Consider the following 243364-nt stretch of genomic DNA (forward strand, 5'->3'; position numbering starts at 1 on the left):
CTTGCCGCGTGAACTTCAAGGACGTGGCAATGGCCCTGCACGACCCAAAAGGCAGTGCTTGGATGGTTGGAGCATGTTCCAGTGGAAGAGGTACTCATCTCTGGGGTACAAAATACCACCAAGACACCCCATGCTATAGCATATTGTCTCATCTCTACCTGAACACTTGTACTGACTTTGTACCCACACTTGTTGGCAGTGGAGTGTACCTCTAGGTTGGAGATCGAGTTTGCGCTTGCTTCGTTACTGCCTGTGGTTTCGTGGATTCTTTGTGTAAGTGATGTTTTGTCGCCGAGCTTCATCCATGTTCGCGAGAAGACGTCAACTGAACCTGGTGCGAGACGCTCCTGGAGCGTCCAACCACGCGAAAACCACTCGCTCTGCCGGAACTCTGAGTCCTATAGCAGTAGGCTCGCTTCTCCCTCAGTACCAAGAGATAAAGCAGAGACGTCTGACAACTAGACATAGCATAAAGCTGCGTGGCGATGCCAGCGAATCATAGACTCAGAGTGCTCGGCCTTATCTGCCATGTCGTTGCAGCAGGTATAGATCCAAAAGTACTACAAGCCGTCGCGCTTTGCCTAACCTCTGCACAACTGGATCTTCTTATAGCCAGCGTTCTTTGCTAGGTCTTATAAAGTTACCTCCTCCGCATCCTTTCCCCACCTGTGAGACAGTGTTGCATAACGAGCTATTACATCTTTACAAACCAAATCGGCGGTAAATGCATGAACGTGGCTGACCCGTTCCGAGCCGTTGTGGTGGACTACGGATTTATTAACTGAGAGGATGTCGGCTGCAGCTTCGAACATGCGTTTCTGGGAACTTGGGGAGTTTCCTCGAGTCGGTCTTGGGGAGCCCTGTAGTGCACCGAGACCTTCTTCAGAATCATTTTACCTTGTAATAACGGGCATGGTAACAGATTCTGCTATAACGTGTCTAGAGCCTGTTTTGGACTAGGTAAATGCATTTGAGAAGGGTGATGGGAAGGAGGTACGTGTTTGGGCTGCTGAGGACGATGAGATGATAAGATGAATCACGATCGTGCTACATTTCTAGGGACAAGACTGAGAAACCGGTTTCATCTTGGATCAGGTGGTAAAGTTAGTACACAGTTGGCGATGTAGCAATGAAGTCTGTATTGGTTGGCATTCCCTAATTTAGGAATTCGGTCGTGTATCTTTACTTTAGTAGGAAGAGAGGCACATTCAATATCCAATACGAGCGGTTACCCATGTATTAGTATAGTAATAAATACCCCTACCTAAGAACTGTAAAGGCAGTTTTGAGCGCTAGGTTACTTTCGCAAAGACACGATTTTCCATAGATCCTTCTATCATAAACTATATAGCTTAACCACTCGTCTAGTGCTTTCGTATTCCTTCGAATACATAGGATTAGGTACGTCCCCTTTAGTATTACGCTATTACGTGTAAACATCGTCTCTTAATTCCTATCTCTAACACGACAGCTCCGAAATGCGATGCCAAATAATTGGATCGGCGTTTCAGCCGCACAAACCTTGAGAATCCTGCCCCCGCGGGAGAATACGGCGCAATACAAATCCCTTGGTGTAATCCATTCTGATATTCAAGGGACGAACCGACGCACAGCTGTTCGCCGATGGGAGACGCCACCACTTTGTACAACTGGCGAACTGACAGTCGGGACTTTCGGCCCCAGCCATGAGAGGAAACTCGAAGGCTGGGGTAGGCAAGCCACTGACAAGGCTGAAGCCGGTCGCGATCCCATTTCTGGCCAAATTCGAGGTAGGATCTGCCGTAAGCTGCCCTTTCTCTCTTATCTTTGCGATAATTGTCGTAACGTGCAGGAAGTGGCTGCGGTGACAGGAGACCCTCCCTCCACACAATCCCTGCAGTTTTTTGGGCGTCGTTCAGCTCTACCGGCAGATTAATGTCTGTGCGGCAATACGAGAACGATACACGAGAGCAACCAACATCTCGGAATTCAATGGGATGTATTCCAGCCTGGTCAACCTACACACATTATCATCGCCCCTCAACGATAAAGGGTGATCGTTGTGTTGCAGTGCGATTTCTCGCATACTTGATTTACACAACAGTAACATCCGATTGAAGTGGACACCAGAAGCACTAGGAAGGAGTTTACGGAAAGGCCTTTGTCTACGATAGGCTAACTTCAAACCATCAAGACGGTATGGCGCGTAGCCAGTTGCGGAGATTAATGGTTCGCGCAATGCCCTCACCTCATCTATACGCTTTGGTTCTTCTCGTCATTATTCCGCACGCTGTCGCTGCAGATGGAGACTCGCCAAGCGAGTTCGCATTTACCGTCTTCACCGATCTCGCACCGTGAGTCGCCACCACCTTTTCGGAGATATCGAAGATCTCTCAACATAATAACGCGCCTTCAGACTCCTAGCCTTGTTCGGCGAACAATTTGCGCGTCAATTCATGAGCGAAAGCCTCACCTGGTTAGACCACATAATATTTGCGATGGCTCCTTTGGGTATTCTGACCGCCATTGTCGGAGCTATACGCGTTTCTGGACCCGCCTGGGCCAAGGCTTTCATCGGACGTGCCAGAGAAAGCCGTGCCGCCGCAGAAATTGAGCTCATGTCTTCTACATCAAGGGAAGTATGCGAGGTCTACAACGGCAAGGGTGTGGTTCGTGCAATGGGAACTCCCAAGCTAACGCAATTCATTCTGTTCCCACCGGAATATAGAGATGATGACAGAACGTGTGGCATACACACCTTGGAGACGGCTCACGACCGCGGGCAACCCTTCCTGGAGAAAGGCGAATATGGAGTCAAGACGGATTGAGATACACCCCCGCAACAAATAGATGGGCAAGTCGTTGGGACTGGGATAGTTTTGGGAACAGGATTAGCCCCAGGTGTTGGTGCCGACATCCGCGTGCATCTGAAGGAACAAAGCGACAACGCAAAGAAGAGCAGCACTCGGGAGGATAAGCAAAGCGTCTTGAGAACCTCACCAGATGGGACGATGGGTCCGCGTCGGAGAAGACTCTGGAGCAGAAGCAAGTCCAAACGAGCAGACGTAGAAAATCCGCCTGTCGACGACGAACCCCAAGCTGAAGAAACGCAAATCGAGGAACACAGTATCGATGCGAAGGGTACCAAGTCCGTCCACAGGCACATCTTCCCTGAGGAACTGAAAGGATCGGCACCAAACCTTCAGCTCAATCTTCCAAGTTATTTGCCTTCACACAAAGAAACCATCGGAGAGCTTTGGTGCGCAGCTGCGTTAGCTGTCTTCCTACAGTTATCTGTAGTGGTCGTGTCTGCTGTAACTTCGTTTCATCCCCACATTCAACAGACTATCGGACGACCGCAGATGAATTTCGGCGTCTGGTTCTTCATAGCAGGGACACTGTGTTTGAATTTAGGTATGATTTTATGCTCCTTTGTTATCGAACAAAGTACGCGAGAGTGGGCCTGGCGCGAGACGACGAGAGGGTTACAACTGTTAAGACCAGAGAAGGGGGGCGACATCTCTGTCGGTTTTGTCGAAGATTCCAGCGAAAAAACACAGTCGAAATCCCGAGTATTGACGAAGGCAAAGACGCTAGTCCAAGGACAGCGATCGAGTTCAAGAAGACATTCGCATGAAGCGAACCGAGCGGATCCGTCAAAGGAGTTGCCTCCACTCCAGCTGTTTTGGTTGCAGCAGAAGCACACTGTCAACGATCAGGATTTTGACCCATTCCTCATCCTTGGTGGATACAAGGATGAACTATTGACCTCGAGTCGACTGGATCATGAGAAGTGGAAAGAATTATGGGGTATGATCATCCCTGAATGGGTCACGAGATTTGCGGGGAACCAGTATGAGTTTCTTACCATCTGCGCTTCTGTTCTTGGCCTAGTAGGATTCATACTACAATTTGAAGGCCTTCGCGGTCTAGCATGGCCTACAGCAGTTGCTCAACTAGGGGCTATATTTCTGGCAGCTCTGCTTAGAGCAATCATCAGGCGCCGCTTGGGGGAAAGCCCGGTGGCTATCAGCGCTTTTGCAGGCCACGAACTAGATTGTAAGTTCCCAGTCCAATCTCGCGTATAATGACAAATGTTGATATTTACTAATCTGCAGGGTTGACTCTCCGGCTCGTCTATGAGCAGAATGCGCTGACAGCGCCTCGGGCATCCGGAGATGCCGACGCCGTGAAAGTCGTTACACGCTGGAAGGTACTGACCAGACCAGACTTGCCAAATGTATGCAAGAACGAGGACAAGAAGAAGAGCCCCTCGGACGATCCCGATGCGCAACGGATGCGTTCAAACATTCACGGGATTTCCCAATTCCCACGATCCCTTCTAGTGGAAAGGGGGGAAATGGTCGACGTACAGAAATCTGCATACGTTCTACACCAGGGAATCTCGAGACAACCAGAGCCAGACTCGAAATGTCTATTCCAACAGACAAGCCAGGTCGCAGTCGACGTTCGGCGGCGCCTAGGAGAGCTGTCACAATGTCCCGGCGCCGCTTCGCAAGAGGCTATAGCTCTCGCTCAAGCCATGTCTCTAGTGCTCACCGATCTTTGCCCTGTCCAAGAAAATTGCGACAAGATCTTCATTTGGTCCCTAGCTACGGTAATGTTGAAAGTCGATGAAACAATTGAAGCTCAACAGCCCAACCGACCTAAGCCTTCCCGCACCAATAGCAACAAACTCTTGCTCGCCATTCCTAAGCGCGGGAAATCTGGCGATCCACAAGTGAACAAACCGCACGGAATTCTTGAAAGCAAGCCAGATACGGTGACTCTCAAGGCCAAGGGGACCAAGAAGGGTTGGAGCATGCAACCAGTTGACATCGATGCTATACTCTCCTTGTGGATTTCCACACTTGCACGGTCCGGCGCCAATGCGAACATCAAAGGCAGAACACATGGGCAAGGTGGCCCAGAGGACGACGACATGGAAGACGATGAGTCAGGCAACTGGCTGTCACAGGCGTCCAGTGCGACCGTCAAATATCGCCGGATCCTAGGGGAAAACCCGCCTCCCTACAAGGCCCAGGATCCTACGGGGCCTCTTTGCGAATCTGATACTGGTACCGATGCTGATAAGAGAGCCAACATCGTCCGTACAGATATCTTGACAAGAGACCTCAGCTGGTGGACAAACGACCCCCGCGTTACGGCTATCACTGAGGATGATGAAGATCCGCAAGATACAGGTGATGATATGCTTGAGATTGGATTCAATGGTCTTTACCCAAAGCGCCAAACAATTCCGAACAGTGATACCCTAAATTCACCTAAACAGGTTAGCCAGGATCCTACAACAAACAAAGGTCAGGCTCCAGAAGCACCGCAGACCTCTGCAGAGCTCAAAGCTGTGCAGGAAGAAGCGCCACGTGGAAAGGTCGTCTCTATCATTTCCGATGGACCACTTGCAGTCGTCCTTGCACACCATCTGTTTTCTGCCTTCATGTGGGCCGTGTCGGACGAGATACGGGAAGATAAGATCGATACCGCAACCGTAGAAGACGCTGAGCTATTCGACGGTTCATATTTTGAAGACACATGGAACATCCCGACGCTTCGGAACAAGACACTGATGAAATTGGCCAGAGCCATTGTAGGACTTGGACTGGGCCCTATTGATGACGTGCTTTTGGCGATAATACCACCTTTGAGCCATCGAGGAATACTCCCCAACGAAGCTATGATGGGTGTATTGCTGAGGAAAACGAAGGATCACGAAAGGGATCATGACTGGCCCCAAGCACAGATCACCTACCTCAATCTCCTTGATCTAGAAATGGATCCACGTGGCATGGATCGCATTTCTTACGAGATCGTTGTTGAGTTGATCGAGTTCTTGTTCCTGGCCAGAGAAACCATAGATGATCTTCGCGGCTCGAAGACCCTGGAAGGAAGCGAAACGGTAGGCAATCAAGCTACGTCTTTACGACAAGCAGTGCAAGCCGTGAGCTCAGGCTTGCAATCTCATGCATTGTTATTCAGTGTAGCAAGCCAATTGCGTTGGTTTTATTATCGTCAGCAACGAGAGAGAAAATTCGACAACCTTATGGAGAGTCTACAGGTCCTACCATCTGAAGTCAGGATTACTGGCGATCGAGACCAATCAAAGAAGATTACCAGACCGGACGACAGACTACTCAAGCTAGTGAGATTTTCGTCTTACCATGATTATATCGCCAGACGTCTAGCAGAAAAGAGCGAGCGATCCTCGGGTGAACTCACCGGACAAGAGATGAAGTCGGAGTCAAAACAAACAGCTACAATGAAAGAATCCGAATGGAAGAAATTGGCAACGAAGCCCGATATCTTTGGCTGGTATCCACTTCATTATGCTACTGTCGGTGGCAACAGTGTGCTCTTCCACGAGGTTTCCAGGATACATAAAGTCGGGGGGAAGCCTCAGCATGAGCTCAGAGACAAGTCCGGAAGAACGCCTCTGCACTACGCAGCTATGTATGAACCAGGGTGGATCAAGACCTTCACCGGCACGCAGGAAAAGGGAAAGTCCGCTGCGAAGGTCCTTGGAAGAAACGGAATGTTACCAATCCATTGTGCTGCTAGATTAGGGATGGTGGAATCGCTTGCCAATTTGGAGAAGTACTGCAATCTCAACGCAGTGGACTCCTTTGGTCGTTCTGCGCTCCATCTTGCCGTCCTCGCTGTCAGCCCAAAGGTAGTGGAGTTCCTTCTCAAAGACGACACAAGAAACCCTATCATCCAAACCGGGGATGAGCTCCTACAGCGCACGCCTCTGCATTTTGCTCTCGTAAATGCCGGGGACAAAGGCGAGCAACCTGAACTCGTGGATGAGAAGAAGGAGATCGTGAACCAGTTGATGGCCAGAGTTATGGCTCGGGAGAAGGATCTCGAAGCAATGACCATCAATGACGAGCGCAAAGACACACCAATAAAGCTCGCTTTGAGGAATCAAGACGTTGAACTTTTCAAGACGCTGCTCTCCAAACTACCAAACGTTTCCAGACCGCAAGACACTGACGCTGAACGAAGCGTTGTAACAATGTGCTTCACAAGTATGTTGAAAGAGGCCGTGCGACTTAAAAGCCAGGACGTCCTGGTGTTGCTCTTCGAACACGTCAAACGTAAAGGCTGAGATGCATGGTGGATTGTTGACGCCTTCTTAGAAGCTAGGGACCGTTCCTTCGTCGACATGTTGCACCGAATGCTCAAGATTGTAGACTCCTTAGTCGGTGAAACCGTATCGGGCCACACCGTCAGCGCTAGTGCAACCGAGGAGACGGGGGAAAGCGATGAGCCCATGACTGAAAGTCGAGGCGATGCGAAACCCTTCGACCCGGATGCCGTTTTGACAGTCACTCCCAAGTTCCGCAACGACTTGGAGAGAGAATTCCAGATCAGAAAGGAGCTTGTCATGATAACTGCAATTCAAAGTATGGATTCCAGTTTCGTAGGTCATGTGTTCGATAAAGGAATTCAAGATCTTAGCCAAGAACACGTCTGGAACGGAAAGGACTCCCAGAATCGCTCGGCACTCGCATACATTGCAAAGCTCAAGAAGCTCAAGAAGCTCAGGAAGGGCTTATCCGACGAAGAGCTGGACATTCCCATGAATAGGCGCATCGCCATGCTGGACTTCCTTTGGGGCCATTGGCGTGTTGAAGATAAAGCAAGAGCATTGAATGACCCTCAAGGAAGTTATGACAAGACGCCCCTCATCTACGCCGTCAGAAACAACCTTCTTCCTCTGGCCAAGAAGTTCGTGGCGGCCATCGCTGAGGCCAAAGCCCACATAGAAGGAATGGATGCGTATGGCTCGTCTGCCTTCATGTACGCTTTGCAGAAGGATGACGACGCAGCGGCCGAATGGTGGAAGACCTTGGCTGATGCCGATCCATCTCTTGTCAACGAAATTACCGGTACGTATAAGACTACCTTCAGCACTAGGCCCTTGATCGAAGCAGTCCGCGACGGTCGAGACGACATAACTAAATTCCTCTCCACATACCCCGAGACCGATCCCAACCTTGGAGATCGAGATGGAGATCCTACTCTTGCCTGGGCTTATTGGCAGGAGAGTCCGCCATTACTTGTCACTCTCTTCGAAAAGTTCGATACAATCGATCCACATAAAAGGAACAAGTCTGGGATTTCACCGCTCATGTATGCCTATCGTGATGCGATGGATGATGGCATTTCACCTCGCATTCAGACCATGTTCCAGGCCCCACGTATTAGGATGCAAGGGTACGAAGTCACTATCATGTTATCGCACGCCAATTGTCGTGGGAACATGAGCCTCGTGACGTTTCTTTTGGAAAGGCGTGCGGATCCTTGTTCGTGTGACGATGCCGGCCGTTCTCAAGTTGAGTTAGCAGCACTTCGTGGCAACTTGGAGGTCTTCAAAATTCTTTGTCAGACGCCGGAAGTTGCAAAACAACCCGAGAAGTTGAAACGCGTTTACCATGCGTGCGTCCAAACGACCCATGAAAACAATGAGAAGATTATCGACGAGTTGATCAAGAGGAAGATTGACATCAGCACGACAGAGCCCGATGCCAATGGTTGGAACCTAGAGGAATGTGCCATGTACGCGGGGAACCCCCAAGCACTGAAAAAGTTGATCATCAAAGGGGAAACGGGCCCACCACCTCTTCGTCAACATAGACAACCTTCCAGCTGGGCTCTACGGCCGGACAACCCCTTCTTTAAGGCCCTACATGACGAATGCACTCTGAGTGAGTCCTCCTGGTCGCTTTTGTGCGGACTAGACACCGTGACACTAATGCGATATGCAGTGGTGAAAGCCCCTTTCCCAGACGGCCTGCCATCTGCAGCAAACAATGGCTCTTATCTTTTGGTTCGCGCAAATTCTTGCATACCCTATGGAATGAGACGATACTATTGGGAGATGAAGATTATCAATAACCCCGCTGACATGTACGTCTACTCTTACCCCCTTCCCTTTTTAAGCAAGGTTCCGTTTCTCACTTATCAATAGACCTATATCCATGGGGATCTGCTCACCACACTCAGAGAGTCACTGTCAAGCAGGCTGGACGGGATCGGCTAGCTGTGGATATCACTCCGACGATGGCAGTGTTTTCGATAACACAGTGGATACGGCGGAGTACAAGGGGTCGCCTTGGAGTACGGGCCATGTCGTGGGGTGCCTCATGGTGTTAGAAGACACGCCTCGCACTATCGAATTCTTCATGGATGGGAGTAGCATAGGTGAGCAATCTTATCAGAATGAGTCTTTCCAGTTACTCAGTGTATCACCACTGACATGTAACAGGACCCGCTTTGAAGCTCCCGGATAATATGCGGGGACAATTGTACCCTTGCGTCGGGATGAGAGCAGGCCTAGGCAGCGAAGGCACAGAAGTGAAGGCAACCTTTCGGGTCGGCATTGAAGCTCGCGCAAGTCGCTTCAGACAGGAATGTCAGAAGTGAGACAGCCGCTCTGGAAGAAAGCACAGAACCGGTTTGGCCAGCTACGGACTCGAAAGACGTGGAGAACGGTAACTAGGGCTTTAGTATTGGGCAGAAACTATCCCCTAGGAACATACAGCCGCTTTAGAAGAAAGCATAGAACCGGTTTAGCTAGCTACAGACTCGAAAGACGTGGAGAACGGTAACTGGGGCTTTAGTATTGGGCAGGAACCATCCGCTGGGAACATTTCGGGGTCGACGAGACAAGTTGAAAATGAGCCGACTACACAGAGCGAGGGTAATGTCGGGGATGGGGTGGGTCGACAATAGGAGGGTGCGGAAAGTCTCCCAGATAGCAGTTATTAGTGCTGAGTAGGGCTCAAATAGTTTAGTAATACACTACTTTCGGGAGGTATCCTAATTACCTTAGAGAACTCTAACACTGATTATAATCGATGGGACCACTAATAGGGCAAGTTCTAAGCTAAGTGCTACGCACTGCCGAAGAAGTACCCCTTCTGGCCTCTTTGAATAATAACCGATGCCCGTGAAACAAAGCCATGCTGGAATCTCCTAGCACGCGGGATATCTAGCGCTGACCATACTAAGAAGGGCGTATCCATATGCTCAGATGCGCGGTAGAGATGATAACGAAATAAAACAGAGGAAGAAGTAGCGCAAAGGCGATAAAGAGAGCGACTCGGGACTATGAGACCTAAGACGGGAGTCTCAGAGACCGAGGATAGGATCTCCGAAGCCAAGTAGATAAAAAGGAAGTAGCATGGTGGGATAATCAACATGGAGGAGCGGTACAGCGACTGTAAACAAGGTAAGGATCGAGTCGCTAGGAGACCAGGAACATAATCGAGGAAAATACCGATGTGAAGCGAGGGAGCCTCTGCATATGCCTACAAGCCATAGGCAGTGTGAAGGTGAAGCTAAGTTTACGCGCCATTGTAATCCGACCATCCAGCTGAGGAAATTGAAGAGGTTAGAAAAGTTCAGTGCCCTTAGGCCATACAGATCGAAAGATGTGCTAGTCGTGACACGGCCATAGAAAGCGCGTCATCAGGCGTTGGACAGTAATGCCCTAGCCATAAGGTGAACGCGACATTCGACCAAAACAGGTCGATCACCGTTGTATCGAAGGGTGCGGTGATCGTACAGCGCGGATCTGTTGTACTATCTCGAATACCCGCGTCCGTACGTGTATTGAGGGGCATTCGTGACGGGTATTCCGTTCAAAGTCTTCCACGCAATTTCGGCGGCCTCTTCGCGGGATTGTTCGAGGTAACGGTAATCGCGCCATAAATGTGCTCGGAATTCGCGGCCTTGCACAACAACACCGCTGGACCAGGCAGTTCTGATGCCTATGAAACTTTAGCTGCATACTACATGGAATGAAGCTGTAGATGTGCTGTTGAAAAGCATACCTCTTGGATCTGAATAATCTTGAAACTGCGGCTGCGCTATTTGGTTCGAGGTACAGTAATCTAAAAGCAAGGAATGTCAGTGGGAGATAATGTAAGAGGGAAGGCACACACTTTGAAGCTTCTGTATGTAGGTCTCTTGCCTGTTAGCGGCCATGGTAGGCTTGGTAGGTTCGATCAGACGTAGAGTACTATCGTTGACGTGAGTCAAGCAAGAAATCTGATATTCTCTAGGAAAGACCAGGGTCCAGGTTCGAGTCAGGAACGTCAAGGCAAAGTGAAACCTAGGGATGCTGGCCTTCTGTTTATAGTCCAACAACGCATGCTTGAACTGCCAGACGCCGCAAAAATCGCCTATGCCGAGCTGAAGTTCCAGTACACTGGTAAAGTGGATGAGGGGTATTGCGGCCTGTGTCCCGCTTGTATCGTATTGCTAGGTAAAAGTCCGACAGCCTGGAGAGTGTGGCTCTCATGGCTGGTGCCGCGTGCTTTCTCTTATTGGCCTTGGAATCGGAGTCGCCATCCTGGACAAGGCGAGAAATCATAATTGCAGGCAACCCACCGTGGGTAGACAAGGTATATGAAAGCCAGTCATGCAACAATCAGATTTTTCGGGACCAATGACTATTCAATTCGTGTGGGGTTATGCACAGCTTGGCCAAATGAAGGTTGGTTCGTCTGAGCTGGCGCAAAGGCCAGCAAAAGCTGCAAGGCTAATGATGCCGGCTTGCCCAGATTGCGTACTTAGATTCTGAACTATTACCATTCAAGGTACGGACCCGCGCAAGAGCTCTGCCTTGCGATCCGTCCTCGTTCCGGACCGCGCCGAACCAAACTTTGCCCTGAACTCGTCATTTAGAACGCCTCCATGGCGTGACGCCCATGCATGGCGGCCTGACCCAGGCGAACCAGACCGAATCGATCAACACGGCACGCACGATGGCGTCCAGTTGCGTTAGAGCATTGCTGCAGCGCGTGGCTCGGAACAGGCGTTGCTATCTTGAAACTTTGTCGTGCTTTAGATCCTGCGTGCCCTTGACGTTGCTGATGTCGACGAGCCGGGCCGTTGCGTGCCCAGAATATCTGCCGTGTGCTCTGGCCATCCGTTCATTACTCCATTTCTCGAAGTGTTTTTTCCAGGCTGCCCAAAGCTCTACCTTTTCCCGCTTGTACAACGCATGCTGGCCTGGCTTCTCGGTGAAAGCGCCGCCACCGACGAGATGATCTGTACGGAAGAAGTGGGGTTCGCCTCGCTGTCAATGAGTTGTCATTCCTGTTGTGTTGTCAGGTTTGAATCAATTCAAAATCGATCGATATCGTGGCAAGTGACGTGGTCTCGCTTCTGCATTGCGCTAATCCTGAAAAGGACCCGGCCAGTATGTGCTGTAAGGCAACGCTCTGTTTCATGAAAGTGAGGCGCAGGATAATGGTTTGCATCTGGACGGTGGATGCTGGGTGGTGCTGCGGATGTCTCGTGCAATAGCAAGCAGCCTGCATCCGCATTTGTTAGCTGCAGACGTCGGGCATAACACCACGACACCTCCACAGAATCGCCAGGAGGCTGCTTGGCTACAGGTTCTGCACAACATGAAATGGCGCAAGGATAAATGCCAGTCATCGAGGCCAGGCGAACCTTCCACGAACCGATCAGGTTGCTCTATTGAGCGCCGCCACGAGCGACATCGTCCAGAATCTGTGATCTCACCAGAGTGGTCGAAATCCCACTATGACAGGAACATTGCGAATCCCCAGTTTTGGACGCCAATATTTGGGCCACACCCTCTCTCATATTCAGATGCAATCGTCATAGCATCCTCGAGACGAAGCACTGTCGCGTATGCAGAATCCAACTGGCTCGAGTGAGAAGTGGATGGAGTAGCTCCACAGGCTGGCAAAGTACGCGAAGACTCTGGCGTAGTGGGTCGTCGATCCGCCGTAGCTCATGTGGACCTGGTTCGTTGCTTTGGAACTGAGCTACCATAGCCTCATTGAGTAGCAGAACTTGAGCCTGGGCGGTTAGAGCGTTTCTCCAATGTAGCACACGGAAGTGCAACCACAGATGAATTGGGATGCGCGACGGGCGCTTTGGGACCCCTTGAAATTCCCGCTTGAAGTAGACACCGATGCTTGTCTAGAGTACATGGGTCTCTAATCTTGGCAAGATGATAGCACAAGATGATACAGATGACGAAGCGGCGTCTAATTTTGGCTCGCGGGGGAGCAGGCGTTCGGTAGTGGTTGAGATGGTAAACGTTTGGCCACGCAGCCGAAGCTATTATGGCTGTGGCGTCCATCTACGTGCCTACAACATGGATCCGATGCAGCTATCCGCACCTTTCATAGATTGCGAACCATCTGAATTACAGATGGAACCGGCCTATGTGGTGCGGCCACGCGACGGAGCTGCGACGTGGTCCCTGGCAACCCATTTAGCCACCGCATGCAGCTTGCTCGGATGGCCAACTCTTTCCCCTCGAGGAGTTTGGAGATGATTTGCCCAATGCTGGTCGCAGGATGCGCAAGAGACTGCGTGCGGCAAGGGACGCACCAGCCCGTGCGATTTACGTGATGCACACATGCAGCCCGCTTTTAACGTTGCCTTGCCCCGGATGTTGCACCCGAACAGTACGGCAGAACGGCTGAGAGGGACCATGCGGAAGGGATAACGATCCTTCTCGGAAGAAGCGACGATGGAAGACAGACGGTATCAGTTCGGGTGTTGGAAAGCTCATTGAAAGTCGGGAACCGCAACCTGGGAGGGACCCTGGCGCTTGCCCGGGAAGGCACAGCACCACGTGACGGGCCAAGCCGAGACCGGATTAGCGCGCCAGGAACCCGCCGCTCCTTCCCTTCCCTCTCAAGCGGCGCGTGGGGACACTGGAGAGGCAAGAGTGGGGTTGCACGGCGGGGCTGCGTCGATGACGTGAAGCTACATTCATGGATTACCCGTGGCCATTTGCGACCACGTCGATTGACTCCTCGACGCTCACCTGAAGACTCGCCATCCACTATGGCCTCTCCCAAGACGGTCCGCTGGGGCATTCTGGCAACGGGCGGCATCGCCAAAACATTGTAGGACGCCCCGCAACACGGTGGGGGCACGCTGACAGTGTCTTGACAGCACAAAGGACCTGCTCGTCGACCCCGCCACGCGCGGCGTGCAGCACCTCAGGCACACGGTCGTCGCGGCTGCCTCCTCGTCGTCCGTGTCGCGCGCCCAGGACTTCCTCAACGACACGGGCGCCCCGGCCGATGCGAAGGCGTATGGCTCGTACCAGGAGCTGGTCAGCGACCCCAATGTCGACATCGTCTACATTGCGACGCCCCACTCGCACCACTACCAGAATGCCATGCTCGCCCTCGAGGCCGGCAAGCCCGTGCTGTGTGAGAAGGCCTTCACGGTGAACGCCGAGCAGCTGCGCAAGCTGGCCGACAAGGCCAAGGAGAAGGAGCTCTTCCTTATGGAGGCCGTGTGGACGCGCTACTTCCCGCTCTCCATCTACGTGCGCGAACAGATCACCTCTGGCCGCATCGGCCCCGTTGCTCGTGTCTTCGCCGACAACAGTATGGCCTGCGACCCGGAGGTGCAGTGGAAGGACGGCACCAATCGCATGGTCAACCCAGAGCTTGCTGGTGGCGCTCTGCTCGATCTCGGCATCTACAGCCTAACCTGGGTCTTCCAGACGCTCTACCACACGCAACCCGCCGATGCCCGCAAGCCTCCAAAGGTCCTCGCCGCTATGAAGAACTACGCTCCCACAAAGCAAGCGGACGAGACTACCACCATCGTGCTGAGCTTCCCGCGCTCCCACCAGGCTGGCGGTGACGCTCATGCCATCGCGACTACCTCACTTCGTGTCGCCACTTCTCCGGCAGGAAACCAGGACGTTCCTGGCATCCGCATCCAAGGCCCCGGCGGCGAGATCCAAGTGTTCCCGCCTGCCTTCCGTCCTACCCGCACCCGTATCGTTCTCCAAGACGGCACCGTTGAAGACAAGGATTGGCCGCAGCCCGGACCAGGCGAAGGAAGCGGTTGGCGGAACGGTTTCGGAGCAACCACAAACGCTGAGGGTGAAGGTCACGGTATGTTTTGGGAGGCAGACGAGGCTGCCGATGCCGTCATCAACGGCCGGAAAGAAGGCAGATACGAAGGTCTCGACGAGAGTATTCTTATCATGGAGGTCATGGATGAGGCTAGAAAGCAGGGTGGTCTCACATACCCCGACAAGATTGAGACCACCAAGTACCCAACGCAGCTCTGAGGTGGACGTAGAGGAGGGCCTGTAGAGCAATACAGTCCGTCAACGCCACATCTTCTGGAAGTACTTGCCACTGTGCTCTGCGTGTCCATGCAAGGAACAGCCGGTAAGGTTGAATTGTGATCGCTCCTGCGACGGGTGGCTCGTGAATAAATCGTTGCCGTCTTCGCCTTCAACCGGTGCCATAAGATTTGTCTTCCTGTTCAATCTCCTGGTCTTCGAACCACATGCAGGAACGCTTTCAAGCGCCTTCTCAGGCACGAGGCACCCGCCATGCAGGACATGACACCGTGCACCACCGGAAATGAGGAGACTACCTCCGAGCCAATTGAAGCGCCTCATAACCGCCCCCCGGTCATTCACGTGAACGCACGCCAATGCATAGGTCATGCGCTATCCAATGTTCGCAGTCGTTCCAGTTATCGATGGGAGCGAATACATATTGCCAGATAGGGGAGGTTGCGCACAAAAGGGAATGCGACCGAAGGTTGACCTCCGAAGAACAGTGCTTATTTACCAGCGTTAAAGCATTCCCTAATTCTTCTTTCCCAGGAGTTTTGCATGTGGGGACTGGTCGATAAGCCCCGCCTGAGGCAACGTCGATACAGGAGGAACAAGTCACGTTTGTGTACCGAGACAGTCGTCCTACTTGCCTAGCTCACGACTCGCCTTGGATGTAAAAGGGACGGTCCCAAGTATTGCGCACATAATCTTTTTGCAAGTGAACAAAGGTCTGAGATATCTTTGTCCTCTGTCTGGTTCAAGGACGCCAAGGCGGCTACCGTCCACTAAGACTACCACAGATGCTGGGTTTTAGAGCATGGGCCCAACGCGTTCGCGGGCGTTCAGCAACTGAGAGGAAAATGGAACGGTCCAAGATTGGACATGGTGATACTTACGCTTCCGCCTCCGCCAACACACCTTTCAAAGCCCATCATCACCTGCGACATCATCATCGCGCTTTCGGCTTCGCGGCGTTTCTCGACCGTTCAGAGTCAGCTGCTCTCACAATCGCTTGCTGTCGCCAATTTTGCAGTTTGGGTACAAGCCGGCATCTCCTAGTTCCTAACCAAAGTACCGAAAGAAGACATCTGTTTACTCTACAGTTCGCTTCATACCGTAAGCGAGGCGGGGCTTGCACTCAATCCAGTCAACATACATATACCCACGGAGGTGGTCCACGCTTTGATCATATCCAAGAATCATCTAACACCGTTTAAAGTTTAGTTGCTTATCAGGGACAAAGTGGGATCGGACTTCGTATCGAAATTCGTGAGTTTCGAGGCCCCGTCGTCGGCTCGACGACCTATTATATCCCACATACCCCTGACCCGAGTGTCGTACACGTTGACAAGGAAATCAATAGAATCGCTTAAACTACATATATTAGTCTCTTCAAACATGCCGTGACATCGTCATCGTACACGCAAAAGACGCGTGGCAAACTAATGAATAATGCGTCAGACACAACTGTCCAAAATCTTTGTCATATTCAACGATGTCGGGGGCATCGTTCATCGCACCGCTAAAGCCTGGCAAAAGGTATGCCCTACAACTAAGAACGGAAGTTATAATTGGCACTAATGGATGGCTCTATAATCTCTTTTACATCAACAGTCGCGTATTTCCAATCAAACTGCCTTTTCAAGCAGTCACATAGAACATCCGTCGATTGCTGCACCACGTAAAGGTTCATCCATGGAGTACGGAATCGACTTTCCCGATTCGGCAGTACGAGCGTTTTGGTGGGCTCGTCGGCCAATGGGGAGAGACTTGGTAAGTCATGCGCACAGTTATGGAAGGATAGACCATGATGAGCAGAGAAATATTAATGCTGTCGGATTTGTATGTTGAGCAATGTGCGTGAGGCAAAAGGTCACCATGGGTACGATGCCTGAATTCTTCATGTATTTTCGATAACGCCGTTTCAGAGCAGCACCATAGAATATAGGGTCATGATATGGACAGCAGCTTTTACTTTACACAAATTAAGGAGACTCAATGTAGCCGTTTCACTGTCGCCAGGTACATTCGGAAGTCCACGTGTCGCTTATTCCAAAAACGCCCCACCACACTATCCGGAAATTTTCAGAAGCACAAATGCAGCTATGGGACTTGGATAAGAAATTGGGCAGAAGTAGAGTTCGCTTTTAGGATGATTATTTATTGCGGGGAACACTTTTCAACACAATGCCCATATGTATTTGGTTTGAGAAAGATTTGTCATCAAATATGTGATCATTGGCCCGCTTGGCTCAGTGGTAGAGCGTATCACTAGTACTAAGCTATGATAAGGTCGTCAGTTCAATTCTGACAGTGGGCAGTTTCTTTTTAAGCTCCGCATCGTCATGCGATCCTTGCTCAGTCGAATCACTAACGTCATCAAATGAGTGTAATTTGTTTTTACCTGATGTAAGCGAAAAGCCTTCGCTGAGACGCACATGACAAGATATCAGCCTTCAAGATTCGAGAGAGCGGCGGTAAACCAAAACATGCACATGATTCCTAGAGGTATACCCATCACTTCTAAACTGACATTCGGCTCCATCACGATTTCCTCCACCAAATATCGCGCGTATCTGTCGGCCTCCCTTTTTGCCATGGCTACAAAGCAAATATTCACCCTGGTCAGACAACCACCACTAACAGCACCTATGCCCACTATTACCGTCCCTATTTGTCTGCAGAAGGTCAGCTGTGATCGCCATCGTGAGTTGCTCCGTCTCAGGGGTGCTCCTATGCCTCCATAGACGTGCTAGAAGGCATCGCGTCAGGCTCAGTAATCCATTCGGGCTACGGCTCCTTGGTCGACTTAGTCTTTCGTTCTACTCGACAGGTTGACAAAAAACGTTTTGTAATGTCGTTCCTTCACTTCATCGTAGCAGCGAACGAAGTAAAAATAAATCCCTGACAGTGTACATGCATTCTGCGAAACTCAATCTCGTGATTGACCGTTTCGTCTATAACAGCTGCCCTAATAAGACTGTCTAGAAGGCGGAACACGAACGCAATCTTAGGTGCGCTGAAAGACCCAGCTACAGTATCACTCGGGGCCTTGGATCACGCAAGCAAGTATACATTTATGCACCATCGGTATCTCTTTCTCTCGTGCCAGAGATCTCGTGGGTCACAAACTACCATATTAGAACGATGCGGGAGAACAGGAGCAGACAGACTGTCTTCACAAGAGTGTTTTTAGGTAACCTCCGCTGGAGAGGAGGCCATTGCCGTGGCCAGTCAGTGGTGGATGGTCTATCTGGGTAGACATATACTTCCCTGGAACGCAATGCACACACGGAAACGTTTACAGACCCTACGCTCGTGTTCGTAGAACCAGAGTTTCGAAATCAGGGAATCGATGGAGAGCTTGAACATTCAAAGCGGCACGAATAGGCGGTGTTCCTTTAGTCACCTGTCGATTGAAAACCTTGGTCCGGGTACCTGTGTGACATTCGTTTGTCTAAGGTTTGGGTAGACGGATCTTAAAGTCTCTCGCTTTATCTCTATAGAAGACAAACAGATCCTTTACTCGCTTTTGTCCTAAATTTTTTTTCATATTCCATCGTCAAAATTTGTGCGGAGCCGCGCAGGTACTTGGTCTCCTTTAGAGGCAGGGAGCCTAACCAAGAAAATACCTATGGTATGGGGACATCGATCGCACCCAGGCGCACCAAAGCATTCCGGTTGGAAGAGTCTCGCATCATGCGTATCGTTGGATCGAGACACAGTGAACTTTGGATATTGAGCTAGAAAGTGGGCAGCCACATCTTGATTTACCAAATCCTTCCAATGCGAAGCGCCTCACACGGTGGGTAAATGGATGCGAGATTTGATCTCGGATGCACAGCCAAGAGAATGCCCGATTAGTGCTGATTAAATTCGAAGTGGTGCTTCCCCGCAATATTGTCATTTAAATGTTAATACAATTCGTTGCAGCTGTCCGCGTTGATTCGCTAAGGGTGGATTTCCTAACAAGACAAGGTATACATGCGCTCGGCATTGCAAAATCGCCCCACACGCTTCGTAGATGAACAAATACTGTAGCGTATCATTGCCGATGTCTTGATTATGTGACGTTGATATATTCCAAGCCATGAGTGGACGACTACGTAGGTGCTGATTAAATTCCTTCCTGTTCAATTGCTGCACTACCTACCTGAGATACAAATGACCGATTGTTCTCCAATTGCTGTGGTCAGGATTTACACAACCAGCACTCCATCTCTGCCGCCATGCGAAACTTTGTTACGATAGTCATCGGAGCCCTTGCAGCCCATACAGCTTCAACATGCACTCGCGAGCAGTTGACGGCCGCAACTGCTGATCTCCTTACCGTTCAAACGACAGGCAAAATAAATGGCACCGCATCCTTCGCCTCTCCGATCAAATACACCGAGAACCGCAAGACGGTCGATATCGCAAAGGGTATCCATTCGAAAGCTCTCACCATTGCCCATAACCGTAGCCAGCACGACTTGTCGCAGTGCGCTGCCTTCAGCGAATTCATTGTTACGACCGCTGCCAGTCCCTATGTGATCGCCACGCAATTGCGTCTGGACAACGCCACTCAAAAGGTCAATCAGATAGACACCATTATGACGACCAAAGGCGATTGGCTGTTCAACGTTACTGGCACGTATTACTGGGCTTCGCGCGAGAAATGGGATCCTATTCCCATGGCTACGCGCGATACGCGGGAAACTCTCAAAGCGGCAGCGGATGCGTATTGCGATATCTTCAACGACAAGAGCGTCAAGGTTCCGTGGGGTCAACCGTGTGCGCGACTCGAGGGAGGGTCATATACAGGCAAAGGACAGGCAAGCGATCGATGTGACGTTGGGATTCCGACCGGCGTCAAATTGATCAATCGACAATATGTGATCGATGAAGAGTACGGGACGGTGGACGTGCAGATGGACTTTGGCGGCACGGGTGGTTTCGGAGTAGGGGGTTTGCCTGATAGTCACGAGTTCAGGGTTGAGAATTCGAAATTGAGGTATGTGCATACATTGTCTTCGTGTGGTGGGAAGTCATGTATGTAGCAAAGTGGAGTAAATGGAACATGTGGAGCGATGTCGGTTTCGTCGTTGTGTTCTTAACTCTGAGTTCACCTGGATAGTCTCTTCTACGTTATTTATCTCTGCTCGCCTCTGATTAAAACATCTTTGATTCAATCACGATGAGAGAGATGATACAATATATATGAAAATGTAGCTGTCGGTAGGTTTGTGAGATTAAGAGTACTTAGGCTACCGTAGTAATACATTTCCATTTGATTTAGGGTAGACTTATGTCTCTTCGCAACGGATTCGCTTTCACATTTGTGTCACAGACTGTCATCAAGGTGGGCAATATAGCCCTGCTGTTCGACCAGTGGAAGCTATGTGTTATCTTTAGGGGTCAGATTCAGCAGTTTCTCTATTTGCGGGCGCTGCGGTACCCGGACAGATCCATAGTTGCTTGTCTGGAACATTTTCAAAAGTATCGATCGAAGTGCGGAAGCTTTTGCAATGACGGTTCTGCGGGCTCGATTGATCAGCTCAGTGGGTAGGACGGCGTTCTCCTCGCAACCCGCCCCATCGTTTCGAACGCCTGAATAGAATGGGGATACCTGCAGGGAAGAATCGGATATCACGTTCAGTCACATCACTTTGGAGATTTTGGTCATCCTGATGGACAGTCGCTTTACGAGCACTTCCTTTGAGTATCAAGGCCCACTCAGCTTGGGGAACGCCAGTGAAGTTCGCGGTGAGCGTTTGGTGACAGTTGCATGTCTACGCCTACCATGGCGGTGGCGATAGAAAGTTGGTCTTTGCTCTGATTCGAGCCCATTCGGCACTTGCAAGGCAAAAGATGACGATCAGCTACTTGTCGGTGCTCCGCTCAACCAGTATCTGTCAATGTAGATGGTCCCGTACAGCTGCTTGACAAAGTCCCTGTCCATTCATGCCGCTACAAAAGTCTCCACCCATTGTGCGAATACGCGTCCGATGGTCTGTTCCAGTTTTTCGGATTGTCTGCGTACGCTAGACCGAAGAAAATATAACTTTAATCGATGGGTCATGAATATTACCCTTCTCTTCCTCTGAGATTCCTTTCTCGCGACCCCTATCGTTGAGCTACACTATGTACACTTCAGACTTACTATCCGCGTTCCAAAAATCCTCTTAGTACGCGGCGGTTCTGGTGTAGACTATTTCTTTTCCCACGAGAACAATGCCTAGCACGTGTTACACTTCAGTCAAGAGACTCCGGTAGCGGATAGAGATCCGACACAGAGCGAGGGGGGTGGTTTGCAGTCTCAAAACATCCTCTGCATCTCCTACAGCTTACTACTCGGTCCTCCGATAAACGTCTGCCCAAGCATCAGCATCTCCACCGCTTCGCTTACCATCTCGTCAACGATCTGCTTCGCTGGCTTAATGTCCCTAATCTCGCCAGCCACCTGCCCCATTAGGAATGGGATATCAAACTCTTTATCATCTTCCATATCCTTTGCAAGCGGTACGATGCCCGCCTCAGTCAGCTTTTTGATCTCCTCTGGCCGAGCATGCCAGTCCCTGATATATTCGTTGAGCTTTACTCTGAGCGGCCGTCCACTGACCACCAGCGTGCGGTCCGTGTCTTCGAAGCGCGCGGAAACAACGTTGTCCTTATGCTGCTGGGAGCATCCAGCCTCAGTGGAAGCTACGAAGCGTGTTCCCACCCAGACGCCCTGCGCACCCTGCATTAGGCTGCTGGCTAGCGATCGCCCGTTGTAGATGCCGCCCGCAGCAACCACCATGGCTGGCTGCCCCGTGAGCGGGCTCGTGTACCTCCTCGCCACATCCACCACAGCGGGGATTAGTATTGAATTCGAAATGTCGCCTGTGTGTCCACCACCTTCGCCGCCTTGCGCGCATACGATGTCAACGCCCGCTTCCAGAGCCTTCACAGCATGGCGAGGATGCCCGACCATATTCATGATCTATTTTCTCTTAAGAGTTTCTCTTTAAATAAGTTTCAATCGACCTACTAGGATACCTGCCTCGTGCAGTCGCTTGATGGTCCTTGTGGGCGGCACACCCACAGCGCTGACAAACAGTTTCGCGCCATTCTTGATTGTCACTTCGATGAGTTCGTCAAGCTGGCCGTGCGTATAGTCGTGGTTCGTCTTGCGCGCTGAGCCGCCGACCTGCGGGAGCGCGAGGTCGACGCCGAAGGGCAGCGATTTGTCGGTAAGATTGCTCTTGAGCTCGTCAATAATAGATTGCAGCTGAGCAGGCGTGTAGCCCAGGCCACCAATGACGCCGAGGCCGCCAGCATTTGACACGGCTGCGGCAAGGAGCCCGCCAGATGTGCGGGCCATGCCTGCGAGGATGATGGGATACTGAATGCACAGGAGCTTCGAGAGGGGCGTTTGTAGCGTGGGGGTCGACATGTTCGCGTATCGAGCGCGTGTAGTACAGTCCGAAGCGCCGGGCAACTAGGTTCAGGGTAGCAATGGATGCTGATGGAGATATACAGTCCAAGGACACGCGTATAGATACGATAAATGGAGGGTGTAGTCCATAGTGGGTATGGGGAAGGATGCTAATAGCGGCGAGCATGGCAAGGATCGTTGCCAAACGCGGGGATGGCATGCCGAACCGAGGCACCTTGTGAGCCCATTGCGAGTCAACCTTCGCTCGAGCTTGGCCGCCCCGCCTGTGACTACGGTCAAAGCTCAACCTATGGACCGTCATCACGCGTTGTAACGCAGCCATTTGTGTGAGATGCTCAGATCCGATTGATGTGTCCACGGATCATGACAGCCAGCTCTCGGGAATTTGGATCACCTATGCTCAGTCAACGTGCATCCAAGATTGAAGTATGACTTGAAACAACTCCTCAATCTGGACCAAGATGAGTGATGAACAGCTGCATAACATTGCTTAGAGAGATATTGTACACTCGCTAGAAAGTCCCACTAAGGCGCCCCATTAGCTCCACGCGAGCGTATAGCCAGAGAACAGAAGTCCGAGTAACAGGCTTTGTACGGCTTGTTTTTCGGTGCTACACTGGAAGGACAATAGTCTTGGTACTGAGCGCGATCCCCCGAAATGTTCCTTCGGTTAACCTAAGCTCGGAAGGCTCTTGGAAAATGTAGGCGCTTTGCTAGGCTTCGTGACATTGGGCACAGAGGTATGGCCTCGCCTTCCAACTACTTCCCAGGGGACGTGGAACGATCTAGCAAATGGGGAAATTAGCGCTTGACTCCATTGATTTGGCCATTGGCCTGTCTGTGACCGTTGACTTTTGTGTTTGCGGGATTCTGAGGTGGAGGTGGAGGCGGAGGTACGGGACCGAACGGTCGACGTTCTGGTACAGGCTCTATAGCATCGTCCTCGGTATCGTCGTCATATTGCTCGCTGCCTTCCTCATCATCGTCCTCGTATTCGTATTCGCTCTCAGTCACTTCCTCATCCTCTTCAAGCTCGGTCATAGGAACTTGACCTCGTCCCTGTGCTTGCATACCTCTACAAAGTGTCTCCAGGCGAGCAATCTTCTTGCGCTGCTCTTCCACCTCCTTCGTCTTCCTTGCCAGATCATCCTGCATCTTCTCACGTTCTTGCACCATCTCAGCGATGTTGCGATTGGTCACCTCTTTATTCCGTTGTAGATTTTGATTCTCTTTCTCGAGGCGCTTGGTCTTTTTTGACATTTCCTCCATTTCTTTGCGAAATGTGAGGAACAAGTCATTCGAATTGTTGAGTGTTTCTTCGACCTGCATCTGGTCAGTATTAACCAATGGTGTACGCTGAAATCGTTAAGGAATCATACCTGCTTGAACTTTTCCACGTAAATGTTCAGCTGGGTGCGTAGTTCTGTTTCGGTTTGCGAAAATGTAGACACTTGTCTGGTGAGCTGGTGCGATTTGGATGATTCTGCTTCCTGTTGTTTGCGTTGTTGTTCAAGCCGGGCCATCTGGTACTGTATCTCGAGTTCTTTGGTCCGTAGAAGGGAATGGAATTGCAGCTCGCGTAACTCGTACTGGTCGATGAAAGATTTGAATTTTTGCCGAAACCTGCAGGACGTCAGCCTAGACGGACAAAGCAATCAAACATGCACGCACAGTTCGTCAAGTTCAACGTCTGCTTGGTTTTGCGGCTCGGGCTGATGCTGCTGGGCGATACAGCTATCGACGTCGTAGACAAGCTCCTCAAGACGGTGGTGCAACTCTTCCCGTGCGGCCGACTCGGTTGACTCCATCTTATGCAACTCATCCTTCAGCTTCTTGTTTTCCTTGGCAAAGTCGCGGGACAGCTTATCCAGCTTGTCCTTCATGGTAGTGACTTTGTTGAGCTCCGACCTCTGCGCATCCTTCTCCTTCTGAAGTTGATCACCACGCTTCTTAGACTTTTGGTGTTCCCGCTCAGTTCGCTTCATCTCCGAGAGTAACTCCGTATAGCGTTTCTGGACCACCTCGACACGGGTCAGCGGGCCATCCATGCTATTAAGGAGCGAAGACAGCTCTCGATTTGCCTTTTTGACTTCTCGCTCTGGGAGTTCGTCAGTAATGATACGCCGAACGCTATAGCAAGCATGCGTGCCCAGTCTAGAAGCACACGCGCGTCCGCGACGAGGGACAGGTCAGACGCCCAAGATCAAAATTTCAATTCCCGTCTAGAGCATGGTGCTTGGGCGGGATTGCGGCTGACCGCGCTGATGCAATGACCTTGGACTCCCAACGCTGTGCACGGTCCCACTCTTCCAGAGGAATTGTATGGAGGATAAACGCACCGATTTCAAGCTCCTGCTCCTTGTCACCAGCGGCATCCTGCTCCAACTGGGCAATCTTGGCCTGGATCTGCTTCTGCTGCTCGGACGGATCCGCAGACTTCTTCGCCTTGCCCTTCTTCGCCAGCGGCGGCGCAGGCTGGGCAGGCGCCATGGATGCGGAGGTGGAGGTGGAAGCGCTTCGGCTGGTGTCCATGCTACGAGGGGCGGGTCGGGCTGGTGCTGGGGTCGACGTGGGATGCTGGTGGGCGACGGTTGCCATCAAGGAAGCCGCAATTGCCACGCTCGGGGCGGCTTCTCCGGTCGACGCTGCGCACTCTCAAGGCGGGTTATCGCCCTTCACATGTGGGCCCGCGCGAGCTGGGCAGGTGCGGCGGGCGTGGTCGCGAGCGGGCGTGGGGCAGGCGGGCGGTTCGGTGGTGACTTGGTGGGCGGCTCGCGACGCGGGCAGTCGAGGTGCAGCGCGATGGCGAGGCAGGGTCGGCGCGGGCAGGACTAGAGTAGAGGCGGCCGTGGTTTGCGGGAGGTGATGGGGTCGCGTGGTGATGCAGGGAGGGGACTCGCAAAGCCTTCTACTGGCGCAGTTTCGTCGTGGCCGTGGCCGAGGGAGTACGAGGGCGCAACGCTCCTGATGCTGCTTGCTGGACGCCGCACTCCAAATCGAAGGTCCGGGATTCGCAGGCTGTCCGCGCTCCAACCGTCCTGTAGCTGTACCGACCTTGGCTCTCCTCAGACGCAACATGGACCTGCAGCCTGCACTCGTCGGTTAGTCAGCCCTGCATCACGTGTATCCTCGACGCCGCGGCCAATCGGCGCAGCAGGCGTCATGGCCTACAATTTTCCTCTCTACCGGCCGTGGCAGCTGTCGCCATCCTTCACCCCGTCCGTATTTCCGCCTGCCATGTTGCGGTCCGCTCGCTGCCAGCTGCGGAGCAACCGCTGCTCCGGCATCCCACACGCGCCTTCGACGCGCTTCTTGCGACGCGGATATGCCGCCGTCACCGATGCTTCGAGCCTCCCCCGAGTCGGCGAGCAGCTCCACGGCTTCACCCTCAAGCGCGTCAAGCAGGTGCCCGAGCTGGAGTTGACAGCTCTCGAGCTTCAGCACGACAAGACGGGTGCCCAGTATCTCCACATCGCGCGCGACGATGCGAACAATGTCTTCTCCATCGGTTTCAAGACGAACCCGCCCGATGACACTGGAGTGCCCCATATCTTGGAACACACCACGCTGTGCGGCAGCGAGAAGTATCCGGTGCGCGATCCCTTCTTCAAGATGCTTCCGCGCTCGCTCTCCAATTTCATGAACGCCTTCACGTCCTCGGATCACACCACCTATCCGTTTGCGACCACCAATGCCCAAGACTTCAAGAACCTCATGTCCGTATATCTCGATGCGACCCTTCACCCGCTACTGCAGGAAAACGACTTCACACAGGAAGGTTGGAGGATAGGCCCAGAAAACCCATTGGCTGCGCAAGAGGAAGGCGCCGACGAGGCCAAGCGTCTAGTTTTCAAGGGTGTTGTGTACAACGAAATGAAGGGTCAGATGTCGGACGCGAGCTACCTGTTCTACGTCCGCTTCCAGGATCACCTTTTTCCGGCCATCAACAACTCGGGCGGCGATCCGCAGAAAATCACCGACCTTACTTGGGAACAGTTACGCAAATTTCACGCAGACCACTACCATCCGAGCAACGCCAAACTTTTGACATATGGGAACATGCCTTTGACGGAGCATCTAAAGGAGATCGACCAGCGCCTGCGTAGTTTCAACCAGATCTCTGTGGATCACGATGTGAAGGTTCCCATAGAGCTTGACGGACCGAGGCATGTTACAGTACCCGGACCACTGGATCCCCTCGTACCAGCCGATCGCCAGCATAAGACGTCGGTGACCTGGCTGATGGGCGATACCGCCGATATTTTGGAAAATTTCTCGCTCGGGGTGCTGAGTAGCCTGTTGATGGATGGTTACGGGTCTCCTTTATATCGCAACCTCATCGAGTCGGGTCTAGGTGCCGATTTCAGCCCGAACACAGGCTACGACAGCGCTGGGAAGCTTGGTGTATTCTCCGTAGGGTTGAACGCTGTCAAAGAGGAGGATGTGCCAAAGGTCCGAGAAACTATTGCGAAGACACTACTTGACGCACGAAAGAATGGTTTTGACAGCATCAAAATTGACGGGATCTTGCACCAATTGGAACTGTCGCTGAAGCACAAGACCGCCCATTTCGGCATGAACATGATGCAAAGGTTGAAACCTGGTTGGTTCAATGGTGTAGATCCCATGGCTGCGCTGGCGTGGCAGGACACAGTAAACGCATTCAAAGAAAGACTTGCAAAAGGAGACTACTTGGAGAGCTTGTTGGACAAATACCTTCTTAACGACAAGACACTGACCTTCACAATGACACCGTCCGAAACATTCGCACAAGAATTGGTCGATGAGGAGAAAAAGCGGCTTGCAGAGAAAATTTCTGAGGCAACTAAACAATTCCCTAGCCAAGAAGAGGCCCAGAACTATCTGGAGAAACGGGAGCTCGAGCTGCTCGAGGTGCAAGAAAATGCCAGAAACCAAGATCTCAGCTGCTTGCCGACCGTGCACGTAAAGGATATCCCCCGTGAGAAAGAACGCAAACCGCTCCGGCACGGCGAGGTTGACGGGGTAAAGGTGCAGTGGCGTGAAGCTCCAACAAATGGCCTAACTTACTTCCGTGCGGTACACTATCTGGAGAACTTACCAGAGGAGCTGAGGGAGATGATTCCACTGTTCACGAGCGCCATCATGCGACTAGGGACTCGTAACAAGAGCATGGAGCAATTGGAGGAACTAATAAAGCTCAAGACAGGCGGAATATCGGTAGGCCACCACGCATCACCTTCGCCGCTCGCTCTAGAACAGTTCAAGGAAGGTTTCTCCTTTTCTGGATTCGCATTAGATCGCAACGTACCCGATATGTACGGACTTCTCCGTACCATCATCATCGATACCGATTTCGACGGCCCAGAAACGGAAAAGAAGATTCGTGAACTATTGCAAAGCTCTGCCAGCGGCGTGATTAACTCCATCGCCGAATCCGGCCATTCCTTCGCCAGGACCTTTGCAGAAGCAGGACTTACACCTGTGGGTAGGCTAAACGAGCAAACGGGAGGTTTGTCTCAAGTCAAGCTTACGGCAGGTCTCGCAGCACGTCCGATAACCGAATCATTGAGCGACGTAATTGCGAAACTCAAGGCCATTCAGTCGTTCGCCATCGCACAGGGTGACAACCTCCGTGTTGCCCTGACGTGCGGCCCCGAGAGCTCAACGTCGAACCAAAAAGCTTTGCAACACTTCCTCAGTTCTTTGCCGAAGAACGCCACCATACCTCCAACATCACAACAAGCGGAATACCCCCGGAATGCCAAGTCTTTCTTTCCCCTCCCTTACCAAGTCTACTATTCGGCAAGAGCCGTGCCAACAATACCCTACGTCGATGCCTCTAGCGCGTCTCTCGAGATTCTTGCACAACTTCTCACCCATAAGCACCTCCACCACGAAATCCGCGAAAAGGGCGGTGCCTACGGCGGAGGCGCTTACTCGCGCTCGTTAGGAGGCGTGTTTGGCATGTACAGCTACCGCGACCCTAACCCGCAAAACACCATGAAGATCATGTCCGAAGCAGGACAATGGGCACGCGACCGCACCTGGACGGCACAGGACCTCGAAGAAGCCAAACTCAGCGTCTTCCAAGGCTACGACGCGCCGCAGAGCGTCAGTCAAGAGGGCATGCGGCTGTTCCTGTCCGGTATCACAGACGACATGCTGCAGACACGAAGGGAGCGCCTGTTGGATGTCACGGCCGAGCAGGTCCAGCGCGCCGCAGACGAGTTTCTCGTGAAGCGAGTGTCCGAGAGCAGTGTTGCTGTCCTAGGCGAGAAGAAAAATTGGGCCACGGAGAAAAACGGCTGGGACGTACGAGATTTACATATGGCGGAGAAGATGGAGGAGCTCGCGCAGCAAATGCCTGATGAGGCCGTCGCTGCGCCTTAGACGGCAAGTGTGTATGACTTGGTCGCATACACAAAGCCATGAAACGTGTACAGCATCTGTATATTACTCAACTCATGCATAGGTGGCGTTGGCATTTACCGCATCTCTGTAAGTTTAAGAATACCACTGATTTCGAGTCTTTCCCCTTCCATTCCTTCCCAATCTTCGCTTCGCGTTTTGTTCCAGCTTCAATTTCGTTGGGTCCTCGTGCCCGCACTGCACGTCAGGATGTGAGAAATTTGCGTACCGCCCCGTCTGTCGCACTCCCTTCGTCCCAAAGCGCAGTCGAACAGATCCGCAGACGTGCCACTGCCTTTTCCATGGCTGGTGCGGTCTGGCGCTCCACGGGGGCATCCAATGCGCTAGATCAATGCTCTCTTCCAACTCCACGTTGTTGCGTGTGGGTAGGCAGAACTAGGGCGGCAACCAATCTCAGAACTGCCAGGGGTAAGGCTAGTCTCCTGGCGGACTAAATTTGGGGGCACATTTACGTCTCGTGAGGCAGGGACACTGGTGTAGGTGGAAATCGAATGAGCCGGAGCTGGTACGCCTTTCGAGTTTCAGTCTCACTGAGAGGCCATGCCATGGCTGCCAGAGGGCATGTGACACGGCTCAATGTTTGTAGGAACCTACAACATGGTATCATGCAATCGTGATAGGCTTCGTCTAAACCTGCCAACAACTAGAAAGGTACAGCAGACGAATTCGGTCCTGGCCGCTGCTCTGAGGATGTCGGAAGCGCTTCTATTTAGTACCCTTGCGGATTTGTTCTGTCTCATTGCTCGCATTGCTTTGTATACCCGGCAAGCGACTCATTGGTATTACACGCGAGGTGAAACCAAAGCAGTTTGGGGGAGTCGCGGCAACTACCAGGGGGAGGTGATCGTCGCCGTGGAGTATTGGATTGTATGATCAACAGATTTGTTGTAAAGGAATCAACCAATGTTATGCTTATCCTACCCGGTGTTAGAATTTTTCAAACAGTGATCAGAGAGATCGCGTACCATTTCCTCATCGATCCAGCTGTTCTGCTCTGCTCTGTGCCATCTCTTCCTGTGCTGACCTTCAATTTCCCACGCATTCCCGTCGTCCTCTTCGGGAATGGTCAACCCACCCCGCGTCCTAACAGGGGGCATACTTGTCGGCGCATGCGTGACATCGCAGCTCACCCGAGTAGGATCCACAAAGTCTGGGAAAGACTGCATTCGCTTCATAGTGCTGCCTCTTCTTACTGTTCCTCTAGTGCTTCCATTGCCGCTTCCACTTCTCGCCGAGGGTATTTTTTCAAGTTCGAATCCGGTAGCTGGGCCTTGACGCTCCGCGGAGGCTTGGTGATCGCTGCTGTTCGACTTGCTGCGCACAATCTGCACGAGTTTACCCAGGACAGCGAATTCCAGCTTGAGCTTTACAGAGTAGACGACACCTTTAAGGGTAGTTTCCACGAGGTACAAGTTCGCGAATTCGACGGCAAGGAGAGCGACGTCCATAGCGATGATGATGGTGTTGATGGCGAGGAGCTGGTACATGAGCTTGCGCGCAAAGGGGTGCTTCAGTTGAGTGTTATCTGCAATGCTCATGATGTCGTCTTGGGCGCTTTTCGACAGCTTGAGGATGCGCAATGTCTCTTTGACGTAGATGAGGGAAAGTATAAGCTCTTGGAGAAAGTAGCCAACCATTTGTATCTTCTCCATGACGTTGTACCCTTGGACAAAATGATTCAGAGTACGAGGGCTTAGGGTGTTCGCATTGGATCCGAAGGTCAACACGCTAGTTGGGAAGCCTAAAAGAATTACGTTGATACATATCATGTAGAGCGAGTACCGGATCACGCGGCGCGACTTCGTAAGGAGGTGTAGGCGGGACCATAGAACGAAGGATTGACCTGCGTTCGAGTCAGATGCAGAGCATGCTTGGTAGGTTTGGGGGCTTTGGCACTGACCAGTCACCATCATATACCAGCCCACTACGATCATGACCACAGCTACATAGCCGACGCTTTTGTTGGGATCCAGTAATTGGTAGAACTTGATCAAGAACCCTAACGAGTAAGGCATAATTCCGGTGCCAGAGACAATCATCGACCCTGCCAAACCCGAAGGTACCAAGTCAGCATATATCTCATAGAAAATGGGTATGGTACATTGTCTCGTGTCTCTGCTAAGCTAAGGAAAGATCCTTAATCTTTTCTTGTATTGTAAGTAGATAAAGATAATATTTCTTTCGCTTAGCGGAAAACACGCATCCACTTTGTACCGGGGAGACTTGCAGAAGTAGAGTCCGCGGTATTTGTTGAAGGTTACCAATATCAGTACGATAAGCTCGACGGCGTTGTACAATGCAAGTCCGATGAGGAAAGCAATGATTATTTTTAGGTCCAGTGAGTCGCCGGTGTACCCTACAATTCCCGGTCAGTCAATCTTCTGTAGCGCACATACAGCCGCATACCTCCAGTGACGCCTGCGCCGGCAGAGTCAAATGACCCTTGCGCAGGCTTACTAGCCAGAGAGTCCATAGACGATGTCGCAGTCGCCATGAGGCTACTCTGTAAGATGGACGAAGACATGCCTGGCGACCGAGGTCCGTCCAATTGTGGTGCTCAAGCACTTTGCATCATATCGTCTGCGAGGAGGTCTCCTTATTTTCAAAAAGGTTCTACAAGCCCCTTCACGGTACCTTCAGTCGTCGCGATCGAGGCGTGAACCGGGAAGATGTCTACCACGTGCGTCGTGGTTAGAAAGGTGGGGAAATCTCGAGCTTCAATATTTCGACCGGTGTTGTTGGCTAATAAAAGGACCGAAACCAGCACCTCGGAAAGGCTTGGTCGGGCTGCGACGTAGAATGACGTTTTACGCTCCACATGGCGTGCTCGGTAATCTGGGGTAGATCGACAGCATCTTCACGACCGCAAAACAATGTCTGTAGCCTGGGCTCTGGGGGCTACTATTATATCAAAACAGAAATGTCGTGCTAATGCGTATACACGCCTTGAACGACTCATAGATCAATAGGCACAACACCAACAACATTCCAGTCATTCATTGCATCGCGCAAGGGCGTCCCTGTTCGATAATAGCACCGAGCGAGCTCCGTCCGATGATAGGGAAACCGAGCCGGTCAAACATGCGAGCTTAACTTCGACTCTGTTGGGCCGCGTTGTGCGAAAGGCAGCAACAGACGTATCGGGCGCTATGTGATGCGAAGACATCTCAAACCACATTATTCCTTCCCTATGTTGTAATAAATGCTTAACCAACCGTTTCCCTAAAGCTCGGCGTCCATCGTCACACTCCCTGTATGCCAAAAAGTGACCGCCCTCTTCCTGGTAGAAGAGCTCCAGCGTCGATGCATTCTTTCCCATGGAAAATACCCAAGCTGCGTCCCATCCATCGCTTTTGTACATGGAGCACTATCTCTTGCAACACAATAACGACTACCAGCCTCAAAGCCACAACCAACATTGAGATCAACCAAGTCATTGTCCAACCATACCGCGATCTTCTGTCTCTTGCAGGCGTCGAGGCGTCAGACCCAGTGCTATTCATACAGCGACTGTTCAAGCATTGGTGCCTCGGTCTTCATGCGAACATGAGTTCGTTTAGGAATGACCTGACCGGCAAACGGACATGAAGCTTTGGTCGACCGTAGGCCTTGACGCCCTCCCATGCGGCAGTGCCATTAGCCCGGAGGCGCGACTGGGAACGGACGGTCATCAGAGACGTTTCCCATCTAACAAGCATGCGAGCCTTGACGTTAATTATGGGATTGAGTTACTCACGATTAATCTTCGGGTCAATTAGTGGATCGAGGAAACAGAGTGGTCCTCTATTTTCGTGGTAGTCTACAGGTCCGACATAGAGAAGGAGGATATGGCAGACATCGGATCGGAGTGCTCCTCCACAGGTCGTGCACGAAAGTTCGCCGACTGCTTCCGTGTGCAGGCACCTCATTAGTCTAGAAACAGTTCGGAGTCGACGCACTACACGCATCTCGCGGGTACGATGTGAAGTGTGTTGGCGATCAACATCAAAACACGACAATAGCGGAGCAGAGTTGCCCATCAACGGCGAAGCTCTTCCTCCAAAAGCCACAAAAGCAGTCGTAAAACAATTTCGACACTGGAAAAGAAAAGAAACTCAAAGATCCGCAGATTGACTTACGCCCATGACGATACGATATCAACCATATGTGCAAAGCTCCTGTAGAGGACAATCTGTGCGGGGGGGAAACAGCGAAGCAGGTTAGGGAGAATGAGCCTTGTATGCAGTTGAAGAATGGGTGACATTGTGGTGAAAGGGCGTGGAAAATGCGTAGGGGACGGAAGCGAAAGGATAGCAGGCCTGTGGATTGGGGTCATTCGATCTCTTAACGTATGCGAAAGCTACGTATCATCCGCAGGGGCGCATTTTGAATATGACCGCCCCAATTGCGAAACAGATGGGAGATGCTCCTGGATGAAGGCAAGGGGAAATATAATGGCCGGCGTTGCGAAACGCCCCTAGTTTGTACAAGCTTTAATTGTTCACAGGATATCTTATAATTGCTACGCTTTCAATGCATATACAGAAAGAACCAGAAAAAGGTCACTTTCCGCCTCTATGCCGCATGGTGACCGGGTGCATGTCCCTGGCCCTGCACACCGCTCATAGGAATGTATCCGTTACCTTTGGCCTCCTCGAATTTTATCTTTGACACTAGCTTGCTCGTCATGCGCTCGCACCACGGATCCACGTACTGTGTCCACGCATACGCCGACCCGTACAAGATGGGAAGCCAAAACAACAGACTCAAAAACAGCGTCTGGTGGCCTGGATACTTCATCCGTGTCATCTGCGGTTGGCCCTTGTCGTCTTTGTGGTCCGCTGGCACGCTGATGCCATATAACATCCAGGAAAGAATCGTCTTCATAAGCGTTCCGTGCAAAAGGTAAACGGCAAATCCCATTTTCCCGAAGAAGAGCAGAATTTTGCTGGACAGGATCTCTTGCAGGCGAGGGCTGAGCACGATGCCGACGGCGGCGAGCATGAGGCCGATGCCGCTCGAGAAGCGGGGGAGGTCCGGGTTCTCGGGAAGGGTAGGCTTGAGGAAGTGGGTGAGATTGTCGGACCAGGGCATCCACTCGGCGTGTGACTCGGGGTACGAGGCAACATAGAAGCCTGAGAAGACGAGGACGGCGGAGAGCACGGGCGCGAGGATGCGTTGCTGGTCGATGAAGCGGGCGGTTGCGGGTTCGAACTGGAGCTCCGCGATGAGCACGCCCCAGAAACCTAGCATACCGAAGACGGCTGGGCAAGTTAGTTGCGATCCCAATGCGCAGAGAGCGTACTTACGGTCGTTGCTCATCCAATAGTAGGCGAACATGCCGAAGCTCGCCAGCATGCGGTAGCGGGGTCTGATGTAGGCTACTGCGAGGAGAAAGGCATAGATCTTGATGCTCTCCTGCAGGAGCGGCAGCATGGTCCACTGGTTGCGGTCGTACTCATTGTTCCGCTTGATCCAGATGGCGCCAATCTCGTAGACGAGATTTCCCACGGCGGAGAATAGGTTGCCCTTGCGCGGCGGGATCTGGCTGATCCAACCCGAATCGGCGTGTTCTGCCACGGAATACAGGCCCAGCTCGCATATCACAAAGGAAATTACGGTAGCGGCGGCGGAGGGCAGAAACAGGCGGGGGAAACGGCGGAGGGCCGACTTGGATATGGAGATGAAGGCGGCCTCGTGCTTGTCCTGGCGGTAGAGCTTGAGGGGCTTGAGGGCGCAGACGTAGCCGGTGACCAGGGCGAAGATGGAGACGCCGAGACGGCCCTGTATGAGGACGCGCAGGAAGGGCAGCTGCAGCAGCTGGGGGGTGGTGTTTTCGGCGGTTGTGGCCCAGAAGAGGGTGCCGGCCCAGGCGCGCGAGATGTGGGTGAGGACGACGAGGGCGGATGCGAAGCCTCGCAGGCCCTGGGTGGGTTAGCGAAGGTTGTACGACGACAGCACAAGACTTACATCCACCCACTTCACGTTACCCTCCTTTCCAATTGCCATTTGAGGTCGGTCGGGATCATAGGAGAGGGACGAAATATGAAGGGGGAGCAGCTGTGGAAGATTAGCATGGGCTGCCGCATTGCCGTCGTGCCATTGCGATGCGCCGCAAGGCTCGCAACCTCGCAGAAGGCGGTTAGGAGGTTACGTACGCCTGTGCACGGGGATGCCGGGGCGGTCACGCACGGCAGCGAGGAACAGCGAAGGACAGGAGCTCGACGATGTTCGCACTGGTGAAAGGAGTGGACGGCCGAAGGTGCGGGCGCCTTTCAGCCTGCTGCTCGGGTTCGCGGAGAGGCGGAGGACCAGAAACAAACACAAGAACAACAAATGCAAAGCAACACGCTCACAGAGGACGACGAGCAGTGCAATGGTACTCGGATATAGCGGCATGATATAATTCGCGACATGCACACGATTCCCCACCCCGGCGTGCGCTGCGACAGGGGCTCCGGGCGCGCCAAGACTGCCAAGGCGCGGCTGCAGCCCCAGCCCTACACCATGGACGACCATGGACCAGTGCAGCGACGCCGGCGCCGGACTGGATTGGCCCTCGCACTCCCCGAGGAGCGACGCCTTTGCTGCTTCGAGCGCAGCGGGCGAGGCATGGCGCGGCCGTGGCACGCATGCGGTGGGTCCATTCGACGCACCGCGCCTTGGCTCTCATCAGAAGGGGCGGAACCTTGGAATTCGCTGTCGTAGACGAGAGAGCGTCGCTTGCAGGCACCCTCGCAGCGAGTACCAGTGGTGCCAAAGTATTTAAAGGCTAGAGCGCGCGGAACATGCAGGGTGCATACGACCATCCATGCAAAAGGCCAGCTGTCGAATGTGCACGCTGAACCTCGCCGGCTACCGTGTTGCCGTTGTAAGCCTGGCGCGCTGGGCCGAGTTCGCTCTGCGTGCCGAAAGGTGTAGCCTCTTCGGGTGCCTGTAGATCGCCTTACGGACACGCAGATTGGATGGTCGACCGGAAGGTGCTGAAACAAGGTCGACTTGCGCGTACATGCCGCAGAAGGTGTTCGCTGCATTCCATTCGCGCTTCCATGTAGACACCCGGATTCGTGTACGGGAAGGATCTACAACAGCATTTACCAACGTTGTCGCCACGTTCCAGACTAATCAAACCCCATGAGTAACGCTTCCTGCATTTGACCTCTACTCGTGACCCATGCCATTCGTAAAGATAGATACCCCACCGACATGGCCCACGCTATCGTCTGCCCTGGCACCCGGGGCCCGAGTAAAAAGCTTCGGAACCTTATCTACCTGGCCGACCGCACTTGGTATGGCTCTCGAACACTGTCAATTGCTTGTACAAAAGGAGGATTTGTGAGCGAGCAAGCGTTGTGAGAACGCCTGTCGTTCGCCCCATCAGCACGAAAATCTTACATGGGAAGGGGTGTCTGTCAGCTGCAGGCTGCGAGCTGATTTATGTACACGCTCCATGAGTGCTCACAGCACAACATCCATCCCGGCATGTCCTTTGCCACTCGCAAATAACCAGATAGCTAGTCCGATGCATTCCCGTCCGCTACTGAGCCCAGCATTCCCCTTGTCCGGTCAAGAACATGGAGGAGAGGGGAAGGACAAGGGGCAAAAATAGAATAATCTTGCCAGAACACACAAGAGCGCGACTTGACCCACAGCTGATTCGAACAGCTAACCTTCAGGATATCCTACTGTCTTCTGGAATCTGACGCGCTACCATTGCGCCAGTGGGCCGTTGCCGATGTGAAACATTAGAAAAATTTTACCTGTCGAATGTTATATACACTAGCATTGTGTACTACCAAAAGTCCATGATCGCTCGTCGAGATTTTCTCTGATGTGTGATTTTTGATTCTGTATGGTACGTGTGCGGGGCTCGGTTGGTTGCTTCGGAGCTAGGAATCGGGATTCTAGATCATCTGGGCGTGGAGGGCTCATTTGCTTGACGCAATTACATCAACGGTAATACCGCTCACGTACTCAACATCTTGTGTGCACGAATCGTGACACAGAATGATAAGGTTGAGCTTCGTTGCAGCAAACTACATGCACCTTTCCATCTCGCCCACCATCTCCCCTTCTAAAAGGGAATCCCGTTGGTGACTAATTGGAACTGGTCGTACACACCTGTACTCTTGCTGCTCGCGCTCCGCCGAATCAGCTCACGCATATAGTCCGCCGCCTCCCTCTCGCTCTTCTCCAGCACGAACCGCTCTCTAAAATGCTGGATCGTCTGCGGAACAAAGCACGGTAATCCGCTGTCCAGCATTACCTCTACAATCTGGCACAAGTGGTCGCAGTGCTGCCGGCTCGCCAAGAAAGCCTTGACGGTGAGCTCCTCAAACCAACGGAACGGTTGCGACGTCTGGCTGCCGCCCATGACGGCAATCATCTCGCCAGTCAGTTTGAATGGCGCGCGCTCGAACTTGACGCCGCCCGGCGCGATGTCGAAGCAGAAGCCGAAGTCAATGTGAATGATGTGACCGGCGTCATCGATCATAATGTTGCCGTTGTGGCGATCTTTGAATTGCAGCAAGAAGGAGATGACGCTGTAGGCAGCCATGCTCTTTACGAAGTTACTACGCGCTTCCTGGAAGCGGATCGAGTCTTCGTTGCCATATTTGCTAACAAAATAATCGTCAAGACGGTTGACAGCTTCGCGACCGAGCATATCGCGCGAGATGGAGTTGGGAAGCACATCGATCACTCCGCAGCCGGGCGCTGTGGCAGTGACACGGTAGGGGAAGACCCAGACGTCGAGGCCGACATTGTTGAAGATACCACGGAAAGCGGCAATCATCTGGAGCGCTAGAACGTCTTGTCTGCAGTCGTCGCCGACCTTGAAGATAGCCGACTGCCAGACCTCGTAGGAGTTTTGTTTGGAGGAGGACGCGCTGCTGACGAGCCCGTCGCCGTTTTCTCCTTCCAATGCATCTACCTTAGTCTTGCGAATGCGGAAGGTGGCCATGAAAGGTGTCTTTGCATGGGATTGCAAAGGCTTTCCGGATTTACGGTCGATGCCGACCACAACACCGTCTGGATTACTGGGCAAATAGACACCAACATCGACCTGTATCTTGCGTAGCTCTTCCTCGATCATCTGTTTCTTCTCCTCCTTGGGTCTGTCCAAGATTGTCCGTAGCGTGCCCGAAATTCCGGTGACTTTGCCAAAGAATTCAAACTCTCTCTCATAAAAAATTCGGTCAGCATCGCTGAAGCTGGACTCCAGACTAGCCATGACTTTGTCGAGGGTGGGTTTCACAGGATCAGGCTAAGTTATGTCAACTAAAGCATATCGATTGTAGAGCGTGAACATACTATTAGAGACTGTTCGTCTTTGTACGCATTTGCCTTGATGTTCCAGATGATCTGATGAGCGAACAGTTGGGAAAACTTTGCCGTTTCAACGATATATCTTTCAACGTAGCCAAGAACATCGTAACGGAGTGTCTGTACGATCTGTGAGACGTAGAAAAACGTAACATCGACGGAGTGGCTTTCAAGTGCCCTCATGGCATATTGAATGATGAAAGGATGATTGCCGTATGCCGGAAGAAAGTACGTGACTGCACTGATGGGGTTTAGGGATGCCCAATACATGAGGTACTGGAGGTTGTCAGCCTGGCGAAAGCACAGCTTTGTTACAATTACATACTTTGAGTTGGAAGGTGACATCGTTCGGCAATTGTCTGCCTAGGAGAATTTCGATGGCATCAGGCTCGCCGAGGACTCGCTCAGGGAAGTTGAGAACTTGGAAACGCACTTCGGCGACCAAGCGCTGGTTTTGGAAGCGTTTGGGAAGATGTACAGCAATAGAAGGATTCTCATCCCACGCTGTTCTGAGATGCGACGCGACGGCAGCCTGGCAAACGGTGAGACGCAGTCGTGTTAGTGTTTATAAAAATGCTTACCTCTGCGAGTGTTTTGCTGTGCTGACCGGAAGTGAAGTGGTGCTTCTTCCCGTAATCGAGTGGGAATAGCCACACCATCAGTCGAGTCTGCTCATTGGAAATCAAAAGCGACAGCAAATCTTGCTTGGCTTTCAACGACTTCAGAGAACCTTCGGTGATGGCGTCAGTTCTTCCGACAACTTCTAGGTAAGCTTGAACATCAGCCAGAACGTGTGTCTCAGCCTTGATCTGAAGGCGATTGCCGCCGAATGACCACCTAACTCGTTAGTCGATACTATTGGGAGGTATTGCGAGGTCTTACTCTGGTGCTTTCGCGAACCATGCTAATCCTGCGCTCAAAATGCGGTCCTTCAAACGCCATTTTATGGCAGAAGAGAGCGTTGTGCAATGGCGTACAATGCGTAGACCAAGGAGAACTACATGAAAGTATGCTTCCCTCGCAAGCGGTTGGGCACATCCGGAGCTGAGTGCATCGAGTGTGACGTGCATCAGTCTGCTGTAAACCAGTTCTATGTCTGGATTGCCGAGACGTGCAGCATTGAAATGGCTGGAAAGGAATTGCAGAAGCCGATAGTGAGGAGCAATGACGTTGTATATATGTTGTTGTCGTTTCGCGAGATATGGCTTATCTGTTGGAGCAAACTCCTGTTTACCGTAGAAGGGGTCGGGATGCCTTGAACATATCAGCACAGTATTGCAACGAAGACATAGGATGCACCTACTTTAAAGACCGACTGAAGATGCCCTTTTGCTTATTGACAGTGTTTTCCCAACATTCTGCAATAGAAATGAGGATGCGGGACTCCATTCGCGGGTTTTCCTTGATTACACTCATCCAGAGAGATATACCAAGCTTTATCGACTGCTTGGTGAAGACAGCGAAGGGAATGCCAACTAGATGATGTACAACAGGAGCTTGGTCTGACTTAACGCGACAAAGAAGTGCAGAGGCTCGTCGAAGAATATCTCGAAGTTCAGCGATGGTGACGTGATTGTTATTCAAAGTCCGACTTTCGAGGTCCACGAGTAAGCTGGTAGCATCGTCGATCCTACGGCGAAAGGCAGATTGCGTGTGGCTAGCTCCATCGAGTCGTAGCCATTCATCATCTTGCTCGTTTTGACCGTCAACGAATTTATACTCCTGCCGTGTGGTGTATTGCGCGATGAAGTCCGATGCAGTGTTGATGTTTATGCCTTGTCGCTCGATAGCACCTAAACGTTGGTCGGTAGTGGGTATCACCGAGCCCATCTCTAACGCAAAAGAGCGACCAAGTGAGATGTGACCATAAGCGCCTTCGTCGTCATACTCAGACAGGTAGGTCTGAAGTAGTCCTTTAATGTCAAGTGGAGCAATGTCCAGAACTCCTTTGACCCATGCCACAGCCCGCTTGTGAAGGCTGTTCAAAGTCTCTCTTCGAAAATTGTAATCATCTGAAAGCTCTACAACAATGTTGGATTTCTCCGACGCAAAAGTGGACGTCCACCCGTACTCGTCGGTTTCGCCTTCCAAGCAGCTGGACCACATGATCGACAGGAGCTCTAACAGAGCGAACAAGGCGCTCTTCTGACAAAGTGTAGAAGGCACATCTCGGATGATGATGTCTGCGCATGTGAAAGCCGCCTGTTGGACTCTTGCAATTCGATGACAGCACCCAGAGAATATGGTCGAAAGTTGCTGTGCCAAGTATGGCGTCGAGAACGAGTGTAGCTTTCCGGAGAGCGTTTTTGCCACATACGTTCGGGTGGCAGCGGCCGCGATAGCGAGCATACAGTTGCCTACGCCTCCGCTACGCAGTTTCGGGTCGAGAAAATAAGCGAGCGCTTTTGTGCAGTCACCGGCACTGGCTCGTAGATCTTCAACCAGGTAGGCGGTGTTCAAGAAAACAGCTTCCGAATAACTCAAAGATCTGACATCTGCCTCACATGTCGGCAACAACTTCGCGAGACGTTTCTTCTGCTCGACGACATGTTCAGGAGATTTGCCTCGTCGCAAGACAGTGTTCAATTCAATGTCACTTTCAGCGAGGGAGGCTCGTTCCTCCGTAATCAAGGATCGACTGAAACGTGCTAGCGTTCTGAGCTCATCCACATGTTCTTGAGAGAGACTGGACGTGAGGTCGAAGCCATGTATCACGATGTTGAACCAAGCATCTCTCTGTAGACTGAGAACATGGTCATCCAATTGTGATGGGTCTGTACGCCCAGCATTTCGCGAGAGCAACAGAGCCAAAGGCGGAAGTAGTTGAGCAATCTCCTGCGCAGCCAGCTCTGTATCTCGGACCTGACGATGATGTGTTTCCGGCGAATCACCTTTGCTTACGATAGTGTCGAGCAGGTGCGTCAGATACAGCTCGAAAGCATCCGACTGGGCGTCAATTTCTCGAGAAATGTGGAGTCGTGCATGTTTGATCTAGACAAGAGTCAGCAACGTCATCCTCAGGATTGAGTATAGATATTTACCGCTTCGAGAGTAAACCGATCATCTTTGAGTAAAGCATCATGGCATAGTTTGGAGTAGAGCTTAAGAAGTGACCGAAACTCTCCAGGACCGCTATGCGTTCCAAGAAGCGCAGAATTAGTGACAATTTTGGCATCCACTACCTTACTGATCCATCCCACTTTTTGCACAAGCATGGATAGAGCTAGTGCAGTAATTTTCTCATCCTTGCTTTTCCTTGCTACGGAAACGATCGTTTCTATCACGGTCATATGTACGTGATTCGGCGCCTCGGTGTCACTCGGTGTCAACGAAATGGCGCTACCCTCGTGCTGATGGCTGTACAGACCAGTAGCCCGCGAGGTCTTCCCGTTGCCATTCGTCAAAGTCGTGGCGGTGGAATTACGGTCACCAACTGGGCCGGTACTAATTACGTTCCCAAGGCTATACAAGGTTGTGATGACTGCGTCTTGTGGGAGGAGACTAAGAACGGAGGCAAGTGACTCAGCAGCTATCGATGCAGTCTCCTGATCGAAACCGCCCTGAACGATGACACGCGGCAGAGAGCGTCCGAGCCCCGCTGCAATGACTGGCGAGAGCTTGGCCAGCACAGCCATGGACTTGAGTACTGTCGACGCCAGATTAAGATCTGCGGCTTGGACGGGGTCGTTCAAAGCGTTATCGAGCCATGACAGAAGTAGGTCAGAGTCGGCAATGTCCTCATCGTAGACTGCACAGCACACGCACGTCGTGATAACCTTCGCCTTAACCCCAGAAGCTTGACGTTGTTGCCAGGCAGATCCGACACGTTGTAGATAGTCAAGATCGTTGTCCAAACGATCCATTTCCTCGACAGCAATGCGCGTTAGCCCTTCAGCAAGAGCATCAGTTGTAGCATCCCGCAATACGTTGCTACTGTTATGCGGAATTTGAAGCCCATCTAATACATCGGTGTCAGGCTCGTGATGTGGCACCTGGATGAGTCCTGAAGCACATGCGACAATGACCTTGAGGAAAGAATCATGGAGAACCATGGCGCCCAACGGTCGTCCAATGGCGGCATAGTGCTTTGCGAACTGTTTCCAGTATCTCAGACCGTGCTGATGAGAACGCGCATTTCTCACGATTGACAGAGCCGTCTCAAAAGCGATCAAAAACTTTTCGGACAGTGCCATTTGGACATTTTCAACGAGTTGCAGCTGGTCATATGCGCTCCAGAAAGTGGAATATTTGGCAGCTGCGTTCAAGAACCCCAAGAGTGACATGCTCTGCGTCATGACACGTCCGAGCTCGCCGTCGGCTGCAAAGTCGACCTGATCATCGTGGTCGAATTGTTCTGATGATGACTGAACAGCAGCGGCTGACCAACCCTTCACATACCGGGTGACGATGTCGAGAACGCGTGGTCGCAAACGGTCGTGCCGGGCCCCCAATGCGAGGATGGCGGAGGTGAGATGCTGGGTAAGGACCTCGTAGGGTGAAGGGTCAATGTCGCGTAACTGGGGAGAAGGTGCCAATCTTTGGGCGAAGGACTCGGGCAAGTATGGTGCCAGGCGCTTCAGTAGCTCGTCTGCGATGGCGGGGGATTCTACGAAGGGGGCGGCTCTGCAGAGGGCGAGTAAGGCCTCGAGCTCTGGGAGTTTCTGCCATGTATCAGAGCTGTTGATGCTGCCTGTCAAGCACTGCCAGCCTACACACCATGTAAACGTTGGTCACATTCGCGGTGGGCGCACCGTTCTCCCCAGAGGTGCCATTCTGCGCCAGCGAGCCGCTCGGACATCGTTTGTACAGCCTCTGGAGGTCGTGGTCGGGGCCTGCGGAGGGCGGGGCCTGCGCAGACAGCTTTGCGAGCTTCTCGAGGGCATTCCTACGGATAGGGCGCCTGGTTGGCGACGTCAGCTACATAGCGCACAAATTGAGCCTGAAAGAACGCACGTCATATTGTCGAGGGCTGGAGCTGATGGCACAAGCAGTGCTCAGGTCTGCTTGCGCTGTGCACGATATGCGAGGAGCGCGATGTTGCGCTTGGTCGGGTGACGAAATGTTGTAGCTACAGCCGATGTTGCGGGACGTGTGGCGCAGGCCACCACCACTTGCAGTCGGCGATGAGCGAGTGCTGGAATCCGTCGCCGCAACGCACTCTGCTCAGCCGACGCGAAAGCTGGGGCTGTAGACGATCGACTTCTTGACTGGGTGCAGCGACATGCCACGCTAATGTGATACTCGCATGTGTGGAAGATGCTGTTGACATGTTCCTGCCATGGCATATGGTGCTCTATATCAGAGATACTGACTATGGTGCAATTGGACGAAAAGCCAGCGATTCATAGCATAGACCTGGGCACATCCCGCCAGTACGCAAAAGCAACGTATCTCTGTGTAGGCCTCATACACAGTAGAGCTGCGAACTCTCAAGCGCTGTGGCGCTCAAGACAGTATACCAGAGAGCGTGCCAAGAACAGCCCGCGCTTACCCAAACAAGAAAGCAAGCTCCAACGCGCAACTCGCAACTGCCTGCTAGACGACGGCGAACTCCATCCACACCAGCGCACCTTGACCGCCGCCTCTCCACCCTGCTGTGTCCTGTTCGAGACGCCCAGTTCACTCCCAAGTCCCGCACCCTATAGCCTCCTCTTGCGACAATCATGGTGAGTCCCGGCCGCTCTGCTGCTCCGCATTTCCTGCTAACAGTTCCGATAGACGTCCATAGGTACAGGTTACGACCTGTCCAACTCCGTCTTCTCGCCCGATGGCCGCAACTTCCAAGTATGGCCCCGGCTACTTCGTACATGCCCCTCATTTGCTCACAATTCCAGGTCGAGTACGCAGTCAAGGCGGTGGAGAACGGTGGAACAGCTATCGGCATACGATGCAAGGATGGCATAGTGCTGGCTCTAGAGAAGCTTGTCACGAGCAAGTTATTGAAGTCGGGTGCGAACAAGCGGATAGCCACAGTTGACCGGAATATGGGCATCGTAAGCAACAGCCACCCATTGGGGTAGCACACGATGACCTAACAGGACACACCAGGTTTCCTCAGGTCTTCTTCCCGACGGTCGCCACTTCGTCTCCAGGGCACGCGACGAGGCGTCTTCCTGGCGCAACCTCTACAAGGCTCCGATCCCCACATCCTCGCTCGCAGACCGCATGGGAAGCTACGTCCAAGCATACACTCTCTACTCTAGCGTGCGACCCTTTGGCGTGACCGCCATCATAGGAGGCTGGGACTCAGAAGCGGAGCTGCCCGTAGATGGCCAGGTCGGAGCAGGACCAGGTGTTGGCTCTGGAGGCAAGAAGGACGGTGCAAAGCACGGCGGCCCATACCTATACATGATTGAGCCGAGCGGACTCTACTGGGTGAGGTGGACATGAGAACACCATGGAATCATCCAGGCTAACAGACCCAGGGTTACTATGGCGCAGCTACGGGCAAAGGACGACAAATCGCGAAGTCCGAGCTCGAGAAGCTGAACCTCTCTGAAGGTGAGCTCACGCTCGAGGAAGGAGTGAAGGAGGCTGCGCGTATCATCTATATTGCGCATGATGACAACAAGGATAAGGAGTTTGAGCTGGAGATGACTTGGATAAGCTCTACAACAGGCCCGACCAAGGGCAGGCATGAGGATGTACCGAAGGAGCTGAGGGAAGAGGCCGAGCGACTGGCGAAGAAGGCATTGGAGGGTGATGATGAAGATGAGGAGGAAGAGAAGATGCAGGAATAGGCCAATCGGTCTGCGCCATACCTTCATGCCAGCGATGAATAGCCCTGAAGATGACGTTGTCACGTGATGACCGAGATATGAACACAAACAGCAACCAATAGATTGTGTGCATACGCAACGACCGACGTTTAATGACTGTGTGGATAGCATATACTCTGGAACGAAAGCACCAAGATGACGTCGTGCGTGATGGGCGGGTGTTTTTACCCCACTAGGCGTGTACCTTCCGAAACATACATTTTTGCTATCGTCTCGTACTACTTCACCAATATTTCTCCGCGCTTTCTACCTTTCCCACAATGCCTCCGACTTTATTGCTCATTCGCCACGCACAGGCTTTGCACAATGTGGCAAACGACTGGTCCTTCCATGATCCACCGCTATCTGGGCTCGGCGAACAGCAATGCAAAGAGCTGCAGGAAAGCCTCAAAAACAGCGATATTGGTCCTCGGGTCGAGCTGATCGTCGTCAGCTCAATGAGGCGGACCCTGCAGACTGCTAGCATAGGGTTGGAGTGGCTGATCAAGGAGAAGGCGATAAAGGTGCTACCGGACGCTGGTTGGCAAGGTAGGTTGATCATCACCAAGAGGCGAGCTTCACTATATACAAGTCCTGGGGTCTTCAGATGGCGGAATTATGGCTCATTCTCTGCATTCGTCCTTTTATAGTACACCTCTATGTGGCTTGACACGCTGATTAGCTCGTCAAATGCCTCCGAGCACATGGCGCCTCCTGTGTCGACAATACTAATGTCCTCAAGAGAATTGCGATAAGCCCTGCGATACAGGCTCGCCTATCAGCACCATGGCCAAAGAGTTTCCCGACTTCGATTTCTCGGAAGTCGACCCGCTATATCCTGACAAGACATCGAATCTCTCCTCGAACCCCTATGCGTTCACTCGCAAAGCCATACTTGCCCGCGGCCAAGTTTGTTTACAGTCACTCTATTCGAGGCCTGAGAAGGTCATCGCGGTGGTGTCCCACTCTGGCTTTTTACGCGCAGCTGTCTGTAATAGACGCTTCTTCAACGCGGACTGGCGGGTGTTTGATTACGATGAAGAGAGGATGCAGAAGAGCCGAGAAACGGGCGAGGGTTTAGATGGGCAAGGGCTGTATCTACTGAAAGAGTGGAAAGAGACGGAAGAAAAGGGCGGAGGTATGGGAAACAGCGACCTGGGAGTCTTTGGGCCCAGTAGTGCAGATTTTCCAGCAGAGGTAGAAGAGGAGGCAACAAAAGAAGTTCCGGCTTAAACCGCGGTGTGAGACTGCTAATCGCGAGAGGACCCTAAAGCACGCGGAAATTCACCAGATGTATCTGCACACGGCTCATCAGATCTGGGCTATAGACGCACACTTTACAAGCCCGAAGCTGACAGCGCTACTGACGTACAAACCCTTGCACCCTTTCATTTCGCTTTGTGCGCTGTCTATCACTTTGGCTCATCTCGCGCTATTTCCTCTTACACCCGGTTTATAGAAGCAAGCGGCACTCGTGAACAGCTCGAAGTCTCGTCAGAGATCTCCATCAACCCTAGGCCTAGACTACGGGCAAGTCCACGGGAGCTCGCTCGGCGACAGCGTTCCCAGATTAGTCTCCTGTTGAATCCTTTCCAGCGCCATGTACTAACTTGTTGTGGTAAAATTGGCTCGGGTGGCGTCGTCTAGCACCAACGCAGGGCCTATGGCTTCAGACGGCAATATGTACGATGAGGATCCCGAGAGCGGCTAACGGCATTGGGCTGGTATTCACGGCATGAACAGTTAAGCGTGGTCGCGAAATAGCCCCCATCGTTGATTGCATTTCGCCCTAGGAGGCTCAAGTGCCTACTTGAAGGTTTCCCCTCCTTGCGCCCGCGGATCTTGGCCTCCTTCCTATTCCCGTCCTGCTTTCCATCCTGCGGTCTGCCTTGCGCCTGTCTGGTGTTGCAGCTGTGCATACAGACATAGTGCAGATGGCCCCAATCTATTCATCGGCTGCCCTCCTCACGTTTCTGCACTTGATCATCGGTGCAGTCGGCGAATCGTGCTATTTTCCTGACGGCTCCACGGATTCCGGGCACTTCGCGTGCACCTCTGGAAGTACAAGTGTATGTTGCGCAGAGGGCTTCGAGTGTTTGAGTAACGGACTCTGCAACGACTATCGCTACGACAACTATGAGAGGGTGCTAAGAGGTGGCTGCACGGACAAAAGTTGGGGTGACGGATGCCCGCAGCATTGCACTTCTCTCTGGCCGCAGGGGGACGAGATAGTCTATCTCTGCAGCAACGGAAAGTACTGCTGCGGTAGGTCTGAGGATTGCTGTAATGACAACGATGCCCAATCTTTCGATTTTGGAAACCCCCAGATCATTGCCACAGCTGGCAAGACTGTTGCGCAAGCCACGAGTGTACCGGAAGCAGACAACGATCAGACAACGACATCGTCGCAGCCCACGCAAGTAACGGTACAAGATGTATCACAGGCAACGCAAAGCCAGCAGCAGGATGTCTCTTCTTCGGCAACGGAGGCGTCATCCACGGGGTCGTCAGACGAGCCAGAAGCAACAGACGGATCAGTCAGCACGAAGGCAGGTACTTCAGGCGACAGCACCGCAAAGGCGGCAGCTACACAAGCTTCACAATCAGATGCGACAGGAACAATAGCACGTACTGCGTCGCAATCCGACTCCGCAAACACTGCGTCTCCTGTCACAGGCTCTGGGTCGGACCCAGACGCTACAGACACAGCCAACAATTCCAACAACAACAACAACAATGGCAGCAATAATCATACCGTCGCAATAGCCGCTGGTGTAGGTGTTGGCGTTGGCGTCGTCGTCTTTCTCCTTTGCATCGCTGCTTGCTGGCACATACGACGCAAACGGCAACGGCCGGGCCTGCGCTCAAGGAACCTTTTCGAGATTGGAGAGTCATCGACGCCGGCTATGGAAGTTGCAGATGACAACAACAACAGTGGGGCACGGCTCGGCGAAAAGGGGAGGGGGAGCAATATATATGAGCTTGATGGTGGTGCGGGGGGAGCAGAGCTGCCGGCAGGGAATGAGGCGAAGGAGGTCCATGGGGAGAGTGCAGACAGTAAAAAGTGGCCGGATATGCCTAGGTAGATATCACATGATTCTCGGATTGTAATACATACATAATGCTTGGTTGCATCTTCGTGCCCTCTTGGTAGGACCTTAGCTTCGAATAGAGATGCACTACCTTCAAGGCCACGGCATTGTCCCAGAAGCAAATCTAGGAATGTGACATGGTCATGGATTGGTTATGTACTCATACCTTGTACCAGTGGCTCTGACTTAATTTGAGCAAGTGACACCTATTCCGGATAGAAGGCAAATCTACAGCCTATCTAGACCAAGCACACCGATAGAAACCTTGAGCCACTCCACTCTGCACCCAGACCAATTCACCCAATAAGTGTGGAGGTATTGGTCCATACCGTTCCTATTTCATCTGGATATTGGTCAGTAGCTAGACAACTGTCGAGATCACTGCCAACCATAGTAATAGGTGATCCTTTCTCTGACCATATCTACAAGGTTTGCGGAAAAGTTACGCATTTGCAGAGTACCTAGCGACACGTAACCTATAAAAATTATTCTCTTCAAGATGCGGTAACCGTCTCGACTTTGTGGCAATCCCCTTGGCTATACAAAGAGTTACTACCTGTTCCACACAACAGCTTCTAGTGGCCGCTGAGTTCATGACTGTTCAAGGGACGTGTTGCGTAGACCAGAGATATCACGCACACCCAACTACGCGGCCTGATTCATGGCATGTAAAAAATGAAATGTTGGAGTGCGGCGCGAAAAACGCAATACCTGAAAGCAACGACCAGTCAAGCTCTCCCCGATAGCACCCGTGTGGCCTTGCGTAAAGATTTTTGTCATCGAGCAATGCGAAGTTCTCCGGTGTTTCCTTTGAAAATTTGGAAAGTTAACACGGCTCTCGACGTCGATGGATTACTTGTCGCGCTCTCACAGCATTGAAAACGTCTATAACACGCTGTACGTGTAAGATAATCCATGTTTGCGATAGTCCCACATCTGGCGGAAGCTGTGATCTTGAGCCGAGCACATGCACCAAAGTCAGCCATCATCCGTCTGCTTAAACCGTTTGCAAGTCCCGCGTCGAATTGAGCTCCACCGCGAGGTTGCGAGAAAACAATGCCAAAAACTGCAAGGATCCAGACAATCATCGTAACATGTGTAAAAGATCTCCTCGGCGAACAATGTTATCGTTGAAACCTATACTACATACTTGAATCACGCCTCATTGTGAGGCTTCCAACAGTCCTTCACACGAACTTCCCAGCATGGAAATACACGTTCAATGCTAGAGATGTATGGGTATCCCACTTACAAAAGACTTATCCGCCCTCAACACTTTCACTTGCCTCGGGGCAAGTACAAGAGGTACTGAAATATCGCCAAACATGCACGGATGTTGTCCGTCCGTTTCAGAGTTACTGTGTGAAGGATTGTCGTCGGCGCATGGAAATTAGGCTGAGAACTCGGTGAAGACAACACGATAGACGCTTTCGTTCGATGCAGACATTACGCCTGCAATTGGTAAAAAGGCAAATCGTGCCCTTTAATCTCGTGGTCACACTATCCATACAGGAAGAATGTAACGTATACGCGGATGATAAGGCGATGAACGAGGGAATCTAGAACCTCAGCCTGCAGTTGGCCAGACTGGTGATTGCCAAGGTAGCAATGTGCTGGTGCGCCACAGATCCGTTCGAGGTGATGGTGAATAAGGCACAATAGAGGTTTTGGAAATTCGGATCGAAGGTTGGAGGTTGGAGGGTCGATCGTCAGGCCGCATCAGTTCCTAATCCATGTGCGGCAACGGTGGCAGCGTATGTGAATCGTACACCTGCTCGTCATCGTCCTCATCGTCCTCGCTGTCATCTCGCCTATCCAGATCCTCCGCGTCCTGCATTTCTTCGTCTTCGTCTGCAAAGTCGTCTTCCCCATTCATTCTCCCGCCGCCATTCTCCAAATATCTATTCGAGCCCTTTGGCCTCGTGCGGACCACCCCCTTATTCTCTTCCCAGCGTTCCATTCGCCGCATCACGCGACTGAGCATTTTAGCGCGGTGATAGCACTCTTCGCCATAATCGTTCTCCTCGCCACCGTAGTCGATGGGTACTAGACCCGCAAGAAGTGGAGGCTCTACCCTCTGGTTGCTAACATCTCCATCTTGCTGGTAAGAACCGTTTGCTTCCTCCTCTGAGTCGTACCCGTCCTTGATGCCTTTGCACCGTGTCCAAGCTCTTAAGAGTGGCGGTTGCGCGCGTCGCCGTTGAGCAGCAAGCTTGTACTCCTTACGAATACCGCGATCGAGGATGACGTCGACGCGTCGACGACGGTACTGCTCGACAGCGAGTTGGTGCTGGGTCAAGGGGCGGGTGCGTTTGTGCGTTGGATCCGACCCGTTGAGAGGCAGATAGAATCCGTGTGGTCCGGAGAAGGTAGGAGCATTAGTAGACGGTGACTGTCCGTCTTGAGAGTTTGTAGCGTCTAATTTGGACTTGAAGCCTCGCGTGGCAGACGCAGTTTTGCGAGACCAGTTACCGCGACCAGGCCCCTTCGGAGCGGGTGAAGAGGCAGGTGCATCTTCATTTAAGAGTGTGTTGATGCGCATATTTGGTGTAGCTTTCTTGCCGGTATTATACACGCTAATGGGAGGCGATGCCGATCGTGTGCGGTCTGTGTCTGAGCCGTAGTCGCGCTCTATGAGTGATCGTGCGAGCTTGCTTCCTCGTCCTCTTGCTGAGCCTGGCAGGTGTTAGCTAGGGTGTGACGTGAAGAGAGTGGGCTGCCCTACCATGTGAAGGCGATTGTCGATCTCGCCCAGGAGTAGATGCGCCATCATCTGCTACCACCGAGAAGACTGGATTCTGGTTGAATGCCTTCTTGTTGGTGCGCTTGGGGCCTGTAACTACGGGAGCCATGTCGCTTGCCAAGATAACGGTCCTCTCTTTTCGCTTTTGCTCGCCAAAGTCCTGCTCCTCGGGCGTGTCCACATTCTCCAGTGCCTCCTGCTCGGGTGTCAAGAACTCAAAAGCAGGACACTTGATGGGCAGGTTGTTGGTAACAGTCTCTTCAGGCGGGCCGTACTGCCCCGGCCCGAATGGGTTGTTCAGTGCATCCTCTTTGGAAAAGTCGCTCTCGAGGTACCACCACATGAGCCACAGAAAGGCGGTCGCTCGGCTGCGGCTACTAAGATTGGGTCGCATGACGAGATCGAAGAAGTCCCGCGGCGGGAAGAAGTGGACTTCAGAGATTTTGGGCGCGTACTGCGATAAGACGAAGATGAGGTTGACGGGGTTCGTTCGCGGAACGGGCTTGTCCATGATGTCTTCGATTGTGCTCGGCTGCTCCGTGTCTTCGGTGGCGCCCTTGAGTATTGACTTGAGTCGCGGCGCGTCCTGGAGTTGCTTGTATGCGTTCGGGTCCTGGTGGGCTTGTAACGAAGGAATCGAATGGTAGGTCCGCAGTTGGGCTCGCATTTCGGGGAAGACTGCAGGTCGATTAGACAAAAAGAGCTTGTGGCCACTGGCGCCGATGGGCTTACAATTCAGGGTGGTGTTCATCCTCCCCACGTTGACCAGCAGGCACACCATGGCCATGTTGACGGCGGCCGGCCGCTCTGTCAACAGCTTGTCCTTGAGTATCTTGCTGCACTTGCTGCTCTTGGCCATAGCGTCCAGGTAGATGTCGGCAAAGGTGAAGGCCTGCTCGCCGTCCATCTTGGAGAAGACCTTTTGTTCATCATCGAAGACGTATTTGAGGAAGTCGAACTGGATGTCCTTGCGCCAGAGCGGGATGCCGTCGTCCTTCTTCAGGTGCCGGATCTTATTGCCAGAGTAGACCGACGAGACACTACCGTTGGCGTTGCGCCGCATCGTCGTGGGGTTTGCTGTGTAGTATGGGCGCTGCGACTTGGGCACATCCTCCGAGTCGCCCTGGCTTTCGTCGGGACCAGGCGTGTTCGGCAGCGACGGGGGCGTAGGCTTTGAGTCCTCCATCGCAGGCGGGTCGGCGAGGATGTGTCGTAGGCTGTTTCGCGAGTCGGGCTCGTCGCGGACGTGTGCCGTTGATGAAGTCGCATCCATGCTGAGCTCCGTCGCCCTGGTGCAAGCAAGCAAGCAAGCACGCTCCCGGGTGCGCAAGCGTGCTGTGTGAGCTTTGGGCAGCTAAGAGAGCAGGCGCATATGCGTAGCCGCGGTGGAGGCGGCGGACTGGAGATTGAGTTGGCGACAGCAGGCAGCCTTTGCGCCCGTCGATGCAGTCAGTGCTGGAGCTCGGTGGAGCGTGAGCGCGTCCAAAATCCACTAACTTCTGGACGGGACCGTGCTGTGGCCCAGGGGTCCACACCTGTGCAGTTTGCACGTGCAATGTCGACCACCTGCAAAAAACATTCGAAGGCAAGATGTAAGTGTCCCCACAATGGGCTGGCTTCATATGAATTTACGTGCAGATGTGCTGTATTATAGCTCCTCGCAAAAGTTCAGGCACACGCATTTCTACGTCTGGGTTGTACAGAGCAACCTGGGTTACTCAAGGCCAGCACGCTCGCCAAAACAGTTGCGTTCACCACGTCAAGTCAAGCAGACAGGTCCATGTATAAGAGAACACTTGCATTTGGAGCAGAATACCAAGCTCCACAGGCTAGTCTACCAAGCCATGATTGTCCTACGCAATGCCTTTTGATGATTCCCTCCTCCCTGTCATGAGAGTCTTGACACAAATGCAAACCGATGCCTTAACCACCGCAAGCTGGCTCGTTCCACGCAGCCAAACGGCTGCCGAAAACTGGGGTATCTCCTTGCAAAACCTTCACTTCATGAAGGCTCATCATAAAGGATTAACCCACGTGAACGCCATCTATGTGCGATGAACCACTAAACTTTTCCGTCGTCCAAAAAGATCCACGCTGAGAGCTCTCCGGCTTTGAGAGAAACGACGAAAAAGACGCTGGCCGAGGGGTATGACAGGGAAAGGAATCGCTTTTAAGTTAAACAGAGATGAAAACAGGTCGCTAGCATCCATCGAAAGCCCGAAAATGGAAGTCTATCTGAGGGCCCCAAGCAGCATGAAGACCAGGGAGGTCGACACCATAAAATGTTCGTAATCCATTCCGTAGAGGCAAGCGCCTCGGTCGTCTAAAGATCAAGCTCCAGCGGAGATCGACCGCGCGTATCCTGGGTATGCAGAGCTCGAAAAGACGCGTGTTTGCAAAGAAACAAGTCTATATGCTGGTTGGGGTATGAGTTTCCGGAACTTCCGAAGGTGGCCGGATGATTCGCCGAGATAATGAAACAGTCGCAGAATAGGAAATCGTTGGAGGCATTCAGCATGATACGTCATGCAAAAGTGCCTCGGCCGCAATGTGCGGCGGAAGGCCTGGATATGGTCGTTCGTGGACATCGGATCCAAGGCCTCGCACGTCAAGAGACGGAGAGGCGATTACCACCAAGAGTTGCCTCCAGGGCCAGACGGGTTGCCGTAACTACCTCCATAGCTGCCGCCGCCGCCGCCGCCGAAGCCTCCGGCAGGAGGGCCGTAGTTGCTGGGAGGTGCGTAACCGCCAGCGCCGCCGCCGCCGCCGCTGAAGCCTCCCTGTGGTGCGCCACCCCAACCTCCTCCGCCGAAGCTAGAGTTGCCTCCGCCACCTGCATAGCGACGGACATCGCGAGTGGCAGTGGAGCCGCGGCCGCGACCGCCGCCTCGACCTCCACGTCCACCGCCTCCTCCGTAGGAGCCCTCACGAGCGATGCTCTCCAGGAAAGTGGGCACCTCCTGGTTAGCCTCCTTCAAGAGCTCGATGAGGTCACGAACAACACCGCGGTTGCCGCGGTTGAAGAAAGCAGTAGAAATACCAGTGTTGCCAGCACGGCCAGTACGACCAATACGGTGAACGTAGTCGTCAATGTCGGTTGGGAGATCGTAGTTGACCACGTGAGTGACGTTAGGAATATCTTTTTTTTTTAGTCAGTAAATGCCGCTGGATGTAGTATGGAAAGTAAAAGAAGAGTATGGGGGGAAACAAAGAAGAGAAAAAAGGATGGGGCGAAAGGGTCGAAGGGGCAGATGGGCAAGAAGGTGTATCCAGGGAATCCATAGTTCGGGAATTGGAAAGGTTGATCCGGTAGTAATGAGCTTGAGCAATCCGAGGAAGTCATGTTCCAGTAATAACGCAAGTCAATCCAGGAGTGGTGAAGATGAGGTACTCAAGCCCCACAGGCGGAGAGGCGCGTTGTGAGGGTCTGCAGCGTAGCTACACGCATCTCTTGCGACGCGGTAATCCAGAAGTGGTGTTCGTCCAGGGGTGTTGGGGAGGAGGATTGGGGAAGCATCGCCAGGGGAACAAACCATGATCCATGATGCTGTGAAGTGCCTGACTTCATAGGTGTGGAAGGACTGCAAAACAGGAGAGAAGAAGTGGGAGAGGAGGAAAAGAAGTACCAAACAAAAAGGAAAATGCAAGCGCAAAAAGTAAACATGATAACGTACCTAGACCTCGAGCAGCAACAGCCGTAGCGACAAGGATGGGGCAACGTCCAGTACGGAACATCTCCAGAGCCTTCTCACGCTCGCGCTGAGTTCGATCTCCGTGGATGGAAGTTGCAGGGAAACCCTGGTTGATAAGGAAATCGGAAAGCGAATCGGCCATGCGCTTCGTCTCGACGAAGATAAGCGTCAGACCAGCGCCGTGAGTGTGGAGGATGTCGAGAAGGACGGAACGCTTGTCCTGGTCCTCGACGTATTCAACCTTCTGAGTAATGTTCTCCGAAGTCGAACCAACACGACCAACGGAAAGGAAGATGTACTCCTTCAAGAAGTCACGAGCAAGCATCTGGATGTCTCGCGGGAATGTAGCGGAAAACATAAGAGTCTGGCGCGCAGCGGTAGGGGGCATGTCTTCACCCTCGACGATGCGGCGAATCTGGGGCTCGAAACCCATGTCCAGCATACGGTCGGCCTCGTCAAGGACAAGGTACTTAATGTTCTGAAGAGAGATACGACCTCGCTCGATCAGATCGACCAAGCGACCGGGAGTGGCAACGAGCAAGTCACAGCCGCGCTCGATTTGGCGAAGCTGAGAACCAATGTCGGCACCACCGTAGACAACGCAAGGGCGAACCCAAGAGCGGTATGCGAACTTGCGGGCCTCATCGTAGATCTGGGATACCAACTCGCGAGTTGGAGCCAAAATCAGGGACGTGGGGTATGCCTTACGTTGACGTCCGTAACCGTAGCCACCGGATTGAGCAGCGGGGGCGGTGCTGGGACCAGTTTGGAAAGCTTGGGAAAGGATGGGAAACAGGAAACCTCCGGTCTTTCCGGAACCAGTCTGGGCACAAGCCATCAAGTCACGGCCGCCCATGACAATGGGGATCGAATACTTCTGAACAGGAGTGGGGACCTTGTAGCCAGCAAGCTCGATATTGCCGATGAGGTGGTCGTCGAGCGGGGGGTTCGTGAATGTGGTGACGGGTTCAGGGACGCCCTGACCGGAAGCTTCGACTGGGATGTCATCGTACTTCTCGAAGTTGATACCAGTCTGTTGCTTCGACGGGTCGTTAGGTACACCGAACAGCTCACGCTCAACACGCGGGTTGGCAGGACCGGGGACGTGCTTGCCATCCCTCCACTGTCCGTCGCCAGACCCACGGGCATTGCCGCCGCCACCGGAACCGCCTGCACCTGGTTTGCCGTAAGCATTTGGGTCGAATTTGCCCGGGCCGGCGCCATTCCAGCCGCCGTTGCCGCCACGGGTGGGAGGAGCGTCGCTACCTCGAGGGGTGAAGCTCTGAGCGTTTGCATTCGCCCAGTTGCCGCCACCGTTCATACGCTGCTGAGGAGGAGGGCCTCCATATCCACCGCCGCTACGTTGTGTCAGCAAAGCCTCGTCGTCTATAGATGGGAAAAGAGGTACTCACTTAGGTCCCCAAGCGCTGCCGTTCATGGGGCCGGGGCCGCCACCGTTCATCATGGGGGGGCCGTCCATCGCTGGAGGCGGACCGGACTGCTGCGCGCGACGCATGTGAGGAGGTATATAGGCAGAGCGCTCCGGCTGGAAACCGCCAGGAGCGTGCTGCGAGTCGTGCATGGAGAGACGACCCATGTCGAGCTGATCAGCCATGATGGGTGAGGGGTGATTGACTGTGGGCTGAGGTAAGAGTTGCAGGATAAGTAGGTCGAGGTATGGTCGAGGACGATGTCTCCGGTACTCGTGTGGGGAGTCGCAGAGAAATACGGAAAGGATTCGTAGAAGGCAAGAGTCGTCGAAAGACAGCCAGAAACGCGCCTGAAACTCTTCGTGACAGGAAAGGGAGCGCCTCTTTCCTGTGAAGCAAGTGAAGAAATGAGAGCGAAGACCAAAAGAGTGGACTTCACCGGAGTTGTGTGGTGAGTTTGTTTGTGCACACGAGGGGGTTTGTGTGAGAAAGTTTTGGAGAGGAGAGGCAGGGCAGGGTCGGGCAGACTGAAGGTTTTCGTTCGCCACGGGCGCTAGGGGAAGGCCGCTAATCCTTGTTCGGTTTCGGCTTCGTTTTTCTCACCCAAGCGGTGAGAAGCCGGGACGGGATTTGCGGCCAAAAATCTTCGCGTGCCATGTCACTGGCCGTCATCCGCACTGCCGCAGGCCACGGCGCACACTGCGTCACAAATCAATTTTCGCCATGTTGCGCGCGCCCTTAGCGCGGCTGCAATCTGGGTGTCTGGGCGCACGGGATAGATCTGCGTTCCCGCAGCCTGGGGAAGGGACGGCTTTGTGAACGTGCTCGAACATTCCTACAACAGATGCTACGTCGCAATATCTACGCCTACGCCATGCTTTTCTGCTTGTATCCTGACGGCCTGCCTCTAGCACTACGAAGAAAAAGCGCACACACTGCAACGATAGCACCTACGAAAAAAAGCTTCTGTCCGAGCGATAGACCGTCGTCAACCTCGCCGTTGATCTGTGCTGGAACCGGGACGTACTCATCCTGTAGCTTGATGGCTGGCTCTGCGACATCAGCTGCGTCTGCCAATGTCTGCTGGGAAGTGATGTCGAGATTGTCGCCACTAATAGCAGGTTCCGCTTCGCCATATGTATCTTGATAAAGGGAAGTATCAGCGCCTCTACGTCTGGTCCGCAGCTATCTTGAGGGTCTATAGCTCATCTTTATCGTTCTCGAGTTGAATACCTTCAGGGGGGACCTCCAATTCGCCGCTCTTGGCGATCTTGACCGTCTTTGAAGGCTTGTCGCCTGCGCCCTTGGGCACGTTCTCGATAGCGTCGACGATATCGTAGCCCTCTAGGACTTCGCCGAAGACGACGTGGCGGCCGTCGAGCCACGAGGTGATAACGGTGGTGATGAAGAACTGGGAGCCATTCGTGTCTGGCCGTAAATTAGCAGGTGGCAGTGCCGTGGACCTCAAGGCAGCATACCCTTTCCAGAGTTGGCCATGCCTGTACATATTAGCGAAGAACCATTGAAGAAGCCAACAATGCGGTGTAACTCACTAAGAAGACCTTTCTTGGAGTGCTTGAGCTTGAAGTTCTCGTCGGGGAACTTCTGGCCGAAGATGGACTTGCCGCCAGTGCCATCGCCATTCGTAAAGTCACCGCCCTGGATCATGAAGGACTTGATCACACGGTGGAAGGTGGATCCCTCGTAGCCGAAGCCCTTCTCACCAGTAGCGAGCGCGCTGTGGACATGTGAGCGTGGAAACAAGCATTGAATGGGGTGCATCGCACCGGAAGTTCTCTGCGGTCTGTCTAGCTGTCAGCTGCGCGCTCAGCGGAAGAGGGGTTCACGTACCTTGGGGACGGTCTTGCCGTAGAGACCTATTACAATACGTCCAAGCTTATCGTCGCCATGCTCAATGTCGAAGTAGACCTTATGAGTGATCTTGGGACCTGTATAGATCTGTCAGTGCCATGGACTGCCTGCGCATGCCTCGTGGGCGTGTGCTTGCCTTTGGCCGCCTCCGAGCTCTGTGCGAAGAAAGCAAAGGTAATGGTGAGAATCAGCAGTGCTGACACAACAATCCGCTGAAGGGAAGACATGATGCCTGGTTGAACGGATTCCGATTGGGATCGTGGGGTTTTAAGCACGCTGAGGAGGAATGGTGGCTGCTTCTTGAAACGTGGTGGTTTCCGCGGTCGGCCCTCCTTAGTCAGCGCCTTCCCGCTTCCCGATTTGTTGGAAACGCGCCTTCCAAACTTTCGAGCAGCCGTCCGACACCCAGCACAAGCAGCATAGGCTGCGATTCACAGACGACATGGTACGCAACCATCGATCGATTATGGTCCGCGCTTATTCAATGTAGCCTTTCATCTCGAACATTAACTTCACGGAAGGGTCGCTCGTGAAGGTATCTCAAAACGCTGCCCTTTGTAGCCGACAAGTCCTAATGAATTCGCAGCGGTCCCTCGAGACTTTTTTCGGCATCGGCCCCAGGGTGTCGCAAAGCATCATGGCGCGCTTCCACATCCAGCCCTGGGCGAAGGTCGGCAGCCTGAAGACCAGCACCCTCCTCGATCTGACCGCCGAGTTATCGAACATGAAAATCGAGAACGACCTACGGAGAGAGATCCAGGACAATATCAGACGATTGAAGGATATGGGTTCATATCGGGGACGACGACATGCGATGGGGCTGCCCGTGCGCGGACAGCGGACTAGGACACAGGTGAGCGCATGGTTTCGGGAATATGGTGGAGAGTACTGATAGCTACAGATTGCAACTGCAAGACGGTTGAACAGGACGAACCGTGGCGGGGACGACCGGTTAGGGATGTAAAGATGGCGAGCAGCATTGTACCATATTGTACGATATCAAAGCACTCTTAGACAGAGTGCTCTAGAAATGCCGGTCACCATAATTTCTGCAAGTTACTAGCAAGCTCGCCATTGACCGACCTGTTGGATGTGAGGCAGTCTTGATTTGCATCACAACAAATATTACAAGGGTAGGAACTATTAAATGCTGTGGGAACGAGCTCGCATCAGAGGTTATAGAGATATTAAACTCTGGGAGCCGCAACATGCGTCACGATTCCTAGCTTGTTGGTGTGTTGAGATCAATGCCTTGATCCTTATCGATGATTACCTAGTCCCTCCTCCCTGTTGTCTGATCATAAAGACAGTAGGATCGACCAGTCAACTGTAGTAATCTCCAAGATTTATCTAAGCCTTGCTCGGCACTCAGAGCCGTCGGGCAGCACCATGCGGTCGGCATGACTATATCTGAAGCTCAATTGGAGTCTTGATATTGTATAGGTTCTGCCTCACAAGAAGTGGTGGTAATGGGCTCTCATTTTGTGTGCTGCAGACGCTATAGGTGATGCCTGTCAGACAGAAAGAAAAGCTGAGGGCGCAACTCGAATGGATGCCCCATATACAGACTCGAGCTTATTGTGGCATCAGCAATTGTTCTCCGAAAAGTAGTAGATTTGTGGATAGAGCACGAATTTTGCCCATGTGCTTCGTTCGCCTCCTCCACGTTGCGTGGATTGCAGCTCAGCCCTCGACAGACGAATGTCCTCCTGCAAGCTGAATATGGACCATGGAAGGTTGTAATAAAGCGTCACAAAAAAGCGATCCTGCCATGTCTACACAATACGCTAAGTAGACTTCACATGTCTATATCGGATGTGGTGGATGGCGTCAATACTTTTTCACAAGACAGCAATGCGGCGGTTCATGGACGTTCGTTAGAGAAAATCATGCCCTAACGGATAACTTCACTGTGTTCCTACATCCGTCACTGTGGCGTATGTCGACTCCCATAAGGCGCTGATAAGCACGGCTGGTATCCAAGGCGAAGGCTTGTTTCAAGACTGAAACGGCGAAGACAGCGTGTAATTGCAGCCAGGAACAAAGAGGGCCTTGGTCTCCCCAAGACTTAAGCTGGCAGTTGGAAGGCTTGGATCATTATCGAGCATCGCTCGGATGCAAGCTGATCCAGACGTCTTTGTGGTATAGTAAATCCGCAGGGCGTGCAGTGGTTTGGGGATCGCAATTACTCGCTGTTGTGACAGGCTCGGCAGCAATGCAGACCGGGTGAAGTGCCGGAAGATACGGATACCCGACACGATGCTACCTCGGATTCTAGGAGGTAGGAGGCTTCGTGAAGACGACGGGTGGTCGACTCGAGATGATGTTCAACACAGCATGGTCCTGTAGATAGAGTGCGGCATTCCATAGAAGGTAGCTTTCGGCAAACCCCTGGCGCAAGCGTGCAGTAGTGAACGGACCGAAAAGGGTAATTGACCTTCTGGATTTGATGAAGTATCCCGCAGCTCGCACGGCGACTGCAGCGGCGGCTAGGCTGCGCGCATGAGAGAGAGAGTTGTGGTACGCTGATTCTACAACCAAGATTACAGTAGCAGAGGGCATCGTACGAGATCTGGCACATGCAGGGCAGGCTTGTTTCCACAATGCCATGTCTAGATCAGCCGTCTGCAACAGCGCGCTCGCTGGGTGGTTGCACAGGCCGTCTTCAAACACAAGATGTGTGGCGCTCTCCACACTGGCGCACCGCACAGTCCTCTGGTTCTGGTTCTAGGGGCGGCAGATAGATTGCACTCAGAACAAGCGGCAACGAATGAGCCTATGCGGGCTTTGCGATGATCACCCTGCATCTGAGGGCGGGGTCCGCTTCTTGGAAAAGCTTCGCGCCGCCTGCTGCGATTTCTTTAAACACTCGCCGCCATCTTGCGCCCCGCCAATCAGGTTGCAGGCGGGCATCAGACGTCTCCTTTCCGGCTCACCGCCTGACGCGCTGGACTGCCTCCATGGGCTACTCAGTCTGATATAGCAGGGGTGGCAGCACCACGACGAGGGCGTGTTGCTCGACGGCGGCGGCTCTCTCGACCAGCAGCAGACAGCCCCCAGGGTCCGCTGCGGTGATGGACAGCACGGCGACGGCTGGCGTGCAACGTGCCCAATTGCGGGCGCGCGCAGAAGGCGGGTTTGTCGCCCACGCAATCGACACAGGCACGTTTCAGCTTGGTGCGCGGCGACGACGAGAGCAGCGCAGCGGATCCAGGGCTCGATGCAGGAACGAACGTCGACAGGGCCTGGCTCGACGGCGGACGGGCGCTGGAATGGGAAAAGGCGCGCTCAGTCATTAAACTCGCTGGCCACGTCGGGCACGTCCTCATCCTTGTCCTGGGCACCTCGCGTGGGCGGCCACCTGCAAAGCCAGAGCCACCTGACTCCGGCGCTCTGTGTGACGCCCAGGCAGCATACACCCAAAGGCCGGCTGTGTGCGATTCACCAGCGCCCATTCCGCAGCCCGGCTCCGCGCGTGGACGCTCAATGCGCGGCACGCAATCGTCCCAGGAGCGCAGCAAACATTGCGAGACGCACTCCACTGTGTCAGTCGCAGTCTAGCGACAGGCAGGCCCCCATTTCAGACGTCGACATCCTGGTCCGCCGTGCTAGGCTTGTTTAAGCCCAGCATTACAGCCGAAGGTCATGCTCCAACGACATGCACACCACACCGAGCACTCGCAGACTCTCTCGACAACGCCGGCGCTGCTGACTGCCACCTCGCAACCCGCCCTCTCTCCCCACCACGAGGGCTCCCGCACGCTCCGCGACAAGTCGCGCCCCACCACCTCCCGCCCTCGCTGCCCGCGTCGCGTCCTGAGCACCCACGGCCAGCACCGAGCCCGCCGCACCTGAGCCTCGCTGCGAGTGCATCGTACCGTGCAGTGTCCACAGGCAGGCTGCACGAGACGCGGACCCAGCCGCCACGCTCCCTCCCGTCTCCGCCGCCCTATCACGACGGCCCACGCTCCCCTCGCGACAGGCTCGACGCCTTGATAGCGGAGGAGGATATTCACACATTAGCACCAGCGCCCGCTCAGGGGAGCGCGCCCACCGACCCGCGAGTACCTCCTCGAGGCGGCACCCAGCCCGCCAAACCTTCCGCGTATGCCCAGCTACGAAACGTCTCTGCTCCCATCCAGTCCTCGGCTGGCATCTCGCCAGCATCCCCCGTTGCCATGCCTCCCTCCTCGCGATCAACTCGGCCAGAACAGCCCCCTGCACCCCCGCGCAACCCGTCGATAGACTCAGCCACATCGTCCATGTCGAGTGCCTCGCACTCGCTGAGAGCAAACGGGAATCACGGCCCGAAATCATCGCAGGATGCGAGCACTGCAAATCCACCAGACATCGCCGCGCTCATTGCAGCTGCGGGGTCGCCCGAGGCCGCGTTGATGTCTTTGTGGAAGGAAAAGCAGAGCGCATCCAGCCATAGCACTCAGCTTTGGCGGCTGGTCGAGAAACAACGGGCCATGATCATTGGTCTGCAGAAGGATTTGGAGCGGACATTGAAGGAGAAAGACCGTTACCGGAAGAGACTTCGAGACTACACCAACCAAGTACCACCGATACCCGGCGCGCCGCAAAGGTCCGACACGTTTGATTCTGTCGTGGAACGTGAGGAGAGCCAGTCGCCGGCCCCCAGCGAGAGGCAGGAGGACTTTGCCAAGCCCACCAACGTAACAAAACCCGCCGAACACAAAGCATCGCCACTTACACAAGAAACGTCTGCAGCTCAGTTGCTCCCGGACTCACAGCTAGCTCAGTCACCGACCCATTCGTCGGATGCCCACACTTCGTCTAATCCTGTTTCGGTAGTGAACTCCCCGACCGATTATTCTGTGAAACCACTTCTTATCGCCAACAAAGGCCTTGGACTGAGTACTGCCTTGGTCGAGGGTGACCCTATCGTAGAATCACCTACCGAGTCTCCCGAAGCCACGACATCTCTGCGGAAAGCCTCTGCCGCCGCTGAAGGCGGTCTACAAGCGCCTCAGCTCTCCCTGACTCAGGCAACACCGGTGATCGGGGGAGATGGTTTCGAAGCGCCAGTATCGAAACCTACGCAAGCATTACGAAAGGCGCCACCGGCTCCGCTTAACTTGTCCAAACCCGTCAAGACGAGCGCACACTTACTCCAGGCAGATCCGGGGGAGCACGACGACTCCGATTACGATGACACTCTAGAGATAGATGAGATTCCGATCGTCGAGCGAGGCAGGCGCAAGACGCGTGAGGAAGATGACAGGATGCGGGATGTCATAGCGCTAAAAGAAGAAGGAACTCGTAGCATGTCGAAGAAGAAGAAAAGTGAGAGCAAATCAAAAGTCTCTTCCCCCGAACCCAAAGAGGGCGCTGAGCAGCCGTCAACAGCTAGCCTATCGCCTCGACAGTTCAGTCCTCTCCAAGCCGGTCTTCCGTTGTCCCCACGACATCCGCCTGCCAATTCTCTCAATGCTCTTCTCAGCCCCGCCAACTCGGATAGCTCCATGGTTGCCCAGCGGAGCATTGTTTCCTCGCCTCTTATGAGCCCAGGCCTACCGACAAGTCCTCGCCCGGGAGACAGACCGCTTGGATCGCCATTGCCGAGAAACCCGAAACAGACACCCGTTTCGCCTCCAATGTCTCCAAGGAGCATCCCTAATGGAATGCCCCCACCAGCAACGCGGGCGCCGCGACAACCGGTTCCGCTCCCACCAAACACGCCTCAATCATACACGTCACCCCAAACAGCACGACCGGAAGCGCCTGCTCAAGCGAAACAACAAACGCTGGGCTCGGATCTCTTGAAGCCTTCTTCGGCTCAGCTAAGCCCAGAGACGGGCGATTTATCGAGCTCAGAACATGTCCATCGTGGCCTCGTGTCCGATCAATACCCTGGTCTATTGCTTCCCCCCAATGCCCTGCCGTCCATTGAAGTAAAGGTGTCGTCTTCCCGGCTTAGACCCTCTCGTATGAGCTTTCTCGCACCCAGACCCCAAGAAGAGGACCCTGTTTTCCACCTCGCAATCTATGCACGATCCGATGGGAAGCAGCTATGGCGTATGGAGAAAACGATCGTGGCCCTGCCAGCTTTAGACGCGCAATTGAAGTCGTTAAGTGATTTCTCTGGGAAGCTCCCAGATCGAGCCTTGTTCAGCGGCCATGCGCCTGCAAGAGTTGATGCACGAAGAGTGGCTCTGAACCAATACTTTGACACTATTTTAGAGACACCAATGAACGAGCAGGCCGCCCTTGTCGTTTGCGATTTTTTCTCTACGGATGTAATGGGTGCTCAAATTGGGGACACTCTGGCTCCTGAGCCAGCAGCTCCGCAAGCTGTACCCGCACCCAAGGGTAGACAGGTCAAAGAGGGGTATCTCACCAAGCGTGGAAAGAATTTTGGTGGTTGGAAAGCGCGCCACTTCGTACTCGATGGTCCTGAATTCAGGTATTATGAAGTGGCAGGTGGTGCGCATCTGGGCACCATCAAGCTCCTGAACGCTCAGATCGGGAAACAATCCCAACAGCAGACCAATCAGTCTCCACAACGGCGTGATGATTCGGAGGACAACCAGTATCGGCACGCTTTCCTGATTCTAGAGCCAAAGCGGAAGGACTCGTCAAGCCTGGTACGTCATGTTCTTTGTGCAGAAAGCGACGAGGAAAGAGACGCGTGGGTCGAAGCTTTGCTGCAGCATGTCGATTTGCAAGAAGAGTCTTCCCCAATTGAGGGGCAAGCACCGGCACACGCTAGACCTGCGGTGCTCACCAAGACCCAAGGGAAAGATTCATCGCGATCCGGAAGAAAGGAGAGTCCTGAACAAGATAAGTCCGGTAGAGTGCAGGCTTTAAGCTACGAGGATACAATTGCCGCAGAAGCACCAATGCGTGGTCCCAGCCATAGGGAAGCTAAGGATGCCCACGGTCAATCCCCAAAGAGTGGATCCTTTTCAAATGAAGCCCTTCGGCACTACCCCTCCATCTCCGGTCCAACCAATGGCGCACCCATTCAGAACCTCGAGAACTGGGGAAACAAGCCAGTAGCTGTTCCAACGGCTACTAAAGACAAAAAGCGCAGCATCTTTGGCTTCAGCTCGAGACCCCGTGGTCCAGATCCCATACCCGACCCCTCCATGAATCAACAACGCGCGCCAGATCGTCTCATCCAGCAGAACCGCAATGTGTTCGGAATCCCATTGGCAGAAGCTGTGGAGTACACTCAGCCTATAGGACTCAACGATCCGCTTCCGTCCGTTGTATATCGTAGTCTGGAATATTTGAGAGCGAAAAATGCCAGCAGCGAGGAAGGCATATTTCGTCTCAGCGGTTCTAACATAGTAATCCGCGCGCTCCGTGAACGTTTTAACACCGAAGGAGACGTGAAGCTCTTGGACGGCCAATACTACGACATCCACGCTGTTGCGTCTTTATTGAAGCTGTTTCTGCGCGAGCTTCCCGCGTCGATTTTGACCCGTGAACTGCATCTAGACTTTCTTAAGGTCCTCGGTAAGCTCAAGCCTACCGTATCATCTATATAATGCTAATCAACTGGTCAGACCTTGATGAACGTTCGAAGAAGATACAAGCTTTCAACGTTCTGGTTCACAGATTACCGCGCGTGAACTTTGAACTCTTACGACATATGTCCTCTTTCCTGATCGAGATCGTGGAGAATGCTGGTGTCAACAAGATGACTGTCCGAAATGTTGGAATTGTTTTTGCTCCTACTTTGAACATTCCAGCACCGCTCATATCATTCTTCTTGACAGACTATCAAGACATTTTCGGCGTGCCTGTTGAGGACACAAGCCTTCCTCATCAAGACGTCCGCACGACTAGTTATCCCGTTGACGAAACTCGATCGCCTGGACAGCAAACGTTTCCTGACGGTCCTTCTCTTGCGTATAATGATAGCCCATTCCAACCGCAAGTGGCTCTCAACCAACAACAATGGAACGGGCGACCACCGTCTGCCTTCCCTATGAGTAGTGCCCCAGCCTATCCGCCACCGCAGCCACCTCAGCAGCAGCAACAGCATTACGCCCAACATGCTGGCTACGACACCGGCTTTGTGCCGGTTCGTCCCAGGTATGACTCGCCAAGCTACGAACAGCAATATCAAAGTGCAGACGCGTATGGCAGTCTGAACCTGAACAGCGCAAGGCAGCCTGGGAGCGCACGTGAACAAAAGCAAAAGCGCCGTGAGAGTTCAATGCTTCTGATGAACGTGGGCATGGGCCAACGGAAGGGCTCCAACGGCTCCAACCCGCCTCGTCACCGGGAGGAGCTCCGCGGCAACCCCATGCTGATTCGTGAGGAGACCGCTTTCGATTGATACAACCTCGACACGCGGCTGCTCAATGACAGTACCACGTTTCGAACGCCTACAATCAGGAACAAGGACGCAATCCTCCATATTTACGACCCTTACGCGGACCATCACGCACAAACATAACCTTCAACTCATGCCTCTTTTAATCTTTGATTCTAATGACGGGACTAGGACTGGATCCGTGCACCCGTAGACGCGAGTCAGAATAATACCACCTGGCGGGGCGGACACGTTTCTTCACCCATGTAGTTCTGATCATTTTTGGCGTTTTGGGCGATTCAGCTTGCCTGCTTCTAGCCTCACGTTTGCATACACTATCGCACTGGCATTTGCGCCTCTTTTTTTTTTTTTTTTTTTTTTCTGAAGAGGCTTCGAGCCGCCCTCCAGACTTCGTTCATCGCATCCAAGCGCTCGTTGAGATTCCCCCACTATTGATTTTGCTATTTTGCTTCAGTCGCAAAGGCGACATAATACTTGCGGCGTAGGTGGCTTGCTAGTCTTTTGTCGGGATGGGAAATCATGCAAGAGTGGGGCAAGCCTGCATGGCCTTGTAAGACATGAGGACTGGGGGGTTGGCCGGCGACTAGGACAGATATAATGCATGCTCGTCTGATCACTTTGTGCCCAATTCCATTCATTCCTCTTAATGTATGCATACACACTCGTCGAAATGGAAAGCCCGCTTCCACGCCCATGCTCAAAGCTTCGCCTTCGCTTCTGCCTCGCTACCGCCTTTCGTCCTCACGGCTCCTGGTAGAATTCCGTCTTACCCATTGCCGCGCACACTCCTCTCATAGAACGAACAACCGTACTCTATGTTGAAAACCACCTCTCCCTCCACGAACTTCGAGGCGTCGTTTCCATTACCTCCGCAAAAGCCTGGCTCTACTAAAACGCAACTCATTGATGTCCTGGAGCAATTAAAGTAGCCAGGCACGCAGGCTCAGCGAGGGAGCACAACTACACATATCCGCCTCACACCGAGATCAACATGCCTAGAGGCGCGGGTACGCAGTCGACGTAAGTTAAGAAAGTGGGGTTAAGTACTTTTTGCATGTATGTCGAAGGCAACGTACACACTGCGCCACCAGTCATGGGAGACTTCTTGCGAGTTGGTCTTTTTCTTGTCGATGAAGACAAGGAGGTGGACGTGGGATTGTTTGCTGGTTTCTGTCTCGGGTTGAAGCAAGGGGAGGTGAAGACGCGATCGTCAATGTTGTGTTGTACGCGAAAAGATTTCATTGAGAAAGAGAGAGAGAGGTAAGTTTTGAATGAGGTGCAGCTTAGACAAGGTACTTTGGAGTCGTGCGAAAAGAGCTGAATGTAATCTGTGTGTTTGTAGTCACAGTCGGGGTGTATGTCGGCGCTAACCAATCGTCTTGATTAAGGATGAGAACATATCTGGGGTGGTGGAGGCGAGACAATGCACTCGTTCATCTATATGAATTGGCTTAACCTCGAGACTTGATCCTCCCCAAATATCAAGTTTCAATTACAAAGACGTTCAGTCTGTGTATTGCCTATGCCGATCTGGCACGGGTTTCCCCAAACCTGGCTCAACGCTAGACAAATGGCAATTCTAGTAGCCGAAACACGAACCTAGGGGGCATCATGAAAGTCTGTCCTAGGTCGGTCTCTCAAGAAGTCGGTCCAGCATGATGCCATTATTTGACGGAAAGTAGGTGACTGGAGAATGTCATAGACGCGCATCGGGAGCTCCTAGCCCAGCTGTACCTTCAACACGCCATTCAATGCCTCAATGGCCGAATCAGCATACTCTTTGGAGTAGATGTCCAGAGTCTCATCATCTATCATCTCAGCTATCGCCGCTCCTGTTTTACTGTAATGAAATTGCGTCCGAAAGTGCGCCACGCCGTTCTTCTTGAGCCGGTCAATGATCGCTTTTATACGAATTTTGTGCAAACGACAGAACTCGGATATAGATTCTTGGAGATGGTCGCAGTTGGCAGTGGTGATCTCTTTGTGGAGCGCATGCGTTCGTGCTTTCGAAATCGGTCGCATGAAGGTGAGGAGTTGGACGAGGATGCGTAGCACTTCCAAGCGTCCATAAACGGCATTAAGCGCATCTTCAGTAAGATTGGGTGCGCAGTCGAGGTCGGCGTTGTTCGCTTCTTGAATTTGGCGACGAACCTCGTCTGTATCAATCTCCAGTTGGTTGAATATGCCTACAATAACAGAAACGTGTTAAGTCAATCTCTCCTAGTGTGCGTTATAGACCAGCATATACTTACGTCCAAATGCTGCTACGAGCGACTCCATTTGCAGCCAAGCAGGAAGCTTAACTAGAATAAAAACGGTATCAGTAAGTGCTGGTGCCTCACAGACCTGGCACCCACGTACCTGTTGGGATTATGGTCTTCAGTATACAGGCGATCGGCTTCCAGTAGGAGTTATTCAGGCCAGATTCCGTTAGATTCAGGCAAGCTCTGCTATCCTGCTCTTCGTTCGCTGGTAGCGCGTCTTCCTTGGCGTATTCTGACATGAACGGCACATAGGAAGGCGCCCCCTGGCATTGCGAGTTCTGTAAGCACTTATTTAACCATGACAATCATTGGGCTTACTCACATGGCCTGAAGATACTTCCTTGAACGCAATACCATTCACCACATCGATCAGTGTGCGAAAGTTATGCACCCATGACTCCGTTATAGGCAACACAAAGTGGGTGTTTAAGATTCCACCTGACCTTATGTGATTCAATCCCGGAACTGCGTCCCAATGGCAATTGTCCGATATATCTTCATGGTCTGTAGAGCGGTCAGATGTAAAGAAACCACATAGCGAAACAACGTGCTTACCTCGCAAGGGCAGATCCAACGTTGGGTCCACAGGTGCTCCGGCCAATCGAGCAATACGCCGTCTTTCGATGATGCAGAAGTGCTTTGTCAAGCTCGTGCGCAATTTTCGTTTGAGCTCGAGGAGATCGAAAGCCTTATCATACATGAAATGCTGCAAATCCGCGTACAGCAGATCGTCGATTTTCTTTTCCATACGCGACAGGGTCGAAATAACCTTCTCCAACTCATCGTCAGCGGAGAACCCTCTTGGGCCACTCGCACCGAACGGATGAGACTGGGAGATTCGCGACAGTGCTATCCAGGCGACATTATCATGCAGCATCTCTTTGATTTGTACGCGGCCGTAATGCTCAAATGCAAAGGTACCCAAGCCGAGTTTCAGATGAAGTCGCGTAGAGAGTAAAGCAACGCTCCTACTGTGCTGTTGTCTATCAAGCGACAGAGCGTATCGTGCAAGTACTGCGGCTTGGTAGAGATACTGTGAGAGTGAGGTGGCCTCAAACAAGTATATGAGGGCTTCGACTGCTACAGACAAAGTGTCGGAGCCACACATCGCATCAGTCCCCTCTGCTGCCAGTTGGAGACGCCAAAGCCTAAGCGCATTTTCGACGAAACTTTCAAGAATCACCGGATCAGGCTTTACAGGTAGCGATACTATCATTAGAAGGTCGAATTTCAAGACTGTCGTCTCAGCTTCGTGCCACACCCGGATATTATTCTGTATGAAGTGGTTAGTAATATGGAGATGGGTGGATCGAATGTCTTACCTTGGTGTCTTCCTCCGATGCTCCCTCTTCTCTTCCTCTGACATTTTTGCCTAGAGTCTGAGCGTGCTCGCTGATTGTGGCCTGGAACTGTCTTTGTTCTTCAACTGACAGGAGAGCCACGAAGCGGTGGAGATCTTTGAAACAACTAGGATTGCGAAAGCATTCAAAGTAAAATTGCGTGATGGTGCTGAGCGTTGGATAGCCGAGGTAAGACTCCAAGGACAACTGCGTTAGACCTATAGCTCTGTACGTCCGCTGTTCCCGTGGGGGAAGAGATTTCCAGATCCCGGAGTATATCTTCTCAATCTTCTTCTTGCCTCTAATACTAGTCAGCGGGCCGTCTTCCGAATTGAATACACAATATCTTCGTCACTTACTCTGCCTCTGAATAGAGATGGGAAGTTGCATCGAGCAGACTTTTCCACATTGTCCAACACATCGTACATATATTGAACATCTTAGCCTGGACTGCAGACGGATCACCAGTTATTGGATTGCCAGACTGCCAAATCATGTCGATGAGTCGATAGCACATCGTTTCGACGTGCTGCCATTCATTCTGTCGATGGGCAACTTCTATACGGAGCAATGCAAAATCCCAGGACGCGCCGTCAATGATCCTCTGCACTGTGGGAGTTGGATTATCCCAAAGCTGGAACAATTCCGCGCAGCGATTCTGGCGTTCGTAAATTGCAGCCATGAAACGCAGATCACTCATGCTCGCGACCTGAATAACATCATCCTATTTGAGGGTCAACATGTGCTCACGGAGACTGGAGAGCGTGTCTCACCGTGGGCTTTGACGAATTACCATAGGCCTCTGACATCTGTCTAAGGGCGATGGTTAGTTGAATATGAGCGCTCGGATCAACTTTGTCTGCTTCTTTGGCTTTTTCGGCTCTCCTTTCGCCACCTAGCTGATTTGCCAGGATTAAAGAATAGTATATGGCTTTCCGGGATTTGGATTCGGGACTCTCCTTGTTCGCTTGCATAGTCGCCTGCAGCACGTCAGTAGCCCAGTCATGTGGATTGTGTCACGGTCGACATACCCATCGAACATCTTCCCAGCATTCGTCTTTCATAGAAACAACGAACAGGTCGGACCACAGCTTTAGCTTCGCTTTTCGGTTTGGAAGAGCCTTGGCTGCGTTTTGCCATGCTTTCAGACCTTCTGCACCGACCGAGGATAGAGTTAAGCAGTTCGGATCCGATTGCCGCGAAGCGTTCAGGATACGGTTATAGATGAATGGAAGTAGGTTGGGGTCAGTAATCGGAGGCTGGCGTTGACAGATACTGATCAATATGGACAGGGCCTCATCTGCGCGACCATCAAATTTGAGCAAAGTGGAAGCTTTCCATGTCTGCACGGGTCAGCTTTCTGATGGTGTGCTCTTCTCAGGTATATCAAAACGACACATCGGGACCATTCCAACATAACTTACCAGGAGATATGGGTCGTCCGGCCTTTTCTTAAGGAGCTTGCCGACCGCATCGAGGGCGAATTTTGGTCTCGGATTGTCGCGCTGCGCCTTGCAAAATTTATCCCAGTTGAAGGCCATGGCGGTTGTGCAGCCCTTTGGCGTACATACGCAGAGTGCAGGTAGCGAACGATAAAATTGGCAAGGATAATAGTAATACAAGATGCCGAGCTATTGTGGCCGAGAGGTGGTATGTGGGTTGAGCGAAGAGCATGAGAAGCGCGCGGTGGGGCAACTGGTCGCGAGCGCACGCGGTTGCGCCTTCCTCGCCGAGAACGAGCGGAAGCAACAGCAGCGACGCAGCGTGTCCATGGCAATATCTAGGTAACCACAGTATTTCTATGTGCACTGTTGTAGTCCCATGTCCCCCCGAATCTGCGCTACTGGCTTTACGTTGGGGGGAAGGACGGGCTTCAAGTGCAGGTGGGTGGTGTGTGCTCTTCCGGCTTGAGGACGCACAACCATCAACGGAGCTTGACAATGGCGACACTTCAGCACTTATGACACTTGCTCGCATTCGATCAGCCAGAGGCGAAAATACGTTATACTCCTTATGGGGGTGATTGAACTGAACAACAAGAGGCCAATCATCCCCACCAATATACATTTGATAATACAAGCGCCTAAGCAAAGCACCGTTGCTTATTTTACAGGTCGTGTCTGGTACAAGATTATGGAAATGATGAATCTGCCTACTCTTCGCTTGGCAAAGGCGGAAACAGCGCGCCTGTATACTTCACGCCCAAGTCGATCTTCGGCGTTCCATAATGTAGATCGCGTCCGACTGCGCAATATTCGAAGGTGCGCCGTGTATCGTCTACGCCTAGCTGATCGAGCATAGTCTTCGCCTTGTTCGGCATGTACGGCTGTAGGAGAATACCGGCCATGCGCAAAGCTTCTGTGGCTAGGTACACGATTCTATCAACCTCTTCACCCGGTTCACCAGGACCGTATTCGAGAATCTTTTTCCACGGCTCGGACATCTGGAAATACTGGTTCGACTGAAGACTGTTAGACAGCCACGGCAACAGGACACACATGTAAGACTTACTGATCTGATGAGGTCCGCAATGAGGCGAACCGCGCGACGAGGATCATGTGCATCGAGCGACTCTGCGATGTTCAATGGAAACGTTGACAAAGTGTTGTAGAAACGGGAGCCTGGACCCTCGGCCCACTCCGAAGCAGGCAAAGGGCCTATGCGTTCAATTGCGCCTCGTACGCTCCATTTCTTCCCTCGTGTGATGCGTGACACGAGATTGCCGACCTGAGCCCATAAAAAGTTGTTGTACAGCTTGATGATCTGAACGTTATCGTAATTGCCATCGTCTTGGATACCGCCATCGTGCGCTAGGTAGTAACGCATCACATCTGGACCAAACCGATCTAAAGCAAGAAAGGGATCAACGACTCGTCCGGTAGACTTGGACATCTTCGATCCTCCCAGAGTCCAATGCGCGTGGGTTAGTATCTTCTTCGGGAGTGGAAGGCCGAGGGCCATCAGAAACGCAGGCCAGTAGATGCAGTGAAAACGGACAATGTCTTTGCCAATGACATGGCAGTCAGCTGGCCAGCCACCAGCATTGTCCCGACCAGGAGCCCACGGGTAACCGGCTTTGGTAACGTAGTTCATGAGCGCATCGAGCCAGACATATATGGTTTGCGAGTTGTCCTGGGGAACGCGAATACCCCACGTAAGTCGCTCTGAGGGGCGCGAGATGGACAAATCCTCTAGACCCGATTCGACGGCTTGCACGACATCTTTCATCCGATGTGCGGGTGTGATCCACTCTGGATTCTCTCCGTAGAACTGTAGAAGTGGTTCACGGAACTCGGAGAGGCGGAAGTGGTAATTCTCTTCCGAAGACCACTCGACTTCACTACCAGTCTCGACCGACGTCTTGCATGGAGTTAGCACATAGCGCACACAAAGGTCTAACAAGAGTACGTACCATGATCTTCCGGCCAGTTGGCGGATCGAGGTACGGCTGCACTACCGATTGCGGATAAAAGGCCTCGTCGGACACAGAATACCATCCTTCATGCTTCTTGGTGTATATAAGACCCTTCTCTTGAAGCAAGAACTGCTAACCATCAGCCTGTCTGCGGGCAGCGGGAGCATGCATTGGCGCGTACCCATGCATATGCGACGGCGTCCTTGTGGTCCGAGTCTGTCGTACGCACGAAGTGGTCGTTGGAGATGAGGGCCTTCGCGGCAAGTTCTTTGAAGATGGCGGCGCCCTTGTCGCAGAACAGCTTGGGCTCGATGCCAGCTTTCGCGGACGCGCGCTGGACCTGCTGGCTGTCAACACCTAGAGACACAGAAGCGCGCGCAGAAGCGACCGACCTTCAAGCCGTGCTCATCCGTCCCCGTACACATGAGGGCCTTCTCTCCCTTGAGCACCCGCCATCGCTTGAGGATGTCGGTGAGCACCAGCGTGTAGAGGTGGCCGACGTGGGGGGCTGTTGGACAGTGTTAGCCGCCCTCCGCGCTACGCGGTGTACGAGGGAGCATGCGAACCAGCATTGACGTAGAAGATGGGTGTGGTGATGTAGTATGGCTTTTGGTCGGGAGCCGACTGTAACGCGAGCGGTCGATTGGGCGTGCTTCGCGCCAGGCGGGAGCAGGAGCTGCATGTCCACAGCCGTGGGCGAGACGGCCGCGTCCAGACGCTGTGAAGCGCAGGCGCCGTCGTATTGACGAAGCGGGCGCGCATTCTTCCACTCTGTGTCTCGCGCACTCGAATCCTCGAGCTTGAGCTTTCCGGGACGAGCGTCCCCGGCCCCGGAAAATACGTGCGCACGTGATCTGAGGACGGACTAGCGTTGCTGACTCACGCTGCATGGCTCGACTTCCCACACGTTCACCTACATATGCTTGACTCCTGCACACTCGAGGCGCGGTGAACCAAGACGTATCGAGAAAGAGATAGAATATGATCCAAAGGCTCTGGATGCCATGGCCCTTGCTGCAGAGCGCGAAGTTGGCGGCAATCGGCGACCCTCACGTGGCCGTACACACCGCCGTGCAGTATGCGCCCTGACCTTGCCCGAACCCTACCGTCAAGCTCTCGACCTCACAGATCACAATAGCGGTCCCATCGAGGATCTTTCACCCAAGCTGTCGGGATGGATTTGGCGGATGGCGGCTTTCTCGCCGCCAAGACTTAACCTATCTAAAGTCTATTCAGGCCCTAAAACGGTAACCCTCCACTCTTTACCTTCACTAAGCTCTCATCACCTTCGACGCCATCGTACCATCCTAACCAATGCTCATGGCATGCCACACATTTCCTTGTTGGCGGCGACCACTCGGATCTACTGAATGGTCAGCCTCCATGAGAAGCTGCGGCGGCCGAGGAAAGTGGCCTAGATGGCCTAGAATGTTTGTTCAAGAGAATCCGTCAGCTACCAGCGATTGTAAACTCTCAATAGGGTCTCAATAGAAGCATCAATAGGAGCATGGGCCACGTGCAACAAACTTGCCGCCTTATTCTACCCTGCATGTCTACCTGCTCTTTATTGATCTTTATCGGCTCTCTATCACTTCATGTAACAGGTTAGACTACAGTCAAGTATTCAATGCAAGCGAAGTCTCCTCGAAAACATAAATACTCAATGGCTCCAAGCATCTCAAACCTGGCATCGACATCAACTCTAGTCCTTCGCAAGTCGACGCTTCTTCAAATACACCGCTCATTCAATCCACAGTCATCACCATGAAGTTCACCACCGCCATTGCTGCCGCTATCCTTGGCACTGCCGTCTACGGTGCGGCCCTCCCGGACCCGAACTGCCGCTTCCCAGGCATGCCATGCTCACGCAGTGCTGAGGCTGACCCTGCCTGGCACTCTGGTTTCCGCAGGTAAGCAATGTGCAGTACGATATAGTGGGCAGATCGCTAATAGGTACAGGCTCCCCGGTCAACCCATTGGCAAGCGTGAAGCCGCGCCAGAGGCTGACCCTGAGGCCGACCCTAACTGCCGCTTCCCGGGCATGCCCTGCTCGCGCAGTGCTGAGGCCGTTCCTGAACCCATTGTGAAGCGTGTAGCTGAGCCGGAGGCCGACCCTGAGGCCGACCCCAACTGCCGTTTCCCGGGCATGCCATGCTCGCGCAGTGCTGAAGCCGTTCCTGAACCCATTGTCAAGCGTGAACCCGAGCCAGAGGCTGACCCAAACTGCCGCTTTCCCGGTATGCCTTGCTCTAAGTAGAGCATCTCGTGTGAGCCTTTGATTCGGGTCGGAACGGGGTGGACCAACTTTCGGCGACTTTCCATTCTAAATTCACTTCTGCTGACACTCGACGCTATCGGAACGCCTTCATCGACTTCTGGAACCTGCTGCTACTCGAACAACAACATGCTTGTATATATTGAGAAAGTTTTGCGGAAATTATTATTCTTGCACATTGGCTCGCTGTACGTCCTTTCGCCGTTCGAGGGGTACGTGAGCAGACTGGTTCCCACACGTTATCACAGCAACGCACCGCAGTGATTGAGTTTGACGGGAAACAAAGCTAGTCTTTTGCTATTATTACTGAATACAACCTTATTGGTCAATAAATCAAGGGGATTCAAATTTTGGACTGTTCACGTGCTTCCTACTGTTGATTCTGGTCTTCAATTGGATCCCAACGAGATTGCATTATTTCTAAACTTGATGTGCATCATTGACAACTTCGTCGACACGCCGTGTATCTCGTGAGCTTCTTTCTCGTCCAGCACACCGAACACATTACATCTAGTGGGTCACTCTTGAGAGGGGCCTTGAGCAGGTAGGTTTTCGGACAGCATGAGCTTGGGCGAGAGTATCCGGGAACTACTATCAACGCACTCTACCTATGGTATCTCACGTTCGCTCAATGTGCATGCAGGGAGCGGGCAAGGTTTACCTGTACAGAGAGCCTCGAAAATAGAAGTTATTGTAGTAAGTAGATAAGTGGAATTAAGAGGTAATTGAACCCATTAACGTAGATACTTACGCTATGTAGACTGCTCACGCTTAGCACGAGTTCAACTCGCGCACTAGAGACACTACTTCATTCGCTCCCTAAACCCATATGAGGAGAATCGACTAAGAATCCCCCTATTACTGCCTACTGCACCTGCGCCGCAACCTTGCGTGCTGTGGCCGCATCTATTGGACAGCTCCATAGGCTCGATCACCAAGATCACCCCTATCTATGAGTAGTGAGGCCATCGGCCTGCCATTGCCGAACTGGCCACCACAGGGATGTGCAGCGCTTATTGTCCTGCACAGTGTTCTCGCCTAAAGCAGGACACCCCAGATCCGGCTCCAATCGATCTGAGTGAACCCGTCGGATCCCGCCATGGGCACCGAAAGCTCACCGTGATCTTCACCCACGGCATCGTCAGAGCGTAGCATGAGATAAACAGCATGACATAGCACCATATAGCTCTTGCCACCTCGAAGGCATTCGTTCCAACCCAAGCGAGCCATTGAAGACGAGCGCACGCCACAGCACGTAACGCACTAAAACACGTTGTCCCATGCTGCACCATACCAGCAATGCTATCTCTCAGACCAAAGCCCGTTTACACGTTCACACGGTGACACCTAGTGTAAGGCGAAGAGCACAGATTGGGCCCCTTTCCGGGCAAGCGAAGTCGCACACCAACTGCAGTGTTCAATCTTCGTTTCATGTCATGTCATTTCATTTCATTTCATAGCCAGCTACCTAGCACCCTCCCTCCTCCCACGTGCAGACCTGTGCTCAAAGGCGGTTCGCACTAGATAGGAAGCCCAATGCTCGTGCGCTCCCAAACCAAAATGAATCGCATGCTCCTCCAATGAACCTCGCGGCCCAGCCCTAGTCTTAAAGTATGAATGGATTCAAGTCATGCTATTACGAAAATGACAGAGAGGAGAATGCGAACGAGCTTCAAAGAAAACGATCGCAGGGGTATAAAAAAAGTCGACAGTTTTCCGCGAAGGTAGAGAAGTAATGGGGTATTGATGTCGTAAGAGCAGAAATAGACGATCGCTAACACGCTCGCAGAAAGCAAATTATAGAAGAAGATAAGGAGAAAACATTGGGAATGCTTCGCGCGTCTTTTTGGGGGGCTTTGCAGGGCGATCTAGACAGCAGCACCGTTGATAACGACAGCGTAGCCGTCACTTTTGGCCTTTAGCGCTTTCGCCAGCATGAGCTCGCGCATCCAGTCAATGCGGCCGTCGCGCGACGTGACGGCAAAATGGTGTACTTTGCCACTGGGCAGCACCTTTCTGATCTCGCCCATGCCGGGCGCCGTGGGCACGAGCTGGAATTCGAAGGCAGCGGGAGCGCCATTCTTGTCCTTGTGCCCAGAGGTGAGCTTCAACGCACGGAGTTTGGCAGAAAGCTTGTTCGACGCAAGCGACGAGCAAGCGACAGCGTAGTCGTCCACGTCGATTGTCTGCAGTGCGGACGACGAGGGGAGCTCGTTCGCATGCATGGCAAGCGTTGTGCCCTGCAGACGAAAATGGTGGTCCTGCCACTCATGGCGGAGCAACTTGGTGCGCCGCTTCTTCATCCAGCCATAGTGATTCACGCCGTTGTAGACGAACCCTCCCTTGAAAGGGCCTTTCGCGGTCAAAGCGGGATCATACGCTGGGCTGTCTTCACCGGAGAACTGCGTCTCATTCAAGGTGTCAGAGTCCCCGTCGGGCGGACCTGTTGGGCTGAACACTTGGTCTTCGTTGAGCGCCGGGAGAGGCAATGAGGGCCGGCGCCAGTCGACTCGTGACCCGGCTCGCTGCACCGGGTCCCTGTACTGCATGTTGGGTGGCACCGATTGGCTTGTATCACGTGAAACAGGCCCTGCTGGAACCGCTGTCACTGGAGCATCCATCTCGGAGAAAGGCGTGCCAAATCGGTAGACGCCACCTGGGGATGCTGTCCTGCATGGCGAGAAAGCGGTATCTGGTGCTACCTGGGGACTAGCATGAACAGCGCTACGAGGAGCGTTACATTGAGGCCCCGCAGACATGGAGCGAGGAGGCGGAATGCTGAGCTTAGGGAGGGTCTTCAGATTGAAGTGGGGGCCAGGGGTGAATTCTGGAGGATGGAGGGCGGGATTGGGAAGGTCGAACGAAGTAGACGTATGTGCTGATGTAGATGCTGAGAAAGCTGAACGATGCTGGTAATAGTGATAAGGTTGTACGGTTGACGGGCGAGGGGGGAACATGTCCACCGGTGGTGTCGGAGGAGCCTCGATAGGCGTGGCTGTGGCGTATGGCTGTTGAACACCTTGCAGGGTAAGGAACTGACGTACGTTGTCTTGCGGATCGCGCGACGTTAGCTCCCGCAGTGCATCTTCCTTCAAGTCGAACTCGGGCAGCTGGCCGGGTCCAAGCAGATCGGAAGATGCTACAACAGACGGAATGGCATCTGAAGTCGGACGGTAGACATCGTCAACTGCCCGAGCTGCAGTATCTGCATTGCCGGGATCTCCAGCAATGAATATGTGCCCTCCGTTCTCAGGTGAGATTGGGAAGCCGTGCTCTTCCTGGAGTCTCGCAAGTTGTCTCTGCTGTTTCCTCCATTTGGCACACCGCTCGCCCTTGGCGCATTTATGAGGCTTTGGCAGTAGCTGCTCAATGGCCACAATGGAAACGGACTCAGCTGGTGTGATGATGTCGTCACCGGCGTTGCGGTGTCGTCGACCCCTTCGTCTGCGGCCACCTCCTGGGGTAATGGGCGTCTTCGCATCCTCGCCGTCGCATTCGACACCCCGAGACTTGTCGCGATGGCGTCGCTCCCTGTTCTTGCTCTTTGATCTCTGCCTTGCTCCTGTGCAGGGTCGCTCAGTGTCTTCGAAGGGAGTCGGTACTGCAGCCACGGGTGAAATAAGCCCCTCGGATGTCCGCAGCGAATCGATTTGATTCCACAACTCGTGGCGTTTACCAAAAGATTGGATCTCGAGCTCCTTCAGATCATCGAACTGTAGGTCGAGTAAGACTGCTCCCGTGATGTCATGAGCCTCGAACCGGTCGATGATATCGTCTTCAAAACCATTCTGGTACATCCAAGTCGCGACTTCTTGAGAAGTCCACGCACGTACTTCTGCGCCATCAAGGTGAGCAACAGCCGAGGCGATATTGTTGTACTCTCTTCTTGGGACGACCGTCTCCGGAGTCGCTTCTCGGAAGGAGGTCTGGATGCGAGAAGGAGGCTCTTTGGGAAACAGAGGGGACAGCTGCAGAGCGAAATCAAAATCGCCCGAGGACTGGGAAGATCGAAACAGATGAGGGCCTCTTGGACCCTCTACGGACTTGGGAAGGTACCATTCCGCGAACTGGGGCCGAATTTCGTCTCTTGGTGTTTGTACCTCTTCGAATGTGGAGATTGTGGTCTGGCTCTTGCGGTTGTCGTTCTGCTGGCTGTTAACGTGCGTTTAGACAAGATTAGAAGGCACAACTTACAGAAGAGCGGAGGCTATACTCCTCGAAATCACTCGAATCGTCTTCAATGTCGGTGTATGTTTCGCTGATGTGGGAGACTGGTCGCTCCAGCGAGGTCCGCGCAGAGACGGGGCCGATGAAGAGCGATTGCGATTTGCCGCGCTCGAACATCTCGCTGGGTTCCAGCGGGGTGATGGGCGTCATGGCCGGCTGGATGAGAGTCAGACAGACGTGCATAGGGGGCTCTGGGGAGATTTGCATACCATGGCGATGATTGATAGTGCACAAGGTCACTGTCGTAGGACTGTGCTCTGGTGGGCTCTATCTGGGGCTCCGGGTGGATAATGCAACCATGGCATGCGCAGGAATGGGGCACAGCTGTCGAGGATCGGAGAAGGCCCTACGGGTGGAGGGGACTTGGTAGACTTAATGTAGAAGCTCCCTGAGGTGGTCTTGGAGGGGGAGACGACGGTTCGACGTGGTGGATATGGTGCTGCAGAGACAGCACAAGTGCTGGCTTCTTCCATCCAGTGAGGGCCTCGCGGCGCGGGCAGGGCCTGGGACGGCGGGCCAATGGGGGCGCGAAGGGTTCCCGCCGACATGCAGCGAGGTGAAATGGGCGCTTACACAGGGACGTTGAGAGGGCTGGCGGGCGCGATTCGCTGAGGAGCGTCTGCGAAATGCAGCTAATCGCACCGTTTCGGGCGGCGGCGGCGGCCTAATAGCACCGCGGAAGGGCCAGGGACAGGGCTCGAGGAGCGCTCCGTCGTCGCTTCGGCTCGCGAGCTTGGTGCCCGTCCGTGTACCAGCGATCGGCGCGTGTAGGTACGACCGCTCCTCTCACCGCAGATCTGGCTTGTCACCGCCAGCTCGTTCGCATGCGACGACGGCCGCGTGCGGCGCAGTGCGGAGCAGCCCTCGCCCACGCGGCCGGCAGGCACGCATCTTCTGAGGTCCTGGGCCGGGGGGCGGTGGCGCCCAATCTCGCACCACAGCCCAAGCCCCGGCGACGAGGCGGCGACGTGGATGGCCGAGTTTCCTCCTGCCGCGAGAGCCACTGCCCGCGGGCGACCAGCATCGCCAGCCACCCTGCACCGATCAAATATTGGAACATGTTGTATCGCACTGTCGCAGGGTTGCGCGGGAGAGGCCCTCGACGCTGCCGACGGCACTGCACGCCACGCGGGCCACGGCCGCCGATTCCGTCATGGGCTGCCCGAAGCCCACGACTGCTTCTCGTCGTAGAACCCACATAAAACACGTCGTCCGCCGTGCAACCTTGACTCATCTCGTTCAGCGCCAGCGTGACCGCGCTCGCTCGCGTGTCGGGAGCCTCCTCAGACCGCTCTTCCGGCTACCGTCGTCTCGTCGCCCCAAGGGATGCCGGTGCGACACTTGGGCGAGCCTCGTCGCACCGTCGTCTGCCTGCGAGCCAACAGCTGTCCAGAAGAGCGCCAACCCGGGGCTCACATGACCGGTCCTCGATGCGGGCTCGAGCGCTGGTAGTATCTCGTGCCATGGACTCGTCGAGATGTGGGTGCCAGAGGCGAATCAGGCCGTGTACATGGCCTCCAACGTCCGCACGCCAGCCGTTAGCCTGCCATGCATGACTTGAACGTTGCGTCCTCGACGAAGCGGACGGCCTGCTTGTTCGGGCCTCAACAGTTTGTGCGGAGAAGCCCTGCCACTGCTCGAGCCTTCCGCATCGTCGCATTTGCCAGCCAGGAGTGAAAGGAATTACATCCTGCGCCAGTAGCAGCGCCTATCAGACAGGAACCACATCCTTCGCCCGTAGCAGCGACTGCCAGACAGGATCGCGGCTGGTAGCGGATACCGCGATGCCCAGCGCAAGATGCGCGCTGTCAGGTGAGCTTCCTACGCGTAGGAGAGCCAGCCAAGTACCTGCTACAAGAGGTCCATTCGCGGGGCCACCAAGTATTGACTGCAGCTCTCGGTACCCAATCGCATGCCGCACACGTCCGAACGGGAAAACAGTGCAGCCGTCCAAGACCCCATCCCAGGCGGGCTAATTATGGGACTTTTATTCTCAGCTAATTGCCCCGAATAGGCCATCGCGGGTGGCATCAGAGGGAAACGGATGCACGAAATCCAACCGACGTGGCCCCTGCCTTCGCGGTCCTTGTCACACGGTTGATAAGCCCTACGATTGGATAGGACGCGGGGTTAATCTAAAGCTTGTCATGCAAAATTCGTCTGCGTCGACATGGCTCGTACCACTCATGCTGCAATCCCGCGCAAACATGGCCATCGTGCCTTTCATCCCGTCGCTTCTCCATGTCCCACCCTGGTTCAGCCACGTCGCACGGTCTCCCACTCGGAAAGAGCTCGTCCTCGACCGACCTCCCCCTTTTGATTGACTACTGTATGCCCTCAGCTCGTCGTTGGACACGATCACGGCATCGAATCAGTCGCCCTTTACAGATGAGTTGTTGGACGCATCCAGTGGCCGAGTGGAGGGTGCACAAGAATGCTGCCAGCTACCACCTATTGCACCTTGGCTGCGAGTAGCGAAGGTGCTTCGTCGTCTCTGCCATCCATTGGCTGAACGTGTACAACAGCGCGAACGTATAACATCACGAGTGCTGCGAATCCTTCGTAGCGTAAGCCCAAGTCCAAGCGGACTTCATGCCTCAGTCCCAGTACACTGGGTCTCAATTGCTCACAAATGCAGCACGTAGATGTGCGCTTGGCAATATTGCAGCTTCGTGGATCCACACCTGGTCAAAGCGAACAGCACCGTCCTCGGGCCGGCCAGTTATCGCATCCGCTGCAAGTGTTCGATCTGCTCTTGGATGCACTGTTCAATTATGCTGGGGGGTTGGGAACGGGGGGCCAAGTGTAAAAGTCCCGGTAAGCAGCCTTACTCTTCATCTGCCCGAAATGGGTCATTTAGTGCTAAAAAAGCCATGCGGGGTCCGCTTTCCTCGATGTGGCCCCCTGCAGGGGTGCACAGAGTGGGATGAGGTCCGAGCTGGCGGGTAAAATGGAAGCAAAAATAGCTGGACCCACTCACAAATGCCCCTAATACCAACTTCATTTGCGGGTAACCACCAACTGACCAATCACTAGCACATTTCCTTCACACGACATGTTGTTCAACCTCTCGTCCCGTTGGAGGATCCCATTTGACCGCCTGGCCAGCTCCAAGAATAGATTCGGTTGATTTTGCTACCATTGTACCGTTTGTGGCACTCTTATGGTACATAACCTTCATCTTCCTTCTCCAGAACAGGTAGATGTTCATAATTTGCTCGCGCTCCTCTCACTTCGAAGCTGGCTTCGAAATACCAATCTTTAATTAAGAGCAACCCTGGTCGAGCTTTGCTAGCCTGTCCCTTACGATCCCTCCCCGCTGCACGCCGCGTTAGTCCTTATTGCCGCATTGTTTACTAGCCTTTCATAAACCACCGTACTGGACCCGAAGTACATGAGCTGTCCATGTCCTCCTCTTCAGCGCCATCGTCCGCTGCCAAACCGTCTGTAACTATGGTGGGAACAACAAACGCTGCCAATGCGGCCAAAGCAGCCGCTGCAAAGATGCACCGTCGCTCACGGACAGGTAAGTCATGCTTTCTGGCTCCTCTGCAGGGATCCCCGCTCTCCGCACTGGCTAACAACTCCACAGGTTGCTTCACATGTCGATTGAGGCGAAAGAAGTGCGACGAAGCGAAGCCTTCGTGTCGCGCATGCAAGCACCTTGGACTGCAATGTGAATATAAAAGACCCATGTGGTGGAGCAGCAGCGAAACAAGGAAGGGCCAGAAAGAGCGCATCAAGAACATTATCAAACGCACAAAGCTTCAAGAAAAGAGCCAACAGGGCATTGCGATGAGCGCAACAACGCCACCCGGGCTATGCCACTCTCTACCGACTTCCGATACTTATTCGGACGGGATCGGATGCACCCGTGCACCGTCGGTCGACTCCCAGAATTCGTTGGATTACAACTTCAACGCCGTCTCTACTCCTGGACTGTATGATTCGATGTCGATGCCGCCGCCCATGTTCGCTCCCTCGTTCCACCATGCTGGACAGTTTGCCCCCTACGAGGTTGATATCAAGACGGAAAGCCAGCTGTTCATTGACGACATCCCGACGCGAAGAGATTCCACCATTTCAACATTCAGCACATACCAAACACCCCCCGTTACCGGTCAATCGTTTCCAACAGATAACTGGATACAACAAGATTATTTCGAAAGTCGCCGAGAGTCGTTTGCAGAGGAGCCTCTAGATTTCCAAGTTTTCGATTTCCCTCACCAGTCCTTCAGCCCGTCGCATCAAGCTGTCATCCCCGTGGATGAATGCGACCAGTACCTGCTCAATCACTTCATCGAAAACGTTGTACGGCTAGTTTTCCCAATCCTCGAAGTGAATCAACACGGTTCGGCACGTTCAGATATCATACTTCCTGCATTGGCGACCAACAAGACCTATCTTCATAGCTGCTTGAGCGTTGCTGCCGAGCACCTCAAGGCTACCGAGCGCATCCAGGGTGAACAAATCGATCGGGACATTATGAATCATCGCTATGAGGCGATCAAGGAGCTCTGTGAAGCTTTCCAGCGCGACACAGACCACGCACAGACCCTTGAGGCTACGCTAGGCATGATCCTCTTTCAGTGCTCGGTCGGTCGCGCAGACGATAGTCCCTCGGCGGAGGCCGTGGGCGATGCCATTGATGTCAAATGGCACTCACATTTCCTAGCCACCACTCAACTTGCGCAGAGACTTGAGCTCCCAGCTCAGCTTGTCGCTTTGAACGGCCAGCCACACGCACAGCCGCCTTTCAACATGACCCTCACATCCTGGATCGACGTCCTCGGTGCGACTATGCTCGGCCGAACTCCAGTGTTTGCGGACACGTACCGAGAAAAGTTGATCGCAGATTCACCATCTGGTCTCGCAGAACTCATGGGATGCGATGACAGGATCATGTACCTGATCTCCGAGATTGCATGCCTCGAGGCGTTGAAGATGGACCACATGGATGAGGTGCAGCTTTGCGCTCACATCAAGCACGTTGGTGACCAGATTAGCCTCTCGGAGCCGCCGCCAGGGACTGTGAGGAATCCTTATTCTTCGACTGGTGCCATACGACCAAAGCAGCTCAGTACGAACCTGACGGCTGTATTCCGTTTGGCTGCCCGCATCTACCTCTGCAGCTTGGTGCCGAACTTCGATCGCACTCAAGGAAGCGTAATAGCGAACATGGTGAATGCTTTAAGTGATACCATGGAGTACATTCCAGCGGGTCCTGATGGATTCGATACTTCCCTGGTGTGGCCACTCCTGATTGCCGGCTCTGTGTCGCTACCCAATTCGCCTTTCCGCACAATGTTTTTTGAACGAGCCAACCGATTGGGCGAGGCCTCGGACTTTGGTTCGTTTGGCAGGATGAAAGAGTTGCTCAAGGAAGTATGGCGCGTCAACGACGACGCCCTTGCGAACGGCGACAAACAGTGTGTTCACTGGCGGGACACGATGCGACAAAAGGGCTGGGATTTCCTGTTGATCTAGAGATCTCAGCCCTGCTGCTGGACAGCACGGCATCCTAGTCTGGGAGTCCAGCCTCTCCGCATCATTCTCTTCTTGTCGCGATCGCACTGCGTCTGGGCGCGGGTGTGCATCGCGTCTTCTTTTCAAATAGTACCTTGACCACGCTTTATACCCATACTGTAATTCTATAATCGGGAGGAAAGCCGAAGGAGCTGGAACCGCATCTAGGGGAATGGTGGCATCGGGCGGCAGCATGTACCCACGGCGTTGGAAGGATTTCATGGTTGACGAAAGTTACGGCTGATTGAATGTGCTGCGAAGCCCAGCAGGCACTTCGGTCTAGGAACGGGCTGGGAGAGACACGCAGAGGCTAGTGCAGCTACTGCGCATACACGGTGTATCATAGTCAATGGGCAGGTAGCATGAATGAAAGCTTGCGAAACGTACAGGTACAGAAACTGCTGTGTGATTGGTTGCGACCAATCGCGTCCTCGTCGCCGGCCAGTGGCGTCGAGGCTGCTAAATATAGCGCGAGCCCGCCCGCTCGATTGCGAAGCTGCGCTGCACATCCACGGAAGGACTCTTGACGTGCGGCACCTGCGCCGACGCTTCAGACAGACGGACATCGTACCTCTGTGCGGATAGGCTCGTCGTCAGCTGACCATCTCGCATTGTCGGCAGCCAATACGGCTCTAGAGGCAATTCCCCGTCTACATTAACGTAGCACTCCAAAGGGTATCCGGCCCCCACCGCGCAGACAACAACGCCCTCCAGCAACGCGCTTCCGCCGCACAATCCGCACTCGCCGCACCAATGTCGACTCCGGCCACGTACCCGCCGTTTCCTGCGGTGGACACAGCGAACCGCCCGGGTTCTCTGACGGACGAGGTCGAGTCGCCCAGCATATCGAGCACCAACGCCCTCGCCCGCTTCGAGTTCGAGGCCGGCCATGGCAGGGAAGGCACCAAGATCCTCATGGTTGAGTGGGAGGACGACGACACAACACGCGGCGTCCGCGGCGAGTGGCACATTTCGTGGGATGGCAAGGGCAAGACGACGGTGCTGCCGGCAGAGGACCAGCCGAGCAACGACGTGAACCGCATCTACTTCATGCTCGCGCCCGGTGTCGCCGTGCCCTCGAGTCTAACGCTGACGCACCGCCCGCAGGACGCTGACAGGAAACAAATAGTATGGCACACCAACCCACTGCCCGCGATATTCCCGCCCGAGCTGGGCGCATCGGCGCGGGCAACGGGCAGGAAGGGCATTCTCCACACCATCTGGGCCAAGAAGCGTCTCCAGGTGCTGCAGAAGGAGATCGAGGCGGAGTCGCAGAACAACGTCGAAGGCATTGGGTTCCTGATGGCCGTGCAAGAGAAGGAGTGGATCGAGCAGACGTTCGGCGTGAACGCAAAGCCTGCAGGCCTCAGCATCCAGCTCGCCGAGCCCACCGTTGCGCCTCTGGGGCCTGCGAGCCCTCGTTCGCCGGGCGGCGGTCGCTTGATGGAGAAGCTGCGCGGTCTGAAGCTGGGCACCAGCGAAAAAGACCTCACTTCGAAGACGGAACCTGGCGAAGCTCCCTTTGCCAACCCGCTATCGCCTGAGTCGTCTGACGTCGCCGTCTCGTCCTTTGCCGCGTTCAAGGGTAACAACCCCGCAACACTGGCAGCCAAACCCCCTCAGCCCCCGCAGCAGCAGCCCGCCCGCAAGGTCGCAGCACGCATCGAGCCGCCCGCCACGGTCGCACAGCAGCAGCACGCTGGCATGGCCTCTTTGAATGCTTTCGCCGCACCCGATGCGCCCACATTTCAGTCGCGCGGCGCTCCCCTGCCAGACGACGACCACGACGACGGGCTGTTTGCGCTGCCTATCAGTCCCCGCAGCCCGGAAATGGGTAAAAGCCCGTTTTCGTTTGCAGGCAGCGAAACGGCCAACTATGTCAGCGGGGAGCGTGCTTCGTAGAGATGGATGGCAGCGGGTGTGCTGGAGTTTTGGATGACTGCTGCTTTGATTGGGATGGGATTGCTTGTTACGGCGGCTTTTGTGCTGGCTTTGATGATACCTAGAGTATATAGCGATGACTGTAAAACGTCGTACACGACGATATGAATAGCGAAGGCGCGTGGAGCCTAGGCTGCCGGCGATGATGATTTGCAACATACTATCAGCAACGTGGTGCAGTTCGAGGACGTGCAGATTGCGAGACTCGACCGTAGCCAGCTCGCCCGCTGCTCCACATGTCGAAGAGGCCTCGCAGTCTTCCGGACCAGGATAGCGCGTGGTGAGGGAGCGAAGAGCCATATTCACGTGTCGTCCTTGCCTTGGCGCGGGAACTAGCGCGGCTCTGTGAACTTGTTAGTCTACGGGCTGGCAACCTTCGCATTGCCGTCACCTAACCTCAACCGCAGTCGAACCTCCGCATTGCGCCCACCGTCAGGTAGCCGTCGCATACTCGGTTAGCAAAACAGCAGAGGCCCCGCCCCGTCGCCATGTTTGTCAACGGACGCGGCAGCATTACGCAGGTGCACTACACCGGCGACGAAGCCGCCGCAGAGATCAAGAAGCTGCTCGACGCAGTGGTGCGCATCCCCCCAGTCTTTTTGCAGATCGCACGCGCTGACCTGAAGCAGATCGAGAACGAAGATGAATTCGAGCGCTGGGAAGCCCTAGTCACCCGCGCGACAGAACTGGAGGGCGGCGTCACGCGCAACTCCAGCCCCTCGTCCATCGAGCTGGTTCGCAACGCCTACAACTGTTTCCTCGCCAAATTCCCGCTCTTTTTCGGCTATTGGAAGAAATACGCCGATCTCGAATTTGCCATCGGCGGCACCGAGACAGCTGAGATGGTGAGCGCTAGCACATTCTGCCCTCGCAAGGCGTGCGTTGACCCCGTCGCAGGTATACGAGCGCGGAGTATCGTGCATACCCAGCTCGGTCGATCTTTGGGCACACTACTGTGCATTCAAGATGGACACGAGCCACGACAACGACATCATCCGAGAGTAAGTCCAGCTTCCTTCCTTGAACCGGGAACTCAACCGCACCCGCAGCCGACGACAGAGCAGCTGCTGGCTAGCTTCATGAGCAAGCAGCGGCTCAAGAGCCAACTTTCGCGCCCGTTAATTGCGCCGTTCACTGCCCACTGCCCTTCTCACTTGAGCACGACAAATACGAAGATATTCGCACCGGAAGGATTGTTTTGGTCATGTCACAAGACGTCGCGTTTCTCTACTGCAAGCTCACCCCTGCTCCCTCCTCCCATCCCGCTATGATCTGCGTACTTGACTAACCACCGCTAACTCTCCAGTCTATTCGAGCGCGGTGCACACTTCGTCGGCCTTGATTTCCAAGGTCATCCCTTCTGGGACAAATACATTGAGTTCGAGGATCGAAACAACGAACCAACTAGAGTCGCGCATCTCTACCGCCGCGTTTCCCAAATTCCGATGTACCAATTCGCGAGATACTACGAAAAGTTTCGTGGTTTGATCAATAGCAACACTTCAGTAGAAGACCTTGCAGAGCCTGAGACGCTGGAAACATTGCACGCCGCTGTTGCTACCGAGAACCAAGGTTTTGAGCGCGCACCCCTCGAGCTGGACCGACAACTCCGCGTCAAACTTGATCAATACTATTACGAAGGCTACACCCGCACGCAAGCCGATGTCACAGCTCGTTGGCCTTTTGAGGAGAAGATCGAACGAGGCTATTTCCATGTCACTGATCTCAAAGACACCGAACTCGAGAACTGGCGCAAGTATCTGGATTTCGAAGAGGCACAGGGCGATTTCCATCGCACATGCTTCTTATATGAGCGTTGTTTGGTGGCATGTGCTTTGTATGAAGAGTTCTGGCTACGCTATGCGCGTTGGATGTTCTCCCAGGAGAACAAGGAGGAAGACTGTCGGCAGATTTACATTCGAGCGAGCTGCATCTTCGTCCCTATCTCGCAACCGACCGTACGCCTGAATTGGGCTCGATTCGAAGAGAAGCTGGGCCGAACTTCTCTCGCACATGACATTCATGAGGCTATTCTGGATCAGAATCCAGATCATGTCGAGACCATCATATCGCTCGCTGGTGTAGACCGTCGTCATACAGATGCAGATGCCGCAGTAAGCACGTTGGAGAAGTACATCGGTCAGCGCAACGCGCATGTCGGCGGCGTCTTGGCTGCCGAGCAAGCGCGCATCTTGTGGCAGTCGAAGCGTGCGGTTGATGAGGCCCGTCAGCTGTTCAAAGACAAGGCAGACAAGTTCCTGGAATCGAAAGAGTTTTGGCTGAAGTACATGGATTTTGAAATCGCTCAAACCCCGAGCGAAGAGGACGAAGCCCACAAGCGCGTGAAAGATATTCACGAGACCATCCGCGCCAAAGGACGATTTTCCGAGGAAGCCTCAAAGGCGCTTTCACACCACTACATGGAGTACTTGATGGATCACGGAGGCAAGGACGCCGCCGACGAATTCATGAAGCTCGACCGCGAGGTCAATGGGTATGTATCGTCGAAGAATGTCGATCTGCCACACGCGAAACCTCAAACGAAGAAGCGGAAAAACAAGAATAAAAGCGCAGCAGCCACGACGGCGTCATGACCTGATCTCAGCGTCGTAGAGGCAAGCTCGGCCCTGTCCTTTTCATTTGGTTGCCTGCCTGCCGGGTCTTCGTTTCCTCGTTCTGCATCACCTGAATACCATTAATTATTTCTTCTTGTGTGCTTTGTCCGCACCGTAGATAGACAGTGTAAAGAAAAACATTTCTCCTTTCGAAGACACACTCTACTCACTTATTGCTTGCGCCTGCAGTCTGCGATGTTTCCCGGTGTGGAGCGCGCCAGCAAGAGCGAGGTGCCGTCCGTGAAGACGAAGCCTGAAAGCTGTTGTTTGTCGCAAGCCGCTTGTACTCGGCAATCAGTCTCGTCAATGCTTATCACACGGCAGCGATTCGCACGACAAATGGGCATCGTATTGGATCGAACAGCGTTAGGCAAGTGTAGACTCTTGTGATGACAACCGCCAACGTAGCCTTAAGCCTAGACCACGACCGACACGAATATCGTACGCTGTTCTCCATCACTAGAGTCGGTGTGGCACTATCTAAGTATCACCTTTCTATTGTGCGGTCCAGCAGGGTCTCTTTTTCTCGATTCCTAGATCTTCTCGCAATGTGTTAAGTGCAGGCCTTCCGTGACCTTGAGAGGCATGTCAAAGCCCACTAGGCTTTCCCAAAGCTGGACTACATTGCTGAAGTGGGCTATGGTGATCAATGGCGGACATGAGGTCACTTGGTGTATTGGTGATTCTGTGAGAACGCGAACACGCCGCGCGAAATTTACACTGGCTTCTGATTGTTTTGGCGCAATACCTATCTACATATCCGCTCGGTATCCAACAGAGCTACATGCAGCACCTACGACTAAAGCTTTAGCTCTCATACCGCTACACCGGCGGAGTTCTTCTGTCGTGGTTCCCCCACCGCCTCGAAGGTCCCATTCGCCAACCTCCTCAGCCCCTGCGCCGTGCTCTGTCCCGGCGCCACCCACGTGACATTCGCACCCAACTCTCTCAAAAACGCCGTCGTTTCATTGCTGAAAGCATACTCGAAACTGACCTGTGCGGGGACAAGTTGGTCGTGTATGCGCGGTTGGGCGAGGGTTTCTGCGACGGAGAGCCCCCCGTCGAGAATGTGCAAAAGGTTCTGCGCCGTTGCGGTGATGATGCGGGAGCCGCCTGCAGATCCAATAGCTACGTAAAGAGCGGACGCGAGGGAGGTAGCATTGAGGTGCTCGACGATGACAGGGGCGATAGAGGACAGGGGCCGTTTGCCGGGGCGTACAAAGTTCGCAGGGGAAGGGATGTACCCGAAAGCATTTGTGACGTTGGGAATGCTAAAGTCGTTCATCTCGTTGTTGAGTAGGACGCCCGTCTCGGGTACAACGAGCTTGGCGCCAAAGAGCGTGTTGATGGTCGTAGTGAGGCTGATAGAGAGCCCCGAGGAGTCTGCGGTCACGACGTGTGATGTACCGGGCGTTTCGAGCGATTCGAGGCCCTTCGGGTCGTAATAGGACGTGTTGAAGGTCTGAGTGTCGCTAATCTTGGAACGAATTTCGGCTGCCTACGGATGCGAAAATAGAGTCAGCATAAGGTAGAAATGGGGGACAAGTGCCTCGTCTTTGTATACTTTTCGAACCCGGGCGTTACGTACCGTGGCAGCTGAAACCATGGCTTCCTGATAGGCGTCGATGCCAGAGAGGTACGAAGGGTCACCGAGCTCTGAGCGCATGCCGTAGGCGAATTTCATTGCTTCGTCAATGCGGTGCGTGGTGAGATTGATGGCGGATGGGTCACCTAAACCGTCGTATCCTTCGAGTATTTTGAGGATAGCGAGTGTGACTTCGCCACCCGAAGGGGCGCTGCACGCAGTGAGCTTGTAGTCGCGGTAGGTGATTGTCGAGGGCTTCCTGATAGCGACGGTGTAGTTCTTGAGATCCTCGAGCGTCATAGTTCCATTGCGGGCTTGGAGGGCGCGGATGGTACTTTCAGCGATGGGGCCGGTGTAGAAAGCATCTGCGCCTTCGTAGGCGATTGTCTCCAGCGTGTCCGCATATCTCTTTCTCGTTATGGTCTCGTTGAGCTGTACCAGCCGTCCCCGAGGCGCGAAATCAAAGGCAAATTCAGGATCATTGACGAGGAAATTGGACGTGGCGTTGCCTGTCGAGCCGATGGCGGAGTTTATATAGTTCACGAGATCTTGGTTCACGGTCCAGCCTTCGCGGGCTACCTTGACAGCTGGAAGCAATACAGTGGACCATGGCAAGGAGCCGTACTTGTTGTGAAGATGTTGGAGTCCGCGAAGTTCACCAGGCACGCCTGATGCAAGACCGCCGGTCAGACTGGCCTCTTCATTGTCCTTGTACATGTCCTCGAATGCACTCCCCGGGGCTGTCTCTCTAAAGTCGATGAATTCGTAGGTGCCATTGGGCGAGCGGACGATCATGAAGCCACCGCCGCCAATGCCTGATGATAATCAATATCGTCTTGGTCCCATAGAAGTTGCGTAGCCCACCTGAATGGTACATGCCAATGACACCGACACAAGCTACGGTGCCGACCATAGCATCTGCTGCATTCCCACCCTTCTTCAGCAGCTCAGTGCCAATGTGACTGCAAATGTCGCTCTCAGACGCGACGGCACCCAAGTGGCCCGGCTCGAGCACCGGCGGGGTAGCATACTGCGGGCTCGCAAAGACAGTGTGCAGCGTCAAGAGCCCCAAGAGGACCTGGGTCATGGGCGCCATGGTCTACGAACAGGCGTGGAGATGGAGGGCGACAGCAGCCCATGATCTACTCCAATTCCACGGCAAAATGACGGTGATAATCGGTGTACTACTTTAGCAACCATGCGTGGTGGACGCGGCGCTTTGGGAAGCTCGGAAGCTATGGCCACGGGCGGCATGAGCACGACTCGGTGGCTTTTTCCACACGTCGCGATGCAGCCGTGCCGATAGCGGAGGCCTCGTCGTCCGCGACCATCCAAACCGACGCGCGTTGATAGATACGTGAGATGGTGATGGCACCGCAATAACGGGGCCTGACCATACCCACCTTCCTCTTCTGGACTGGCGGTGGTTGGTTAGTTCGACATGGATGCCGGCCAGGTATCTGTTCTTCTGATAGGCACGATAGGTAACAGCCGTTCTTTCGTAAGTTCTCTTAGATGCACGCTTGATGGACATCCAGGCGTTTGTGTTATATAAACGTACATGTGTACTCAATCACATCCTCTCGGAGGGGCATATATGTCATCTTGAAGGAGAGTACACACTGTTGGAAAGGAGAACACACACCCTCAGATAAGCACGTACACCGAAAACCTCGTATGCTATTCGTGCGTCTACTTAGGGGTAGGAATAGTAGCTACATCGAAGCAATAAACACAATGAGTCTTGGGTTTGGCCCTTGTCGGCAAATTCATCTCGTGGCTCCTCTCCGGCAAGAAAGAATAATTCCTGTTCTGCTCTCCCACGTCCAATTAAACTGGCCTCAATTGTCGCTCCGCTCCAGCTAGTAGTAAGATTTAGCCCTGCGAAACGAAGTTGCTTGTTGAGTCTTCATCTACCGCCCTGTCAAAAACATACCTAACGACGGAGGTGCGAAGTAAGTTTAGGTGTGTCAGATCCGTAGCCAGGTAGTACGTACCTTGAGGCCCATTCGGCGCCACAGCCAATGACCTTGCGTGATCCTCGCTTTTCTTCCGAACTGGCTTCTCTTTTCGAACGAACAACTCGCCAACAGCATGCCCTTCCTCCCGAACGGCAACCCATCTCCCCGTGCCCATATCAGGTGGCGCCCTGCGCACTCCTCTGCCTCCGCCTCCGACAATCAGGTTACCTGGTCGATACGTGCTGTCCGCTTCCATGCGTTTGATGACACTACTATGAATCAATGCATTGTCCGGAATATCTCGAACTTCGCCTTTCGGAAGAGGCCATGTGATTGCTTTCCAACTTCCATCTTCCTGTAAGTCCATACGACGGAAAGGGAGATATTCCATGACGTTCCACGACATGGTCCCCAGTCGTGTCGCTCCGTTCCTAAACTGGAGGACATCGTGGATCTTCCCACAGGTTGCGGCAGAGTGCAGATGCTGAAGGAACCTGGTGTGGTAATCGTGAAGCGTCGCAGGCTCACTGTACAGCATCTTAGTACATGCTACGTAGCAATGATCCGTCTGAGAAGAAATGACGTACTTAAGAGACTGGTCCACCGGGGCAAACGCCGATGAACGCTCATGATGGATTTGAGCTCCCTGGGCCGCCTCTTCGCTACCTGAAATTGGTCGACCAAATGGCGAGACCTCACGATCACCCGCAGCAATAATACTTGGCGAGGCGGGGTCAAGTGCGATGGTTGGTACTTGAGTAAATGTCTTTTGGTGCGGTTCTGGAGATGCTCGTATCGACTCTGGATGGCCACATTTCAGTGCGCGAAGCTTCACCTCGTCGAACTGCAAACCCGCGCTTTGAGCTTCGCGGACCATCCAGACTAAAGGGACATGGCTGAGGGCTGCATGCTCCCCTGAATGCAAAGGCCAACCACCACCGATGTCCTTCGCACCGATTAGCAGATGCAGTATGTCTATTAACATGTTGCGGGGCCCCCATTAGTCTCAATGTTGAGGATTTGGCTCCCAGTAATCCGTGATTGGCTCTGGATAATGTGCGTGTGTTTACTTGTCTTTGGTGGCAAAAAAGGTGAGAAAGATAGTGTACTTACCGCGTGGCACCCCGCAAACCAGACCTCCTTTATATCCTGCTCCCCCTCGTCATCAGAATCGGGGGTCTGGAGATTATGGAGAGCATCTAGAGAAAGGTTGGATACGGATGTGAGGGCCGAATTCACTCCTGTATGAGCTGGACTCGCGTTCCTTGTGCCTGCAGACGCTTGGGAAAAGTCACGAGTTCCTCCAGGAACAGCCAATGTCTCGCGCCGGCCATTTGGTTGCAAAGAAGTCCGACCTCTCTGGTGCTGGCTAAGTAACGAACCATCATCTTTCCCGTCGAGGCCGTCAAGTGTGGTTATCGTAAGAGCAGGCTTACGTCGGCGACGTTTGTAATAGTTGGATCTATTCGGCCTAGCTTGGGATATCAAGTCCTGTCGGAATTTGGCCCGGCGCTCATCAATTGAGACAGCATGACGTATGACTCTCGCGGAGCTCCTCGCGGTATATGGGAATTTGCTTCGTTGCATCCATGCGTTTTCGAAACTGGGTACGCTGTTGACAGTATCGAAAAGGCCCAAAAACCGGATCTGCATTCAAGGGTAAGCGCTTCTGTTCCTGTATGGCTTGTTCTGGGCTGGCAGACTGGCTTGACAGGTCGACTGAAGGTTTCCCTGAATGCACACATGAATTCGAGCAAGCGGCGCTTTTGTTGTTTCTCCTTTTCGGTTCGTTCTTGTCGACATTGCCATCGTTGAAATGTCCTGCAGTGTATGAGCTGCAGCGTTTGTCACCAACTACGGGGAACTCACTTCCAGGCAAAGTGACCTAAGCCAAGCATACACAGATTAGCCGCAATTTCCACCACGTACTCGAGAATCACTTACACATTTCCTCGTTTCCAGCGGATAAGAGCCCAACGTGATCAAGCATCTCGGCGAGGAAGCGTGCGGTATAGGCGCCTCTTGAGAAGCCAAAAAAGTAAACGTCGTCTCCGGGATTGTAGTATCGCATCAGAAACTAAGACAGTGTTAATACACGTTGTTGCCATAGTATGAACCGTACAACGGCCACCAGTGTACAGGCTCTGTTGTAGTCATCGCCTCTGGCCAGTACAGTGCGTTTGCTGTGCCTGTTGTCATTACAGTGCTCACCTTGTAGCCGCCCATGACATGCTCCGCGAATGAAGTGCCGATGGCGCTGTCCTTGGCTTTTATATACCAGCTTTTGAGCCTGTCGAATGTGCTAGAACTCGAAACGTCCTTCTTAGAAGACGTGACGACGTAGGTACCGATGCCTGGCTGATAGTAGTGAAACTGATCATCTTCGTTGCGATCCAAAAGCCTATATATCTTGAGGATATTGGAATCAGCGTCGGTTCCGGAGAACTTGTTGCCCGTGCCGTCGAAGCAGAGAATGAACTTTCTCCTGCGTCTCGACGACTGAGCTGCCGCCGTAACTTCCATGGTAGTGCGATACTAAACGAACAGCGCCAGGGTTAGAGCAAGTCAAGAAAATCGGGAGCGGTACTGTGTCTAAGCCAAGCCAGAATGAATCTTTCTGGTGCATGAAGGACACGTCTACTTCGTGCTCGGTGGTGTCGTACGTAGTCTAGCTGTGCTTGCAAGTCGGCCGCCGGTGGTGGAGGATCGGAGTCTAACGCCATCGTGACTACAAGCCAGGTACTGCATGTGGTGTTCCTTCTCCTAGGAAGATAGAGAGCTTGAAGCCTATCTGGAAAGAGGATTGGAGGTGAAAGTATGTAAGAGTAAGGCAGCGACGTGCAAGACGAGCAAGAGCATTCAGCGAGATATCCATGGATTGGGACTGCGTTCCAAATGCGAACACGAGGTCATCCGTTGTGTGGCTGCGAAGCCATCTTGTGCAAATTGTGATCACCGCGCCTGAACCCTCAGCTAATAGACGCCGGGTAGCAGTGCAAACCTCGCAATAACTGGCGAGGCAAGGGTAACACTTGTCTGTAAATGGACAAGGCGGAGGCAGCATGGCACGATGAGGTTGCGTGTGAGAGGCGTACCGAGTACCTTCTCCACCTTTTGCGTGACCTGAGATGCATTGAATGCTTCAGCTGAATCGGGGGCGCATCGTTAGGGAGATCGTCTGCAACCGTCCTCCAATTCAGGCGCAGCTCGATGGTGCACCCAAATTGGACAATGCATTCGTGTCGATCATGCTGGTTACACGCAAAAACCCAAGACATTTCTTCACCATCTCGCGTCAAGCTGTCGGTCGCCAGGCTTAACGAATTGTCGGCAAGGACTCTCTCGGATTGGTTCACAAGCACCGGAGCTGAACTTGTGGGCTGCACGTCTCCAGTCACGTAACGCCACATGCATATGTAGCGTATTATTGAGCATGCCCGACTATTGTGGCCTGCACTTCAAGTATTCCGATACGTCCAATGGCAGTCTTCCTTGACAAAGAGGCATCACTGTTGCTCTTGACCAGCGACGCAGATGCGTATACCACTATGAGTCAACCGCGATGCTTCGGGAGTCTAAGAGCAACAGCCATGGCGGCCCGAAATTCGAAAGAGGGATGACAAGTCGCTCGAATCCATAGGCACTGCACTCGTGACGCAATATATCAGCAAAAGACAGCCACGCAAATTGGGCAAGCGCAAAATGTTCTATAAGTCAAGGAAATCTTAAACTCGTTCTGTTGAGCAAAATAGTTGTCACTGTACAAGTATTGAACACACTCATCGCTCCTCCTGTTGATCCCAATACCCTGAAATACACTCTTCTATGATTTGTTGGTCGGCTTTGGAAGCTTGCTCAGGATAGGGCTCTTGATCGGCGGGTTATACATAATCTTCCTCGATTTGACTGAGGCCCACTTGTACCTATAATTCCGTTAGCAGCCTGTCACGATAGGTCTTGTCTAATCATGCTTACCTCTTGACCCAGATACTCAATGCGGTCAGCACGCTGGAGACCGCAAGCACCTTCCAGCCCATCTTCTTGCGATCGTCTGCCTCTGGCTCGGCGGCCCAGTTCAAGAACTCTGTCACATCCTTGGCCATCTGTGAAGTCGTCGCAGGAGTCTCGTCCTCATATTCGACCAGGTCATCATAGAGGACACGCGCCATAGCGATCCCTGTACCGGGGAAGTAGGGATTGAAGTTGAGGCCCTCAGGCACGACCGCACCTGCCGGGGGCTCCTCGGGATAACCGGTCAGCAAGCTGAAGATGTAGTTGCAGCCGCCGTGGCGAGCCTTGACCATGAGCGATAGATCCGGGGGCAGAGCTCCGTTGTTCGCGGCGCGAGCGGCTTCGTCGTTCTTGTAGGGGCCGGGAAGGTAGTCGGAGAGCTTTCCGGGGCGCTTCTCAATCTCTCCCTCATCGTTGGGTTCTGTGTCGTATTCGTTCTCCTCGGCTAAGGCTTTGGCTTCGTCGACTGTCATGATTTTACCAACGAGCGAGCGATATGGGATGCGGGATAGAGAATGGCATGAAGCGCAGACTTCACGGTAGACCTGGAATCCACGTCGAAGGCTGCAAAGTTTACATTAGGCCCGTTCATGTAGAGCGTGGCTCGGAGGGCACTTACCCCTGGCTGTCGAATGTCTTGTTCCACTTTGCGTGCTCCCAGGGATATTGCGTCGGGTGGAGACTATGATGCGAATGCGTTAGCCCCAGGTCTCATGCCGCCCAAGCCTTCCAGCCCATCGTCTCCCCAGCCATACAATCGGGGCATCACTTACCCTTCCTCCGCTGGCGTCATCGCATCGACATCGCGGCCGGCGATGTAGGCGTACCAGGCAACGGTTCCGATCGCGAAAGCGGTGGCGCCGACGGGGAGGGCGTTCGTCTTCCAGGACGAGGCCGCACCCTCGGCTGTCGAGCTGGATGTCGAGGCAGAGCGCTATGCCACCAATGCGTTAGCAGGCACACCAATGGGGATGGAGGTGGACGATGGCACCGCATGCTGGCCTGCGATGGATTCGTAAAGCTCGCAGGAGCTGCGGACTGCCGTTGGGATGACCGGGTGTCGTACCGAAGTTGTCTTGCTGGCGGCATTGCGGGCTACCGCGCCGACCGAGCGCGTCGAGCGAAGAGCCGATCGAGCCAACATTGCGAGCTGGAGCTGGCTCGGAGGCTACGGAGAGGTGGGGAGAGTCGGGTGATGCTGGCGGAGAGGTGTGGTGAAGGCGTCGGGCAAGACTTCTCTCCCTCGCAAGTTAGCGAGCTGCCGATCCGTGCCGATTATTTGGAGCTCTGTCATTGGCCAAACAGGCCTAGGGCATTTACACTTGAAAATTGGCAAATCACGATGCGAAGCTCACATGCATTGTCAACGTGGTTCAATTGGTCTTCCTTTCTGTAGAGTGGCTCGTCGTCTGAAGCTTCTTCTACTCTGCACAAGACCTCGTTTCCTTTCCCGCAACCTATCTTACATTGTCTCTATGGATACTTCCGTGACCGCCAAGTAGTCTGATTCATCCCTAGAGCTCCCTGTCAGCCGCCTTCAATGGCTTCTCCTCGTCCGCCGACTTGTCCGCCGTGACCTTCTTGTCTCCCTTCCAGCCCATAGCTTTCAGACGCTCCGTCAGGATGGGATGCGAGTGATGGAAGCTAGAGTAGAACCAGTCAGCGTCCATGCTGGAAAGGTTTTGGACCTGGAGCTTGATCAACGAAGCGCCGAGTTCCCCAGCGTAGCCCAGCTTCACAGCAAAAGCATCTAGAGCCAATTAGCATAACCCATATATCGTGCACCTAACAGCTCCACTGACCTGCTTCGTACTCCATACTACGCGTCCAGACGTTCAGAAGCAGTTTAATAACCGAGTCCGTGGGTGACAGGATCTCGTTGAACAGCAAAAATCCAATCATAACGGGCTGCTCCAGGTGGAAACCAAAATCTGCGTAAAGCGACTGGTTATTGATGAACACAGAGAAGAGGGCGAATATGTAAAACATATGTGCCTGGCTGATGAACAGGAGTCTGGATGTGTGGTTCATCTTCCAGTGACCGAGCTCGTGTGCCAGGACAGCTTCAACCTCTTTCTCGGTGCTCTTCTCAAGCAGGGTATCGTAGATGACAATCTTCTTCTTGCCAATCCACGGCAAACCCGTAAAATACGCATTGCTGTGAGCGCTGCGCTTGCTACCATCGATGACCTGAAGCTCGCTGAGTGGGAATTGGAGTCGAGAAGCAAGGGCCTCGACAGACTCCTTCAGCTTCCCGGGTTTGAGCGGCTCAAGCTTGTTGAACATGGGGACGATGAGAATTGGGTAAATGGTCATGGCCGAGATCTGGACCACAAGCATGAACACCCACAGGTAGTAGAAGAAGCTCTGTCCTGTCTTCTTGATGATGGCCAAAAAGGCACTGCCAATTGGAATGCCAAATGCAATAGCAAGTGCCTGCCCCTTGATCATGTCCATAATCCAGAGCTTGACCGTCATTTTGTTGAAGCCAAACTTCTCCTCAAGCACAAAGCTATGGTAGTAGGAGAACGGAAGCCCGGCAGCAAGGTCGATCAGGCCGAAGAGGTATACGAAGAGTAGTGACTGCGAGATCTCGCCGGAGAAGCGAGCGGGAGCATAGCGAGCGAGGATGGTGCCTGCGACGCCCCAGACGATGGGGTAGACATTGAAGTAGAGAACAGCGATGGACTTGAGCTGGTTGAAAAGACCGGACACGAAGCTGAACTTTGCCTTTGCGCGGCCGTATGCCTAGAGCTTGTGTCAGCCAGGCGCGGGGTATGCGCTGCGCTCGAGGCTTACCTGCGACTTGTCGAAGGTGGACCGGTCGATTTCCTTTTCCAGAGCCTTCGGAACATTGTCCCTCTGCAAGACGCGGTATTGACGGAAGAGAAGCCAGTTCTCGAGGGCGAACTCGGCGAGGGAGAAGCCGATGACCAGCTTCTTCCACGGGAAGAGTGGCCTGTCAAGCCAGCGAGCAAGCCGCTGCCCACAGTTAGCAATAGCCAGTTGCAAATGGGAACGCGATTCAATTCACCTGCAAAAAAGCCTGAATCATTTTGTGGCGTGGTGTGGTGTCGAATAGCAACGTAGGCAACGTTGAGGACACTTTAGATATTACCGTTCCTAGGCTGATCTCACGCGCGTCGAGACCCGTAGCCAATCACGACACGGTGTCACGAGCGGGTCTCGCTCTCCCTAGGCATATAACTAAGAAGCACATTTGGCATTGTATTCTTAGCTTAGAGATAATTCAAATGCTTTTGTTCCCTCGTTGCATTGTTCTACAGAGATCCCGGCACCCAATGCGCTCCTCGGATTCGCCTCCGTTCGTAGGCGTTGGGAACACCGTGACCAGAGGCAAGCCCGTGATTTAGGTGCATCGAATGGCGCATTATCACGTTCCTCTTCGGTTGTCCGTTCGTCGTTGATATGAACTCTGCCATGGTGGGTTGCTGCGTCGCAACGAACGAGTCATCCTCTCCCAACCCAGTTTGATGGTACGCAGACACGGAGTTGATATACTTAGGCAACCTGGATCTGTATGTCAGTATCAAGGAAAAAGTCATCGTAACTCGCATGAATTGGGGCCTGGTGATTGGGGGAAAGCAAGCATGTTTGAGAACAGTATTGTAGTCACAGATGAAATGGTGGATGAAAGGTACTGCGAGATGGTAAAGTTCTGTGAGAACCTACACAAGCCACAGACAGGGAACCTTAATAGAACACTACTCACAGCACTCAAGCGCACTTCATGGCCTTAATTACTTGCTTATCATTGAATCAACGTCCTGCCGACTGTGTGTTCGGCGCGGCATCCCACATCCGCCAATGCCAGTCTCATCCAACACAAATATGGAAACCCTAATAGTGCAGCAATGTGTCCCAATACTCGAGCCCCCTGTCTGAGGAGCCGGGGCTATCGAAGCTGCCGTCGCTACCAGTGATCTATGAACCACCCAAACCCAAAAGAAAGAATTGCTTCATCCGTCTATGAACTCCATCTATATCGTGTAGGTAAAGACCCGTAAACCGCGTCCAGTTAAGCGCCGTGCCTGTCCGTAAAAGAGCCCGTCTAGTATCAAAATCTTGAAAAGGGAAGGAGCCCAATGCCAGTTCTAGAAACACCAATGATGCCGCATAATCGCTAGAAGAAAGCCAATAAAGCAAGTCTATATAACAGGATACGAGGTTGCCAGGACCGAGATGGCGTATTATTTCGAATCCATGATGTGGATGTGAGTGCAGATGAAATTGTCGTCCGGATTGCGTGTGTGAGAACCCATTAGACCTGATCGATTGTGTTCGACTCAAGTCGAAACCTGGAAGAACCGCACGATCGCATCATGCCATATCGTGCATGAGAATTCTTTTAGGATTAGCTATTGTTCAAGCTAGAGTACAGCGGAATGGCATACCGGGAACATTGACTAGCCCCATTAGCCACCACATCGCGGCTGCGTGCCCTCATTCTTGCATGTGGTAATCATAGTAGAGGAAGATCGGGGTCGAGAGCCAGGTCTTGGAGCGCCGCCGTCACGGGGTTGTTTGTCGTCGGAACGAGTGAGGTGGGGGGGGAGTTGGTAATGAGTCTCATGGTAGGATATCGGAGGTTTAAATTGACTCAGTGGGCTTGGTTGTTGAGTGTGGCTGAAGCTGTTGTGGTTCGTGATCGAGCTGCAGGCGTATTGTAAGGTTGATGTGTGGCTGTCTCCATGATGGACAATATCGTATATAAGTATCACACCCTTAGACATGCTAGACAGCGCCACACATGAGAGTGCCTCACAAAAAACACTCGCCTTTTTCAGGCTATGACGCAGAACTTCAGAATTCATTTCTCGGTGAACTTGAAGGTCAAACCTGAAGGAGAAAAGTGCAACTCCGCCACAACCTGAATGAGGCGACAGCCATTGGTTTGAAGGAGACAGGAAGGCTGCAGCAGGCGGTAGCTCCCCTAGTGCGAGTTCGAAAGGTTTCCAGAGCAAGGAGAGCCAGGGTGAAATCAAAGGTAACTCTTTTGGTTTACCGCTCCTCGCGGCCTTGAAAACAGCCTAAGGGTCACTCGAGGTGCGAAGCCACAACCACCTGCCCAAAATACGAGCGAGGCCGAATCTGAGGCTGCCATTATACCACTGAGGCAGGGAATATGGTGACGGGTGGGACGTGAGTGGTGAATTCGACCTCGCTGCCTAATGGTTCGAGGTGTGACTCGCGCACAGCCGCAGCAGTGGCTTGTGGGCCGCACCTGGGCGCACTCAAGGCACTTCAGCACCGCAGTTCAGTTCAGGCTACCGGAATGCACCCGGTCTGGCGAGTCCCTGCCGCCGATAAAGAGCAACCGAAGTCCCTCGATCACGGTCCGGTTTCTTGCGGCGATGGCGATGGCGACGGCGACGAGTTGTTCACCGGAAGCACAGCCCACGAGTCCCTCCAGCCAAGCTTCACCGAGGCTGGTGCACTGTCGTGAGTCTCCCCCCAAACCAATTGCTAGGGTAGGTTCGATCGGACACGAAAAAGCTGGATCTTGCGACTGGGCCGAAGTTGAGGCAGTTTGGGCGGGTTTGTCGTTCGAGCAGCTCGACTGCGCCTCGTCCAAGAACAGCTAGCGGCCAGCCGTGTGGTTCTAGGAACGACAAACCATCAATCCATCTGTTGCACACAATGTAGAAACAGAGAAACGTATGGTGCTGCTGCGGTCGGTGCCATTGCTGAAACATTGGCATGCAAAGACACGGCATCCTCTCCTCCGAATTCTCCAGACGGCACCCGGGACGTTGGTCTGGCAGGTATGTTGATGTAGGGATTTGGCCCTTCTGGCAGTAGAGTCAGTAAACGGAAACGTTGCTTATCAGAGGAGAACATACAGTCACCGCCGCGCGGTTGAGCATCGGGATCGCCAGCCTTGGGTCGATACTCGCCGCCGGGGCAGGCGAGCGTCTCCGAGTTGGGCTTATAGCTGGACATGTTGAGTGTAACCGGACGGATACGTGCTAAGTATAAAATGGGAATGCTCGATTTAAAGGGATAGTTGGTGACCAGAAGTATTCAGGAAGCGTGGCAGTAGTGTATACTATTTCAGAATGGCTTGAAGCTCATGCACCGGGCGCGGTCTATTTAAACCTGAAGAGGCTCTTGCGAGGTCTCGTCAGGTATACTCTCTCTACGGTCCATGGCAGCACAGGGCAGCGCAGGGCAGCGCAGAGGCAAAGGGCAAGCAATCACGGTACGTGGCCCTACGTATCTGAGCTTTGAGCACCGAGTGAAGCAATTCCAAGGTACCGCGGTGACTCTTCGCGGAAAGGGACGAGACAGACCCAGTGTTCCGGCGACGGCGGCCAATCGCGCCGGAGCGCGCTGGTGCTTCATTTTTGCCGTCTGAAACAGGCTGACTTGCGATGGTGTCGTGAGAGCGCGATGGAGCAGCCTGGAGGGTAGCGCCCAAAGCGGCTACGTGCACGCGAGCCTCATTTTTGATAGGCCCGCTACGCCGCGGAACGTCGGCACGCCTCTTGACTGCTAGCATCACCCATTCCGCGGCTCTTCTAGACGCCTTCTGCGCATGTGGAGTCTGGTGGACGGCCATGCGCTGGCGGCAGCCCTACGAGGTTATGCGCGTGGCAGATGGATCGGGACCCTCTGTTTCGCGGCTGTCACCGGGCCATGTCCCTTCTCGACGCAGGTACGCTGCACGCGCCGCTGGTCGCTCGGCCCGAAAAGCCCAGCTCGTCGACCAGCGTGCCACTGTCTCATCCCTTTCATGATATCATGGCAAGCGAGCGGTGGGTTGCTTAGACAGGAGCAGGGCCAGCAGGGCCACGACCGACAGCTTTGCGCCCTTGCCCTTTGTTTTCCCATCCACGCCCTGCATCGCCGCCAATCCGTGGACTTCTTGCGCGAGGCAGGTTTCGCCCATGTGCCCTCCACAGAGTGCCCCGCGAGAGCCCCGCGCTCGCTGGCCTGTCACCTCCAAGTCGACTTGCTTTTTCTACGAGGCATTCGTGGAGCAGCTCGGTTCCTCAAGGGCGAGTTGCCCCTTCTCCCACGCACAAGTTGGAGGCCGTGTGCGCGCCCGAAGCTGCGGAAACCCGGCAAGGGCAACGCGACCATCTCTCGTCGTAGGGGTGTAAATGCTAAAGGCAGCCTGTCCAGCGGATAGGTCTTAAGACTACGTCAATTGCTGATAGGCGTGTCTTGTATATACGTTTTAGATGATCGATGCTCCCGGCGTGTACAGTGTTCTATCGACCGGCGTTTCGTCCATATGCGGAGTACCAGGTCAACCTATTTGGGATCAGTTTCTGCCCATAGGAGGGTATTTTGCAACGCCAGTGCAATGTTAGTTTAAGGTTTGGCCTCATGACGGCACAGGTAAGCTGCTGCCGCCGCCCACGCCATTAGAACACTGACACTGACTTTGCTGACGTCTCAGCAGTCTCGCACACTCCGGGGCTCTCCAACATGGCCACCAATCAAACTCGATCCCATTGCAAGCGTTGGTGGTGAGAGTTATTGACCGCTGCCAAGCCCCGAAGTGCCGCCCATGGTGATACAGTAGTTGGGAACGAGGCGTCCGGAGCACAGATGCGATGTTTTCGTACCTGAAGCAGTCCCTGGAATGTCGTGACAAGGAGTGCTAACCCTAAGCTCACGTAGGATCGACCGGCTATGCATGGAGATCGAATTGCGGGGGAAGCGCGTCTCTCCCCTGGACGTTCCGCTACACGCAGTCTTCCAGATTGCCTTCGCGCATTTTCCCTACTCTTCAACGTACCGCGCAACGTCTCTCGACCTGCCGGAGGCTCATGCGCGCCAACGTGGTCAGCCGGGAGGGCGCTGCTGAAGGCGAGGGTCAAGCGCGCCCTCGGTCCAATAGCGGCTAGGCTAAGCTCTATCTACAGGCGGACGTACCTATCCTGTAATGATCCAGAGCGTCCACCACTGAGAGCTAATCCGTCCCTGTCGACCTGCAGCCTCCTCCGCCTATCCTATAAACCCATGGCTTCGCTGTTTGCGAGCTGGTTCCGGTCCCTTCCTCTTTACCGGTGCTACACGTGGACTGACTGGTAACTCTCTTCGCCAGCTGCCACGCATACTCAAGTACTCGTGATGCGTATCTCCACCGCCGCCGTTTTTGCCGCGCTCAGCTGCTTGGCTGTTGCGCAGGACGTCTTGGGTTCATTGCCAAAGTGCGGCGTAAGTACAGCTCGCTCCATCTGGGTCTACTGCTAACAAGTGCCAGCAAGATTGTTTCGGCAACAACTTCCAGGGTTGTGAGCAATTCGACTACAAATGCATTTGCGGCAACAAGGATCTCATCGCTGAACTGTCTTGCTGTGTTTCCAAGAACTGCAGCGGCACCGACCAGACCAGTGAGTAAACACTCGGAGGAACACCCTCGGCCAATGGCATCTCTCTTCTAACAATCACGCTTAAGCGATCATCACGCTCGCAAGCGGTCTTTGCAAGGCATATGGTGTCGATGTTCCGACACAAGCTTCGTGTGCTGCCAGCGCGTCGTCCACGGCAGCGTCCACGGCAGCATCCACGGCTTCCTCTGGTTCTTCTTCCTCACCAAGCTCTGCATCGAGCGCGGTAACGTCTTCGATGACTGCAGCATCAGAGACGATGTCCACCAGTGAGAGCCAAACTGCAGCCGGTCAGAGTTCTACTGGAAGCCCTGGAGCAGCCGGTCCTGTTGCGACTGCACGCGCTGGTTTGGGTTTGGCAGTAGGTATATTGGTGGCGGCGCTGTAGATGAGCGAACGACAGACTCGGTTGTCGAGAGGCAGTAGATGCCAGGTGGATAGGTCTTGTAGCGCAATACATATCTAGATGCGCTGTAATTGTTGATATTGTTGGTACGAACGTGCTGTTTGGTCTCCCTGTGCATGCGACAGCTTCGACGTCTCGTATACCCATGTTCCACAGAGAGCAAGCATCGACGGAATGGGCTGTGAGAGGTGAGTTGCGGTGCTTCGAGACGGCCCGGGCCCGGATTGCGGTCAGAATCCATCGTCTGCAGTCTGACTGGATGGATGGGAGAGGAGTGGGCCATGTATAGACGCATTCCCTCGCTTCGCGCCAGGCGTCATCCCTCCACCTCAACCGTGCAACCTTGGAACGCCGCATCGCACGTGGCCGCGCAGCACCAGACGCGCGACTCGGTCACGGACTTGCAATGGCGCTCCCTGTTGGTTGTTTTCATGCTTGATAATATCCAACACTCCCGCTTTGAAAGCCACAGCCACAGCATACGGACGCAGAAACCACCCACCCCTACGCCCGTCGCGTGCCATGTCGACCAAATCGAACTTCAAACGGGCGGTGCCCGTGAGGCAGCAGAATGTACTCAGCTCGCTGCGCACCACGCAGCTGCTCGAGGACTCGAAGGCCGTCTTGCCGGCGGGTATTCCTCCCACACGCCCACGCGAAGCTGCAGCTGACTTTTGCAGAGCTCATCAACACTATACTCGACTACCTGCCCGTCGCTGACATGTTCCGGTTTGCGCAGACGTCGAGGCGTATGCAGGAGATGGTGTACGACGATACGCGGTGGATACAGAGACTAAAGAGTATGGGCTGCTGGAACGAGGCCGAAGCACGGCAACGATTCGACGAAGCCATGCGCAGGAAGATCGAAGCACAAAAGGCTGACGAGGCCAGTCGAACGGGCATAACACCAAACGGCGCAACAAATGGCCCACACGGAGGAGGCGGGCAACGCAAGGTTAGCACAACACTCTTTGATGCCGGTGTGGAGGAGGAGATGCAACGCAAATCGGTCGATACAAAGGTGCGCCCACGGGCGAGCACGCTGGACAAGGGCTTCGATGACATGACACTGTCGCCTGGCGGTGCCTCTCCGCCTGCCCGATCATACACGATGGATCCAAACCTAGCGTTGAAAGTGCTCTCGCGCGTGCGCTCAACAAGAGGCATGGCGCGGCAGGAATACGGCAAAATATACGGAGCTCTGGCGCCATACTACTTTGATCTTGCCAGGTCGAAAAGCCACTCCGACCCGGTACTGTTTCGGACGTATCGTGACCCCGAACAGCAAGCTCACATGCTGGCACAACTCAAGATTTTCGCCAAAAGCGACTTCGCACAGGGTTGGAATCGGCGGGAAGAGAAATTGGATACTATGATGGGCATCTTCGAGAACGCTGTCCTGCGAGAGTTTGAGCAAGGAGCCGAGGCGCGAGATTTCGATGGCCGCATGAAAAGATATGCCCAAGTTTTGGTCGCTTTGAACGGTGGCACGGCGGGCATTGATTCGTTCATCCACAACCACCCCATAATGTTGGACAAGGAAAAGCTGGGCAATCCCGCCGATTGTCTACGAGTCGCTGGGCCCGGCCAACTCTCCCTTCAACCCTCGCACGACTTCTTCAGAGGCCTTGCTATCGCTCTGAGTGAAGAAGCCGCAATCATCGATCGGGTTTTTCCTGCGTCCGTAGACGTTTTTCAGCCGTTCATAGAGCGCGTCGTAGAAGACGTGGTCTCTGAATATGTAACATCTTTATTCGACGAGGCCCATGATGTCAGCGTTGAGACTTATTTGAAAGCTGTTGCCGGCGTGTTCGATCAGGCACTACAATTGGCAGTATCCCTCACGGCCACAAAGGGTTCCAAGTCCGACTTCTCAGACGAAGCTATACGTATCATATCACGTTGTTTCGAACAACATGTAGATCTGTACCTGCAAGAAGAATTAGATTTCTTCAAGCGTCAATCGCAAGCAGAGGTAGAAGCCTGGGAAAAGCGGTTGACGGAAGAGGAACTGAGTGCGGAGTCGTTGTTCATGGCGAATGTTAGCCGTCAAGCCGCGAAACGCGACTTTTTGACATCGTTCAAGAAGGTAGTGATGGCGCCTGTCAATGTTCTTCCCACATTCGGTGGCTCTGCGGCTGCCAAGCCAACAGTGAATACCGGCTCCTTGAACGGTCAAAATCTGGATCCGACGTCGAGATCGACGACACCTAATCCGGAACGCTCTGCGTCTCCTCGATCTGAAGCGCCGACTTCTGAGCTTGCGGCAAAGGCTGCTATCATGAATTCGAGACTAGAGGGCATTCGGAGTCTGTTCAGCATCGAGGTTGCGTTAAACCTGACGCATACAGCGAAAGCAAGCTTAGAAAGAGCTGCACGGTTCGTACGGCTTGGTGGGCAGTCAGGTGAAGAGGCGAAGGAACAGTGTGAGAGCATATTCATTAAGATGTTGCAGATCCTGGGCGGACGGCACATGAAGCCAGGCTTTGATAAAGCTGTCAGCCATCTGTCCGATTATAAGCCTAGAGAAGTTGCGGATCACAGCAAAGAAGGGGTAGCGCCTCTCGTCGCTTTCCTGGAGCTTGTCAACGTTGGAGATTTGATCCAGCAAATGATCGATGTCTTTTATCTGCAAGAACTTGTCGCTGCGAAGCTCACAGATGAGGACGACTTCTTGAGCGCTGCTAGTAAGGAGAAGAAGAGATTTGAGCAAATGCTTGACGAGCGGGTCGCCGCTGGGCTTAACAAAGGCATCGATGTCCTCATGGATGAAGTAGAGTATCTGTGTGGTACCACCCAATCACCGACTGATTACAACCCTCCTATTGGGCCCAATGGATCAGTACAGGTGCTCGACATCGGTCCTAGCCATACAGCCAAGAAGGTAGTTGACGTTGTGTCCTCGCATACCAACATGCTGGTTGGCAGCACGGACAAGACAGTGCTAGATGTCTTCAACCAGGAGGTCGGATTGCGCCTGTTCACTGCACTTTGCAAGCATCTGAAGCGGCAGAGGATCAGTGTGGACGGGGCAATCAAGCTTATTAGGTAAGCTTGCAGTCATACAAATGTATTCATCTGACTAATGTCGGTCAGCGATATGAACGCATACAACACCTACATTGTCTCGCTCAGGAACAAATTCATCACGCAGTACTTCGCTGCACTCAAAGAGCTCTCGCAGATCTATTTGATTGACCCCAATCATGCAAAGGAGATTGCGACGATCATTGCAGACACGGATCGATACCATGGGATATTCAGGGCCGAGGAAGTCTACGAGTATGCGGAGCGCAGGGCTGACTGGTACCAAATCAAGGGCGCAGTGGAGAAGCAGATGTATGGCGTTGGCTGCTTGGTTATGTGACCGTACTTCAATACATGACATTGCAGATCAGTCGTCCAACAAGTCCTCTCCGTCTTTACCGGTTTTCTGTCTGCTAGCACTATCACCATCATGATTGATCTCTCCTCTCCTCGCGTCCCTCGGCTTGATGGACAAATTACGACGCGTTTCAGAATGTTTGTTCTCATGGTTCATGTTTGTGGCGGGAGTGATATTCTGCAGAAGGCGAATTTGCGATCACTGAACATGTACGATGCTCCTTGCTATCTTTGGTATGTTGAACTAGGCGTGGAGGTGGCTCGGAGGCTGGGATCGGCCACTAGATAGACCCTGGCAGAATTATATTCGGCTGGAGCCATTGCACTGGACTTTCACTCTTACCTTCGCCGAGCTCTCACTTCTCGTAGACGGCAAAGCTTCCCCAACCCTCCCGTACACATAAACACTTGCCTGCTCTTGACCTTAGTCGCACCCACTTGCAAACTCCCCGCCGATTTGCTTCGACGGGCCGCTGCCGGGGCCCCACTACAACACTACCGTTTTAAGCCGGTCTAGTCTACTACAACACTCTTCTCGTCGCTCTGTGCATTCACGTCCAACTCCAAGCCGGCCAGGCCACCAGCTACGCGCAAAAGCCTTCGCTCACTGCACCGCAACTGCCATCCGCACAGAGACCGCGACTGTCCCACGTGAAACGGTGCGCCAGCCGCCGTCTTACAGAGGACGCGCTTGCGCTCGCCGCGGGCTTGCAACGCGTCGCGGATAGCCCTACACGGGTCGACTCATCTTTCCTTGAGCTTCGCGCCTGGATATACCAGACCCGCCCCGTTCACTCTTGTCCACCCCCCGCAATAGAGCTCACACCCCAGCTTCCGCCACCATGTCCGGTAAGCACACCCACCTACCCAATCAGGCTCTGGACCGCGGTGCTAACCATGTGCCTCTTAGAGCTCCCGCCCGATATTGCGGATAAGTACTCCGCCATCATCGATAGCATCCTCGAGGGCGCCGACCTGAACACCATCTCCGCCAAGCGTATACGGAAGGGTCTGCAAGAGCGTCTGGGCCATGACATTTCTGGAGAGAAGGTACATACATGTGCACAAGGCACTAGCACAGAGGCGCTGACCATACCTTTAGCAAGCCGTGACCGGCCTCATCATGGCGCGCTTCGACAAGTTCAATGCCGAGCAAAATGGACCCCCCGAGCCCGAGGAGCCCGTTCCCAGTGTCGAAGCGCCCACGAATGGTCATGCAGGCAAGCGCACCCCCGACGACGATTCGGCGCTCTCGGAGCTTGACGAATCTCCGCCGAAGAAGAAGCAGAAGAAGCACAGAAGCACCGAGGAGGACGATGCTGCATATGCCGCCAGACTGCAGGCGGAGGAGAACATGGCGTCTCGGGCGAGGTCGACAAGGGGTGGTAATACTAAGAAGAAGGCGCCCGTGCAGAAAAGAAAGAAGGAGAAGAAGAAGAGCGCGAACAAGGTCAAAGATGAAGACGATAGTGACATTGCGTCTGGAAGTGGAGGGGAGAAGAAGTCACCCAAGCGGACTGGAGGATTCCACGTAGGTCCTTCCCAGCCATGCGACGTGCTTCACAATTAACCATCTTCGCAGAAGCCTATGAATCTTTCAACGGCCCTGCAGGAGCTTCTCGGTGAAACCCAGGTATGTCTCCATCTTCAAGGTACCATCCGTTGGATCACTCACCTCAAACTAACATACCGCTCCAGCTCTCAAGACCACAAACCGTGAAGAAGATCTGGGAGTACGTTAAAGCGCGCGACCTTCAGGACCCCGCCGACAAGCGCCAGATCCGCTGCGACGATGCCATGCGCGCCGTCTTCAAGCAGGACAGCGTCCATATGTTCACCATGAACAAGATACTCAACACAAACCTGTATCCCGTGGAAGAGGACTAAACGAGCCGGTCCTAATTGCTCATCATTTGACTTGCCAAACCGACCACGTTATACGCTATGATACGTCATACATATCTACCATGCACTTGCTCACCACAGGAAGGTGGCTGTCGCCCTTCCACCATCGTCACTAAACTTATGCATTAATTTCCTCTTCTTGCTTTTCCCTTGAACTTGAATTTAGCAGCATGGCGACCTACGGCGTTCATCGGATCGCTCGCTTTGAACTTCGTACTCGAAGTATTCCTGGTTTCGATTTTGGTTCTACTATCGCACCGGGGCTGGGGCACCCGAATCGTGTATCGGTGCATGCAATACCGGGAAGAACGGGTTGGAATCTCTCTTCTGCTTGATTTCTGGCTGAATATGCATTGGAATGACGGATTGGTCGCAATGGGTAGGCCAGGAGGGGCGAGATAGGGCGGGGCAGGCAGGGCGGGAGGAACAAAAGCTTTCGCATCATGCAATGCATATCGATCAATTCGGGTACTGTGTATCATTCAAAACTAGGTACCGGACGGCAGTCACTGCCGTGCCATGAGATCGATAAGCCTCTTCATGGCGCTGATACTACGTACAGGTAGTTTTACAAAGGGGTTTCTCGAATGCCAATAACAATACGCCGAACACCTGTCTCTTTGTGGTAATTGCAAAGGCCGCCATGAGCAAGAGCGAGCACTGCTTCTCCCATTCCCTTCAACGTCCTGATTACGCCTACAAGCCCTCCGGCAGTTGAAATTGGAAGTCTTCCACATCCTCGTCAAACGGATCTCTACCACCCAAGACGCTGCTGAAACTGTTTGCCCACGCCTCTTCGCCATCGTTGTCGTCATCGCGAAGCAGCATGAGCTCAAGTTCGCGCTCGATGTCTTCGGCGGTGCGGTAGGTTGGTGCCGCCTGCGGCGGCGCAACAAGCGTGGCATTGGTCGACGTGGAGCTTGAGCGAGAGAAGGGACCGCGCGGTTTGCTAACGACTGATGAAGTGCTGGCGTTGTACTTGTGCATGGAGGAGGCACTAGGTGCGCGATTGGCAACGACGGAGAATGGGGCGGGTTTGGTGACGTTGGAAAGTGGTTTTCGGGGCTGTAATTTGCTCGCTGCGTTCTCGCGGCCCTGGGCATAGCCGATTGTGCTTTTTGAGGCGGCTGTCGCTGCTTCATGGCGGGTCGCAGAGGGGTTGTTGATAGACTTCTTGCCGGCAACTGGCTTGCTTGGAAGGCGGGACTTGGTTGCTGCAGTTTGGGCAGCATAAGCGGGCCTACGCGGCTCGGATAGAGCAGCAGCAGCAGACTTCGCCTTCAGTGTGGATGGTCCGGTCGCCTTTGTCCTTGTAGGTTCTGCTGCGATAAGTGTAGATTTTGGTGCGACCTTCTGTGGTAGCGCTACGCCAAAGTGCCTTGCAACGTCGAGTTGATCCTGCTCCATTTGCTGGTCGAGCACTCTATCGAATTCCTCATCGCGCTTCCTTATGTCACGTTCCAACTTCTCTTCAAATTCACGCTGGAGTTTGGTGCGGCCATCATCCTCTAGCGGGTTGCGATACGCCTCCTCGACACCACCATTTTCGAGCTTCGGTATCTTCCAGTCGCGCGGGAGGTAGTCGCCCATGTCATCCAGCAGTGGAACCTCCTTTGGGGGCATGTACTCGACTTCGGGCACGTCATTTTCCCCGGCATGCTGCACGTCAGGCTGAACCTTTACTTTGGGGCGGCGAAGGCGAGGGCTGGCTTTTTGCGTCTTTGCAGACGCGGAGAGGGGCACGGGTGTTTGGAAGGCTTTGGCTTTCGCGTTGGTCGTCTTCATGCCCAGCGGCGCGCGGGTGCGAGGGCCTGCATCATGCGTCAGTTAGCTGCCCGGCAATCCTTGGGCTTTGAAGCGTACCAGCCGGTGTGACGAAGGCATTGCTGTCCAGCTTCCCATCCTTCTTGCCCGTCACGAACAGATTCTCGTTTCCCCTGCCCTTGGTCTGCAAGACCGACTTGCCGCCTTTTGCGACTGCATTCTCGTCGTTGAGCGGGACCTTTTTTGCTGGTGTTTTGGCGGCAAAGCCCTTGAGGCCGGCGTTGAGCGGCTTGCTCGCAGCAGCTGTTTGAAGGCCGTGCACGAAGTTCTCCTGGTCCTTTGCGGCGAGCACGTTCATGGTGGTTACATTGAGCGAGTTGTGCGGGCGGAGGTGGAGGTGGAGGCGGAGGCGAAGGTGTTGATGTCTGCCAGTCTGCGTGTTTACTCGCGGTTGCCAGGGTTCTCGCTCCTTGGCCTGCGACCCCTGCCCTGCTCCTGCCGAGCTAGCGTCCCCTCGCACCGCATTTATCAGGGCGAGACACAGGCAACAGACACTCTACAAGCAAACCGCCTCACACGCCGCGCCTCCTACACGCACGCCGCTCCCCTCTGCCACACCAACCCGTCCAACCTACGCCGTCACCGCTCTATCCAGCAACCCCACACACCGCCGCCATGGACCAGATCAAGCAGGCAAGTGCTCCGACTACCCCACCATGGCTCCCAGCGGACCTGCAGCTCCCACCAGCTGCACCCGCTGGACCACGCCTGCCGTACCGCTGTACCTGTTGTCGCTAACATGTCCTGTGCAGCGCATGAACGCTCTCCGCATCGAGGCCGACGAAAGCGCCTCCAAGGCCGAGGAGTACAAGGCGAAGCTCAAGACGCTCGAGACAGAGAACACGCAGAAGGAGCAGGAAATCACATCCCTCTCGCACAAGAACCAGGTCCTCGAGGCCGAGGTTGAGAAGCTCGAATCGTCAGTCAAGACCTACAAGGATGAGGCCACGGGCGGCGCCGCAGCAAGCTCCCAGGTGGAAGCCATGCAGCGCAAGATCCAGGTGCTTGAGGAAGAGGCTGAGGAATCTGACAGGACCATTCGCGAGCTCAATGAGAAGTAAGCTCCCCGCTTTCCATGGCAATGCCCAGCTATGCGCTTTGCCGAGTGCTTTTAGGCGACCATGGCGATGCGAACCTCACTTGCTGACGCGTCCCAGGCTCCGCCAAACCGACGTCAAGTCGGGCCATTTCGAACGCAAAGTGCAAGCCCTCGAGCAGGCTCGCGATCAATGGGAAACAAAGTACGAGGAGATGGCCAAGAAATATGCCGACACCAAGAAGGACTTGGATGAGTTCGCCGCCGAGCTTGGTAACATCTGATCTCGCGGCCCTCATTGTCCTTTGAGGTTGTTGACGTATCCCGCAGTGAACTACTGAACTACGTACGCTCGGAAGCTCAGGCAGTACAGTTGGTTGGCGGACGTAAGTGGAGGAAGCTGTTACTATCCCCTTTTTACCTGCATATCTTGGTGTCGTCCTGGGAATGGCGGATGAGCTCGGGTTGCTCGTATTAAATTGTCTCTAAGCGTGGAAATGAATTCTCTTTAAGGTCAAGTGCTACAGGCCGGTTTATAGAACCTGATAGTGCCTTCGAGTGCCGTTTAATGTTAGCTCGTGAATATCCAGAATACTTTACAAAGAATACACATAGCGACATGCCATGTGAACTGATAGGACTGAACATCAACGATCGGCAACATCTGCTCATGGTCACATTCATTCCTACACTAGAACAGTCGCCAAATCACCAGCCAGTAAACACTATGTATGATACACGTCCACTACATCAAGGACCTCCCATCATTTGAAATAAAAGCGCATGCAACATGCCTCGTGCTCTCTGCATCCGCTCCGAACGCCTGTACAAATGAGTTGCCAGCTCAAGAACATACACAAAAGGCCGTAGTCTGCCGCAGTAGTAGCAGCACATGTATTTGTGCCAGAGACGGGTCGATCATCACCACTAGTCATCCATCGGCTTGTCCTCTAGCTGTACTCCTCTGGGCGCAGCGTCCTCGCTTGCGATTGCTCTCAAACTGCCCGTGGAGTCCCTGTTGCTCCTTGCCAAACTGCCAGCATGCTTCCTAGGGAGGGGCACGCGGGTGCTTGAAGGGGCGGGATGCTCCGCGGGTGCAGCTGGAGCGGCCTCCGTTGTGCCGTTGGTATCGCTCGGTTCGGCGGTGGGGCTGCTGTCAAGGCTTCCGGGAACCTCGAGCGAGTTCCGCGTCCCACGGCGGGTCTCGGTCGGCGAGGACGTATTGACAGGGAACCTGGTCTGACTGCGATCGCGGCGGTGAGATCCTCCACGATGTCCGGGAGCAGGTGATGTCGCCCTGGGCGAGCGCTGGGCGGCGATGGCGCGGTTACGTTCCTCGTAGTTGGCACGCCTGTTGCTCTCATCGGTAGAGATGGCACGGGGACGCTGGGCACCTGAGGACGAATGGGTCAGAGAACTTGCGCGCTTCAACTCTCCAAAGATGGCATCCTTGTGGGCGAAGAGGTCGCGGATGAGGCGGTAGCTGTAACGCTCATTCATAGTCAGACTAGACTCTTGGCGCGGCCGTAGGATGCAGGGGGCGAGTGTATTCGCCAGGGCGGTAACGTAGGTCTCGTCAGCCGATGTCAGCTCGATAAGACGCGTGAAGTGAGTGCAAATAGCATCGAGAGTAGCAATGTTGGCAAGACGCAATTGACCGAGTGTCGACTGGATTACGTTGATTCGAGTTTCTTCCGATGTTTCCGCAGCTGTTGTGCTGTATATTGTCTTCACAATCTCGTAGACATGAGATGAGACGAGAGAGTCTACGATAGTTAGCATAATACTTTCAAAGTCATGTACGAGTGAAGCTCACCAGGCAATTCAAGCAGGTATAATTTCAAGACATTAGCGACAATGGGTATATCATACTTCTCCAAAACCTCTTGAGGGAAAGTTTTGCCGGTGTTAATGGAGGCTCGAAGGTTATGCGTTTGGGCGAGAGGGACGTCCACGAGCCAGATACCACGGCGAGCCTCATCACCCTCAAGGTCGGGGTAATGGTTGTCCAGGAAAGTGAGTACAGTCGTCACGAGGATGGGCACACGCTTTCGATCCGACCGTGCCCGTGCCTCTAAGTCTACACCAAACGTTTGCTCTATGAAGTGTTAGCACACAATCTTGCCGCAGCAGCGCTGGTTTTCATACCATCAACAGAGTTGTAGTAGTTTTCGTAAGTCGTAACTCTGGGAACAAAAGGACCAGTCCTGTAGTTCTCCAACATATATCTCAAATCACCCAAGGGCTGTACGGTCTCCTGAAATAGCATCATCTTGTCGACAGTGCTCTGCAAGCTCGGAATAACGTTGCTGACCGCACCAGAAAAATCTAGAATGACTGCCTTGATCGCCTTCAATCTGTCCAATTCGCACCGCTCCATGAACTTCAGATGATCGATCATAGCTTCTTCGAGGTTGCACCGCAGAGAATCAAGCTTTTTCACTGACTGCTTGTAGCGATCGTCAGCTTCACGAGCTTCTCGACGAAGCCTCTCCGAGGGAGTCTCGTTTGGGTACTGATTATTAAGCGGGTTCCAGCCAGAAAGATACTCTTGAACGGAGCCCACTGGGGAGTCCACAGTGAAACTATCAGTAGACATGTTGGTCCCTGCGCGAGCCAATGGCTGCTTCTTCTCAGGCACCCCCGTGATTTGGAAAACCCTGGGCTTCCACTGGTAGCTCATCCTGGAGCTGTTCGCGAAAGTATTGCCGACATTACCCACAAGTCGGAGGAAGCCATTGTTGACCAGATCCTGACCGATGCGCTCGGCGTAGCTCACGCTGCTGGCCGCCATGTGTTTCTGGATGTAATCGGTGATATCGGCGCCGTTGGAGCAGTTTTGGTAGGTACCCAGGATGGGAACCTTGACCTCGCTAAGCTTGATATGGTCCAGCATGTGGGACAGGATCTTTTTAATCTGATCTGGCTGATACGTCTCATCGCCGAGGTCGATGGGTTCTTCCTCGTCATCCTCCGGCTCGGACATCTTGATGGTAGGCACCTTCATTTTGGGGCTCTGGGCAGCCTCGCTTTGCGGATCCTGGAACGCCAGCTTGTCCTCCTCTTCAAGGTCTTCCACCAGCCTGCACTTGTTGTAATACTGCGACCGGAACTTGCGCACAGCCTCAGCTTGCCGGTCGTGCAGCTTGATGCGCGACTGGAGGTCATCCTGCGAATTCTGCACGCGGGCGGCGTGCGCTTCGCACCAGCGACCGAAAGGATTCACGACAAGCTCGCGAATGTTGGAGCCAATCTTGCGGTGGTTCGCGGCGGCCGCCTCCATCTCAGTTCGTACGCCCTCGTATGCCTACAGCCTGGTGAGTGCCCTCGCTTCCGATCGGGTAGTGGCTGGACTCACCTTGCGCACGCTCGCGCCTTCATCTCTGCTGAAGCCGCCGCTCACGCGCTCGGTCGAGGGTGTGATGCTGGCCAGGCTGTTACCGTACACCTCTTCGGCATCGGCGCGCAGGCGCGCGATGGTGAGGATCTGCTGGTTCTCCTGCACGCCCTGCTGCAGCTTCCCGAAAAGAACTCCCAGCCCTGTCGATGTCAGTGGGTGCCTGTGAGGGGCTGCTTGCCGGGACCTGGTACGCACCGCCCGCGTAGTCGCTCGACCAGAACGAGCCAGCGAATCCCGACGCCATGGTGAGGGTATCTCAAACAAAGAAAGGGCCGCAGAACGCCTCGCTAGACGCCAAAGAAACAGGTACGGAGCAGAGTCTGCGTGTCGTGTCGTGTCGTATCGTGTCGTGTCGTGCCGTGCGGTAGCGAGCGTGGAGAGGAAAGTCTGGGGAGGATCGCGCAGGCCCGGTGATGCAGCGACGCACGTCAGGTGGGAGAAGCAGCAGCAGCAGTGTATATGGTGGTGGCGGGCCGGCAAGCGGAGAATAGGAGAATTGCTGCTCAGGGGAGCGTCGTCGTCGTCTTCGCGCAGGTGCAGCTGAGAATGGTGGTCAAACGGGCAGCATCCCTGCTGGGCGCACTCTGGGCTACTGTCTTATGTCACCGCAACGCCCCCGTCGACGCATGGCCGCTGATTGTCCTGACCGCGGCGCGCCTCTCCCCTTCGGGCATGATGGTCGCGAGAGCCCGCGAGCCTCTGCCCGCACTGCGCAACTGCTTCCGTCTTCCGCTCGAAAGCCTCAGCCTCAGCCTCTGCAAATTTCCTCAGCCGCGACACGTCTAAGCCTCATCCCTCCAGAGTCCCACTATGGCCCCGGGCCTCACCCGCGAAGCCGAGGAGCGCAGACTCAACTACGCCGCACACATCCGCTACTGGCGCCGTAACCTGAAGACGTTTCTCCCCCATCAGTACACGGGCAATGACTGCAACCGCATGACGCTGGCTGCATTCATCATCTCCGCCCTGGATATTCTGGGCGATCTGCCAGCAGCACTCTCACAAGAAGAACGCGAGGGCTACATAGACTGGGTATACAGATGCCAGCTACCGGGAGGAGGGTTCAGACCCGCACCAGCCACAGACCTGGGCCCCTTGCGAAACCCAGAGAATCAAATATGGGATCCTTTTCACGTGGCGGGGACCTTCTTTGCTCTTCTGATCCTCGTTAATCTAGGCGATGACTTGGAAAAGGTCAAGCGAAGAGAGATATTGCAATGGCTGACTAAGCTGCAACGATCAGATGGCGGGTTTGGGGAGACGGTAGGCGAGAACGACCGTGTAGAAGGCGGGAACGACTCGCGGTTCGGTTTCATGGCCGCAGCTGTGAGATGGATGCTACGCGGGAATCTCGAGGGTCCGGTGGATGGAGTGCCTGACATCGACGTGGACGCATTCGTGCGCTGCGTTCAAGTTGCCGAAACGTACGACGGAGGCTTATCCGAAGCACCATATCACGAAGCCCACGGTGGGTTCACGAGCTGTGCAATCAGCGCACTCTACTTCCTTGATCGTCTCCCGAGAAAACAGACAGATGGCCGGCCACGAGGTCTCAGAAATATGCCCATGACCTTGCACTGGCTTGCCTCTCGCCAAACGCTGACTCTAGACGAAGAGGATGCCGCGGATACATACTCGGACGAGACTGACTCAGCAGCGACATGCCATGACTCCCACTCATTTATGAAGCTACATAATTTCCCTTCGAGCCGTGGCAAGCTGTCCTTCCAAAATCAACCACCAGTGCATGCTGAACTCAAGTGGGTAGGCATGAACGGGAGGGAGAACAAAATCGGAGATACCTGCTATGCATATTGGGTATGTGCACCACTCAAGCTTCTAGAGCATCTACATATCATAGACCCCAAACCGATTCGGCGTTGGCTCCTTGATAGAACGCAGCACCTCGTTGGCGGGTTCGGCAAGCTGCCAGGCGACCACCCAGACCCCCAACACTCGTTTCTAGGCTTGATGGTACTCTCCATGTTTGGTGAGGCTGGGCTGCAGAACGTCGATACGGCGTTGTGCATAACGGAAAAGGCGAAGAAGCATCTTGAATCCCTTCCCTGGAGAAGGAAGCTGTTAGGGTTGGATGACAAGGGCGAAGCGTAGATGTGGAAAATGCCTTTACAGGTAAACAAGTCCATGAACGACTCCGCCGAGAGTTGGAGCAATGAATCAATGCTACCGTCCATGTTCATTGTCAAGCGACAAAGATCAGATCGCTTACATGGTCGGCGCTATGGCTGTGGTTCAACGCGTGACACGCCAGCCACTTTGAGCCTCGAACTCGGCAAAACCTGCCGCAACCGAACCAGTGCGTCAGTCTCCACCAAAACTTTGAACCTTCACTCGACAAACCCACTGCATCTTTGCCAGTTATTCCGCCCGGATTTCCAAACCCCGCCCTTGCAATACACAGCTGCTGCCATGGCACCTCCCTCTAAGAAGCGCAAAACCGCCATCCCCGAAATATCCTTCGACTCTGCTGCCCGCGAAGAATATTTGACCGGTTTCCACAAGCGCAAGCTCGCGCGTCAGAAGCTCGCCGAGGAGGAGAACGCCAAAAAGGAAAGGGCAGAGAGGCTGCGATTCCGCGCCGAGGTACGCTGACACCTGGCCATCTCCTGCCCCGCTTTCGAGGCTCTGCGAATATCACACGAGAGGAGTGTGGTTGCGGGTTTATGTAGAGCTGAGCTGATAAGTTGAATACAGGTACGCAAGCAGCGCAAAGAAGACTTGGAGAAACATGTGGAGGAGGTGAACCGGTTAGTCAGGCAAGCGAACGGCGATCTCAGCGAAGCCAGTGGAGAAGACGAGGACCCCGAAAACGAGGAATGGAGCGGCATTGCAGAGCCCGCGGCGCCTAAGCCCTCCACCACGGATATCAACCAGGAAGAAGAATTCGTAGACGAAGACAAATATACAACCGTCACCATCGAAAGCGTCGGCATATCCAAACACGGATTTGAGAAGCGCGGCGGCGACGAGGAAGCGGAGGACGCAAACAAAGAGAAAAGGGTGTGGACGAAGGAGCCGCCAAAAAGCAACAAGCCGAAGAAGAAGAAGATCAAATTCCGGTATGAGACGAAGACGGAGAGGAAGGTGGAACGGGTGAAGCAGGGGTTGAAGAAGAAAAAGTTGGCGGCGAAGAGGAAGGCGGATTAGGCATTCGATATTCGATATGATGCTTTATGATACCCATGTTGGTTGTTACTAAGTCTATCCGCAATGTTGTGCTTGTGGACGGGGGCATGATGACGGAGCATTGTAAGCGACAGTCGTTCCTTGCAATATGGCATTTGCAACGTTAAGCGGACAAAGTGTGCAGCTTTCACAGATAATGTCTCTACTTGATCGCGGGCAGTAAGTACGCCCAAGACACGTGTAGACGGATAATATAGGGCAGCCATCTTATCCACCTACATATTCGGCCACGAGACAATACAATGATTCTTCAATCCGTATCATGATGCGTTTGTCTCAATGGCAACTCAGGCCTACCCATGTAGCTCACCAACGAACGTCTCGAACAAGCGCGTCCAGAGGCGGCCCCTCCGATCACTGATGGTTCATCGGACGTGGTAAGCAAAACAGCGTCGTTAGCAGGTACAGCACACGTGAGCCACCGAGATACATTCCCGCAGACACTGGTGTATCGAATTTCGCCCTAGCGCTCGTTTTCATCCACTCAACACCTAGTCAAGCAGTTGGAGATGCGCGAGCGCCAGGATGAGCACAGAAGACAATAAAGACTCAGGCACCGAGATGGTTTAACATGGAGAGCAGACGCCCAACAAAAGATAGATTCGATTCCAGACCAACGTGGTCACCCCTTTGGATGTTACCCGCGGACATGTACTGCTCGATCGAGGCGACAATTCCGCCATCGGAACACTGGCCATGCAGAAACGCATGCCTAAACCCCATATATACGCCGAGCAAACCTGACATTCAGTGCAACAGTAGTCGACAGCACGACAGAAAAAGAAACGGATATTTACATTAACCGCAGGAATATCAAAATCGGTCGTTAAGGTAGCAAAAAGGATATCGAACAATAGTCTAAATGTGCGATAAGGGAAATCGTGACCGAGAAAATGTGAGCCGTCGTTCGCTTCGAAAAGATGGGTATCTCATTGAATCGATGCAAATGATGAAAGCCTGAGACAGTGGGCGATGCCGAAGCGCTGATCAGAAGTATCGTTCGTTCGTTGATGCGGGTGCGAAAGGAGAGGTCGATCGGCGTTTGCGAAGCCGAGGACATGCCCCTTCAGTCACGCAGAAGCATGTACATGCGTAGAGGGAGCCAGCAAGATCATGGACCAGATAATCGGGTATGTATGTACGAGGACGCCATTTCGAGCCACTATGGATACTGAAGCGGCTACGGTGTCAATCACGCGGTTTTCGGTGCAAGATGCTACGCTCAGTCAGTTTTTCTTTTCGCTGCGTCTGGATTGTGAGCCAACGAACCTAGGGAGCGTCTTTCTATTGAATATCGCCGTGCTCGCCGGGCTTCTTCCAGACCCCTCCACCTACGGCCTTGGAAATGCCTATGCCCGTGCCAGCCGCAGCAGCGACAAGAAATAAAGCAATGATGATCTTAACCCAAAGTCTCTGCTTGTTGCTCAGGTTGTGGAAGAAGCTGCAGCCCTTTGCCCGCTGGCTGAGCTTCTTCTTCTCCATTATTGCCTGCCGTGACGGCCACATTGTGCACTCTTTGACACGTCCATCGACTGACACTTTGGGCTGCTGCGTCGTAGCCGCTGAAAGGGGGACTCCGGACTCCAGGTCGCGGTCGTAGATGTTGACGTCGAGGTGCGTCTTGGTCTGGGGAGGGCCGTCCATGGAGCGGCGTGCGTCCGGGTGCTTGTAGAAGGCAGAAAAGGGATTCGAAGAGTCGAGGCCCATGTCTTGTTTGGCAGCCGTCGTTGACACGGTGGAGTCGTTGGAAGGTGGAGAGCGGAGCGTCTGCTGGGGTGCGTCCACTGTGGCGCCGAAAGTCACAGGCTTCTCCGTGTTTGCAAGCATTGCCATGTCGAGTTGTGTGCTGGCGGAGGGAGTGTTTGAGAGGCCGACAGATGTCACCGTGAGGGCGGGCCTGAGGTCAGCAGCGAGCAATTGCAGAGCAGCACTGGTGGTGGGGCGCGATGTGAATCTGGGAGAGCCTGGGAGGTCGCAGGCAGGAGAAGTCGTCACGCTCTGCGCTCGGACAGGTAGGCTCGATTAGGCCGTGTGGCAGGCGCTATCGATGGCGTTCAGCTGCAGTAGAAGCAGAAGCAGAAGCAGGAAGGTGCGTTTGAGCCGTTGGGCCAGCAATCAGCTACAAGCGCTGCAAGAGAGCGAGGGGATACAGCGAGTGAATTGGTAGTGCAGCAGCGGGCGAGGCCGTGGCCGTGGGAAGGGGTGAATAGATATGGGCCGCCAACGCTCGCGGCCCCAATCAGGCGCGTCCAAGGGCGATCCTCTAGCCTCCAAGCAGCGGCGCGATGGCCCGAGCGTCGCTAGTGCCCCTCGCAATGAAATGCGGCCCACGCGTGCTTTGATCCATCGCCTCAAGCGAAACATGCGTTGAGCCGCAGCCTGCTCGCCCACACTCTCGCTCGCACTGCTCGCGCCGGCTTGTCTGTTTTATCCATTCCCCGCTCGCAGCACCGTGTCGACTGTTGCGTCCACACTGCATCTGGGCACGCCGAGCTGCGCGTTCCCTAGAGCCTCTCGAAGCGCCAACACTTGTCAAGGGTCTAGACTGCACGGGCGCGCGCCACAGTCGTACTCGTACTCGTATGTGCCATCACCTGGGCATCGCCTCCGTGGCTCACGCTGCCGTCTGGCCACCAGTCAACGCTCTCCTTGATGGCTTGCTCGTGACATGAGCTGTATTTACGAACCATGTTTGTACATAGGACCGCCCGATGCCCTGTCCTTTCCGCACACAGCTATCGTGCCGCGATCGATACCTAACAAACGCCAGTGGTGCGATGCCTCCAATCTGTACCCCAGCACACCGCGCTATTAAGCATCATCATGCAAGAATTTCCGGGTTTTGATCTATTTTTTCAATGCCCCATCCATCTACAGTCGACCTCTGCATAATCCATCCTGGAGTGGAAAGCGCCTCCCAGATTTTTGTTCGCCCTGTGTGTACCCTTATCACTAATATACATCCATTAATTAAGCCGTGAAGAAGTCCTCCCTCCGGATTCCACTCCGATCACACATGCCCTTGAAAATGCCACCCTGGTCGTATAGATTGATAGGCTTGTCCAGCTCCGCAATAATGCCGGCATCCATGACGCAGATGCGGTCGTATCCGATGATGGTTTTCAAACGGTGCGCGATACACAATAACGTCTTGCCACGGAAACCGTCGACGATCGTCTTTTGGATCTTCTGGTCGGTCTCAAAGTCGACCGACGACGTCGCCTCGTCGCAAACGATGATTTGCGAGCCGCGCACAAGGGCGCGCGCGAGGGCCATCAGCTGGCGTTGACCAAGCGAGAAGTTGAGACCTTCTTCCTCCACGACAGAATCAAGATGGATGCGCCCAGATTTGTCGTCCATGGAAGCGTCGTTGGAAACCAAGTCTGCCTGTCGCAGCGCGCCCCAGAGCTCGAGATCGTTGTGCTCGTTGAACGGGTCGAGGTTGGACCTGATGGTGCCTTTGAAGAGCGTCGGATCTTGAGGGATGATCGCGAGCTTGGAGCGCAGGTCGTGGAGACCAATTGTGCTGATATCCACTCCATCAATGGTGATGGATCCTCCCGACAATTCGGTGAGACGGAACAACGTGCTCATGATACTGGACTTGCCGGCGCCAGTGCGTCCAACCACACCGATGCGCTCGCCCGCAGCAACGTGCATATCGAGGCCTTTGAGCACCAACGGTAGACCTTCTCTGTAACGCATCTCAACGTTGTGGAATACAATCTCGCCATGTTCTGGCCACGTCTTCCTGACCTCACCCATCGTGAGGGGAGCCTCCTCTTCCAACATGGTGCCATAGTGATGAATCCGTTCCGTCGCGTTCATGTTGTTCTCGACCTCTGCGAGTTGACGCACCGTGAATTGAATCATTTGTACAATCGTAAGAATGTAAGAGAGTACAAGTCCCGCAATGCTAGGGTTAACGGAGAATCGGGAAGTAACAACCAATATGCCCGTGGTGAAGACGAGCAGGATGCCAATGACATCGAGACGAACGCTAAGCCAACGCTGATTCGCAAACGTAAGATAGTATGCACTGTTCATGTCGTCAATCGCATCGCGGACTGAACGGGAGAATTGATGTTCCAGACCATAGGCACGGATAGTTGGCGTGCCCATGACCGCTTCGCTGAAGCGTGCGAAGACGTTGCTGCGGAGGACCGACTCGTGACGCTTAACCTCACGGGCCGATGCTCGATAGTACGCAGCAGAGAACATGAAGATGAGGAACAGAGGACCCAGCGCTATGGCATAGTAATAGTAATACGAGATGATGAGAATGAAGACCGAAATGATCATGGCCAGAGTCATGAAGTACATGCGGATCGCATCGGTAAGTGTGTTGTCCATGACATCGATGTCTTTGGAGAAGCGGTTTGTGATACGTCCGAGAGGTGTGGTGTCGAAGAAGGACATCGGGGCTCTGAGGACGCGATGGATGGCGCGATGCAGCATGACTTTGCCGGCCTCAGTGCCAAACACAGAGACGGCAATCGAAAATGCAAACATCAACACAGCCTGAGAGACACCGAGTGCAGCGTATACTCCAATCTGAACAGCTTAGCAAATGACAAAAGATGAATCGGAGCGTACCTACGTATGTACCTTCGCTGTAACCGAACTTGTTGGACGTCCACCATGACAGCCACAAGCTCGTTGCGATATTCGCACCCTGTGACAGGATGAGAACCAGCACTACGACTGGACCGACCCATAGGCCACCTCCGGCTCGGAGATAGGCTAGCCAGACGTCCCAATTCACGGCCTTGGTAGCTCGGTCCTCTTCCTGCATAAGCGCGGCAGCAGGCTTCTTCTTTTTCTTCTTCTTGGCCATTTTCTTCTCGTCTTCGATCTCGTCTTCAACAGCATGTTCTTGCTCCTCCTTCGCCTCCTCGGTAGCAGTCATGGTCATTAATTGTTGAAACTCCTTGTTGTTCGCCATCAGATTGGGAAACGTGTCCACTGCCTGAATTCGACCTTCTTCGACCCAGACAATCCTATCGCATCGATCGAGCACATGAAGTTGATGTGTAGCCAGAATGCGACATTTGTCTCGGAGAAGACCGCAAATCGCGTTGTCCATGATGTGTCGTCCGACATGCGCGTCAACTGCAGATAATGGATCATCCATCAACACGATGTCTGCATCGAAGTAGATGGCACGCGCAATGTTCATACGCTGCTTCTGACCACCAGAAACGGTAATACCTCGTTCCCCTATCTCAGTTTTGTCGTGATTGGGAAGCATGTCAAGATCCGGTCGTAAGGCACACGCATCGACAACCTTGTTATACCAATCGTCCTGGAATTTCTTCCCAAAGACGATGTTTTCACGAACGGTCGCATTCTGAATCCAGGCATACTGGGGACAGAAGGCACGCGACGCTCCAATCATGACTTCGCCCTTGGTCCGTCGCATGTCACCTGCTAATGCTGCCAGAAAGGAACTCTTTCCAGAGCCTACGCCACCTATAACGGCGATCAGCTCCTTCCGCCCAATTGAAAGATGAAGATCCTTCAATTGAAACGGGAGATCCTCCTCTCCCAATTTTTCTCCCTGCTTCTTACGTTAGTGCAAGTGAGCAAAGTAGGTGACCGAAAGAGAAGACTGTCTACAGCGGAATGCCGAGTTATCGGTACCTTACGTTGCCCATGATGGTGGCACAACGCCTAGTCATACTGAAATTCTTGACTATTGGCTTGATAACATGATCACTTCGTGCCGCGTCGTTACGTACCGAATCAGATGCGGAGCCGCTACCATTACTCGCAACAGACTGTACGCTCTTTCGCTTGTCTTTCTTCTCCTTCTTCGATTTCTTGCCAGGAGGGCCCCCCTTCTCCGGAGGCCCATCCTCATCTTCACGCGTGGGATGACGCTCCCAAGTAAAGTCTGCATCTTTGACCACGATAGCCTCTTTCGCCTCGTAATTCCACTCGGTATCCTCTTGGGCTTCTTCCGCCAACAAAAATTCCTGAAATATCATTAGCATACTCCAAGGACCTAAACATAGATATTATTGGCCCTAGCATCATGCATCCGAGGGTAAGACAGGATATCGAAGCTTATGTCTGGGAATTGCAGGAGTCTCCATAAACCAAGGCTTGTAGATGTTGACCACAACGCAACGTACCTGGATTCGCTTGACAGATGCATTCGCGTCAATGACCTGTCCAATCACAAGAGGGAGAAAATTAAGCGGAATGCGGAGAGAGTTGAACAGAGCAAGCGACGAGAAGATCGGCGCAGGATTGAGGCCATGATCGGTGAGGCTGATCAAGATTAGCTTAGGTCAACACACGAATAGATACATAGCTTCATCCCAGGTCAGACGCCGTTTCGTGCAACCCCCTTGGGGCAACACAGGGCATACCGAGGCACCGGAACTTTTGATGTATGATAGCGGGGGCCGTGGAAGGGCAACGTACGAGTAGGTGATGAAAGCAAGCATGGAGGCAAACACGGGCATCGACATGCCTACAGCCATGATACCGTTTCGAATTGCGAGCAGGACCTGGATGCCCTTGATCTCTTTCGTTCGGATGGCATCCACTCGCTCAAGGAAGCTTGTCTCCCACCCAAAATACTTGACGAATCGCACAGCCTGCAAAATCTCCTGTGTCAGGCTAATACGCTGGTCCGTGATCTTGTTGATTGCCATTCTCCGCCGGAAAAGGGAGCGCACGGCACGTCCAAGTAATGGCATGGTGACGATGAGGAGACCAATTCCTGGGAGTGCACTGTACGTAAGATTGATGAGCAGCAAAGCAACCGTGATCAGAATCGCAATGGGCGAACACCAAATCATGTGGAAGAAACCGCTGGCCTGGTCTACGCGGTACGTGTCTGTGGACATCAGATTGATAATCCTCCCGTTGCCCCAGCCTTGGCCGTCGCCCGAAACTCCTTGCGAACCTTGCGCAAGTTCCTTCTGCTTCTTCTTGAGGATTTTGTGATACCACTTTCTTTCTGCTTCGCTTCCTGCTTTTACATCGGGGGGTGGCTTTTCCAGGATCGCCTTGCCGCCAGCTTTCGCGCGTCCGGAGAGTTTCATGGCCTTGTCGAAGATAACGGATATGAGCACAGCTCTTGCTTCACCGCCAATCATCATACCTCTGTACATGAAATGATTTGTTGCCATACTCTGGAAGAATTGCATTGCCGTGATGCCAATAACCAGACCGATACCTTCACCAATAGGAGGGGCAGGTCCGCCATTGTGTTGGGCAATATACGCTTTGAGTGCGAAATTGATTAGGTAGCGTAGGATGAACGGTGCAACGGACTGGATGATGCTCGCAAGGAGCTGGCAAGTACCACCTATTATGAACTCCCATTTGAATGTGTCGAAGAGTGCACCCAAGAGGAGTCTTTCGTCTCCTGCTTCTCTCCGTCGCTTGAACGATGCTTGAAGCCTTTCCACCATTACATCTGCGCTTCGATCCGGATTGACGGTCCAAAGGTCGTTCTTTTCGAGCGGTCGCTTGTAACCGACCTATACACACCGCTGCATCAGCTGTCGAATCATGGATAGTTCGCACGATACGTACCGTCATGAGCGGAGCCATCCATTGAAAAGTAAGTCGGCTGAAAAATCCGGCACTATACTCCCGCGACGGAAGTCTGGTCTCTGGAACCCGTGGTTTCTTGCCCCATTTCAGCGGATTTATCTTCTTGTACCATTTCTTGCTTCCGCTGGCAGAAGATTTTGTGTCAGACAGTTCGCTGCTCCACTCTGATACACCGCTCTGCGCGCTCTGTAGCCTGGAGAGCGGACCTCCTCGGGTGCTGTGCTTGTCGGCATTGGCCTCCAGATTCTTCTCGACCTCTGCTGTCTCCAAGGGTTCGCTGACGATGGGTTCATATTGCTTAGGATTTTCTGCAGCTGCCTCCGGGTCCTGTAGCCGCCAGTCTATCTCTTTCTCGTTGAGAGACGAGGACCCAGATCCGGACATTGCGGGCAACGGACGGCTGTCTCAGAAGCAAAACCAAAAAGGAAGCGGAAGGCGTTGTTCTGCAGTGGACGTGTCACGAGGCAGGGTCCTTGTCAGAGTGTCAGAGTTACGCTGGGAGAAGGCGGCGCCATGGGGACTCAAAAACTCGGGACTTGTCATGTTACGATGTCCCGGGGAAGCGAGATTCATATACCTCGGAGGTTTGCAAAATGGTGAGGTCAAGAGGCAGCCTAGCAACGGCCCAAACGGAGATAAAACCTGCCAATCAGCAGCGACGCAACGCGGCTTGCTAAGCTGCACCCTTCACGCAATTGTTGTGCGTCTGCGAAGTCATGCTTCATCGGGGCCTCTTCCGCGCCGATTCCCGAACAGAGCTGCAACCGATGCGTGACTCAAAGAGCACTCGACTCATAACGCGCACAGGCAGTTCTCGACACACGTAGCTGGACGAACGACGGGCACCGGAGGCTGCTTCCCTGCTCATGCTCCAGTGCGGCCTCTTCCCCGCCTCCGTCTCCGAACCCGAAACCGCCGCCGACAATATACAAGTCGCAGCCGAACCTTGTTGCCTGCCACCGTCCTTGCGCGCATTCAGCTAGAGACGGGCTCGTTCCGTTCTCTTCGTTCGACGATGGCTGCTCAGCTCTCTCCAACAAGCTAGCCTCGCGCTGTCTGTTGCCATCATGCGTCTCTTCGACCGGCCTGGATGAAGAGAGCCAACGGGTGTTGTCACAAGGTGTGGTCTATCGCCGAGGCAGGAGAACGAGTATTGCTTATATACTTCACCATCCCTGCCCAGACCGATCACCAAATAGCACCCCTTCGTGGCGTCTTCGCGGACATCGTCTGAAGCAGCACAACATTGGAGCATCTACCGTACTTGTCAGCACACATGCGACAAGCAGCCAATGAGGTCTGGCGCCATGGTCACAATGTGTTCCCCCGCAAGCTCGTTTACTACACGGTGCTTCAATCACGCTTAATCAAACGGCATGCACACAAATAGACAAGTGTAAATTTGAGAATGTAGTGTGGCATTTCTACATTCTGACAGCTAGCATCAAAAAATGTCTCGCCGAATGTCGGCTTGGGTATTGAGCCATGATGATCATCCCCCGCCCCCACATACGCCATCGGATTCCCACCCCACGCAACATATGTTGCCCAGAAAGGTACACATGCTACAGTCCGGTGGAGAAGTCTAGGTAGCATATAGTGTGTTCCGAACAATACAACCTCCAAGAGGTTTCTAGTTCCTAGCGAGTAATATACGAGGCCTTCAATTGTCGACGCCGATGTGTACATTCTTCTCGCCTGGTGGCAGAACCTCCTGCTCCCTCTTACCCTGCAGCTTAGGGAGCTCCTCCATTGCTTCCTTGATAATGGCAAGCGCAGAATCAATCTCTTGCTCCGTAATGACAAGTGGCGGCGCAAGGCGAATGATGTTCTGATGAGTGGGCTTCGCCTGTTCTTCAGCGTTAGTACTCTGTAAGTCTTCGCATGTGTCATCGTGAGGGTTCTTCCTACCAGTAATCCCTTCTCTTTGAAGAGCATGCACAGATCCCACGCACTATGTCCATTCGTCTTCTCCTCGTCGATTACAATCGCATTGAGCAGACCCTTGCCGCGAATCGTCGTGATCATGGGGCTGTTGAGCTTCTTCAATCCGTCGCGGAATCTATTGCCTAGCGTTTCAGCACGCTCAACCATGTTTTCCTCCTGAATGAGTTCCAGTGCTCGTATCGCGACTGCGGAGCCTAGGGGGTTGCCACCGTAAGTTGAGCCGTGAGTACCGGGTTCAACGATAAGCATGACGTCCTTTGATCCCAAGACACACGAGACGGGGTACATCCCCCCCGAGATTGCCTTGCCTAGCAAGACAAGGTCTGGCTTGATGCCGCTCCACTCAAGGCACAACATCTTGCCGGTTCGCGCAATACCAGTTTGTATCTCGTCACAGATTAGGAGGACGTTGTGCTTCTCGCAGAGTGCCTTGACCTCTCGCAGGTAGCTGTCATCTGGCACCACGATGCCAGCTTCTCCTTGGATTGGCTCAACAAGGAACGCGGCTGTTTTCTTGCCATGTTCCTCAAGGACCTCCCGCACGTCATCAACGTTGTTGTACCTGATCGGCTTGTTTGTTGAAGGGTTGGTGCTGCCGATACCAGGGAGATACGGGCCATAGTTGTCTCGTGACTCGGGGTCGTTGGACATGGATATGGCGGCAAATGTGCGCCCGTGGAAATTTTCAGTCACAGAGAAGACCAATGCCTCATTCTGTGGTATCCCCTTTACTTTGTAACCCCACTTGCGCGCAATCTTCACAGCAGTCTCGACGGCCTCTGCGCCAGTGTTCATCGGCAGCACCATGTCGAAGCCGAACGTTCGCGTAACGAACTCAGCGAAGCGTGGAAAAACATCATTGTAGAAGGCACGACTACTGAGCGTCAGGCGTGAAGCTTGCTCGGTCAAGGCTTTCACAAGCTCGGGGTGGCAATGTCCCTGGTTGACGGCGCTGTAGGCGGAGAGGAAGTCTAGATAGTGCTTGTCCTCGGGGTCCCACACTGAACAGCCGCTTGCGCGCGCGAATACTGCGCAACTGTTAGCTGATGACACGCGTTGTACATGTGCTGCGAGTCTGCGCTCGAGTACCTACCGATTGGTAGGGGATGGTAATTGTGAGCAGCGAACTTGGCCTCTGCACTGATGGCGGCGTCCGACGACTCAGCATGGTACTTGGCTGGGTCTGGGGTGCCCGTAGGGTGGAAAGCGCGCGCAGTAGGCTTCAAGGCGGTCCCGTTTGGAGCCTCGTTCTGAATCGCGCCTGGGGCCATGATCAATTCGAGGACAGTGGTGCGTCGGTGGTCGTACGCGGGTGCAGTGAAGTGCGGGGTGGCAGGGCTGTCGTAGACGGCCTTTGTACAGAGAGGAGGGAGTTGGAAGAGAAGCTGCGGACCGCTGCTGAAAGGTGCCAGCCTTTAAGAATTTGTTTGTGGACCGCTGTAAGCCTATACCTGTACTTAGGGTTCTACTTCGTGTAGAAATGCCTTTAGGGATCGACCAGAGCGGCTCAGCGCGGGGTGTTTGTCATGGCGCTGATTGGACTGAGCGGCCGCCGCGCGCAGCTGACCAGAGGACGAACATGTTCAAACGTGGTTCAAGCAGTATTGGACATGTAGGCAAAGACGCAAGAGGTGGATGGAGGAGCGGAGACGAGGTAGGTGGGTTTACAATCTACAGTCGGCAAAAGTTGTGCCAGCTGGTCAGCTCCTTCTCCTATTCTTGCCTCCGCAGCTTCCGCCCACGTCCCTACCGCTTGACTCTACAGGCGTAGCCGAGAAGCTCTGGCGAGTACGAGGCCGTGTCTCTGGTGTGGAGGGCTGCATCGATGCACGCGCGCGGGCACTGGCTTCACTGAGCTCTGCATCGCACATGTCGAGGGAGCATGCCAGGCTGTGATGGGCGCCAGGTTAGCTCCACCAGCCGAACATTCGACACCCGATGCAGACTCGCCACGACCCACTGCCGCTCTGGAGAGGCTCCGCAAAGCTAGTGAAAAAAGTTCACGCGTGCCGTCTTCGAAAAGGAGCTGGCATTTGGACATGTACGACTGATCATTGCGCTCTCTCCCATTGCTCGAAAGCAGGAAGAAACCGCACCCAAGATCGGCCGAGTTTGCTCTCCACTACACGGACGGTTTTCGTTCTCATGGAACCTCGCACTGCCCGTAGACAGCGGGTATCTCGAACCGAAAATGCTTTGAAGTGAGTGTGATAGAATTTGCGTTGTTCATGGAGGAGAGAAGAAACGGCCGGCCGCACGAGTTTTTGAGAGGGCGCGCATCGACTCGCGCTAGGCCCGATGGCGTTAGTCCTTGACTCATGGTGGGCTGGTGGGCTGGTGGGCATTTTCGCCTTTGCGTGGGCATTTCGAACGTCGACTTCCCGCCGAGCTGCATCCACGTCCTGCTGTCGCCGTTGCTGCCCACCTCGTCCCACGCCCGTACACACCAGCGCGCTCATATATCCTCCCCGCAGCCAGTCACACGCCAACCACCCAGCATGGACTCCGAGTCCGAGCATGACCACCGCGACGACGAGAGCGTGTCCGAGCCCGAGGAGGTGGAGGAGACGAAGCCAAAGCCCGCCCTCAAGAAGCAACGGGACGTCCTCCCGCCCGTTGAGCGCCCAGAGCTCCCCGAGCAGCCCGAGCCCTCCTCCATAGATTTCTCGACGCTGAACCCACTGTCGCCCGAGATCATCTCTCGCCAGGCCACCATCAACATTGGCACCATTGGCCACGTCGCTCACGGCAAGAGTACCGTGGTAAAGGCCATCTCAGGCGTGCAGACTGTGCGATTCAAGAACGAGCTCGAGCGCAACATCACCATCAAGCTTGGCTACGCCAACGCCAAAATCTACCAGTGCGACAACTCCGAGTGCCCGCGGCCCACATGCTACCGGTCGTATAAGAGCGAGAAGGAGGTGGACCCCCCATGTGAACGCGAAGGCTGCGGCGGCAAATACAGGCTGAAGCGCCATGTCTCCTTCGTGGACTGCCCCGGCCACGACATTCTCATGAGCACGATGTTGTCCGGAGCTGCTGTCATGGACGCTGCTCTGCTTCTCATTGCCGGAAACGAGACGTGCCCGCAACCACAGACCAGCGAGCATCTTGCTGCCATCGAGATCATGAAGCTCAATCACATCATCATCCTCCAGAACAAGGTGGATCTGATGCGGGAAGACAATGCTGCGGCACATTACGACTCTATCTTGAAGTTCATCCGAGGCACAGTTGCCGATGGCTCGCCTATCATCCCTATATCCGCCCAGCTCAAGTTTAACATCGACGCTATCAACGAGCATCTCATTACCAAGATTCCCGTGCCAGTGCGAGACTTTAGTGCGAAGCCGCATATGATTGTCATCCGATCATTCGACGTGAACAAGCCCGGTGCCGAGATCGACGAATTGAAGGGTGGTGTTGCTGGTGGCAGTATCCTTACCGGTGTGCTGAAGCTTGGTGACGAAATCGAGATCAGGCCTGGCATTGTTTCCAAGGACAGCGCCGGAAAGATACAGTGCAAGCCTATCTTCTCTAGGGTTGTATCACTGTTCGCAGAACACAACGATCTAAAGTTCGCAGTGCCTGGTGGTCTCATTGGTATGCTGCCCCTCGTCATCCACGAACAATTGGTCTAACAACAGACAGGTGTTGGAACCCGGGTTGATCCCACGCTTTGCCGTGCTGATCGCTTGGTCGGCTTCGTGTTGGGCCTTCGCGGCCATCTCCCGAATATCTACACTGAGATTGAGGTCAACTACTTCCTGCTTCGAAGATTGCTTGGTGTCAAGACTGCCGATGGCAAACAAGCAAAGGTCGCAAAGCTGGCCAAGAACGAAGTATTGGTATGTTTCTGCCTCGGTCCAAGCTTCATAGGCTAGACTAACGAACTGTAGATGGTGAACATTGGATCCACTGCCACTGGTGCAAAGGTCATTGCCGTGAGGGCTGATGCTGCTCGTCTTCAGCTCACCTCCCCGGCATGCACAGAAATCGGCGAGAAGGTTGCACTGTCAAGACGTATCGAGAAACACTGGCGTCTTATTGGCTGGGCAAACATCGTCGCGTAAGTCTTGATATGTTGATACAGCTTGTTACATGAACTAACATCGCTACAGCGGTAACATTCTCGAGCCGCTTAAGGATTAGAAAGAATTGACAGCGGGAAACTCACGAGTCAACGAAAAATCTTGTCAGACGGCATGACTCGGAAAATTTGGCGCGGAACATAGAACTCAGAGGCACGGAGAGTTCATCACGGATTCGAAGAGCAGTCGAGCCTTGACGTTAGCAATCTGAGCATTTTTGGCGGGCACCAGGCTCCTGAAGGACAGGTTATGGCATGATGACTGGATACCGAATTCGCCGAGAACGTTAGAAGCACAGCACTAATTCCAAGACTCATGTACAATCTGTGTTCGTGTTCCGTTTGTCAGGTCACATCATGGAGGTCTAAATTTGACCCTGTCGCGGTACTACGATGCATCACGATAGCAGAAGTCTAGCGATGAAAGCAATCATACAAAAGCCGCAACACACTCAGAGCCATTTGTAGAGGCAACCAACATATGAGCTGAGTCCATACACACCTGCATTTTATATGCGGCGCAGTATCCCTATGCGCACCTGATCGTTCTGAATCCTCGCACGCATTCGATGTTTGCTAGCATTGTCCTCGCCAGTCCTACTATATGACACCAAAGACGGGCCGCACATACACTTAAACGCATTTGCAGTGACAGTAGAGAAACATAAAGTCTCTCAAACAGTCCGAGACCGAGTCAAAGAATGCATGCGTGATTAAAGGCTGTCTTTTATAATCAATGTTGAAGAAGACTCGATATATGTGGCTGACAAGACAATCTATAAGTGCGGGTAAGACGAGGATGGGCCCTAGGAAAGGCGTCTAGTGAAAAATTGAGTTGGAAGACGTGGTTCGCATGCTGAAGGGTGTTCGTGATGATTATCGTTTACAATTCACTCCCCCAAACGTTGTCTCACCGGTACTTGGTCTTTCTTTCCGCAACACTGCGCCCCCGCTGGTACCATTCCTCTTCCTTCCCAATGATTCTAGAGCCTGGCAGTGGAGTGCTAGTGCGTACGTAGGATAGCGAAGGAATGGTTGGTACCAGTCCGGGGTTTATACGTCTACGAAATAATCTAGCGGTTCGGGAGTTGAGGGCGCACGTCGTAGTTTTGTTAGCAAGAAACGCCGCAATCTTCCGATGTTGCCCTTGATGGCAGGGACTAACGATCGTGCCATTGTCATTATATGTTGCGGTGTAAGACTATCCAAAAAATGCTTTTTGAAGTGTTTGCAAAGATGAAGAAGTCTCTCTTCCGTGATTCTTCGAGAAGCAGGCCTCGATTGGAAGTTCACTACAAGGAGCACAGGGTTTGTATGATAAGTCAGTGGGCTTATTTCGATAAGTAACAGGCGTACAAGTCGGCCTTTGCAGAAGCGAGAGTCATGGCTAATTATCCTACGATGATCTAACGTCTCAAGCCAGGCTGACAACAAGGCTTCAAGACCTCCGTTGACGCATTACGACGTAGACTTATTGGGAACGTATCAACGCTTGAGATCAGAAAATGTTACGCTCATAGTACGGCTTCATGAGCAGGTACCCATTATTTATTTATACTGCTCACTGAGATTGCATACGTCTTCGCATTGTTAGTCGAGTATGTAGGAATACGGCCCTATGAAATCGAGATACTAATGATCTTGATATCGTCCTCCGGCTTTTCCTTATACGTCTTCGTATTCTCAATCTTGTGTACCACATCTAGCCCCTGCACGGCACGCCCAAAAATCGTATGCTTGTTGTCCAGCCAATGCTACTAATTGTCAGCAATAACCTAATCAGATGGTAAGAAGCACAACATACCGCCTTCTCCGTGGTGATAAAAAACTGCGAGCCATTCGTGTTTGGACCTGCATTGGCCATGCTAAGTGTGTACGGCTTATCGTGGCTCAGGCTTGAGAATTCGTCTTCAAATTCACGACCCCAGATGGACTCACCACCCGTACCGTCACCGAGCGGATCGCCGGTTTGGATCATAAACTTACGGATTACGCGGTGGAAGATAACATTATTGTAGTATCCGTTCTTCGCGTGCGTTACGAAGTTCTCCACGGACTTGGGTGCCGCTTCCGGGAAGAGACGCACCGTTATGTCGCCGTATGTAGTATGTATGACTGCTGATGACCCTGTGACCGCGATCTTCTCTTCCGGTCTTTTCAAAGAGCCGGCATTACGAGGCTTTTCGTTTTGCACATCCCGCTCAGACTTGGCTACGGTGTTATCGTTCGTAAACATATAAAAGCGGACCTTTCCTGAACCCGTAGAGGCCAGCATCGCGTCGCGGGCTTCAGCTTCTTGTAGCAGTGGATTCTCGCTGGCTGCCATTTCCACAGTGACTACACCTTTCTTCTCGGGCTGGCCCTGGTACAGAGATAACCACAGTGGCCGAAATGGTTCTTCTTGCCCGTAAAGCTTCACTATGCGATTGGTTGTGGTGTTGAGAACTTTGACGCCGTACATTGAGCCGTATAATATAAAATGACCAGTCTCGTCAAAGACAACGTTCATACGGGATCGCACAGAAGGTTGGTCTAGATCACGCTCTATCCCAAGCCTTCGGCCGAACTCGATGTCTTCAAGATGTTGCACGGCGGTCCCGGCTTGTTGCATCTCTTGTATAGTTTGGATCGATTCGTCATATGTCCGGTGGAGTTTTCCTGTTTCGAAGTCGAAGATACGTATTTTGCGGTCTGGGAACGAGAGTGCGGCAAATTGTTTCCCAGTGGGCGACATTGTGAGTGACACAGGCACAGATTTTGCCTTTTTGAACTCAAATAAGTTCGTAGAGCTTTTCATAGAGAATACGTTGTCCGGTTTTTCGAAGTTGCCGCTCGGCTGCCAGTACTCTACCATGCCGCCCTGGTCGACGGACACCACGCAATCAAATTGGCTGTTATAAACCATCAGAGCGACAGGCGCCTTATGTACGCTTTTCAAGGTATGCAAGGGCTCCAAATTTTCTCCTCTGCCGTCGTAGATACGTATCCAGGAATTCTCTTCGGAAGATACGGCCAGCTGCGGGAATGACGCGCCCCTTCCATGCACCCAGCAGACAGTCTTTGGGGTATAACTCAAGCTCAACATTGCCAGCAGGTCGAATGTAACTACATCGAATATCTTGACTGATTTATCCGTTCCGCAGGTTGCAAAGCTGCGACCGTCCGCACTGACGCTCACAGACCGTATCTCGCCATCGTGGGCCCGGAATTCTTTCACAAACTCAACCCCTCCGAAATCCTTCTTCCAGAATTTGACAACGCCATCGATTGAACTTGTGACCAGAAAGTCGGTGAGTGGTGTAAAAGTAGTATAGCACAATTGTTCGCGGTGCATCAGTGATTTGAAGTAGCGGTTAGAGGTCGGTAAGGCTGCGACGTAGAGTTTTTCATAAGGTAGCTTGCGCTTTTTCTTCTTAGGGGCCGAGGAAGGGGAGCGTAGGTCCAAAGTCGTCGTCTGAGGACGTCTCATCTGTGATACCATTAGCTATGACTGCGTCCATGGGCACAGTGGTGCCATACCGTCCTCTGCATTGATCGCAGCTTTCATCGTCGTGCGGTCTGCAGCTTCCATTTCGTCACGCGATCTTTTAACCGAGGGTGACAGCATCCGCTTGTCAGCGCGAACAGCTAGCGAAGCCATGTCTTCGTATTTGGAGGCCATAGCAAGATCGTGCGCCTACTTTTGCGAATTCGCGGCAAGTTGTTGGCTTGAACGACGCGGCTGGGATACGAAACATCCCAGGTTTAAACGCGCGCTAGATAACCGAACCGCCAAGACTAGCGCGTAATTTCACTTCGCCATATCCTTGTGCTGTAATGCGAACATAGATAGATCGCTTCAGCTATCTACCTAGCTATATAGCTATCCCTAACCCTTTCGCATACCCTCTCGTACAGCTGATCGGAGTCCTGCTTTGATTTTTCGATCAGAATCTTAAGTAGTTGCACTCCTGGGAGAGTCGCATCCTTTTCCCTTCTTTTTTTATCATAAGGTGGTCAGGAGTCGTCCCAGACTCACCAGCCCGTCTCTTTCCACCATTACGATGCAGTACTGAACACCTGCCCGTTATATACCTTCCTTGTATGAGATCTTCAAGTTCTTATAACAGCGTATTTGCTTTACAGACAAGGTCATGAACCAGCTACTATAGTTGGATACTGAACGTCATTTATGACCTTGACAATTGAGAAGCTTGCATATACTTGGTACCTTGGCGCTGGTCTGCTCCTTCGTCGCTCGTGCCTCATTACTGATAAGCAAGCATCGCTAAGACAGGTATGGTATTGTACATCTTGGGCTAAACCAGAGCGCAGCATTACACTAAGCTGTTGCTGCACTCGCTCATAGTACCTTGACCACGACCTCGTTCGGGCAGATAGCTGCGCAGTTCCCAAAAGGCAGGAACACTCGTGAATGGGGTTCTAGGTCAATGCATCATGTGAAAGTGTCCATAAAACAAGGTGGTATCATTCATGGTAGTCGAACTGAAGATGTTAAACGACGACTAATCCTCTTCATTCAGCGGCACGTCATCGATGCCATTTTCAAGGACTTTCCTCGACACCTCAAAAATATGCAGGCTGTTCGGTGCCATACCGGCCATCCATCGGGCCAATCTGGGCTCCTTGCCAACTGCAGCGACCACGCAGAGCCCATCCTTCCCACGTTCGCCTCTCTCCTGCACAGAAAGCCCATTCACTATGCCCCGCATTAGGCTTATGTCGTCGCTTGGATGTGCTCCTACGGTCATGCCGTCTACGTCTTTGAGGGGTACGTGGCCGACCTTTCCTACAGGCTCGATGCTGCGTTTGTCCGCTCCCACGCGCCACGCTCTTATCCAACCATCCCAACTGCCAGTGAGGACAAGGTCCGCAAACGGTACTGTTGCAAGTGCGGTGATGTATCTCGGTAATGTTGGCCCAGGTCTCGCCGATTGCTGAGCATCGCTATTTGCTGACATGTCTTCTGGCCGAAGCGGTGGGTCTCTTCCGTGTGCAAGAGGAATCGTTTGTAAAGGTTTCTTCCTGTTCACCGACCATAATGAAAGAGCTCCATTGTCCGAGCCCGTGACGAAGAGCCCTGCATCAAGAAGAGCGACACAGTCCACGGAGCCCTCGGCATACACAATTTCATCGTCGTCTCGTTTTATGTCGCCGTTAGTAGTGGTCCCGTCATTCGCTGTGGCCCCAAAGCGACCTTTGCGTAACTTGTCCAACCCCTTTTGACGAGTATTTGTTCCGCTTCTGAACACTAGTTGGTTCTCCTCTACCACCTTCCATAGCCTTGCGGATCGATCTCTTGAGCCGACACTGATGCAGGTTTCTTGGTTAACCTCCAATCCGCCTGCCACCCCGATGACAGCGTCTTCGTGTCCGTGCAATGTTTCAATGTAGGCAGACTCTGCGGCAGCCCAGACTAGTACCGCACGATCTGCACCTCCAGAAAAAAGCTGTTCTGTGCCTCGCCTAAAGGACAACGCAGTAACAGCATCGCGGTGCCGTGTGAACAGTTTCCGCGGCGTAAGGTTCTCCGCATCCCATATGATTAGGCGAGCGTGCTTGTCTCCCGTAGCCAAAAAGCGCCCTGAATCTGACACAGCAATCGATATTATCTCGCCAGTATGACCCAGGTAGTCCTTATCACCTTTCATGTTTTTATTGCCCTTCCTCCAGAGGAGTCGCTTAGGCGTACGTCGTCGAGTGATGTTCGTTGGCTGATTTGGTTCCCGCGCGTTGTAGACCGTGGGATCCGCGATTTCCCACTTTTCGACAACCAAGTCTTTGCTGACGGTCCATGCATATGGCAAACGAAGCGCGCATCCGGTGACTGCTTTCTGTAGACCTGACTTGCCAAAAACATGTGAAGCCTGTTCAAAATCCAGCTCTTCCGCAATGTTCCTGTATATTTTGCCCTTTGTTTCTGCAACGTCTTCCTTCAGTCTCTCAGCAATCAGGTCGCGATCAATGTCTGCTGCATCGAAGCCTCCATCTTCCTCGACTTCGTTGCGGATGTTTTCGAGGTACCGTTCTGCAAGTCTCAGTCGCTTCGCGGCTGCGGTCTCGTTCTCGTCTTGCGACGTCTCCGATTCTTCAGGTTCTTCGAAGAAACCGGCATCGCGCTCGCCCTCTGAGTCTTCGTCACTTCCAGAAATCGACTCGTCTCTCTCGCTGCGGCGGGGGGGTCTGTCGGCCTGTGAGTTTGCAGAAGCAGCACTGCGTTTTTTAGGCTCCGCGAGAGCAGCTTCGGATCGCTTCCTTTTCCGTTGCGAGGCAGGAACGGTGAAGAACGAGGACATTGCTGTGTCGTTTGCCCTTGAAAATCAAGAGAAGGTTTCGTAGGGCCAAAAAGTTTAAAATCGGGGCGCCGACACGCTGGTCCGTGCGCCGTGCTTGCCTCATCGGCCGTGCTTCGTGCTTGCCTGTTCGCTCATCGAAGCTTCCCCATCGACCTCCGCACCGCGGCCTATCGCCATCTCCAACCCTCGAATCGCACCCAACGACTTCCCGTGAAGCTCAAAGCCCTTCCGACGCAGCCACCCCGCGTATCTTGCCGCGGCACACCCCACTGTTTACGCATCTTCGCCGTCTGTCGGGGAATTCCTCCACCCGCTGTGCAACACCTTCACACCTCTCACAATGAGCGGCAGCAGTGATCCCGAGCGTGACCACGCTCTCGAGGAGTACAAGGGAAAGCTGTTGGAGTCGAGGGAGTGGGAGGCGAAGCTGAAGTCGCTGCGATTAGAGATCAAGGGCCTCCAACACGACTTCGACGTATCAGAGGAGAACATCAAGGCACTGCAGAGCGTGGGACAGATAATAGGCGAAGTGCTCAAGCAGCTGGACGAGGAGAGATGTATGTCACCGAACCCCTAGAGGCAATATTGTAGAAGCACGATGCTGACCCGTGCTAGTCATCGTCAAGGCGTCTTCAGGTCCCCGATACGTCGTCGGCTGTCGGTCAAAAGTTGACAAGCTGAAGCTGAAGCAAGGAACGCGAGTTGCGCTCGACATGACCACGCTCACCATCATGCGCATGCTACCCCGCGAAGTCGATCCCCTCGTCTACAACATGTCGCTCGAAGACCCCGGACAAGTGAGCTTCGGCGGCATCGGTGGATTGAACGAGCAAATTCGAGAGCTTCGGGAGGTTATCGAACTACCCTTGAAGAACCCTGAGCTGTTCCTGCGAGTAGGCATCAAACCCCCCAAAGGTGTGCTGCTGTACGGTCCACCCGGTACTGGAAAGACGTTGCTAGCCCGAGCAGTGGCAAGCAGCCTAGAGACCAACTTCTTGAAGGTTGTGTCTTCGGCGATTGTCGACAAATACATCGGCGAGTCGGCGCGCTTGATCCGTGAGATGTTCGGTTACGCGAAGGAGCATGAGCCCTGCATCATCTTTATGGACGAAATCGACGCTATTGGTGGCCGGAGATTCTCGGAGGGTACCTCAGCAGATCGAGAGATTCAGCGAACGCTCATGGAGCTGCTCAACCAACTTGACGGTTTCGACTACCTTGGGCAGACCAAAATCATCATGGCGACGAACCGGCCCGATACGCTTGACCCTGCCTTATTACGTGCAGGACGTCTAGACAGGAAGATAGAGATACCCTTGCCAAACGAGGTCGGTCGCCTGGAGATCATGAAGATCCACGCAAGCGGGGTGCAGACTGAGGGCGAAATCGACTTCGAGAGCATCGTCAAGATGAGCGATCAGTTCAACGGAGCTGATCTGCGAAACGTGGTCACCGAAGCGTAAGTTATCCCACAATGGTCTTTTTGGCAAAGCTAATGTGTTATAGTGGGCTGTTTGCGATCAAGGATTACCGAGATTCTATCAATCAGGACGATTTCAATAAAGCTGTACGCAAGATGGCCGAATCGAAGAAGTTGGAAGGCAAGCTGGAATATCAGAAGTTGTAAAAGGCTCGATTCTTTGGGGTTGCTGGTTGACACATAATGACAGGCACAAGTCATAGAACAAGGCTGTCATGTACAATAACGATATCTACATAGCAGATAATGTTTTCTGCTTCATGACTTGAACGCTAAAACCTGGGGAATCACATCCAGCCGTGTCTCGACGTCCTTGAGTGAGTCGGCACAGATCGTCCATCGCAGCTCCATTTCCCCAAAGTAATTAGGTGTCGCGCTCACTTTCTTGAAGCCCACGCCTTCGAAAAGTCTCATGCTTCGCACGTTATCTTTGTTAACCTTGGCGCGCAAGCAGTTCAAGCAGCTGCTCTTCTTCCCATTGGGGTTGCTACTGTGATACTCGTTCATGCTGAGCGTATGTGACTGCAGGATGTACCACATAAAAGTCATAAGGACCTCCCTGCCTATACCCTTCCCCTGTTGTGTTCTCTCTGCAATCATGATTTCGATTTCGCCAATCAGCTTCTGCACTCCATTGCCGTCGTCAGGTCCTTCGTCCTCGTCGTCAGGATTTAAGAACAGATTCACGTCACCAATCATACCATGCGGTGCGTCCTCTTCCTCGGCGGTGATGTGTTCGGGTTCTATCGGTGGCGGGGCGCAAATGATGAAGGTGAGCTTGTCAGCATCTGTGCGCCAAGATTCTTGCATGGCGTATTCCTCTTGTAGAGTGAGAGGCTCCGAGGCCGTCGCGGCCTGGAGATCGGGGTCTTGCATCCAATCGTGATAGGTAGGGACATGATGAGAGGAGTATGGAACTAGGAGAATCTTGGGTGTGAGAAGTGCTGTAGCTGTTAGCTGCATGATCATCCAATGAAACGATGGTGAATACCCGTGTGCTCGTTGATTTTCATCTTGGGCGTGCTACTGGGTGCAAGAAGCGCTCAATGGGCCTGCCAAATTTACTGGATGGTTCTAGCAATGTGAGCAGCACGATAGTGCCGTATGCGACATTTTCTCTCACATCAGAAGCAGTCAAAATTCCTTGTTCAACAGGTCGAAGACGAGGCACGTGCGTTACATATCGCCTGGACAAGCCTTGAGTTGGCCTGTTAGTTCTCTTGCAGGTCAGGAACCGAGGGCTAAGGCTCAAATAGGCTAGGCTACATCACCAACTGCGTCTTCCATCTTTCATACTGCACATCATCGAAACGCCTATGCCTGTCTTTCATCAATCTGCGCAACAAGAAGAAGACTGTCTGAGATTTTCGGCAAGTCGTGGGCTTGAGTGTACTTGAGAGCTCTTGCGCCTGACATTCAAGCTTCATCAAGATCAAACCATGGCACGGACGAAGGTTCTCGTCACAGGCGGCACCGGCTTCCTGGGGTCTGAGATCATCAAAGCGCTCGTAGAAGCAAACGATTTTGCCATCACAGCTCTGGACATCAACCCGCCATCGCTCGGGACGTCATCATACCCCGGTGTCACTTATGTGCGTTGTGATGTCTTGAAAATGGAGGAACTTCAGGAGGTGTTCAAGAAAGCGCAGCCCACTGTCGTTGTGCGTAATGCCCTGGTACAAAGTCGACTCGCGATCGCAGTTGTTGGAACGCTTCGAATTCCACACCTTTAGTTTGGAATTCTAAGGCTCTAGCAGACGGCTTTTGGTGGCGTTCTTCTCTTCATAGGATTCATACTAATCTTATTCTCTCCCCAGTTACATACGGTCGCCGTCAACCTACTTGGAGCAGCACGGTACAGTATGGAAGGAAAAGATGCAGTGTTTGCGATCAACGTAGATGGGACTAGGAACGTGATAGAAGCAAGTCAGGAATGTGGGGTGAAGGCATTTGTGTATACAAGTAGCGTGACAGTACTGCTGGACCAGCTTGAGGAGAATTTTAAGAACGCCGACGAAACATGGAGTACTGGAAGAGCAACCACAGTATATGGACAATCTAAGGTATGTCACGCTCTCATCCTGGCTCTGTAACATTTCTTACAAAGTGGCTGTACCTTGTATTCGATGTTCCGTCTTGAATCCGTCTTGAACCTTTCCTGTACTTTATTTAATACTTGGTTCGCAGACAATGGCCGAGAGCATCGTCCTAGCCTGTAACACTTCCAGCTTCCGGACCTGTGCTCTGCGATCAGCACCCATTTTTGGTCCTCGAGACCCAGTCACCATCCCTACGATCCACGGCTGCATAGCCAACGGTGAAACCCCGTTTATCCTTGGCTCAGGTACCAATTTGCAAGATTACGTCTATGTTTCTAATGTTGCGGATGCACATATTCTCGCTTTGAATAACCTCCTCGGCCTAGGAACCGCCGCTGGAGAAGCCTTCTTCATCACTAACGGCGAGCCGGTTACCGTGCGAGATCTGTGTCTCGCTGTGTGGAAAGAATTCGGCCATTATCCACGATTCCAACTTCGTGTTCCAGAGGACCTGGCATGGTGGATGGGATGGGGCTTGGAATGGGTGAGCTGGCTTACCGGTCTGGAGGGGACATTTAATCGCGGGGTCATATTAGATGCAACCAAAACACGATACGTAAGTATCGCAAAGGCGAGACGGGTGCTTGGCTATAACCCGCGGGTTAGCTTGCCAGAAGCCTTGAGAGTGAGTTGTCAGGTGAGTCGGGTTGGCCCTCGCCGCGTTGAAGGGTACTTGATCCTGACATGTACAGCAGCATTTACAGCAGCAAATTGACGCTCAGACAAGAAAATGATCTCCGGAGATAGTCAGGAATCTTCGCAATGAATCACAACGACCTCGACATAACTCTCTACGCGATACATGGCTACAGGCCTAGATATATAGTGCATTATAGGATATATGAGTGCTCTCTTTTCGGGTGATGTCAATGCAAAACCAACCTGAAGGCTGTTGGTACGCAACTTCTCCAATCAAAGATAAAAGGTATATATGAAGAACAGTGCTGCGTACACCGACTGTGACCCATATATTCCACAGCTACGATTAGACGAGGTAGCCAAACCTTCCTTGATTGCCGTACCAAAGCCGAATGACCTGGCAACATCGGTTTTTTTGTCAAGCTCTGGCCTAGAAACCAGGGTAGCGCAGCGCAGGCTACTTCGGCCTATCGCTACGTGGAAAGGACGACGGTGCGAGTTCTTGTCTCGTCACTACTTCATCCCACTTCCGTCACTGTTCGTAGTGCTCTCGGGGGGTCGAGAGAACTCCTTGGCACATAATAATAGCTGTCATGTCGACCCCCAAACCTAGCAGGAGCTTGAGCCTTCGACCGAGGCAATCTTGGTCTCGAAACTTGTCGCTAGCTTGTCTATTTGACCCCTGACTGGTTCAATCTCTCTGGTTTGGTGTTGTACATCTCGTGTCTATATTACAAATCTCTTTGTACAGCGCAGAACGCATCGCCCGATCTATACATACCCGTTGCACGAATTATAAACTATACGATCTTCTCCGCCTCCTCGAGCAAGCGCTCTACTCGAAATTCCCCATCCCCTCGTGTAAACATTTCCAGCAGCTCGCCCCTGCCCCTGCCCTCTTCACTGACAACGTAGAACTTCTGCATACACATCAACAGAAAGCGTGCTTCGTCTACGGTGACACCTCGGCCCTCGACAACGGTGCCTTGGCCAAGTACCAGGTCATGCGAATCTGCGAGCTCAGAGTGAAATGTGATAGTGGTATGCGGCGACGCAAACTCCCCTCTCAGCTTATATTCTGCCAGACTTGTAAACAGCAGCGTCGTCGTGTTCGCATGCGGGTGCGCGAACTGAAGGTAGTGTAACTCGGCGGCTGTTTGCGATTGCGCCGCATCGATGTTGGCGTCGGGCAACTGGTCGGCTGGGACTTCGCGGGGCAAAGGCAAGACGAAGGAAGGGTGGCGCTTTGCGTTCTCAAGAAGCGCGGTAAAGGTCGAGGATGGGAGGGAGAAGTGTACGGATTGGGCATTGGAGGCGTGGCGGAGACGCCAAAGGACTTGGACTTCTTTGGCGGGCAAAGAGGTTATCTTGTCAAGGGCGAGAAAGGAGTCGAGGGTTTTGACGCCAGGGGGTGGTTTCGATGTAGATGGGGAGGTGGACTGGGGTGTTGGTGGGGGTGGTGGTGCGGGCCAGGGCGACGTTGGCGCGGGTGATGTGCTGGAGGACGAGGGTTGCGGAGAGGGTGGAGGTGTCAAGGGTGCGGTGGCTCCTGGAACGGAGGCTTGTTTCCTGAGCTCCTGGATCTTGTCCTCGTAGGCTTTCTTGAGCTCCGAGACGCCATTGAGCCCCTCCTTTTTCGCCTTTGACTCGAGCTTGTCCTTGTATTTTGCGAGTATACGCTCCTGAGCGCCGTGCGTAGCGAGAAAGCGGACGTCCTGCACGCGTGCCCAGCGGCGTTGGCAGGTTCGAGGGCCGGCGAGTGGTTGACGGACGAGGTGCCGCAGCATCGGTATGCGGAGTGCAGCCATTGTGTGAGTGCAGGATGCACGGGATGGCACTGGCGACCACAGATTGTTGATGACGGTCGCTTGATCAGTGCAGACCGAGGCAGATCCGAGGCATCTCCACAGACCCTGATGCGCCCTGGAGCCCTGGAGCTTACCGTACCACGTGACTGTCACATGTCCACGGGTCTCGCTCAGGTCATGCTCGTGGCAGTGTGCTTGCGCTTGGCTTCGTGCTGTAGGTCCACGGGTACGTCTGTCTGTAATGCGCGTGTTCCTGCATCTATGCGGTGCATGAGTCTGGGTGCCTAGGATCTAGTGGAGCTGGCGAGGGGCATGCATCGTGGACATCATCTCCGTATCCCGTGCATGCTGGCGATAAGCACGCGCTGCTCGCCCGCGTTACTGCGAAGGCAGGCCCAGTTGTCCAGGCTACAGCTCGTGAAGCAGAGCACGAGGTCTCGTAGGTGCTATCTAGTACTCCGAGCAACTGACGAGGTTGCCCTGAAGTCGGGGCGAAGCTGTGGCACAGCGTCGGTCTTCGTGAAATACTGGACATGTTGCAGCCTTGGGCGCGCGTGATCTTCTGCCATAATCCCCTTCTACTGCACAACCCTGTGATTTGGCTTGTGTTGTGGTGTGCGGGTGCTTCGTCGCTTCCAAGTGATCGACAGGTCTTGTAGATGGACTAGCGGGCTCCAGAGGGCGGCATGTCAGTGTCGTGGTGTTTGTACACCCACTCCACACCACCTCCAGCAACGTGCACAGCCCATCCTGCTGCCCCGCGCAGACCAGTATTATCGCCGAAAGCTTTATCCCCAAGGCCCAGCAGCATACTCGGCCCTCCGCCGCCCGCGCAACAGCAATACATACCATCGACGCCCCCGCCGCACCCCCGCCATACCGGGGAGCCTGTCTGGCGCTCTGGCACGCCATATTGCCTGTCCGCCCGCGCCCTACCCTGGAGAACGACACCACGCCCATCCCGTAGCGATCCTCCTCTCCTCTCCCTCCTCTGCGGGGGCCATATGCCCGCGCCCGTCCGCAACCTCCTCCGCGACGTGTCTCGAGGCACGCCGAAAGCGCTCCCGTACGCTGCACGTCAAGCTGGCTGCAGCACTTGGTAGCTGGTATGGGCGCCGTCAACAGCAGACCTGAGGAAAACGCCCTTTTCCTCCGCGACCAAAATCGCTGTACGTTTCCTCTCTTAGCTCTGCGCGATCCCATGTTGATACGAGGCAGTTTCCATTGCTGCGCTGAGCATCGCAAACGGCCGCGGCCGCACGCTTCTTCATATCACACCGAACGCCTTCCCCGCGTCAAGATATTCCGCAAAACGGGAGCTCGGTGACGACAGTGTGATTGACTACATACTTGTGCGTCCCCCCAGCGTCGAGAAAGAGTTCTCATACTGATCATGCGCTTAGGATCCAGAGTCAAGTCTCGCTGGCGGGCCGCCGTCCTTCCTGCTGCGCTTATCGAATGACGACGAGCTCACATTCAATTTCACATTCATAATCAGGCAGGTTCAAGCTGCGCCCAGTATATACAACGTCAATAATACCCCATCTACCATCGCTCCAACCGGCCTGGTCGATACGTCAATAAATGGCCTCACATTTGTATTTGGGTCAAACGCAAGAGAGTTGGACAACTTAGTCACCAGAGAATTCCACGCGAATCCCAACCTACACAAAGACCCACACGTCGAACTTGTGGGGGACTACACTACGGGCGGCACCAGCTCAGTCCAATTTCAGTGGTCATGGAAATGGAAGCCGCCAAAGTCGAACGAGGACCGCGGAGGTGGCTGGCGTACAAGTTGCTGCTTTGTCGAATACGACCAGCGAGCTCATAAGCTGGAAACTCTCGCAAACTTTACATTCTGGGTTCACAACGTGCGGCCCATCCAGAGTCCGAAATCACCTTCTCCCCGCATGGAGCTCGGTGTACCTCCCAGGCTTCGTGTTCCCTCCGCGCAGAGTATCGAATCACGAGTCAGTGATTCCGACAATGACAGAGACCCGCTCGATGCGCCTCCCAAGTCGCCAACCTTCGAACCAATCCCGGAATACGGACTTGGATTGGTTCCAAGCCAGGCTACGACCCTAACGAACAGCACAGTCAAGGTGGACGTCAGTTGTTCTCGGCCTGGAGAAGATTTGAGCCAGACTGAAGACGGTCCGCTCTTCCGCGCTACTATGAAGTCGCTGGAGCAGAAGACCGGCAATATGCGCACCAAGTGGAAGAAGGTTCTGAAGCGAGCTGAGTCGGCGCTTGAGGCCCAGGTAGCGTGCAACAATGCGATGGCCGACCTGATGGAAGCTCTACGCGAGGCGTCGACTTCGAATGCGAACGCAGTTCAACCAGCTATTGACCACTATTTCGACAGCATCGCGAAGGAGATTTTGGTCTACGAGCGAATGAACTCTTCAAACATACAAAAACTTATCATCGATCCTATCTATAAGCTCTACAACATCGATATCAAGCAGGTAGAGACGAAGCGGAAGGATTTTGAGGAAGAAAGCAAAGAGTACTACGGTTATCTCAGTCGATATCTGGGACAACGCTCCGACTCCATGAAAGAAAAGAAGCGCGCTGAGACTGACTCGAAATATCAGTCCAAGCGTCGGAATTTTGAGCTCAAACGCTTCGATTATTCCTCATTCATGCAAGATCTTCATGGCGGGAGGAAGGACCAAGAGGTACTGTCGCATCTCACGAGATATGCAGATACTCAAGCCAGGAACTACTTGGATACTGCCAAGAAAATCGAGACAATGATCCCGCAACTGGAGGCGTTGTTTGTAGAAGTAAAAGAAGCGGACAAGGAGTTTCAGCTACAGAGGACGGAGAGGGAGGAGAAGCGCAGGGCGTTAGAGAAGAGCAAGAAACAGTACGACGAACCACCACCATCTCAAGCCCTGCCCACTACACCGGCCAATGGTAGCATTGCAAGGACGGGAGTGACATCTGAAACGAGTCTGCCGGGACGCAAATCAAGCGTCGCTACGGTCCCAACAAGTACAGCAAACGCCATTTCGTCGTTGGCTAGCATACCCACTATTGCGTCTCCACAGAGTCCAGAAGTCAGCCATGCAACGCTAGCCGGGAGTCCTCAGCCCAACAAATTCAAGGGCATCCGCGACCTAGAAGACAAAGATTATAGCATTTCGAGCGGTCTCGATGTCAAGAATGGCGCACATCGCAAGGAAGGCCTCTTGTGGGCACTTAGCAGACCGGGCAGTCACGTTGATCCCAAGGGTCTCAATAAGACGGCGTGGCACAAGTGAATATCACCTGATCCTAAGATCATGGCATAGCTAACGTTAATCAGGTTCTGGATCGTGTTAGACCAGGGCAAGCTCTCAGAATACACCAATTGGAAGCAGAGTTTGGAGCTTCACATGGAGCCTATAGATCTTCGCATGGCATCGGTCAGAGAAGCCCGTAATCAAGAGCGTCGATTTTGTTTCGAGGTCATCACGCCACAGTTCACTCGAGTCTATCAGGCAACCAACGAAGACGACATGAAGTCTTGGATCGCCGCCGTAAACAACGCTCTGCAATCGGCTGTGGAGTCCGCTGGAAAGCAAGATCGCCCTTCAACCGACTCTTTACCAGGACAAACCAGAAGGGACATTGCGTCTGTTTTGACGGGTAAAAGTCCTTCTTTGTCGAGTCATAAGAACCACTACAGTTCCAAAACTCCAGCTCGCCATGCGACTGTAGGCGACCGTCCTGGGTATCGAAGGGAAGAGTCCGTCGGCGACGACGGCAAACTGCTCAAACAAGTGCGTGACGCAGATGCTAGTAACCAAGTCTGCGCAGACTGTGGATCTGACAGCAAAGTCGATTGGGTTTCCATCAACCTCGGAATCGTCATCTGCATTGAGTGTAGTGGTATTCATCGATCACTAGGAACGCATATCTCTAAAATCCGCTCCTTGACGCTCGATACGAATTCGTTTACTCCGGACATCGTAGACATCCTCATCAAAATAGGCAACAGCAACAGCAATGCGATCTGGGAGGCACGACTCTTGGGGTCCCTAAAACCAGCTCCTACATCGACTCGCGAGCAAAGGTTACATTTCATCACTTCCAAGTATGCAGATCGAGCCTTTGTTGCTCCGATTTCGCCTGCACTGTCGCATTACGCTACGCCTGAAGAGACCCTGCTCGCGTCGATTAAGAAGAACGATATTCAGAACGTTCTCTACGCACTAGCACTCAAGGCAGACCCCAATTCGAAGGACCGATCTCGCGGCACGCATGCAGTATTTCTGGCTTTGGCTGCAGCTGATCCTGCATCGCCTTCAGCATCTGTGTCGCCTGCAAGCTCACCATTGCCTGGCGCACGACCAACGACATCCCATGCCCCACTTCGAAAATCATTCCCAGTCGCTGAACTCCTATTGCAAAACGGCGCAGAACTTCCGACGCAATCCGCACCAATCCCACTAAGCTCGTCGGCACGGCTGTACCTCGAGCACAAGGCTGACCAGCGAGCCGGGCGGAGGCCCATGCCCATGGCTGGGCATCAGCCCAACACTAGCGGAGACATACTCACTGCACTCCCTTCCATCGTAGCCGGTAACGGTAGTACCCCTGCAGAACGGGCCAAAGATCGAGAAGCGAGGTTACAAAAGCGCGTCTCTGCTGGCGGAAGGTTGGTCAAGAATCTCTCGGATCACTCCGAAGGTAGGCGAGGCCCATAGTTTGTGCTCTCGCTCACATCTTTCGTATATTAGTGCCTATTTCCCTTGGACCGCTTGCAGCATTTCACTTTGGTCATCTGAAAGTTAGCACGCGCTAAGTCGGCTTCCGCAACATGTCGGGCTGATGTTCGACCTGGATTGAATTGTCGGCGTTTTGTTGGATTGAAGAGACACGAGAACAGTGTCGATGTGTTTTGAGCATCGTGGAGCACGTTATTTAAGATTAAAAGGCCTTGTGGCACGGCCTCATGGTAGAGCTTTCAGAAAAGGTGCGATTGGTGTGGCTCCGCTCAGGCGGACACCGTGTCTACTGTTGCCTGCCTTTGACTGTGAGTCAGCTGTTCAGTTGTTCAAGTTGTTGGGTGCATTGAGTCAATCCGTCTTCCTGTGTGCGCATATGGAGCAAAGACATGACGAGTAATGGTAGGAGCTGGGCATCGCTGGGACGGCCTTGCTCCGACCGTTGCTTTCGCAATCGATGCTGAGTACCTTACCTAATGCAATGCGATTCGACGTTAATTCATGCTGCTTGACGGAAGTGTAGCTCGTAACTACATTGGTATGCTTCAGAGAGAAAGTGCAATCGCCCGTGCTTCGATAAAACGGGCTCTCAATATTCTGCCTACAGCGGGGTGGTGAACTATCCTGATGCATCAGTGCGCACAAGCTGTGCTACAGCTTTGACTTCGCCGAAGTAGAGAAGTGACTCTTTCGTGTACGAATGACCGATAAGAGTCATTCCAGGATGCGTGGGTGGTGGTGCACTGCCACAGACCACGTGAGCCAACGCCACCAGTGCGGCACACTCGAATTTCGCTCGATTAAAGAATCGCGCGACCCCACCACCGACGCACAACAGCAAACAAGATGTCGACCGGCTACGATAACCTCCCCATGGACGACGAAGAATTCGACGAGTCCCAAATTGACTTCACCGACATCGAAGATCAATACCAAGTGCGCTTAGATGAGGGGCTGGACGCTTTCGTGGTCATCGACGGCCTGCCCGTTGTACCTGAAGATAGCAAGGCCAAGCTGGTGAAGTTCGTGCTGAGGAAGCTGAACTCGGTGGGAAAGGTCAAAGAGGACGGCGTCCACATGCCGGTTAGCGACGATGGAAAGACTGAGGGGTGCGTCTGCGAGACACGAATACGCTGCAAACTGAGCTAACGCGGGGTTAGATATGCCTTCGTAGAGTACAACGCGCCCAGCGAGGCCGTCGCGGCCGTCAAGCAGCTGCACCTTACCCCTCTAGACAAGAAGCACACGATGCAGGTCAACAAGCTCACCGACATCGACCGATTTGGAAAGGAAGGCCGCGTAGACGACGAATACCACGAGCCGCACATCGAGCCGTTCCAGCAAAAGGAGCATTTGCGCTCGTGGCTTGGCGACCCCGAGGGACGTGACCAGATGGTCATGTTCCGCAACGAGAAAGTCGGGGTTTTCTGGAACAACAAGGAGGACGGTCCCGAGCCAGTCGTGGACCGCGAGAACTGGACCGAGTCGTTCGTACAATGGTCGCCACAGGGAACATTCCTTACATCAATGCACGCGCAGGGTGTGCAGCTGTGGGGCGGCAAGGCGTGGAGCAGGCAAAAGCGGTTTGCGCACCCCGGTGTCAACCTGGTCGACTTCTCGCCGAGTGAAAAATATGTTACTACATGGTCGCACCGCCCGCTCCAGGTTGACGAGAATCACCCGGTCCCGTCTCTTTCGTTGGAAGATGATGGCAAGAACTACGTTATCTGGGATATCGCCACCGGCAAGCCTCTGCGCTCGTTCACCACTATAGACGTACCAACATCAACGGATGACAATGGCGAACCTGTAAAGAAGAAGATGCAATGGCCAACCTTCAAGTGGTCAGCCGATGAGAAGTACGTTGCTAGGATGACGCCGAACCAGTCCATATCCGTGTATGAACTGCCCCGCATGAACCTGCTAGACAAGCAGTCGATCAAGATTGAAGGTGTCATGGATTTTGAATGGGCACCCGCTACGCCAAAGCGAGAGGGTATCAAGACCTACGAGCAACTGTTCTGTTACTGGACCCCCCGAGCTCGGCAGCAACCCTGCCAAGGTCGGTCTCATGTCGGTCCCTACGAAGGAAATCGTCCGTACTCGCAATCTTTTCAATGTCTCTGATGCCAAGCTTCATTGGCAGTCTGAGGCCGCCTATGTCTGCGTCAAGGTCGATCGTCATTCCAAGTCCAAGAAGTCCATGGCTACTAACCTGGAGATCTTCCGTGTCAAGGAAAAGGGTGTTCCTGTTGAGGTCGTCGATTCTCTCAAAGACACAGTCATCAACTTTGCCTGGGAACCTAAGGGCAATCGATTCGTGCTTATTACGGCTGGTGAAATACCTGCCGGCGCAGCGGTTCCCCCAAAGACTGCCGTGTCCTTTTTCGCTCCGGAGAAGCTTAAGGGTGGAGCTCCTGGTAACTTTCGTCACATCAGAACGGTCGACAAGAAGAACAGCAATGCTATCTACTGGTCTCCCAAGGGACGCTTTGTTGTCGTGGCAGCTCTCCAGTCGCAGCAATCGTTCGATCTTGATTTCTGGGATCTCAGCTTTGACAAGCCCAAGGACGAAGCCGAAAAGGGTGACAAGGAGCTCAACGCTAATCTGCAGCTCATGTCAACTGCTGAGCACTATGGCATCACTGACATCGAGTGGGACCCCTCAGGTCGCTATGTCGCCACGGTGGCTTCCGCATTCAGACACCATGTGAGTTTAGAAATGCTGACTACACTCTACCGGGCTATATGTTAATATGACCGCAGATGGAAAACGGGTACCATATGTACGACTTCAAGGGCACTTTGCTCCGCGAAGAGCACATCGACCGCTTCAAGCAACTTATTTGGCGCCCGCGACCCCCGACTCTGCTCTCCAAGGAAGAGCAAGCCGAGATCCGCAAAAAACTTGCGCAACTACTCCAAGGTCTTTGACGAGCAGGACCAGGCCAAGAAGAACACTGCTAACAAGGCGGTCATTGAGGAACGCCAGAGACAGCTCAACGAGTGGCTCGAGTTCCGCAAGAGCATGCGTGAGATGCTGGAAGAGGAGGGTGCGGAGATTGAGCTGAATAACGGCAAGGTGGTCAGGGAAGAAGATGGCGAGGTGGAGGAGATCGAGGAGATTGTCGAGGAGATAATCGAGGAAAGTGAAGAGGTGATCCAGTAGATCTGCAGGCAGTTTGCTTAGCGATGAGATGAGAATAGTTGCAATGACAAGATCTTGCATCGGTAGATATCTTTGCACAAGGGCATCTGCAACTCCCACTGCATAAGGGATTAAAGGGTGTCATTCGACAGCAAAAGTAGGACGGCAGTGGAGACGCGTTGTACCCTGGAATATTTAGGTGATTAATTGGCGCAGCTTCGACCGTGCAGGGAGTTGGTAGCGAATGATGATCTACATTTGATGGCTGCAAGTTGAGCGTTCCGAAAATGATATGAGGGCACTTCGCAAGAATGAGGGACCCTCTCCCTCCCATTGGTACCGAAGCATTGTAGACAATGGTACAAGCTCGCTGCAAGACTATTCAGCACCACACAGGAACGGCAAATACTCATTGCTATTCCTGTGCGTTGCCATGCCGACGGAACATGTTGAATCGACCGGCCTGGACGTTACAACGCGTTCGTGTTCGATCTTTTGGAGACGAGGGAGCCAGGGTAGTAGTGGGGTCGAGTACAGATCAGCGGTCATAGTAAGTATGAGCATTTGGATCAGTTTTGGTCTACTACTATATGGGCATCGCTAGACTCTGGCCTGTCGCATATGCAAACAACCCCCAAATCATATATCCGAAGCGAAGCACCAGCGTGGTGCGTCTCGTCTCCAAAACAGATGCGAGGGCCTCGACTTTCGCTATCTGCGGAATCTGTATCAAGTCTCAAAGTACAAGACGCCCCTCATGCAGTAGGTGACCTAGTCTGTCGTGTCGGCATTGGGGAAGACGGAAGAGCATCGGGGGTCGCTGTGGGCGTCGGTCCAGACCGTTGCCAAGGTCGGTCAAACGTAACAACACAGGCTCTCCTCTAGTGAACATGGGCTTGTGTGTCGTCATAGACTGATGCGCGGCTCTCCGGGGGCATTGAGCGGCTGTCATGGAGGGTTACGAAGGGGAAATTCGACGAACGTCTATGGAAAGACGAGTAGGGGTCCTGTTGTTGGACCAAAACAGTTTAGGTCAATGTGTATTTACTTAGTGGGTGCAGACGAGAAGCTGGGGGTTATCAAGGCTTGACCAGGGTAGTTCAGGCAGCTGAGTCTGATAAAGGGGATTGCGGCCCGTGAACCATTGTACAGGTCCGACGTGCCCGACATAGTGGGAAGCGAGAAGATGAAACATGGCAATTGTGTGGTCCTGCTGCTTCCAAAAGGTGCAACCAGTCTGAGGTGTTTCTGGGCTCGGTAGCAGCTTTGATCGAACCACGGAGCGAGAGCACGGTCGGATGGTTCGGTCTAAAATGCCGGTGAGCAACTTCGGCCGAGCTACAAGACTGCGCATATGCGGGTGCATGCCCACAAGTCTCTCTTCGGCGGGCGGGCAGTGTCTGTGCTTGGGCGTTGGCAGTCAGCTGGGTCCCTTCACAAAACGTGCTAAGGCGGCTGGTCGAGGTTGGGGGGTGCAGCGTGGTCTTGAGGGTTCGGTGGCCGCAGGAGCAGAAGCTGGGATGTCGGCTTCTCGTAATGCCGAGCGTGGACCAGACGGCCGAAATAAGAATGCCTGGAGCTGACAGTCCACGGGTGCATTACTCGTAATTGATCGGCGTGCAAAGCGTGGATGCCAGGATCTGTCTAGACTCCAGAGATTCTGGACGCCTATGGAGCGTTTCGAGCAGAGATCGACATCAATGGCTCAGAAGGGGCATTATGTACATCATTCCCCGTTCAGGTTACCCGTCAAGGGGGAGGAGCATGTTCTTGTCCATGCGCGATCCTGGTGCAGATAGCCGCGCTGCAAACCGGATCTACACCAAAGCATAGAAGGGCGAGCATGTCCTGCAAAGACAGCAAAAGACGTGCAAGCCGCACCGAGGGGCACGACAGCCCTGTTTCTCCACGATGACGCCATGTAACGTTACCTTGAGCCACAGTGCACAATGCTTGCACCGTTTGGGGGAGGCTAGCCAGGCCACGAGACGGGAAGAGTGCGGGAGCGCGGGCTGGGCACTGGCGGGCGGAACGCTCAGGACTCGCCCACGTCTGCCGCTGTCGGTGGAACGCATCGACTCGCCCCCGTCTGCTGCTTGTCTGCTTGTCTGCTTGAGCGGTGCAGCTGGGGCTGGGGCTGGGGCCGGGAGGGGTCAGCAACCATGGTGAGCCAGCTGCGCAACGCCCATGCGCCCATGGCAAGACGCAGCGCACGAGGCCCGCGATCCGGCCTGCCGTGCTGCTGGAGCTGACGGCGCGTCTGGTGGTCGTCATGTGTCTCAGCCCGCCCTCTGCTGTGGAATCACAGAGAACATGCAGACTGCAGGCGGTGACGTCAGCAGCGAGGCCGATGGAAATGCTCCGACGCGCGCTGTGGACGAGGGCGAGGTTTTGTACCGCATGCACTGTGGTGGGCTGCCTGGCGTCCGGTCGCGCTTGGGGGCCGTGGCATGGCGCTGCATGGGCTTTTGATCTAGAACACGCAAATCCATCAGCCCCCGCCCGCCCTGGGCACAGGACAGGCCGGGCCAGGCCAGGCAGTCGGACTTTGTTGCAGGGCGGCGCAGAGGCCTCCGCCGTGGGCGCGCGTTCTAGATCGACCTGGGGCGCGTCTTCCTGTGCAACTCGACCACTTGCCAGTCGGCCTCCGCTGCCAGCGCCCTAACGCCGCATCCTCTCTGCTCTCTGCTCTCTGATCTCTGATCTCTGATCCCTCGCATCCCCTCGTACCCCGACACGCTGCATTCCGTCCCCGCCTTCCTCCTGCGCTCGCCCACAGCCTGCCTCCAAAGCACACTCGAGCACCAGCTTCTCCTCTTGATCCCTGCAAGGCCTAGGAGCCTCTTCTCGCCCGCCATCCCGGATGGTCTTCCAACATGGGAGACATGGCTCTCGACCCCACCACGGTACCGCCCGATTTAATCCCACGCCCGTCCCTCTGCTTCTCCCAGCCCATGCCTGGCATGGTTGTCCACGGCGGGGACGAGGGCTTCGACGAGGAGTTGCTTCGACACTACAGCCCCGTCGAAAGTAACGCAGCAGAGGCCTTCGTACGCCTCAAGGACGCCCTCCGCAAAGCCGACGTCGAGGCCTTCTGGCACCTGCTCACAGAGGGACTCGCCAACATTACCGGCGCACAGTACGCCTTCGTTTCCAAGCGCATCCTCCAAGATGATAGAGACGTCGCTGTCGAACTCCCGCCCATCGGGGAACCCGGAGCCTGTCTTATGGGAGCTGCCTTTTACGTCAATGATGGCCGCGGGAACAACACCCACATGAAGAACTTCAAGTACCACGCCTACCAGTGTCCGTGCGCTTACATGAAGCACGACAAGATCTTCATCATTCCTGAAAAGCTCAACGACTTCATCATCAACAACCCAAATGAGCTGGTCGTGCCCGGTGAGGCATATCTTGGGATCCCATTGTTCGCTGATGGCAAGTGCTTCGCCCATTTCGGTGTCATGTGGAGTCCGGAAGGAGCCTCGAACCGGCGCTTGAGCTGGGGTTACTTGGAAATGTTATTCCACGGTTTGGAGGATCTCATCCTGCAACGTGTTCTGGAGGGAAAGAGCTTCGCAAAGTCTGCCGAGGTCGTGAAGAAAGAGACAAGGATCGTTCCCCACGAAGCTGTATCAATGGCACAGTCGCTGAAGCCATATGCGCGAAGCCTTTCCCATGAATTGCGGACGCCGATGCAGGGTGTAGTGGGTATGTTGGACGTGATGATGGCAAACATCAAAGAAGTGGCCGAGGACACGCACCACGAGCCCCGAATACGGAAGCTGCTCGACTCCTTGAAACAAAACATCGAGGCTGTACAAGGTCAGTGCACTAGATAACCCTATCTGTCAGCATCGCCGCGATATCGGCATTCTTCATGGCCTCCGATACTGACTTGAACATGCAGACTCTTCCCGACGTGCCGTTGAAGCCGCCGACAACGTCGTGCACGCTTATGACATGAATATGGGGGTACCAGAGACTCCTACAACACCCTTGGATGCCGATTTCTCTCAGGTGAATGTTTTCCTCCGAAATAGCCGGCCAGAAATTCCCATCACTGGCGACACGCTCCCGTTTGCTCAGTACCGAGGCATCAAACGAAAGAGAGAGGAAGTTTTTGCTTGGTCAGGGCAGGTGCGAGTGGCGAGAAGCGCTCGTCGGCGTATACGACATTCCACCTCAGAAGAACCTCTGAGCAGCAACACACGCGCGAGCCAGTGTTCAAAACCAGGAAACACCGTCGAGCCTGTGGAGGAAGTCTGCTCGCATGGCGCCGTCGGAAACCGTTGCGAGGGCGACACCGGTTTGTCGCCCATGTTCGCGTCCGAACATTCGACTGCGCCGGGCTTGCGATATACGAATTTGCGTGAGGTCATTCAGTATGTCATCAACGACGCACTCAAAGTAGGAGGTCGGCCTGATTCTGCCATTGCGGAAGAGACAGAGTTGGGTGAGAAGATCGAAGTACGGACACGGAGCTCCAATGGCGAAGCGCACTCGAAGATGATCGAATGGATGGTATCGTCAGATGTGCCGGACACCATTGTGATCGATGAGAAGGACCTTGCCAAGATGATATCCTGCCTGGCGCTGAACGCTATCAAGTTCACAGAACACGGCTCAATCAGTCTGAAAGCCTCCCTCAGTGTTAACGCCAGGTATATTGTCATTAACGTAAAGGACACTGGCTCTGGGATTCCCGCAGCTTTTTTACCGAATTTGTTCAAACCATTCTCGAGGGAAGACGACTCCACTACGCGCGTCAGCGAAGGGCTCGGCCTCGGGTTAATGGTGGCGAAAGGGCTCGCACGGAAACTTGGGGGCGATCTGTTCTGCCTCAGATCGCACGTTTCAGGTCCGGGAAAGGGCTCAGAATTCGAGATGCGCGTGCCAGTCACCCCTGGTGAAGTTTGTAGCCGCCCTGGTTCACCGTTCGGCTCACCAAGCCCCTCTGTGAAATCCCACTTGTCTTTGGAAACAGGTGTAGTCTCGGCGAACGTCACACACCATCCTAGCACCCCTCCGCCTACATCCGAGCCTTTCCAGCCGATGCCTCGAACGTCCAAAAGCCCCGCGCCCTGCAAGTCTTCGCTTGGACCACATCACCTTGGTTTGCCATCCCCACGCTCTGCGTCACCAGCGCGTCCGCGCGCCATCTCCAAGGGTAGAACCTCTCACCGTAGTGGCCACGACAAGAAGCTCGCGGAGGCATATCCACTCAACTTTCTTGTAGTTGATGACAATCGCATCAACCGGAGTGTGCTACGCCACATGCTGAAAAACCTTGGGTACACCAATGTTCATGAAGCATATGACGGTAATGATGCTGTCCAGCAGATGCGCAACAACGCGCAAAGTCCTTTGCACGAGGCCATCAATGTCGTCCTCATGGACCTCTGGATGCCACGGCTCGACGGGTTCCAGGCCACCGAGATGATCCTAAAGATGGACGCGCTCACCGACAAGCCAATCGTCCTCGCCGTCAGCGCAGACGTAACCGACGCAGCTGTGGATCGTGCTGGCAAGGTCGGCATGAAGGGATTCCTCACGAAACCCTTTGTTATCCGGGATGTGGAGAAATTGATCATGCAGCATTGCGCTCCAGTAAACAGCATACTGTGAATGATGCTCGCGGTAGATCGATTCTCTTCCCGGTCGTTGCGCCTGGTATTAGGATGCACATTTACGATTTGTTTACAGCATATATGAATGGTGGGAGCCCGATTCGGAAGCATTTGCTGGGTGTTGATATGGACGGTTATGAAAGCATAGCGTTGGCGTTTGCACTTTTGGGCGTTCTGATATTGTGGTCTGAGGATATTACTGATACCTTTTGGGAGGAATTGACGACTTGCGTATACGCAAAGGAGGGACGTGAATATCACTATTAATACTAGGTGTGTCGAGAGGTACACTGTTCGATTTTCTCCAGAGCACCCCACGCATATCTCGTCATGTCATCTGTCCCAGCGACCCGCCCATCGGAACTAGAAGTACGACCCTGGCTCCTTATCGTGCCGTTCTGCCCGCCACGCAGTCGCTGTGGCGTATCAGACGTGTGGCGCATGTGGGACTTTCGCGGGGCAGGCGTTCCGAAAACGGCGAGTGCTTCGGAATCCAGCCGTGGCGCTCTTGCAGCGTCCTCTCCAGGCGCATTTAACAGCAGTCCGCTCATCGGGCTGAAAAAGCGAGACCAGGGTACATAGCAAAGCAAAGGCACAAAGACGAACGTTGGCCAACGAATGTAACATGCAGCGTCTTCGCAGCCGTAGCTGGGGGTTACCCGTAATCGACTAGTGTCACGACTCTTGGTTTGGATCGTCGTCCGTGCTCCACCCAGGTGAGGACAGATTGTGATTATTCTCTCGATTTCGTCGCCTCGCCACGCCAGTTGAAGCTCCGTTCTACATAAGCCCGGGCCGCCCTCGTTCATTACGACATCCTCGCCTACGATCACTCTAGGTCAACCGCCCTGCAGCCCGGCCTTGAACCCTCGTTTCCGAGCCCTTCTTGTACACCCCCGCGGCGAGTCATTCGGTAATAGCTGCGCGAAGAGCATGGAGAATGCCTTCACAAGGACGCCTGCTGAGGCGCTGAAGCACTTTGGCGTGACCGAGCAGAAGGGTCTGTCGGAGCAGCAGGTGCAGAGCGCAAGGCAGAAGTACGGGAAAAATGGTACGTCGAGCTGTTGACAACGTACAGGGCAAAAAGTTGCTGATGCACACAAACAGCGCTTCCCGAGGATCCTCCAACACCGATATGGGAGCTCATCCTCGAGCAGTTCAAGGACCAGCTAGTCATCATCTTGCTAGGCAGCGCCGCCGTGAGCTTCGTGCTTGCGCTCTTCGAAGGGGGTGATGATTGGACCGCCTTTGTCGACCCTGCAGTTGTAAGTCGTCGCTCGTCCAAGATAATAACATTGAATGTGTGCCGACTGTCTCTCCATAGATTCTCACTATCCTGATTTTGAACGCCGTCGTTGGCGTATCGCAGGAGACGAGCGCCGAAAAAGCCATTGCCGCCCTTCAAGAGTACTCCGCAAACGAAGCGAAGGTCGTCCGCGATGGAAAGATTACGCGCATAAAGGCTGACGATTTGGTCCCGGGCGATATTATCTCAGTTGCAATTGGCGACAGAATTCCCGCAGACTGCAGGGTATTGTCCATTCAGAGCAACAGCTTCAACATTGATCAATCCATCCTTACTGGCGAGAGTGAGAGCGTATCCAAGGACACCAGGCCCATCAAGGACGAGAGTGCTGTCAAACAGGATCAGATCAACATGCTTTTCTCAGGGACAACCGTCGTTACCGGACATGCCAATGCGCTTGTCGTTCTCACCGGCGCAAACACTGCCATTGGAGACATCCATGAGAGTATCACGTCGCAGATCTCGCAGCCTACGCCTCTAAAAGAGAAGCTGAACGACTTCGGAGACATGTTGGCCAAGGTCATTACGGCTATCTGTGCTCTGGTCTGGCTCATCAACATCCGCAACTTCAATGACCCATCGCACGGCGGTTTCACAAAGGGTGCCATCTACTACCTCAAAATCGCCGTTTCTCTTGGCGTCGCTGCTATCCCCGAAGGTCTTGCTGTCGTCATTACTACCTGTCTCGCTCTTGGAACGCGCAAAATGGCAGCAAGAAACGCCGTTGTCCGAAGCCTTCCCTCTGTGGAGACGCTCGGAAGCTGCAGTGTAATTTGCTCCGACAAGACCGGTACCTTGACTACCAATCAAATGAGCGTCAACAAGATAGTCTTCATCACTGAGGACGGCAAGGGCTTGGAAGAGTTCGATGTCGAGGGAACCAGTTTCGCCCCCGAAGGTCGAATCACCATCCAAGGTCAAAGTCGGGATGATTTAGCTGCCTCGTCCGATACTGTTCGCCAAATATGTGAAGTCACCGCGCTCTGCAACGATTCGGCTATTTCTTTGGACCCCAAGAGCGGACAACATGCCTTGGTTGGTGAACCGACCGAAGGCGCGTTGCGCGTTCTGGTTGAGAAGGTCGGAACACCTGATCGCGAATTCAACGCAACCCGTGCATCTGTCTCTACATCTGAGCGTCTCCATCGCGCGAGCAAATATTATGAAGAACGCTACCCTCGACAAGCGACCTATGAGTTCTCACGCGACCGTAAAAGCATGTCCGTCTTGGTGCAAAACTCCCACTCTCAAAAATTATTGGTCAAGGGAGCCCCAGAATCCATCCTGGATCGATGCACGCACGTCATTGTTGGCGAGAATGGGAAAAAGGTACCACTGAACAAGCAAATGGCAGGCCTACTTGCCAAAGAAGTCGTCGACTATGGTAAGAAAGGATTGCGTATCTTAGCTCTGGCGTCTGTGGACGACATCGGTTCGAACCCTCTCCTGAAGGGCGCCAAGACCACACAAGACTATGCGAAACTGGAGCAGAACATGACTCTGATTGGTCTTGTTGGCATGTTGGATCCTCCACGTCCTGAAGTCCGGGCCTCGATTGCGAAATGCCGCTCAGCTGGTATTCGCGTCATTGTGATTACGGGAGACAACCAAAACACCGCCGAAACTATATGCCGCCAAATCGGTGTTTTTGGTCAGAACGAAGATACCACTGGCAAGAGCTACACCGGTCGCGAGTTCGATGATCTGAATGAGACTGAGAAAATGGAGGCTGCTAAACGAGCTTCTCTCTTCTCTCGTGTCGAACCCACCCACAAGCAGAAACTGGTCGATCTCCTTCAACAGGCTGGCGAAGTCGTTGCCATGACTGGCGACGGCGTCAACGATGCTCCGGCCCTCAAGAAAGCTGACATTGGCGTTGCCATGGGTTCTGGAACCGATGTCGCCAAACTCGCCGCTGATATGGTCTTGGTAGATGATAATTTCGCCACCATCGAGGGTGCCGTTGAGGAAGGTCGGTCCATTTACAACAACACGCAACAGTTCATCAGATATCTCATCTCCTCGAACATTGGCGAAGTTGTTTCCATCTTCCTCACGGCTGCCGCTGGTATGCCCGAAGCACTCATCCCTGTCCAGCTCCTTTGGGTCAACCTCGTTACGGACGGTCTGCCCGCCACTGCACTTTCTTTCAACCCACCGGATCACGATGTCATGAAGAGGCGACCCCCGCAAGCGTGACGAAGCGCTCGTGGACGGCTGGTTATTCTTCCGCTACATGGTCATCGGTACTTACGTTGGAGCAGCAACCGTATTCGGTTACGCCTGGTGGTTCATGTTCAACAGCGCAGGTCCCCAAATCAGCTTCTACCAGCTCAGCCACTTCCACCGCTGCTCCTCGCAATTCCCAGAGATCGGATGCGAGATGTTCGCCAACGAGTCTTCTCGCGCAGCTTCAACAGTCTCGCTGTCCATCCTCGTCGTCATCGAGATGCTGAACGCCATGAATGCCCTTTCGTCATCCGAATCGCTGCTTACTCTGCCGCTCTGGAAAAACATGATGCTCGTGTATGCTATCTGCTTGTCTATGGCGCTCCACTTCGTCCTACTATACGTGCCTTTCCTGCAAGGCCTGTTCAGCGTCGTACCGCTGGATTGGAGTGAGTGGAAGGCTGTTCTCTTGATCAGCGGACCCATCATGTGAGTTTACCCAAGTCGTTTCACTCTTGTACAAAGATTGCTAACACTATATCAGAATCATTGACGAAGGCCTCAAGTTTCTCGAGCGCAAGTTCTACATGCACAAGTCTTCTGACGGCGCTCCACGTTACGAGCAGAACGGCAACGCAAGACCCAAGGCCGAGTGAAGGACTCACATCCTTCCCCTATCGCAGCATCGCGGGCGGGTTTTGCGGCTATTGTATCATACGGGATGGATGGAAATTATTTGGGTAGAATACAGTGTGCTTTAAATCGCAGGTGCATCACCAAGCTTGACATGAAGAAAGCGGGCGAACAGGTCACGTAGCTGACCTGAGGGCGGACCATGAAGTGTTGCATTGGCTGGGGTTTGGAAGATGGAGTGTTAACGCGATTTGCTATAGACATGTACGAAATACTAGCTAGTCAAGTTGAAGTTCGAGTTCATGATATTTGTATTGTCGTTGCTGACTACTATGGTAGATAAAAGTGTTTTCACGCCGGGCAAGTACAGCACTAGACAATCCTTCCAAGATTCCACGCGGCGTGTTGCCAACAGAAGCGAGCCGTCGCCAAATGCACCTACCGAAAAAGCTCAGTAGCAGCGGCACGACCTATAAGATCACGACTATGACTCCTCATCGCTACTGCTACTGCTACTCCCCTGGCTGCTCTCATCCTCGCTGTCCTCGTCCAGTGCAGAAGGAAGCTTTTTCTGGTTCAAGCTCCCTAGATCCCCAGTCTTGAACGTGGACGGCTTGGACTTGACTGGCGGTACTCCTTTGGATTGTCCGCGGGTGTTGTTCAGCATGGCTTTCAAGGATGTGTACACCGTCGCATTTCGCGGGCCGCGTCTGAGAAGTGCAGGCTGCGACGCTGAGGGAGGGCGCAGGTTGGTCTGGCTTGAACGCGTGAGCGGCTGGGATGCTGAGGTGAACCATGCATTAATCCCGCCGTTAGACTGTGCTGACCGCGGGGGCGGTTGTAACGCCGGTACCTGCGTTGATGAGGACTGAGTGTCAGGGACCACAGAGGCTCGCGACGGCTGGGCGGAAGTAGGGGCCTCTGGAGGCGCTGGAGAAGGAGTCGAATACACGTCCACCCTGTCAACATCACGCTCCTCGTCTGACTCTGGATCGCTCTTTGAGTCGTTGGTGTCGTGGGCCAGGGCATCATCCCCGTCGAGGATGGTACTGACCGGGGATTGGGAACGAGATGACGCTCTAGACGCACCCGACTCGGCATCACTTTCAAGTCGATGAAGTGAAGGTGACCGCGTTAGCCACTGGGCTGGTTCTCGCAGCGCGATTGGAGATGACCGGATCGAGTTTGGCCTACTTGTAGATCTGGACTTGGTCTCGTCATCGCTTTCCGAGGGGTTCAGAGGATCATCTGCCTCGTTGCGCTCATCTGCCTCGTTGCGCTCATCTGCCTCGTTGTGCTCATCTGCCTCGTTCCGCTCTTCTGTACCTAGTAATTCTTCAACGGCCTGCCCATCTGCCATGTTCGCCTCATCTTCGCTCGTGGTAGAGTCGTTTCGTTTCCACACAGACGATCCACCATTGAGATAATAGTCAGCACCTAGTTCTGGCGATGACCGCGTATCCTTCCTAGGACAAGGAGCAGCGTCCTCTTCGTGCGGCTTTCCCTCAGATTTGGTATCTCGCACAAGCTCCAGCGATGGCGAGCGTGGCGCTGCTCGAGACGATTCTTGAGGTGCCTCGATTGCAGCTGTATCGGCGTTTCTAACACCATTGCTTTCTGAATTATCCGATCTCTGTCCATTAGGAGCTTCCACCATTTGCAATCGAAGCGGTTCATTAGGGGCAGGACTACTCTTCTCAAGAGCATCGTGCTTAGTTTGTGGGAGTCTAAAACTGGGATAGTCACTATCGACTTCAACCACCTTGTCTTGGTCAACCGCTAAAGTGTCGTTACCCGAACCTCCATGCGCAAGGCATAGTGATGATGACCGGAGCGGTTCGTCTGTGAGTACTTCGCCAATAGGATCGTCACTATGAGTTGCCCGACGGATCTCAATAGCGGAAGCACGTGAATTCTGTGACAAGGTTCTGACCGTTGGATGATCCTGAACGGACAAAGGTGATCCGGATAATTGTTGGCTAGACTCGCCATGCTCAGATACATTTCGATCCGCTTGCAGCAGTGCATCGGCATTGAAAGCACTTTTTCTTCTGCTCCTTGGCGACGCGTACTTCTCTTTTTCCGTCCGTCTGTGGTTCTGAGGTGTCTCCTGAACAACAAGACTGCTGCCGGCATGAGGGCTATTCGAAGATTGTTCGTCGTACTCGATGAGGCGTCGCACCATGTCATTCTTGTTCCGATGGCCTCTTTGCTGTGGTGTCATACCACGCAGAAGAAGTAGCTCCGCAAGCTGGGTTTTTCTCAGACTGGCGTACGATGTAGGCGTGTTGGGTCCAGTCGAAGTTCTCGTAGAGTCATTAACGCCAGTTGGGAGCTTTGCCTTGACCCTGCACGCTTCGATGCTGCTTCTACTTGCGGATGTCGATTGATTCGTCACGGGTTCACTAGGTTTCTGACTGGATTGTCCCTGTTGATCATTTCTCAGTTTCGAGAACGACCTTGGATAGGAAGAACGAGGGATCGCTACCATGAGTAACGGCACTCGGTGGTGCGCGTTGTTTTCTGGAGGGGGAAACAAGAGGGAAATAAGGAACAGTACTAACCTGAGGTTGAGTTGTAGGTCCCTTGGGGGTGGTGATGACCATATCGTACGAGTGGTGCGCCGGCTTCTTCAAGCGACCTGGTGATCTGGCTGTGCCCCCAGGTACATCGTGAGAGGGCGATGCACCGAGCTCGGGAGACTCCGACTTTATGTACTTGGTGAACTCGGGCTGCTCATGGCGAAATGCCCTCACCAGAGTCACAGAGCCACCCGTGTGGGACCTTTGTACCCGACGCCTGCTTTGGAGAGACGCCTGGCCTATTGTGCTGCGCATGCCTGCACCGTTGTCGTCGTCGTCTTCGGATTCGACTGAGTGTATGGGTCCGTCGGCAGCGGCATCCATGTCCATAGCGTGCGCAGATGGTGGCTCTTGCCGCGCCCGCTTGTTTGCGTCGTCGTCGCTCGCTTCCCTGGGACGTTTGTGGGGGTTCGGGCGCAGGTTGGTATCGGGTGGCATGGAGAAGAGGCGGTTCGCGAAGCTTGGTACGACCTGCACGACGCGGTCCTGGACGGCCTCGTCGCTGAAGATGGAGCCGACGGTGTCGCTCAGGTCGAGATCGCAGTCGCGGCCATCCTGCAGCTTCTTGATGGTGAAGAAGGCGGCGTGCTGGGGCGCGAGGTAGTTGTTCTTGTACCGGTCCTCGACTTTGCGCCATACCTGCTCGAAGCTGTCTGCGGCGTCGACGGGGAGCGCAAAGACGCGCTGCTGGAAGGCAGCCAGCGCGTCAGCCTGGTACGGGCCCGAGGCATTGTCGGCCGTCAGAGGCAGCACCTTGACCGTCAGTCGCATCGTGGCGTGGGCCGGCGACTGTGCGACTGTCGAGTTGCGGGCGATGCGGCGTCTGTCCAAAGTTTTTGTGGGGCAGGCGCGTCTTGCTAGCGCCGCTCGGGCCCTCGCCATCTGCCCCGCCGCTGGGACTGCCCTCTATCTGCTTACTAGCTAGCTTGGTGAAGGTGAAGGTGAAGGTGAAGGCGAGGGTGAGGATGACAGTGCGAGTGGATACGCCTTACTCGTGCCATTGTGCATGCACATCACCGCTAGACCATCTGGGTCTGGCGCAGATGCTCTTCTCCTGCTCACCAGGTCACCCTCACTGCAGGGTCACCTACACCGCGGTCCGCTGCACCCTGTTCCGACTGCCTGGCTCTGGAGTGAATCGCTCAGGCAATGACCGGCCGCTAGCCTTGATCTAAGCACTAACAGACAGCGACTGATACCCTCTCCCACTTCACCATTGCCTCCCGCAGCTAGTCGCCTTCCCAAACCACCAACTCGAGTGCCGTCAAAACGGCCGCTTCGCAATGGCGAGCAAGAACAAGCGCAAGGCATGCGAAACTTCCCTCGTTGCCGCACGATACTAATGCGTTGTCAAAGAGGGTCTCGTCTCCGTCCCCCGCATATGCATCGCCGAAACGCAAACGCGCAGCATTAACACCAGCTAGCCTGCCAATTAGCGAAGACTGGTCGTTCAGACTAAAGGTACTTTCGTCTGACGCGGATCTCGACGACGACGTCCTCCGGGATGCAGTCCAAGGTCTGGTGCGCATCTGCTTCCCTGAAGGCGTCCTAGATGAGCTCGGTATTGACATCGTGGCCGCGCATATGGTTCAGAACGGTGCCTCTCTACACAACATCGATAGAACCAAAGCAATGTTCAACCAAGTTATGATTCATCGCATGGCTGAGATGATTGCGCCCTATGTCGACACTCCCCAGAAACTGGACCATGGGATAGCTGCTGTTATATCTGCAGCAAAACGCCTACACGGACCAGCTCCTAAGCCGCAGGACGAAGATCCCGGCTCCGAAGCGGCTGAAGGTGCCTTCGAAGATGATATAGAACATTCTGTCACACGGGAAGACTCCCCTCAGGAAGAGGCCTCGGCGCCCACGAGATCTTTCAAGAAGAAGCTAGACCGCAAATCGAGCAAGAAACAGTGTGCTCAAACGCCGGGTGCAGCTGCCGACATACCTACAGCCAGAGTCCGAGAACAACGGCTTGTCGAAGTTCCCGGCGGCACCGCAGAGGATTACGAAGGCCACAACAAGATAGACAAAAAGGTCTCAAAATCATGGCGTTGGGACGTTGAGCAAGAAACTGTATCTAATGCAGACACCTCGAACCTATTCAGAACGACGGGTGACTTGTTCGCATACCACGCACTACCAATCGTCCGCCGAGAATCTGGGCCTTCTACGAAGAGGAGATTTCTTAGGATGAAAATCGAGGCCATGCTATCCGATATGACACCCGCAGAATATCACCTATGGCTAAGTAGTCGGGACAAGCTATGGGCTGGAGATTTAACGATGCTGCAACGGTTCGTTCCAGGGGAAAGTTCCACCACAAGAGGTTTCGCACGTGCCACTCCGGCGCCATGCACCCATGGACGCCTCCGAGAGGAACGTCAAGATGCAGAACCTCAGGAAACTCTGCGAGAAGCTAGTTCAAGCAATTCGGCCGTGATGACCAAAACTGGTCATCCACCACAGATCAAGAAAGAAGTTGCAGGGGACAGCAGTGAAATGACACGCGACACCTTACATGGATCACGTGAGGAACCTGGGACATCACCTCACATATGCCCTGCCATCAGTGATCCTGCCGCTGAAGAGCCTCGATTGGTACGTCCCAGCTCTGGTAGCACTGTGCTCAAACAACCGCTAACGACACTTAGGCATCTGAACAGTGCCTCAAGACGCCTTTGATGGATATACTTTGGGGTTCTGACCCTTTTGGGAAAATGGACGCCAATATCGTGGTAGACAAGATCATGCATACCCTGAATAGACGCGTAAAGGTGGGAGTGAGTATACGCCTACCTAAACATGCCCCTAGAGGCTGACGGTCCTTAGTCTATTGCTGTTCCGCAACTCGACGGCGGCATGTGCGCCTTGTCGAAGAAACGGGTCGAAAACCACATACGTGATCTCTTTCCTCCTAGGCGTCAACACCGCTTGCAGTGGCGTTGTAATGAGATTCTCTCCAGATTAGAGGAAAGGCTTGTACCCTGGGCAGTAGCCTGTCCTGCGTCTTTCCCTGAGCTGAATACTTACGCCATCCATTTTACCCATACTATGGCTATTGTCACGCCAGTGACGGATCTGATTCACGTAACAGATGCAGAACTGTCATGGGAGGTTCGGGGTACAGCAAGAGCTTGTATTGAGCAGAATCTGAGGGCTCGAGGCTTACACTTGGTATGTTGCGGTATTTTATTCACTTAGCCAGGTCTAACCGACTTAGGATCATTACACTAATCGTAGATCGCTATCTGCACAGGTGCGATCAATTCTCGAAGAATACGACAGACAGTGCGCTTCGACGTGGTCTAATTGAAAGAGTCTTGCGAGGTGTAGCATTCACACATAAGGACAAGTTTCCAGAGCTACAGTCATCCTCTTTGGTGCAAAATTGGGAGCGTTTGACTGGCCTCCAGTGGTAGAGTCAAATGAGTCCCATCTTATGTGTGCAAGTGCTTTGATCATGTAGGCTCGGTTTTGGCCGGGCTAATTGGCGAGCGGCCAATCATGTATATGAAAAGGAGTTTACTGCATATACAGTCCTTAAATGTAGTGCTCACCTTACTGTGCTCACACTCGCAATCTCACCCTCAAAACCCATAGATTCCGTAAATGCAAGGTGGGACCGCGTCCTTCACCGAAAGATGAACTACCATAGGTTTCGGATGAGGGATAAGTCCTCCCGCAAGACCCTCTCGTCCCTATTGTTCTTCCTCAGACCCTCGTTGATAGTTTATCGAGAGGATGAGACCGGTTTAACCTGATCCAATATTGACAAAGGCATGAGTAAGATGTTAGCCATGGCACACTTTGATAGAGATCCCGATTCATTGTCGGAAGAGATGTGAATTAAGATGTACTAAGATATTTTAGTACATCAAGCTGAGCAGAAATTTCGAGCTACAACACGCTACATACGATTATACCTACTCTGGGATTACCTGCATCGCGAGCCTATATGTCCTCAAGTCCTTGATCCCTCATCATCTCTAAGAGAGACTAAACTCCTCCATCTCCACACAGCACCCTTTCCATTCAGGAACCACCTCTCCTTCCAAAAAAACCCTGAAGATAGCATACCCCAACGACCTTATATCGCCGCGAAATCCCCGTCGATCTCACCACAAACGGCACCCTAGCACCTACAAAAACACAGCACATATCACCCCGCCGCATAGCCGCTGGGCCAAGGCCAAACAACCCACCGCCTGTAACATAGAACCGACGACCGTGACAGGCTTGTCGAGCCTGAACGGAAAAGTGCCGTTCGTCGCCGTTGGCTGTCTGAATTTCGCTCTTCTTCCACGTATTATGCTAAGCAATCTCGCTGTTGAGCTTGGGCTGAGCTTTGAGGAGCAAATCGATGCGAAGTTGGACAGGTGCGTGGCGATGTTGTGGGCAGGCGGGCTTGCGGAGCTTGTCAAGCCCAGCGGTGATGGTGAGGCTAAATGCTTCCAGGGCTGTTGCGTACAGGGTGTTGGGAGGCTGAGATGACTTTGGCATGGTCCAAGCAGCCTCGGTGGGATTGATGATTCGGTCGTCTTGTTTGGCCTCGTTGGTCGACTTCCTGTCATATGCTTCACGATATATGACTTCTGAGTTCACATCAACACGTGCTAGAGTGAAGCCTCGTACGTGAAGAAAGCTCTCGGAGACCGGCGTTTCGGTGAGTCGGTCTAGATGGGATGGTCTGGCGATATATCCATGGCGTGTCTCAGGAAACAGTGAGGCATCATATTAATGTCCCTGGTCAAGGAAGAGAGAAAGAATAACGGCCGTATTTCCTCTGTCCCGACGTAGGATCCAGGAGGGGAAGTTGCTCACCAGTGTCTCCTCAGTCTGCTCTGCAGCAGAGAGAAGTAGCAGTGAGCCCACTCGCTCTAATAACGTAGTTGCAACGCAACGGTTGAGTTCCTCCTTAGTGATTTTGTAAACAGCCTTGACAATCGTGCTTTTAGTTTCCGACAATGAAGCGGACGGATGGCCGAGAAAAGCGTAGACATGGTCGCGACCGTCTGTGGCGTCGAATCGAGCCCCCGTCAGCAATTCATTGAATAGGTCTTTTCTGAGTCTGTGGTGGGGACTCCATGATGTTGCGTTGCCGTAGTTGCACCAAAAAAAAACGTTGAAGGCATCGATTGTCCGCCCTATACGCAGAATGACAGGGACGGCCGACAAGTCCGGTCGTCGATGCTCTATTAGTATGAATTGGATCATATCACTCCAGGGGATCGAATATTTGCCATATAGCACTACAGCAGTCGCTGCCAACCCGACTTCCTGTATGATCCAAACACGAGAGAATCAGGTTTGGAAAAACAGTCACTGTAAGGGGAAGGGTCGGTGATCGGATGTTTCAAATGAAGCAGGGGAACATTGTCAATGTGGCCATGAATTTCCATACCAGTCTCAAAGTGTCGGTTCGTTTCCTTGATGAAATCAAAAGCATCCTCAGCATCACCGTGACCGTCGACTCCTAGACAGATTAGGGCTCTACTCGCTCGTTCTTAGACGAGCGCCATTTGGTTTACTTGGTGTGCCTTTTCCGCAAGAATCCGTTGGTTAATGCATACCGTATCGGCCCAGATATTTTGTTCGAGGCTTTGATGACGTATTCGGTAGAGCGCATCGTTCAGACTGGGGGTAATGAACAGCACTTGACCATCGCATTCGAGAGGTATAGATCCGTGTGGGCTGCCCCAAACATAGGAGATAGCCTCATACACAGGTGGATTATCGAGATCTTCTGCATACAGCTCGCAACATAGCGGTTCTCTATCGCTGCCTGGCTTGAGCCTCATGAGTCTGAACCACTTTCCAACAGGTAAAGGCTCATAGGTGTAAGGTGATATAGGATGTGAAATACTCATGGTGTGCATCCTGAAAGAATGGATATAGGGAAGTTGTTCCATCAGCATGATAAGCAAGGAATTGTTACGTGTTTCCTCTTCGCTGTGTCGGGCCAAATGCAGCGTTGGTACAGCTCTCCGCAAATGAGGTTAGGGAGACCCCGCTTTCACCGGTCGACCTCTGCCACAGAAATCCTCCAAAAAGGAGTTAAAAGTCCCTGGACATGGCTTTACTACGGTAATCTTCAATGCGTTGTACAACAAAACAGTGAAGAATGTCACGAGGGAAAGAGATACGGCCGGCGAAAACAGTACTCCAGTGCCCCTCGTATGTAGAGTACGGCTTAGAAGCAGGCATCTTTCAACCCGGCCAGTCCAGATCTCGATCGTCAATGGCGAGCACGATGCAGACTGAGAACGAGAAGGCATCAGAAGTGATAGGGACAAGTGATATGTAGGACCAAGTGAGGCAAGTATGATTGAGGGACTTGTGAGGGAGGGAGATGAGATGAATTAGTGGAGGAGAGGTGTGTGTGCATCACTGAAGTAACATCCGCTTATACGATTCTGGGTACATAGGTAAGCGCGATGATCATTCGGGAGCAGTCACTCGTTACTCCCGTTGACAAGAGTGCCTCAAACGCGTGTTCCTGACACGCTTAGTGAATGATTATGGGACAAGAATATGTTCGCTCGTCCCTCTGGACGTACTATGATGGCGCGACTCTATCATGGAATCGCGCAGCCTAGTCCCTTTGGTGCAGATGCGAGTTTTATTTTTTTTTCCTTTTCCGTGTCAGAATAGGATCCAATTTCTTCTCCTCATTGAATCATCAGCCAAGACTTGCGCTCTCCCACTGCAGCTTGCATGGATTCAATCGTAATAAACATTCTGCATTCATCGCGGTAGCAACCATACGGGCTCAAAGCATGCACAGGCTGATTGACAGCGATCGCACGTGATGTAGTGTCGCTTAATACCTCTCCTCAATGTAGACGAGATGCGATTATTTTCGATGCGATGCTCAGTCTGTCGTCACTGTTCTGTTATAGTTGGTCGATCCCCTCGACGAGTTTCTCCAAGTCCGCCTTATCACCATCCGTCAATACCCCTTTGACCATGCGAGACCTACGCCACAAAATTAGTATCGGTTGAGACATCAAGTCTCATGTGACTCACATGTTGCCGAGTTTACATGCTGCCATCACCTCCTCCAGCTCCCGACTCTTTCCTTCTGCCACCTCAATGACCTTTTCCGGTACTTTCGCTAGCCTGGCAACATTTAAACCGTAGGATCGATGGCTGGTTCCTTCTGCCGCCTCATATAAGAAGACGACTTCCTTGCCACCGTCTCTCTCTTCGAACCGCATGTGCACATTCTGCAACTCTCGATTATCAAAGCGGCCTTGAAGCTTCGCCAAATGTTGATAATGCGTTATAAACAGGGTGAGAGCTTGCAGATCTCGTACCACATAGTCGAGAACGGCTTCAGCGATCGCAACACCGTCGAAAGTCGAGGTGCCGCGGCCAAGTTCATCCAAGATGATCAAAGAGCGAGGAGTAGCGGCTTTAAGAATATCGGATGTCTCATTCAGCTCAACCATGAATGTGCTCTCGCCTTTCATCATATTGTCAGAAGCTCCCATGCGAGTAAGGACCGCGTCGAGCATGCCCAAACGGGCCTCCGCGGCAGGAACATATGAGCCTATCTGACCCATTATGCATATCAAAGCAATTGAGCGAACGTACGATGACTTGCCTCCCATATTGGGACCTGTTACTAGGAGACCGCGGGTGGATTTGTGGGATAGATTGACATCGTTCGGAACGTAATTGTCGAGAAGGAGTTGCTCAACCATGGGGTGTCGGCCATCAGTGACAAATAGCTCGATGTCATCAGTGAAGGTTGGTTTTACGTACCCTTGCTGCGAGGCGAGGGTTGCTAGGGAAAGGAGGGCATCGAGGGTTGCGAGCGCTTGGATACAGTCCCGTAAGTCCTGGTACTTGGCGGAAATATCTTCGAGAAAGCCCTTAAACGCTGTATCGCATGCAGCTGCCAGAGATTCCTTATATTGGTCACGCTGTTGGATCATACGCTTGACCTCTGGTGTATGGAAACGCATGACAGCTTTAGTGGAAGATATTTGCTGCCAAGAAGCTGGGACTCTCTTTTCCTGGGGAGACTTTCTCTTAACTTCGATCAGATACTCGATACCACTCACGGTAACGTAAGTAACCTGCCCAGTACCTATCTTAGCTGCCGCCTCCTCCCTGTATCTGTTAAGATCATCTTCTACAGAAGCGATGCTGAGCTTGTAGTCGTTGATGTCCTCTGCTTCGTGTTCTTCTCGGAAGAAGGCGTACTTGTCGCCGTCTCTCGCAGCTTGTGCGTTGATCTTCTCCAGGAAGTTGTTCACATCTCTGTAGATCCGAGGTATACTCGAGACAGCGTCAGATAGCAGAGACGATTTGAAGCCAGTATCGCTGGCAGAACTGACGTTTACATATTCGCTAGAGATGTCTTGGAGTATCTGGAGCGCAACAAGAACCTCCGATCGTGAACTTTTCTGATAATAGATGCGCAGCAAGACCTTCTCTAGATCCGATTTGATCTTTCCAAGCACAAATGTGAGCTTATCGACTGGTCTAGTGTTATGCCCTTCTTTGAGCTCTTCTACGGCGGCTATGCGTTCCTCAAGGCATGTTTTGTTGATCAGTGGACGACCGATCCACTTTCGGAGCAGTCGCTGTAAAGAAAGATTAGCTCTTCTGCACGTTGAGGTTGGTTTAACGTAACACTCTGGGCACCATGCATTACCACAGCATCGCAGGACTAGGTCGAAATTCCGGATACCGTGTCACTCATCCTGGGGTAAAACACGGTGCCGAAAATGTGAACACTGTAGAAATGCACAGGCTATGATCTGAGCTTTCGGAGGTGGGATCGCAAGTATAATGACTCACCTGACCGAATCGTGTTTTTGTACGATCCATAGTCCAGAAAAGGCTGCCTTTGCTGGTGTTGTCGGTCTGATTTTGATAAATCTCTAGGCTGGTCAAGGTGTTGCCGTTCAAAAGCATGTACGATCGAGCGCTGAAGGGCTGGAAATACTTTGTCCTATGCACTCAGAGACGAAGTCAGCGTGGTTCAGGGGAACGAAGGTAGTTGCCTCAAGAGGGTAGTAGCATCCACGGGGATTAAGTGTACGTTGCAAGGTCAAAACACATTTTGCTGTTTTGCTCCAAATCGTGTAAGAAAGAGGCGAGTGACATAAACCACTGACCAACGACTGGACGAAAGGCTATTCCACATCATACTGGGCAATACGTACAGATCGAAAACATGCTCCAAACCGTAATCTGTTAGATATGTAATCATGGCCGACAGACATATAGTGACATGCTCGGATAATTGATGGACTTTATCGAGGATGGTACTTTGTTCGTTAGATGATTTCATCTTTTCGGCGTAGAAATTCGAGATGTGACTGTAAGATTGGGCCGCCATTGTCTTGGGCTTTTCGACCCTTTCCACGCGGGCCTTGTCTCCGAACACGTTGGTCTTGCTTGCGGAGAGATGCTGGACAAGCTTCTCGGAGGCCTTGGATAAAGACCCAACGATCAAGAACTCTGCAGGGGCGATATGCAGAAGGCGAGTTTCGATTTCGCTTCTCATAAAGCCATCCTCAAAATCATCATATATTATGTCACCAGTAGCAGGCTGTACGGCGACAAAGCCAACATGCACTTTCTCGTCGTTATCCCCGCCTTTCGCATTCGTCTCGGTGACGCAGAGCAGATAGCCAGTCGACTGCGCGCCAGAAGCTGCATCCTGATTGAGTCCCTCTATATCGTCGACATACGTCCCTTTGGTGTAGAGGTTTGTGAGCCTTCGCACGAAGGGAGCATTCCTGTTGTCACCAGCGGCTTTCAAAGCTGCGGTCTCAAGCTGACGGACGATGCCAACCTTGTGATTGGCCTGCACTAACCTTTTCACATGCACTTGCAGTCGATGTACCGGGAAGCTTGCAGATGCAAACCGGTTCAAATGGGCCTCTGATGCATTTTCGTCGTATCGGAACTTTCCAGGTATACAGACGATGCCCAATTCCTTCGCTGCGATGCGTGCATCCTCTCCATAAATCTGAAATTTGTAGCCGACCTCATACACAATGATTGTGTCCAAATGCTTCCGCTTGATTTCAAGGTACTGCATCTCCATGGGCGTGAGCTTTCCTGGCTTCTTCGAACCCTTTTTTGTTGGTCTGGCAGCAGGCTTCAACGCTTCATCGTCTGGTCCGTCGTCCTCCGCATCTTCAGCTACTTCTCCGTCGGAGTGGTCGGGTCTATACCGTCGCTTCAGCTCCGCGAAGCTGTCAGGACGTCCAAGCTTCTGTATGAACTTTTTATGCAATGCCGCTCGTCGCTTCTGTGCCGCTGGACTATCATCGTCACCATCATTGATGTCGTTGTTCTCGTCTGCGACAACCGGAGACGAAGAGAAGCAGTATTTGGATGTGCGGTCAACTATGCGAGATTTGTTAAGCCCAGAGGCAGAGGCTTGAGCGAGAGTGTGCCGCGTCTCATCCAGTCGTGCCCGCTTCGGCGAGACTGCTGCCTCCTCCGCTTCGTCATCCGCCTGGTCTATAGCGCGTTTTCGACTGGGTGAAGCTTCAGTAGCAGCAGCAAGCATGGAGACATCGTCGCCGCTGGGGGCCGTCACTTGGTTTGCCGGTGGCGACGCTGCAGCTTTTGGTGGTTTGGCCGAAAAGAAGGCGGAGATCGACTGTTGTTTGGTTTTCTGCGACGACGAGGACGACGGGAAGGGGCTGCTTTGGGGTGCCATTGGGCCGACGTATCGGGGCCCTTCGACTTCGACTGCGTAGGCAAAGATGTCGTGGATCTTCGACGCGTCGACGTGGTGGGAACGCGAACGGAGTCACGCTTGGCTACCTTGGGACTAGTGAGCACTTTACGCGTGCATCAGCAGCCGACGCGTCGACGCGCTCCTCCCCATCTCTATCCCACAACTTCCACACCACTCAGTGTTCCTTCCCGTTGCACCTCGTCGCTTCTCAATATGCCCGCTACTATCCTCGGCAAGAGAACGCGCAGTTCTGCCACCGCAGATGCATCAGGTAAGCGGTTCCTGTCGCTCTTGCCCGCCAACGTGTATTAACGGCTTGCTTGCAGAGACACCAACCACAGCGTCGACACGCGCAAAAAGACGGACACAGTTCGTAATACTGGACGAGGGCGAAAATGACAACCCGTTTGTCACCCCGAGCAAGAAGAGCGGCCGCAATGGCGATGCGATGGACCTGGATGCGCCAGGGGAGCAGTCTACCGGAAAGCGCAGAACAAGGGCTGCCGCAACGACACCTGCCAAACACGGCGCACACAATACGCGCATACCACTGTCACCCACCAAAGTTAATTCGCCAACAAAGGCAGCTGCGAGATGTCCAGAAAAGCCCGCTGCGACTCCATCAACACCCCGACACCGAGACGCCCTCGCTGGCAAGGTCGCCGTAACCCCAAGACATCGACTGATTGCTGCTGGACGCCCACGAACGCCTCACACGCCTACTAGTACTCCTCGGAACGCTGCGCTTACCGTCTACAATGATGCTCGTCAGCTGTTCGTCAGGAGTTCAGCGCCTAGTGCGCTCTTCGGTCGCGAGACAGAACGACATGAGCTCCATTCATTCATCTCCACGCGCGCCAAAAGCAAGTCGTCAGGCTGTATGTACATTTCCGGCCCGCCCGGAACTGGCAAAAGCGCCTTCGTGAACGATGTCTGCGGCGAAATTACCACGAACAAGCGCATCAAGTCCGGCTACATCAATTGCATGAGTGTGAAGAGTGCAGTTGACTTGTTCCGAACCTTGCTCGAGGAGTTTGTAGACATCACGCAGATCGAGGAAGGCGAGGAGATGAATACTCTAGAGAAGATCTTCATGCAGCGCGATACGTCGTACGTGGTGACACTTGACGAAGTGGACCACCTTTTGGAGCTCGACACCGACCTACTCTACAACATATTCGAGTGGTCGCTGGAGGATGCATCAAGTCTGGTTCTTATCGGAATTGCCAATGCTCTAGACTTCACAGACCGGTTCTTGCCTCGCCTAAAGGCTCGAGGTCTCAAGCCCCATCTATTACCGTTTCTCCCCTACACCGCGACACAAATCTCTTCCGTCATTACGTCAAAACTCAAATCGCTTGTCTCTGATGAAGCCGACTTGGTCCCTTTTCTCCACCCCACTGCAATCATGTTTCTCTCCAAGAAGGTTGCATCACAGACGGGCGACCTACGCAAGGCGTTTGACATATGTCGACGAGCCATCGATTTAATCGAAGCAGACACGCGCGACCAACACGCGAGAGAGATCGACGAGATCACACCAGCACCGACTCCTTCGCCATCTAAAACGCCATTAGTGGAGAATAGGAACTTATCATCGCCCGCCGTTCGATCACCTACAAAAGCCATGGCCAAAAGCGCATTGGCTCAGCTCACTGCACTGAACGCTCCGAGGGCTACGATCGCACACATGGCTCGTATCACCGCAACAGTATTCAGCAATGGCACCTCCCAACGTCTGAAAAATCTGAACCTCCAGCAAAAGGCCGTCTTGTGTTCCCTCTCCGCCTTGGAGAAAAGGAAGCGTGTTTCGGCAGCAGAGAACGTTTTCGACACTCCGTCCAAGGCTCATAGCACAGCGCCCACCATCAAAGAGCTTTTCGAAGCCTACACAGCTGTGTGCAAGCGCGAGCAGAAGCTTCACCCGCTCACGAGCACCGAGTTCCGGGATATCGTGGGCAGCCTCGAAACTCTTTCACTAGTCTCGGCAGTAGAGGGGAGGGCTGGATCGCTTGTTGCTGTGAACACCCCCAGCAGGAAAAGCAAAGGCGGTTTCGGCGGGGCTTCTGTGGATGATCGGAGGGTTGCAAGTTGTCTAGATGTGAAGGAGATATCGGAATGTCTTGTCGGACCGGCTAGAGATATTCTCAAGGGTATATTTAGTGATGGAGAGGCCCTTTGATAGTTTTGTGGACGGGATTGTGGCGAGGGAGCTTGGTTCTACGGCATAGCGCGGCGTCTTTTGGGATTCTTGGGGTCTGTTGCATAGTGTTGCATAGCGTGGTTCATCTTGGATGTTTTCATCGTTGATTGAGTGTACAACGTAGAGTCTGGGTAGACAGCGCCTCTTGACGATGATGCATCAAGCGTTGCTTTATTGAATGCGAACCTAGTCTACTTTCAACATGTCGTACCTGGAGCTAAAGGTTCACGTGTTGGTAAAGCGGCGCGGGAAGCCAACGCCGTCACTCGCCTCGGTTCCAAGGCGGGAGCCCTGTAGGAAGGCTGTCCCATGTGGCTGGGTTCTTGCATTGCCCTGGGCACCTTGCCCTCTCTGCCTGTGCTCTTGTCTGCACCTCAGCCGCTCGTTTGGCGCCGCTCAACCTGCGACGCTCTGTCAATATTGTTCTAGCTGACGGTGCAGCGACTTGCTGCCTCCTCCCTTCCCGTCCCATCGCCCTCGGCCCCACCATCGATCGTCCCGCGAATCACAAGCCGATCGCACCATCTCCGCGCCTGCACTGGGGGTTGCTGCCAGCGCAACAATGTGTCTTGTCAAAGTGCGACAGGATGAAGACGTCGTTGTGCCATACCGTGTACCACGCGAGCGCTCTCCGCGTCGGCGTGAATCAGTGCGCCGTGTCTCGCGCATCTCGCAGGAGGTAGTGCGCGAATCGCCTCGTCCCAGCTCCAGCTACCTCACTGTTCCTGCGCCCAGGCCTATGCCCATTCCCGCTCCTCAGCCTGTGCCCGTGTTTTTCGAGCCGCCTCCCGCCCCGCTGCCACCTCCGCCGCCTTCAGTATCGCATCATTCGGCGCACTATGTCGAGGTCTCGCCTGCCCGGTCCAGTCGTTCCAGCAGGTCCAGCTCCAGCATGGATCGTAGCGAGTACGTGGTGCGCGAGCGGCAGTACAGGCGGCGAGAGCACAGTCCAGCGAACAGCAGCCCACGTTACGAGCACTTCCGGTACGTCGAGCCTGCACCCAGCGAGAGCGACCACTACGACCGGTATGATCGACTCGACCAACGACGGAGCAGAAGCAGGCCACGGGAGAGAAGCCCGAGTCGTGGGCGGGGTGATTATTATGGCAGAGGCAGCAGAGACTATGGCGGAGGGGAGCGAGTGACGCGCGAGAGAATTACCATCTCTGAGAGGGACCGTGACGGGAGGAGGGGCGAGTACCGCAGATAGAGGAAGACGTGCTGAACACCAAAGGGGGTGGTGGTTTTTCTGTTGTTGTTCTTCTGCTACTTTCGAGATAGCTTCTGTCGAGGATGCTGCAACTTTAGCTTGAACCGTGTTTTTGAGGGTTTGGATTGATGGCTTGACGATTCACGACGGGACATAGCATTCTGCGTGCTTGGATTGTTGGTAGACGCAAATGGAAGCATTCCTGGAAGACTATGACATCAATTCGACCCTGGGCCCTGAGCACCTCTCTCAGCGAATGGGAAGCGAGGGGCCATGCCGCAGCAGAAATTCGGATCCCACCGTTCGATGCATGTGGACAAAAGCTGCAGCGATAACGCCTCAATCGCTACTGCTCAAGCATTCCCATCGAGTGACAATTTCATGAACTGGCCGGCGGGCTACTGGAACATAGCAGGGTTGTTGTCTTTGCTGAGGCTTCGCGGTGACAAGCAACACCGCCCAAGCTGAGCACACGCGTGCTTACCTTGTGACCACCACGACCGTCTCCGCGCGAGCCTACTCCTGCCTGTGCGACACCGAGAGGCTGAAGAGAAAATCGGACATGCCTAACGAGCCCGCCAGAAACAGCCAAGCCGTTGTCCACAGCCGACAATGTCCATACGCGTCCTTCTCAAAGACTATCCGCACCGTGCCATCGCCCTCTCCACAGCGACCCACGCCCTCGTCCTGCGCCATAGCCCGACCTCGACCGAGCACAATGGCAATGCATCCACTGCATCTCTTGGGAGCAATGGCGCAGGCGCAGCGCGCTGCATGGTCGAGTTTGCGCGCCTCGATGATATGGATCTAGGCGACTATCGCGCGCTCAATAGTGTGAATGCGCATGGCACGCTGGGCCTCATCACGGTGAATGGCGACGTGTTCCTGGTGGTCGTCAATGGCAGCAGGAAGGTTGCCGACGTGCGGCCAGGGGAGACGGTGCAACGCATACACAGCGTGGGTTTCTATTGCTTGAACAGCGCAAGCTACGATGCCCTGCTGAACGATGAGGTCAACCCATACCCCACCGACACCATCGATGAGGAGGGATATGAGATGGGCTTCGGGCGGGGCAAGTCTGAGAATCCCATGGAGCACCCGTGTCTGGCCCTCAAGAAGCTGCTCAGCAGCGGGACTTTTTATTACAGCTCCGACTTCGATATGACGCGAAGACTGCAGGAGAGGTCTTCGGATGCTGCCACTGTCTCCATTGACAGCTTGGACGCCGGCTTTCTGTGGAACTCGTACATGATCCAACCGTTGGTCGACTTCAGATCGAGACTGGCTCAAAGAGAAAAGCAGGCGCTGGACGCTTCAGGCATCCTCACTTCTGCTATCCGCGGCTTTGCCCTTACGGTCACCGTACCCTCGTCTTCGTCTCCTGTGCGAGCCCCAAGATCCGGACTGCCTTCGCAGATGACGCTCATCTCGAGATTGTCTTGTCGGAGAGCCGGAACCAGGTTCAATGCCCGAGGCATCGATGATGATGGCAATGTCGCCAATTTTGTCGAATCCGAAACCATCTTCTACGCACCAACCGGCCTCTGCTTCTCGTACACCCAGGTCCGGGGAAGCGTGCCGCTGTTCTGGGAGCAGGCGACTGGACTGCTCCCCGGGCAACAAAAGATCACAATCACCCGATCGCCGGAAGCTACCCAACCGGCCTTTGATAAGCACTTCGAACATCTGGAGCTCAGCTATGGTGCTATACACGTGGTTAACCTTCTTAGTAATGAAAAGCCGAATGAACTAGAGTTGACCCATAGGTACCGCCATCACATAAGGCAGAGCCCTATGAACTACGCGCACGAACAGAGCAAGGAGCATGAACTTATCAAGCTCACCGAATACGATTTTCACGCCGAGACCAGGGGACCTGGCGGGTATGAGATGGCGAGTATGATTCAGCAGTGGATACGTGATTCTGCAGACGGCTTTGCATATTATCTTTCTGAGGATATAGAAGAACATGCGAGATCGAATGGGAACGATTATGTTGTTCGAAGACCGACTACGATTCTGCAACAAGAGGGCGTGTTTAGGACCAATTGCCTGGACTGCTTGGACCGAACGAACCTTGTTCAAACCATAATCAGCAGAATGGCTCTGGAGATTCTCTTCAATCACAAGACATTGGGGGCCAGCCAGGACTTCTGGGCCAGGCATTCGAGCATGTGGGCAGATAACGGGGATGCGTTATCACGGATATATGCCGGAACAGGAGCCCTAAAGTCTTCATTCACAAGACATGGGAAAATGTCGCTTGCTGGGGCCCTAGCCGACGCTAGAAAGAGCGCTACGCGCATGTATATCAATAATTTTGCGGACAAAGGGCGGCAGAACACTATCGACATGTTACTTGGTCGCCTAATGGGCCAGGTGCCGGTGCACTTGTATGATCCCATCAATGACTTTGTCATTGCCGAACTCAACAAGCGCTCAGCCGAATTCACAGAAAGTGAAGTTATACACATCCTCGCCGGGACCTTCAACCTCAACGGGAAGACACATGGCCTTCATGAAGACCTGGCACCCTGGTTGTGTCCAGAGGTAGTATCTTCTCAACAGTGCCCGGAAATCGTTGCCGTGGGTTTCCAAGAGATAGTTGAGTTGAGTCCGCAACAAATCATGTCTACAGATCCGGCGAGGCGGCAGGCTTGGGAGTCTGCTGTTAGGAATTGCCTCAACGAAAATGCGGCGAAACACGGTCAGGAAGAGTATGTCCTGCTAAGAGGCGGACAACTCGTAGGCGCAAGTCTGTCAGTGTTTGTCAAAGCAGGATCGCTGAAGAGCATCAAAAACGTTGAAGGGAGTCTGAAAAAGGTATCCTTAAATACTACATATTACTGCACAAATGCTGACGGAGGCACAGACCGGCATGTCTGGCATGGCGGGCAACAAAGGGGCCGTGGCTATCCGCATGGAATACGCTAATACCTCAATATGTTTCGTGACGGCGCACCTTGCAGCTGGGTTCGCAAACTACGAGGAGAGAAACCGAGACTACAAAACGATCAGCCATGGTTTGCGGTTCCAAAGGAACCGATCAATCGAGGATCACGACACAGTAATTTGGCTCGGAGACTTCAATTATCGAATAGGCTTGAGCAACGAAAAGGTACAGAAACTGTGCCATGTTGGTGATTTTGAGACGCTGTACGAGAACGACCAGGTAATGCTATATCCTCCATTCTTTTTGCCACTATACGCTAACGGCATGCCAGCTGAACCTCCAGATGGTCGCTGGCCTGACCTTCCCTTATTATTCCGAGGCCCGCATCACCTTCCTCCCTACATACAAATACGACATCGGGACCGACACCTACGATACGTCCGAGAAAGCTCGTATCCCTGCCTGGTGTGACCGCATTCTTCGCAAAGGTGATAATATCCGCCAGATTAACTATGACTGCGCTCCACTCCGCTTTTCGGACCACCGCCCTGTGTATGCAACCTTTCAGTGTCTGATCAACAAAATCGATGAAAAACGTAAAGACCAACTTAGCCAAGAGCTATACGGCAAGCGAAAGGAAGTCGTTGGCGATACGCGCGCATCTAGTGGAGCGGCTATGGAAGACACCGATGACGAGGATCTGTTAGGATATGAGAGCGTAGAACCTGGTTTACCACCTGCAAGTTCAGATCGACGGAAATGGTGGCTCGATAACGGGCTCCCAGCACGCTCGAGAGTGCAACCATCCAGCAATGATCACTTTCCCAATCCCAAGCGGCCCAGTAATCCTTTCACGCCTTCACCAGAGCCTGATTGGGTCGAAGTCCGGACAACGGGAAGACCGGAGCCACCACCAGCCAGAGGTACGCAACGAGCACATACAGTAGACTTCAACGACGTAGGGACGAGTGTACCGAGCAGCGTAGCAAACCCTGCCACAAGCCTCCGACCCTCAAGAGCACCTAATCCCACTGCACGGAAGCTCATAGCTCCACCCTTTAACGTCGGCCCGCCATCATTTACCAATGCAAGCAACAGTCCTTCAGTTTCCCACCTAGACGGGCCTACCGATTTGAGACGTACCCCCTCCGCCGCATCTACCCGCTCCCTGCCAGCACTTCACCATCGCCCTACCCATCCAACTCCAGCTCCCAATCGCACACGAGAGATTTCCCGCAAAGCAGCACCGCCAATCCCCACCAAGAAGCCTTCGCTTCACGGGACGCCTACTGCGCCACCTCTACGCTACCGTGATGAACCCGATTCAGGCGCCTTCTCCGACCCTGACCACAGTCGACCGCTACCACCGCCCCCTCGTCGCTCGATGGCCGAGAGGAGGCCTGTAGGGATGGGCAATGGTGTGGGGAGTCTGATCGATGCCAGTGATGAGAGGCCAGCGTTACCACCAAGGACCGGGACCGGGCTGAGTGCACGAGGGAGAAATCTGATGGACGAGGAACCGGAGGACATGAATCTGAAAGGGTGGGAGGTGCTGAGGCCGGCGAGATAAGAGTAGGACCTACTTGCACCTGGCAGCTCTGTCTGACAGAGCTGGCTGAAACTAAACTTGACGAATTAGCGCGGCGTTTTGAGACGCATTTGCAATTTCGTCTCCCCGCGTCTTTTGTGCCTTTTGAGAGTGTTCGTATAACATATCGTAAGAAACGTTACGAACGAGCTCAATGCGGATATACAGAACATGATCACAAAAGCACAAAATCACCAAGTGAAGAGATTATCCTCAATAGTGATTACAGTGCCATTTCCGTGCTGGTGAAGCTTTCCCAATCTGGAAGTATCAACTGGATAAGGTCTATAATGCCTTCTCCAGCAGGCCGTCTTTCACTCTACCAGTGGGAAGGGCTCCCACGCAAACCAAGAGGAAATCCCTCGAAGCACGGAATACTACCATTGGTCGTGTGCATGAATGGATGGCCAATGTATCAGCATACAGCATTGTCCTCATGGATGTGGCACTCGTCTCGGTAGTGTATACGGTGTGTCTTCGTGCTCCTAGCTCGCGCAAGGCGGAGCAACAGCCCATCTAAGAAAATAAAAAGCGTGGAAGAAGCAAAGAAAGGAGGCCAGACGGCAGCTCGAGTCATCCATGCAATGCCGACGGCTGCAGCCACAGGAATGACAATGAATATGTTGAAAAAGGGAGTGCACTGAAAGAACAGAAGCCTGGAAGCTGTTTCAATGTGGTCTCACGGCGGCGGGTGCGACGTCCCCAGAATGCATCACTTGGTTAGGGCGGGCAGAAGCCTGCTGAATGCTATTGTTGCACTTTCACGGTGACCAAATCCCGACACAGTGTTCCTCATATTGGATCTGGTAAGGGCATGTAATAGGAGCGGAAGATTCAGCGGGTTGTGCCTCAATTGCGAGACGATCGGCGTCTCCACTGAATCGAACGTAGACCATCATATGAATGTGCGCGGGGAAGGTTCTCGGTGAGAACTTCCATCAGGCACTTAATTAGATGTAGATATCGGATATACGATCAAGGGGGTCTGGATAACAAACACTCTTCGCGTGTCTTAATTTACTTGCATTACTCTGGAGACTGAACTCTGGTATTACGCATCAATGTTCCAGTGGCTAGTTCATAACACGCCAAAACCGTAACCTCTATAACATCACGAAAGCGATGTGGAGCCATCCATCGACGTAGGCAGCGGTTCGTATCAGGTCTTCGACGCCGGCGTCCAAAGGGAGGATAGCGCCATGCAGCACCGGCGCAGCAATGAGGCAAGGCCCGCGCGTATTTCGAAACAGGCTGGGTAGTAACGTGTTCAGCGCAGTGCCTACTGTCTGGCGTTGCCCTAGGACCTTATCAGCACAGTTTTCTGATCTCAACTCTGGTGGCAATGACTCACGTGACGATGAGGATACTGGGATTAGTCCCTGCACGACTCGCACGGAGCCAGGCATGATGGCCTTCTCAATCTTTCCACGTTCTTGAGGATAGCTGCTGGGCGAAGACGGCTTCCCCACTTGAGGGGAGGCAGCATGTGGGAGGTATAACCTCATTGGGACATGACGGAGCGTAGCGCCTTGAGGATTCAGGAACTTGTTATTGATACGACTGAAGCGCCTGTAGTCTCGTTGCCTGACACCTTCCCATAGCTGTTCGGAATCCTCTTTGCTGAGAGACATTACTGTCTTCCCTGTTCCATTTCGGAGGTAGTCGGCCTGGAAGCATGGTCAGCAAGAAGCATCCATCAGAGTCAACAGGGGTGGACTGACCTCCTTCACGTTGTTTATAAACAGATCGTGGAGGTGCTTCTCATGGGCGTCGAGCTGCACCAGCTGATCTTTGGGGTAACTAGAGAAGTGGAGAGTCAATTTCCAGGGCGGGGTCTCTTCCTCTTCAGAGCTGGGCACTATGGCTTGCTCGGCGGGCGTGTTGTGTGAGGATGCAGGCTCGGCTCCGGAGTACAGGTCGTAGAGTAGGCCGAGCGGGTAGTGCCACTTCAAGGGCACATGGTCATACTCGAGCCATGCATCAAACGGAGAGACGTCGGGGTAGATCAAGTTGGCGTGGAAGTAGGTGTGGAGCTTGGGTAGGAGAAATGCCAGATACGAGAGTCGTGGGACGTGGACCTGGGGACCAAGTATCAGCACTGTCCGGGCGCAGGCAGCAAGCGCAGACGCGTACCAGGTAGGGGACGGCTTCGTATGACGAGCAGTCTGCGCTGTGCAGGGAGATCTCTACGGGAATGGAGGCGGACCACACGCGCTCGCGCAGTAGGGCTGCGACGTTCATGCCGGCGAGAAGGACAGCGGGCGCCCGGGGATAAGCAGCAGGGTGGGGTTGAGTGTGGGGAGCGTCTCTATAGAAACGGCGCGGCGCCACTCTCGCTGCTTCGAACGAGTGAATTGGGCGCACCTCGCCGCCATGGACGCCGCCCTCAGCCGCAAACGCTCGCGCCTCGCCCTGGACGACGATGCCGCCGTCGCTGACGACTCGCTCAAGCGCTCGCGCACCCAAGGTGAGCTGGAGGAGCTCGACGTGATCCCGCCAGCGGAGGCGTGGACCGTCGATGTGGCCGCCATGCTCGCGTCCAAGACGCTGGCGGCGCCGCCCGGGAGCAGCCTGCGCCCGCACAACAACGCGCACCGGCTCATCAAAGGGTCCCTCCTCGTGCTGTGCGTCCAAGGCAGCGTCCAGCTGCACTACGACCTCCTCTGGCAAGCGCCCGCCTGCCCTCCTCGCCGTGCGCCGCCCGCTAACTGCGCCCAGCTCCGTGTTGCCACAGCTCTACGCCCTCTCGCCCTCTCTGCAAGCCCTCGTCCTCTGCCGCGACCCCTCCACCCACATGCCCTCTGCAGCTGCCACGTACTCGCTGCCCCTGATCCAAGCCGTGGGCCCTGGCTACAACCATTTCGTGCGCCTCGGCCTGCTGCATCCCCTCGGTGGAGGCGAACACCCGCTAGATGCCCTGGTCGTCATCGATGGGCGCGCAAAGCGAAGGCTGGTGCTGCCCTTCGGATGGGGTGCTGGCAAGCATGCCGATACCTCAGCCGGGCACATCGTGCAGATGCACTTGGTGAACTTGTTGACATCGTGCGTCGAGATGCTGGCACGCGAGTGACACCCATCTGCTACATCACATTGAGAAGCAACATGGACAAAAAGTGGATCGAGGACACGAGATGCTATCATTTCAACTTCCAGCACGACCGTAATCATAATTTCATAGCCGGGGATCGCCTCCCCCCGACTCACCACACCGAGCCAGGACGACTCTCACATGCTCACGCTGAGACTAACTAGTCGAAGGTCGTTGGCTTGTCCTTGATGGGCACATCGCTGCCACTCGCGTTCTTGTACTGACCACGAATGAAGTCGCTGATCTTTTCGTCTTTCGCTTGCTCAAGGGCAGACTGTTTGTGGGTCAGATGTACCGTCTTGCTGCCAGTTCAACCTCCGGGACTACACACCTCGTTGTCCTGCGCGCCCTGGCCAAGGAACTTCTCCTGGACGAAATCGACACCTAGTCATGTCAACTACAATCTTCTGCCGTGCTGCGGATGCTCCTACCCTTGTCGAGCATGTCTTCGTTTTTCTCGCCAGCCGCACCGCCGCCAGCAGCCTCGTTGGCCTTGTTTCCAAGACCGCTGAAGAAGCCTCCGCCCTCCTGCTTCTGCTCGGCAGAGCCAGCAGTCTGCTGCTCGTTCTTCTGGTCGCCGCCCGTGAACTTGTTGACAAAATCCATGTTGATGAATTGGTTGAGTGGTCGATCGGTGGGTGTTGAATCAAGTAGGAGAGGTGTTGTCGTAGAGACGCGGGTGCACCAAGAGGAGAGAGGGAAACAGAGGACTTTATGTGAAGGGGTACTGTTTCAGGCTGTGTTTGTCTTGGAGCCAGTAGCGCCGCGTCTCTCGGCGCGCTACGTCATTGGCAGCCCCCGCGCCGTGGCTCTGCGCAGAGGGCGAGCAACAGCGACCACACAGTCCGCTCGCTCGTTTGCTCGCTCGGCGCGCTGGACAAACCATAGGCACAGGCAGACGCCCGCCATGATACCCATCACCATCATTACCGGCTTTCTCGGCTCCGGCAAGACGAGTGAGTCGTGCGCGCACTGCCCCGCGTGCCACAGCGTCTAACCCGCCCAGCCCTGATCTTGAACCTGATTCCGCAGCTTCCCAAAACGTACAAACTCGCGCTTCTCAAGAACGAATTTGGTGACGTCGCCGTCGACTCGGAGCTTGCCTCCTCGAGTGCCATCTCGGGCGTGCAGGAGCTCCTCAATGGCTGCATCTGCTGCAACCTGGTCGGGCAGCTGTCCGACGCCCTCGAGACGCTCGCTGCCGATATCCACCCCGACCGCATCGTGATCGAGACGTCTGGTTCTGCCTTCCCGGCCACCTTGGCCATGGAAGTGAACCGCCTGGCCAACAGCACCGGCAGATACGTGCTGGACGGGGTCATGTCCGTCATAGACGCCGAAAATTGGAAGGGCTACGAAGACACTTCGTATACCGCCAAGATGCAGGCCAAATACACAGATTTAATCGTCCTGAATAAATGGGAGCTCGTCAGCGAGAGGAGGCTAGAGGACGTAGAGGATGCCGTGTTAGCCCTCGAGGTCGACCCGCCAATACCGCGCACGAAAAGTGACAGAGGATGGGTCAGCAAGGAAATTGTTTTTGGATTGGACGCCAAGCTAGTGAAGGTTGCGGGAGCCGATTCTGAGCATCGCCGCCATGACCATGAGCACTCCAGCGAGGTAGAAGTGCTGAGCGTCGCGCTTACCTCCAACGGCAACAATGCAAGCGTGGACGTAGAGAAATTGGAAAAGCTACTCCAGGAGCCCACCAAGGACTCCATATACCGCATCAAAGGCGTTCTCTATGCATCGACCGCTCCAAGATCATCCGACCCCGTTCCAAGATCAACGCTGAACGTTGCTGGCGACCGGGCGCGATATATCCTCAATTGGGCGTTTGGCAGGTGGACCTTTACCAAAGTACCTCCACCGTCAGCGACTAGTACACCGTTGGCATCCGGAAATGCAACACCTCTTGCTTCTGGTCAATCCACGCCGCTCCCCCCAGCTGAGGAGCCTGAACTACGATTGACCGTCATCACGGCGAGATACGAGTCCAATCAATTCCGATCTTTCATAGAATCGAGCGGATTTGTTGCTTTTGAAGGCGGCTCAAAGGGCAAGCTGACCGTACAACGAGTCTCTTAAACCGAACGCATAGTCTGCTGATCTCGAAGATCGTTGCACAATAAACTAATAATACATGTCATACGCTCCGCATTGAACCACACATATGACGAGGATGAATGACGCTACCTCTCACCAGTGAAGTCTCATCCACTAGATCGTATGACCTGACTGGGCACTTAGCATATCAAGCAACCTGACTTATCAATGAGATCGACTCCTGCCTTGATAGCAAGTGCACCTATTTGTATAGTGTCCTTACGTGGGTCGAGATAATGGTTCACTGGCAAACAAGGTCAGTCACAAATTCACTCGTGTAGCTATCGCATCTGTCTCTACACGAGACGTGATTCTTGTCCTGGCTGGCCTGGTCGTTTTCGTCATCATTTACCCACACCCCTGCACTACAATCTGTCTAAATGAATGTCCGCTGCCAAATTACTCTTTGCCGCGCAACGTCGACGACCACTTCTGGAACGACATTAGGCACCGCAACAATATCCCAGCCGCGTGGTACGCGTGCGTTGCTGATCTAAAAAGGGAGACGCGCGATACGACTCGCATGCTTCAGTAATTTGCACGCGAGGCAAGGATAACTTTTGAAGGCGTGGCTGCGAGTACTTGAAGCTTGGATCTCCTTCTTGGCCTACACCTACTTTGATAGATTCGCTCGGCAACATGTCGATTCTTCTGCCGCTATACATGTATCCTTGGCCGGGTGTGTGGGATCCCTTGTACTGGGCGTCAGTTTTTGATATATGTCGAGCACTTTGCGCGAATTGCTGATCATGATTAGAGCTGGCAACAACACGCAACTTAACTTTAAGGTTATCTTGAACCCATGTAGCGGACCATGTATGGGTAGCCTACCTGAACCAGCGTATATCAGCGAGATACCCAAGTTGAGGGATTACCCAAATATCCGGACGTTGGGTTACGTTGCAACCAACTACACTGATAAGGATCTGGACAGCGTACTGGCGGAGATTCGACAATGGGCAAGTTGGCCGATTCTGATGAATGACACGCGGATGGCAGTCGACGGCATATTCTTTGACGAGATACCGGGGTTATACCAGTGGCAGAAGCACGATTACTTGAGGACGACGACGGATACAGTGCAGAGCAATGAGCAGTTAGGTGAGAAGCTCGTTAGTAAGTCACCCGGAGCTTTGCATTCCGCATGCAAATAAATTTGGTGGTGTTAACCATACAGTAGTACATAACCCTGGAACTCTACCCGATTCCGTATGGAACTACCTCGACCTTGCCAACACAACCGTCATCTTCGAAGATACTTTCGCTCACTTTATTGACGCGACTAAATTCAACGCACTCGAGGACTTCCACACTACCACCAATCTACCTACGTCTGCTTTTTCTATCATGCTTCATTCGATCGGAAATATTCCCGACGAACTTGTTACGTGGACCGTAACGCAGATGAAGCATATGGCGGAATGGAACTTCGCGACCAACGTGGCGACTGCAGGGGAGTACTGGTAAGCAAACCGCCAGGTACGAAGTGGATGTGTCTTCTGGCAGAAAAAAGGTTTCTTTCTCGCTAGGATGAGACCTGATCCAGCTGTTCACCCACCCTATCTTAAGTCACACTAACTTTGTACCCACACATCAGGCATAGCTTCCCGGCGATCTTCGACTTGTTCATTAAGCGATACGCGCGGGTGGACACAGACGAAGAGGATTTAGAAGCACAAACAGTAAGGTATTAGGGGATATTTCATGATCCGTTAGGCCAATCAGGAGCATACGTCTTGCGGAGTCCTTCAGACAGCGTCTTGCGGAGCATAAGGATTGTACCCCTCCTGGAGCCAGCTCCAGATATTAAGCCCAATCTTGGTCCCGCTCGTCACAGGAAGTCCCGCATGCCAACTCTCTTCGTATCCCGTCCCATCAGCCTTCATGTTCTCCCAGTACACTGCGTTGCCTTTCATCGGCTTGAATGTCACTCCCATGCCAATATCGTTCTCATCGCCACCGCCTTCATCCCCACTGCTGCCCTCTCCGCACTCAACGAACCGGCACCACGCCTCACCTTTCGGCTTTTCCAACCTTGGAAACCTCGTTCCCCCGCCTTCACACTCATCTCCTAACCACACCATAAAACTGCTGATCCGCCCTGCACCGCGTAACGCATTGCTCCAGTCGTAATGGTAGGCGTAGTGACCGCCGGGCCCGTACTTTTGCGCCCACAGCTTCTCGACGAAGACGTAGGGTGGCCAACCCTGAAAGGCACGCGCACGCTCCTCGATACAACGGACAATTGGGGAGCGCGGCACGGGTGCTTTTTCTGAGAGGCGGACGCTGGGATCGAGTCGTTCCTGGCCGGAACTCCAGACCGTGGACGGCGTGAAGTGCTTCTGACTTTTGAGCTGTTAGCTTACCTAGCGCATCCGAAGTGGACCTGAGCAACCGGTTTGCAGTTGCCCTTAGCACTCTCAATATTCCTCCAGCTGGGCATGAGGATGAGAACCGAATAAACAGTGAAATTGCATACCTGACATCCACGATATGCTTCACCTCATCCTCCCTTAAGAAGCCTTCCACATAGACAACCAATGGGTCGCGACTCAACACATGCAAGCCCCTATACGTATGCTCCGTGCAGCTCAGGTTGCCATCAGGAACAACCAGACCAGCAGCCTTGTCCTGGCTCAGTGCCGACGGTCGCCCAAGACTAGCTCTTGTTTTTCTACTCTCGCTTGTGGTGCCTGTGAACAGGGAGAGCAGGGGTGCACCCGCGAGGACGTATCCCAGTATACCAAAGACGACATATTGCAAGATGCTGGCGAGGGAAAAGGAGTGACTAGGCATTTCGCCCTGGTACTCTAAAAGGGGCCAATAGCCGTCCGAGGACTAGCGCACTAAGAATGAACGTCCGAGGGAGAAAAAAATTTGCAATTTTCAAACGAAAGCGATATCGAAACCAATACAAGAAGAGAGCAAAGAGCACTGTTCCCCAGTATTCACAGCATGTCGGGACGAGAATGACGGGAAAATTGGGCCGAACACGAATTATCAGACCCTGGACGGGAGAGGTCAAAGCGTAGCGTGCGGCGTGGCCGAGAGCCTCATCCCCTGGATTACCTAAGAGAGAGTGGTCGAAGCGTGATAAGATCCGACCCGTGGACTGATCTCTGATCTCACTGCATCTTTTTCTGTTTGCGGACTGGAGCGCCTCCGTCTCGTCAGTAATCTATGAGCCGCGCGTTAGCAAGATGAACGGCACGGACTCAGGGGTTTTCACGTCCATTATACGAAGAAGCTCGTATTCAGTAAGTCACCACCCTCGCTAGTCCTAAGGTAGCCAAGGGTGACTCACGCAACCCAGGAAAGCTCATGTCATCATGAAATTGTTACTATTCAGAGTCAGACCAAACCGTACTCCAGCACCACACCTCTATCTCCAAAGGAAAGAAACAACAACGCATTCAATTTCCATAGGTGGACAGGTCATGATGTATGATCGTAAAGAGTGTGCAGACCAAACGCTCACTCGCACGTACCATCCGTCTGACTTCCAACCCATGCGTACGCTTCACCTCATATGAGGTGCACCCGTTAATATCGTTGTTACTTCGAGATAAACGAAGAACGCAGCCCCTTTGAGAACAAGCCCAACCAAATCTGAAATGCAAGCACTGAATGCTTGCCGCAGTCGTTGGAATGAATATCTATCTAACCCACACTGAGGTGAGATCACACATTCTCCAGGAAAAAACAAACAGAAAGCGTGGTTGACAGTCATGAATATAATTACCTCGTGCTGCTGAATACGATCCTGTGTCGAGCTTGCAACAGTGCTGTTCTTAGATTGAAAAAGGATTTGGTGACGTATGAAACCACCTCAAAAGCCGAGACTCTCCGCCCGACCCTGCTCTTCCGTTTGGCATTTGGACAATTCATCGCAATGCACTCATCGTGACACTAGATCTATTTATGCTCTTCCGGATTGACGTTCGTGTTGCTCAGCAACCTCGCGTGCGTAGAATTCGACGAGCATCGTACCATATGCTTCCATTTCTTCCAGTGGCACAGCGAGCCGAAAGTCGTTCAAAAGAAGGAACTGCAACTCCAAATGATTGAGCTCCACCAAGGGAAGACCGCCGACCTGTGGAACTTCAGCTCAAGCGCAAGGCACGTGGGTCAGAACTCACCTTTGCATATCTTGAATTGGTATAGAACACGTCTGAAAAGAATTTGCTTGCACAAGTAACACCGGCAATAACGAGGCGATGTATGTTGAAGCTGTCAACTACGAAAAAGTGGGACAAATTATAAGGATCGGAATCTAGGTCCTGATGTGGTGGGGAAGGTGGTTGAGACTCTGGCACAGGCGTCTGTGCGGGTTTACCCAGGGAACCAGAAGGAGGTGGTGTCGCCGCTTGAACCATATGGCGACTTTGATCCTGCGCATCGACGAGAGTAACTGATGAGCTGGAAGCATCAGCCTGAGCATTGGCGCGTTCCAGCGACTTTTGGTTCGCTTGTCGCAGGCTGAGCATAGGACCTGCATTGACCTTTTCGGTCATTCGGTCAAAGTAGACTAGGAGGCTCAGAAAGACCTCGTACGTGGTTGGACAGTACTTGTGAATCCGGCTGAGATAGCTGAGGATGGATATGCTCGGCACATTCTTCCCGTGAAACGCTAAAACACTCGTCGTCTGTTGGCTGAGACCAGATGCTCCTTCAGGAGGCGGTATCTGACGCTGCATGTGGTCGTGTTGCCGGTCGTTTGTAGTTGTGATCTTGGTAAGCAGGCCGGCCACCATTTCAATGATGTCGCCTACTGGCATCTCGCTAATCTCATACTGCGGGCCTACGTCGCCAGGGTCTCGCCGCTGACGCCGCGACAGCGATCGCGTCTGCGAGAAGGGACTGAATTCGTCTGTAGCAAAGCTCTGGATGTGGGAGAGGTTCTTGACCTTGATCCGCCGCGGCGAGGTTCCCGGGACGTCCAGGGCAGACCGTACCGACGGCACCGGGGACGGCTGAGCAGATCGCGGGGCCACAGATGCTGGTTGGGGATGGGAGTTTGCAAGCGCGGGCGTCTGCTGCTGGGGCGCAAAGCGTGGGCTGGGTGGGGGCTGGATTGTTTGGTGGGGCCCAGCGGTACTGTCCCCAGATGCTGTTTGCTGTGAGCTCGCGGGCGGCCCTCCCGGGTCGGCCATTGCGACGTCTGCAGGTGGTGCTACCCGTAAGGGCGGGTTTGCGCTGGTCTGTGGCGAGGGACGCACGGGCGTGTGGTGCACTGCGGGCGACTCTTGGGTCTGCTGAAGGCCGCCGCCGCCGCCAAACATATTATGAAAGTGGTTCCCACCAAAGTCGCTGACCACGATCGATCCCATGCCGCGGACGTCGTTGGAGAGGCTGCACGAGACGCGGAGCGGGCTGCTGCGGGCGGAGTCGGAGGGGTCGCAGCACAGATGCAGGAGAGCAGACGCGTGTGGGCGGCGTCAGGAAGCGCGACTTTGCTGCGGCTGCTGCGGAGCGGACGAAGGCAGTGGGAAAGGTCAATCGGGGTGGTGATGGAGCGGGCTGCCTGGTATTGCGTCGACGGCGGGCAGGCCGTCGTTGGCGATAAGAGTGCGCTCAGTGAGGGGAGATAGCGGACATGCCTTGGGTGCCTCGAATGCCGCTCCCCGTGATAAAGTCAATGCAGCAAGAGAGTGTAGAAGAGGGGCGCGCTGGAGCAGCACAGAGGTGGTGCGGTGTTCGAACGACGACGAGTCTGAGGAGTGTAGATAATCTACGTATGTCGCTAAAATTGGTCTAGTTCCTCCAGTCCAGACACTGGATGCCGGCCTTCCACACGCTTGCATACATATACATACACCGTCGTGCCGCAGCTCCTGAGCAGCGCCGCTCGGGACATGCTGCTTGCATCGCACAGAGGCGCCGCTTCGTAGATGCTCCGTTGCGCCTCACGCCGGCATCGCTGCCCCATGCAAAGATCCGATGGCCACATACGAAGGCACGGCGCTGACGGACTGTATGGCTCAAGGCGTGCATCTCATTGGTTGCATTCCCTCTGCGCTCCTACTTGGCAGTGGGGGCTCTTGGCTAGACTTTTCTAGTACACAAGACTACATACGTTGAGCTCTCTGCCGGACTCGATGGCTGACGGTTTCCTGACACACTGCCAGATGCGCATCCGTGGTTCGTGGCCGGCGAGACGGCGATGATATCACCACGGCCTGCGCCATGCCCCTCGGATCCCATGTCCTTTAGCGCCCACTCATCTCCATGACCACCTCTGGTCTGCTCTACTGCGTGCCGGGTCCTTCGTATCGCTGATCAGGCAGATACAGGTGTCGCTGCGCACCTCGCGCAGTAAGCACCACCATACGGATCACACCGCCAGAGCTGCCGTCCCACTTGATAGCCTCCTGCAGTGCCCCTTTGACAAACTTCACTCCCTCAGCCTCAGTCATGTTCTCTTGCCAATTCGCGTCGCAGTATCCGTAGATGTATGTAGATCCTGAGCCGCCGATTGCATATGCCTGCTTGTGCAGAGAGCCACCGAGGGGTATTGAGTACACCTGTCCGCCGTGCCTATGGTCGTATCCAGCAATGATCATACCAGCTCTACATGACTTCGTCAGCCGGAGTGAATATGACGCGTGGGCGCCACTTACGATAGCGAGTCCTTGTTTGCATAGCACAGCTCTTGGAATATGGCGGCCGCAGTCTGCGTAGTAGGAGCCTCGTCGTTTGTGATTCCGTACATGCCGAGATGGTAGTGGACGATGTCTGCCACGGCCTGTGTATCTGCTGCTGAGCCAGAACGACAGCACCAGATTGTGTCGTGCACTTGTGTGAGCTTGTCCGTCACTCGGTTCGCGATGTATGCGCCGGTAGTTGTCCGGCTGTCCGCTCCTAGTATCACACCGTCCTTGAAGTTGATCGCCATGCTGCTCACAGTTAGATAGACTATGCCGAGTAGGCGCCGGGTTTACAAACATGGAGGTGCCAAGGCTATGATCCACACAGTTAGCAAGCGCATGGTCCTGTGATAGAAATACGTCTTACTTGACCTCGCCCTTCTTCAGATGGTTCATATCGACGTGGATGCCATCTACAACGAGTAAGTCACAAGCGGGTATTGGGAGGACAACGGCGTACCTTCTCCAAGCACACCAGTGGCCATTGCGGGCATTCGCGGGGAGACTATGATACGGGGGGTCGGTGAGGTGTAGAGGACTATCCTGGGTTGCGAAGCAGGTGGTTGATAGGCACGGTGGGGGAGACTGATCAATGGCGTACGCAGCTGTGTTGCCTCGCGCCTGAAAGCTAGCTTGCGAGCTCAGACCACCGCTAGAGCGCCTACAATCACGTGACTTACTGACAACAATTCGAGCAAAGCCACAGCGTATTCTCCCCCCCCTGAACGATAAAGTTAGTGTAACTCACTCCATATCAAAGACAACAATTGCAAACAGGTTGCGCTTTCGGTGTTTACTCTCAAGCGCTTTGCAAGCCCGGGGAAGGCGCCCTCAGCTGTCGCACGTCCCAACCTTGCACTCGAAGCTTCACACGTCGTCGCAATTGAGCAGCCGTGCCGCCGTACCACACTGCACCCGCCTCCTTATCATAATCTAGACACCCCGCGATCGCCACCTGGTGCATGAACCTCCGATCTTCCAGTTCTTCGCCAGTCGTGACCTTTCCACCCTTCAATCGAACATCCGTCGTCACTCACTGTTGCTACGTCGCTCTCATTGCAGCATGGGCGGCACATTGGACTCTTTCCTTTCTTATCTTCGCGTTCCTTTGATTGCCTCCTCGGGCATTGCTGCTTTGCTCAGCGGAGTCCTTTACTTCAAGCAAAAGTAAGTAATTCTGGACCCATGCAAAAGTCTCCACGTTGCTTTGCATAGACGACGCAGAGGCCAAGAACCTAGGATCTCGGTACTATCCGTTCAATATACGCTGTTTCTGACCCAGTCAGCGAAATCATCTATGCAAGGAACTTTCCGCCCGATGCGCGAACCAATGTACCCCGCCCTGCACAATTTGGCATACCCGACTTCGAAGAGCTCTTCATTCCTACACCTGATGGGGAATCGCTGAGCGCCTTCTACATACGCGCAAACAGGGCCCAGTCACGCAATGTAACGATACTGATGTTTCACGGCAATGCTGGCAACATTGGCTATCGCCTACCCATAGCTAAAGTGCTAGCGGAGGAGCTGGGCTGTAAGTAAAACCGATCCACGCAGCAACTGCTTCAGCACGCTCCGCATCATATGCCTTCGAATTTTGCGTGTTGGCAGATCATCACATAGATCACCTGAGAGATTGTTCACCACAATGACCCACACATCAGGATGGTACTGACATTATCTGGCGTAGGCAACGTCTTCATGCTGCAGTACCGAGGCTACGGACTCTCTACGGGAACACCAAACGAAAAAGGCATTAATGTTGACGCACAAACGGGTCTGGACTACATTAGAAACCGCCATGAGCTGCGCAGCACACGCATCGTGCTCTACGGGCAAAGCTTAGGAGGTGCGGTCTCGATTGGCCTAGCTGCTCGGAACCAAAAGCAGGGCGACATTGCTGGTGTAATTCTAGAGAACACCTTCACCTCGATGCGCAAGATGATTCCTTCGTCAGTATTCCCCTAGCAGACCCCGGCAACGAACGTTAAAAGGCCCACGAGATACGCCACTTTAAGTGTAGTAGAATATGGCACCTAGCTTGGGTTGCAAAGCTAACCCTTTTGGGAACCATGCTGACATGAATCAGAGCTCTGCCACCCGCAAAATACCTTGCGCCGTTTTGCCATCAGGTATGGCCCAGCGAGGATATGCTGCCGCAGGTTAAGGGCGTTCCCATGCTATTCTTGAGTGGGCTGCGAGACGAGATTGTGCCGTAGGTGCTGTTGTTCCAAACGTAGTCGTTTGCTTACCCTGTTCACAGTCCATCGCACATGAGTAAGCTATACCAGGTCTGTCGATCGACACCGAAAGTATGGCGGGAACTACCGAACGGCACACATAACGACTCTGTTTCCGAACCTGGGTACTTTGCCTATATCGACGATTTCCTCTCTGAGCATGTCTGCAAATGAGTACCGTGGGCGACGGTAACCGAACGAGCTTGCATCCGTATGTTTGCTCGCCTGTTGGCTCAGGATGGCGACAACATAGCACGCAGAGGCTGACACATGAGGCACTGTGTATTCAGAGCCTCTGCCGCTGATGTCGGCGTTTTATCTTCTGAAGCCCACGACGCGTGTAACACGAGAAATCGAAGCATGTCGGAGATTTTGTACTCGGCTTCCGCAACGGTTGCTTACAATCGGAAGTCGGAATGCTGCATGTCGGGACGCACCAAGCGGCAGGCTGTGCTCGACTGTGAGCATGCGTAGTAGGGTTGGAGATAGACGACGGGGAATGATCAAATGAAGGCGGCGCGGAGACGCGTCCTGCTCCCATGATTCGGCACCGCCGTGCCCTTTGACATGCCGTGAGGACGCATGCTAAAGATGGAATGGACAGGGCCCAGATGCACCCATGCGTCGGGCTGATGCGCGGGGTCTGAGAGGATCGCCAGGGGAACGACGATCCACGGCCGGCGTGAGCGTTTGCTGGCGAGGGCGTCGAGACACACTGCAACGTGTGAGCGCTTTGGGGAGTGGCGAGGGCATGACGAGGCGCCTGTCCGCTTCGGGCGGTGCTGCGTCACCGGTGGGAGTGGGAGAGGTGCGGGGCAGGGCAGGTGCGGCGACACTGGACGAGGTCGAGTCACGGCAGGCCGATGCAAACCAAGTGCCGCCGACACGCACGGCAGCACTGCGAGAGCAGCTTCGAACGGTTCACGCTACGTCTCCGCGAAATACGAGCCCGACGACCGTGGACTGGACCCTGACGCGCCTGGGACGGCTGGCGCCACAGTGGCGCCTCACGCTACGTCAGTGGGCCGCCAGGAACGCCACGCCATGATCGGGATTGCATCTTGTCCATGCGCCGCCATGCAAAAGACGCATCGACAATCCACGCAGCCCTGCTTTCGGCGTGCCCACGCACTGCTCCCCTCCCGTCCTGCCAGCGACCGCGCACCTAGCAGCGCTCGGCCCAGCGCCGCGCACGCCTGTCGCCTCCACGCCCATCACACGTCGTACCGCCCTGCTCGCCCTCCATCTGCGTCTGCTGCTAGGGCAAAATTGCCCATGCGGGCGCAGTGCGGCTGTGCACGCCAAGCTCTGTCGATCTCGGGCAGATTGAACGTCGTCCGCCCTGAGCAGCCGGCGGCCAGGCCGGGACGTGGCAAACTCGCTGTCGCCCGTTCCATTGGGCCGCCTGTCCTCCGCCATTCTCCTGCCGTCGTCTGTCGAGCGACCGCCGAGCCAGTGCCGAGCGGCCCTGATTGGAGCCACACGAGACGGCCCTCACGCTATCCGTGGTGCCTTGTCTGGCTACATGGTCCAGATGTGGCGTATTCGCACTCGGCCTCGCCCTCTGTTCACCCCATTCTGCTCCTGTCGCTTTGCCGGACGCCTCCCGAACGTCGTTCGTTGCCTGTCTTGCTCTTCACCGCCACACCTGCACTCCGTCATGTTTGCATGCCCGTGACAGCGGCCACGCGCGCTGTTTGAAGCCGTCCTCTTTCTGGATACCCTAGTGCTTGTCTCCGCACCTAGTGCTTGTGCCACTTGCATTGGCCCTCCTTGCTGGCAGCGAGCACTTTCTCCGGCGGACCCTCTGAATTACTTCATGAATTCAACTAACTGGAAAAAAAAAACATGGCCCAATCAATCTGCTGGCCCGCCTCCAACACCACAGTCGTGAATCTCCGTAACAGGCTTCTATGCTTTATTGAAACCATTCCATCCGAAACTTACCATCAGCCATCACATCTATAATTACTCTTCTGTATGAGCTTTGCTATCCCGACATCTACACTTAGTTTCAGTGGTTCTGCAGGGTACGTCTAGGGTAGTTGGGTCCACTAAGCTTTGCACAAGTCGTCCAGGATCAGCTTCCGGCCCTTAGACAAGTCTAGAAAGTCGCCTACTCGCCACACTCTTACCAGCGCAAGTAGCTTTTCGTCCTCTTCGTCGCGTTCGCCTACCGAGCCCCCATTCCCAGCCTGTTCACAATACTGGAGATCCTTTCGCCTCCAGAACGTCGGTTCGGGCCCTGTCGCTCCACAGCCATTCCAACAGCCACAGCCTCAAGGTTCAGGGCCCAATCAGACCACAGGAAGCCACACAACCGAGAGGCAATCGAGGCAGAAGGCTTGCAAAACCTCGTGCGGCAGTCCCGCCCACATAGGGCCGTCTAGCGAACCCTTCTCAAGCTCCTTCGCCTCTCCGGCCTCTAAGGTTCCACCTACGGTCACGCTTTCCCATTCTTATCGTCGGTGCCGTTGTTTCGTCAAACCTCATAAGGCGTCAAAACGTACACCAGCCGTCTGAGTGGTCACCTACTCCTAACCATCATCTTCGTTCCGCTCCAAGCGAGCTTTCTCATCCCAGCAGTACCTCGACCGTCGCTGTTAATCTTACCTCATCTAGTCTCACCTTGTGCTCGCTTCTTTTTTTACATTCTGGCGGTCGCAATCTTTCGTCCCATTGGCATACAGCTTGCGAAGCTCGTCTCCCACAGCCTCTACTTTCGGTTGTCTTTCATTCCGGCTCGCCACTTCGATCACCACTTGCTCTGATATAGGTCCAGGTACGTGTCGAATTTCATAATTACAGTCGCGTCGAAATTGTTCGAAATTTGTGTTCATTTGTCATTTGTCGTTCGCTTTCTTGGTCAAAAATGGGCTGACATGGCCTTCGTCTGGGTACAGCAGTGGATTGCTCTTCCAGTCGTTATCGAAGAACCAATGGGTGACCTACCACCTGGATCCAGTCCACAAGCTTTGGACATCACGGCAACTGGTCTTGCTCGTGATGATCTCCAAGGTCATTCACACCAGCCCTCGGGCGTTAGGTCTCCCAGCAGCAACACGCCCTTTTACTCTCAGCTTAGCTCGATTCCTCAATCGCAACTACGGCCCGACCTTCGTTCTCCCGCACATCCAAGCAGCCCGCATTACCCGCAAGGCCACAGTGCGACACCCCTAAACATGGGTACTATGGCGGGCTCACTTCCAGACTACACTTTAGTCGGTGGTGTGCAATCGCAGCATACCCAGCGACAATTATCTGGCGCATCGACATCCGCACTCGTCTATCAGCTTCAGCAGAACCTTCAAGTGCATGGCCCAGCCTCCAACACGCTTCCCGTTCAATCGGGTTACGGTCCTAGCTTCGGTGCTGGCCAATTTCAGCAGAATTACATGCCAACGCAAGCTTCTTCTCACACAAACTATACTGCTTTCCCCCCTAACCAACAACGTGGACCAGGACCCAACCCAATGCAAGCGCCATACCCGAGTTATTCTCAACAATCACCGTATCTATACTACCCTGCGCCATACGGGACACAACACTTTGCACCGGGGTTTTCCGGACAGAACGCGCAGACTCCAGCGTTGTACGGTAGAAGGCCGAGTCTTACTTCTTCGCATATCCCACTGCCTGGACAGAGTTTGGAAATGCCCGCGCAAGATGGGTTGTTCTCTCCTGGGCATCGCACGACTTCCGGTGCGGTACAAGGCGATCCGGTCTCAATGGGATGGATGCCTGGTGGCCAGTTTGTGCAACCTGGTGGTGAGCATCGAACCTTGACATGGTGTTTTAGAACGTTGCTAATGGCTGATTCTCCAGGCATTCTGCGCACTGGCCCTGTCAGCTCTATCCCTCGTGGTCCTCCCCGAAAGCCTAAACAATCTGGTCACGCACTTTGGGTGGGCAATCTGCCTCCAGGGACGACGGTCATAGCTCTGAAAGATCATTTCTCGCGCGACGCCACGAAGGACATCGAGAGTCTGTTCCTCATTTCTAAGAGCAACTGCGCTTTTGTCAACTACCGCACCGAGACGTCATGTACTGCGGCTATGCATAGATTTCACGATTCCCGCTTTAATGGTGTTAGGTTGGTGTGTCGGCTTCGTCGTAGTTCTGCACCGGCTTCTGGCGTGCCCACAGGACCTTCGGCCATGGTTGGGACACAAATGACGAACGCTTCTCCTCCAACGTCACCTCGAGACGCTCAAGGCGAGGTATCACATGGAGATGCAGAGGCTAATATCACCGCTCACACAAGTGACGGAAACGTACGGGAAACTTCAGGCGCTTCAGACAAGTATTTTATCGTCAAAAGTCTAACGCTGCAAGATCTCGAGCTCAGCCTCCGAAATGGCATCTGGGCTACTCAGTCTCATAATGAAGAGGCGTTGAACAACGCCTTTGAGGTAAGTCTTCGTGGCTACTGCGAGTGTTTTGCGGTACTGACAATACAAGACTGCTGAAAATGTGTACCTTATCTTCTCTGCGAACAAGTCTGGCGAGTACTTTGGATATGCTCGCATGGCCTCTCGTATCCTCGAGGATGATGGCCAGCTAATTGGCTCGGTACCTAAACCAGACAATATACTTGAGGCAACTGATGTGCCGAAGTCCATACCCACACCTGCGACGGAATTTGCGCCTAGAGGTAGAATAATCGACGATTCAGCAAGAGGTACGATTTTCTGGGAGGCAGAACTGACAGACTCGGAAGGTGAAGAAGATCACCCGGACAAAGAAGATGCGCAAGTAGACGGAGAAGCACCAGCTGTTGCTCAGAGTTGGGGAAAGCCCTTCCGGATTGAGTGGATTTCTACAACTCGTTTGCCGTTCTATCGCACACGAGGGCTTCGAAACCCCTGGAACGCCAATCGCGAAGTCAAGATTGCGAGGGATGGGACAGAGCTCGAGCCTGGTGTTGGAGAGCGACTTCTTCAGATGTTCCGTGGGCCTAGCTCTATTCCATTGGCGCAACCCTCCGTGGGGGTTCATATGCGACCTTTCTAGGCCAGCGCCATCTACGTACAGTGGCACGAATCGGTCGTATTTTGCACATACGAACAAGACGGACATGGATAGGTGGCGATGTACACGGTATTGTGTTGGCGTACTCTCGCCGGACAGGCTTTCGGCATACGTTTACCAGTCGATACGACTCGATGAAGCAACGATTACGACAGAAACGGAATCACGCGAGATCCCACAGCTTTGCAGATCATGGAGACTCCTAATCTTTCATTGCTGTTTCCTTTCGATCCTTTCTGCATCGTACCTTCGATTCACTACTTTGTAACATATTGATGCATTGCGATCTTTTTGGGAGCGTTGACATGTGTGTAAAGTAATAGTAATCGCACAAGTTCCTGCAACATCTGCTTTTCGCCTCCTTTCCTTCGTCGGCTGTTACTCAACGCAACAACGAGCTTACTGGAACCCGGCATTTTCAGAGTCGATGGTGTTGTCTGGGAGGGTGCGAACAATCTGTTCACTTGTGACTCAACAAACACTGCATGGCTGGTCGTCGCCCTGATGCAAGGCTTGCATGAGTCCACGTATCACACGATATTAGACTCTCGTTCGAGCCCCAACTCGCCTCACAATGCCCACTTGACGACAAATGCCGGGCTCTTTGTGGGCTTTGGATTCACTTAGGCGCTCGACATTGACCATGCCGCATCGGAAACATGCCTGTAAGCATATTCGCATTTTTCTACCGTAAGCAATCGCGGGCAGAAGGCTGGGGCAACGGCACAATAAGCCCACAACGGCTCGACCCTGTGGAAGCGCCATGTGGGTCCACCAACCTCCATCGGCATGAGACATGACAGCATTCCGCTCCCAAGGTCATGCTGCATGCACCGAAAGCGAGACCATGCCCGACATCAGACGATGACAAACACAGTATTCTCTGGCGGGCCAAGACATGGTCTGAAGACAGACGCAGGCCCAGAACGCGTGTTGGAGTCTGGTTCTTATCAGATGCAATTCTCAGAGCTGATCGGCGGTTACACCTCGTGACATGGCCAGACGGTGACATCTCCGCCGACGATACATGTATATATGTACTGTACGAGCCTGTCCTACCACACCGACCCTCTGCACCGGGCCCTCCACGTGTCGCCGTGTCGTGATGTTCCAGCCCAATCCGCTGCGGGCCCCCCCGCGGGCTGGTATGTGTAGCCCTCCACCATGCACAGCGCCCGGGAACCCATTCTCCACGCTCCTCACCCCTGCCGTCTCGGGGCCTACGACGACCTGGACTTGGGCGCATGATCTCCTCCTCTCGATCCTTTACAGCGCAGCGAAGCATGTTGTTCTATAAGCCGCAGCACAACTCGTCCATGCCATGGTAAGCGCGCGTCCATCTGGAACTTCTGTGGCCGGGAAGGGCCTGGGCGCCGCTTTGGGAGTTTCCCCACAACATGCAAATTGCGTTTTGTCCGTGAGGGCCCGTGCGTTGAACCGAGTCGCATGACATTGTGGCGGTGCGCGCTAGGTGCGCCCCAGTTCAATCGTGGGCTAGGCTACAATACATGGCGTGGTGTAATGTTTCAACTTGTGCTTGTTTGTCTAGGGGCACCAGAGCGATGGTCCAAGTTGCGAAGATGCGGTGAGGAGGCGCCGGCATGATGAGTCTGAGTGACCGAGTTTGTTCTTAACCTTGTGCGTGTGTGTCAAGGTACACGCAATGCTGTCCATTAACTACTTTAAGCCATGTTATGCCTGACTATCATGTTAGGACCGAGTGTAGTGGGAAATCTGTTTTCAAAAGGCGTTCCAGCGCTGGCTCGTGAGGTGACGGGCTATCGACTGACAGATGTTATCAAGAACCTCATCGCCTCACGCAATTGCAACACTACTGTTAGTCCACTCAAACAGTCTGGAACCATGTCTATTGTGCAAACTAAACCATTAGTACCTATACGAAGCACAAGCGGATATCAATATCTCGTGTCCTGGCCATCCCAACCCCTTTTACGCTTTTGTAACACGTCTATCCATCATCGTCCCAAGTCTCGCAACAGATACAAGTCTCCAAAACGCCGACCCAATAAACTCTGACAATGAAAAACCGAGTCCTCTTGATACGATGTGCAAATTCTCCGCCAACATCAAACGGCCCGCAACGCGTCGCAGTCAACGGATGATTAGCTCGCGAGCGGTCGTCATCCAATCATCATCGTGGGATTCGTAAGCGACCGTTTGGTCCCACGACGAATTTAGTCGTCGTTGTCATACTCAGCCTGATTGCTGAGGTTTTTGGGTCCATCTTTACGGATAGGGATTTTGATTCCCTGGCTTGCAAAGGTCTTGCTGAGGGGCGTGCTTTCTATGACGCCAGGGAACTTTTTGGCCGAGTAGACTTGAAACTGGTCTGAGAAGCAGGTGGCTAGAACGGGAGCACGACCGGTGTTGAGAGTGTTGTTTCCCGAACCATTGCCGACATCAACAAAGTTCATTTTCAATCTACGCCCGTTAGTATGAAATCAGGTACAAGGCCGCACAAGCATGCATACCTGAAAGTGCCCTCTGTTCGCACTGACAGATCTTGAAGCACAAACCAGAATCCGAGCTGGTTTTCCGTGTCGGTGAGCTTGAAAGCGTTGACCGAGAGACTGCCGATGAGATTCCTGGTGAACATGCCTACAGTGGAGGCGGGCGCGGGCAGCGGAGCCATGGGCATCGAATTGGGGGCATAGGCAGTGCCAGCATAGGGATATCCTTGAGTGGGGGCTGGGTAGCCGCTGTATGCAGGCATGTTAGCTGCGGGATAGGCAGGCTGGGGCATGTGCCTTCCGTATGCGTCGACTTGCGGCATGCCGGCCATGACCTGCGGCATGTACATGGGCGGGCGCTCCATGGGCGGCGGATAGGAGGTCGTAGTGCTGCTCGAGATGCTAACAGTAGGGGCGCCGCTGCTGTGGCGCACGAGATTGACCTCGCGGGCGCCGTCGGCATCCCAGAGATCGACCGTCAGGACGAAGAAGGTGCTGTCGATGTCGTTGGCGTCAACCTCCTTGCCCGTGGCCGCATCGCACACGATGAGGCGCACACAAGGCGGTGGAGTGATGGGGCGGCGGTCCTGGCATTGGTCAGTCACGTGCCAGGGAAGGGCGTGCGGGCGATGGTCACCTTGTCTCCGAAGCCGCACATGCGCGCGCGGATGGGCTGCTGCTCGACCACAAGCCTGCACGGGGTCAGCTAGCTGCGCGTCTGGCAACAGAGGGAATCACGCACCGGTACACCTTGCCGTTCTTGGTGCCGGCGACGGGCTGCAGATGGTCGGTCCGGTAGACAGGCACCGGCGGCTGCTGCTGCTGGTGCGGAGGGAGGTGATTCATGGCGGGCTGGTCCTGGACGGGCGGCAGCGGCGGCAGCGCGGGCTGCGTGTCTTGCTTCTGGTGCGTGAGGGGAGGTTGCGGTTGGGGTGCTGGGACGGGATACTGGGTGTTCTGGCGGGAGTACATGGCGGCGAGGCTCTACTTGCTGGGCTGCCGCGCAGTTGGCAAGGGCACTGCAGGGCGGCAGGCTGCGTTTCCGTGGGTGGGCGAGACGACGAGGGTGGAGAGGGTGGAGAGGAGGGCGCGCGTTGGGAGAGGAATAGCTAACACGTGCGGCCAGTCAAGCTACTGCAATCGCATTGTCTTTGTCCGCAATGCCCAACAGAAGGCGCCGCGCGCTGCTCCAGCGCTGCCGCGAAGCCTGGCGCGTCGCACGGCAGCCGTTGCCCGCCTCAGCGTCGTCGACGTCTGCGGTGCTGTCGAGGGGCGCGGTCTCGTGGCGGCGGCGGGCGCATGCGCCGCGGGGAAGAGGCGGGTGCGGGTGCGGGTGCCTCTGTGTGTGTGTGTGTGTATGCGTGTGTGTATGCGTGTGCGTGTGCGTGCCCGGGCTGCTGTCAACGGCGCGGCAAGGACTGCGATACGTGGGCGGGTGCTGTGCTGCGGCCGTCGCACTGGGAGTCGTCGTCGTCGTCGTCGTCGGCGTGTGGTACTCGCGCCCTGGGCCAGCAGAGGTCGACTTGTCGTCGTTGCGGACTCGGCACGAAACATCAGCGCCTCGCCACAGCACCGCCTGTCCGACTCGAGCCGCTTCGCACACACACCGACGCACGACAAGCCCGCAACATGTGCATCATGCAAAATCTAAAAGGTATAGCCTGTACATCTCTATCTACAAGTGAGGCTTTCTATTGGATCGACTGTCTAAATGCGGCACGACCCCCGAGCTGCAGGTCAGTCTGCCTGAGTTCCCACTCCCGAGGATGCCGCATGCCTCAACGGGCATTCTCAGCGTCTGCATGCGTCGATGCACCCAATCATCCCCCTGCCCCGCCTAGCCAAAGTGGAAAAGCGTTTGCTTCTTGTTCTTGTTGCCCTTCTTCTTCCCACCTCCAGCTTCCTCCCCAGCTGCTGCCAGCGCTGTGCTGCTTGAAGCCATCCCTCCTGCTGCGCTCCACGCATTGGCCGGTGTGTTGCGACCGCTATTGTCTCTTCGGACGCCTGCTCCTGTGTACCCAGGGCTGAAGAAGGTGCTCGTTGGTTTCGGAGCGGCAGGTAAAGCGGGGAAGGCGTCCGCAAGGCTGGTCTTGGTCAAGGCCACTGACGATGTAGCACGGGACGGCATGGGCGAAATGCGAGGGGATGCCGAAGATGCTGCCCAGGGCGTCTGGCCTGGTTTCGCCCCGATACGATTCGACGACGGCGCGGGTAGGGCAGGAAACGCGCTGCTGGGCGCCGCGTTGTTCCAGCTCGCATGCCTGTTGACTGCTGACCGTGACGACTGCACAGTAGAGCTCTTCAGCTTCAACACTCTGGATCCTCCGTGCGCTGCAGGCCCGCCATTGAGTGACTGACCCGTGGCCGATCCAGGAAGGGACGGATAGTCTTCATTGATCGCCTTCCAATCGCTCCATGCCCTCAATAGCCCTTCGCGCTTTGGCTGTATTTCAAATATGTCTGCCAACTCCTTTACCAACTTGCCCAGCTCAGTGGAACTTGTGTCGAAAAGCGCGAAGAAGCCTTCAATCAGCTGCGTCGCTGTTATCCTGGAATTACGATAGCCCGAGATGCTTGAGCGGAATTCCTGCAGTTTTGTCTGGTCGTTACGTAGCATGTTCGAAGCTCTTTCCGTCACCGCACTATGTCGTAGCAAACGTGCCTGCTCCTGGGGAGTCTGCGGTACGGCGTTTGGCGCAGGCGCATTTATATCTATTTGGCCAATACCATTCGAAACATCGTTCGCGGAGGCCCTTGCGGGGCGTGCTACGGTCACGGTGGGTGGGTCGTTCCCAGACGGTCGAGGTCGAGCTGCAAATGCTTCCATGGGTGTAGGTCCTGCGGAAGAACTTCCGCCCAAAGGTGGTCCGGCCGTTGACGATGCATTCCGCAAAGCCATCTGTCGCTGATAAGCAAGCTCGGCCCTGGTCATTGGCTGAGCTGACGATGGCGGCAGCGGCTCTGAGTTTGGATCTCGTCCTCGTCCCCCCCTGCCGCCTCTTCCATCCCTGCCTGCGCGACCGCGCCTTCCGTCTTGTTCCTGCTCGTGTGATCGCAATTGGAATCCCGACATATCCACTCTCCGAGCATCTCGCAGCGCGTCCTTTGTAAGTCCGTTCGGGTGTGTCTCCAGCTGATGTGCCTTAAGATCCATTTCCGAGTCAAAAACAACGAACTTTTTTTCCAGACACTCCCTGTCTGGGCAAAGGAAATGGCCTTTTCGAAAGTGATCTTCGAGATCGTTGTAGTCAAGGTAGTACTGCGGCTTTCTGCCCTCGTTTTGGCGGTCGCAGAGATGACAGCGTTCATGTTTTTCTCTGCAATGCGTGTACAGCTCGTCGTCACCGTAGAATCGTTGCCGACAGAAACCACATTCAGGATGACCTTTGAATCCGCTTTGATCAATGGCCCCAGGGTTGTCGTCTCCGAACTTTTGGTGCTTCCGAAGTTCGGCAAATGTGAAGAGCTCGTGCTCATGCGTGAAGACTTTCTTGTTCCGTGTACAAAGATCGCTGGCCAGATCAGTATATCGCTCAGGACACAAGGAATCATCGGTTGCATAGCACGTACCACATGACCTTTCCATGCGCCGTCTTGACATGTCGGTGCAAGTCTGGCCAGCCCAAACAAGCAACATCGCAGTCGCCATCTGGGCAATTGTACTGAAGCAACAACCGGGTGTCGTCGTATGTCTCGAGGTTCTCGAAGCGAATTCCTAGATTGTCGTCTGATCTGAAGAAATCTGCGGTCGCAAATGACTCGAAATTCTTAGACGAGTCGTCTGTGAACATCACATGGTCGGACTCAGTCCTGCAATGTGCACAACTTTTCGTCTTATATAGCGCCCGTAACCGCAAGGAGCAGATATGGCAGGAGCGGTGGTTGCAGGGCGCGACAGCTGTATGTTGGACGGGGGATGCGCAAATGAAGCACACCTCGCCTTCCTCTGCGTCTGCGTCTGAACCCGCCACGACTAGCCCGACGGTCGCTGCCGGCACATCTTGCTCGCCCGGTGCGCTGCTCGCAGGCACCTTGCCTTTTTCTAATGGTCGCCCTCCCTGATTTCCTCTGCCGTCTCGGTCTGCGCGGGCTCTGCCCCGTCCCGCATGGTTGCCTCCTCTTCCGCGGCCCCTCCCGCCAGTGTGTTCATGAGTCTGCTCCGAGACGCCCGGATGGGGCCCCCTCCCTCGTCCTCTGGCCCTTCCGCCGCGTCGAGCTGGGTTGGTAGGGTTGAGGCCGTCAGACGTGCCTCCGGGTGCAGACGTGGTTGCGCTCGTAGTAGAGTCCATGCGGGGTTGTTTCCTATGTACAAGTCGCTGGAACAGCTTGTTTATACGGTGAGTAGTGTGGGAATCGCAATGAGTTTGGCTCTGACAACGACTGATACGAGATGCGTGGGCTCAAGGGAACGCGGTCCCGCAAGACGTTGAAAGCTGCCGAAGGTTCGACTTTGCGATGGATTATTATGACGCGGGCTCTCTAGAAGCGAATAAGTGCCCCATGCGGCGGACGCTACCGTTTTGGGCGAACCCACGGTTCAGGCACCACCTTTGAGATGACTCAACATGCACTTCTGCCGCAGCTACCAGGTGACTCGAGATGATTCACTGTACAATACCATTCAGCTGATGGTCGCTTGTGTCGTTACCTAGCTTTAGACACTAGATGCAGTATCCTACGGCATGTACAGCACCTCGCTGCGCATAGCGTACCGTCCCCACCACCTCATCCAGTGATAGGTGAAGGTCCGATCACAAGTCACAACTCGCGTAAGCCGCCCTCCTCGTCGTCGAACTCGTCACCATAGAGCACACGCTTGGTCTGCATCATTTGCTCTGGATCGCCGCTCAACCGCTCCTTGAGCCAGCCTTCCATGCTGAGGATTTGGTCGGTGTATTTGTCCACATCAGCTTGGCATTGCTGTGCTTCGTGCTTCTTCTTGTCCACTTCTATCGGGTCTTGCTCGCTGTAAGCGGCCAGTCCCTGGCGCAACTGCTCGAGCTCTTTTGTCAGACCACCGTGCTTAGTGATGAGAGATTTGCGGTCCATGCCTCTGCTGGTAAGCTAAAGAAGCAACGCGGTACAAGCAACCCCTACCAGTGTGTGCAAGTGCTTCGTCATCCTCGCTGCGCACAGCTCCCGCATCGTCAACTTTCATCTGCCACTCCGTGACCACTGCATCCGCCTTGTTGAACTCGTCTCGAGCATGTTCCAATGCCGCCTCTCTGGCCTTCTTTTCGTCACTTGGAAAGCTCCAGTACCAGTTGCCGCTGCCGATCTTTTCGACGCGGATCTTGTTATCGTCTTGGAGAGCTTGCAGGTAGTCCTTCACTTGCATGCCGCTGATAGATGCAACCTGTGGAAGTGTCTTCTCGAGATCCTTGATGCTATGGGCGACGGCCGTCTTGTGGAACCACGCTTGAATGGTCGCCACTTTGGCAGCGTTGGCGGTGATCTTGGGTGCCTAGGCACTGTTAGTGAAAGGCAGGGCACGGAAAAGCAGACGGACACTCGCCATGGCTTAGCTGCAGATATGCCGTGGTCCGGGGAGGTTCGATCGAGCCAGACGGTGGGCTTGTCGGCACCGTGGGGTTAGGAGCGCTGTTAGGGTAGACGTAGTCGCACCTACCTCTTATACCTGCCAAGCTTCCAAGGAGGAAGTCGCGGATACAGCACCATGTATCTACGTAGTCGAGACGCCGATGTCAGGTTGTCTACAGCAAATGACATGCCCGCAAGGCAGCCTGCGTTGAGCGCCTGTTTGGGAGCATATCGCTATATACCACGTGCATTGTCCTGGATCTGGGAAGGCGAGCGAGTCTCTTCTTTACTTCCTCGCTAATCATGATACCTCTGGATTTGCATCTCAGTTCGATGTCTCTCGTTCAGATGAGATACTTGTACCGGCTTCCTGTGCCACAGAATAGCCTCACTCCCCCTCTTCCTTCACAAAGGCCTGCTTGGTACGCCTATCTTCGTCCGCAAACGCCGCGTTCTCTTCGCTCCTTGCAGCTTCGACCAAAGCAAAATGGCCGGTCTCGCCCAACGTCGCTTTTACAGTCTCTTCCAGCAGAATACCTAGCGCAATCAATGCTGTTTCATCCATGCTCCTCAAGAACCCAGGCCCTTCCTCCTCTGGCGAATGGTCGTGGTCGTGCAATTCTGCGATGTATTCATGAAGCGCGCTCAGTAAGTCTCCAGAAGGCAATTCCTGGTCAAGAGGAAGTTTTCTGTGAGCAAAGTAATAGTCTGCTTCTTCGTATCGCGGTGGAGCGTTTTGTTGCTTGAACAGCACTTCATCTGGACGCAGCCGTAGTGTTGCGCGCTTCTGCTCGCCTGCTGTTGGATCGTAAATCCCTGACTGCGTGACCCTGCCTGCAGCACGTTCAATATATGCACACATGAGAACTATACTTCTTGTCTTCTTACCTGCTACAGCATCGTAGACCGTGGCCCGGCTTGCTTCTACCGTTTCTGACGACGTTTCGTCGCCCGAAGACAAATCGGCGAGTGGCCGTTCGGAAGACGATATGCCCAATCTCTGGCCCGCCATGGCCGTCCAGGCAAGCTCGCAAACGAGCTGCGACTCGGTTTCACTTTCAGGCTCTGCGGGCGCAACGAGTGAGCATGCAGCCAGGTGAGTACGGCTAAGCTAAAAGCAGGGTCGCAGGTGAACTTACGTAACACGTTCGTTTGACGCCACATCTCTCAGGACCACAGTGACAACGTTACCCCGGATCGTCCGTCAAAGCATGTAGTCGCATACTGTGGTATGACCACACAACAAATCGCCAACCGCGCATACGGTACCGTCCCAGCCAATGTCGTCAAACGCGCGGTCGCTTCGCGTCTCGTCTACGCGTTGCAGCCGTCGTTGGTGAACTTCAGCGGACGACTACCGTCCCCCTACGAACCGAACGAACGCCACCCAGCGCACATCGCGGGCGTCAACGCACTCACCATCGACCGCTTCGACGGACGCTATCTGCTTTCGGGCGGCGCAGATTCGTCAATCGCGCTATGGGATCTCGAGGCGCAGCCCATGGTCGCGGAAGGGTACCCCACGTATGCACCGCTCACGGCTGTAAGCAAGACGGCAGAAGAGCACAAGCTCGGCATTACACAAATCTCGTTCTACCCATTCGATAGCCTGGCGTTCCTCACTTCATCGTACGACCACACAGTCAAGCTCTACTCGAGCGAAACCCTTGCGCCATCCGCTTCCTTTGATCTCGATAGCGTCGTTTACAATATCGCGCTTTCGCCCATTGCATCGCACCTGCTGGTCGCATGCGCAACCCAACACCCCACTGTGCGTCTCGTAGATCTGCGCTCCGGTGCGAGTACACATTCACTCGCCGGCCATTCGGGTGCCATTCTCAGCACAGCTTGGAGCCCTACCCGCGAACACATACTTGCCAGTGGGGCGACCGACGGCAGCGTGCGCTTCTGGGACGTCCGTCGTAGCGTGAGCGAGCTCGGCTCCTTAGACATGGAAGATTCCATTGGTGTACTTGGCAAGCCTTCTGCGTCGTTCATGCGCAACTCTGTACAAGGCAAGGCGCACCGAGGCCCCGTTAATGGCATCGTTTGGACTGACGATGGATATCATCTGGTAACATGTGGACACGATCAACGTATCCGCGTCTGGAATACAGACACTGGCGCAAACACGCTTGCGAATTTCGGACCCATGGTCAAGAACTCAGATCTTGCGCCGTGCATACCTCTCCTCGCACCTACAGAATATTTACAACCAGAGAAGGACATCCTATTCTATCCGAATGAGCACGAGATCATGGGGTACGAGCTATTCGACGGTAGACTCTTTCGCCGCCTGCGCCGCCCAGAGCAGCAAAGGCGCGTACATGACGCCCGTAGTAAAGGACAGCGCAACGGCAAAGACAGAATCACAGCGTTAGCATGGCGTGCGCATGACGTTGAGATGTACTCTGCGCACGCGGATGGCAGTATCTCAGCGTGGATACCTCGGACAGAGGAAGACGCTGAACTGGACGAAGAGGCGGAGGAAGAGCACGAGGCTAAAAACGAGAGTAGAAAGAGAAAGAGAGGAGTCCTGGACGAGATCTACCAGGACTTGACAAAAAGGCCAATCACATTTGGAGGATTATGACTATCCAATCGAATAATCATTTTGGTCATTGTTCTATATGCGTGCTGTGCGTGCTTCGTGACCAAGTAGCTCCGTTAATGCAGTAACGCCACATGCCGGCATTCGCTCGCTGAGCTGGGTTATACCGTTACTTTGTCTCGTGCTCTTGTTTATGTTGTTGAACGGTTTCACTGTTGACTTGCGACGCTTCGCTTCCGATCCGTCTTCGACAACCTCTGTATGCCCGTGTCGGTCGTAGCCCAATCAAGAACTTCACTAGGATGGCAGTTCAATTGCCTCGCCTGATGTACTCTTCTATCGGCATATAGGATGGTGTTACATGGATAAGCATAATGGGTCGTTAGGTGGTGATCAGCCGGGCTGTCCACTGAAGTGCGGCAGCCGAGCAGGCACAAAGCTGGAATTGCCGTCGTTAACCTGTTCGTCCCTCGCTTCCTCCTTCAGAGACAGCGGCCTGTTTGGCGTGGGAGCAAGGCTGGAATAGTCGGACTCATCGACGTGGAACGAGCTGCTGTCCGGCATCGTTTGTGCGTCGACGCCCGGAAATGGCGACAGCACGGTATCTGACTCGAGATCTGGTCCACTGCCTATGGTGCGCATGAGGTGAGGCGAGGACATTGTTGATGGCGTCCCTAGCTGGTCGTGATTTTGAAGCATCATCGGATTCGGAGAGGGTGACCGCCGCCCAGGAATAAGAAGATGTTGGTCTGCTGCCAGCCCGCGTCTGACGGCTAGTTGTTGTGCTTCTTGACGCTTGCGTTCGACCTCGGCCTCTTCCTGTAGACGCACTTGCTCCTCTTCCTGTTTGAGGTCCGAGAGAGTGGGCACCTCATCGATTGCCTCTGAGGGCAGCCGCTTGATGCTTACTTCCTGGCTCCTTCGCCCGCTGTCTTGCGTGTTGCGGGACGAGGCTGACTTGGTAGAAACGCGGGATGCAGACGGTCTCTTGCTCTTGCTGCCGGAGCGCGCTCTGCCTTTGCCGCTGCTGGCATCATCGTGCCATTGTCCTGTCGTTCGGCGCTCGAGTGCCACGGCAAATTCATCGTCCAGGGGTACAGCGTCGTCCAGCTCGTCTTCGCTCGGGAAGATGTCGCCTCGTGAACTGAGGGAGTCTGTAGTATGGCCCGAGGCGTTCGTCTGACTGCGCTTGCGCCCGTGTGTCTTGGCCTCGTTGCCGTGCTGTGTGTCGGCGTCTTCGTCGCTTTCCTCGATCAGGGGCTGCGCTTCGTCTCCGCCTGTGGCTTCTTCGTGGCTCCTCCTCGACTGACCCAGATGTTCTGTCAAGTCTGCTGCTGAAGGCTTGTAGCGGAGCACCTTGCCTCCAATCTTGAACGGCAGCCTGCCCAGGAAGCCAAAGTACGAAGAGCTGGGGATGATGGTGGGATCGGGCCCGCCGTCATGCGGCGGAACCGCGCTCTTCCTGCGCTGCCTGGCGAATCTGGGGTCGCGGTTGCGGTTGCCATAGCTCATTGCACGCTGGCGGCCCGGCTGGGACGTGGTGCCATAGTTGCTGGTGCCGCCCCACAGCCGGTCGAGGTTGTCATGGCCCCAGCCCAGCAGCCCGTCATCCTCGTCTTCTTCCCAGTCGTCGTAGAAGTCAAAGCTCTGCTCGGCGCGGCCCCGCGACCGCGCGCGGTGCCGCCGCCGGTCGTTGTGCGATGGGAAGCAGGGCGCCGTGCACGCGTTGGCGCACTGCGTGAGCGATGAAAGGCACGGGTTGACGTATGCGTGCGCGAAGCTGTAGAGCCCCTCCTGCGCCGACTCATTGGCATGTTCGACCGTGTCGGTGATGTTCTGTATGGTGCGGTTCCAGCGAGGGTCGCCGCGGCGGTACATTGCGCCCGCCGTGTAGACAGCGACGTGGCTGCGCTGCGTTCGAGGCGGCGGCGGGCAAACGGCGCATCGAGCGTGCGCGGCAAGAATGCGACTGCGCGAGGGATGTCCCAGGCCGATGCAAGGCGCTGCGCTGCTGAACAGTACTTTGCTTGCTTGACCGTTGGCGCTTGGCCATTGACGTCTGGTCTCACTGCTTAGCCCCGGCACTAGGCTGGCCTCTCAAACTGCGTTCACGTGCGCCCTGCATTCACCGTCCAAGCCCGTGCGACCCCCAACTTCCTCGCAGATTGCCCCATCATCCTCTGTCCTCCGAAAGCGGATCTGTGGCGCTAGCTTGCCTTGCCCCGATGCGCTATATACGGTTTCTGAAGACGCCGCGAGTAGTCCACGACAAAAATCGTCCAAGCGCGCATGTGTCTTGCTTGATCACCATCACCTCGGATCTGGGCGATTCATTCCTCCCATACAGTCTCACCCTCTCCGCAGAACTCTTCCAGGGCAACCGACTCCCCAGCGACTTAGACATCGACTCCGATCCAGACTCAGACACACAACTTGCAGCCTCGGAGATCTTACCCTCCACCAACGATCTCACAGCCTGGAAGGTGGTTCATTGGAGCGAAGGAACCCGAAGTCTCCCTATCATCCTTCCACTCAGTCGAGACTACAAACGGAACGGGCCGCTCGTTGTACGGATAGGAACTGAGCCAAAGTCGAATTCCGATGACTTCGACAGATTGCTACATCAAGACTCACGTGGGGTCGTGTCGGTCTGGAGTGCGCCTTTCAATCTCCCGAGTGGGTCAACCGTCTCGAGGACTGTTGAAAGGCGTTTTAAGATCGGCCACCGCACTCACCGCATATTCGAAGAGATCGACGAGAGCATTGCCCGTCATGTGTGGTAAAATCTACCCGGTATCACTAAGCATAACCAACGCAGTCTTTGATTGATATTTTGACAGGGACGCTGGGGTGGCACTGTCATGTCAACTGCCTTACCTTTTGAAACATTCTGGGGTTTTCAAGGAGGCCCTAGCGAACGCGCATGGATGGCAAGGTCATACAGATGCTCGACCACCGAATGAACGCTTTGAGTCGCCTCTGCATGTGATCGAGCTTGGTTCGGGATGCGGTATTGTGAGCATTTGCACATATGATACAGCTCGCCGAAAGCAACTTACCATCACAGGTCAGTGTCGTACTATCGCATTTGCTGCCAACAACGAACATTTACCTCACCGATCTTGCCGAAGCACGCGCGATCGCAGTACGCAATATCAGGCATGCGGGCAGAAACCGCACGAACAAGGCTAAAGTCAGCTTCAACAAGCTAGATTGGGAGCAGCCTTTGTATGATGGCGAGACCCTGCTTTTCGATTCACTTCGCAGTGACTCCTCTGAGCGGGTAGTCGACCTCGTGGTCGCCGCGGATTGTACATACAACGCCGACAGCAGGTTAGTTGGTCATCCATATTGTCTCCCTGTGGCTCAACTCAATTGCTTGATAGTCCAGCATTCGTCAACACTATACATCAAATTGCCTCACGATCCCCTCGTGTCACGGTTGCAGTCGCCATGAAAAAGCGCCATTCGAGCGAGGACGTCTTCTTCGACCTCATGTCTAACGCCAAATTCCGAATGGTGAACACAATCTGCTTTCCACTTCCAGGTGATGAAAAGGCTGGCGAAGAGAATATGGAACTATATATCTATAAGTATGCTAGTGGATCGGGCTAGCGGGATTTTCGGGAGTTAGACGTTTATGTTGTGGAAAATGAGCTTAGTAAATAAGCTAATGAATTAGAATTACTATATAGGAGATTATACTAGATTAGTAGAATATATAATTACTTATAACCTAAAATAGACCTATTATTAGAACCCGTAGTGTATAAGCGTTAAATGCCCTATTTAGGTACTAACTAGCCCTAGAAGGTAGGGCCTAGTGTTTATTAGCCTATTTTAAGGTATAAAGGACTATAAGCTATCTATTAAGGAAAATAAGCTTAGTAAATAAGCTAATTAATTAGAATTACTATATAGAAGATTATACTAGATTAGTAGTATATATAAGTGCTTATAACCTAAAATAGGCTCTTACTTATACTAAGAATTCTTATATAATTAATTTAATTAATTATATATATACTACCTTAGCTAGCCTTTATCCTATAATTACTTAAGTAAGGCTTAGTTATAATTACTTAAGTAAGGCTTAGTTATCTCTAAGGCTCTTACTTTAATATATACCCTAAATAAGTATATACTACTAGGTGCTACTTATCTACTTAAAGTCTTAGTAGAAAATACTTATTAGCTTAGTTATAGGAGTAGTATAGTATTTACTTAGAGTAGTATTCTATTCTACTATAATTTTATTAGCTAAGTAACTATAAAGTAAGAGATAATAATTACTTAGTTATTAGGTAATAAGGTAAATAAATGCGTTTTACTTACTTAGTAAGTAAAGGTAGGAGTATACTAGCCTAAAAATAATAAATAAATTTCTTACTAAAAGATTTTCTTACTTCTACTCTCTCTTTTAATTAGATTAATAGTTTTATCCCCTTCCTATAGGTCTCTTCTTATTAATTATAAGGCCTAGATTTAGGAGTAATATACCTACCTTAAAGAAAAGTAAAAACTTACTCTCTAAACTTTACTAACTAAAGGCTATACTATATTTACTAATCTAAATCTTCTAAATAGATAGGCTAAGATAATTAATATATATAATACTAAAAAGAGCTTAAGAACTCCTACTTCTACTAATAAAAAAGAAATCTAAAGCGTCTAGAGCTTAGTAACTAAAAAGGGCTCTAATACTAAATCTTCTTAGTATACTATATTTCTAGGTAGTACCCTAGCTAAGCGTAGACCTAGATACCTAAAGAAGATTAAGAAGAAAGGTAGAGCTATTAAAATAATTAAAGAGTAGGAAGATAAGAATTTAAAGTAGGGTAATTATAAAAATATTCTAAGTAAGGGTAGTTCTACTCCTATAAGTATTATAAATACCCTATTAAAGTTAAAGATACCTTACTACCCTTAATTTAAGAAAGCTTTTCTAGCTAATATTTACTTCCCTTATTTTAGATTAATTATTAAAGGTAAGAGTAAAGATTATTTTACTTACCTAAGAGAGAATTACTATTATTATTATATAAGTAGGTACTTATACTTTCCTTTATAAGTTTTACTTAACTAATCTTTTAATATTTCTACTACTAATATAATTCTTTTAGCCTACTAGAGCTTATTAAGCTAATTAATATATATATTAAGCTTAAGAAGACCTTACTAGAAGTAAGTTATAAATTCTTATTACTTTTCCTTAGTTTTACTAATTATTTAAATAGGAACCTAAGCTAAAGAATAAGGTTATAAATCTTTAGGGCCTTATTTAGGGATAAGTTAATAAGTACTATAGTAGGCTAGGTAAAATAAAGAATAGAACCTACTATATATAGTCTATACTATTAGTAGCTACTTAATATATAGATATTCCTTTTATTATTACTAATTATATTACCTCTTTAATTACTAAGGGAGTTTCCTATTAATAAAAGCGTCTTATAGATTAGTAGGCTAAGGTAGAGATTTCTACTAAAGTAGAGATAATTATCTTATATTTACCTAATAGTAGTAAGCTCTCTATTATTAAGTATCTAGCTACTAAAAAGCTCTTTACTCTATTTTTTAAAAAAGTTAAGGCTTTATTAGTTTACTCTATTCCTACTAATCTTACTTATTCTATTTAGGAAGTAACTATCCCTAAGGCCTCTTAGAGATAGGTTTAAAATTATCTAAGCTATTATATAATTAACCTAACTACTTTATTAATACTCTAGAAGATTAAGAGCTCCTAAACTCTATTAAGTAATTTCTAGCTAAGAGTACTACTTATAAATCTTTAATTACCTTATTAAAAACTATTTCTTCTAATACTTAAGCCCTTAGTATAACTATAATTTAGTAGTCTAGTTATCTATTAATCTCTATCTAAGGTAGGTGTTAAATCTAGAGAGGGTAGCTAATCCTAAATAGGTTAAGGTTAGTTCTTAGGTAAGACTTACTAAGGGAAGGAGAAAGGGGTCTTATTAATATAGAAGTATCTTATAAAGTATAATAAGTTAATAAGGGAGGCCTAAGTAAATCTAAATAATAGATTAAAACTTAGGTTAAATATATTAAATCTAGAAAGGGTAGCTAGTCCTAAATAGGTTAAGGTTAGTTCTTAGGCAAGACTTACTAAGGGGAGGAAGAAGGGGTTCTTATTAATATAAAAGTATCTTATAAAGTATAATAAGTTAATAAGGGAGGCCTAAGTAAATCTAAATAATAGATTAAAACTTAGGTTAAATATAAGTATAAAGGTTTATCCTTATATTCCTATATAGGGATCTTGCTTAGTTACTTAGGAGTCCTAAATAACTAAGTAGGTTACGTAATAACTCTTAGCTACTTAGTTATTTAGAAATTCTAAGTAGCTAAGTAAGTTATGTAACTACTATCTAAGTAACTTAGCGTGTCCTTATCTTATTATAATTCTAGTTATTATATCTTCTACTTTTATAAGCGCCTAAACTTCCCTACTATTATCTAGTTTATAATATTATCCCTCCCCTTCTTATTCTTTGCCCTAAAGAATTATGCCTACTAACTATTATTCTATAAAGCGTTGCTATAACCTTATTTTTACTATTAAAAACTATAGTATTATTATAGTGTTAAAATATTTATTCTATTAGTTATATACCTATATTTATAAGGTCTATATTAGTTTAGGAAAGTATAGTAAGTATTAGAAGTAAGGTTTAAAGTATAATATTACTATTACTTAGAATAAGTTCTTATAGTTAGTTACTAAGAAGAAGAAGTTAGGAGCATAATTAGATAAAGTATAAAAGGAGTAGAATACTACTTTTAAAGCTATATACGTGGCTTAAGTAAAAGAGAATTAGTTAAAGAAGTAGTTATTATAGAATAAGAAGTATACTAGTAAAGTTATTATAGTAGAAAGCATAGTATTAGTAGAGTTAAATAAAGATTCTATTTAGCCTACTTAGCCTACTAGTCCTATAGAGCTTTGTCCCTCTATTTAGTTAGTAATAGATAATCTTCCTTCTAATTTCTAGGAAAATATTCCTCCTATATCTAGTAGCTAGGTACGTCCTTACCCTCTTTATTATATAATAGGGTTCTAAAGGTTTCGCTTATATTCTTTAACCTTTTATTAATAGTTATCTAGATTACTTCTTAGTTCCTAAGTATTTTTACTATTAGGGTATTCTTTCTACTTAATAAGGTACTATTAGATTTCTTTATAGGTTCTTATATATATAATACTTTTAACTTTAAATTTAGTTTCTTCTTTAGCTCTATAATAGAAGGTAGTTTTAACTAGTGTCTTAGGGTCTACTAGTTCTAATAGTAATATATAGAATACTAGGTATATTTTTACGTCTAGTAGTAATTCTAATCTATAGTTTACTAGTAATATTTATTTAGAAATATAAAATAGTCTAACCTTAATATAGTCTAGTTTTTTATATTTTTTCTTCTAAGTTTAAAGATTCTTTATAAGTAGATATACTTTATCCCCTTTTTAGCTAAGGTGCCATTTTTTATTTCTAGTTTATATATAAAATACTTTACTATTAAGCTTTCTTAAGGTTTTCTTAGAGTTTATTATATATTTTTTTATATTATCTACTATATCTATAGCTTCTTTTGCGTTAATATTCGTTAGTAGTTATTAGTTAAAGAGATTTAGATATTTTCTATATATAGTATAGTAAGGTGTTTACCTTATTATTATTAATACCTTATTATTATATACTAATTATGCCATAGGTAATAGTAAGACCTAGTTATTTTTTTACCTATTATAGTATATTTATAGATATATTTCTATAGTTTAATTTATTCTTTCTATTTTTTTATCTATCTATAGATAATATACTGTAGATAGTTTTTATTTTATTCTAATAAGTGCTATAAATATTATCTAGAAGTTTAATATAAAGAGTTTATCTCTATTACTAATAATTATCTTTAGAATACTATAGTGTCTAACCTACTTATCTTAAAAGAGATAAGCTAGCTCTTTAGCTATTATATTCTTTAGATATAGAATTAATTTAATGTAGCTTATAAATTAATATATAATTACTAAAATGCTATTATACGGGGTTTTTATAGCTAGGTTAATTAAGTCTAGTATCCCTATAATAAAGTCTATAGTAATGTCTTTAAAAGGTGCTATTAGTATTCTAATTAGTTACATTTCTCTATATTTAAGATATGTGCTATATTTATTCCTTTAGTATTCTATATATTTTTAGATATACTTAGTTATAGCTTCCTTTATCCCTCTAAATATATAATTTCGTTATATAAGTTCTATTATTTTCGTGATGCCTAGGTGTCTGTAGATAGGGTTATTATGATATTATTAGATAATCTTATTTTATTATTATTTTAGTACTTCTTAGTTTATAACTAAAAGTTAATTAAGTTCTACTATTAGTTCAAGAGATCTATTTTTATTTTTATAAAGAATTACTAAGTAGGTCTTAACCTTTTCTCCTACTAGATTACTTTATCTACTAAGTGCGTCTACTTATCTATTTTCTTTTCCTACTATATAGATAATTTTAAACTTATACTATCTAGTAGTCTGTAACTATCTTTATTATTATAGTGTTAGTTCTTTTATTATTATAAACCTTAGTAGGTTTTTATAATCTGTATAGATTTCTAGCGTTAAATAGCTAAGAGCATAGATTCTCTAGTGTTTTAAGGCTTTAATAATAGCGTAGAGTTCTTTATTATATACGTTATATTATGTTTCTACGTTATTAAATTTGCATAAGTAGTAGGCTATTAGATACTATTTACTATTTTATTCCTATTTTGCGTATACTCCTAGTGTAAGATTACTTATATTAGTTTTAAATTATAGTAGTTTATTACTCCTAAAATAAACAAGAACTAGTTCTATAATATATACTATTTTAAGAAGTTAGAATAATATTCTATACTTATCTATCTACTTAAAAGGTGTGTCCTTTCTAGTAAGGTTTATTAGTAGTATTATAACTTTTATGTAATCTTTAATAAACTATTAATTAAATCTATAGAATTCTAAGAATTCTTAGATATTCTTTATAGTTTTTAGTATAGGCTAATTTCTAATACTCTCTATTTTACTTAGTGCTATCTTAATTCCTTCTATAGTAATAACGTGTCTAAGGAATTTAAGTTATTTAATATTAAATTAGTATTTCTTAAGTTTAATCCTTAAGTGTACCTTATCTAGTACCTTTAGTACTATCTATACGTGCTTAGTATAATTAGATTTATTCTTAGAAAAGATAAGAATATTATCTATATATATAATAATAAATATATCTAAATATTTATAAAGTATATTATTAATAAGTGCCTAAAAGGTTACTAGTGCATTAGTAAGTCTAAAAGGTATTACTAGGTACTTAAAGAGTCTATAGTATAATTAAAATACTATCTTCTATTCTTTACCTTTCTTTATTCTAATTAGGTGGTATTTATCTCTTAAGTCTATTATTATAAAAACTTTTACTCTTAAGAGTCTATCTCTAAGCTCTAAGATGTTAGGTAATAGGTATCTATTCTTAATTATTATATTATTAATTACTTAGTAGTTAACGTATAGTCTATCTAATCTATCCTTCTTTTTAATAAATATAAAGGGACTTACTACTAGTAACTTTAATAGTCTAATATATCCCTTTACTAGGTTTATCTTAATAAATTTATATTCTTTCTAGAGTTCTTCTTCTATCTTACTATATAGTAGTCTAAAGGGTAGCGTCTTCCCTTCTTCTAGGTTAATTATATAATCCTAAGGTTAATATTCTAGTAGGTTTACTTTTCCTTCCTTCTCTATAAATATATATATTTATACTTTATACTCTCTTAGTACTTCTAAGGGTATGCTTTCTTTCTTCTTCTTATACTTTATAACCTAGTAGTTTCTACTAGCGTCTACTAAGAGTAATTTCTATTTTTTAACTTTCTATTATAAGTTTATATTATTAATAACACTCTTATCTACCTTTAATCTCTATTATTACGTAGGCTTAGCTTATAATATATATTTATAGTATTCTAAGGATAGCGTTCTTAAACCCTAATTAATATATAGGTTATGCTTCCTTAACTAGGATAATCCTAATATAATATTATATCTAGATCTATCTAGTATATTAAGTATAATTATCTCTCTATATCTATAGATCTAAAGTATAGTAGTAACTTTATAAGTAATATATAGCGTGTTTAGCATTTAACTTCTATTTATAATATAGATAGGATAAGCTTCGTCCTTAAGTATTAGCTAGAGTCCTACTTATAGTGCTACTTCTTAGGATATAAAGTTTTCTAATATGCCTAAATCTAATAGTGCCTTAATCTATATTTTATTAAGCTAAACTAGTAGCTTAATTAATACCTTACTATTAATAGTATTTAACTCTCTAATAGCGTCTCCTTACCTATCTATAAGTCTTTAAGGGTTTCTTAGGCCTTAGGGGCTAGGATTTAGTCTAAAAAAGAACTATTCTTAAGAGCTAGGTAGTCTATATTCCCTTTTTATTATTCCTTTTACTCCTACCCTTCTCTTCTTCTACTATAGTTATTCTTCTACTATAGTTTCTCTTTAGAAGCTTTACCTTTCTACGCTATACTTATTTCTATATAAATATTAATAACTATTCTTAGTTAGTTAGGGTTTTTACTAAATCTATAGATACGCTTATCGTCCTAGTGTCTACTATAATTAATATTTAAGTAAGTTTGCTATCTGTCTTAAGTGTATATTCTATTATAGAGCGTACTAGTTACTATATTTTATGCGTTATTTATATTTAGGAAGTATAACCTTTCTTACTTATTCTATAGATATTTGTTATATTTATTAATTAGGTAATTATACTATTCCTAATAGCATTATTATTTATTTAGTAGTTATTTGCCTCTATATAGCTCCTTAGCTCTATAGTGGGTTAGGCACTAGTTATATCTATATTTAATCTATTAGATGTTTAAGTGCTATAGGTTTTAGTGGTCTAGGTAGTACTTTTATAAATAGTCTAGGTTCTTATTATAGAAGTATTTACTAGGGTTTTATTATATATATCTATAATCTACCTATTATCTATCTTCCTTTGTAATAATTTCTAGTTGGCGTTTATTATAAGCTTCTAGTAGTATAGAGAATAATAGTAAGATTATTATAGGTAATAATAATATATCTCTATCTTATAGTTAAATTAGTAGTTTATCTAAGTATTCCTATATATTTACTCTATTAGTAAAGATTACTTCTTTACCTTTAAACTATAGGTAAGGTATTAGTATCTACTTAACTTTCTTATCTACTATTTTAGATTATTCTTCTTTTGTGTCCTTATAATATTGTAAATTAGTTAATAGCTCTAATCTAGATTCGTCGTTAAGTATAAGGTTATTAATAGCGTTTATAATAGTCTATTCTTTGTCCTTAATTTCCTTTATTAGGACGGTAAGTATATTTAACTACCTAATAACCTTATTCTTAGATCTATAGTTCCTAGCAATGTGGCCTAGTTTACTATATATAAAATATATATAAGTCTTAGTCCCCTAGTGTTAGGTTCTATCTAAGATACGCGTATTAGGCTTATAAAAGCCTAGTCCTTTTCCTTTTCCTTTACCTAAGTAGTTAAACTAGATATCTTCTATTAGCTAGTATCTATAGGAGTCTTATAATTAGTGTTAAGGTTCTTTTAGTAGCACCCTATAGACTATAGGTGCTAGTTATCTAAAACTAATATTTCTTAGGTTACGTTAAAATTCCTATTATAGTGCAAACTATTCTCTATTAATCCTAATTAATTTATTATATAATTTATTAAGGGTCCTAATAATTCCTCTACTATGTAGAAGTTCTTCTTATAGAGGTTTCTTAAGACCTTATTTATATATTATTATTAGTAACTTATTATCCTAGTTAAGTTATACAGCGTTCTTACGGAACTTAGCTATATATTTAGCTACTAATTATTATTATATTATAGTTTAAATATTTTATGCTGTAATAGGTACCTTATTAGCGATTCTAAATATCTATTTAAGGTATTTCTTAAAATTAGTATAGTCTTTAATAATATTAACTACGTCTATATAGTTATCTATATATTCCTTGTTTTTATTGTCGTAGTCTATTTCTAGATACTTAGTTATATAGGGTTAAATCTATTCTCTAGCATTACCTTATATATAAGTAGCTACGAAGATAACCTTTTATTTGTCTTTAGGTTATTTATTAAGTTTAAAGAAGTAGAGGTCTAACTAAAGAAGCTAGATATTAGTATACTTTCTATTACTATAATATAAATTAGGTTTATATACTTTACTCTTAGAGTTGCCTATTAGAGTAATAGTATTATTATCTAAAGCTATAGAAGAAGTAGGAGTCCTTATAGTTATATTAAGGGTGTTTAAGATATTAAATCTAGAAAGGGTAGCTAGTCCTAAATAGGTTAAGGTTAGTTCTTAGGCAAGACTTACTAAGGGGAGGAAGAAAGGGTTCTTATTAATATAGAAGTATCTTATAAAGTATAATAAGTTAATAAGGGAGGCCTAAGTAAATCTAAATAATAGATTAAAACTTAGGTTAAATATAAGTATAAAGGTTTATCCTTACGTTCCTATATAGGGATCTTACTTAGTTACTTAGGAGCCCTAAATAACTAAGTAGGTTACGTAATAACTCTTAGCTACTTAGTTATTTAGGAACCCTAAGTAGCTAAGCAAGTCACGTAACTACTATTTAAGTAACTTAGCGCGTCCTTATCTTATTATAATCCTAGTTATTGTATCTTCTACCTTTATAAGCGCCCAAACTTCCCTACCGTTATCTGGTTCGTAATAGTTATATAGCTAGAAACTACCTAAGTAAAGGCTAGGATAAGTCTATAAAGGGTACTAAAGAGGAACTAAGGAAATAAGAAATTTTAAAAGATACTAAGGAGAAACTAGCTAGTAGTAAGGAATATAAGGCTACCTATTAGGCTAAGTGTTCCTAGGATACGTACACATCGCATATAAAAATAAAGAAAGATATAGGATACTAGCTAATAGGTAAAAAGTTAGTAGTAACCTAAGAAAGATAAATAATTCTATAGCTTAAGAAATAAAATGCCTAAGTCCTAGGATTCTTTAATATAAGCGACTTAAATAGTGAGTTAGATAATAAGGAATAGGAAAATAGTTTAGATAAATTAATTAATATTCTATTCTAGTTAACCCTCTAAGAGGAGGAACCCTTCTCCTTATTACCTATATAGGAAGTACCTATGTCTCCTAGAAAGAATATCTATATTAGAGGAATAAAGTACTTTTAGCTAAAAGGACTAGCCCTTAAGGTAGCTAAGATAATTAGGTTAGCTAACTTTAGATAGTAAATTAAGGGAATGCGCTTTTACTATAGAAACTTATATAGGGAAATAATCTACAAAGTTTATAAGAACTAGAAGGTCTAGTTTCTAAGAAATACTAAGTTTACTAGCTTTAATAAGTGGGTTAAAAGAAACATAATTCTAGTAGTAGAGATACTAGATAGTTAAACCTAGGCTTAAATAGCTAATAAAATTAGGTAGGTAGATAAAGTACACATACCCTAAATTATAATAAAATATTAGATTCTAATTAAGGAAGAGTATTTAAAGGATAAAATTAAACCTATAGAAGGGGATAACCCCTAAATACTAACTAAATATCTAGCGCATTATAAACTCTTATAGATATTATGTATAGTAGATAACTATCTAATATACCTAGTACTAAAAAGGAAATACTACGCCTTCCTAATCTAAATAATAGATAACCCTTATAATAATCTTATCTAAAGGGATAAAGTATATAGATAGTATCTAGAAAAAAGAGTTAGTAGATACCTAGTACTAGCTCTAGGACCCCTCCTACCACATAAGTATATTAAGGGATAACTATAGTATAAATACCTAGAAAATAAGTGCCTAAAGTACATAGTAATAAAAATCTAGACTAAGTATTAGCTAAAGGGTAAGGAAGCCCTTAGAGGGATACTTAGGCTATATATAATACTTAATAGAGAATACTAAGGGAGACCTATTTAAGCTATAATTAATAGTAGAGCTACCTAGAACTTTATATTAAAGGACTTTATAGAGGAAGAAGGGCTCTACTATATAAATAAAAAAGAATAATAGACCCTATATAATATTAAGTAGCTACTATTCTAGAAATAAATTAATATAGAAACCACGCCAGGAACCTTCCTATTAGATAGATTAGTAATTAATAATTTTATTATAGATTTAGCTAAAATAGATAACTAATAGGATATAATCCTTAGAATACTATAGCTAAGGTAAGTTAACCTAACTATCTATTAGGGGACTAAAGAAATTAAGTACCCCTATTAGTTAGCCACTAGTAAGGAACAAATTCTAGGTATCCTAGAATAATACTAAGAGTTTATAGATATCTTTAATAAACTAGAAGGTTACCTACTAGAATATATAGGTTAGAATTATAAAATTAGGTTAGAAGAAGGAAAATAACCTATATAGGGACCTATTTATAAAACTATAGAAAAGGAATTTAAGGTTACTAAGTAATATATTAAAAATAACCTTAAGTAAGGGTATATTTAACCTTCTAAATCTTCTACGGCTTATAGAGTTACGTTTATAGAAAAGAAAGATAACCCTAAACTATAATTTTATATAGACTTTAGGAAGACTAACGCTATAACTAAGAAAGATTAATACCTATTACTACTAATCTTAGACCTATAAGACTAGCTATAAGATGTAAAAATCTTTATACGCTTAGATATTAAAAATGCATACCACTAAATTAGGATAAAGGAAGGTAAGGAATAGAAGATAGCTTTTTAAACTAAACTAGAACTTTTTAAATATAAGGTTATGCCCTTTAGGCTTACTAATGCCCTAGTAGTATTCTAATAATAAATTAATACTATCTTAAGAGAATGCCTAGGAGAATATATAATAGTATACCTAGATAATATACTAATCTATTTAATAAATAAATAATAATATAAAGGGTACGTTAAGGAAGTACTTAAATAAATAAGTAAGGCTAAGCTATATCTTAAGCTTAAGAAATATAAGTTCTATATAACCTAGACTATCTTTCTAGGGTTTATAGTTAAACTAGGGAAACTTAAAATTAAATAAACTAAACTATAGGAGGTCTCTAAGTAGGGAACCCCTAAATATATTAAAGATATTTAGTCTTTCCTAAGATTTTATAACTATTATAGGAAGTTTATTCTAGAATAGACTAGGATTATAGAACTACTTATAAGGTTAACTAAGAAGGAAGTCCCTTTTAAGTAGATAGATAAGTGCTAATAAGTAATAGATTAGCTAAAAAAAGAGTTTATAAAGGAACCTATTCTATAGATCTTTAACCTACGCTATCTAGTAATACTTAAAACTAATGCATTAAATTTTACTATAGGGGTATATTTACTTTAGTAAGATCTAAAAATAGATAAAAAACACCTATATAGCTATTATTCCTAAAAAATAAAGGCTATAGAACTTAACTACAATATCTATAATAAGAAAATATTAGTAATAGTTAAAGCCTTTAAGAAATAGAGAACGTATTTCTAAGGAGCTAAATATTAGACACCTATATTCTTAGATTATAAGAACCTAATAGGATTTATAATTAATAAAGCCCTTACCCCTAGATAAGTAAGATAGGCATAGACCTTATTAATATATAACTTTAAGATTATATATACTAGGGGAATAGAAAACCTTAGGGCTAATACCCTAAGTAGATAACTAGACCTCTAAGGAAAAGTAGAAGTATTAGGAGCTTTACTTAGGTATAACGCTAACAGCACTATTATTTATAATATACTAAAGTTAGTAGCAATAATAGAGGCATAGACTAGTATATAGCTTAACTAGATAAAAAAGGAAACTATAATTAATAAAGAAAGTATAAGTTATCTACTAGTAGGAATAATATATAAGGATAATATATATAAAGTCTTTAATAGGATCTTTATCCTAGCAAAAATCTAGAGAGAATTTATATAATAATTCTATAAGGTACTAGCACATAGCTACTAAGAAATTAAACAAATACTAGAATAACTAATAAGGAACTACTACTTTCCTTAAGCCTAGTAGATAGTTATAGAGGTCCTTAGGGATTACGTAGACTACTATAGAAATAAACTAAATAGGTACGCACTATATAGGTAATTATAACCTATAGAAGTACTAAATAGACTATAGGGAGTTATTATAATAGACTTTATAATAGGATTACTAAAGTCTAAGGACCTAGATAATAAAGTTAAATATAATAGAGTAATAGTTATTATTAATAAAATAACTAAGTACGCTTACTTCTTACTATATAAGGAAGTTAGTAAAGTAGAATATATAGTATTCTAGTTTACCTCTATAGTAATAGTATAGCATAGTGCCCCTAATAAGATTATTACTAATAGAGATATATATTTTATATCTAAGTTCTAGTAGATAGCATTTACCCTTATAGGTATTAAATATAGTATATCTATAGTATACTATCTATAAATAGATAGCTAGACTAAAAGAATAAACTAGATAGTAGAATAGTTCCTTAGGTGTTACCTAAACTACTAATAAAATAACTAGGTAGGGTTACTCCCTATAGCATAGTTAGCCTATAATAGCTTATAATATAGTGCTACTAGAGTTTTACTATTCTTTACAAACTATAGATTTAACCTAGTAGCTTATTAAGTGCCTAGGATAATGAGATCCTAGAGCGTAGATAGAGAAGATTAGGTAAAGGAAATTATATAAATCTATACCTAACTCTAGTAAGATGCTATATTCCTATAAGGAAAGATAGGTAAATACTATAATCTTAAGTATAAGCCTACGCCTATGCTAGAGAAGGGAGAGAAAGTCTAGCTACTATAAAAAAATATTACTAGTAAATAACTATTAAATAAACTAGACTATCTAAAAATTAGACTATATAAGGTCCTTAAGTAGATTACCCTAGTTTTGTTTAAACTATGCCTCCTAAATAATATAAAAATATACCTAGTATTCTATATAGCCTTATTAGAAAAAGCACTATAAAACGTAGAACCTATAGTTTATAAAGTAGACACATACAGAGAATAGTAAGAAGAATAGGAAGTAGTAAGTATTAATAGATACTAACTAATAAATAGTTAGAACTACTATAAGGTTAAATAGCTAGGGCGTAATAAAAAGGGAAACCTATAGGATAATACCTAGAAACTAGAAAGTAATCTTAACTACCCTAAGAAGTTAGAAGAATTTTAGTTAAACTAATCTCTTAAAGAAAGCCTAGAGATATTAGACTAAGAGTTAGACTACCTTATAGTAAATTATAAAGAACGCTACTATTAGAGAAGGTATAAGTAGCGTTTTAAGAGACTACTTTACCCTTCTTAGAACTATTCTATAGACTAGTAGCTTTTAGCTCTACTTCTTCCTAATCTAGTTTAGCCTCTAGAAATGCTAACTAATAATCCTCCTACTTATTAAGAAGCTCCTTCTATTTCTATAACTATAATACCTTTACTTAGGTAGTAGTAAGGGCATCTAGAATCTCTTCCTAGGCTTTCTTAGCCTTAATAAGTTTAGCTTAAATTTTAGCTTAGGAATAACTAGTGTTGCGTACTATAAATAATTAATATAGATAGGATAATAGTAGTAGATAATATACTCTTAGCTACTAAAATACTATTAATATTATAAGAACTATAAATATTTAAATAGATATAAGCTTTGTAAGTAGGACGCCTAGGCGTATTATATAGAGAAAGCTTACATAGAATTTTTAACTAATTATAGTAAGAGTAAGGTATAGTAAGAAATCTATAATAACTAATTTTATTGGTAAGCATGAGTTATTTATTAGTTTTATAAGAAGGTATAGAGGGCGATAATAACCTAACTTATAATAGGGCTTACCCTACTAATATAGCACTACCCCTATAATAGATTAATCTTTAGGCTAAAGACTTAGAAGGGGGAGATAGTATTATAGCTACTATGCTGTAATAGAATTATAGAAATTATATTAATAATAGTAGTAACTAATTAGATTATATAGGGGAGGAATATAATTATAGGTTAGATACTAAGTATAATATAGGCACGTAAGGAAGTTATGTGATTAAATCTATAGATCTATAGGATAGAGCTATAGAGCCTAGATCTATAGAATCTATAGGTAGAGCCTATAGAGCTATTATTAGATAGTAGTATATAGAGATAATAGATTACTATAGGGTAAGCCTTTATTATTAATCTATAATATAGTTCTCTATATCTAGTTTCCTTATAGAAGATTACTATTAAGTCCTTAGTAATATCTTCTTATAGTAGTAATTAATTAATATTTATACTATATATAATCTATACTACCCTACACGCTACTTATCTCTCACTAGAACCCTAATAGGGCTACGGCTAGTAACGCAGTCCTAGAGGCCCTATTACATCTAGGTACTTATTCTTTTAGGTGTCTAGAAATAACTTAAGAGGTATATATAAGTAAGTAATACTTATAGTTTCTTCTCTTTATCCTAAAAATCTTTATATTTTTTATATATAGAACTAGTGCTTTAAGGGCTCTCTTTTTTAGGTAACTTAATTACTAGTGCTAGAGCTCCTTACTATCTTCCCTAAGGTAATTAAATCTTAAGGATCTTTAGTTTTTATTTATTATACTTATAATAATAGAATAAGAGTAAATAGGCTTAAATTTAAGAAAAGTAAGGTTATACTTAAGTATAAGCTCTATAAGTACTATATTATTCTTTAAAGTCCTAATATATAATATATAATCTAAACTAAAATACTAGATTCTAGTTTTTACTAGATAAGCTTCTAAGATAATATTTATATAAAAACCTTTAATAACTTTAATATCTTTAAGTAGTAGATCGGGTCTAGACCCAGATCTAGGCCCATAGGACCACATAGGACACTTATAATAAGAGAGAACCTTCTATTCCTTTTTATACTTTTTTTATTTCTTTTTATACCTTTTCTATACTAACGCAGCACTAACTAGTAGTAAATTAAATGCTAACACACCTCCTTAATATCTATGCCTAGCGCTTTCTAATAGCAACTTAATCTCTTTAGGTAGACTAATAATATCTCCTACACCTTCTATTCTTACCTACTAATACCTTATAACCTAAGTAATATACTATAGCACTCTTAACTATATCTACTACATTATTATTAATAGCTACCTATATAGATTATTTATGCTAATACCCTTAATAGGGCCTCTATATTAATAAGCTACTTTAGTTTTATAGCCTTATATGCTATTACCTACGCTATAAAGCTAGTATAGCCTCTTATCTAGTTCTTAAGAAACGCTATAATCTCCCTTTATTAGTTAGTAATAAACTCCTTATTCCTAGCTATCTACTATAGAGGCTCGCCTATATAAGTAGTTAGTAATATATTATATAATAATAGTATACTTAACTTACTAATAAGCTCTATAAAAGTATTCTCTAAGACTATAAGCTTTAGTGTCCTTTTACTAAGCGTAAGAGGTTATTAGAGTTAGAGTTAAAGACTACGTATAATACTTATAAGCTATATATATAGGTAGGGCTTTATTAGATCTATATTATTAATAGAGATAAACTCTTTACTAGTATAGACTAGATTAAAGCCTTTACCCTTAATTAGTTATCTAGTTACTATATTTAGAATATTTATAGATAGAATAGAATATCTATTACTACTTAAAGTATTATATGCCTTTTCTACTTAGTTATCTTATAAGTTACTTCTTAATAACTAGATATTACTACTACTAAGGCGCTTAATAGATATAGTAGGAGCCTCTCTATTATCTCCTTTTACTAATCTTAATATTATAAGACCTCTATATAAATATATACTTAGTATTAGCCTAACTAAGAAGCATACTACGCTACTTATTATAGCTTTCTAGAGGTATAGAGCTATAACTTAGTTAGACCTTCTAGTAGTAGTAGAGAAACTATTAAGCTAGTAAGCCTTAGTATTTAGGTTAGTTAGCCTTAGTAACCTGCCTTAGTAAGCTAGAACCTTATAAAATATACCTTTCTTATTTCTTATCTCTTTTCTTATCTTATTATATATAGAATATAATAGAGAGCCGTTTACAGTTAATATATAGTACTAACTAGCTATTTCTTTACTATTAGGTAGTTATAATAGTAGCTTTACTCTAAAAAAAAAAAAAAAAAAAAAAAAGTAGTAGATCCTTAGTATTTTTCCCTTTATTACTATTAAGTGCTCCCTTAATTAGTCTATCTCCTATTCTAGTAATGAGAAAAGCCTACATTCCTATATATACTAGTGTTGCAAATTTTTAGTAATTACTAACTTAGTTACTATTTTCAAAAATATAATTAGTAATAGTAATTAGTAACTGAGATTTTCCTAAATATAATTAGTAATAGTAATTAGTAACTGAGTTAGTAATACTAAGTAATTAGTTAGTTACTATTTTAGTAACTAAGACTAAAAAGTTAGAATTATAACTTTTAAAGTTAATAATTAGGCTATATATATAGTATTTATATATATAAAGCTTAGTTATAGCTTAGTTTAAGTCTCTAAGGTCTTATAATTAAAGTTTTAAGTTTTCTATATTTATAGACTTTATACTTTATAACTTATAGCTATACTATTATATATTTACTAAATATTAGTTTACTATTCTATACTAACTAGGTAAATATAGCTTTCTAGAAACCTTTCTCTATATTATAATTATACTATAGTACTAGTAACTACGTTCTATTAACCTATTATAATACTTTAAAAAAGTTATCTTTTAGTTATTTATAAGACCTTATTAGTACTTTTAGAAACTTATAAGATATAATTAATCTTTATAATAACTTATAAGTACTTTTATAATAATATAAAAAATCTATATCTTTATAGAATTAAGTATAGATATTAGCTTTTTATAATCTTTTATATAATTATATAAGTATAGCTTTTGAATATATAATAATCTATTCTTAGTAAACTATTTTAATCCTACTAGGTAGAACTACTATAGTACTATTATTAGCTAAAGTAAGTTACTACTTTTGTTTTTTAGAAACCTAGTAAGCTTATCTTTTAACTTTTAGACTTTTTAGAAGATCTTACTTATCTTACTAGTTAGTTATATAAATATAACTTTTTAACTACGTAATTATGTATTCTTAGTGAATTATTTTAATCCTACTAAGTAGATTTACTATAGCATTAGTACTAGTAAAAATAAGTTACTACTTTTATTTTTTAAAGAAAACTAAACTTTTAAACTTTACTTTTTATATTTATTATATATTCTTTCACTTTTTCACAGTTATAGCATATAAGATAGGCATATAAAGAACACAAAAATTAATTTAGTAAGTAAAAACTAGTAGGGAATCTAGTCTAATTCCATTCTTTCCTCTATATCTAGAGAATCTTCCTTATTAATAATAACCTCTTCCTCTTTATTAATAACCTCTTCCTCTTTATTAATAACCTCTTCCTCTTTATTAATAACCTCTTCCTCTTTATTAATAACCTCTTCCTCTTTATTAATAACCTCTTCCTCTTTAGGAATAACCTCTACCTTTTTATTAATAACCTCTTCCTTTTAGAAGGCCCTTCCTTATTAAAAAGAAGAAGATTAGTAATAAAATCCTCCTCTTTTCTTTTAGGACTTCCTTTTAGGAAAGATCTTTTAGAAGGAAAACTTTCCTTTCTAAATTTATTAATTTCTTCTAAAGAATAGTATTCTTTATTTAAGAAATTAATAGCTTTAAGAAAATAAAGATCTTCTTTAAGAAAGAAGTCTTTATTATCTTTAGCTTCTTCCTTATTAGAAAGTTTAGTTTTTATAAGTAAAACTTTCTTATTATTAGTAATATTCCTAGCTTTAAAGCTAGAAATAAGGTCTAAAAAAAAAAAGTTAGTATTTTTTAAAAGATAGGAGTAGAAGTTAGTACTTACTATAGTCTTTAAATAAGACACTAAGTTTTAGTAGGTAGGTATTAAGCCTTTTAAGGAGAACCCTCTCTTTAATATTAGAAGAATATAATAGATCTTTAAAATCTAGATCTATTTTATCCTCTCTAATAATATCTAGTAGTATAGTTAGTAAAAGCTTTTTTTTAGAGAAAAGAACTAGAAAGGAAAAGACTTACTTAGAGTATTTCTAAATTTAGTACTATTATAGTACTTAAGACGCCTTAAATAGTAAACTATTCTTAGAATATTTAAATATTCTAGAATAGAAGTACTAAAGTTGTCTTTAAAGCTATTAATAATAGCTTTTAGCGTAGAATCTATCTTATTAGATTTAACTACTATACTTCTATTAATAGAAGTTCGAATAAATTCTTGCGTAGGAGTAGACATTTCGAAAGTAGGTAGGTAGGTAGGTAGATAGGAAGTAGATAGTAGCGTAGGAAGTAGATAGTAGCGTAGGAAGTAGATAGTAGCGTAGGAAGTAGATAGTAGCGTAGGAAGTAGATAGTAGCGTAGGAAGTAGATAGTAGCGTAGGAAGTAGATAGTAGCGTAGGAAGTAGATAGTAGCGTAGGAAGTAAAGTAGTAAGCTTAGATAGTAGCTTAAAGAAAATAAAATAGAAGAAACTACTAGATTTATATACTAGTTTCTTTCTATAGAACTTTACATGTAAACGTTAGGTATTAGAAATCTAGATTAGAAATCTATATTAGAAATCTAGATTAGAAATCTATATTAGAAATCTAGATTAGAAACCTATATTAGAAATCCAGATTAGAAATCTAGTATTAGAAATCTAGTATTAGAAATCTAGTATTAGAAATCTAGATTAGAAATCTAAAGTTTAGAAATTCGAAGTAAGTAAGTTAATCTATATAAAGCTCTAAGTTTCTACTAGAAATCTTTATAACTTTTTAGTTAACTACTTCTACTACTTTTACTAGAAGTTCTAAACTTATTATTATCCTACCTACCTTCCTATACTATAGGTTCAAAATTCTACTTTATAAAACAGAATTTACTAGATCCTAATCTAGAGTTACCTAGTATTTCAAAACTAGCTAGTATTTTTAGTAGTAGAAAGTTTAATCTAGAAATTCTACCTTTTAAAGAAAATGAACCTAGGCTATTTAAAGCTAGTTGTGTTCTTTGTAATTATACTAGAACTAGTGTTTGGCCTTTTAATACTAGTAATTTAAATAGTTATTTTAAAAATAAACACTTTACTTATTTATATAGTAGTTTAGATGATAATTCTAATCTAGAAATAGATAGTAATACTAGTAGTATTAATACTATAACTAACTATTTAAGTTATTCTAGTAGTAGTAATCTAGTAAGAAAAAGACCTAGTTTTGTTTTATTTAATAAAGAAGAATATAAAGGCTTCTTACTTAGGTTTATTATAAATAATAATTTACCTTTTAGTATAATAGATAGTACTAGTTTTAAAGACTTACTAAAGTATCTAAAAGATGATTTACCTAGTATTAGTAGAGAAACTATAAGAAGTGAGTTATCTACTTTATATAAAATAGAAACTCATAAATTAAAAGAGGAAATTAATAATAATAATAGTAAAGTATCTATTACTTTAGATGAGTGGAAGTCTAGTAATAACCTAGATTTTCTAGCTATTACTATACACTTCTATAATAATAGATTTTAATTAGAAAGCTATTTAATAGGTTTTGAGGATTTAAATCACCTAGATACTTATAGTAGTACTAATATTTACCCTATAATAGAAAAGGTTCTAGTAGAGTATAATATTAGTAATAAACTTTAGGTATAACTAGAGATAATGCTACTAGTATTAATAGTAGTATAAATATACTAAGTACTAATTTAAAATTTAAATACGATTGTAATATAGTTAATATTAAGTGTTTTGCACATATTTTAAACCTAGTAAGTAATAGTTTTCTAGACTATACCTTTTTTAATACTAATAATACTAATAAGTTTAATAGTAATATAGAATATATTATAGATAGTTATAATTTTAGAAATGATATAGATATTAATAGCTTATTAAAAGAGGGTAAGGCTTTACCTATTACTATTAGGAATTATATAAGTAGATTTAAAAATAATCACTTTCTTAAGAATACCTTTAGAAAAGTAGTAAAACAAAAGAATAAAAATAGTACTAGTAGAATAGAAAACTTAATTAAAGATAATACTACTAGGTGGTTATCTACTTATAATATGATTGAAAGATTTATATACTTTAGAAATGGAATCGATATAGTATATAATAAGGTTAATAGTCTAGGTAAAGCTAGTAGATAATAAAATATTAATTTAGAAACTAAAATACTAGAGAAAGATTAGGATTATCTTATAGATCTAGTAACTATTCTAGATATTTTAGAAAACCTACTATTAAGCTATAAACAACTAACTATTCTAATAACTATTATACTATAGTTTATATTACTAAATTATATAGAAGCTTAGATTCCTTAAGTAATAAAGATTTTCAAAATCCTTTTCTTACTACTAGATTAAAAGAAGCTAAAAAGAAGCTACTAGAATATTATCCTATTTTAGATAATAATATAGATAAACTTAAAGATTTATATTTAATTAATATTCTAAATCCACGATAGAAATTAGATATTCTAAAAGCTTTAGACTATAGTCCTACTATAATTAATAATATAGTAGACTACTTTAAAGAAGTCTATAATAACTATAAAGAAATTCATAATACTAATATAAGTAATCCTACTAGTAATATAGATTTAGATTTAGATTTTAGTAATAGTGATAGTAATAATGAATTATATATTACTAGTAGTAACATTTATAATTTAGAAATAGAAAATAAATTAGAACTCTATTTAAAAGAGCCTAGAGTAGCTAGAGAAACTAGTATAGAAGAATACTATAATTCTAATAAAACTAGATTTCCTATTATTTATAGAATAGCTAAAGACTATTTAGCTATTTTATCTACTTCTAACGCTAGTGAATCTACCTTTTCTAAAGTAGGTGATATAGTTACTAAAAAACGGAATAGGTTACTACCTAGTACTATAAAAAAGCTAATAATCTTAAAAGAAAGAAAAATAGTAGTAGATAAAGAAGAAGAGATTAATGATAATAAACTATTAATTACTACTAATAAGGTTAGTAAAAGATCTAAAAAGAAAAGGTAAACAACCTATAAATAGTAGTATTAATATAGAAGAAGAAGAACTAGAAGATAGATCTACTACTAGTGTTACTAGCTATAGTAGTAGTAGTAGTAATAGTAGTAATTATAGCTAAACTACTAAAGTTTAATATAGTAAGTAGTAAAATAATAAGTTAAAAAGTTTATAAAAATAAGTTACTAAAGTTTTATAAAAAAACGAAAATAGTAGCTTATTTTTACTAGTAGTAATACTATAGTAAATCTACTTAGTAGGATTAAAATAGTTTACTAAGAATACATAATTACGTTTTTGAAAAGTTATATTTACTTAACTAACTAGTAAAATAGGTTAGATCTTCTAAAAAGTCTAGAAAGTTAAAAAGGGAGCTTACTAGGTTTCTCTAAAAAATAAAAGTAGTAACTTATTTTTACTAGTAGTAGTACTATAATAATTCTACCTAGTAGGATTAAAATAATATACTAAGAGTATATAATTACGTATTTAAAAAGTTATATTTACTTAACTAACTAGTAAAATAAGTAAGATCTTCTAAAAAGTCTAGAAAGTTAAAAAGGAGCTTACTAGGTTTCTCTAAAAATAAAAGTAGTAGCTTATTTTTACTAGTAGTAGTACTATAATAATTCTACCTAGTAGGATTACAATAGTGTACTAAGAGTATATAGTTACGTATTTAAAAAGTTATATTTATATAACTAACTAGTAAAATAAGTAAGGTCTTCTAAAAGTCTAGAAAGTTAAGAAAAGAGCTTTCTAGGTTTTTCTAAAAAACGAAAGTAGTAACTTATTTTTACTAGTACTAATGCTATAGTAAATCTACTTAGTAGGATTAATATAATACACTAAGAATATATAATTATATATTAAAAAGGTATTACTTATATAATAAAATTAGAAGATATAGTATCTTTTATAAAATTAGATTTTAAGCTTAATCTTATAGAAACTAAGAGTTCTAAGTTCTATAAGCTTTTATAAAACTTACTATAAGTTATTATAAGTTACTATAAGACTTCTAAGCTACTATAAGTTACTATAGAATATTATTAGTTCCTATAAAAGTAACTAATTTTAACTATTTAATTATAACTAGATTTAATAGTATAAGATTAGCTTTTAAATAGTAATATACTATAGTATAGTGTCTAGTACCCTAATCTAGTTAAATAATAGAAATATTTAGAATTTTAAACTTCAGTTACTAAAATAGTAATTATATAATTATATATAATTATATTTTTAAAAATATAATTAGTAATAGTAATTAGTAACTGAGTAATTACTAAATAGTAATAGTAACTAAGTAATTGCTTAGTAATACTATTTAGTAACTAATATATAATTAAGTAATACTAATTACTAAAAATTTGCAACACTAATATATACTAAGTTATTAGTAGTTAACTTTCTAAATAATCTAGGAATAAGCTAGTTTTAATTATTAATAAGATAAACTATAGTAGCGTTATTAATAATAGTACTTTTAGAGAGAAGGTAAGGAGTATTATAAGTATAATAATATACTAGGTAATCCTTATTAATTATACTTAGAAAATCCTCTAGGTTAATTAAAATAGTAACTACTAATCTAGGAAACTAAGATCTCTTAGAGGTAGTAATTATTATAGCTAGTATTTTAGTTTTCTAGCCTATTAAATTAATCTTAGAGCGTAGGCTATTCTATTTAAATAGCTTAAAATACTTAAGAATCTTAGTATACTTATTCTTAGTTAGCGTAATTAGTAGGAATCCTTTAGGGTATACTCTAGTAATTACTATTTAGAGCCTTTAGTAAGTAATTAGCTCCTAGTAGTAATTCTAAGTCTTATAAAGATAAGAATAGCCCTTTTTTAGATTATTTAGCTTCTTTTTTAAGGTATTTTTCTTCTTATTACTATTTAATCCCTAGCTACCTAGTATTATAAATACTCTAGAGCTCTTTCTATTAATAATAGTTATTTTATATACCTATAAGAGTATTAAAAATACCCTACTAATTTCTTCTAGGAAGTTAATTTTTTATCTAAGGGTTTCCTACTTAATTACTTTCTACTTCTTAGCTTTACCCTAGTTAGGAGTAATCTTTATAGTAATTATATTAAGAAAATTATATATTATAAGTATTTCTTTAATATTTTTAATTCTATAAGTAAGTACTTTATAGGTCTAAACCTAGATCTAGGCCTATAGGACTACATAGGACACTTATAATAAGAGAGAACCTTTTTCTATTTCTTTTTATATATTTTTTATTCCCTTTTATACCTTTTCTATACTAACGCAGCACTAACTAATAGTAAATTAAATACTAATATACCTCCTTAATACCTTATAGTATGCCTAGCACTTTCTAATAGTAACTTAATCTCTCTAAATAGACTAATAGTATCTCCTATACCTTTTATTCTTACCTACTAATACCTTATAACCTAAGTAATATACTCTAGTACTCTTAACTATATCTACTATATTATTATTAATAGCCTCTATATACTTATTTATACAAATTCCCGTAATAGCTCCTCTACGTTAATAAGCCACTTTAGCTTTATAGTCTTATATATAATTACCTATACTATAAAGCTAGGCTCGCCTATTATTCTACTTAGAATAAAGTCCTTAATCTTCTCCTACTAAGTAGTAATAAACTTTCTATTCTTAGACCCCTACTATAGAGACTTACTTATATATCCTATATATATATAACTAGTTAGTAATATATTACGCAGTAATAGTATACTTAACTTACTAATAAGATCTATAAATATATTCTCTAGAACTATAAGCTTTAGTATTCTTACTTTAGGCGTAAGGTTAGGCTATTAGAGCCTAATATTATATATAATGCTCCTAAGCTTCCTATAGAGGTGGTAGTCTATTAAGTCTACTTAGTTAATAGAGATAAATTCTTTACTAGTATAGGCTAGGTTAAATCTACTACCTAGAATTAGT

At 51.0% G+C, this 243364-nt stretch overlaps 71 protein-coding genes and 2 non-coding genes across 73 annotated transcripts; 35 read left to right on the plus strand and 38 right to left on the minus strand.

The window, feature by feature from the left end:
• Nucleotides 1–2990: 2990 nt before the first annotated feature.
• Nucleotides 2991–9293, plus strand: N0V89_012131 (uncharacterized protein; the record flags this gene model as incomplete). Its single annotated transcript, XM_056220856.1, has 5 exons — nt 2991–3198; nt 3484–4038; nt 4098–7094; nt 7137–8910; nt 9269–9293. 5 exons carry the CDS (start codon nt 2991–2993, stop codon nt 9291–9293), a joined length of 5559 nt encoding a protein of 1852 aa, XP_056064843.1.
• Nucleotides 9294–13845: 4552 nt separating this feature from the next.
• On the plus strand, nt 13846–15097 carry N0V89_012132 (uncharacterized protein; the record flags this gene model as incomplete). The annotated part of the gene is made up of 2 exons (XM_056220857.1): nt 13846–13907; nt 13957–15097. The coding sequence occupies 2 exons, from the start codon at nt 13846–13848 to the stop codon at nt 15095–15097; spliced, it is 1203 nt and encodes a 400-aa protein (XP_056064844.1).
• Nucleotides 15098–17338: 2241 nt separating this feature from the next.
• N0V89_012133 lies at nt 17339–17417 on the plus strand. The gene has a single exon. It is a non-coding gene; the product is annotated as a tRNA-Thr (tRNA).
• A 1909-nt stretch (nt 17418–19326) lies between these two features.
• Nucleotides 19327–20149, plus strand: N0V89_012134 (uncharacterized protein; the record flags this gene model as incomplete). The annotated part of the gene is made up of 2 exons (XM_056220858.1): nt 19327–20090; nt 20137–20149. 2 exons carry the CDS (start codon nt 19327–19329, stop codon nt 20147–20149), a joined length of 777 nt encoding a protein of 258 aa, XP_056064845.1.
• Nucleotides 20150–21416: 1267 nt separating this feature from the next.
• Nucleotides 21417–22514, minus strand: N0V89_012135 (uncharacterized protein; the record flags this gene model as incomplete). The annotated part of the gene is made up of 2 exons (XM_056220859.1): nt 21417–22061; nt 22110–22514. 2 exons carry the CDS (start codon nt 22512–22514, stop codon nt 21417–21419), a joined length of 1050 nt encoding a protein of 349 aa, XP_056064846.1.
• An 804-nt stretch (nt 22515–23318) lies between these two features.
• N0V89_012136 (uncharacterized protein) lies at nt 23319–25007 on the minus strand (the record flags this gene model as incomplete). Its single annotated transcript, XM_056220860.1, has 4 exons — nt 23319–23840; nt 23897–24140; nt 24189–24647; nt 24775–25007. The coding sequence occupies 4 exons, from the start codon at nt 25005–25007 to the stop codon at nt 23319–23321; spliced, it is 1458 nt and encodes a 485-aa protein (XP_056064847.1).
• A 672-nt stretch (nt 25008–25679) lies between these two features.
• Nucleotides 25680–28889, plus strand: CYM1 (Mitochondrial presequence protease; the record flags this gene model as incomplete). The annotated part of the gene is made up of 1 exon (XM_056220861.1): nt 25680–28889. One exon carries the CDS (start codon nt 25680–25682, stop codon nt 28887–28889), a length of 3210 nt encoding a protein of 1069 aa, XP_056064848.1.
• Nucleotides 28890–29845: 956 nt separating this feature from the next.
• N0V89_012138 (uncharacterized protein) lies at nt 29846–30697 on the minus strand (the record flags this gene model as incomplete). Its single annotated transcript, XM_056220862.1, has 2 exons — nt 29846–30669; nt 30691–30697. 2 exons carry the CDS (start codon nt 30695–30697, stop codon nt 29846–29848), a joined length of 831 nt encoding a protein of 276 aa, XP_056064849.1.
• A 2785-nt stretch (nt 30698–33482) lies between these two features.
• Nucleotides 33483–34916, minus strand: N0V89_012139 (uncharacterized protein; the record flags this gene model as incomplete). Its single annotated transcript, XM_056220863.1, has 3 exons — nt 33483–34171; nt 34217–34832; nt 34878–34916. 3 exons carry the CDS (start codon nt 34914–34916, stop codon nt 33483–33485), a joined length of 1344 nt encoding a protein of 447 aa, XP_056064850.1.
• A 1633-nt stretch (nt 34917–36549) lies between these two features.
• N0V89_012140 lies at nt 36550–36635 on the minus strand. Its single transcript has one exon. It is a non-coding gene; the product is annotated as a tRNA-Trp (tRNA).
• A 346-nt stretch (nt 36636–36981) lies between these two features.
• STT4 (phosphatidylinositol-4- kinase) lies at nt 36982–43189 on the minus strand (the record flags this gene model as incomplete). The annotated part of the gene is made up of 9 exons (XM_056220864.1): nt 36982–38172; nt 38220–38507; nt 38557–38763; nt 38813–39068; nt 39114–39485; nt 39535–41222; nt 41273–42892; nt 42948–43131; nt 43185–43189. 9 exons carry the CDS (start codon nt 43187–43189, stop codon nt 36982–36984), a joined length of 5811 nt encoding a protein of 1936 aa, XP_056064851.1.
• Nucleotides 43190–43894: 705 nt separating this feature from the next.
• Nucleotides 43895–44971, plus strand: PRE10 (putative proteasome subunit alpha type-7; the record flags this gene model as incomplete). The annotated part of the gene is made up of 5 exons (XM_056220865.1): nt 43895–43897; nt 43950–44015; nt 44066–44224; nt 44280–44606; nt 44657–44971. 5 exons carry the CDS (start codon nt 43895–43897, stop codon nt 44969–44971), a joined length of 870 nt encoding a protein of 289 aa, XP_056064852.1.
• Nucleotides 44972–45270: 299 nt separating this feature from the next.
• N0V89_012143 (uncharacterized protein) lies at nt 45271–46222 on the plus strand (the record flags this gene model as incomplete). Its single annotated transcript, XM_056220866.1, has 2 exons — nt 45271–45538; nt 45732–46222. 2 exons carry the CDS (start codon nt 45271–45273, stop codon nt 46220–46222), a joined length of 759 nt encoding a protein of 252 aa, XP_056064853.1.
• A 903-nt stretch (nt 46223–47125) lies between these two features.
• N0V89_012144 (uncharacterized protein) lies at nt 47126–48075 on the plus strand (the record flags this gene model as incomplete). The annotated part of the gene is made up of 2 exons (XM_056220867.1): nt 47126–47133; nt 47259–48075. The coding sequence occupies 2 exons, from the start codon at nt 47126–47128 to the stop codon at nt 48073–48075; spliced, it is 825 nt and encodes a 274-aa protein (XP_056064854.1).
• A 1732-nt stretch (nt 48076–49807) lies between these two features.
• Nucleotides 49808–52097, minus strand: N0V89_012145 (uncharacterized protein; the record flags this gene model as incomplete). The annotated part of the gene is made up of 3 exons (XM_056220868.1): nt 49808–50757; nt 50807–51502; nt 51557–52097. 3 exons carry the CDS (start codon nt 52095–52097, stop codon nt 49808–49810), a joined length of 2187 nt encoding a protein of 728 aa, XP_056064855.1.
• Nucleotides 52098–53451: 1354 nt separating this feature from the next.
• Nucleotides 53452–56131, minus strand: DED1 (DEAD-box ATP-dependent RNA helicase; the record flags this gene model as incomplete). Its single annotated transcript, XM_056220869.1, has 3 exons — nt 53452–53963; nt 54499–55874; nt 55929–56131. The coding sequence occupies 3 exons, from the start codon at nt 56129–56131 to the stop codon at nt 53452–53454; spliced, it is 2091 nt and encodes a 696-aa protein (XP_056064856.1).
• A 682-nt stretch (nt 56132–56813) lies between these two features.
• CPR2 (Peptidyl-prolyl cis-trans isomerase B) lies at nt 56814–57895 on the minus strand (the record flags this gene model as incomplete). Its single annotated transcript, XM_056220870.1, has 6 exons — nt 56814–57088; nt 57180–57374; nt 57425–57445; nt 57500–57684; nt 57734–57750; nt 57798–57895. Coding segments are annotated over 6 exons (791 nt in total), but the record flags the coding sequence as incomplete, so codon positions are not given.
• Nucleotides 57896–62080: 4185 nt separating this feature from the next.
• BEM3 (Rho GTPase activating protein) lies at nt 62081–66135 on the plus strand (the record flags this gene model as incomplete). Its single annotated transcript, XM_056220871.1, has 2 exons — nt 62081–65306; nt 65357–66135. The coding sequence occupies 2 exons, from the start codon at nt 62081–62083 to the stop codon at nt 66133–66135; spliced, it is 4005 nt and encodes a 1334-aa protein (XP_056064858.1).
• Nucleotides 66136–67851: 1716 nt separating this feature from the next.
• Nucleotides 67852–71277, minus strand: N0V89_012149 (uncharacterized protein; the record flags this gene model as incomplete). The annotated part of the gene is made up of 10 exons (XM_056220872.1): nt 67852–68318; nt 68385–68435; nt 68494–68674; nt 68719–68900; nt 68952–69669; nt 69719–69954; nt 70163–70460; nt 70510–70716; nt 70768–71079; nt 71161–71277. 10 exons carry the CDS (start codon nt 71275–71277, stop codon nt 67852–67854), a joined length of 2769 nt encoding a protein of 922 aa, XP_056064859.1.
• A 611-nt stretch (nt 71278–71888) lies between these two features.
• MSM1 (methionyl-tRNA synthetase) lies at nt 71889–73913 on the minus strand (the record flags this gene model as incomplete). Its single annotated transcript, XM_056220873.1, has 6 exons — nt 71889–72197; nt 72248–73096; nt 73149–73280; nt 73333–73491; nt 73544–73659; nt 73718–73913. 6 exons carry the CDS (start codon nt 73911–73913, stop codon nt 71889–71891), a joined length of 1761 nt encoding a protein of 586 aa, XP_056064860.1.
• Nucleotides 73914–74915: 1002 nt separating this feature from the next.
• N0V89_012151 (uncharacterized protein) lies at nt 74916–75408 on the plus strand (the record flags this gene model as incomplete). Its single annotated transcript, XM_056220874.1, has 2 exons — nt 74916–75061; nt 75111–75408. 2 exons carry the CDS (start codon nt 74916–74918, stop codon nt 75406–75408), a joined length of 444 nt encoding a protein of 147 aa, XP_056064861.1.
• Nucleotides 75409–77294: 1886 nt separating this feature from the next.
• On the minus strand, nt 77295–79836 carry N0V89_012152 (uncharacterized protein; the record flags this gene model as incomplete). The annotated part of the gene is made up of 2 exons (XM_056220875.1): nt 77295–79571; nt 79621–79836. 2 exons carry the CDS (start codon nt 79834–79836, stop codon nt 77295–77297), a joined length of 2493 nt encoding a protein of 830 aa, XP_056064862.1.
• Nucleotides 79837–83106: 3270 nt separating this feature from the next.
• UME6 (DNA-binding transcriptional regulator ume6) lies at nt 83107–85140 on the plus strand (the record flags this gene model as incomplete). The annotated part of the gene is made up of 2 exons (XM_056220876.1): nt 83107–83179; nt 83246–85140. The coding sequence occupies 2 exons, from the start codon at nt 83107–83109 to the stop codon at nt 85138–85140; spliced, it is 1968 nt and encodes a 655-aa protein (XP_056064863.1).
• Nucleotides 85141–85932: 792 nt separating this feature from the next.
• On the plus strand, nt 85933–87081 carry N0V89_012154 (uncharacterized protein; the record flags this gene model as incomplete). The annotated part of the gene is made up of 1 exon (XM_056220877.1): nt 85933–87081. One exon carries the CDS (start codon nt 85933–85935, stop codon nt 87079–87081), a length of 1149 nt encoding a protein of 382 aa, XP_056064864.1.
• Nucleotides 87082–87608: 527 nt separating this feature from the next.
• N0V89_012155 (uncharacterized protein) lies at nt 87609–89714 on the plus strand (the record flags this gene model as incomplete). The annotated part of the gene is made up of 4 exons (XM_056220878.1): nt 87609–87698; nt 87750–87965; nt 88018–88121; nt 88427–89714. 4 exons carry the CDS (start codon nt 87609–87611, stop codon nt 89712–89714), a joined length of 1698 nt encoding a protein of 565 aa, XP_056064865.1.
• Nucleotides 89715–90549: 835 nt separating this feature from the next.
• Nucleotides 90550–92416, minus strand: N0V89_012156 (uncharacterized protein; the record flags this gene model as incomplete). Its single annotated transcript, XM_056220879.1, has 3 exons — nt 90550–91233; nt 91324–92135; nt 92185–92416. The coding sequence occupies 3 exons, from the start codon at nt 92414–92416 to the stop codon at nt 90550–90552; spliced, it is 1728 nt and encodes a 575-aa protein (XP_056064866.1).
• Nucleotides 92417–93195: 779 nt separating this feature from the next.
• On the minus strand, nt 93196–95804 carry N0V89_012157 (uncharacterized protein; the record flags this gene model as incomplete). Its single annotated transcript, XM_056220880.1, has 4 exons — nt 93196–93819; nt 94395–94480; nt 95226–95358; nt 95421–95804. The coding sequence occupies 4 exons, from the start codon at nt 95802–95804 to the stop codon at nt 93196–93198; spliced, it is 1227 nt and encodes a 408-aa protein (XP_056064867.1).
• A 1300-nt stretch (nt 95805–97104) lies between these two features.
• On the minus strand, nt 97105–98436 carry CYT1 (cytochrome c1; the record flags this gene model as incomplete). Its single annotated transcript, XM_056220881.1, has 5 exons — nt 97105–97204; nt 97257–97856; nt 97912–97974; nt 98066–98226; nt 98359–98436. The coding sequence occupies 5 exons, from the start codon at nt 98434–98436 to the stop codon at nt 97105–97107; spliced, it is 1002 nt and encodes a 333-aa protein (XP_056064868.1).
• Nucleotides 98437–98806: 370 nt separating this feature from the next.
• STE24 (zinc metalloprotease) lies at nt 98807–100347 on the minus strand (the record flags this gene model as incomplete). Its single annotated transcript, XM_056220882.1, has 4 exons — nt 98807–99042; nt 99095–100040; nt 100092–100274; nt 100327–100347. The coding sequence occupies 4 exons, from the start codon at nt 100345–100347 to the stop codon at nt 98807–98809; spliced, it is 1386 nt and encodes a 461-aa protein (XP_056064869.1).
• Nucleotides 100348–105721: 5374 nt separating this feature from the next.
• Nucleotides 105722–106231, minus strand: N0V89_012160 (uncharacterized protein; the record flags this gene model as incomplete). Its single annotated transcript, XM_056220883.1, has 2 exons — nt 105722–105939; nt 106159–106231. 2 exons carry the CDS (start codon nt 106229–106231, stop codon nt 105722–105724), a joined length of 291 nt encoding a protein of 96 aa, XP_056064870.1.
• Nucleotides 106232–106586: 355 nt separating this feature from the next.
• RCY1 (F-box protein: endocytic membrane traffic, recycling ReCYcling 1) lies at nt 106587–109431 on the plus strand (the record flags this gene model as incomplete). The annotated part of the gene is made up of 3 exons (XM_056220884.1): nt 106587–106698; nt 106745–109112; nt 109161–109431. 3 exons carry the CDS (start codon nt 106587–106589, stop codon nt 109429–109431), a joined length of 2751 nt encoding a protein of 916 aa, XP_056064871.1.
• An 859-nt stretch (nt 109432–110290) lies between these two features.
• On the plus strand, nt 110291–111335 carry N0V89_012162 (uncharacterized protein; the record flags this gene model as incomplete). Its single annotated transcript, XM_056220885.1, has 5 exons — nt 110291–110336; nt 110359–110498; nt 110551–110979; nt 111031–111081; nt 111147–111335. 5 exons carry the CDS (start codon nt 110291–110293, stop codon nt 111333–111335), a joined length of 855 nt encoding a protein of 284 aa, XP_056064872.1.
• A 714-nt stretch (nt 111336–112049) lies between these two features.
• On the minus strand, nt 112050–113475 carry N0V89_012163 (uncharacterized protein; the record flags this gene model as incomplete). The annotated part of the gene is made up of 2 exons (XM_056220886.1): nt 112050–113164; nt 113217–113475. The coding sequence occupies 2 exons, from the start codon at nt 113473–113475 to the stop codon at nt 112050–112052; spliced, it is 1374 nt and encodes a 457-aa protein (XP_056064873.1).
• Nucleotides 113476–113833: 358 nt separating this feature from the next.
• Nucleotides 113834–114497, plus strand: TPM2 (tropomyosin-2; the record flags this gene model as incomplete). The annotated part of the gene is made up of 2 exons (XM_056220887.1): nt 113834–114234; nt 114335–114497. 2 exons carry the CDS (start codon nt 113834–113836, stop codon nt 114495–114497), a joined length of 564 nt encoding a protein of 187 aa, XP_056064874.1.
• Nucleotides 114498–115140: 643 nt separating this feature from the next.
• rga8 (Rho-GTPase-activating protein 8) lies at nt 115141–117857 on the minus strand (the record flags this gene model as incomplete). Its single annotated transcript, XM_056220888.1, has 5 exons — nt 115141–115979; nt 116030–116311; nt 116362–117520; nt 117572–117753; nt 117809–117857. 5 exons carry the CDS (start codon nt 117855–117857, stop codon nt 115141–115143), a joined length of 2511 nt encoding a protein of 836 aa, XP_056064875.1.
• Nucleotides 117858–118423: 566 nt separating this feature from the next.
• On the plus strand, nt 118424–119725 carry CDC43 (geranylgeranyl transferase type-1 subunit beta; the record flags this gene model as incomplete). Its single annotated transcript, XM_056220889.1, has 1 exon — nt 118424–119725. The coding sequence occupies one exon, from the start codon at nt 118424–118426 to the stop codon at nt 119723–119725; it is 1302 nt and encodes a 433-aa protein (XP_056064876.1).
• Nucleotides 119726–120043: 318 nt separating this feature from the next.
• N0V89_012167 (uncharacterized protein) lies at nt 120044–120781 on the plus strand (the record flags this gene model as incomplete). Its single annotated transcript, XM_056220890.1, has 2 exons — nt 120044–120217; nt 120329–120781. The coding sequence occupies 2 exons, from the start codon at nt 120044–120046 to the stop codon at nt 120779–120781; spliced, it is 627 nt and encodes a 208-aa protein (XP_056064877.1).
• A 1323-nt stretch (nt 120782–122104) lies between these two features.
• Nucleotides 122105–122653, minus strand: N0V89_012168 (uncharacterized protein; the record flags this gene model as incomplete). The annotated part of the gene is made up of 1 exon (XM_056220891.1): nt 122105–122653. One exon carries the CDS (start codon nt 122651–122653, stop codon nt 122105–122107), a length of 549 nt encoding a protein of 182 aa, XP_056064878.1.
• Nucleotides 122654–123790: 1137 nt separating this feature from the next.
• YOR1 (ATP-binding cassette transporter yor1) lies at nt 123791–128779 on the minus strand (the record flags this gene model as incomplete). The annotated part of the gene is made up of 6 exons (XM_056220892.1): nt 123791–125374; nt 125421–126386; nt 126562–126798; nt 126958–127096; nt 127253–128319; nt 128375–128779. 6 exons carry the CDS (start codon nt 128777–128779, stop codon nt 123791–123793), a joined length of 4398 nt encoding a protein of 1465 aa, XP_056064879.1.
• Nucleotides 128780–130058: 1279 nt separating this feature from the next.
• Nucleotides 130059–131613, minus strand: CAR2 (ornithine aminotransferase; the record flags this gene model as incomplete). The annotated part of the gene is made up of 3 exons (XM_056220893.1): nt 130059–130244; nt 130307–131370; nt 131436–131613. 3 exons carry the CDS (start codon nt 131611–131613, stop codon nt 130059–130061), a joined length of 1428 nt encoding a protein of 475 aa, XP_056064880.1.
• Nucleotides 131614–132840: 1227 nt separating this feature from the next.
• On the plus strand, nt 132841–134494 carry GCD11 (eukaryotic translation initiation factor 2 subunit gamma; the record flags this gene model as incomplete). The annotated part of the gene is made up of 4 exons (XM_056220894.1): nt 132841–133945; nt 133994–134190; nt 134242–134411; nt 134464–134494. The coding sequence occupies 4 exons, from the start codon at nt 132841–132843 to the stop codon at nt 134492–134494; spliced, it is 1503 nt and encodes a 500-aa protein (XP_056064881.1).
• Nucleotides 134495–136048: 1554 nt separating this feature from the next.
• cyp15 (Peptidyl-prolyl cis-trans isomerase cyp15) lies at nt 136049–137913 on the minus strand (the record flags this gene model as incomplete). The annotated part of the gene is made up of 2 exons (XM_056220895.1): nt 136049–136186; nt 136237–137913. 2 exons carry the CDS (start codon nt 137911–137913, stop codon nt 136049–136051), a joined length of 1815 nt encoding a protein of 604 aa, XP_056064882.1.
• A 1024-nt stretch (nt 137914–138937) lies between these two features.
• On the minus strand, nt 138938–140728 carry RRP9 (pre-rRNA processing protein; the record flags this gene model as incomplete). The annotated part of the gene is made up of 1 exon (XM_056220896.1): nt 138938–140728. One exon carries the CDS (start codon nt 140726–140728, stop codon nt 138938–138940), a length of 1791 nt encoding a protein of 596 aa, XP_056064883.1.
• A 340-nt stretch (nt 140729–141068) lies between these two features.
• On the plus strand, nt 141069–142355 carry RPT4 (26S proteasome subunit rpt4; the record flags this gene model as incomplete). The annotated part of the gene is made up of 3 exons (XM_056220897.1): nt 141069–141285; nt 141344–142187; nt 142235–142355. 3 exons carry the CDS (start codon nt 141069–141071, stop codon nt 142353–142355), a joined length of 1182 nt encoding a protein of 393 aa, XP_056064884.1.
• Nucleotides 142356–142466: 111 nt separating this feature from the next.
• Nucleotides 142467–143221, minus strand: N0V89_012175 (uncharacterized protein; the record flags this gene model as incomplete). The annotated part of the gene is made up of 2 exons (XM_056220898.1): nt 142467–143152; nt 143200–143221. The coding sequence occupies 2 exons, from the start codon at nt 143219–143221 to the stop codon at nt 142467–142469; spliced, it is 708 nt and encodes a 235-aa protein (XP_056064885.1).
• Nucleotides 143222–143647: 426 nt separating this feature from the next.
• On the plus strand, nt 143648–143954 carry N0V89_012176 (uncharacterized protein; the record flags this gene model as incomplete). Its single annotated transcript, XM_056220899.1, has 2 exons — nt 143648–143869; nt 143910–143954. 2 exons carry the CDS (start codon nt 143648–143650, stop codon nt 143952–143954), a joined length of 267 nt encoding a protein of 88 aa, XP_056064886.1.
• Nucleotides 143955–145746: 1792 nt separating this feature from the next.
• N0V89_012177 (uncharacterized protein) lies at nt 145747–146754 on the minus strand (the record flags this gene model as incomplete). The annotated part of the gene is made up of 1 exon (XM_056220900.1): nt 145747–146754. The coding sequence occupies one exon, from the start codon at nt 146752–146754 to the stop codon at nt 145747–145749; it is 1008 nt and encodes a 335-aa protein (XP_056064887.1).
• A 1108-nt stretch (nt 146755–147862) lies between these two features.
• On the plus strand, nt 147863–151454 carry N0V89_012178 (uncharacterized protein; the record flags this gene model as incomplete). Its single annotated transcript, XM_056220901.1, has 4 exons — nt 147863–147923; nt 147973–148106; nt 148158–150022; nt 150071–151454. The coding sequence occupies 4 exons, from the start codon at nt 147863–147865 to the stop codon at nt 151452–151454; spliced, it is 3444 nt and encodes a 1147-aa protein (XP_056064888.1).
• Nucleotides 151455–152321: 867 nt separating this feature from the next.
• Nucleotides 152322–154644, plus strand: PRT1 (Translation initiation factor 3 subunit b; the record flags this gene model as incomplete). The annotated part of the gene is made up of 5 exons (XM_056220902.1): nt 152322–152584; nt 152636–153493; nt 153525–154185; nt 154242–154261; nt 154314–154644. The coding sequence occupies 5 exons, from the start codon at nt 152322–152324 to the stop codon at nt 154642–154644; spliced, it is 2133 nt and encodes a 710-aa protein (XP_056064889.1).
• Nucleotides 154645–157499: 2855 nt separating this feature from the next.
• On the plus strand, nt 157500–160251 carry N0V89_012180 (uncharacterized protein; the record flags this gene model as incomplete). The annotated part of the gene is made up of 2 exons (XM_056220903.1): nt 157500–158448; nt 158534–160251. 2 exons carry the CDS (start codon nt 157500–157502, stop codon nt 160249–160251), a joined length of 2667 nt encoding a protein of 888 aa, XP_056064890.1.
• A 935-nt stretch (nt 160252–161186) lies between these two features.
• N0V89_012181 (uncharacterized protein) lies at nt 161187–163758 on the plus strand (the record flags this gene model as incomplete). The annotated part of the gene is made up of 3 exons (XM_056220904.1): nt 161187–161304; nt 161361–161518; nt 161578–163758. The coding sequence occupies 3 exons, from the start codon at nt 161187–161189 to the stop codon at nt 163756–163758; spliced, it is 2457 nt and encodes an 818-aa protein (XP_056064891.1).
• A 37-nt stretch (nt 163759–163795) lies between these two features.
• Nucleotides 163796–164384, plus strand: N0V89_012182 (uncharacterized protein; the record flags this gene model as incomplete). The annotated part of the gene is made up of 2 exons (XM_056220905.1): nt 163796–164217; nt 164273–164384. The coding sequence occupies 2 exons, from the start codon at nt 163796–163798 to the stop codon at nt 164382–164384; spliced, it is 534 nt and encodes a 177-aa protein (XP_056064892.1).
• Nucleotides 164385–164845: 461 nt separating this feature from the next.
• Nucleotides 164846–167714, minus strand: N0V89_012183 (uncharacterized protein; the record flags this gene model as incomplete). The annotated part of the gene is made up of 2 exons (XM_056220906.1): nt 164846–166789; nt 166926–167714. 2 exons carry the CDS (start codon nt 167712–167714, stop codon nt 164846–164848), a joined length of 2733 nt encoding a protein of 910 aa, XP_056064893.1.
• An 813-nt stretch (nt 167715–168527) lies between these two features.
• On the plus strand, nt 168528–169634 carry N0V89_012184 (uncharacterized protein; the record flags this gene model as incomplete). The annotated part of the gene is made up of 1 exon (XM_056220907.1): nt 168528–169634. One exon carries the CDS (start codon nt 168528–168530, stop codon nt 169632–169634), a length of 1107 nt encoding a protein of 368 aa, XP_056064894.1.
• Nucleotides 169635–173974: 4340 nt separating this feature from the next.
• On the minus strand, nt 173975–177645 carry MSH3 (Mismatch repair protein msh3; the record flags this gene model as incomplete). Its single annotated transcript, XM_056220908.1, has 3 exons — nt 173975–175546; nt 175764–175917; nt 176132–177645. The coding sequence occupies 3 exons, from the start codon at nt 177643–177645 to the stop codon at nt 173975–173977; spliced, it is 3240 nt and encodes a 1079-aa protein (XP_056064895.1).
• Nucleotides 177646–177879: 234 nt separating this feature from the next.
• Nucleotides 177880–179848, plus strand: CDC6 (AAA ATPase; the record flags this gene model as incomplete). The annotated part of the gene is made up of 2 exons (XM_056220909.1): nt 177880–177937; nt 177993–179848. 2 exons carry the CDS (start codon nt 177880–177882, stop codon nt 179846–179848), a joined length of 1914 nt encoding a protein of 637 aa, XP_056064896.1.
• A 1843-nt stretch (nt 179849–181691) lies between these two features.
• Nucleotides 181692–185542, plus strand: syj1 (Inositol-1,4,5-trisphosphate 5-phosphatase 1; the record flags this gene model as incomplete). The annotated part of the gene is made up of 3 exons (XM_056220910.1): nt 181692–183902; nt 183952–184251; nt 184304–185542. The coding sequence occupies 3 exons, from the start codon at nt 181692–181694 to the stop codon at nt 185540–185542; spliced, it is 3750 nt and encodes a 1249-aa protein (XP_056064897.1).
• A 1121-nt stretch (nt 185543–186663) lies between these two features.
• atg5 (Autophagy protein 5) lies at nt 186664–187801 on the minus strand (the record flags this gene model as incomplete). The annotated part of the gene is made up of 3 exons (XM_056220911.1): nt 186664–187227; nt 187282–187638; nt 187694–187801. 3 exons carry the CDS (start codon nt 187799–187801, stop codon nt 186664–186666), a joined length of 1029 nt encoding a protein of 342 aa, XP_056064898.1.
• A 132-nt stretch (nt 187802–187933) lies between these two features.
• N0V89_012189 (uncharacterized protein) lies at nt 187934–188630 on the plus strand (the record flags this gene model as incomplete). Its single annotated transcript, XM_056220912.1, has 2 exons — nt 187934–188184; nt 188279–188630. 2 exons carry the CDS (start codon nt 187934–187936, stop codon nt 188628–188630), a joined length of 603 nt encoding a protein of 200 aa, XP_056064899.1.
• Nucleotides 188631–188808: 178 nt separating this feature from the next.
• N0V89_012190 (uncharacterized protein) lies at nt 188809–189254 on the minus strand (the record flags this gene model as incomplete). Its single annotated transcript, XM_056220913.1, has 3 exons — nt 188809–188922; nt 188980–189032; nt 189080–189254. The coding sequence occupies 3 exons, from the start codon at nt 189252–189254 to the stop codon at nt 188809–188811; spliced, it is 342 nt and encodes a 113-aa protein (XP_056064900.1).
• A 301-nt stretch (nt 189255–189555) lies between these two features.
• N0V89_012191 (uncharacterized protein) lies at nt 189556–190736 on the plus strand (the record flags this gene model as incomplete). The annotated part of the gene is made up of 2 exons (XM_056220914.1): nt 189556–189604; nt 189655–190736. 2 exons carry the CDS (start codon nt 189556–189558, stop codon nt 190734–190736), a joined length of 1131 nt encoding a protein of 376 aa, XP_056064901.1.
• Nucleotides 190737–191572: 836 nt separating this feature from the next.
• Nucleotides 191573–192221, plus strand: N0V89_012192 (uncharacterized protein; the record flags this gene model as incomplete). The annotated part of the gene is made up of 2 exons (XM_056220915.1): nt 191573–191870; nt 191935–192221. The coding sequence occupies 2 exons, from the start codon at nt 191573–191575 to the stop codon at nt 192219–192221; spliced, it is 585 nt and encodes a 194-aa protein (XP_056064902.1).
• Nucleotides 192222–192502: 281 nt separating this feature from the next.
• N0V89_012193 (uncharacterized protein) lies at nt 192503–193550 on the minus strand (the record flags this gene model as incomplete). Its single annotated transcript, XM_056220916.1, has 2 exons — nt 192503–193100; nt 193234–193550. The coding sequence occupies 2 exons, from the start codon at nt 193548–193550 to the stop codon at nt 192503–192505; spliced, it is 915 nt and encodes a 304-aa protein (XP_056064903.1).
• A 1123-nt stretch (nt 193551–194673) lies between these two features.
• PCL7 (cyclin-like protein interacting with PHO85) lies at nt 194674–196036 on the minus strand (the record flags this gene model as incomplete). The annotated part of the gene is made up of 2 exons (XM_056220917.1): nt 194674–194847; nt 194894–196036. 2 exons carry the CDS (start codon nt 196034–196036, stop codon nt 194674–194676), a joined length of 1317 nt encoding a protein of 438 aa, XP_056064904.1.
• Nucleotides 196037–197002: 966 nt separating this feature from the next.
• Nucleotides 197003–197886, minus strand: PRE3 (Proteasome subunit beta type-1; the record flags this gene model as incomplete). The annotated part of the gene is made up of 4 exons (XM_056220918.1): nt 197003–197324; nt 197375–197650; nt 197769–197814; nt 197862–197886. The coding sequence occupies 4 exons, from the start codon at nt 197884–197886 to the stop codon at nt 197003–197005; spliced, it is 669 nt and encodes a 222-aa protein (XP_056064905.1).
• Nucleotides 197887–198464: 578 nt separating this feature from the next.
• Nucleotides 198465–199815, plus strand: bem46 (bem46 protein, variant; the record flags this gene model as incomplete). The annotated part of the gene is made up of 5 exons (XM_056220919.1): nt 198465–198568; nt 198688–198935; nt 199092–199353; nt 199491–199616; nt 199665–199815. 5 exons carry the CDS (start codon nt 198465–198467, stop codon nt 199813–199815), a joined length of 891 nt encoding a protein of 296 aa, XP_056064906.1.
• Nucleotides 199816–202580: 2765 nt separating this feature from the next.
• N0V89_012197 (uncharacterized protein) lies at nt 202581–204654 on the plus strand (the record flags this gene model as incomplete). Its single annotated transcript, XM_056220920.1, has 4 exons — nt 202581–203409; nt 203467–203685; nt 203977–204053; nt 204103–204654. The coding sequence occupies 4 exons, from the start codon at nt 202581–202583 to the stop codon at nt 204652–204654; spliced, it is 1677 nt and encodes a 558-aa protein (XP_056064907.1).
• Nucleotides 204655–206867: 2213 nt separating this feature from the next.
• Nucleotides 206868–208115, minus strand: N0V89_012198 (uncharacterized protein; the record flags this gene model as incomplete). The annotated part of the gene is made up of 4 exons (XM_056220921.1): nt 206868–207114; nt 207165–207730; nt 207781–207835; nt 207886–208115. 4 exons carry the CDS (start codon nt 208113–208115, stop codon nt 206868–206870), a joined length of 1098 nt encoding a protein of 365 aa, XP_056064908.1.
• An 865-nt stretch (nt 208116–208980) lies between these two features.
• N0V89_012199 (uncharacterized protein) lies at nt 208981–210934 on the minus strand (the record flags this gene model as incomplete). Its single annotated transcript, XM_056220922.1, has 2 exons — nt 208981–210655; nt 210714–210934. 2 exons carry the CDS (start codon nt 210932–210934, stop codon nt 208981–208983), a joined length of 1896 nt encoding a protein of 631 aa, XP_056064909.1.
• A 967-nt stretch (nt 210935–211901) lies between these two features.
• On the minus strand, nt 211902–212661 carry N0V89_012200 (uncharacterized protein; the record flags this gene model as incomplete). The annotated part of the gene is made up of 3 exons (XM_056220923.1): nt 211902–212194; nt 212241–212607; nt 212653–212661. The coding sequence occupies 3 exons, from the start codon at nt 212659–212661 to the stop codon at nt 211902–211904; spliced, it is 669 nt and encodes a 222-aa protein (XP_056064910.1).
• A 411-nt stretch (nt 212662–213072) lies between these two features.
• N0V89_012201 (uncharacterized protein) lies at nt 213073–213696 on the minus strand (the record flags this gene model as incomplete). The annotated part of the gene is made up of 2 exons (XM_056220924.1): nt 213073–213518; nt 213573–213696. The coding sequence occupies 2 exons, from the start codon at nt 213694–213696 to the stop codon at nt 213073–213075; spliced, it is 570 nt and encodes a 189-aa protein (XP_056064911.1).
• Nucleotides 213697–213915: 219 nt separating this feature from the next.
• Nucleotides 213916–215277, plus strand: N0V89_012202 (uncharacterized protein; the record flags this gene model as incomplete). Its single annotated transcript, XM_056220925.1, has 1 exon — nt 213916–215277. One exon carries the CDS (start codon nt 213916–213918, stop codon nt 215275–215277), a length of 1362 nt encoding a protein of 453 aa, XP_056064912.1.
• A 351-nt stretch (nt 215278–215628) lies between these two features.
• N0V89_012203 (uncharacterized protein) lies at nt 215629–217113 on the minus strand (the record flags this gene model as incomplete). Its single annotated transcript, XM_056220926.1, has 1 exon — nt 215629–217113. The coding sequence occupies one exon, from the start codon at nt 217111–217113 to the stop codon at nt 215629–215631; it is 1485 nt and encodes a 494-aa protein (XP_056064913.1).
• Nucleotides 217114–243364: the final 26251 nt, after the last annotated feature.

The sequence above is a fragment of the Didymosphaeria variabile genome (genome assembly GCF_027946475.1).
Source record: "Didymosphaeria variabile strain IMI 356815 chromosome Unknown scaffold_10, whole genome shotgun sequence".
Taxonomy (NCBI): Eukaryota; Fungi; Ascomycota; class Dothideomycetes; order Pleosporales; family Didymosphaeriaceae; genus Didymosphaeria; species Didymosphaeria variabile.